General features: G+C 38.4%; 1 protein-coding gene, 1 long non-coding RNA gene and 1 pseudogene across 4 annotated transcripts; 1 reads left to right on the top strand and 2 right to left on the bottom strand.

Annotated features, from left to right (window-relative positions):
- Positions 1–118,740: 118,740 nt before the first annotated feature.
- Positions 118,741–120,441, bottom strand: LOC121132814. Its single transcript, XR_005869460.1, has 2 exons — positions 119,040–120,441; positions 118,741–118,908 (listed from the first exon to the last, which is right to left on the bottom strand). It is a non-coding gene; the product is annotated as an uncharacterized LOC121132814 (long non-coding RNA).
- Positions 120,442–120,700: 259 nt separating this feature from the next.
- On the top strand, positions 120,701–208,523 carry Clvs2 (clavesin 2). Of its 3 annotated transcripts, XM_013110232.3 has the most exons (7): positions 120,702–120,836; positions 121,082–121,211; positions 121,761–122,637; positions 143,888–144,062; positions 185,698–185,808; positions 198,506–198,753; positions 203,364–208,523. In XM_013110232.3, exons 3-7 carry the CDS (start codon positions 122,249–122,251, stop codon positions 203,449–203,451), a joined length of 1,011 nt encoding a protein of 336 aa, XP_012965686.1. In that variant the 5' UTR covers positions 120,702–120,836; positions 121,082–121,211; positions 121,761–122,248; the 3' UTR covers positions 203,452–208,523. The 3 variants fall into 3 exon arrangements, with proteins under 3 accessions (XP_012965687.1, XP_012965686.1, XP_005065824.1); XM_013110233.3 differs by lacking the exon at positions 121,082–121,211 and having other exon boundaries at positions 120,701–120,836; XM_005065767.4 differs by lacking the exon at positions 120,702–120,836 and having other exon boundaries at positions 121,007–121,211; positions 198,506–198,726.
- A 19,063-nt stretch (positions 208,524–227,586) lies between these two features.
- On the bottom strand, positions 227,587–228,050 carry LOC110340108 (annotated as a pseudogene).
- Positions 228,051–259,020: the final 30,970 nt, after the last annotated feature.

The raw sequence follows: 259,020 nt of genomic DNA on the forward strand, positions 1-259,020 counted from the left end.
TACTGTGATTACTCCCATGGAATTCTGGGTCTTTCATTTTTAACTGTTGCAACTTAAAAACCAGGAGTTACTATCTTGGGCTGATCTTTGATGAACCTGCACATCTGGTATCTTAGATCCTTGGGTCATATAAGCTGAGCTGTGAAACTTTTGGTTCTACTAAAAAGTCATGCACCAGGATCAGGTTTCACCCTTTACCCTTGTGTAATCTTAAATGTATTCTGTCTTGTTTTGTTTTGAGATAGGATCTCACTATCTAGCTGTGGTTGGTGTGGAACTTGCTATGTAGACTGTGGTCTTGAACTCACAAATATGTCCGTGTGTGTCTCCCAAGTCCTACGTAATAGGTTTTTTTTTGTAACATGGTAATAGGTTTCTCTGCCAATGCAGTAAGCCAGATTAACCCTCATTGAAAAAGTAAAAGAATAGGTTTACTTGAGCAAAGAAAGTGTCTCCTGGTGAGTTCTCCAGTCCCAGAGATTGGGGCAGGAGTCAAGGCGGAAGTCACCCTCCTGAACTAAAGTGGGGAGCTTATATACTCTGTAGTATATATATATGTCCTCCACAAGTTGGGTTTGTGCCCAAGCATGGTCAAAAGCTGAGCAGTTTAGGTGGGGGCTGGGGCTACTGGCAGCTTCTGGGGAGGGGCTGCCATAGCTGCCAAGAATGCAGAACTGGGCTTTTTGGCGCCTTTTTTTGTTGTTGTTGTTGGAGATTCTCTGGGAGGGTGGGGTTTGGAGAGAGAGAGGAGTGAGCCAGAGGTTACAGGCAAACACTGGAATGAAACACGTGAGTCACCACACCAGGCCTAACTGTAATTGTGTAAAAATCCCATCTCTGTTCATGGTCTTGAACGAGCCATCTATATGACCGTCTTATCCATGAGCCAGGCAAAAAGACTGTAATGGCCAGAGGACAGGGAAGCCTGCTGGGCAACAGTGTCTTCTAGACATGACATGTCTGATGCCCTCATGACCGCACTGACATTGTGATCAGTGGTGTAAGACCCGCATAGCACTGAGCCCATCCACATTTCATAAAGGAAGGAGGAGTTGATTATGAGTCCACACCCTGCCCTGAGGAATTCTCTTAGTTACTGTTCTATTGCTATGACAAAACATGATGAAAAAAAAAAAGCATTTAATTTGGGGCTTGTGGTTCCAGGGGTTGACTCCATTACCATCATGGCAGGGAACACAGCAGCAGGCAGGCAGACATGGTCCTAGAAAAGTAGCCAAGAGTTCACATCTGATCCATAGCAGCAGGCAGAAGAAAAGCTAACTGGGAATGGCCTAGGTTTTTGAAACTTCAGAATGGCCCCCTCCACTCCCAGTGATTCACCTCCTCCAGCAAGGCCACACCTCCTCCAACAAGGCCACACCTCCTCCAACAAGGCCACACCTCCTCCAACAAGGTTACACCTCCTAACCCTTTCCAAATAGTTCTACCAACTGGGGACCACTTATTCAAATATCTGAGCCTGTGGGAGTCATTCTCATCCCAAACACCCGCGGACTATTGGCAGTTAGTGGTGAATGTGTGTCACTGTATCCCATGATGACGGTACTGATAAGCTGCCCATGCCTTAGCAATAACCTGCTCCTCGTGTTCATGCAGGCAGCCTTCTTTAACTCAGGGGTCTTACTCACACAACAAGGACAATAAAGTAAGTCGGGAATATATGAGAAAAAGGATTTCAACAGGAAAAAGATAAGAAATAAGTCAGGACAAGAGGGGATAAAATAAAAATAAATACATTTTAAGTATACATGAAACTATTAATGTACAAAAAATATAATAATTAAAAAATTTTCCTTCATAGAAGGCTTGACTACACTAGGAATAGAAGGAACATACCTCAACATAATGACGAAACTCTAGCCAGCACAGCACTAAATGGGGCAAAACCGAGAGAGCGTTTCTTCTAAAATCAGGAATGGGACAACCCCAAATTCTAAATCTGCATAATTCAAAATAGATCAAAGATCTGAATCTGAAACTAAACTGCTAGAGGGGGAAAAAAAACCAAACACAATAAGGCATAGACGTAAGCAAGACTTTTCTAATAAAGACCTCAGTTGCACCATAAGTAATCACAGGAATTAACATGTGGGAGTGTGTGGAATGAACAACTTCTACACATCAAAAGACAAAAAGCAACGGTGTGAAGAGATAGCCTATAGAACAGGAAGAAATTTTTGGTAACAAATTAACGTCTAGTATATACTGTGACCTGCACAACTTAAATGTGACAAAAACAAATAATTCTTTACATAGTGCATGAATGACCTGAACATCCAGTTCCCTCAAAAGAAACACAGAGGCCAATATATGTTTTAGAAGGGGTCCAACATTATTAGCTACCAGGGAAACATAATTAAATTTTCTTTGAGATTGCATCCCACTCTAGTTAGAATGACTATTGTCAAGAAAAAAATGACAAGTGCCAGTAAGGATTAAAGGTCAAGGAACCTTTATTCAATATTGTTGAGAGTGTATTGTGGCTACTATGGAAGTCAGTGTGGATGTTCTTCAACAACTAAAAACAGAAGTAGCTCTAATACTCCTAGGTATAGATCCAAAGAATTCTAAGTCAATATAGTACAGAGATAACTGCAAATCCATGTTTATGACTACACAGTTCATGGAAGCCAGGAAACTGAGCAAGCCTGCATGTTCATGTAAATAAATAAAGAAAATATAGTTCATGGACACAACAGAATTTTATTTAGACTTAGAAAGTAGATGAAATCATGGTTGTTACAAGGAAATTGATGCAACTGGAGATTGTTATGTTTAAGTGGAATAAACCAACTCAGAAAAACCAAGACCACACATTTTATCTCATAGATGATCTCTAGATTTAAACCTCTGTATGTGTATGTTCATGTGTGTGTGTGTTGAAAGTATAAAGGGAACAATGACATTGATAAATATTATGGGATGAGAAGAGAAAAAACAGGAAATACACATGACATAAAAGCATAAGGGGTACTATTTGGAGGAGGAAGGAGGCCAGTCATAGGGGTTAGTTAGGAGGAAGAAAGAATGTACCTAGGGAGTGGGATGAATAAGTACAAGCACATTAACATCTGTTGCAGTGGTTTGAATAAGAATGTCCCCCATAGGCTCAGGCATTTGAATAGTTGGTTCTAGTTGGTAGCACTATCCAAGCGGCTTAGGAGTTGTGATCTTGATAGAGGACTTATATCTCTAGAGATGGACTGTGACAGTTAAAAGACTCATGCCATTTCCTACTGGTGCTCTCAGTTTCTTGCTTCAGTTCAAAATCTGAGCTCTCAGCTATCCCTGCTACCATGCCTTGGGCCTGTTGCCATGATTCCCTGTTATAACAGGCTTTTCTTTTATCAATAGTGAAATCAACTTTATTTTGTTTTCTTACTGCTTCACTAATGTTGCTAGAGTTTCTTTTTGCCAGGTCCTGCTACCTAAACACACAGACGCTTTGTTAACTATAAAATTGTTGTCCCATGGCTGGGGCTTCTTATTGGCTAGGTCTGTCTTAATTATTAACCCATTTCTATTGATCTAAGTATTGCCATGAGGTTGTGGCTTACCGATAATCTGGCATGTTACTCCGTTGGCAGCAAGGTGTCTCTTCTCTGTCTCCTCAGCATTCTCCTCATCTCCTAGCCCCGCCTATCTTCCTGCCTCTATTGTTTTATTCATCAATCAATAAGAGAAACATATATACAGAAGAACATCCCCCATCACATTAAGTTCTCTGAAGGGAAACTTTTTACTTTGCTTTTTTTTTTTTTTTTACTTTGCTTCTTAGTCACAATTCCAGTGGGACCCATGACATCTAGCTTACCTTTAGCTATTCAGAACATGAGCATGAATAATTACATCAGTAACTAGAGTGATCCGTTAATAAATTCAATAGTTTTAGTTCACTAATTAAGAATGTCCACTGTCTTCCAAATCATCAACTATTTAAATCTAATGTAACATAAAATATTTTTTGACCTGTGTTTTGAGTTGATGAGGATTTATAGTCTAAAGTAGGTACAAAATGACAGTCTGGTCTTTGTCAGTCAAGTTGCAGGCCCTCTGTCACTTAGTGTTACTAATAGGACTTGAGGCACTGGAGAGTGCAGAGGAACAGCCATGATGGAATCTTAGCCTTCTGGAACCATGAGTTCAAACACACTCTTTTTTTTTTTTCTATAAATTGCCTTGATTGTATTGTTATACCACAGCAACAGAACAATAACCAATACATACACATATGAAACTGTCATAATGAAACCTATTATTGCTGACTTACAAATACACAAAGTTCCCGCAGCGACAAAAACATAGAAAAGTTAAAGATTGTTTCATATGTCACTAAATGGCTGAAAAGTGGAGGCTGAAATGAAAGGAATCAAAATCTCACACCTCAGTCTTGCTCTGGGGACCGTTAACCTTAGGTCTCAATAAAGCCACAAGCACCATCTTACGACCCAGTCATGCCACAAATAATCGATGAGTTCTTTTCAAGTCCCAGATCCTGTGTTTGAAACTGATGGTGCAGAAATAAGTGAAGCAGAGATATTTTCCTGTCCTGGAGCAGTTATCCAGAAAGGACCTATGCATGGTGAGCAAGCATATGCGTGTGTGTGTGTGTGTGTGTGTGTGTGTGTGTGTGTGTGTGTGTGTGTGCGCGCGCGCGCGCACGCACGCGCGCGCAACTTAAGGAAACACTGGTATTTTTGCCCAGTTATATATAATGAATGCTGATGTTAATAGTTAATGCATTTTTTCCATTCATTACAGTAGATCTCATTTCCCGTGATCTGGTTAACGGAAGCCATGGCAGCTGTATCACAAAGAAGTCCACTTAAGCATTAAATACTTGGGAAGAACAGTCAAAAGTTACTGAGATGGTTGCTTTTTCCTGAGACCATGTAATTATGTCAACATAGAGATGGCTATCACAGCACAGAAGAAAAACCCATTTCTGATTAGCCTTTCTGGCAGATTTCACTGTCCATTGATCAACGTGGAAGAACCTGTCTGGCGCTTACAAAGTCCCCTTATGGCTGTGCTTCCTAAACATTCTCTCTCACGTCTCCATGGACGCGGGGGAACTGGGCTGGGAACAATGTTCGGAGCAGCATTTGCTACAGAGCTCATTTGTCTTCTTTCCTGTTAAGTTCTCAAATTGCTGCCAAGGGGCGTCAAAGCACCAGGCAACAAGCCGAGGCCGCTTCTATTCACCCTATAATTCGTTAATCACCCACTGACAATCTCTCTAGAACAGTTAGCGGAAGCCTCTGTGGATTCTAATTACGTCGAATGTGGGAAGAGCTGGTAGCAGTTATGTTAGGATATTTGTATCTAAAAATCATTTTGGAAAGAAAATAAATGAGATTAAAAACTCAAAGCCACATTTGCTGATTATTTATATTGCAGTGCATATGCTTAGAAAGAGCCCCGAGCTTTCAGTTGGAGTCTTGATGCATTAAAAGCAGAAGAAAACCCTTGGAGTGAAAGCACATGTAAGATTTCATTTGTCTTTTTCTTTTAGGGTTGGTAGGCTATCAAATAGTAAACTAGAGGCCCCACATTTTAAAAGGAATGATGATGAAGCTATCTTTATGCTCAACAACCCTTTCGTGGAAAAGCATTGTCTGCAATCCTACTATGTGGATTAGATTTCAAAGGTAATTGAAACAAAACAAAAGAGAACATGCATCTATAAGCAGAAAAACAAATTATTACAGAGGGAAATGTTGTGTTGATTGATTTGTTAATTTTGATCAAACTTTTGGAGCCTTTGAGTTCCTGATCTTTAATATGCTTACTTGGGGATTTTGTTTTATTTTATTAAGACTTTTATTGCTTTTTATTTATATGTGTATGTGTATTGTGATTGTGTACACAAGTGTTTGTGCCCAGAGATGCAGAAAGATTTCTGCATAGCCTGGAGCTGAAGGTACAGGTGATTGTGAGCTTCCAGATGTGGTGCTGGGAACTGAATGCTGGTCGATGCTTACTTAACCACTGAACCAAGTGCCTACCCGCTTTACTTGAAGATTTTAACATTCTGGTGATGAATTATTTTAGAAATCTGTGTAGGTGGACTTTTCTTTGTGTCACTAGCTCACAAATAATGACACAGAGACTTCTTATTAATTATGAAAGCTCGACTGTTACCTTAGGCTTGTTTCTAACTAGCTCTTGTAACTTCAGTTTACCCATTTTTATTAGTTTACATCCTTCCAAGTGGTTCATGACTTTTTGCCTCATCTCCCATATGTCCTGCTTCCTCTGAGTCTTGCTGGTGGCTCTATCTTTTTCTGCCCAGTGTTGTCTCTGCCCCAAAATTCTGCCTAGCTATTGACTATTCAGTTTTTTATTAAACCAGTTTGAATGACACATCTTCACAGCATACAAAAAAGATTATTCCACAATAAATAATGGTACCTGAGTGAGTGTGAGTCTTTTTTGTTGTTGTTGTTTGTTTGTTTGTTTTTGTTTTTTGAGACAGGGTTTCTCTGTGGCTTTGGAGGCTGTCCTAGAACTAGCTCTTGTAGCACCAGGCTGGTCTTGAACTCATAGAGATCTGCCTGCTTCTGCCTCCCAAGTGCTGGGATTAAAGGCATGTGCCTCCACCACCCAGCCTGAGTGAGTCTTAATAATGTTTTCTTTCCTTTAGTTATACTAGTTGTATATAATATTTATGGTAGACTTCCTGTACGTCAAGTTCACGAGTACACCTGGGTACCTCCTTCTGGATTTCACAAAGGGTAAGACAAAAGTTCCTTGAGTTATAAGAACTTTGTACAGAACGGTGAGAAGATTTGAGTAAATAGTTACAAAGCATGTAAATTAATGGCTGCCATGTATTAAGTACTACAAAAATGGAGACATTAAAATAATGTATGTTACCCTCATCCCTAGTCATTACCTGCCTGATTGTTTCCCCAACTCTTCTCAGGTCCTACCCTCCTCTCCACCTACCCAATTCCATGCCCACCCTTTCTCTCGTTGAAAACAAAGAAGCAAACAAAAAAAACAGTCCACCCACCCACCAACCAACGAAACCAACACACACACCCACACCCACACCCACACCCACACCCACACACACACTCACACACACCCCCCACACACACACTCACACCCCCCACACTCACACACACACACACACAAACAGAAACCAAAAAACACAAGCAAAAGACCACTAAAACAAAAAAATGGCCGACTAAAATAATTTGAGACAGTATACAAAAACACCATTGAGGTCCTTTTGTGTTGATCATTGACTGCTTGGTATGGGGTTAATATACCTAGTGAGAGTCCTCTGGAGAAAATTAAGTTTTCCTTTGCAATCAGGTGTCAGTTGGCAATACCTTCTTGTTCAGGGGTGGTAGCATGTCCACTTTTTCCTCTGAGTGTTGGGATCTTGCCTGTCTTGGTCTGTCTTGGTCCGCCTATAGATATTTAAGAATACATTTTAGAAACCTAATATAGGAAACAATAAAAAGTAAATGATAACTATTTTGCAGACCTTATATTCTCAAAAAGCACAAGTTCCATGTCCCTAGGGATGCTGCCAGCAACAGCTTGAGTGAAAGTTCTGCCTGACATAAATAGTAAAGATCTAGAAACATGGAATTTTTTTTTTTTTTTTTTTTATTAATATTTTTTTATTTTCCATTTTAAATTTAGATAAGAAACAAGGTTGCTTCACAAGTCAGTACGAGGTCCCTCTCCCTTTCCCTCCCCTCCTCCCGTGCCCTCCCCCCATCCCCCCCCGTTATCCCCTCATTCCCCCAGGGAGGGTGAGGCCCTCCATGGGGGTGTCCATAGTCTGTCATTTCATATAGGGCAGGGCCTAGACCCTTCCCCAAGAGTTCAGGGTGAGAGTGCACCTCACATTGTTCTATGGGAGTCCAGAGACCGTGTGTATACTTGGGATGGGTACTGATCTGCTGTCCAAGGCTCAATAGATTACCTAGGCCTCCTCACTGACACCCAGCTTCAGGGGGTCTTGATCAGTCCCATGCTGGATTCCCAGGCTGATGCCTGGGATTCAAGAGTTAACCTTTGTCTGGTCAGCTGTTTCTGGGGGTTCAACCAGCCCAGTCTTAATCCCTTTGATCATCAGTCCTCCCTCTCTGATACTGGCTTTCTTGAGTTCAGCTCAGTACTTAACCAGCCAGTAAATGAAGTTTCTGTTTCCCAGACTCTCTGGCAATAGGATTGTAGGCTGGCACTCCCCAGATCTATGTCTAAAATCCATATATGAGAGAGTACATGCCATGTTTCTCTTTTTGTGACTGGGTTACCTCACTCAGGATGGTTTCTTCTAGTGTCATCCATTTGCCTGCGAATCTCATGATTCCATTATTTTTTTCTGCTGAATAGTACTCCATTGTGTAGATGTACCACATTTTCTCTATCCATTCTTCGGGTGAGGGACATCTAGGTTGCTTCCAAGTTCTGGCTATTACAAATAAAGCTGCTATGAACATAGTGGAACAGACATCTTTGTTATATGAATGGGCATCTTTTGGATATATGCCTAAGAGTGCAGTTGCTGGGTCTTGTGGTAGGTTTATTCCCATTTTTCTGAGGAATCTCCATACTGCTTTCCAAAGTGGCTGAACCAGTTGGCACTCCCACCAGCAATGGAGGAGTGTCCCCCTTTCACCACATCCTCTCCAGTAGAAACATGGAATTTTATTAAGCTTTTAGCTTTTTAAAAGCTCTCTCTGTCTCTTTCTGCCTCTCTGTGTCTCTCTACCCCCTACCGTGTGTGTGTGTGTGTGTGTGTGTGTGTGTGTGTGTGTGAGAGCATCAGCATAACACAGTATACATTCAGAGGCCAAAGAACAAACTTGGATGCCAATTCTAGGTTTCTACCCTGTTTGAGATGATGTCTTTCTGTTTGCTGCTGTAGATGCCAGGTTAGATGGCCTCAAAGTTTCCAGAGATCCCCTGTCTCAACTCCCGTCTTTACTCAGGGTTACTGGGACTGTAGATGAGTATTATAGTTCCAGATTTCTGTGGGCCCTGAGCATCTAAACTCAGGTTCTCACAATCCTGTGGCAAACACTTTACCTACTGAGCTATTTCTCTAGTCCTTTTTTAGATCCTTTAAATGCTCAGACATTAGGAATGGGGTATTAAAGTTGTAAATGACTCAGTGACTAAAACTAATATTTTATGGCTGCATTTTAAATGAAAGAAGGTAAAACATTGCCATGGGAAATATAAAACTTGTAAATAAAGTCAGATTGTTGCTATTGGTTTTGTGCCTATACATTGTTGTACAACAAGAGATGTCATTTCAGGTATTCAGTAGTTCCTGGCTTGCGGTATGGGTTCTTGAAGATTGACAGGGCTGTGGTTCCTTGGCCTCTGTCTGCATCATGCAGTGTGAGGCCTTATGGTTGGTGATGATTGTTGTTGTGGAGATTGTATTAGGTTTTTATTTTTTCATTTCTACCAAAATACAGGAGACTAATAACTGTGTGTAGAGGTACACCTTTTTCTGAACTTAGACTCTAGTATAAGTGAATGGAATGCTGTGCACAGTCCTCAACAGCTTACCTCAGAAGGACTGGGGTATAGGCCAGTGATAGAGGGCTGCTTTAGGATGTGCAAGCCCATGAAGACATAGAGTTTATATGTAGAGGTGGAAGAGGCAGAGATTTAGCTTAAGGGGTCATTTATCCCTAATACTAAAACTTTTGGCTTTGAGGGTATCTTCTACTTTGCTCATAAATGTTAAGAAGAGTATGTATCTACTATCTCAGAAAAATAAATGTATACATGCATATTTTAACATGTACAAGCATGTTTTATGTTGGTATATAGTGCAAGCTAGATAACAACCTCAGGGGTCTTCTTTGGTCTCTGTTCACCTTGTTTTTTTAATTTTAATTTTTATTTTTTGAGGCAGGATCACTCATTGGCCTAGAGATCATTTAGTAAGAGAGTCTGGCTAGAAAGTCCCAAGACTCCTCCTGTGTCCACCTTCCCAGTACTGGTATTAAAAGCACATACTACCCCTCCTTATTTTGGGTTCTGGGAAAGAAACTCAGGTTTTTTTTATTTGTTCATCAAACACTTTATCAACCAAGCTATCTCCCTAACCCCACAAACATGTTCTTAATTGCATCATTGAGAGCTTTTCATGCTACTTTAGAGCCATTGTTCTACCATTAGAACCCCATGTCTCAAGTCAAGGATGCTAATTAACCAAGAGTGGTGACTTCCTGATCAGAACTCACATTCACTTGTGTTAGCTAACACACACTCTCTCTCCAGTGTGTCTACTTGTGCAATTTCCATTGCAATAAGGCTACTCTCAGACTTGAACTGTCATCTCACTTTCTCTCTTCTGTCTTGTTGTCTGAGATGCTAAAACTTCTACCATGTATGGTCGTATTTGGGTTCATCTTACCTGCAGGTATAACTTTGTTTATAAGGATTTGTTCTAGAGTTTTATAAGTATTTCTCCATCAGAAATGCTACCCAGTTATTTTCTAAGGATTTGTCCCATGGACAGAGGAAGCTAACACTCAGGCTATTCACAGACTTCCCTGCAGCCTCCATGTCAGTAGAGTGACAATCTGTAAGAAGCAAGGGGTCAGTTTGGGTCAAAGTAGTGAGTGTTGGCTCAAATTCTGGAGTCTGACCCCAAGTATTTTTTGGGGGGGATATTTAAGCATGGCAAAACTTGGTGAAAACTTTTCTAGTGATAATTAACTAAATACCATGTGCACAATAAAGCTTACATGAATCGTTTTGAGGAAAAAAGCAAGCTAAATAAAGATTGGGCATAGCTACATTGGAACTCCACAAAGCATATGTGACACCTTCCATAAATAGGAGTTCTATAGATTGACTAAGAAAAACAAGCTTATGACACGGGCCTCAAGGAGGGCCCAGTGTGGGCTCCTGCTCCACAGATGTTGTAAAGGTCACCAGGCTAGAATGTATGTCTGCTCCTAGATTTCTAGGCAGATAACAGATGTTGCATTTCTTCCCTTGAAGGAACAAACCTGTATGCTAACATTCCTGGGTCCCCTACAGCTTCTCCATGAGCATAAAAACCTACATACCTCCTACAACTATGATTTTGGATTGTGAGATGTGTATCCATTGACTTCTTCTGTTCTGTTTTGAAAAAGACTTATTTATTTATGTATCTATCTATTTAGTGTGTATGTGCATGTGAGAATTTGTGTGCTTATGTGAATGTGCACTACATACATGCAGGTGCATGCAGAGCCAAAAGAAGATGCTAGAAGCCATGGAACTGTAAACTAAACCTAGTTCCTGTACATGGGCAGCAAAGATACCATCTCAACTACTGGGTCACCTCTCTAGCCTTATGCGTTGACTTCTGATTGGTATATGCCTTGTGCTTCTTACCAGTGCCTCTCTAGGAAGTAGATCTCTATTCATTGGTTGTTTCTATAATGTACAGGGACATTATAGATTTTCAAATACTAGCTCCTTTTTTAAAAAATTGTCTTGATTCTCATATAGTAATGCATGATTATCTTCAAGTACATTTCTAGAGAGTTTTATTTCTTTAAAATTATTCATGTAGTTTTGAATACATGGACACACACACACACACACACACACACACACACATATATGTACCCCATACATGCCTGTTGCATATAGAGGCCAGAAGAGGGTTTCAGATCCCCTGGTACTGCAGATACTGATGACCATGTAGATTCTTGGAACTGAACTCAGGTCTTCTGTAAGAGCAGTCAGCACTCTTAACCACTAAGCCATGTCTCCAATTCCACAAGCTTACTTTTATACTTTGACAGCCCATTATATATTTAATGGGGCTCATCCAATTATTCATTTGGCATAACTTATTAAACATCTATCTTATGCAAAGTGTGTAATTTGTTGCAATAAACCTAATTACACCAATTTATGGAACATTCAAGTTTCTGTGCTCATACCAGCTTATGAAGGGCTTCGAAACAATTTTATATTAAAAATAATTCATCCTTTCAACAGTAATTCATCAATCTCTCCAGAAGGTAAAAAAATCCTACAGTCACAAGAAAAATATAAATTATTGTATTGAGGGAAAATCCACCTGTATTTAGTTGATATTACAGCTCAAACTTTCAATCTTTCTTCCCTCCCCCTGCACTCTCTCCATTTTATCTCCCATCCCTTCTTCCATCCTATGTATGCATCTCAGGCTAGCTTTGAACTCACTATCCCCCTGCTTCAGTTTACATTCTAGCATGTGTTACCTTGCTTGTCTGCTTTAGAATTACTTTAGGAGGTACAAAACTAGCATGTACTGTTAATGCACACATGGGGACACATATGCACATGCACCCATCCCCCACACACAAACACAAACTCTTGTACACTCATTTGAGTATTCTCATGAGATAAAAGCCTATTCACACAAAGACATACATGTGGGAAAGGTGATTTTCTATATTTCTCAAGAATTCAATGAAATCATGTTTAATCGAATTGTCCAGGTATTTCTCAATATTTCTAAAGGTGTGAAATTGAGAAATGATAAGATCCAAAATTCTTTCAAAACTTCTAGTAACAAAATTGTTTTGCAGGAGGTACTGGAATGATATTTCTCTTAATACAATAATTGCTTGAAATGAGATCAAACTAAAGCTATTGGGAGAAAGTCTATATTTGTTTTGTGTTTTAGAAATAGAACCTAGCAATGAATTCCAAGATGGTGTTAATGTCAATTCCCCTGCCTCTGCATTCTAAGGTCTTGGTTTACAGGTGTATATCTCCTGGCAACAGATTGGGGGATCACCTTAAAAGGGACAGTGTATTTCATTAGCTCAAAATGTCTCTACAGATTAGAAATGACTTGTAAAATGTAAAATTGTAATGTTGTAGCAGAGAAAACTCCTTATGTGAGGGTTCATAGTAAATGCTGTTATCATTGGTGTCAATGCCAGACCTCCTAATGTGATGTGCAAAGGGTACACTCTTCCTATTTAAAACACACCACAAACACAGTTAAGGACACAACTCACACTCATGTTGAGGCTTATGTTATGAAATAATTCACCTGTGATCTTCAAAAAACACCAGTGCCATGTTAGGAAAAGATATAAAAAATTCCAAATTAAATATGACGAAAGAGAACTAACTTATGAGCAAATGCAATGCCAGAATGGAACAATTTCCATAAAGAATATGTTAAGAATGACTGGAAGATTGTTTTACATTATTAATTTAATATTTAATGTGTGTATATATGTATGTGTGTGGAACATTCTCTCATGGAAACTGGAGCTCATCAACTGCATTAGACTGGTTGAACAGCAAGTTTCAGGGTTCCTTTTGTTTACATTTCCCCTGCTCTGGGGTTACAGACCTGGAACTTCTCCAAGCTTTTTACACGGATGCTAGGGATGCAAACTTGAGTCTTTATGCTGATGGTGCAAGCATGTTACCCGTCAAACCTGGTTCCACAATGCCCCAAGAGATATTTGGAATAAACTGTGTATATTATAACGTTACATGAATATGAATACTATTAAATTACAAAAATTTATCACACATACAACTGTGTATATATCTGAAGACATATACAAATAAAATATTTAAAGTAAAATGTAGAAAAGTGAGTTTGTGAGAAACCCTGCAGGATTGACAGATGGGTCACTGGATAAGAACACTTACTGCACAAGTTGGATCCCAAACACCCAAATAAAAACACCTAGCAAGGCAGGGGACACCAGTAACTCTGATAATGGTTGGGGTGAGGGTGGAGACAAGAAGATTGCCAAGGTTTGCTGGCCACCAGACTAGTTCCAGGTTCAGTGAGAGACCCTGCCTCAAGGGTGGAGAGAAAGAGAGTAGTCACCTTAAATCCTTCCGTGTTCTCCTTAGGAAAGTGCACTGACACACACACATATAAACCCAACCATACATTTCACTCACACACATACACAGACAAACACACAAACACACACAGGGACTAAAAAATTAAAGTAAAGCAACAGAGAAGAAAAGTTATTAAATTCTCAATGGTTTCATTCCTTGGTCTGTGGCTTTTTTGCTTACAGTTCTTCACTATGGGCAACATTCTTTTAAATGCTCTTATTATTGCTTCAGTGAAGGGAGCCATTTCATAGGTACTTTACATAGCTGGTGAAATGTTACATAGGAAGCAACTGAATTACGAGTCTGACGGCTCTTTTTCTCTCTTGCTACACTCTCTATTGGTGCAAGTCCTAGGTTTCACACAGCATTGGCCTGGTGCCTTTATGCAGTCTATTCTCACTGTGCATTTTTAGCATGGTTGTAGCGAGGCGGCTTGAACCATGGGAACCTCTTGCAACTCAGTAAACAACGGAAATGAGACAGATGATTCTTTATATGGGCATGTAGTGAGGTCATCCAATTTCTATATCAACCTTCTTGTGGGGGTGATGAGGATTAGATGCTGTTAAGTGCAATGCGGGAAAACATCAGTTCTCCTAGAGGCCAAGTTCAGGATCTGCATGAGTCATTCCTTTCACTTTTCCCACAACCATGTTCATTTTCTTTTAAAGTGAAAAACATTGCATACCATGGTTTCTATTCCCTTTCAAAATCTCTCAAATGTATTTTGGTTCCCGAATTAAAATGATGCAGAAGAAAATGCCCCTTTCCTAACATTCTAATGAAATAATCAGTAATTAGAATTAATATGACTGCTAGCTATACTTTCCTCAGAGTGTACCCTTCCCCCTCTTACTTCTTCTTTCATTTTGTTAAGATGGGGTCTCATGTACCCCAGGATGCTGTCCAATGGAGGATGGACTTGGACTTCTTGATAGTCCTTCTTCTACCACTTGAGTGTAGTGTATATATTGTGCTCAATATATACAAGACTTGGGAACTAACCTAAGGCTTCTTATATGGAGGTAGAGGGGTAGGGGTTCTTATACTCAGAAATAAGCACTAGGGGAGCCCAAAATGTTAAACACACAGGGTTATCCCTTCAAAGGAAGGGATGTATAATCTGTTTTCTGCCCAGAATGTTGGGAGCAAATGTCCATTCTAATCTAGTGACCTTTGGGCTATTTGTGTGGCCAAGACCACATTGTATCATCTCCCAGACCCTATTGTGAGCTTGGCAATCTATAGAATCCACCTTTATGGAAGACATCACATGTATTTTACAAAGAGTTTCAATGTGATCACATCGGAAACTTTATTGGGCATACAGGATTGAGTTGATTACCACCAGGAATTTTTTTTTACTCAATTTTGCTGTGCTTAAATATGCCTAAATAAACTACTTGGGGTCAGACTCTCAAAGTTTTAACCAACACCGGCTACATAGTCATACTGAAACAAACTACCTTCTTGGATCATTACTCTGCTGGTCATGTTAGTTGCAGAGACCCCTGCACTCATGCATGCTTAGTGAGCACTCTACCAGCTAAGCTGCGCCATACTTTTGATGCTTGGAAGAGAGGGAACTATAAAGCTTTCTTTGTTTATGTGGTTATTGTTTTTGCATGCCATCTTATGCAAAATTAATCACATACAGTGTTTTCAACATGCTCAGCAGTTTTCAGACTGATTAAAGCTGGGAGATTATAATAAAAGAATGAACCCAGCACTGCTATAAAAAGTGTTTATGGAACAACAGTGACCTGGGATTCTCATCCTTTCCAGGTGCTTCTGATCTTATTAAGTCATTATTATCAAAGAGACACACTCTTTAGTAACAGGTTGTTTTTTTTTATTTTGTTTTGTTTTGTTTGGCATTGCTTTTCAGTGCAGAATTTTAAAGCAGACATAATCAGGCCTACTGGGCCTCTTTTACTGTCACAGCTACTATATGCATGTCTCCCTTTGGCTGCATTTCTCTTTGAAGCATGCTGAATTTATAATTATGCACTGAGTTGCAAGTATTATATTTAGGGAAGGAAAGGCTCAAATATCTGACTTTAGAGAAAATGAAGGAGTTGTTTGGGATGGGGATAATCTCTTGAAACTCCCTCTCGTGAAACTGGTAGTAAGAATCTGTGAGGCTGGGGCTGCCCCTCAGTAGGACTGCACTTACATATTATGTAGGCAGTCCTGTCTTCTGTCTCCAGACACAAAAACATTGAACAAAGAACCTGTAGCCTTACTCAATAGTTTCGGAAATGTAGTGAACTTTGGCATATGTAGCCTGATGGTAGTTTGCTTGAATGTAGGTGAAAAGGCCTCATAAAAATCCCAAGTATTATCCTATATCTAGAGTTACATGATGATAACAATTAAATATTGAAGATAGGATGGCTTCATCTCTGGAGAAAGATGAAGATGGTTTTCTGGGTGTGTGTTTTCTCCTGATTTTACAAAAACACGACAATGTTCTCAACAATCCAGCATCATTTCAAGTTTTGACCTCGCTGGGTAAAAAAAAGGTCATTATATAAAAACTCAAAAAAGAAGTAGTGTTGAAAAGCTAATTACCTTCAATGACTGGAGAGCAAGTTCTTCTAGTTTTATTTTCTAAAAGCAATGTAACGACTACTCTGTGGGATTTTTACACTCAGTTTGAAAGGAATTCAAGAGATATATTAGCGTTTCTACACTATAATAGTGTTTATTCATGTGTGACTTCCTTCCATAAGTAATGTTTTTCAGAATCTGTACCCAAATTCTGCTTACTCTCACTATAGGACATATTTATAATATGTGTGATTAGTTGAAAGGAACCCTATGGTACTAGCATATCCTTAAGAAATGCTACGTTAAAACACATAATTGGACCTGACTCTGTCCTCTTTCCCTGGAAACTTCATAGTTTTCTCTGCCTAAGAAATAAAGTTTATTGCTAAACTGGACAAAAATCACTCCTTATGCTCTCACAACACTCACAGCACTTGAATTCTGAGATCTTTCATGTGTTTTCTTTCTTCTGCCCCTATCAATTCTTCAACACTAGCTGGATAGGCTATGATCACATAAATGAAGACACAACAGGAACACGACAGTAAGTACAAGAGGTTAGGAACCAGGAAACAGCTGCATTCTTGATATGAATCACAGCTCCACGTCACCTGTTCTAACAGGACAGCTATAGTAATCAGGGGCTCTGTGGTGTGTGTGTGTGTGTGTGTGTGTGTGTGTGTGTGTGTGTGTGTGTGGTGTCCACACGTGTATGTAGATACAATGGATATCAATATGCAGATGAGGGGTCAACATCAGTTTCCAGTTACCTTATGGTTTTGAGAGAGGGTCTCTCACTGAAGGTGAGCTCATGCATTGGCTGGAATGACTGGCTGGTGAGCCCTGGAATCTGCCTATCTCTGGCCTGCTGCCCTGGCTTTTAGACACACCGCCATATATGCTTTGTTTTGGTTTTGGTTTTTGTTCCTTTTGTTTTTTTCTTGTAGGTGTTGGGTTTCTGCACTCAGGTCATCATACTTACACAGGAAGCATTTTATTCATGGAACTATTTACCCAGTGCATCTTTTGACCTTCAGGTTTGCTAGAGGAACACACAGAACTCAAGGAAATAGTTTACTGATTGTAGTGCAGTTCCTAGTAGTCTCCATTTATCCACAGCATTCATATTCCAAGGCTCCCCAGTTGATACTCAAAACTGCAGATAGTAAAAAGTACAATATGTGCTGTGATGAGAGAAGACCTTCTGTGTATATGTTGATACATAAAGCACTGTTGGCCAATAGGGAAGCAAGATAGGTGGGACTAGGAGTCAAGGAGGATTCTGGGAAATGTAGTCAAGGATGGAGAGTCACCCTGTGATCCCAGGAGGAAAGGGCGTAAGTCTGGCATCCTAGGAAAGGTAAGTCCTTATAAAAATATTTATTAGTAATTATGGGTTAATAATTAAGACAGAACTAGTCAATGAGAAGCCCTGGACATTGGCTGACATCATTGTAACTAATAGAGTCTTCGTGTTATTTTCAGGGCTAAAGAGGCCATGGGACCCAGGAGGGAATCCCGCAACAGTACTGTGTTTATTACTATCCATCTATCCATGTAACTACATATGATTTGTAAATTAGACAAAATAACCATTAGCCACAACAATAATATGCTAAAACAATTATAACATAACAATTACAACATTCTCTGTAGGAGAAGTTATATGATGGTTTCACTCCTCTCTCAAAATACGTTATGATCTCGTGCTTACCTTCCTGGGGATGATGCAACATGGTTCTGTGAAAGGAAAAGTGATGGCAAAGCACCATTGAAAGAAGTTTTTGGAACAGAGTCAGGGAAGCATAAACATGGGAGATTTATTTCACATTTAGCTGCTGCCTAAGAACTTTGGTCATCTCTACGCCTGGACCAGAGGCACTGACACTGTGCCCAGAAGCTCAAGATACTCATGCAAAGGTCTCCCGACTCTTGTTTTATGGACCCTGTCCTCTTCGTTACACATTCCCTTCTCTATCTTCTATCAGCTATATTGGTTTTGGTCCTTCTTAGCACTTAATGTCTCACAAAATCTCTCACTGTTGTCTTGCTTTCTTCTGAATACTAATTCAGAGACAGCTGAACCCACACCTCTTTCCCCCAGTTGAAAAGCCTGGGCTCCTAAATAAGTTGCTTTCATTTTGTGCTGTTCTTGACTTTGGATGATTCACTGACTGCAACTCAGGATCAAAGGATGTAAAGTATATACAGAGTGGAGAACCTGGACAGAGGTATCATTTATATCTTTTGTGTGACAGACCAGAGTGACACAGGAGTTCACCATTACTTATATAGGAGTCAAATTTAAAATTTGTGATTTTCTTTAATGGAATTTAAAAAAGATTTTATTTATGTATACAGCACTTCATGTATGCCTGCAGGCCAGAAGAGGGCACCAGATCTCATTACAGATGGTTGTGAGCCACCATGTGGTTGCTGGGAATTGAACTCAGGACCTCTGGAAGAGCAAAAGCTCGTGTTCTTAACCTCTGAGCCATCTCTCCTGCCCAATGGAATTTTTATATTTGGAATTTTACAAAATATTTGGAATTTCCCATTTGTATATTCCGTTGGGGTTGACTGTACCTGAAAACATGTATGAGAAGGAACCAGTAGATTACCAAACAATGCAACTTAGAAACAACCAGATGGTAAAAGAGTATAGGACAAGATGTGGAGAGGAGAAACAGACCACCTTGAAAGGTGCCAGCACATGCTCACCAGTGGGAAGGCGCTCTGAACTTCATCTTCTCCAGTTACTATGGAGACTTCATAACTCCTGGCTATTAAGTTACTGGAAATTCAGTATTAAAAGTCAACTTCTAATCCTTCTCTTTTCTCTGGGGTGAATGAGAGGCCTGAAGTTTCTTATTCTCTAACCAGTTCCCTTCCTTTGAGAGTTTCCAAATGTCAGCACATTGACATAAATTCAGTTGTGCTTGAAAGAAACTTACTATAAATAACAAAAGATGGCCTTTTACCTTTATAGTCTCATACTACTTTGGAAATTCCAAGACTTTAGTGCTATATTAGGAAGTAGGATAAAGGTCAGATACATATTCTTTGTTATAAATTAGAAATCAGTTTCCTATCCCTTGCTTCCAAGTTTACCTTGTGAGTTGACACTGCTATGAGATTTGAGTAAAGGGGGAACTCTTTATCAAGACTTACGTGTTCTCACTTGCTTTCTAATACATCTACCAGCTTGCCGTTGTCGAGCAGAATAGGCAGGATCTTCAAGAGGAGATGGAGATATGCAGCAAACTTATCCCTGACAGTGCCAACATAGGACAAAGCTGACTGTGGCGATATTTTGTTTGTGTTCTAACAAATAAAGCTTGCCTGAAGACACAGTATGGAGCCAGCCACACTAGTTAACCATAGACCCCAGGCAGTGGTGCCACACACTTTTAATCCCAGCACTCGGGAGGCAGAGGCAGGTAGACCTCTGTGAATTCAAGGCCACTCTGTGCTACATGAGATTGATCCAGTCTAAAAGATAAACAGAGCTCACACAAAGGTGATCCCAGCACTTGGGATCACATACCTTTAATCCCAGATCTAGGTAGGTGGAGACAGGAGTGATATGGATGGGCAAAGAGAGGAATACAAGGCAGGAGGAGACAGGAGCTCATTGCATTCTGAGGATTCGTAGGGATAGGATTGCACCTTTGGTCTGAGGATTTCGTCAAGGTAAGAGATCTCTCTTTTGCTGGCTCCTTTACTTCTCTGACCATCAGCATTTACCCAGATATCTGACTCCAGGTTTTCATTATTAAGACCTATTAGTACTCGTGCTGCAGCTGACTTCCATTTGATTCACTGACATGTAAGTTTGAGTGACAAATAATTGCTCTACTCTAGTGAATTTTGATTTATCAGCAGAAGTTAGCAACCCAAATGTTATCTAATAATAAACAATATATTTTTATAATTTTGATTAGTTGCTTACTATTAAAGGTGGTAATAAATAAGAAAAATCCATGCCATGACTTGGATACTTAGAAGATTAATGTCACTGTGGTGGATTAAATGAGAAATGACTCTCCAAGTTCACACACTTGAACACTTAGTCCTCACCTGACAGCACTGTTTGGAGGAGTAACGAGGAGGGGCAGCCCTGTTGGAGGGAATACATCACCATGGGTGGGCTCTGAGAGTTTATATTCTTACCCTTCTAGTTCTCTTTCTGCTTCGTGATTATAGTTGAAGATTTGTTCCTGATGCCAACCATCTCTCCCCGCCCATATGGACTCGCCCTCTTGAAACACAAAGTAAATTATTTCATAAGTTACTTTGGGCCATAGTATCTTATCACAGCAGCAGAATAACCAATATATTTACAGACTAGAAGATTAATTTATGTACCTATTTCTGTTGAGGTTTGGGTGATAATATTTAGTCATGTACTATGCTTGAGTTAAAATGGAGTAACTCATAAGCTTAGGAAATTATGATGAAGTAACATTCATATTTATCAAAAAGAGAGATAAGGCTGGGGAGATGCTTTAGGTGATACAGTGCCTTTCCCACAAGCAAAGTAACTTGAATGTGCATCTCTAGCACAAATGTAAAAGCTAGGTAAAACAATGTGTATTTCTAAATTCATCTATGGAGAGGTAGAGACTGGTAAGTTCCTGGACCTTGCTGGCAGCAAGTCTAGCCAAAGTCATAAGCTCCAGGTCCAGCGAGAGACCCTGTCTCAAAAAATTAAATGAAGAACATCACCTGTCAAGGCTCTTGGGCTTCCATATAAGCATGCAGACACACCAAGGAGATTTATGTGTTATTCAGCTTTTAGTTAGCATAATAAATAAAAGAAACCATCAGCATATAAAAAGAGGAAGTCAATTTTGGCACACAGTTGTAGCAGTTCCTCCCATGATTGATTAGCCCTGTAGCTTTTGGGTCTGAGGAAAGGACGTACATCAGTGTAGAAGTGCACACTAGAACAAGCAGTTCACCTGATGCCTGGTAAGCAGAATAGAGGGTCCCAATAATGTTTTTTGAGGTCATGATCCTAATAGCATACCGGCCTCTCCCCCAAGCTCTACCTCTTAAATTTTACTACCTACCAATAGCACTGAGCGAGAAACCAAGACTTTGGGCCTTCAGGAATCATTCTACCTGTAAACTATTCCAATGCCATTTCAAAAATCAATAATGGAGGACCAGGCAAGTGAAGGCCACCCACATACCCTCCTGGTGCTGTTTGCTCTGGGCAAGTAGAAGGAACTGCATATCTCCTTTGTGTCTACATGTTCACATGTGCACACACATATGTGTATAGGTACATATTTGTATACAGATTATGTGCATGCATGTGTGTATACACAGATGTGCACACACATGTCAAAGCCTGAGATCCAAAGCTGCAGAATCTCTATGACGAGAGGCAATACTAGGATATCCAAGAGGAGTGAGTCCCAGTGAGGGCCCAATATCGATAGTGTAGCAGAAGTCAGAGCCTCTAACCAGACCAATGACTCTTTGCAATGAACACTTGCAAGTAAAGATGTATAGACTAAAGGGCATACTGTGTGACTCACTGTGTCACTACAGACTTCATAATGAGGTACATTTTTCTTTTAAATTATATTTTATTTGGGTTGTAGGTTGTAAGGGCAGAGGGCGGATACAAAGGGATTGTAGATGAATGGGATTTGGATGCATGATATAAAACCCACAAAGAATTAATAAAAAGCTTTTTAAAAAAATCAATAATGGTGTCAACTCCTTATAGTCTTCACAGTTCCATTAAAAATGTAGAAACACTGAGACATCTATTATTCCAGCCACCTCTATGTCTATATTCTCCTATACCTATTTTTATAAATCAAAGGGACTACAGTGCTTTGACTTTTGGAATTCTGTTCAGCCGTCTCTGTGTGAAGTGGATGATTCTGTGTTTGGTGTTGATGTCTGCAAATGAATGTAAAATTAGATGCACTAGAAAATGGTGAATCCCTCAAACATGAGTGTAGGCAAGGGCAGATAAATTCAGGTCAGTTAGTGGTGTCTACAAGCTCAATGGTAAAGAAGTCCTGCAGGAAAAGCTGATCTATGTTATCATAAAGCAAAACGTATGCCTGTCCCAGGGACTGGAGAAGCTGAACAGGCCCTAGAGACAGTAGAGCAGCTGTGGACTGGACTGTGTTTCTGCACCTGTGAGGTGAGCCAGCAGGGCAGCAACACTGCATGAACTAGGAGAGGTTACCTCATCGCTGTCCTCTCGTCTGCACAAGAGCCTCCAGAGTGGCACACCCTCATAGGAGACCCACAGGAAGAAGGATTACCAGGAAAAATAGTTCAGGCTATCCCAGGTGACAAATTACAGATCCACTAAACTGCATATACAAGAGGTTTCCTCCCTCACAGATTTATTTTAAAATGTTGACATGGTTTAGGACATGTTACCCTCTATACTTTCACATGTGAGAAAACAGCAGAAGCCTGGAGGTCATGATTATCTTCACCCTCACACAGCCTCATACTAGAAGTCTCTCTCTACATGCAGAGAAGAGATCTCATCTGAAGGAGGTATTGGTATGTTTTTCCAATGTATTATTGTATTATGTCCCTTGTCCAATCATACTTCTGCAATTCTCTTAAAACCTACTATAGGAATTTCACAGGTTTACTTGTTTCTTTGAGTTTTTATTCATTTAGTGCTCTATGTCATGGGGAACATTTTAAATAAATCTGTATGTTTTTCTTTTGCTAATACGTTTTCTATTGAACCTAGTGGTAGTGAGTAAAGAAATATTTTCTTTGACCACACTTTCAGATACCCAATTTGGAGCCCCATTGACTGTGTTTGTGTGATAGCTAATCTTGGTTATCAACTTGATACTCTTAGGAAGAGAGAGCCTCAATTGGGGAATTGCCTCCATCTGATTGCACTGTTGGGTGTGTCTGTGTGTTGAAGCAGTGCTCTAGGACCTCTGCATCAGTTCCTACTTCTAGTTTCCCTCCCTGTTTGAGTTCTTGTCCTGACTTCCTTTTGTGATGAACAGTAATGTGGACTTGTAAGTCCCTTGGCCTCCAAATTGCTTTTTGGTCACAGTGTTTATTTGCAACAAATGAAACCCTAACTCAGAGAGTCTCCTCCCCCTCCTCCTTCCTCTTCTTCTTTCTTCTATTTTTTTCTTTTGATTGCTAATTAATCTAGAAGCTCCCCCACCCCCCGCATCACCATCCATAGTCTAGTTGCTGAGCAGACCAATAAGTGGTATTGCTTCAAAATATTACCTTGAGTTCCTGTGCTTGGCTTCCCTCAACGATAGGCTATAACCTATGAAATGAAATAAACCTTTTCTTCCCCAAGTTGCTTTTGATCACAGGTTTTTTTTTTTTTTAGAAAAACAGAGGTAAAACTAGAACAATATGTCATGGGCCAAAAATGACTTACTTGCTCTCAAAGCTGAAGTGAAAGAGTCCTGGATGTTTGACAAAAGCAAATAGAAAGTAACAGATTTTTCTGTCAGTTGTCCAGATTCCAGACTATGGGGTCTAGTCATTCAAAAGTAGCATGTTTTTAGATTATTGACAACCAAGAGTAACTGCTTAAGTGAGTGCCCATTTCTTTCATGGTGAAGAATTTTTAGCTTCTTTTACCCTCACTAATCTTTGTCAATTTTATGTTCAATCTCATCCAGGGATCTAAGAGGATCCAGGAAATTCTTTTCTGTTCTATAAGGACAAATGGAGTATCTCCCAGAATTCCTGTTTTGCAGTTAGTTAAATTTAGGAGAGTGACTTTCTGTGTCAACTTACTGTGTGGAAGAGTGTAGGAGCACAAAGGTCCGATAAGAGTCATGGTCCTGTAACCAAAGGCAGGTTCACAGGGGAAGAGCAGAGCACGTTTACTTAACCAAACATTTTCATAGGCCTTCATAAATAAGGCCTCAGAAAAAGCCGCCTGTTTCAATGCAGCAGAGCATGCACAGATGAGAATAAATGTGATTGAACAAAGAGGCAGGCCATCATGATAACAGACTGGGAGGGAAACCAGGACTGTCCAGTTAGAGAATGCTTGTCCTCTGTCTTCTGGGCATGGACAGGACCTCTTAGGATAAAGCATAATAGGAAGGACAAGGACAGGTTTGTGTTTCTAAATTTTATGACTCACTGTGCAGGAGAGGAACTCTAGCTCCTATTGATCACCAGAGGAAGTGGAACTTGTTTTTATGATTCACTGTGGAGAGCAAAGAGGGCCACCCTGTAATTTACATAAGGTTGTGTGTCCCCACAAAGGTTCATATATTTCTACCTGCACCCATCCTCCTTACTGAGGCTTCTGCCCTGGGCAGAGAATTGCTTAATTCCTAGATCCAGAACAGCCAACACTTACAGATTCCTAGGGACATACCCCTCTTCCTTGAGTAATTGTAGATTTAGGATTGAGTAATGGCTTTGAGTTGTTCCTTTCTAAATAGCATGGAGGGAGTATCTTCATGGTCCATTTTCTATTGTTTTAACAAAACATCTGAGATTGGGTAATTCATAAAGGTAGGGTCTTTTGTTTGTTTTGTTTTGTATTTTTGGTTATGATTCTAAAAGCTGGAGTTCAAGAACAGATAGTCAAATCTGACTGACTGATACTCAGGATCTGATGGCTGAAAGCAGAAGAGCTACAGATGCATTGGAAGAACCAGCCAACGAGGGGTGACCTTCATGGCAATGGCTTTCTGGGCAGTAACTGCTAAAATAGTTAGCTCAGTAACACGAGAAAGACATCAAATGCCTTTTAGAAGCCCCACTCATGCTGTTTCAATGGCAATCAATTTCCAGTTGACCTTGAAAGAGACAAGCTATATTCAAATAATAACTGAAGGGGGGCATCTGAGGGATTAGAGATTGAAAAAATATTGTGCATCAAGTTATTTTGAGGAGAGAGATGCAAATCTGAGATGCTGTAGGAATCTGGATAGGAAATGAATGAGGAACAGCTGGAGATGTAGGGATTTGTGAAGGAGCCAGATCACAAAGATGAGCCTAGCTTACGAGACTGGGGAAAGTGTTTCACAGTGTCTTGAGGGAGTCTGATAGTGAATGTCCTTGAAACTTGGGCAATGAGTCAAAGGCACCTAGAGATCTAGGTCATTTCTAATAGTTTCTACTATAGCTAATGTTGTGTGGGATGCTCTTAAATATTAACCATCTAGCACCTTCTTATTATTTTCCTAACATTAATTTTGAGAGGTGAAATTAATAGATTAAAAGTTACAAAAATGATTAAACCTTGATATTAGCAATATAATATTTCATATCTTCATTATAACCCCACATGCAAATCTTGTGATATTGACATGCTTTATCAAATAATGATGGTTATCATATACTTTTGTAGTTTTATTTATTTTTTTTCTTTCATGTTTACGGCTGTTTTGCCTTCATGGATGTCTGTGCATCACATTCATGAAGTTTCCATGAAGGCCAGAAGAAGGAATTAAATCCTCTGGAACTGAAGATAAAGACAGTTGTGAGCTGCCATGTGGTTCTGAGACTTGAACCTGTGCCCTCTGGAAGAGCAGCCAGTGCTCTTAACTATTGAGTGGGGCCATCTCTCTGGTCTAAACTATTACCAGGTTTGAAGATTTTCAACCATATGATTGGGGATAACAATGCCATCATTGTTACTGCCATCATATTTACTGGAATCAATCATTTGACACTAATAGTGATTTCCAAGAACAAAAAAACAAGAGATGAGACTACTGTGACTGAACTAGAATATTCAAAGTATTTTGCAAAATGTCTCTTCATTTCCATTTCAGGCATAAACTAGAAGATTATTTGCACCTGATGATTATATTAGGTCATGTGATAGAAGGTTTATAGATTATGTGTCTTGATTAGCCACCCCACCCTCAATCCTGGGTGCCTTATGCCTAGACCATTTAGCTATAAATTTAGTCTAACTGTGGTATCACACACACTCTTCTGTAACAGAGTTGATCACTGCCTGCAGTTTAGCTTCTTCTTCTCCATAACAATGGCATTATTACTGTAAGTAATTTTGAAATTGTGGTACTTAAAATTATATTCTATGCCACTTGAAGCAATATTCCAGTATGTTCTTAACTTACTCTACTTCTTACCTGTCATCTTTATCAATATGTCAAACATGAATATATAGCCCACCTTCTTTGGTGGTTTGATGGCCTTCAAATGGAAATGTGACCTACCTGAAGATAAACAGGGCTTTGTGTAAAAAGATAGTATGTGAGATAGACTGTTTCAAACTAGTGATCAATTTGAATACATCTCTCTGTGTGTATGTAAGTGTTGTATGCAAAATACATGTTTGTGTGTGACTTTGGGAACATGTATCCAATAGTGAGAAGTCCAAGGATAACCATGCGTCTTGGTTCTTGTCTTCTACCCTGCTTCAAAAGAGAATCTGCCTTGTTCACTGCTGTGTGAGGCAGGTTAGCTGTGAGCTTTCTAGAATTTTCCTGTTTCCATGTCCTCTCACTGGGATTGCAGACATACATTACCGACTCTAGCTTCCTTCAGATTCTAGGCATCCAAACTCAGGTCTTCACATGCTTTCACAGCAAGCAAGCATTTTACTCATTGAACCATCTCCATAACCCCAGAACATAACTTGATTTTTTTCTCATTTTGAGGTAAAGTCTGCCTATAGTGCTATAGTGTAGACTTGTCTGGACCTGAAATTGGTCTTGAATTTGCAATGCTCTTCTCACTCCAGACTCCAAAGCACTGGAATTACAGACATGTGCTAACATGCTCATCTTAATTTTAACATTTCAAGGCCCTCTTTTAGACAAACCCAGATTATCATAGGCTTGACTTTACCTTGATAGAGAAAGGTGACCAGAGTATTGTAGCCTGTTACTGCTACACCTTGGAATCATGTAACTAATTCTTTTGTTCTAATTCTTTTCATATCAAACATTTGTACTTCTGAGGTAGCTACAGACTAGCTACAGTAATTCAATATGTTTATTGTTCACATTACTTTTTATAAGTTTAAAGACTGGAACTTTCAGTTGTAAAGGAAAATCCAAAAACTGTCAAAACTCCTTGAATGGAATTGAAGGATGATTTCATACATACTAAATATACACAGCAGATTAGCCTTAGTGTTAGGAACATAACTTCTTGGCAGGAGAGATGGCTCAGTAGTTAAGAGTGCTGGCTACTCTTTCAGAGGATCCAAGTTTGAGTCCTAGCACCCACATAGCACCCCATAACCATCTGTAATTCCAGTTCCATGAGATCTGGTGCCTTCTTTTGCATTCTGCAGATACTAGGTACAGATGTGGAACACAGATACATGTATAACCAAAATACTCATACACATTAAAAAAATTTCCCTTTGGATTTGAATGACAAGGGTTCAGGGTTTAAGTCTTAGCTTCAGAAACTTCCCCTTGTGTGTATGTATGGTTTGCCTTTCTACCATACCATATTCTACCCAGAGCCCTGTGCATACTGGATAAGTGCTTTATCATGGAACTATATCCCTATCTCCCTTCCACTATATTTTAATCACTGTACCATAATACCTCATCTATAAAATAATATCTGACATAAAACTAAGTACTGCTTAAGTACAAATCAGTATTATGAAATCAATATAGTAAATTCTGCACGGATGAACTATTTTAAGTTTTCTCTCATATTGAATGCAACTCTAGACTCTGCATATCTTTAATTCAAATGTTAATAGGCTCCAACTTGCTCAGAAGGAAATTGACATTTGTATGCTATTAAATTGGGAGTAAGCAAGTCCCTATTTAAGGATCTGATAGAACTCATTTCTGGTCTTTTATAAAATGTCTTATAAAATCTTATAACAAAAAGATATAAATTGGCATCATTGAAGTCTTAGAAGGAAGGCTAACTGGGAGCATAGAGCACTTGCCCACTGCTTTTGAGGGCCTCGGTGCAATACCTAGTCTGTAATCACACACATACACACACACACACACACACACATACACACAAACACAAAGGAAGGAGGAGAAAAAGACCAAATTCCTGAGTTATGAGATTACTAACAATATGTTTTTGTATAACGGATAAGTGTTTATTAACTATTTAGGTCAAGGAAGAACTGGTTTGTAGCAGTGGATATATGCCATAGCTATCATATAATGAACTTTCATCATTGTTACAAAGTTTAAAAAGACATTTCTAAAGTGAAAGTCATTTGCAATGTCAAGAAATGATTGTGATGGCTCAGTGAGTAAAGGTGCTTGGCCCCAATTCCAAGGATTTGAGTTTGATCCCTGGAACCCACACAGTGGAAGGAAATAAACCAACTCCAGCAGTTGTCCGTTGACCTCCACACGTACACAATGACACACTTTCTGGCAAATAAATAAATAAATAAATGTTAAAAAACTATTAAAAGAGAAAAATAAACAACTCTGCCAAGCATGGTGGTATAAGCCTGTTATTCCAGAATTCAGGAAACTGAGGAAGGCAAATTGCAATTTGGGGGGCCAGCCTGGGTCACTCATGGATATCCTATCTCAAAATCTGTAAATAAGCAAAATAGATAGATGGAAGAAAAGAAGGAAGGGAGGCAGAAAGAGAGGGAAGGAAAGGCTCTTTTGATGCTTATCTTGAATAGAAATAGCATGCAAAGCACATGCAATCCACATAACTCCTGCTTGGGGATGTGAGTGAAAACTCTTAAAAAGAGCTGTGTCTGCAGAGACTCATTGCCTGATGAGAATTTCAATATTGTGAGTAGATGAGAATATTGCTGGTCCAGAGTCTAATCACTTTGGCCTAGGCTAGTCTTAGCCCTCTGGAACAGCCACTCCTTGCTGTAATAGTTCAGCAGCAGAGAGCGACCTTGGCACGACAAAGTCACACCATGCTGAAGAACTCACATGGGAGACTTACTAAAGGGAGGTTCAGAGGCGACCTCTGAGCAAGAGCAGGAGGAAAGTGGGTGTGTGAGAAGGGCTTGTTTTTATAAGGGACACAGCGCATGCGCATAGGGAGTGCCTTATTTAGTGGCTGCAGCAGCTAGAGTATCACTAACAGTAAGAACCTTAGGAATCTATTAGCCGAATATTGCCTTCTGCCAGTCCAAATGCAATGTGTGTAATCAGAAAGCATTTTGGGCCTATCAGAAAGCTTCCTCTGTCTTGCTGTACCCACCTCCCTGATGCCCCATCAATGCATCGTAAGCTTGCCTTGACTTACGACTTTCTGTAAAACTGCCTCCAAGTCAGAATATGGAACTTGAGGTCATCCAGATGTGTGTTTCCTGGCCACACTCACTCAGAATGGCTTCAGAATAAACTGTCTCTGATTCCTTTTAAGACGATAGCTGTGGGGTTTGCGTTGGCAGGAAAGATCAGCTGAGCTCACTGGAGCGGCTAACGTCAATCCTGGCGTTACCACATAAATGCCGTTTTATTCCTTGCTTGTTTGCCTTCTCTTGTTCTTACTATGACCCTCTCCTCTCCCTTCCTGTTAGTGAACAGGCAGCAAATGTGAGCTTGAGATGGAATTGCATCAGCTATGCTCCCTCAGTGGTCTGCACAATGCCCATGCTGGCTGGAGAACTAGGAAGCCTCCCGGCTCCAGCCGCCACAGGGGCTCCTTTCTTCCAGCTCTCCGGATGCTTTGTCAGCTCTTGAATGCTGCCTATGGTTCCCTTTGTGGAGACAGCCCAGGGTCTGGTGTGATTTAGTCTCTGGATTGCTGCTCCAAGTGTGAAGACAGCCTGGCCAGTTCTGCAGCAGCCAATCAGTTTGCTCCCCAGCGCTTGCATCAGCGTGGCATGATGGGAGCCTCCCATTCTGAGTGAGCTCGCCTTGTTGCTTTTGTTTTCCCTTTTGAAAGATGAAAAGGAACCCTGGGAAAAGAGCAAGAGCTGCCTGCTTCTAATGACAATCAATAAATACTATTCATAATAATTTTAAGAAATTGAGGTTCTAGTATGGGAGGTACGAAATAAAGAATCATGGGAAAAAGTTAACTTACAGTTTATTGAAACTTTGGTTCAAGAAACCAGTTTAACACTTTTGGTTAAAAGTTAATAGGAAGGCAGGTCTGAAAGTAATATGACCCAACGGCATTTTGCCTTTGTCTGGACTCAGGGCTGTGGTGAGAATGAATGCTCTGCTGAAGAGATTCTAATATGTGCTAATGACCTACTTCCACAGCTGGTTTTATGGCAATTGATATTTAGCTATGGATTTGATCAAGGAAACTTTAAATACGAAGATCTTCAATCTGCAGAGATCTAGAAATTACTCCAGAGCACATGCTCTGAGTTTGAAAGCATCTGCCCCCGTGTCTCCCCTCCCTTCCCCCTTCCCCCCGCGTGTGTGACACAATTGCCAAATTGTCTCTGACCGCAGGTGCCTTGCAATGGTGCCCTCGCTGATGACATTGCTTTCCCTCCTACATTGTGAGAAAGGGGAGTGCGCTAAAAATAACAAAGTGTGCTTTCTTGTGCTTCTGGGAAGAGAGGCCACTGTTTTTGAGACGCTATTCCAATCTGTATGCGGACTGGAAGGGTTCAGGCATTATGCTGGCCTGCCCCTATCACCTGGCAGAATGCACTCAGGCAGTACCCTGGTCAGCTAAGGGTTCCATGACTACTAGTCTGCATGCAGGTGCAAAGGACCCCTTTAAAAGACAGACCCCGCCCACTTACACTTTCTTTCCCTCTCTCTTCCCTACTATTCCCTGAGGGCAGTCAGGGACTTTTCCTGTGTTTCTCTTCTCTTCTGTCCTCTCTCTGTCTCTGTGTGTGTTTACCTCTTTTCTCTTTTCTTCCCCTTTCTAATAAAACTTTTGTCTTGCCCAGTAACTCCTTCTGAACTGTTGAACCTGCCAAAATCATGCGCAGGGCCTAGGAGACTCGTGAGTTCTTCACCATTTTCAAGTCCATGCTTGCTTTTAGTTATCTAGAACTTTGCTGACATTCCATAAGCATCTATATCATAGATTTAATGATTGATGGATTATGGGTTTTGGTGTGAGCACATGCACACTCTCCAATGTGTGAGTTCCTACAAGCTGGAGGCCAACCTCAGGTGTTTTGCTTTATTTCATTTATCTTTTGAGGCAAGGTCTCTCATGAACCCGGAGCCTTTTCTTTTGAAAAGACTGGGTGACCCCCAGAACCCCCAAGATTTTCCTATCTTCACTCTCCCAGCACTGGGATTATAAATGTATACTATCATACTTGGCTTTTACATGTGTGTTAAGGATCCAAACTCAGGTCCTCATACTTGAGCAGCAAGCAGATATTTGATTAATTGTTCTGTATAAGGGTGGATGACATCTCTTCTTACACTAGAAGGTTAGTGTTGATACCATGAAACGTGTTTTAGTCAATGCAGAGTACTGTAAAGTAAATAAGCACATTAGCTCATGGTGGGCTACTGAACTATACCTCATATGAATACTTTAAGTGCTAAAAGTATGTTGGGTAAACTGATCTCTGGTTACTTAGAACAGCCATAAATTCTTAGAGAATACTGGTTTCTGGACTAGCCATAGCATGCCCTATGTCCTTGACTTACACAGGTTATAAGAACTGCTTAACTGCACTCTGCCTCTGTAAATAATGCTTGCTTGCTGCAGATGTTCATAGATGCCTTTCTGTATCTGTCATAAATGCTGCTTATGCCTCTGAAAACTAGAACAAACTGGAAGTTCACACTACTTTGCCCGAGACAGTCCCAAAGTCTTCACATGACTTGTTCAGGCATCTTGGGAGTTTTTCTCCCCATAACCAGCTAATTCAAAAACATGTCTGTGAACTCCACTTTGCTGTGTGCCTACTACTAGAAATCTGAAGATACTTATGAGACTTGTTCCTGTCCTTAGGGCTCATTTTCACTGTTCACTGAGCTGTATGAAGAGCATTGTGCCTGTTGTCACCAGTACAGCTCTAAATGATGTGAGGATGTGGGTGTAAGCAATGGAGCAGAGAAACTACCAAACTAGATTGCTCCAAGGGTAGAATGAAAGGTTTACTGAGGATCAAACTGCCAAGACTATCCCTTAAGGCAGGTGTGTGTGGGGCTGTCAAGAGAAGAGGAAAATGACAGGGTGGGCATCTGAGCTGATACAGGCTCTATTGGATGGGAGTTAGATGTACTGTTGCAAGTTATTTGATCACACTGTGTACCCCAAGACTTCTTTACTTAAATACAAACCCAAGGTCAGGAGATGGAGCCAACAATTAGTTGACGGGAAATAGCCACAGAGAGTTAGAAGGAATCAGAAAGATAGATACAGAAATGCACAGAACTGTAGAAGGGAGGAAAGTGAGTAAGGAGGAAAGGGACCTGAGTGGGGACTTCAGCACCCACGGTATGTCCGTGCATGGGGTCACCTACAGACAAGAGCTGACCTGGGCGGCTCCTGGGGGCTTCTCCCTGGTGTACACAGACATCAGGGTACATTGGGGCTGAGTACATAGTGACCCTGGGCTTCAGGACCCACAGACAGGTGTGGTAGCCAGTTTAGATGTAATCATGTACACTTGAGTACACACACCTCACCCCCATGCACTGAGACCTGTATGGAAATCTCTTCCTTAAACAATAGGAATAGTCTGTTGTCCATATTTAGTTCGCTAAAACATTATGGCTGTTTCTAACAACAAAAGGAACAAGTGAATGTGATTGGTTGGACTGAAAAGCTTACATTCTGTGTTGATTGACAATTGATGGAACACATAGGAGAGTCCCTAATCTTTGGATCCTAATTGGTGGAAAAATGTAACTGTAACATGGCACAGATGTTGTGTGTGTGTGTGTGTGTGTGTGTGTGTGTGTGTGTGTGTGCCTGCGAATGCATGTGTTTAAATACTTGGTGAAATGAGTGGTCAGGGGTGCAGTTAGCTCCTGAGTTTATACTATTTCTGCTGTACTGCCTACTAATAAATCTTGCTTTAAGTGACATCTCATGTATGCTTGGGTAGTTTCAGAGCCTTGTAGCCACAACAGTCTCTTGGTATGCACTTTCTTTAACCTTAGCATAGATGGTGGCAGCTCCTTGGTTGTTTTACATCCTGATGAGGTCAACAGTTAAGATGGTCTCAAGCCACATGGTTGCTATTTCCTTCAAGAGCAGCCTACCAGGAACACACCTTTTTCTTACAAAAACAAAACAAAATATAAACCTAAACACATCTATTTTCTTGAAAAAGAATCTAATCCAAGTTACATATGTGGCATGCTGCAGCAAATTAAAACTATTTATATATAGATTTTTAACTACTAGCCCCCTTTGTTACACGTTTTAAGCTAACTTTTTTCTGCTTGGGACTTTACAGATTATTTTTTAAAGCTCACCCTAATGGGCTTATAAATCATAGCTAGGAAAGTTTATGTTTCAACAAAAGTTTCAAAGATATCCATGACCTTGAAGGAGCAGATGCTCTTAAGTCATACCCAATGGTCCTATAGATCCTGAGATGAAGAAAAGTTTATATTTCAATTAAACCTTCAAAGATATTTAATAAAAATAAGGAAAAAGGGGAAAGCATTCAGAGAGCTAAAAATATGTGATTACCCTTTGCCATTTGTAACCTTTACTGGAAATGGTTTATCTCTTAGTTGTTCTCAAGCACAAAGTGCCTTTTTTTTTCCTGTGCTATTCTGTTTTGTTCTCCTTCCTGACAGAGGTAGGTGGCCATCCTGACCCAGGTCAGAGACTATGGAGGTGCTGGACTCAAGTCCTGCTTTGTCTTGTTATGGTAGGACTATTACTACACACTAGCCTGACCGGGAGGAGGGGCAGAGGAGGATCCTGAACAGCAGTGAGTACAATGGGAAGGAACACCCCGGAGGCTGTGTTGGTGGACAGTTCACTTATTTAGATGTTCCAGGGGACAGTTATACCCTAACAAGGTATAACTGATAGGATCCATGTAGTGGTATGACATTGGTTGGAGCAAGAATATCAAGGGTGCTTCATTTGCATACCTGGCAGCAGCAGGGGCCAGGGGAAGGAAATTTACAAGGTCATATAGAAAAGAAAGGAAGTCCATCCCAGGATGTTTCAGTGGTCAGATTAGCAGCAACTAGTCCCTGTAGTCTTAGCTTACCAGTTGCTGTGTGAACATCTGTGCCTGGGGAAGCCTAATTACTGAAGTCTGCTGGTACCTGAGCAAGGTGGGAGAGCACTACCACTTTCAGGATGAGAAAATCCAGGATTTCAGACATGTGCCGACCCAATCTTAGTTGCAGGCAAGTCCTGCTTGGGTGGAAACTTCTAAACAAGCATGATTGTGTCTAGAGAAGGCCGAATCCCAACTCCAGATCCAGCTTTTTAGTACAGTAGAACAGCATATGACAATATCCCAACATCATCTATACCCCAAAGATGTTTGAATCTCTGTAAGACTGAATTCATTGATCAGAGGACGAGACTGCAGCAAACAGAGGACAACGGATGCTAAGAGACACAAGATTTGTGAGAGTGGAAAGTAGAGAAAACTTAGGGGTAGGAGGAATTCTGGATTATTTACTTGTGGCGGAAGTAGGGCAGGGCAAGATACAGCAGAGGTTCCACCATTTTGCATTCTTGTGGAGGCCATTTTAGCTTTAACTAGAATCTGATCTCCTTCATGGGAAGCCTCATGGAAAATTATCCGGCTCTATTCTATGAACCCAAGGCCAAGATGCCCCAGCTAACTCAGCTTCTGTTAAACCACTTCACCCTTCTGCCCTCTTTTTCCCATTCCGTCTAACTCGGGATACCCTCCTCCCCCTGTTGCTTCTCCTTGTTTGCTGGGAGACAGCCTGAACAGTTTGGGTTAAACTTCTCCCCTTTCACACATGGAATGGCTATTTTGGCTCTTTATTGCACCTACTTCTGATGCATTTATCTAATTATTTTTTTATGAATAAAAACTCAGGAGTCAGATATTGGGGTAAGAATGATCAGAGAAGTGTCGGAGAAGCGGCCAGTGACCTCCTCTCTCTCTTGTTCCTCCATCCAAAAGGGCTGAGACCCTCTCTCAGTCCTGCCCTATTACTGCCTGTGTTCATCTGTCCTCAGTCCTCCAAAACCTTATGGTTAATTTCGGTCAGCTAGTAGCTAGTTCCATCCTCTAATTCAAAACAAGCTTTATTGATAGTCTTGGAAGTATCAGAATGCAATCAAAATATCACATAACTTTTCCCTCTTTTTGTCTAAATAAAAAGAGAAGGTTTTAACTCTGACACAGAAAAACCTAGATTGTGGTAACACCACTAAGCTGCAAACACAAGTCAAAGATCAGCTTTGAACTACAAACTGCTCAGGACAGTTTCAAGGTGGCTAGCTGAGATGGTCCAGTCTCATGCGATAATCTAGCCAGGACTTCAGATAAGCCCTACACTTTCCTATTGCACAGAGATTGGCAACAAATGATACAGCCATCTCTCACAGGACTTGACCATTATCTCAGTTTCCTTAGGGTCCCCTAGAGATGCCATCAGACCCCAGAGAACAGGAAGCAATCTAGAGAACATGATGCCCCACATTCCCAAGAGGTTGGGTGGGTGGTTTGTGGTCATTCAGTGGGTTACGGGTATTTGTCATCATTTGGGGATGGGGTTGGCTACAAGTTGTTATTGGCCACAAGTCAGGAAAAAAGCTGAAGAAAGAAAATTAAATTCAAGGATCTCATTCTGAAAAGAAATAAAGGGGGGGGGATATAGAATTGATAAGATAAAAGGGTAGATTATTGACTCTAATTTTAAACAAAAAAAGTGGCTACTAGTCAAATATTTTACATTGGTATGGATTTTTGTATATTGATACAAATTTAAGGTTATTTTTGTTTATACTCTTTTTTTAAAGTTTGTTATGGATACAGTGTTCTGCCTGCATGTATGCCTGCACACCAGTAAAGGACACCAGATCTTATTACAGATGGTTGTGAGCCACCACATGATTGCTGGGAATTGAATTAAGCATCTCTGGAGAAGCAGCCAGTGCTCTTAACTGCTGAGCCATCTCTTCAACCCATGTTTCTACTTTTGTTTAAGGTATTTTTGTGTACTGATGCAAATATAAGGTTATTTTTGTTAGACCATACTATACATATGTTTCTACTCTTGTTTAAGGTGTGGTACCTATGCAGCTCATTTAACAAAATAATGTAAATTTCTAATCACTGAAAGTTATTATTACAAGTTTATGTAGGATATTAAAGAAATGCAGGTTAGTAGTTAGTGACACACAACATTCAAACTTGTAGCCATGCTAGGTATGTTTTCAAGATTAAACGGAGATATATTTTAGATAGACAGGAATCTTCAAACACTAAAGAATATGGCATTTAAAATGTGTTTGTTATATGGGTGCCAGTTGTGTAGCTTAGTCTGTTTGAGGGACCCCTGGCAGTGGTACCATGATCTATTCCTGGTGCATGATCTGCTTTTTTTGGAGCTCATTCCTTATGGTGGGATGCATTGCTAAGCTTTGATGCAGTGGGGAGAGGCTTGGTCTTGCCTCAACTTAATGTACCAGGCTATGTTGACTACCCATGGGAAGGCTTACCCTTTCTTATATGGGGTAGGTTGGGGGAGGAGGGAGAGGAGAGTGGGAAGAGGGTAGGGAGGGGTAACTGTAGCTGATATTTAAGATGAATAAAAATAATAAAAAAAATAAAATGTTTTGTTAACATAGGACTTTTATGACAACGAATTACATCTGCTCCTGGTGGTACCAATATACTTTAAAAAAAGGGTGATGGGCCCTGAAGGACCTCCATATGGAGTTTATTTTCTTTGTGGCAAAATCTAGCCATTTGGGCAAGAAACTGTCTTTGCCTCGACTGCTGACAGTGTGCTGTCCAAACTGAACAAGCAGGGCACACGGAAAAGCAACTGCTGAACCTTGACAAGACAGAGTAGAACAGTCCTTCAAAAATTTCCTGTTTCTTAGAAAAGTCTGTCAGATATTCTAGGCCTAAAGGCCATGGATGAATGCTCCAACACTGCAGAGGGAACTTGGGTGACTGTTCAGGAAGTAAATGGCTGTTATTTCTGTAGGTTTAGAAGTGGCTTACACTGCACTTCCTAGTTGCCCAGGTAATATTGTATCCTTCTGGAGTCTTTGATAGAGTTGAAGACTTGGTAGTTAGAGTTGCAGTTTTCCTTAGTTATGATAGAAGGTAAATTAGGTACAGAGCTTTGAACTCATCAAGATAGAATAAATAGTGGAGTATTTTTCCCAAATGTACCAAATAAAAATGGACTGGACATTGTAAAAAATGTAATTACCTGATAATTGTTCTTATTGTGCATAGCTTTACTATTTTAGAATTAAAACATTTTCTTTTTATTTAGACAAAAAGGGGAAAATATTGTGGAATAATCTTTTTGTATATTGTGAAGAAGTCTCACTCAGATTGATTTACTAAAAAGAACTAGATTAAGAGAAATGAGCTAGTTAAAGAGCTAGTTAAAAATAAGACTAAGGTATTGGCCAAGATTTTATAATTAATAAATAGTCTCTATGTGGTTATTTGTGAACTTTCAGGTGGGCCAGAAAAATCTACCTATAGATTTTCATTCAAGAACATCTTATTAATTTACTCAGATCTGCTCCAATTCTAAAAACTTTAAAATACAAAGCCTCCTGGTCCTTCAGTATTTCAAAGAATAAAGTAGATGAAGCCTGCACCATGTGTGAGAAGATGTTTGCTCTGCTCCAATGAAATGGCTAACATCTAAGTTTGAATCACTGTGTTTTAGAGATCTATAAAACAAGAAAAATGCCTCTGGCCTGTAAGGCTCACTTGCCCAAGGACAAATAACTTCCTGGAATGCTGGGGGTTATTATTTATATAAGATAGCAATGTGTTTTTCATCTGTAAAAAGCTTGGTTGCCCCAAGGTGTACAGGATATATCCATGATTACAGATAGGCAGGAGGTACATCAGGAGGTGTGATCACCTCTGATTGCAGGAAAGCAGGAAGTAAGTAGCCCTGTGAGCTTTGCTCTTATAAGACCTTGACTAATGTAATTCAGGGACATACTCTGGGAATCCTGAGTCGCAGGTATGGACTTGGCCAGCATCCACAGTCCTAACCAGTATTTAATAAAGCCTCTTTTATTTGTAAAAGTGTGTTCATGGTCATACTGGTAAATTGCTGAATGATCCCATACCTATAACACCAGATAGCTAATGTGGTATTCTGTAAGAATATTAGACAACCTGCTTTATTCATTGTCTCTCTGGAGTGTCATATGAGTCACCTTCCTATTTTTTAGCAGTCCCACATATAGCAGGGACAGGGTGGCCAGAGACACCCACATAGAGCCATGGTGACAGGCCAAAGAAGCCAAGCCTCCAGGTCAATTTTACTTTAAAATCGTAAGCAGCGTCAGGAAGTTCAAATGGTGTGTTTGCTCTGGTCTTCTTTCCTCCAACAAGAAAAAAATTTTGTGAGGCACTGATGTAGATTAGACATCAGTGAAATGTCAGCCTTAAGAATCAATTATTCTAAGAGGGAAAATAAAGCATTTAACCTTTCCTTCAAAGAATGACTTTAATTAGATTTATTTAAATATCTGATCTTAATTAAAATAATCTCAATTGCCTTGCGTGGTTAGCTTCATTTTTAGTTGTAATATACACCTTGAGGACATTTAAATTCTTAGCTGTTATGTTAACAAAACACTCAAGATAATTTCCTAAAATCCTTTGGTGACACATTAGTTCCTTCAGTTCAGTGAAGTGGTGAGTGAATTTTATTAGGGCCAGTAAGACATAAAAATAAACTAGTTTGGAAAAGTTAATGTCTCTTGTAGAGATGCCCCAGAACTTTCCAGTCATAGCTGACTCTCCTTGCCCTCACCTGATATGTGTAGTAAACATTCCTTTTCGAAACCATTGGGGCTTCCATCACTAACAACACTGCCCTGAATAAATGGATACATTTAATGGCCTCTTTTCTCTTAGGCAATATCTTCTTTGTGTCAAGATTATTTCTCCTCCTCCTCTTCTTCTTTCTCCCCTTCTTTCTTTGACAGAGTCTCACTATGTAGTCCAGGTTAGCTTTAAACTTAAAAGCAGTGGTTCTCAACCTTCCTAATGTTACGACCCTTTAATACAGATCCTCATGTTGTGGTGAGTTCCAACAATAAGCCTATTTTCATTGCTACTTCCTAACTATAATTTTGCTACTGTTACAGACTCCCTGGGAGGGGCCTGTGACCCACAGGCAGAGAACCTCTGCTCTAAACAAACCTGTCCCAATCTCCCAAGTTTATAGGATTATAGTCCGGAACCATCATACCTAGCTTTCAAATCTCTGTTTCATAATTCATTTATTTTTACTAAATTTTTAGTTAGTACACTGTCATGTCCTAGGATAAGGCTCACACAGAACCTGTGGTTCCTTCAAGCACTTTTCAACTCTGCCTTCCACACCAAACCTCCCCTTCCCAGGGGTTGGATTCCACTTCCCTTCCTCCAGTTTCTCTTTCCAATTTAAACCTCCTAATTGTGGTATGCATTCTCTTGGTCCTTGGCTCCCCTCTTGTGTGGTTGCTCTCTCTGTCTTTTCCTCCTCCTCCTCTCCCCACTCTCCTCTCATGGCCAGGCTCAGTTTGGGTCCTCTCAGATGTCTCTGACTGCGCTTTCTCTCTTACCTACATTGGGACCTTTCCCAATCATACTTCGGAACAGTCATGTCCTCATTTTCATTCACATGCAAAGTAGTGGGTTTCACAAGGACATTTTCGTATGTGTTCATCATTGTACTTTGCTCATTCATACCCCTCTCCCCTCCTTAGTGTCCACAAACACTTCTCCATTTTACATCTGTCTCAATGTCTTTACATGAGTGTCTCCCTCCTAGTACTAAGCAAGACAGAAACTACAGCATGTGAGCATTTAAGCAATGCTACTACCCAAGAGGCCTGGGGTCTCCGCAGTGGCTATTTCTCTTTCTTGTCAGGAAGTACCCCTCATTCTTATTCAAGCAAACCAAGAGAATAACCCTGTCTTCTTCCTGATGAAGCAGCCTGAATTCACAGAACAGGGTCTTCCTGAACTTGGGAGTATTTAATTGAGTCCCAGGGCCTAGGAGACAACATGGGAAATCGGTCACTCTTCTCACCCAGTCTGAATGTGAAAATGTAAAAGGGTCTTAAAGGGGTGATCCCATTTGTTTTATAATCATGGACCATTCTAGCCAGAAGCTAATCCAAGTTAAAATATCTAAAGTCAACGTTTGAATTAAAATACATCGACTCCCGAGGTCTATACAGGGAAGTGATACTCGAGGTTACATGTGGAAGAGCAGTAACTTCCCTGCAGTTCCTCTTCTTGTGGACTCCACTGCCCAACCTGGGTTTGGAAAACGGCTTTCGCCCATCCTTTAGCACTTAGTGCTGTTTTGCTGCCCTCTGGTGACAAGAGTGATGCCTTACAGCTGCAGGTTTGGGCGCTAGCTGACTCTTCCATGGATTCCCACTATCTACAAATGCTGACATCTAAAGTATGCTAGCCGTTCTCTGGACGTTGCAGTCTCAGCTGTAGAATATGTAGACAACACTCTTGTCGTTTTAGAAGTTATTCACTAGTAAGAAGAGACAAGATAGTGAACACATGGGGTATAATATTTGAGTGATAAGGAGGTAATCAAGAGAGAACAGATCTGTGCGAATGGGTTGTAACTTTAAGTAATTTGGGTCATGAATGGGGGCGGTCACTGAGAATACAACATGTTAAGACGATGACTTCAAGGTGTGAGAGGATAAGTCACAGTGGTGTCCAGGAAAAAAAGCAAACAAACAAAACAAAACAAAACAACAACAACAAAAAAACCGGCCTAGCGAGGATGACAGAAATCACATTGGTGCGCAGCATCTCGTGAGTCAGTGAGCCTGAGCTGCGTGGGTGGAAATACGAGGAACAAAATGTGGAAAGGTGCTGACAGGAATGCCTGCTGGTGCCCGGGGAGGATAGAGGCCTAGCACGAGACTACTGCAGTGGCCGAGATACCATAGCATGACGGAGGTGCGCTGAGGGGCAGTGTGTGTGTGTGTGTGTGTGTGTGTGTGTGTGTGTGTGTGTGTGTGTGTGTGTGTGTGTGTGTGTGTGTGAATCTTGCCAGAAAGGTCCTGAGCATGCTCAGAAGCAGAGAGCGAGAATTTGCAAGTGGAGTGTTGTAGGATGCGTAGGAAAAAGGCAAAGCAATGTTGGTCTCTAGATGTTCAGCCTGGAGTATTTATGCTCAAGTTAGAGTGACCATCAAATGTGTTTAAGCAAAGACGGAACGAGTGGAAGACCGTGCAAAAGAGATAAGGATCTTCGCTTGAGGGAGTCTGATTTTCGAGACAGGGTTTCTCTGTGTTGCTTTGGAGGTTGTCCTCGAACTCGCTCTGTAGACCAGGCTGGCCTGGAACTTATGGGAGTTCGATTTTCATATCTAACTTCAGACGTAACACGCAGATATGATCGCTTTGAGTCCCTTGCACAGTTCAAATGAACATCTGGTATAATTTTCCTTTTAGTATCATTTCCTTTATCATCTTTTCCAGTGTAAATCTACTGTTGACCAATCTGTTAGCTTTCTTTGATAGTTAAAAAAACCTTTAATTTTAACTTTTAGTTTCTGGGGAGCTGCCACACAAAAGAAGTATGAGTAATCCTTGTCATCCTTTAGCCAAACGTGGGCTTGGTTTATTCAGAATAGTGTTGCTGTCTTCCCTTCTAATCTAACAGAGTCTAATCCAAGAAGCAACAGTCCTGAGCAAAGGCCATCCTCTCTATATTTTGAACAGCAAAGCAGATATGGTAATGAAAAGGAATGAGAAACTTTTGTTTAATTTTTACAGGAGTCTCACAGGGGAGAAAATGATTTTCCTGGCCGTAGTGACCCAGAGCAGCACACAACGCTGCAATCAAATGGCCTCACTCCCTCATGTTGCTCTAGCACATTTTGTGTGTTTGTGGCAGGGATGCCACTTTCAATACTTCTTCTAGTATATGGCCATAGACCTGGTTACTGCGTCTCTCTCACACACATTGTTCTTAGTCGGGGGCATGCAATAGTCCAAAGGAGAAATAGGAAATATGGTACAATCAAGACTGAGAACTCAGCTGAGCTTGTCGGAGTTAATTACATTGGCAGCACAAAGTATAGTGAGACTGATTGTAATGTTTCCCTTATAAATTGGTTAACTCTGAACAGGTCGAATAGAGAGGATGTAAGCAGACTGAGCGCATAGTCATGAATGGTGTTAAGGCACATTGTTAACTTGGCCACGGGTTGGGTGAAAGTTTGACTTGTGCACACACACACGGAGGCTGGAAAAAGACATTGGGTTTCCTGGTGGAACTGGCTGTGAGCTGCCTGGTGTGGCTGCTGGGAACTGAACTGGGATCCACTGCAGGAGCAGCACCCATCTTGACTGCTGAGCCAGCCTCTCCAGCCAACCTTTCATTTCTGAGTGATGACTTCACTAGGAGTGAGTTCATGAGTGCAATGACCACGGCATGTCCTGAAAGCAGCATTTCAGAGAAGTCCTTCCCACCAGCTGGTTTTTGCATTCTTTCTGCCCCATCTTCCACAATGGTGTTTGGGCTGTGGGGGAATTGATATAGATGTCTCATTTAGGGTTGACCGATCAGTAGTCACTTATTAATATTCTGACCAGCTGTCTCCACATTACCTGCTGCAAACTATGAAAAGAAACTTCTCTTGCCAAAGTCGAAGAACAGCACAGATCTACGACAGCAGTAATAGGTCCTCTGTTCCCACATGGAAGAACTATGATCTTCCCAGCCACGGCCTTTTGACCAGGTTTATAGTGACAGGCGTGAATTCCCTCCCTCCTCTGGAGAAGTCCTCCAATCTAATCAGAATTGGATTGCGCCCCAAACTGCCATGCTACTATTGCACCTGTGGGCACATTTTGCCTGGGAGATAAACAATACCGAATGCAGGATTCAGTGCGGGCTAAACCATTGACATCTTTTCGATTCCAGCAACCTGCATAGCACCTTCAGGTCCATTCAAGACTAATTTATCTCTGTCCCCACACAAAGGTGTATAGAGTCTTACTGAGAGTAACTGAAAATAGCAGTAGTAACCTCTATTGTTCTAGGGACTTCCAGATAACAACCACTCTGAAGCAAGACAAAATCTTAAAATAATTCTAATCTTCATTTCTCTGATGGCTAAGGATATTGAATAATTTCTAAAGTGCTTAATAGTCAACTGTATTTTTCTCTCTCTCCTCTCTGTCACCCCTCCCCCCGTGAACTTTCTGTTAGTTCCATAGCACATTTAAAAAAATAAGTTGTTCATTTTTTGTTGGTGTTTATCTTTTTTTGAGTACGTTATGAATTCTAGACACTAATCTTCCATCAGATGTATAGCTGACAAAGATTTTCTCCCATTCTTTGGCCTGCCTTTCCACTAGTTGACAGTTTCTTTCGCTGTGTAGGAGCTTTTCGCTTCCATAAGTTCCTGTATGATGGTTGTTGCTATTATTTCCTGTGTTGCCTGAGTTATGTCAAGCAAGTCCTTACGTAGGTCTGTAAGTTAAGACATATTTTGTCACAGTGAGGTTCTTGACCTATTTGGAATTGAGTTTTGTGTAGGGTGGGAAATAGAGATCTAACTTCATTTTTCTGAATGTTAAAATACAGTTTTTCCTGCACCGTTTGTTGGTGAGGAGGTCTTTTCTTCAATACATGTTTTTGGCTTCACTGTAAAAACTCAGGTAGCTGTGGCTGAGTGGCCTAATATCTGGGTTCTCTATTCCATTCCATCTATCTACGTGTGTGTGCTTGTTACAGTGCCATGCTGATTTTATTGATGAGGTTCTTTAGTATAATGTGAAATCAGGCATGGTGATACTTCCCACAGTGTTTTAATGTAGTAATGAGAAGTGCTTCAGTAGAGTACTCTGGCTTTCTTATTATGGCGGTTTGAACGAGAATGGCCCCTATGGGCTCATCTGTTTGAATAGTTTGTCTCCAGTTAGTAGAACTCCTTGGGAAGGATGAGGAATTCGTGTCTTGTTGAAGGAGATGAGTCACTGGGGGCAGGCTTTGTACTCTCTCTGTATCCCCACTGTGGATCAATACATGAGCTCTCAGCTGTGGAAGCCCTCAGTGACACATTCCATCTTGACTTAAGGTCAGAGAGTTCAAGCTCATTCTTTCTCCTCAATGTCAAATAACAGGATGTTTGGCCAAAGGCATGGTTACTAGATGTTTTGAGAATTAATGAGGTGATTACACTTGCTTGTTCCTTGATCTGTGGAAAGAAACTCTTTTGCTTTGTGTATAAAAGGGCTATAAGAAATAAATTCAGGGCTGCAGCAGTATTCACTGAGCCCTCCTGATCCTACCTTTTTTCTTTTGTCTCTTTCTCTCTTAATCCTCATTCCCCTAGTCAGGTACTCTTCAACAGAACGGCTGGTCCTGACACTCAGCTTTTCCTATTGCTATTCCTTTGCTCCTCCATCATGGACTCTAGCCTTTTGAAACTGCAAGCCCAATTAAATGCTTTCTTTTATAGATTGCATTGCTCATGGTGTTGAATCACAGCATCTTAAAAACAACTAAGACACTTATTGTAACATTGTATTATCTGCACATGCTGATAGTTTGTCTTCTTTTATTTGTACACTTGCTGTTCTTTCTCTTGACTTATTGCCTTAGCTAAGACTTCAAGTACCACATTAAAAAAGGTGTAAAGAGTGAACACCCTTTTCTAGTTCCTGATCTAAAGAATAGGAATGCTTTCACTTAGCATGGTGTTGGCTATAGATTTGTTACATTATGTATGTATATATGTACATATATATAATATATCATCTCTCAAATTTGTCTTTATTTTTGTCATGTATTTTCTGCAACTAGATTATGATGCATTTTGGTATAGTGTCTTAATTATTTTTCCTTTGCTGTGACAAAACGCCACGACAAAGGTAACATATAAAAGAAGCCACTAAATTTGGGGCTTGCTTACAGTTCAGAGTGTTGGAGTCTATGACTGGCAGTCAAGCAGGCAAGAGTAGTAGCTGGAAACTTACCTGTTGAGGCGATAACCAAGAAACAGAAAGAAGGGGAGGAGAAAGAGAGACAGAGAGGAGCATGAGAACTAACTGGGAATGTTATAGGCTTTTGAAACCTCATAGCCCATCTCCAGTGACACACCTTCTCCAACAAGGCCACACCTTCTAATCCTTATCAAACAGTTCTACCAAGTGGAGATAGAGGTTTTGGAATGTATGAGTTCATTTTCTTCACAAATTTAGAACAATTTTGGTCATTATTTCTTTTTCTGTTACTTCCTCCTTATGAGTCTTCAATCATGCTCAGTGAGGATGTTTACTATTGTTATATAAATTATGTGGTAATTTTTCCTTTCTGAGATAAGTCCCATGTGTTTTAGTGTCTGGCCTGAAATTCACTGAATGGCCCAGACTAGTCTCAAACCTGTGGTCTTCCTATTGTAGGATTTTGAGTTTGGGGATAGCAGACATGTACCATCACACCACCCTTCCATCAACTTATGTTTGTTTATGTCTTTATTTTTGTTGAAGTGTTTTTCTCTCTTTTTTCAGTTTTGACTATTTGATTGCTTCAAGTTAATTTTCACATCTCTATGTTCAGCAATCTCTTTTTCATGTTTAAGGATTTTTTAAATGCTTTACTTTTCTGACAGTATGCTTTTTTTCTCTATAAAATACATTCACTTTTCTTATATAACAGTGTTTCCAGTTATTTTTCTGCCAACTTTATTATCTCTTTATATTCTGATTTGTTCCAATTGACAAGACTTTTCTTCTATTGGTGGGCCACATGTTATATTCTTTTACTGCCTATTTTTTATTTTAATAGATGTTATACCTTAGATATTGGCAAGGGTTGATGTTGAATTTCTTTTAACAACACTGATGTTTTGTCATACAGCTAAGTTATTTAGCATTTGTTTCACATTTTTGCAATCTGCCTTACATTTTTTTGGGGGGGTGAGCTAGGTTATTGTCTAGCTCAGGTGTAGTTTGCTTACAATACTGAAGTGACATGCCTCTGAAGATTACAGTACTGAGTGAATAATCCTTGAACTACAGCCCTTTCTTTTTTGGCTGCTTGATCAGTTGGGTTTTCCCAACCCTGTGTAAATGTCACAAAATTTCTTTTCTGTCCTGCATTCTTTTCTTTTTTCTTTCATCCTTATTCGTTCTTCTGTCTTCCTTCTCCTCTTCAGTTATCATCCCATTTTCTTTTCTCTTTTTTCCTTCCATTACCATGTCTTCTTTCTCTTTTTTCTCCTGTCCCCCTTTTTCTTTGCCATTGCTGTCCTTCTTACTTTCTTTCTTCTTTGAGGCTCTTACTGTAGTCTAGACTGTCTTTGAATGTGTGTATATACTCAAGGGTAACCTTGAACTTCTTATGCAGCTGTTCCCATCTCTCAAGCATTGATATTACATATATGGGTCACCCTATAAGGAAGCTTTTTTAGTTTTTCTGTCTGCTTTTTCCAAAGGTCATCTTCTAGTCCTAGTTAGTTTCCTATCACCTTTTGGCATATTTGTCCTCAGATGCATACATGTGAGACTTCCTTGTACTTCTTGAACTCTGTGTGTGGCTTCCTTTTTTCCTTTTTTGGTTTTGAATTCTACTTTACAAATTCTTACTGCTTTGGTCTTTCTGACCTCAGATCTCTGTCCCCGTAGCTCATGAGACCCCGGAAGACCCTATTTGGTTCCTTTCTTTTCTTTCTTCCTCTTTCTCTCTCTCTCTCTCTCTCTTTCTTTCTGGCTTTCTTTCTTTCTTTCTTTTTTTTCCTTTCTTTCTGCCTCTGAACCTAGAAACCTTCCATGAGCAATAAACTGGGCCAGTCACAGGCTCTTTTGTTCCTTCTTTTTCTCTCTGGAATCACTAGACTTGCTACCAATGTCAAAAGGTTAGAAACTAACAATATATTATGTCTGATTCTCCTGTCTTTAAGGCAGAGCTGCTGCTTTGTGTGGTTGTTAAAACCATTCCATTTTATTCTATCTGGGTAGGATGCAAAGGTCTTTAAGGAATTTTAATACACACACACACACACACACACACACACACTCAGGTGATTTCAATGAGAAATACCACCTGTAGGCTCATATATTTGAGAACTTGGTTCCCATGTGGTGGTGCTGTTTGGGAAAGTGATGCTATCATGTTATAGAAAGTGGGCTTTGAGAGTAAATAGTCTCGTCCCAGTTACTGTTCCCTGTCTCTGCAGTTGAGGACATGAGCACTCTACTTCCTGCTTCTGCTGCCATGACTGCTGCTTGCCACCATGCTTCATCAACACAATGGACTCTTATCCCCCTGCAACTGTAAGTCAAAATAAACCCCCTTTTCCCTAACTTGCTTTTGGTTCTGGTGTTTTATCACAGCAACAGAAAAGTAACTAACAATTTTTTTTTCAAGACAGGGTTTCTCTGTGGTTTTGGAGGCTGTCCTGGAACTAACTAGCTCTTGTAGACCAGGCTGGCCTCGAACTCACAGAGGCCTGCCTCTGCCTCCTGAGTGCTGGGACTAAAGGCGTGCACCACCAACACCTGGCATAGTAACTAACAATCTTTATATCTATTCCTTCCTTCCTTCCTTCCTTCCTTCCTTCCTTTCTTCCTTCTTTTCTTTTTTCTTTCTTTCTTTTGAGATAGGATCTCATATATCCTAGGCTACCTAGAACTCAGTTTGTAGTTGAGAATGATCTTGCAATTGTGATATTCCTGTTTCTACCTCAAGAGTAATGGGATTATAGGTGTGTAACACTGCATGGGGTTTACATGATGCTGGTGTTTCAATTCAGGGCTTCAGACATCCTAGACAAGCACTCTATCCACAGAAGTACAATTCCATATCTGAAGACACATATCTGTCATATAAATGTAATCATCTATGCCTTGCGACTTTTCTCTCTACTGCTCCTCCAGCCTTTTTTTTTATCAGATCTTAGTTTTATATATTCTATCCTATCGGAAAGAGACAGATTAAAATATGAAAATAAAGTGCCACCGAGTTACTCTTTAAATGTACATATTTATTTGCTAGTACGTCTTATCCTGAATCAATATCTTTGCCTAACAAATGAAAGTCAGTTTTACCTGAAATGTCAATTCTTGCCTATTAATAGCGGCTGCCTGGAGTGCTATGTACAACAGGAATCTGCGGCTGTGCCCAGGCTCAGGAGGGAGGAAGACAGAACTGATTCCAGTCCTGCTGTGGAACCAGAGAGAAGTGAGATGACCAGACCACATCCTTACATATTTTGGCATGATAAAGGAATATATTTGGGACAAGTGAAACAGAAATGACACAATGTGGTTATTTCTGTGGAACCACTTACAAACATTTAATCCCAATGCTAAAATTAGTCAAGGCACAAATGTTTGTTGTATTTTTGCTAGCATAATGTAACTGGAAGATAAAATATTCCTGTCTCCCAGTCTCAGGTGGTTTCACTTGACAAAATAGACGATGTTTCTGGTAAGAAATGGAATCTCTGCCATGTAATTTCCATCTCATGGGGTTTAGCACTATAATCCTATAATCTGGGGTCACCTCTCCTTAAACACAAAGTTTAAAGATAGATTCACCTCAAACATCAGACCTAAGTCATCCTTATACTACACTGAATTGCATTTTCAAAATTGTTTTGAATAGTGTTCAGGATATACTACATTCTCAATGAATAATTAAAAGTATATTAATATGACACTTCTATTTTCTACGTGGAAAATGTACCTATTCTGGTTCCCTAAGATTTTCTGTGTAGCAAAATGGGACACATCAGAGTCATAAAGCATTCCAAGCAAGTTTTGGGAATGAGAACAATACAGTGCATGCTAATGTAAATGACCCTGATGTTCATTTTGATGGGTCTAAGGGGAGACAACAAATGTTTGGCTGTGGGTATTTGCCTCAAATCACTATCTCTTTTTAAGTTAAGTCATGAATTTACTTCCCAACCCAAGGAACAGCACTACCTACACTTGGGGGCATTTCTTCTCACCCCAAATAATTCAACCTAGAAACTGCTCCATAGGTTTGTTCCAATAGGTTTGTTCTCTAGGTAATTCTAGATCCTATCAGTTTGAATACCATAAGCTATTTGGTTTGTAAAATATCAGAATTAAATATGAATATAAGTAAAAATATAGTCTGTGATATAACTCTGGGGTCTGCTTCCTTCCATTCATGTGGAAAACAAAAATGACTGTTGGTTTAAGGTGGAATCAATCTTGACATAATTTAATTTTGAACTTACTTTTAGGTTTATTAAATGAAAGACCATAATTGTACATCTGCCTAATGGCTTAAAATTCATGATATTTCTATTTTCACAGAATATTAAAGTTTGTAGTGTGAAAAAACTTCCAAGAAATATCCATCAGTTTATTCATTCCATTGTTTGTCTTGAAAATAGTAAATGAGAGAAGTAAGTACTTGATTGACTGATGATTCAGCTTTTGAAAATTGTGAAAATTAATGAGCTGTTTGAGTGAAAGGCAAGGACAACGCCCACCCAATCTGTAAGTGGTTCATGCAGAATTGGGCATTAGTGATCATCCATGAATATGAAATGTGCTATGACCAGTTCTCTCCATTTATTATAGGTTGTGTGCCTTAGACAGATTTACTATGTATTTCAATGCTCAAGTTATTTCTTCCTCATTTCATATCAAATGTATTTTGAGTGAACAATACAGCCCATTTATGATGGTTTATTGGTTATAAACCCATCATACTCATGAAGCATCTGTTCATACAGGTATGCAATATTTACTTTGTAATAAATCTTGTATGCTTAGTATTTTAATTCTATAATAAGACACATAGCCTGCTCTTTCTGTATCAGTCTCCCTTTCTGCTACCCAATTGGAACAGCTGTGTTTTCATTTCCTGATTATATCTCCTGTATTCTGCTATTCTCCTCTCAAGTCCCTTACTTCCAACATCCCTTTACACTTTCCTGGTTTCTGTGGGTTCTTAATGCTGTATGCTTACATCTGATGACTTGAAGCTAGGAACTGCAGATGATCAAGGAAATATTTGTCTTTCTCGTTCTGAGTTACTTCACTAGATATAATCTAGGAAGGATTTATTTGGCCTAAACTTGCTCATCACTGTTCACCATCAAAGGAAGTCAGGACAGGAACTGAAGCAGGGCAAGGACTGACAGGAACTGATACAGAGGTCATGGAGGGGTGCTGCTTGCTGGTTTTCTCATCACGGCTTACTCAACCTGCTTTCTTACAGAACCCAGGCCAGGAATGGCACCACCTACAATGGGATGGTCTCTCCTCTATGAATCAGCAATTAACAAAATGCCCTGCAGGCTTGAGTTGTAGTGTCATCTTATGGAAGCATTTTCTTAATTGAAAGTCTTTCCTCTCAGATGACGTTAGCTTGTGTCAAGTTGACATAAAGCTATCCAGAACAAGCACAAGTCCTTGGTGTATGCCAAAGAGCGATGAATCTGGGTTATACTGTAGATTTATCTTTATTTTTTGAGGACTCTTCATAGTGATTTCCGAGTCACTGTTCCAGTTTGAATTCCCCCCAATACCATTTCCCTGCCAAATGCACCAGCTTTGCCAGGTGTTTTGTTGACCTCAGCCATTTTTTCTGTGATGTGATTAAATCTCAGAGTTGTTTTAATTTGCATTTCCCTAGTTGTTAAGGATGATGAACCCTTCTTGAGGAATTTCTTCTATTGAGACTTTTATGTTGAGATCCCTAGTTCATTTTCTAATTAGATCATTTCTTTCCTTGCCGCTTTAGTTTTTTGAGCTTTTTGTTTATTCTACATATTAGTCCTCTATAAGATGTATGGTGGCAACAATCTGTCCCATCCTGTAAGTTTCTTCTTCACTTGACTTTTTTTTTCTTAAGCTGTACAGAAACTTTTAAGTTTTATGAGGCCCCTCAGGTCAAGTGTTTGCCTTAATTCCTGTGCAAATGGAGTCTTATTCTGAAAAGACTTTTCTACACCTATATCTTGTAGCATAATTCTATATTTTATTCTAGGAGATTTAGTGTTTCAGATTTCCAAGTGTGTAAAAAGGGGGATGGAGGTGCTCTAACTGGGCATGGAGGTCAATCTAGAAAAAGAAGGAATATGGTGGTTTGAATGAGGATGGTCTCCACAGGCTCATATATGTGAATGCTTTGTCCCTAGTTAGTGAAACTGCTTGGGAAGGATTAAGAAGTATGGCTTTTTTTTAAAAAGAGAAGTGTGTCATTGGGGGTGGGCTATCCCAATCCCTCTCTCCCCACCCCCATCTTGTGGATCAGAGCTCTCAGCTACTATTCCAGGGACATGCCTGTATGTTTGCTCTCATGCTTCCTGCCATGGTATTCATGGACTCATCCTTTGAAACAGTAAGGAATCCTCAATTAAATGCTTTTTGTAATAAGTTGCCATGGTAGTGGTGTCTCTTCACAACAATAGAACAATAACTAAGATGAAAAAAGAGGATGGACAAACAACAAAGCCTCAAGAAATCTCATTATTTCATATTTGTTTAAAATTATACACAATAAGCACATTTCACCTGACCCCCTATAAGAGCCATTGTGGTGATATATTGTTTATGATCTAATAAAGTCACTGAGAACCAGAATGCCCCAGTGGATGCATCTGTATCACAGTTCGAGCCTGTGTCTATGATTCAGGTAACAACACAGATGAGAGGAGCTAGAAAGACCGTAAGAGCCAGAACACCATAAAGTCTCCCGAACAATAATAATATCAATGGACATGCTATCACAGAAGGGGGAACATCTCGCAGAGCCCCAGCCCTAGACAAAAAACCATAGGCAACTGATGACCATGGAGAGAGGGAGAATTAGCCTTTCTTAAGGAAGAGTTCTATAGTTGGTTAGCCAGTACAAAGGGATCAGTCCTAAACCATATTCACAAACTACAAAAATGAGCTTAGTAGGTTTGATCTATACATTTATGTATGCATATGCATATATATGTCACAATAGTAATGAAAGTGAAAGAGGCTATTAACGTGAGGGGGTAACAATGTAGGAGTTAGAGGGAGGGCACTTGGGAGAGACTGAAGGGAGGAAAAGGAAGAGGAAAGTGATATAATTAAAATGTATAAAAATACGTACAACATTTAAAAACGTATCACCTGGATAGGATAGCATTTATTACTTGTTGGCTTTTCTCAGTGATAGCATGTGCTAGATTCCATCATGTGACCTGGTGGCTTCTGATGATCAGAATCTGACTGTTAGGGCTGAAGACTAGAAAGTCCAGTGCCTTGGGAGGGGTGAGCCACTGACTGTTTTTATGGGGTCATGCTTTCTGTTGTAATTATACTACAAGCATATCTCCCCAATGTTATTGGTGACAATATTTTGACACATCAATCCAGGAGACATTTCCCTGGGAAGGGAGATGGGTAGAGTAGAAGGGATGGGTACCAGAATCGGACTTCCTCATCCTCCTTATCATCCTCACCCTCCTTATCTTCTTTTTTTTATTCTTCTGACAAGATCTTACTGTATAGTTTAGGCTGTCATCAAATCCTCAGTCCTTTGACACCAGTACCCTATATACCAGGATTGCAACACCCTGTGTATCAGGACTGCAAGCCTGCACCACCTCACTTGGATGCTGGAACTGACTCTGTGATGCTTGGTATTGGTTGTTTGTTTGACTCAGAGAGTCACCTAGGAGACACGCCTTCAGACACACCCATAAGGTTAATCTATATTAGGTTAGCCTCTGGACACACCTGTGTGGAGTCAACTTGATCAGGTGCATTGAGGAGGAAAGGCCCATTCTAAAGTGGGTGCCACTGTTCCTGTATTTGGGTTCTGACTGCATAAAAAGGAGGCGAATTAAGAACATTCACCACTCTCTACTTCCTGACTTTGGATGTAGTGTGACTGTCTCATAATCTTGCCATAATCTTCCTCTCCGCAATAGACTGCACTCTTGAACTATAACTGCCCCCAAATAAACCTCTCCAGTTAAGTTGCTTTTGTCAGAGTGTCTTCTCACAACTGGCAAAGTCACTGCTATACCCTTGAAGATCCTGCGCCATCACTATTGCATGAGTGAGTGAGCCACAAAACTGCTTCCCAACACACTTGAAATGGCTCTGCCAGATGCCTTGGCGTGCTACATAAGCAAATCGGAAAAGGGCTCAATTTGTAAAGTTAATAAAAACTCATCTCACAGAAAATTATACGTCCTGCTCTAGATTTGAGTTCTGTGACTGGGTCTATCTGATTGCACTGGTGATGCTTGCACACATATCACTTCACTCACAGCGCTACCCTTGCGATGCTAACATAAGCACTCCCATCACTGTCAGTATAAAAATCTCCTGGCCGCAGTACATATGAAAACATTTCAGAACACTCACTTTCAAAGATACAGAAACAAAAGAAACGGGAAAAATCCAAAGCAACGCAATTCTTCCAAACCATATTAAATCCCACAACAATAGCCTCCAGTGAGGCCATGGGTGCACAGATGGTTTATCAATTGTAAAAATATATATTGAAGAAAGAACAGCATCTTCAACAAACAATGCTAGGAAAAGTGGAAAACTACATGTAGGAGAATGAAATCAGATGACCCTTGTTACACACTGAATGAAGATCATGTTCAAATGGACCAAAGCCTTCACATTGGGTGAAATAAACCAGGAACAGGCAAGTCAACGCCAGAGCTGGAAAGATGGTTCAGTGCTTAAGAGATTCCACTGCTCTTCTACAGGACTTGAGTCAGTTCCCACCAGCTGCGTGGTGTCTCCCAACCTTCTGTAATTTCGGTTCCAGAAAATCTGACACTCATTTCCGGTCTCTGTGGTCACCACACGCATGTGGTACACAAACATACATGTAGGAAAACAGTCATATACATAAAACAAAATCAAATTAATCAAAAACAGACAAAATGAAAAAAAGAGAAAAGGAAAGAAAGAAAGCCTAACACTATATTCCCTCACTCAGGTATGGCAGGGCATTGAATTAGGATCATTGGAGGCTAGAAGGGTAAAGGGAAGAGAAATAGTAAGGACTGGACGATGAAATTCATTTTAGTGTCTTATTATGTGCCAAGCAAACTATAGTTGATATTAATTTATTATATATTTAACAACTAAATGTTAACAAAAGTTTCAATTATCTAACCCCCCCTGGAAATTTTGCTTGAGGTAGGAATACTAATCATGCTTCCTTTGTCATTATGTAATACATTGGTCTATTAAATTTAAATAATTTACCCCATTAGTATGTACAAATATTAAATTCAAATGTAAAACTATTTAAAAACTAAACTAAGCAATGTATTTTATTAATTTATTATAGTCAAAGCACCTCCATTTTAGCCCTTAATTTTAAAACAGACTTTTCATCACATTTGATGTGATGTTTATTTGCAGGTTTTTAAATTCTAAAATTTATGAATTAAAAAAATAAAAATAACCTTTGTTTCTCCAGAGTCCCTTGAATTTTAAAACAAGTGCAATTGTACACAATTGCACCACAGCACGAATGTAAAAAATTTCATCACTCACCTCCTGCTATTCCTCTAAAGCCACAGTTGCATCATTTTTGACCCTTTGTGACTTCTAATCTGCTCTCAATCATTGGGGGTTTGAGAATGTACTACAAACTTCAGAATGTAATATAAATGTAGTTACGCGCATCACACATTGAGTCCGACTTTATTTCTTACAGAAGGATGCTTTTAGATTTGTTTGAATTGCGTATTTGAAATTTTTGTCACATTTATTGTTGAGTGGTGGTTCTTGTTTTGGTGGGGATTTCACTTATGAAGGAGACAGCTGACCCAGTGTCAGGGAAGGACACACTCCCTGGCATAACCAGCTGTCTTATTCAGTACCCTGAAAGAAAAAGAGGAGGGATAAGGAAATGGGGAAAGGGAGAGAGGGGAGGTGTGAAGAAATGGAGAGGGAAAGGGAGGAGATGGAGATGAAGTGAGAGAAAGGGGAGATATATAGAGAGAAACAGAATACTTCTCTCCACTCATAAGGTCACTTAAGATATTTAGAAAGAATGAAGTTGTCACCTAATTACTTTCCAGAGACTCCATCTCAACAGATCATTGTTATTGGGAATTAGCATTGAACGTTTAAACAGTCATAAAAGCTTTGTCTTCAGCACTGGAAACACATCCTCTTTTTAAAGCAGTTGTTTAAATATTTGTAGCCTTGTCACTTTACAAATTAAGAAAAGGAGGATCATAACTTTAGACACCCTGTTTCCTATTAGAACCTATGAGTGGAGTTGGAATTTGTATGCCTTCTTATGAGGAAATTTAAGGGCAGGTAGTGTTCCCCAGAGAATCCAGCAGGGGGCACTCCAAGGATAAGGGATGACAATACGCTGGGAGAAAGTATAGTTGCTGAGTAAAAGGTTGTAGTTCTCAAAGGAGAACTGTTTAGATGAGATCTGGGTGACATTGTGATAGAGAATGGAAACAAGAAGCATTCCAGACAGTGTTGGTAGCACAGCATGAAGGTCCTTGCATCCCCAGATCTCCAGAGAAACCAGGAATGTTAGGCACACAGATTGTCTTTCCAATGGGGAAGATGTAAAATAAATCCTGTTCTTCAATCCAGAAAGCTGAGAATTAGAAGTGATTAACACCCTGATGATGATTTGAATTATCTGTTGGACCAGACCATATTAAGCTCCTACAACCAGAACTGGAGGTGGCTTATAGCCCAAATGACCTCTATGCGATCTAGACCAGTCCAGACCCTTAGGCCCTTAAGATAGCACAGGTAGCCCATCTCTAGCATTCATCTTCTTGGAAGAAATGACATGTAGTCTGACATAAGTTTCAATGTAATTATGCTTCCTTGTGCGCTGGGGATTTTATTATACCAGCAAACTTTTTCCTAACTATATCCCCCTGATATTAGACTCCCTAAGTCTGATCCAGGTTGATGAAGTCAATCTGAACTGAGTTTCATTCTCATCTCTTCACAGTTTGACTAACACCTGCAGAGACTCCCTCAAGACAGGGTCAAGCATTTCTGAGATAATATTAAAATGTACTATTTAAACATTGTGTGTGAGTTAGCATCCTGATTGAAAAATATTGTGCTTTGTCTCTAAAACAAACCACAATAATTCTGCTTTTAGATCCATTTCTGATTATGTGTACTTGAGTGTGCCTGTGCATGCTGGTACTCTCAGAAGTCAGAAGTAGAGGGTTTCCTGGGAGTCACAGGCTGTTGTGCGTCTCCTGATGTGGTGGTCCTCTGTAACTATGCGCTTGACCCCTGAATCACCTTTCTAGATCCCCCTAATGATTTTCTTCTTACAGCATGAAGCTGCTGCCTACAAGGAAGGTGGGTTTTTTGAACTTTTGTCTCTTCTCTTTCCTCATGTATGTGGACGGAGGTGGAGATAGTGAGGGGCATGGCTTTCAAAACAATGACGTCTCTCTTCTTGAGATTAGTTACCAAAAGGGCTATGAGCAATGTTGTCTTTTCCATGTAGAAACTGGCTAACAGTAGCTTAGCAGCTTCGAAAGCCTGTAAGAGACTTGTCTATGTATTAACTGAAACTCTCTTTACTCTCTCTCTGCTTCTGGTTAGTACCAAGGTCACATTTGGAAAGTACATACTGTTCTTGGCTTGGAGAAGGTGCTCTCAGGGAGTCATTAGCTCTGTCTGACTGCCCAAATTTTAAAGATATTCTGGATTGATGAGGCCAGCTTAACCTACTTAGTTAGTAGCTTAATCTCTTCTATACTAGAAAAACCCAAGTTGTCAAGAAGTATCACATAAAAAAATTCAGATCAGGGTTGGAGAGATGGCTCAGCAGTTAGGAGCACATACTGCTCTTGCACAGGACCTGCGTTAAATTCCCAGCACACAACAGCTTGTAACTTCAGCTCCAGGGAACTCTGACACCTCTGGCTGCTTCAGGTACCTGCACATATATCACATACCCACCACACACAGACATGTGCACATACATTTTATTAAAAGCAACAAGAACAAACCTTTAAAAACCCATCTAGAGCAGACATTTAGCACATAGAACTGGGGAACTTGAATTTGAAACATCCCTCACAGGTTTATGTCTCTGAACCCTCGGTCCTCAGCTGAGGGTGGTGTTTGGAGGGCGGTGGAAGCTCTAGAAGACGGAACATTTCTGGAAGAAGTAGTTATTAGGGGAGGACCTTGAGGTTTTATAACCCGGACCTGAGTGCTGCCCGCTCCCTGCTTCTAAGAAGGAGATTCATTATCACCAGAAACCTCACAGTCGTGCTCCCTTGCCTTACCTGCCATATGAGGCACAAGCTTATTAGGTTCCTTCCCATAGGTTCCTCATTAGGTATTTCATCAGAGAAACAAGATCTGTGTTTCCTGATTAGTCACCTGTTTACTATGACTAAGACAGTTTTTCAATTCCACAGATAGAGTTCAGGCAACTTCCCAGTGCAACACAAGGATAGAGCTGAGGACTTTAGCAATACTGCCCTATGTGCTGTGTATTTTGTGGGCTTGGAAGGTGCAGTCCATGCATTGCAGTCCATGAATATAGACTTGAGCAAAAATCCCATGAGACCTTGGTGTTTTGTCTGCGCAGCCATGGCTTACCCACAAATAGAGCAAGGAGCAGTTTGGCCAACATTTATTTTTCTTCCTGAAGGGAAATGTGATTGTTCTCACATACCAAATGAGTACACAGCCCGAGTCTGTGCATTTGAGTTTATTCCATTGATTTATTTGCCTAGTCCCCTGCCAATACCAGTCTGTTTAATTATTCTTTCTTATTTATTTCAAGTTGTTTGGTTTTTATTTAACAAACATTTATATACACCATGTGTCAAATATTATTCTCAGTGGTTTTAGCTCTTGAATCATCTCACCCTCAAATGCTCAGTGCTGCAAAGCTCCTCATCAGGTCTGTTTAGAGCAGGCAGAGTGACATGAATTCTAACCTCCAGCCCTGATTCAGTGGACCTGCCAGCACTCACAAGAATCCAGGAAGGCCAAAGAGCTCATTCGCTCCTATAGCTTGGTAATAGTGTTATGTTTCCTGTGAGCCCCAACTTCCAATTGGGTTTCACTTGACAATGCGGTTTTCTGTTCTTAGCCTTGTTACTTACCAATCTAAGAAAAATAACCATTTTTTCATTGTTGTCCCTGAATCAGTTCTATTCCCAGAAGGTCTTTTATGTCACAGTCAATAGACATCTGTTGTTACATTTCATCATTTAAGTGTATTTTAGTAAACTATCAGGAGCAGGTCTGTGGCAGATATCTTTCTAGTTCCAAGTGTATTTGTCTGTTTCAGTCTGTCACCTGTCATTGCTGTACCTGGATAGATACATATACTTTGTCTTTCTGCTCCATGGACCTGCCACCCCCACACTCTCTTCTCCTTTTTGTTTTATTTTCTACCCACCGCCAAACCATACACAAAATGAGCACATATTCAAATTGTTCTTTAAAGGTAGTTGACAAAGGAATAAAATAGCCATGTCCTCTGGACTGAAATTCCAGCAGCTTGCTTGAGGATGGAAGCAAAAATTATGGCTTTGGTAATAACTGAGCCTCCTATTCACCCTGTTTGTTAACCATCATTGTATCAATGCGTGGGAGTTTCTACTCATATTTAGGAAACACATTTGTAGGTTCTTAGAATGAGCAGATGCTTTTGAAATCGTGTCATTTAGTTGTCCTCATTTATTAGTTATTCTCAAACTTGGATTCACACTGTAATCTCCAGAGAACTTAAAACAAACCAACCAACAAACCAACCGCCACCACCAACAAAACCACACACACACACACACACACACACACACACACACACACGCACACACACACACACACACACACACAAAACCACCTCCACCATCACCAACAAACTAATGCTCATAAAGAGCCTTTGGTGTTCTGATTGGACAGCTTGGGATATTATTAGGTCATAGGTATTGTTTTGTTTTGTTTTTTTAATTTAAGCTCCCAGGAGATTCTAATGCAAAGCAATTTAAGAATCACCACCATGTTGGAAAATAAAATATACACAAAACCATAGACTGAGCAGGCTTGAAGCTCAGTTTGGAATGGAAAGCCCAAGGTCTATGTTCTAATATTAATTTGGGCAAATGTCTCAATTGTTCTCTGAGTTGCTGTGTATAACGCTTGCACTCTGTCTGGGTTTGAAGTTGGTATGGTAGAGATCATGTATATATGAGCATGGGCTTGGGAGTGTGGTTGCTTTTTCTTTAGGGATTGCTCTTGTCATTTAAAAGTAATTACTTACTTTTGTATAGCTAATTCCTCTCAATTGAAACATTTCCTTCTGGAGTCACGAGGGGCCGTTCGTAAGACTGAGGAAGTGAATGAAATTTGCAAGGCTCAGTGTACATGGCAGAGGGCCTTGGCCCTGCCGGGGTGATATAACAGACTTTGAAAATCCCCCCATGGAAGGTCTTACCCTCCCTAGGGAGCAGAGGGAGGATTAAGTGGGGTGTAGGGGAGATTGGGGGGAGGGGAGAAGGGGAGAGAGAGGGAGCTGGGAGTAACATGTGTAAAAAGTTAAATAAAAATTATTATAAAAAAGAAAGTTACAAGATTAACAAGTCCTCAACCCTTAGTGTTAAATAATCAAGAAAGCCAAAACTGCTGGGGAAGAGAAAAGAGGCAGGTGGCATTGCCTGTAGGGACCTCCAAGGATGCAGGCAGCTTTGATGATTTATCACACGTGCTGAGCTGAATCTTTCGGTGATGTAGCTACCTTTAGGTCACCAATGTGCTCTCTAAAGACCACTGATAAACTCACTGGTTCACCAAGCTAGATTTAGGTGCAATTGTTTCATTAGTCTGTCACAGGTGCCTCATCTGGGGTGAAATGATTATTTACCACTCTCCAGGAAAAGCCACACATTTGCTATTGTGACGAAACAAGCTGCTTTTTAGTCAGTGAATTAAAGGAAAGTGTACTGAGCAGGGCACAGCGGAGTACATCTACAGTGTCTGTTCTCAGGAGACTGAGGTAAGAAGATTGCCCTGAGTTCAAGTCTGTCCAGGGCTGCATAGTGGGTACCAGAGCAGCCAAGCCTACACAGGCAGAACTAACCTCAACCTCTATGTAAGGATCCCAGTTATCAATACACAACTTTGTAGTCTAGAAGTCTCCAGCAGTACAGCTATGTTCTCCACTCACGACATCATAAAGCTGAAACCTGAATGCTGGCCATGATCTTGGAAAATAGTCTTTTGTAAGTTTATTCGTGCCACTGGTTTATTCGTTTCCATTTAGGTCTAAGACTGTCAATGCTGTCTTTTTCTTCTTCTTTTTCTTCTTTTTTTTTCATGTTAATAGGAATACTCCCAAGCCACTTACTTTCAGTCCTCCCTGTGCATTAGCCAATCATGTGTTCTTTGACCCTATGCTCTATTCTAAAGGACCTAGGTGGGTCCATCAACCAATCTCCCTGTTATAAGGTTGACTGATTTTTGGACAACCACAAAAACTCCTTAACAGTGTGTGAGACGGAATAACTTGGTAGTGCCAGAAATATTGAGACCCACTTAAAATTCTGAGTCATTTGCTCTTTTTAAAATCCACAAATCTTAAAAGATTTGTAGTTCATATACCACCCATAATAGTACTAGAGTCCTGAAGTATTGCTGAAAGATTTCCATAGCACACTGGCTAAAAATGATGTTTTTTATAATGTGAACTAAACAGCCGATGAACTGGTTCCTTAAAAAATAAATCAGTGCTAAATCATCATCTTCCATAAATGTTAAATTAAATAGCTCTGATGTTTACTCTTCATTTTCAACTTGATTGGATATAGAACTACATAAAAAGATAGAGGCACACCCCTGGATGAGTCCAGGAGGGTTCAGATTAACTGAGAGGGAAAGATCTACCTTGAATGTGGGTGGCATCATCCCTTGGGCTGGGGGCTTCAGTGAGATAAGAGAAAGATGAGCAGAGATGGTCAGTATTGCTCTCCTTTTCTTTCCCTGGCGAGGCACGCACTCTCTCCCATCTTCTCCTCAGCAAGTCACTCCTACCGCTACGCTTCCCCCTCTTCAGGAGATTGTATCACTTGAACCTTAAATTTAGATAAATTATTTAACCAGATTTTCTCTTTTTAAAATTTCTATAAAAGTAATAAATACAGAAATTGTTCTCTCTTCCTCAGAACTTTCCTCATGAAGAAATATCCGAAGAACATTTTAAGGAAGAAGAAATAACCTACAACAAGGCACACAGTGAAACAGCCATACTAATCTGTGGAAGAACTGCCAGATAGTCTGTTGGAGCACAAATAATAAAAACCCAGAGACAAATATTGGGGTTAAAGCTGAAGATCAGAGAAGCAAAGTGGTCAAGCCTTTAGAGAGTTCTTATCTCTACCAAGGCTCAGACCAAAAAGGGGAGACCCTGTCCTCAGTGTGACTTCAGACTGAGTACACTGTACTTCTGACTGTCTCCACTTGCCTATTATTCCTCTCTAGTGCTGGGATTAAAGGCTTGCACCACCATCACCCAGCTTCTATGGCTCACTAGTGTGGCTGCTGGGATTAAAGGTGTGTGCCCCCACTGTCTGGCGGCTATGGCTGACAAGTCAAGTGTGGCTAGCTTTGCAATCTGATCTTCAGGTAAGCCTTATTTGTTAGATCATAAACAAAATATCACCACAGTCTATCAACACAACGCAAAAAGAGTAGTGATGGGAGTGAGGACAGTTGGAAGCTAGATTATCAGTCAGGAAGTGATGGGGAAGTCCTGTGTATATGTCAATAAAGCACTGTTGGCCAATAGGGAAGCAAGATAGGTGGGACTAGGAGTTTAGGAGGATTCAGGGAAATGTAGTGAACTGAGCCATTGCCTTGTGATCCTCAGAGAAGAGAATGCAAGTCTGGCGTTCTCGAAAAGATAAGTCCTTATAATAATATATATTGGTGATTATGCGTCAATAATTAAGTCAGAGCTAGACAATAAGAAACAATAGAAAATGGCCAACAGCTTATAGTTAATATAGAATCCTGTGTGTTATCTGGGGGTTCAGACAGCTTGGCTTGGCCCAGGCAGTTGGCCGGGAAAACTACACGTTACACGTAAGTTTTCAAGTGAGAAGTGATGATAGCTGTGAGAAAAGGAGAGAATGTGAAAGAGAAGGGGGTTTTGCTGAATGAAGAGGAGATTAGAACTTCCAAGTTTTAGATGAGGTTGTATTATGTAAAGTATATTTTGAAGTTCTGAGTGCTATACCAAAGACTGGGGAGTTGGAAAGGGAGCACAGCAAAAGCAATGGATATGAACACTCTTTATGGCTAGTAAAGAACTCTCCAGTATATGATAATATGAAGTGTGTGTGTTTGTGTGTGTGTGTGTGTGTGTGTGTGTGTGTGTGTGTGTGTGTATTGCCCTTGGAGTTAGGTTTGGCCCTAGAGATGAGTGTACACGCAATATCGAGATTCTTTTATACTTTTCTGTTTTCCTCTTACATATGCACCTTAGTCACTTATAATCTTGTGCTGAGGAGTAAACTCAATAAAATGATTACGTACACTCAGAGTGTTATGATAATCAAGTATTTGTCTACAAGCATTGATTATTTGACTACTGTCCCAGCACTGAGAAGTTGGCAGAGAAATGTTTCATCTATTTGCTAGATGAAGAAACAAAATCTCAGATGGGATATTTTGCTTCTATATTTAGCAGACGACAGAGTCGTTATCCCGATCCCTTATCTTCTAATCAATAAAATGTTGCTTTTTCAATTGCGTCTGTTTTCAATGCAAAAATGGATGAGCATGTTTGAAGAATGTTATGTTTTATCTAAGGAAACAAAGAAATATATCTGGTAATAAAGTGTTTTATAGGTACTACCATGAGCATGTTTATGTTTTTCACTTTTTTACAACTTGGAGAGATTGTGCATTTACATCTTTATCTCTAGTACTTATTTATTGACTTATTTTACGGGTTTAATTGATTTTTGAAGTTCAGTTTTATGTGAAATAGTTCAGTAATAGAAAAGTGTTTAATATAATAGTGCAAGATTCAGAAACATTGCATTTTAGACATAATTAGTAACAATTTATGTTAACTCCTCGGATACCTATAACAGTCCAAGGAAATAAAGACTACTACCTCTGTTTTAGAGATCACAAGGCAAGGGTCTTGGAGGTGCTAATTGCCTACTCAAGGTCGTGAAGGAGGTTGTGTAGAAAACCTAGGCAGTCAGTTCTTGATCTTGTATTTTTGACTCTTACACACTTCTGTCTATCAATATTTTTAAGCTCTGGCAAAGCAATATTTGCATGCTTATTAGTGGAGTTTATTTAATGACTCCCATGAAACAATGGAGCTACTTTGCATTGCATGATATTTATCAAGATTCTTTCTTAGATAACCTCCCTCTACATATATTCATGCATGTGATATTTTCCAACATATAACAGATAATTTCTGGAATATTGTGACACAATGATATAGAAAGGGATGGAGAAATGATTCAGCATTTAAGTTGCTCTTGCAGAGGACCTGGGTCCTAGCATCCACATGTCAGCATCAACCATCTGCAACTGTACTTCCAGAGGATCTGATGCCCTTTTCTGACTTCTATGCATTCATGTAATGTATTCATGTAATGCATTCATGTAATGCATTGTCATATATGCAAGAAAAACACCCATACCTATAAAGACGAGTAAAATTAAAAACAAAGGAGCAGTATAAAAGTTATATTTATAGAAAAGAAATCCAAAAAAGCCTCTAAGTTTAGGTTCAGGTTGTTTTACCTTTCAACTTTTCCCTGTTTCTTGGGAGTTTAAAATAATAAAATATGGTTATCGTAGTTTTCCACACGTTGACAGCAAAATATAACAGCACTAGGCTCATTCCTTTTACTCACAATGTTGCCTTATGTGCAGATTTTCCAGAGCCCTAATGCTGCTAGTGTGTCCTTGCCCGACACAGAGTTCACTACAGACTCTGTAGGGTTGGATGATTGTAGGACAGTACTTCAAGCTGCAAAGATCTAGAAAATAGACAGTGCACAGGAAGCTTCTTTCCCTGTGATTGTAGGTTACCATGGTTTCCATGTCCAAGGGTAGCACTGTTGTGTGTGTGTGTGGGGGGGGGGGAGCTTCAGAATTTGATTCCTTATTCCCAAGGCAGACTCTGAATATGAGCAATAATTTAGACAGTTCTCACAATGTGAGCTAAGGACAGCTTTTCCTTCCTCAGGGGATCATCTGTCTGGATGATAACTTTACATAATTTCCATTTTCTGCTTAATATAATTCTTGCCCTTCCTGGAGCATATGGATGAGTAGGAGGCAGACAACACTGTGCTTTTATGTAAAAACCAACACGTGCTACAATTTTTAAGAATTTTTGTTTCTAATAAGATGTACAGGATCAGCACAGGATTTATTGAGTGTTGATTATTATATATTACACAATAAATGCTTTTATTTTAAGCATCCAAACAGTGAGTACATAAGGAGCAAAGGAAACATTTTAGCTAGTCTTAACTTACTAATATGTCACTTCCAAGTTTATATGTAAACTAGTTGTTTGGGGCCTTTCACACCATTTCTCTACAGAAAATAATGATTGTATTTATTTTTTTCACTTGCATTTTTGTGAAAGTGTATTATTCCCCAAATATGCTTCCAGTGCATGACATTTTTTGTGTTGTTGCTTAGAAACAGGAGTCTTTTTGCTACTGCTGCAAGAGTAGAAGAAACTAGAGACATAAAGTGTGAGTCTGTGGGAAATCCTGAATTTCTCAGTCTCACAAATGTAATACTTCCTCATTCCACTTAGCTGGGCTGTGAGTCACTTTGAGTTTCAATCCATGTGGCACCTAGGAAAGCTCTGGACCTGGACCTGGAAATTCTTTTCTGTAATATTCTGTGATTATTTTCATCGATGAAAAGCAAACTTATAATTAGTACTAAGACCTATACTGAGATATATGTATATAAATATATAAGGAATACACAGATTAGCTTTCTTAAAGTGTATTATTGACAATGACATTACAATCATCATCTTTACTTACTATTTTTAAACAATATAAATAGAAACAATAAAATATTTACAAATGAAACAGAAAGTCAGAATATTAAAGTAATATTGCTCTTTTATTATGAATTATCTTTTGCTTGAAACTAAATGTTCTTGAGTTGAATCGTGTAGATATAAACTGACGTAGTTCATATTTTACTTACTAGTTTGTGCTTTAGTTTGCATATTGTATTACCAGTTGTCTGGCCCATATAACTATTTCTATTTTACAGGTTAAAGTTATCTAGTTTTACTATCAATAATTCTGAAGAACCCATCAATTTATTAATGCATCTCAAAATAAATCTGATAATCAGTTCTGTCTTCATAGTCTTAACTGCAACAGTGTATATCTGATCTGCTAATGGACTGATATCAGTTAGTGCCCACTGAAAGAGAATCTGCAAAGTCTAGATACTATTATTGGGGTTCAGGCACCTTGTAGCACCATTATGAGAAAGTTTCTTTTTAGCCTGGGAATTCTGTATCAACATGTTTTAGACTGCGATTCAGTTCTGTTGTTATTTTTTTCCATTTTACCAATTAGAAAAGTCTTCTAATGGTTCTGGTGGAACTCCCTACTTTACTGTTAAGTATTTAGAATGTATTTAGAATGACACTTGTCATTTCTAAAATCACTTGACATGGTGACACTTCAAATTTCACACCCATGATTGGCAACTCCCTTCTTGGGCCACCTTTTAAGTTATCAATCTTATTTTTTTTTTGAGGCTGGTGAAATGGATCAGCTAATAAAGGAATTTGTTGTAAAACATGACAGCCTAAGTTTGATCCCAAGATCTACATTGTGGAAGGAGATTATTGGCTTTTCCAAGTTGTCTTGTGACCTCTATGTGTGTAGTATTGTGCACACACCAAATAAATAAAATAAATATTGGAAAAATAGTCTCAGTTTCCCTTAAGTCACTCTACCTTTTTGCTTTTTCTTCAGAGTTTTACCATGATCGTAAGTCTGTCAAAATTCTGCTTATTTAAACCCACAGACCACGATCTGTTTTGTTCAGTGATGTATCAATGTGGAATGGTGCCTGAAACATGGGAATGGCTGGTGATCATTTGTTAAAAAAAATGAATGTAAATGTTATACTAAGTTGACAAATAGTTGGTTTTAAGGACATTTTATTTTATTTTTTTGCCCTTTAGCTTTTCTTAAACCTAAGACTTTTTTTCCTTCTCAGTCTTATATTTGAGATATATTCAAATTTAGGATTGTGTGTCTAAAGGATACTGGTAGAAGAAGATGGGAAGAGAAAACTGATCATGGTGACATCAGCAGTGCTTCTTCAAAAGTGACAGGAGTCAGGGAGAAGGGGATGCAGCTTTGGGACACAGACACTCTTAGGACTTGAGAACTAGAGTCCTGGAAAAAGAATGCTTTAAAAACTATTAATATTGTTAAGAAATAGTTATCATTCAAATTACATTTATATACTTGAGCTATTAGAAGCAGTTTCTTTGACTTATACGTTATATCCAAAGCCTTTAGAGGATATCCACATTTGTCTTTTTCTAATTCTGAATTGATCATGTATACGCAGTGCATGCATATGTATGCAGTGGTGTTATGTTTACTATACATGATTGAAAACCAGGATGAGCTTACTTAGTTGATATTCAAAAGGTTCTTAGCTGAAAACAAAATTATCACAGAAGTAAAAATAAAATGGAAACAACCTCTTGTGTCTTAACAACATGCAACCAGTAATTGATGATAGTGATATTTTAGTTTTATCAGAGACAACTTCTGGAGGATGTGGGGCTACTGTGTGCATGACTCCTTTGGCAGGTAGAGCTTGCTAGATTCCAGTGAGATCAAACAGGAGGACTAACTACTCACTCCCCATCGATCTAACTTCATTTTGACACATTCTTAAAATAATCTTTTCTGATGGAGTTTTGTTGCTTGGGGCACTATGAATGCCCCAGTCTTGCTAAGACATAATCCCAAGCCTCTTACCAGAGCCATATGGACTACCCATACACCCTCAGCAAGCGCAAAATTCATTCATCAATGCACTTCATTGTTATATAAGATGTTGAAAACTGCCTGGTCTAAACTTTGCTGAGTTAAATCCAAATATACTTACCAGAATCACATTCCAAGTAAAGTAGACAGTGTGCAAAATAGATCTTTTTAATTATTTCCCAGTCTTGAGCAGTGACTTTCATAAAAGTTGATGTCATGGCTTTCTGAGTGATAAACACTAATCCCTGGCCGAAGTCTACCATCACAGAAATGACTAATGACTTGATTGCGTCCCATAGCATCTGTTCCTTTGGCTCCCTCACCTTGCAGTTTCCTAGTTGTATTTGGCTTCTGTGAGACAGTTTCATCTTGTCATATCTCAGTACCTATTTTTTTTAGAGGGGGGACATGCTAATGTCCAAATATCACACACTTTATTCATGTCCTTGGTGGAACATGTACTGTCTCAAAATAATGATCAACAAACCTTTAGCAGCATGCATCACATATGTACCTCAGATTTGTTTCATTGATGCAACTCAAATTTCATAGGTATCTTAATAGAAGTATGCCACACAGAACTGCTATGACACTATGTTCCTTCCTTCTTTCTATTTCAATGTTGAAATTTATTTCATATCTGTTTTTAATACAAAAGGTATAACTATCATTCTAGAAGAGACAATGCAAGTATAAAGCAATTGCCAAATATAGCCTCTATACCCACTTCTGTAATGCAACAACATAGAACCTTAGCTTTTAGAGTAGGATCAAGAGACTTAAATGAAAATCCTGAATTATCACATGACCTGTCCATTTCTTCAGTGATAGAATTTCCTTTACTTAGGACACTATTCCTGATAGATGGCCTTTTAGCCTCTGAATGAATACAAATGATTGCTCATTTATGAGGCCGCTCACTCCACATCCGCAGAGAACTGTTTGAGAAGGTTTTAACATAAACTTAAAGTCATTTCATCAAAGATAGCAATGAATTCTCAATATTTTTTCTCATATAACTTTTCCTTATAATTTGTATTATATAGTCATCTGTATTGTATAGTCATCTGTCCACTATTCGAAAACAACGTACAATTGTGGCTAAACCAAAGGGGGTACAGTTAGATTAACCAAAGAGTTACCTTTCTCAAGGTGGAAGCAAGCAAAGGCATAACTTGACAGAACCAAAAGTAAGGCGAGAAATGAAATGAAAGCCAAGGAAAAGGGTAGGATGGTCCTGATGAGAGGAACCAGAGGATTCATTTCAGGCTAAATTAACAATAACACTTTCCAAAGTGTCAGGGCCCACATAATATTTTAGAAATATGCTCTACCCACCCTCAGTGCTGAGAGCTCAGAACTTTTATTGTCTTTTAAAAAAACGGCTGGTTACAGCCTGATGTCTGACCTCTGTGGGGAGTGGCTCCTGTTTTGTATAACAAAAGACCTGGGCCAGGGTGAGTGTACACCCACCCTGAGGGTTAGTAAGATGTGCTGGTGTGGAATATCTGAGGGCTTGAGTACTTGCTGCTTAGGAGTATCTCTAGGATTAGAGGAAATATTTTCTATCAACCCTTTATACTTGATAATAGAGGCCTTAGTTGTCTTGTATTGATGTTCGTGGTTGTTAAGTCCAGACATCTGAATCATGATGGACCTAGGGGTGTTGTAGGGCAGACCACATCTGTCTATGTGTGGCTCTTTTCTTCTTAAGGTCTCTTTACTCAAGAGCATCTGTTTCTCTCAATTTGGCAGCCAGCATCTTCACACCATGTAAGGCACCTCAGTGAGTAGGCAAAGGACTGGAGGAAACAGACTTTCTCATAACAGGAGAGATACCAGTGATCATGGAGAGCTGGGATTAGTTTCTTTAGGCTGCATTTAGCAATAATCACTCTAAAGGTTTATGGCAGAGTAGAAAATGCCCTCTCTATCATTATTCTTTTCATCTACTTCAGTCACTCAGCATAGCATAGTTCTCTGTGGTAAACAAAAGAAACTTAGTAGAATGTTTACATAGATAACTCCAGGAGTTGGGAATAATGTTTGGTTGTATTGGGGGCATTTGGAAGAAGCATTTTACTTTACCCTGTACCTGTACCTGTGATAACTCTAGTTCCATTGAGTGCTTAAAGCTGTCTACCAATGCTCCAGAGACAGGTGTTGTTACTCATATGGTTGCTAGAAAGTGAGTCCTTCTTTCCCACCTCTTTACATCTGCTCATTCCTCAAACTGATGTTCAAGAAGGAAGTACCTATTCTTGTCCATACTCCCCTATTCTAGTAGAAAAGATTTCAAGAAAGTTTCCAATTTTCTTTAGTAGGCAGATTCATAAAAGTGCTCAGTTTGTTATACAGGTTGAAATGCTCTTTTCTGTCAGATGTGTTACAGAAAGCTACTGTATTGATTCTTTCTTCATTAGTTTTGGCTTATCAGGAATTATAACAGATTATTTCTCTAATTCTACTTCATTTCTGTGTATTATCTTTGTTTCATCTCATTTTACTGAAAAGTTAGACTTCATATTGTATCATTCCACCATTTTATATGCCTATTGATCTCTCTTGACCTGCTATTTTGTTTCATAGATAAACTCCATTGCTGAAAATTATAATTATTTACTTTTTGTAGGAAAAAATGTGGCCAGCCTAAACAAGCCTCAGGTGCCCAGGTCAGCCTGCATGAGCATGCGAGGCAGGTACTTCCTCCCTGAGCCAAGCCTGCCTCTGTACCCAGACACTGCTGACAAAGAGTCATCTGACCAGAGACACCAATGAGGAAAGGTCAACACAACAGTCAGCCATCTGAGCCAACGGGACCTTAGGAGGGTTTATAAAGGCAGGTCTGACTTCCTTAATAAACGAGTCTGCAGAATGCTCTACTACTCACTGACCCCCAGTTGTTGGTGCTGCATCTTCTCATCCCCTCACCCAAGGGGTGAACAATTAGGGTAACCCACAACAACTTTTACTATTCTTCATGTCTATAATATAAGGGCTATGAAGTATTGGTAGAAACAATCAGACTGCCAGGTGGAAAATTATTGCTATAAATGAATGGTCCCTGGGAATCATATTAACCAGATCCTCAAGATAATCCAACAATACTGTTACAATTCTCCTGATAGTTATCTTTCTTAACACATGAATTTTCAAATTCTCTCTTGTTTCAAATCCATCATTCCACCTTTCTCTTAAAGTCCTTCATACCTTGAGCAAATTATTTTGTGTCTTACTCTAAAAAAATTGAGCCACCAAATAGAGCATATCAAAAATAGCTCTGAATTGTATAAACTTGGTTATAGTAACATGTTTCTCCCAACCTGCTATAGCTAATACCTATTGAAAACTTTGTGGGATGCCGAATGTCTATAGAGGAGCTCCAGTGGTATAATTGGTTAGGGTACAGTACTTATATAGAATAGCCAGGTAAATAAATCCCTGGGCATGTCCTTGAGGGAAGACGCTTCATAAATGTAGGCAACCCCATTCCATAGGCTGCAGGTCTAGGCTGAACACAAAAGAGAGGGGAGCTGAGCATAGCATTTGATGCTCTCTGCTTCTTGATTGTGAACATGATGTAACCCGCAACCTTGTGCTTCTGCTGCCATAACACCACTTTTGAGATGAAAAGTATTTTTCAGAACTGTGAGCCAGAATCAAGCCCTTTTCCCTTAAATTATTTTTTCAGATTTGTTGTTGTCGTTGTTGTACCAGTGAGACAAATAACTAAGGTATCATCCAGCATAATGAAGCAATGACTGGTTCTTTCTCATCAGATACATTATTTTGAAACTTCTTTGCATTTCTGCTATGTCCTTCCATCAAGTTTCAGATAGAGTCATATCGCTTCATATTAAGGCGATAAAAATTCTAGCAGGGAATTTTGCTAGGAACCCCACGCATGCTGTGGAAGCTGCTGTATAACCTGTTTCACACTACAAGGAATGTTTTTCTGACTTCAGCCTCAGCTACTCCACCTGTTTTACTTAAGCAACTCTGAGGGCCCCCGTCATCTATTTTTCATTTTTCATTTCTCTTTTTAAAGTTCTTGTGAATTTTTTGTAGGATTTTTTCTGACTTCCTTACTTTGCTTGAAGCCATGGATATAATTGCTTATTAATAAAATAGTAGCTGGGATTATGCTGGTTTTGCTTTTTGAAAATGTCATCTGAAGATACACATTTAAAAATAAAGTACATTTGAACTGAAAGGAGTGTTTAAAATCCTGATAAGATTTTACTCTATGGGTCTTTTCCTTTACAAAGTCAGGAGAATATGGCTGCCTGGAACCAAACCCATTAAAAAGAAATTGAGAGGGAAGAGGGAATACATGAGTAAGGGAGGCCAAGATAATGATGGAGAAATCAACAGAGACAGCTGAACCAAGCTCATGAACTACAGCAGTAGAGACTGCAAGGGACCAAACTAGGCCCTCCTTATGTAGGAGACACTTGTGAAGCTTGGGCAACCTGAGGGGCCTCTGGCAGTAGGACCAGGATATATCCCTGCTACATGAGCTAGCTTGTTAGAGCCCATTCCCTATGAGGGGATGCCATGCTCAGCCTTAATGCAGGAGGTGGGGGGGCGCTTGGTCCTGCCCTAACTTAACTTGCCAGAATTTGTTGACTCTTCATGGGAGCTGGGGCGGGGGTCAGGGGGAGGGACAGGAGGAGGTGCAGGAGAACTTTGGTTGGAATGTAAAATGAAATAAAAAAATTAGCAAGAAAGAAACTGAAAATAGGCAAACAATGCCAGGTTTCAGAGTTGTATTGTCAGACTCTCCAGTTGGAGGGGTATGGGGACCTCAGAATACTCAAGTCCAGCAGATGATCTCCACCCCATCACTCAAGGCCTTAAGGACTCTTGGAAGCTTCTCAGGCAGGTCAACTGGGCTGCATCATGTTTCTGTGTGGATTGATTTCTTTTGCTTTGTGCTGCACATGCACAGTTGAGTGTGGTTTCACACTTCCTTCAATTCCCCACAAAATAAATTTCCCAACTTTCTGGTTACTGATGAAGGAAGATTTCTTCTTGACGGAGTCTGGGGTTTTTCCTTAGTATTAGTTATGGATTATTTTCCAATTGCCTGAGCTTTGAAATAACTGATTAGTCATATTTTACTGTGCACATAGACTTCTTATAGATTTGGTAAATCTTTTTCTTTCTGCTTTTAAATTGTTAAACCAGATTCTAACTGATAAACGCATTTTGATTCTTAATTTTATTTATCTATTATTTAATATGTGACACTGAATAAGCTTTTCAATTTCTTTTCCAGTTTCTATCTTCAAGGCATTTACTTCCTAGAAACAACTTATATTTCACTTTTTACATATTCACTTTTTACATATTTTCCTATCTATCTATCTATTTGTCTGTCTGTCTGTCTATCATCTATCTATCTATCTATCTACCTACCTATCTTGCTATCTATCTCAGACAAGGTCTCACTCTGTAGCACTGGATGGCCTGGAATTCACTATATGGACAAGTCTTGTCTTGAACTCACAGAGATTTGCCTGCCTCTGACTTTTTATTCTTGGCATTAAAGACATTTAACTTCTTTCCCTCCTTTCCCTGAGAAAGGGTTTCTCTGTATAGTGCTGGCCATCCTGAAAATCACTCTGTAGATCAGGCTGGCCACAAACTCAGAGTTTCACAGGCCTCTGACTCCCAAGTGCTATAAATAAAGGCATGATCTACCACTGGTACACCATCTCATTTTAATATTTTAAATAACATATTTATGAATTTTTGAAAATTTTAGACAGTTGATTTTAGTGAATATGCTTCTATTATTTTAAAACAAATCTCAAATTACTGATTATGTAGTCAATAATCCTTGATAGACTCTACTCCCTGATTCATATAACATGTTAGACTCTGGGTAAATACAATTTATCAAACATTCTTCCTGTTATGGTTTGAAAAGAAAGTGTCCCCATAGCCTCATGTATTGGTGCTTGGTTGACAGCTTTTTGGAAGGTTTGGATCCTTTGATGTTTTCTTACTATGTCTACATAGCTGGAAAGTATTGATGCGTAGAAGGCAGGGCATAGTTTTAAGAGGTAGATGGTTAGGGGCAGGCACTTAGGGTTAGACATTTCCTTAGTTCCTTCTTATGATCCCTTTTCTATACTTCCTGCACACTGTGACGTGGACTGCTCTGCTCAACCATGCTCTCCCCTTCACAGAAAACCAACTGCCCAAGCCACACAACTGTCACCCACATTCAGAGGGCCTAGTTTGGCCTTATGCAGGTTCCCCTACTGTCAGTCTAGAGTCAGTGAGCTCCCACTGTTTCAGGTCAGCTGCTTTTGTGAGTATCCCCAGCATGGTCTTGATCCCTTTATTCATATTATCACTCCTCCCTCTCTTGCTTGAAATGGCTTTTTGGAGCTCATTCTCTTTGGAGCGATGCCTTGCTCAGTCTAGAGATAGGACCAAGGGCCTTGGTCTTGTCTCAAAGTGACGAGCCCGACTTTGTTGACTCCTCACCCTCTCTGAGGAGTGGATGGGGTGGGGTGGTGGGAAGGTGGGAAGGTGGGAAGGTGGGAGGAACAGGAGGAGGGGGCGGAGTGAGAACTGGGATTGGTATGTAAAACGAGAAAAGATGTTTTAAAAAATTTAAAAAAAAAGAAAACCAATTTCTCTGAGACTGTGGGCCAAAATAAAGTCTTTCCATGAGTTGTTTATTTCAGGTAGCTTGGTCACAGTGGAATAAAGTTAGCAATTCATTTTTTTTGTGTGTGTGTGTGCTTTAGTTTTTGGATTAAGTATTACCACTATAATTTCAAGCATGAAAAATGTGTACTTAGAGACTGTAAGTTATATTTGGCTAGGGTCTCATGATTGTCAAAGTAGAGAGAGGACTCAAATGCAGCTCCAAACCCAAAACATTTACCTTGGAATCCATATCAAAGTTTTACAGAAATTTTCAGTCATGCTATATTCACATCCTTAATAACTGAGTAATTATAGAAATAGGTTTAATGAATGAGGTTTTTAGAAAACTGTTTGAAAAATTAAAAGAAAAGTATTTGAACAGACTTGTAAATGTGTCAACCAAAATGTGAGCCTGTAAAAAGACATTGGCAAAATTCTTTAGGTGATTGCTAGCCTTCCTAAAATAAGTTTTTATCACAATATTACTGGGCAAAGGTCACACTATGAATGATAACTTTTAACCCTATTTTCAAATTCTTTTGATTTCAAAAATAGTATTATATTATCATTAGTTCTTAAAGGCTTTTAAGGATTTATCCTTTATCTTATTTAATTATCCATCTATCTTAGGCCAATATTAAATTCCTGTCACCTAGGCAATGCAAGAAGAATGAGATGTAAAACTGTTCTCATATAGATAGCTAAGTTTGAACCGCAATAAAATCTGACATAATTTTGAGTTAAATGTCTGCTTGTACTCCTAGTAAAAACTAAAAACTGATAATAGAGAAGGATCTTATAATTTGGATTTCATGTACCTTGATTTGGGTTTTGAATCAATTTTCTTTATTTTGTAGTATTTTTAATTAAGAAAAATGTGCTCTTTCTTTTTGTAGCACATGTAATCCCCTTATTCTTTTTGATAACTGTCATTTTTAAGGAGATATTCTATGTTTCTATCTTCTTGGACTGCCATATCACTTGGACAAATAAAAATCTCTTCATTCTTGTTCACGCACAGACAAACACCATCTGTTTCTTAAGCTATTTCAGGTACAGTGGCCACCTATCGATCCCCATCTGTGAGACATATGCATATCTGTGTCACCCTTGCTGCTAGACAGCACTGTTTTATGACAGTGGCCATAGCTTACTGCATCTCATTTTATGTCAAGTAAAATGCAGAATTCTAATTTACAAATAAAGTGTGAAACTACAAAACAGGGATACAGTTCCCTAAATTGACTTGAAAGAACACTTTAAGTAGGGTTTCTAACAGTGGCAAATGTGTCCATCCTTTCCAAGTGGATGATTGGGATGATTTCTCTATCCCTGGGCAGCTGGCTAAGTCTTCAGTACCAGGCATGATTTCCCTGCTGCTGAGTGGGTATTAAGCTTGATTTGAGAGAGATGTTAGTCACTGCCAAGATATGTGTGCCTCTCTTATATCCTTGGACTATTGTGCTATGCTGGTTGTTGTTGTGGTTCACAGGCCTCATAGCAAGGTAGGTCTTGGTTGCTTCTCTCACCTGGAAGCTTGCATGATATCATTAAAGTTAACCCGCATGAAAGAAACTTTCATGTTAGACCTGGCTTGGGTCCTCTGGGACCCGTGTCTGAATTGCATGGTGTCTTGAGCAGTGGGACTTACTTCCCATCTCTGGAAGGCAACCAAGAACAACAGCAATCGCCTGTAATGTTTAGGGAGTCTCTTGAACAAACCCGACCAACAACCCAAAAGCTGTTTTCTCCTGTCTAGTGCTAGAGACTATATTTGTTGTCAGCCCAGATGGGCAGTTTTCATTTAAAATACATTTGTATAGGTATATGCAGAATTATATCTATTACATGTAATTTTAGGTATATAATAATATGCTGTCTCATGATTTTCAAACATCTTTATTTTATCCCCTCCTTCCTTCTGCATTTATCTTCCTCCCTTTTCACCAATAATAGTCTGCTCCATCTTTTTCCATTTCTTGCTTCAAATAATTTACACCCCATTATTCCCTTCTCTGTTCTGCCCATTCCATAGCTCCTTTTTACTTGCCTGTCTTCTGCAATTAGTTCAGGGCGTATACTCAGATCTGAAGACTTGGGGCTAGGAACTACGCGTGAAAGAGTATAGGAAATTTGTCTTTCTGGATCTGGGTATCTTCACTCAATCCAATCCCTTCTATTTCTATCCATTTCCCTGTCTAAAGCCTCGAGAAGAATGTGTAGGATCTGGCTTTATGGTGGTTTTCAAATGTATTCCTTTTATTGGAATCTTTGTTTTCTCAGTGTTGTCTTACTCAGTTTTTCTTCCATCTTGCTGCACGGTGTTCTCCACACTGAGGCTCTAACTCAGGCTGCTACACAGGCTGGGGAAACACTTATCGTTAAGCTTCATGTTTAGTTCCTTCTAATTTACAAAAAATAGTCAAATCTAATTGTTTTAATTTGATTAAGTGTTTTGGTTATCACACAAAATAATGGACTTGATTATCATGTTTTCACAATGCTTATATTTATCTTCCCAATGGGGACAATTTTTCTCCTCAAATAGTTTTCTTCTTTCATATCACCTTATTGAAAACATAGGATGCTTGTCTTACTGAGTCTGGATTACTCACTTTCATGATATTTTCCAGTTACTTCCATTTTCCTACAAATAACATGATTTCATTCTTCTTTACAACTTAATACAATCCCAATGTGATGCATTACATATGTTCTTTATTTATTTGTCTGTTGATGGGTATTTAGGGTGGTTCCATATCTCAGCTGTTGTGCACAATGAAACAAAATCTATGGATGCACCTGTATCTCTGTGATGTACTGACCCAAATTTTATCATACCTAGAGACATAGCTTGGCCACATATTAGTCCTCTTTTTACTTTTGATGAACCTCTGGATTGATGTCCATAGTGACTGTACCAATTTACATCCCAAACCACAGTGTATAAAAGTTATATCCTTGCCATTACTTGTTATATTTACTTCATTTTGACTAGATTATTATTATTAGCCATAATTATTTTTTGCATTTAATTTTCAATGTTCTTTGTAGATTTTAGATAATTCTATTTTTAAATGTAGGCAGCAAAAGTTTTCTTCAGTTTTGTAATTATTCTCATCACTGTTGATTTTTTTCTCTTTCCAGAAGAATTCTAACTTTATTTTATCCAGTTTGTTAGTTCTTTATGAGCTATTGACGTTCTGTTCAGAAGGTTCTTGCCTATGTCGCTATCATAGGGTGTATTCTCTAGATTATCCTTTAGCACGTTAAGCTTCAGGTCACACATTAACTGACTCATGTCATTTTGTTTTCTTGTGCAGAGTGGAAGTTATGTCTCTAGTTTGATTTCTTAGGTATGTGACTATCAAGTTTTCTTAGCACTATCTGCTGAGTCTGTTTCTTGCCCCATGTATTTTTCTGACATCTTTGTTAAAGTATAGGTGAAAGTAGTAGCATGAAACGGGACTTTCGTTCTATTCTATTGGTCTGTGTGTCTGCTTTGTGCCAGTATCATGCTGTTTTTGTTACTATGGCTCCGTAGTATAATTTGTGATATCATCAGCACTGTTTTCTCTACTGAGAATTCCTTGGCTACTTGGGGCATTTCATAATTTTAAGTTTTTAATATTTCACTAGTCATTCAAAGAATACACTTAGAATTTTGGTAGCAGTTACATTGAATCTTTATGTCTCTTTTGATGAAATAGGCATACACATAAGGTGATATACATGAACATGAAAACTCTTTTCATCTATACAGATTCTTTTTAATTTATATCATCGGTGTCTTCAAGTATTTATTGAAGAAGATTTTTACCTCCTATATTATGTTTATTCCTGTTTTTTAAAACTATTATGGACAGGACTTTTTTTTTTAACTCAGTGGTGGTATTTGGAAGCAACTCTTTTTTTTTCCTTTTTTTTCTTTTTTTTTATCTTGGTACCTTGCTGAATGACCTTGTCAGATCTAAGAGTTCTTTTTTTTTTAGTGGAATCATTTGGGTCTTTAAAAAATAGAATCATGGTGTTTGTAAGCAGGGATATTTGTCTTCTTGTTTGTGCCTCTTTAATTTTTTCCTCTTTATTGTCTGGCTAAAATTTCAAGCACTCTATTAAATTAAAAAAAAAGAATGCTGGATCTCACACAAATGAGAAGGTTTTATATTACAGAGATACTTAATTCTATCTATCCATTTTTTATCTCAAAGTGTCTTTATGATTTACTGTTGGAGTTTCCAAGAGTCAAGTTTTACATTAAGGTCCTTGATCCATTTTAAATTGACTTTTGTACAAAGTAAATAAAATGGGATTCTAGTTTTGTTTTTATACACATGAATGAACAGTATTGTCACTCATTGAATAGGTTTTCTTTTCTCCAATGCATATTCTTTTTAGCAACTGTATTGGAACCGATTTTTAATAGTTGTGTAGATATGTATCTGCTCTATTCTATTGGATTTTGTGCCACAGAGTTTTTGTTACTGTAACTCCATAATGTAATTTGAGATCAACTACCGTGATACACCTAGCATTGTCATTTTTGTTCAGGAAATCTTTAGCTATATTAGATTTTCTGTGCTTCCATAATAATTAAAAAATTCCTATTTCTACAAAAATATGTTATCAAAATGCATAGTGCTTTGAATAAAATGACCATCACAGAAAAAAAGCACTCTATTGAATAGTAGAGAGAGTTGACAATCTCTTCCCATTCCTGAGTTCAGCTTTCCCCATTTATCAGATTTTTAAAATTTCTTTCTGAAATTTCATGCTTTTCACAACCTTCTTTACTTGGCTAGTAATTTTCTTACTTTTTATTTGTTTGAAATTGTCTAGTTAATCCTTTTTCTTCAAATACAGATTTCCTGACTTTACTAATGCATTATTTCATAGATGCAATCCTTTTGTCTTCTGATTTTCAGGATTTTACTCTATCTCAGGTTGGTTTCAAATTCAAGATTTTCCTGCCTTTGCCTCCTAAGTACTAGGATTGTAGGTGTGATGATTTGCCTCATAATTCCTGAGATTTCTGGAATGAGCCACCATGTCAGTGTCTCTGATATTTATGAATTTAGTATTTTGTAGTTAACTAGTTGTTTTTTGGCTTATTTTGAGACATGGTTTCTCTGTGTATCTTTGGATGTCCTGACATTTACTTTGTAGACCAGGCTGGCCTCAAACTCACAGCGGTCCACCTGTCTCTGTCTCCTGAGTGCTGAGATTAAAGGCATTTGTCACCACCACCTGGTTTAATTAACTGGATTTTTGAAATAGGTTTTGATTCTGTCACACAGACTTGCCTGGACCTCACTATATAGCCTCAGCCTCATGACAATACTTGTGCCTCAGTGTTCAAAGGGCTGAGATTATGGGTGTGATGCATGCATACTTTATTTTTAATTGACATGACAACTGTACACATTTAGGGGATACAAGGTGATGTTTTGAGATACACACATATATACACACATGTAATGCACTTGTATAATGATCACATTGGGATAGTTGGTATACACTTCAGATCAAATATTTACCATTTTTTTGTGATAAAAGACTGAAAATCCTCCCTTCTAGCTATTTTGAAGTATAGAATTGTGGTGATATTTTGTTTATGATCTAACAAAGCTTGTTTGAAGATCAGAGTGCAAAGCTAACCACACTAGTTAGCCATAGAGACCAGTCAGTGGTGGTACTCATCTTTAATCCCAGCACTTGGGAGACAGAGGAAGATAGATCTATGTTAGTTTAAGACTACCCTGGTCTGCATGAAGTTGACTCATTCTAAAAGAGAAACAGAGCTCATACAAAGGTGACCTCAGCACTTGGAGTGACATTCCTTTAATCCCAGCACAATCCCAGCACTAAGGATGTGGAGGTCAAAAGAAATATGGCTGGGCAGAGAGAGGAATATAAGGTGGGGAGAGACAGGAGCTGAAATCAGTCTGAGTATCAGGACAGTCTAAGGACCAGTGCAGTCTAAAAATTCTGAGGACACACTCATCCCCTTGGTCTGAGCATTGGTAGACATTAGAACTCTCTAGTGGCTGGTCATTTTGCTTCTCTGGTCTTCAGCTTTAACCCCAACTGACTCTCAGTTTTTATTATTAACACTAATTATAATTCATGCTACACAGAACACAATATTCACTGTGATCATCCTATGCCTAGAACATCACTAGTCTATTACAACAATATACCCGTTGACTGAACTCTTCCTGTTCTCTCACTCTGTCAGGCATCTGGTGACTGTGATTCTTCTATGAGTTTTGAAGAGAGATGCTTTTATACTCAACAGAGGAGTGACATTATATGGTATTTAATTTTATGTACTAGAGTTATTTAGCTCAACATAACATTTCATGCCCATCCATGGTCACAGATAACTCTGTTCTTTGAAAAATATGATGCAGTCTAGTGACATTCCCATCAATACTATGAAGAGAAATGATGGGTATTACTTCTTGTCTTAGTTTTAAGAAAATAGTACACAGTTTTTAATACTTCATTATTGTTAAGAGAAGCTTTTTCTTTGCTAGCCGCTTTGGTTTATCCCCCGCCAGCTGCCTGGGCGCTGCCCCATTGTAGTCCCCAAATAACACACAAGACGCTGTATTAATTATGAAGCTGTTGGCCTTGCTTGTTTCTTACTGGCTAGCTCTGAATTAAGTAATTACCCCATAATTGTTAATCTAAGTATTTCTCTTACCGGAGAATAGTTCCGGGCTTCCTACCCCATGGCGGTTACATGTTGACTCTCCTTGTGTTTCTCCTTCCCAGAATCCTCCTGTACTCCTAGCCCCACCTATCTAGATTCCTATTGGCTCAACAGTACTTTATTGACAAATAACAGGCAAATAACAGGACTTCCCCAACACATTATAGTTATAGTAAAACTTGATAGAGTTTCAGCAACCCCACCCCTGAGTGATGCTGTATAAAATATTACTTTCTAACTGTACATTAGATATCAAGTTTGACCGTAAAGTAGCCTTCATCCTCTTATTTTATGAGATTTGGATTTTGGTTATGATAAAACAAACTACCTTACCATAATTTGTGCACAGATTGGTAAAAGAATTGAATTTTGTTGTCCTTAAAGAAAAATTAAACTATGTGGCATTGGCTTAGGTTTAAAAACATTGTCAGAGGAAGAAGGTGTCAATCTGTACAGTGTGTAACTTCTGTCTTAGGGTTTCTGTTGCTGTGAGGAGATACTATGACCACAGCAATTCTTAACGGGGTTGCTTCAACACTTAATGGGGTGACTTACAGTTCAGAGAAGTTCAGACCATTATCATCATGGTGGGACATGGTGCATACAGGCAGGCATGGTGCTGAAGAAGGAGCTGAGAGCTTTACGATTTAACATGCAGGGAATAGGAAATGGTCTGAGACACTGGGCATGGCTTGAGCATATATGGGACCTCCAAGCCCATCTCCACAGTGACACACTTCCTCCAACAAGACCACATCTACTCCAACAAGGCCACCTTCTAATAGTGCTGCTCCTTTCAGGGGCATTTTCTTTCCACAGCAACATCATAAGACGCATTTTTCCTTAAAAATCAAATGTGCGCGTGCTTATGGAGGTCAAAGTAAGATACCTGATCTCCTTTCCCTTTCTATTCATGTTCACACATACACACAGAGGGGAGGGGTAGGAGGGAGAGAGGGAGATGAAAGCGTACCATCTTTCTCAATGTAAGGTCCTCTAATCTCAGAAAATTTGGTCTAGAAAGACAAGGTAAGTGGCTAAAAGATGGATTGAGTATATAAAATGCTACCATGGAGAAAAGACAGAAAAATCACAAATACAGGATTAACATTACAAAACCTATGGTAAGAATGCCTTCCAAGAGGTCACTATCACTTGAAAATCTCTAAATTGCATGTATCTATTTCTAATATGACCATACAAATACATGGTACCTTGCTCTGCCTGCGCCTGTGACCTGCCACCATCTTTGCAGCAGTGAATCTGCCTCTCCTACATAAGCATGCCATGATACATCACAATCTAGCTCACAGTTTGAGGACAGGGTGCTGCAAGGTCATGCCCATGTTGCTTGCTGACAAGGGAGAGCTGGAAAGAGGAGGTGATGGCAAAGGCCACTCAAACTTTCCTGTTTGTACGGTCATTTCCCCAAGTTTGTGAATGGAGAAGATCCTGTATCAATTGAATGCCATCCTATGTCACCTTGGCATCTCCTTCAGGCTCTATTGTAAAGGTCTGAGGGAGGATGCCCTGGAGGATGTGGTGAATGACTGGGCAGAGGACCTTCATTGCAAATATGCTATCTTCCTCTCCAGCAAACACCAGAAAGGCAAAAACGAATGTGTGATTTTCTGTGATGATCTTTGTTACAGAGTGATAAGCCATTAAAACATACATACAAGTAACATTATACATACGAAAAAGGTTGTATTTAGGAATATATACATATACACATGTACATACATGCATGTAACAGCAATTAATGAAAAAAACCAGGCCAGAAAATTAAAAGAAAGCAAGGAGGGGTGAGTTGGAGGGTTTGGAGGAAGGAAGGGGAAGAAGAGAATGATATATTATAATTTTAAAAATTAAAGGGAGTAATTAAAGAGAAATGACTATGTAAAGATACCTCCTGAGCACCTGGAGCCTTTTTAGGGCCCTTCCCTGACTAACCCAGAATTATGTAGGCAAGTTCTCCATCATGAGTGACCAGATCTCTTTTGCTGACTATAACTTTGCGGATCTGCTGATGATACACCAGATCCTGGTCCACAGCTGCCTGGACACATTTTCTGTTCTCAGCCTGTTTGTCATGCTTCAGTGTGTGGCCCAAGATGGACGCTATCCTGGTCACCCCATAGAGAGGACTGTGTGAACATCTCATCCTCTGAAACAACAACAGTGAGTGAGGGTTGTAGGTCCCCTGGAGAAGGCAGGGCCTCCTTGCCTCCCTGTCTCAGAACTAATAAAGGTTTCAAGATAAAGACAATTGTTGAAGCTATGTTAACTAACTCATCACTCTGCTATTAACCTTATGCTACTAAACTGATTATATGAGAAATCTAGAGAGCAGGTATGGTATAGAGAAAAATTAATGGCAGAAACACAGACAAGTAATATATTGCGGAAACAGGTGGCTATATTCCTCTTAACAATGGAATTAAAAATCAAAATTAAAGTTTATTTATCAAATTTATAACCTTTCTTGAAATACACACACATACATATATATGCATACACACACATATCACACTGACTGAATCTACTTAGTGTTTCTTGAATGTACATGTGTTTAGGGCTGACCACTAGGAAGCGTGTGTGTGGTGGTTGTGGGAATAAGAAGAGTTGGAGGGAGGAGATGGAGGGACATGAATGATGCAAACACAGTACTTAATGACAAATTCTCAAAATTTAAAGTTTCCTTATCAGGACAGTGGTGGTATATGTCTTTAATCCCAGTAGTTAGGAGCCAGAGGCAGGCAGATTACCAAATCTGAGGCCAGCCTGGTCTACAGAGTGAGTTCCAGGACAGACAGGACGACACAGAGAAATCCTGTCTCAGATCACCCCCCCAAAAGTTAATAAATTTTCTTTTATGTTTGTAATTTTTATTGGCTTACAAAGAATTAGGTTTTATTATGACATTTTTCAAGTGTAATTTGTTCCTTAGTGTTTTTCTCATTCTCTGTCTGCATATACACCAGCATGCCAGAAGAGGGCACCAGATCTCATAACAGATGGTTGTGAGCAACCATGTGGTTGCTGGGGATTGAACTCAGGACCTCTGGAAGAACAGGCAGTGTTCTTAACCCCTGAGCCATCTCTCCAGCCCCTTTTCTCATTCTCTTATTCCCTCTCCACTCCCTTTCAGGGTCCTCATGACTCCAGTAGTCTGCCTTCCACTCTCATGTCATGTGACTTTTGTTCCCACCCCACCCTCTCAGCACTCTGACTTCTATCTTGTGTTCTCCTGGCTGATTTTGTCATCTGTATCCACTCATACAACCCATCCCAGCACTAAAAACTAGGATCAGCAAATGAGAGAGAACTACAATTTGTGTCTTTCTGAGATTCGTCATCTCACTTAATAGAATTCTTTCCAGTCCCATTTACTTCTCTGAAAATTTCATTTTAATATCTGAGTAAAATATTTTGTGTTTATGTGCTATAGTTGCATTTTGTATCTTTCTGTTGATGCATCTCTAAGGTACAAGTGCCTTTGGGGTAGGATGCATTCCTTTGAGAGTTATGGTTAAGCAACTTCACAGACTTAATAAACTTTTTAAAGTGCCTTATTAGCCTTATTAGAAACCAATAGTTACACACAGGGAATAACTTGGTAAGCATAGATTTTCCTACAGATCTGCACGCTTCTTTTCCAAAGGGACTTTGTTCAGTCTCTGGACATGAATGGATTGAGAATTAATATGGCTCATATAGTCTGAAACTGCTTTTAAATAAGTGTAACACTTACTGAGGAAGAAAAAAATGTAGGTAGGAAATAGGAAGTTGAATTCATAAGTGAAGGGTAGAGATGTGTGATAAGCTTAGGAAAATGGCTTTAATACTCGACTGTGAAGACAAAAATCTACAGAAGAGTTATATTATGGCTACCTGTCTCTTCACTTATAATTTGTCACTAGCTATGCAAAAGATTTAAAGTATCATCAATACTACATGACAACAAAAATTTAAAATCTTCTGTATGTTACCTTGTGGGTATTATTTTTTATCTACTGTTTTTTTATATACAGTGGCTTCACAAGTTGTATAAATGATGAAGTCTGTAAGTACATAAATCTTTCCCAAGAGAATATGAGTCACTCGATTATTATTATGTCAACTTAAGTTCATATTAGCTTGCTACTTGGATTAGTGTCTGTTTGATTGATAATCCAAAGTATCTATGAAAGAAGATGGGAGCTTAAACCTCTATGTGTAGGGTTGGATTTACTAAATCAACCAGTAACTTGGAACACAAATGATTATCTACAGGACATCAAGACTTCTAGTACTGTTTTGTACATATTTAAACATTTTTAGTGACTTGAGCCTTTTGGTCTAGACCAGTGCCTACTGATAGGTACACATTTCCCCCTTTGTTGCTGTGTAAAGACATATTGAAGGGGCCATACTATTTTTGGTCTTACATTTGGAACATGAATTGATTATTTGGGATTATGTATCTACAGACTAATTTTTGAAACAATGTTCAAAGTTCTTTTTGTGGGGCCAGGATTTCTCTATGAAACAGTCATAGCTGATCCATTTTGTAGACCAGACTGACCTCAAAGTCACAGAGATCCACCTGCCTCTGGAATTAAAGGCATACACCACCTCTGCCTAGCGTGCAGTATTTCTTTAGGCACAAAAACTAAAAAAAAAAAAAAAAAAAAAAAGAACTGAAGCAGGAGGTGGGAATGAAAAGGGGATTTGAATAACTTTTGTTATTGGAAACAAAAGATAAACATCATGTTTTTTTCTGATAAAAGAATTGTACATTTTACTTCTTGGAAATATAAGAGATTTATTTTAACCTTAGCAAATGAGGACCACAAACTACTTCCCTGGATAAGTCTAAAGGGTATGAGAGAGGAACAGTAAGCCTCAATGCATAAGGAAGAAGGCTGAGTGAGAACTGAGCGTGTGTGACACTGTGATGGAGGTTCAATAAGCACTGTCACATTTGATCATGATGGAAACTCTGCAGATCAGAGCAGGAAGCTTCAGGCCTGTTAACAGCATTTTCAGTTTATTCATTGTCTGCAAGTGTCAGCAAGAGTGAAGGAGGGAAGCCAGGAGCCATGCAGCCTTCAGGAGTGGCTTGGAGAGTGGGAAATGCTGTCAAGAATGCTTTCTTTGGTCCCTCTGTAAGTAACTCATGTATCTTGAGGTCTGTATCTCTTTTGAGACTTGAGAAAGTTTCCATAACTCATGATATGGTAAAAATATGATTGAAAAGATTTCTACATATGGAATAAAGAGAGCCCATTGTCTAAGAGGATTATTATCCAAAATTGTAGGGCATTGACACAACTTAATCTCAAAACAAATTACAAGAAACCAAAATTTTATTTTATTATTATTCTTTAGATGCCTATTTGTTTTCTAATGAGAGACAGAACGGGTGTGGATAATGATGGGAGAGGAGATGTGGATGATCTTGGAGGAGTTTGGGGATAGTCAGCCACAATTAGAATATATTGTAAGAGAAATATATTTCAATAAAATAAAATAGAAAAAACCCAGAAAAGTGGGCCACAGATTTTTCTCCAAGGATGACTTACAGAGAGATATAGGAGAAAGGACTTAATGCTAATCATCTGTAAATCAAGAATTGAAATCACAAGAAGATAAGGACTTACACCTGCTAGTAGTGAGGACTTTGTTCAGAAACCAACAACAATGACCTCAATTACACAGCAGCAAAACAAAAGGGGAAACTATCTGGAGACACACCAGAAACTGGGCTTCTGTGTTTGGCAGGAATGTGAAAATGCAGCTACATCTTGGGAGCACAGTGTGGAGTTTCCTCAAATCAAAACTAAAGCTACACATGACAGAAAGCTCACTTTTTGATTCCCATGTCAAATAACTGAATGTGGGACTTTGAAGAGATCATTTCTGCTGCCATGTTAAAAGCATTATTCATTAAAGTAAGAAACACTATGTTCATAGCAGCATTATTTGTAATAGCCAAAACCTGGAAGCAACCTAGATGCTCATCAACAGAAGAATGGATGAAGAAAATATGGTACAATTACACAATGGAGTACTGCTCAGTGGAAAAAAGAAACAATGGACTCTTGAAATTTCCAGGTAAATGGATGGAACTAGAAAAAACCATCCTGAGTGAGGTAACCCAGTCACCAAATGACACACGTGGTATGTACTTATATATGGATATAAGACACAGAACAAAGGATTACCAGCCTACAATCCACACCTCCATAGAAGCTAGGAAACAAAGAGGACCCTAAGAGATATATGATCCCCTGGAGAGGGGGAAAGAGACAATATTTCCTGAGCAAATTGGGAGCATGGTGGGGGGGGGGAAGAAGGAGTTATCAAAAGAGGAGGGGAGAAGAGGATCGGGGAGGAAGAAATGAGGAACCAGGAACATTGAGTTGGGGGAAGATTAGAGGAGAGCAAGAAAAGAGATAACTTAATAGAGGGAGCCATTATAGTTTTAAAGAGAAATCTGACACTAGGGAAATATCCTGACATATACTAGGATGACTCCAACTAAGAATCTAAGCAATAGGGGAGAGGATAACTTAAATGCCCTTCCCCTATAATGAGATTGATGGATGCCTACATTATATGCCATCATAGAGCCTTTATCAAGTAGCTGGTGGAAACAGAAGCAGAGACCCACAGCTAAGCACTAAGCCACATTCCTGGAATCCAGATGTAGAGAGGGAGGAGTGCTGAGCAAAGGGGTCAAGATCATGCTGGGGAAACCAACAGAAACAGCTGACCTGAACAAAGTGGCTATCATGGACCCAGACTGACAGCTTGAAAACTAGCATAGGACAGAACCAGGCACTCTACAAGTTGCTTGGACAGTCTATGGGGCCCCTGGTAATGGAACAGCATTTATACCTAGTGTGTGAATGGACGTTGGGAGACCATTCTCCATGAGGTATACTCTCTTAGCCTAGACACATAGGTGAGGTCCTAGGGCCCACCCCAAATAATGTGACAGACTTTGATGATTCCCCATAGAAGGTCTCACCCTCTCAATGGAGCAGAAGAGGGATGGGATGGGGGTCAGTGGGAGGCATGGGAGAATGGGAGCGAGAGGGAACTGGGATTGATATATAAAATAAGATTGTTTCTAATTTAAATAAAAATAAATTAATTAAAAAATACAAAAAAGGAAACAGACAATCTGAATGTTAATCAGTAGAAAAATAGAATATCCTATTCACAAAAGAAAAAAGAACACAAAGTTTGATGTAGACATAAAATGATAAATTTTGACTTCAAAAACAGTTTCTATTATGTACTACAACATGGATGATTCACGAGGATGGTTGGCTGAGTGAAATAAAATCATAGAAGAATGGATACATGATTCCACATAGGTGAGACTGTAAAGCCATCATATCTATAGGCCTACAAGGCAGACTTGTCACTAACTATTTTGTGGAAGTATCTATACTCCCATCTTCACTGAAGCAATGTTCAAAATAGCCAAGATATGGAAACAACCTAATTGCTCATGGATGGGCGAGTACATAGAAATTGTGGTTGGTACGCATGTACTCAATGTGTTGTTATTCAGTCTTCCAAAAGAAAGAAATGTAGTTATGTGGGATGACATGGATGGCCCTAACTAATACTATGCTAAGTTAAACAAGGTAGATACAGAAAGACAAAAATTGCAAAGTCTCACTCAGATTCAAAACACAATAATGTCAAAGTTACAGAAACAGCAAGCAGAAGTCTGGTGCTCAGAGGTCATAAAATGGAAACATGTGGGTCAATGGGTGCAAATGGGCACCAATATTAGTAAGCTGTTGATACTAATATACAATACAGTGGTTGTTGCTAATGATGTATCATAGACTTGAAATTTGCTAGAGTAGGACATTGTAAGTATTCTAACCACTCACAAAAGGTTAATGCATGAGATAATATCTTAATTATATTTTTGTATATGCATGATTTTATTGAGAATAGTTTTTCATACAATATACTGATTATGAATTCCCCACCCCCAAACTTCCTAGATTCTCCCCACCTCACCACCCACAGAAATTAATATCATTTTTGCTCTCTTATTGAAAACAAACAGGCATCTAAAAAATATGTAGATAAAATAAAAGATGATACAAAAAAAACCTGAAGAAGACAAAGCAGATAAGTGGACAGAAAAACAAACGGCCAAAGAAAAAGCACAAGAAACACATAGATGCAGAGATACATACATTAGCACACACAGAAATCTAAAATACCCAAATCAGAAACCATATTATATAAGCCAAAGGCCTGTAGGGCAACAAGGGGAGAGGGAGCCCAGAAAAAGCCATCTACTACTGCGCACTGAGCCAGCCTTCAAAATGGTTTTTATACCCAGTGGGATTCTGTTAGAGAAAACTGATTTTTCATGTGAGAGCTTCTGGGTTAGGGATGTGGGCTGGGACCACTCTCAGAGCCCAGTCTACCAGGTGCAGATGTGAGCAGGCCCTGTGCATGCTGCCAAGTCTATAAGCCCATGGGTACTTCAGACCTGCTATGTTTAGAACACCTTTTTTCCTTGGTGCTCTATATTCCTTCCAGCTCTTATAACTTCTGTGCCCCATCTTCCACAGGATTCCCAGAGCCATGAAGGGTGGCAGCTGAAGCAGACATTCTATTTAGGACCGAGTCTCACAAGGTCTCTCACTCTCTGCACTGTCCAGTTTTGCATCTTTGTATTTATTCCCATCTACTGCAAGAGCAAGTTTCTCTGACTGTGGCTGAGTGAAGTTCTGGTCTATGAGTACAGCAGATTGTCACTAGAGGTCATTTTGTTGCAAGATTCCTCTGGAAAACACTAGTATTTTGGTTTATCCTAGGTAACCAGTCTATCTAGTCTCAGGTTCTTAAATACCCAAGCAGTGTTGGGCATAGGTTTGATCTCATGCAGTGGGTCTTAAACTCAATTAGTTATTGGTTTGTTAATCCCGCAAGCTCTGTGCCATAATTTCATAGTGCATCTTGCATGTGGGTGACCTTTGTCGATCAAAGGGTTTGTAGTTGGGTTGTTGTTTACCTTTTATCTTTGGTAGTGTGCAGAGTACCTTCCAGTACCATGAATGCTAGAAGTACATTTCTAGGTAGGCACTTCCTGGAATTCTCTGTGTTCAGTGAATTGTGTAGTTACTGTCTTCATAAATAGTGCATTGCCATAAGTTTGTGGAGAGCAACAGCCTTGTCAATTGCTGGGTTGTTTGAGGGTTCCCATGGGGCAGCTTTGGCCAACAGTTTGATTAGATGTGATCTGTCCCTGGAACTAGAAGCTTCAATTAGTGATGAGAGATGACCAGTTAGGACTCTGTCTTCCTCTTTATTTGGTAATTCCATTTATGTAACCATATATATATATTACACAAATAATACAGGATACTTTATTAATATATAATATATTATATAAATTGATTTATAAATATACTAGGAACTCATATATATGTATATATATATATATGAAAGTTTCTACTGTATTAAGTTTCCATACAACACCTCAAATGGTCCTTAGTTTTAGCTGTTACTCTGAATATGCCCTTTCTCATATCCATTGCCTCTTCTTTCCTGTTTGATATTCCCATTCCAGTCACCCCTCCTTTCTATATTCTATATACAATTTCTTATTTCAATGTTGCCCTGGCTGTTCTGGAACTTGCTCTGTAGACCGGGCTGGCCTCGCGCACAGAGATCTGCCTGCCTCTGCCTCCCGAGTACTGGTGTTAAAGGTGTGCGCCACCGCCACCTGACTTTCTATTTCTGATTTCTAAGGTGATCCAATCCTCCCTCTAGGCTCTTACTCTATACCTCTCCTTTATAGTTATATGGATTTTACACAATTTATTGAAGACTCTACAGGTAATCTCATAATAAGCAAATATATACCCTATTTGTCTTTTGGGATTTGAGTTACCTAACCGAAAATTATTTTTTTCCTAGCTTTATTCATTTACCTGTGAATTTCATTTTTTATCTGAGTAATATTCTATGGTGTATATACATCGCAGTTTCTTTATCATTCGTCTGTTGACAGGTTCTAGGCTGTTTCCAACTTTTGGCTATTGTGAGTAGAACAGAAAATAACATGGCTGAGTAAGTGTCCTTTAGATAAGGTGAAACATCCTTTGGGTATATGCCTAAGAGTGGCAAAGCTGGATCTTGGAGTAGACTGATTGCCCTCCTTCTGAGGATCCACAACACTGATTTCACTGTGGTTGTACAAGTTTGCACTCCCACAAGCAATCGAGGATTGTTCCCCTTATACCACATTCATGCCAACACGAACTGTCACTTGTGTTTTTGATCTTACATTCTGACAGGCATAAGATGAATTCTCAAAGTCATTTTGATTTGCTGATGGCTAAGGATTTTGAACATTTTAGTGCCTCTCAGCCATCTGAATTTACTCTTTTGAGGATACTGTTTAGAATGGTATCCTGTATTTTAATTGGCCTGTTTGTTTTCTTGATGTCTAGTTTTTTTTCCTGAGTTCTCTGTGTGTTAGATACTAGCCCTCTTTCAGATGTACAGTTGGTAAAAATCTTTTCTCATTCTGTAGGCTGCCATTTTGTCCTATTGACAGTGTCCTTTGCCTTATAGAAGCTTTTCAGTTTTATGAGGTTCATTTATTAATTGTTGATCTTTGTGCTTGTGCTCTGTCCATTAATTCTTTTCCTGTGCCAATGAGTCCAAGGATAGTTCCCATTTTCTCTTCTATCAGGTTCAGTGTATTTGTTTTTATGCTGATGTTGCTGATCTATTTTGAGATGAGTTTTGTGCCGGGTGGTGAATAGGGATCCATTTGTATTGCTCTCCTCACTGCCATCCAGTTTGGACAGTACCATTTATTGATGACACTGCCTTTATTTTTCAGTGTGTATTTATGGCTTCTTTGTGAAAAATCTGGTGTCTGTAGGTGTTTGGACTTGGGGATGAAGTCTACTTGATCAAGTAGAATATCCTCTTGATGTGGTTTTCTTTTCTTTTTTCTTTTTGAAAAGATTTGTTTATTTAAATTAGAAACAAGCTTGCTTCACATATCAATCCCAGCTCCCTTTCCCTCCCCTCCTTCTCTGCCTCCCCCAGCTTCCCCAGCCCCCCACCCAATTAACACTCCCTTCCCCATCGAGGGTGAGGCCCTCCATGGGGGACTTCCAGGGTCTGCCATTTTGTTCAGGGCATGACTAGGCCCTCCCCAAAGAGTCCAGTCTGAGAGAGCATCCTTCATTGCGGGATGGGCACACAAAGTCCATTTGTATGCCAGGGATAAATACTGATTTACCACCAAAGCCTCATAGATTGCCTAGGCCTCCTCACTGACACCCAGGTTCAGGGGTCTGGACTTGATGTGCTTCTCAACTCACTTTACAAGTACAATACTGAGAAGTTTGCATCTATGTTATAGGGGAAATTGGGCTGTAGTTCTTTTTCTTTATTAGGACTTTATGAGCATCTGTGGACTCCTCAGGGAGTGGAGGAAAGTTAGGTCCCTTGCAGGTGGTCTGCTGCAGACCTGGGAGCTACAAGACCCCCTGATGTTTTCAGGGAATGACTGTCTCTGGTGTTGACAGCTGAACAAAGGGATGGGGGTGAAAAAGGAAGTCTGTAGAAGATCTATTTAGTTTCTTTAGAATGGGAGGCAGAGAGGAAGGAGAGGGTGCAGGAGGTGTTCTGCTATAAACCTGGGGATAACACTGGAGTATTGGAATTGGTGGATGGGAGGGAGAGTGAAAATGTCCTACAAAATTCCTTGGCCAGGTGTAGTCAATGAGTTTCCAGGGAGAGAATCCTTGGGTATTGGTAAGAATGGAGCAAGAAAAGCAGTTTGTAGGGGAGAATCTGCTTAGTTCCCTGGGGGTGGGTGCGGAGAGCATGCTAATTATATTGACTGTGGAAAATGTGTTCCAATTTATGTACATATCAAATGTACTGTAGACTTTAAATACATATATCTTGCTTTGTTAATTTTATACCTCAACTCAGCTATAAATACAGTGAGCCTGAAAAATAAGTATATAGTAGTTGCCTGGAGCTGAGAGCAAAGGGAAACCTGCATAAAAGGTAGAGAGTTTATTTATGCAATATGAAAAGATCTAGATAAGTATTGTACAACAATGTTCAAGCCGTTAACAATTTTGTGAACATAATCTTTATGTGAGTAGATTTCATGCTATTCCTTTAACTATGATTTGAAAAGTCAAAACATTTTTACCCTTAAGAAAAAAGGAAGGAAGAGTGGCCCCTTAGTAGGTAAACAGCAATGGTGGCTATATATTACTAACATATATTTAATTGTGAAATCAAGGCTTTATTTCAGCATCAAGGCTAGGAGGATGTGTGAATCTATGACTGACCAATTTTTTTTGTAAAGTTAAAATGAAAATTATAAGGGTGCATATACTATATTACACTTGTTACTTTACTATATTATCTGTTTGATTTGGTAATATTTAAGTGTTACCTCTTAACTTTTACAAAATACTACTGAATGTACAAAATTATATACAACTTACAAATACAAAAACCTAGATTCGCTGGTTAAAAACTGAAGAATTTAAACCCAACAGAACAACTGCAGAATTTGCCTACTTATAGCAACTAAGAAAGTGACTTAAGCATGTTTTAAGAAAACCTACCTTAGAGACAGCTTGCTTTAAATGATTTGAAAAAAAATGGTAGCTTAAAAGTGCAAAAACTTAAACACATATTTATAGACTTTTGCTTAATAACATGGAAATAAAAGGTGAATAGAAATCACTATTCAAATGTGGTCCCAATGTGTATTCCCTTCCCTTCATTGTTCAAGTATGGTGTGATTCTGACTTACAGAGAAAATACCTGAATGCCTTCTACATGGTGGCTCACAACCATCTGTCACTTCAGTCCTAGGGAATCCCACATCTTCTTTAGGTCTCCGTGGACACTACACTCATGATTTACACAGACTATAAGCAGGCAGAATTACACATAATAAGAAAAATAAAATTTAAAATCATTCAAGGTAGCTGTCTTCTATACAGAAAGTTTTGGTTTCCCTTTCTTTAGAATTTGGATGAATTGTCTTGAATTAGTACTTCTAGCTCAGTCTCCAAGGCACATTTAAACCCTTGTGTTCAAGTGTTGTTTTTGTGTTTTTATGAGTGGAAACAAGTCTAGTATTCCCCATTTCTATTTCCCTTGGATAGTAAAAAACAATCCTTTCTTCTGACAGGTGATACACTAAGCAGTTGTAACTACTTTACATTACATTCATGAAGAAACTATTGGTTACCTTTCTACATCAGCTTTCCGCTGTAATGGCATGTAAGCATCCTAGAGTAAAGCAATCACTCAACATTATGACTATATTCTTCATTTTTTATTCCATTTGGGTTTTTAAAATACTTGATATTATTCTTGCATTATTTTAAAGCATTGCAAAAGTTCCACTAAAAACCTTAACATGAAGGCTTTAGTGTTAGCTATCTCTTTGCTATCCTGCCTTCCCATCCCCCCATGCCATTTAACTTTTCCTGTTCCATTACTCCCAGTTTCTCCTTTATATCTGTGTGCTTAAATCCCTTCTTATCTCTCATTGCACTTTCCTTATTTCTTGACCTCATGGGCATTCCAAATGAAGCACAAACATCTAACAATTCCAAGCTATTATCACAGGTGAGAGAAAACATGTGACATTTGTCTTTATGGGCCCGGGATATCTCACTTAGAATAAATGTTTCCAACTCTATTACTTTCCCCATGGCTTTTATAATTCGATTTTTCTTTATAGCTAAACAACATTCCATTATGTAAATTTACTACATTTCCACATTTTTTCATTGTCCATCTGTATGTTGGCCATCTAGGATATTTTTTTCCTAGCTATTGTGATACAGAAGAAATGAGCAAGTGTCTCTGTAATAGGATATAAAGGCCTGTGGATATACACCCAATTGGGGCATATCTGGATTATGTGGTAGATTTATTATCAGCATTTTGAGGAACTTCCACACTGATTTCCACAGTGACTGCACCGATTTGCACTACCACCAGCACTGAGCAAATAATACCCTTTCGCACATTCATGCCAACCTTTGGTGTCCTTTGTTTTCAGTTCTTAGCCATTCTTATTTGGGTAAGATGAAATTTTGAATTAGTTTAAATTTACATTTCTCTGATGGCTAAAGATGTTGAATATTTTAAAAACTGTTTTAAACTGTAGGTTACCTTTTCCAAATTTCTCTGTTTAGTTTCTGCCCTATTCTTTTAAACTAGGTTGTCTGTTTATTTTTTCTTTATATATACATATATATATTATTTTAGAAGTTCTCTTTTTTACATATCAATTCCTCCATTCCCTCACCCTCCCCTCCCATCCTCCCATGCTTCGCACCGATCCTCCGAACCACCCCCACCCACTACCTAGGGATAGTGAGGCCCTGCACGGAGACCATCAAAGTCCATCACATCATTTGAGGGATGGCACAGGCCCTCATTCACATATATGTACTGCAATAGTATACCTCCATAGGGAATGGGCTCTCAAAGTTGATTTATGCTCTAGGGATAAACACTGGCTCCACTGTTAGAGGTCCAATAGATTGCCCTGACCTCCTAGCTGGCATCCACATTCAGAGGGCTTGGTTCAGTCCAATGCTGATTCCCCAGCTTTACCACTAGGGTTTCTGTACTCTTACTAGGTAAGGCCAACTGTTTCTGTGGGTTTCTCCAGCACAGTCTTGACTCCTTTGCTTATCCCTCCTCCCACTCTGCAACTGGATTCTAGCAGTAGGGCTCAGTGTTTAGCTGTGGGTGCCTGTTTCTGCTTGGATCAGCTACTGGATAATGGCTCTAGGAATGGTATCCAAGGTCTTCAATCTGATTTAGGGGAAGGGCATCAAAGGCAGCCTCTCCAGCACTGCCTAGATTCTTAGTTGGGGTCATCCCTGTGGATCACCTAACATTTCCCCTGTGCCAGACCTCTCTCCAAACCTGTACTGTCGCCCTCTATCAAGGCATCTCCTTTCTTGACCTCACCTATTCCTCCCCTGTCTCAGTCCACCTGTTATCCTCCCATCTCCCGTTCTCCCCCTCTCCCCTTCCCACCTCTTTTCTTTCTCCCCCCCATGCTCCCAATTTGCTCAGAGGTTCTTATCCCCCTCCCCTTCTTCGGGGGATCATGCGTTCTTCTCTTGGGGTCTGCCTTGCTTCCTAGTTTCTCTGGTGGTGTGGATTGTAGGCTGGTAGTCCTTTGCTCTATGTCTAATATCCATATATGAGTGAGTACATACCCTGTTTGTCTTTTTGTGACTGGGGTACCTCACTCAGAATGTTTTCTTCCAGTTCCATCCATTTGCCTGTGAATTTCAAGATTTCATTGTTTTTTTTTTTTTTCTGCTGGGTAGTACTCCATTGTGTAAATGTACTACATTTTCTCCATACATTCTTTGGTTGAGTGGAATCTAGGGTTGCGTCCACATTCTGGATATTAAAAATAATGCTGCTATAAACACAGCTGAACATATGCCCTTGTTGTATGTGTGTGCATTCTTTGGGTATATGCCCAAGAGAAGAATTGCTGGAACCTGAGATAGACTGATTCCCATTTTCCTGAGAAATCACCATACTGATTTCCAAAGTAGTTGTACAAGTTTTCACTCCCACCAGCAATGGAGGAGTGTTCCTCTTTCTCCACATCATCTCCAGCATAGACTGTCACTGGTGCTTTTGATTTTAGCCATTCTGGTTGGTGTAAGATTGTATCTCAGAGTTGTTTTGAGTTGCATTTCCCTGATGGCTAAGGATGGTGAGGACTTTCTCAAGTGTCTCTCAGCCATAGAATCCTGTATTGAGAATTCTCTATTTAGTTCTGCACCCTACTTTTTAATTGGATTGTTTGGTGTTTTGGTGGCTAGCGTCTAGAATTCATTGTATATTTTGGAAATCAGCACTCTGTCAGATGTGGGGTTGGTGAAGATTTTTTCCCAATCTGTGGGTTGCCTTTTTGTCTTGCTGACTGTGTCCTTTGCTTTACAGAAGCTTCTTAGTTTCAGGAGGTCCCTTTTATTAATTGCCGATCTCAATGTCTGTGCTACTGGTGTTGTGTTCAGTAAGTGGTCTCCTGGACCTATTTGGTCAAGGGTACCTTCCACATTCTCTTCTAGAGGTTCAATGTGGCTGGTTTATGTTGAGGTCTTTTATCTATTTGAACCTAAGTTTTGTGCATGATGATAGATATTGATCTGTCTGCAATCTTCTACAAGTCTGCATCCAGTTATGCCAGCACCATTTGTTGAAGATGCTTTCTTTTTTCCGTTCAATAAATTTAACTTGTTTGTCAAAAATCAGGTGTTCGTAGTGTGTGGGTTAATATCAGGGCTTTCAATTTGATTCCATTGTTCTACGTGTCTACTTTTGTGCCAGTACCAAGCATTTTCATGACTATAGCTTTATAATAGAGCTTGAAGTCAGGGATGGTGATGTCTCCATAAGTTGCTTTATTGTACAGGGTTGTTTTGACTATCCTGGGTATTTTGCTTTTCCATGTCAAGTTGAGCACTGTTCTGTCAAGGTCTGTGAAGAATTGAGTTGGGATTTTGATGGTGATTGCATTGAATCTGTAGATTACTTTTAGAAGATTGCCATTATTATTATTTTGACACTATCTATTCAAGAGCATGGGTGATCTTCCCATTTTGTGGCATCTTCTTTAATTTCTTTCTTTAAAGACTCAAAGTTCTTACTATATAGGCCTTTTACTTGTTTAGTTAGCATTACCTAAAGATATTTTATGTTGTTTATGGCAATTGTAAGGGGCAATATTTCTCTGATTTCTTTCTCAGCCTGTTTATTGTCTGTATATAGTAGGGCTATTGATTTTTTGAATTAATTTTGTGTCCTGCCACTTTCTGAAGGTGTTTATCAGCTGTAGGAGTTCCCTGGTAGAGTTTTTTGGGCCACTTATGTAAACTGTCATATCATCTGCAAATAGTGAAAGTTTTACACCTTCTTTTCCAATTTGTATCCCCTTGATCTCCTTTTGTTGTCTTATTGCTCTAGCTAGAACTTCAAGTACAATATTGAAGAGGTATGGAGAGAGTAGACTGATGATGAAATAATTGTTACCTGTTAAAGAGGTTTAAGATACTTACTGAATATAGAAAGTCACTTACAGGGAGATAGGCGCTCTGGGAATATGGCTAGCTTTTAAGAGAGAGAGAGAGCTTTTGTCTTTTCTTCTTTTATATCTCACCTGTCCCACGTACCCCTGTCCACCCCTCTTTGAGTGGACAGTCTTACCTTGTTCCTGGTTTTAGAGGAATCACATTGAGTTTCTCTCCACTTAGTTTGATGTTGGCTGTTGGTTTGCTGTATAAAGCTTTTATTATGTTTAGGTATGTTCCTGTTATCCCGGATCTCTCCAAGACCTTTATCATGAATGGGTACTGGATTTTGTTGAAGGCTTTTAAGCATCTAGTGAGATGATCATATGGTTTTTCTTTTCTAGTTTGTTTATATGGCTGATTACATTGATGGATTTTCATATGTTGAATGATCCCAGAATTCCTGTGATGATCATGCTGGATGATTTTTCTGATGAGTTCTTGGATCTGATTTGCCAGTATTTTATTGAGTATTTTTGTATCCATATTCATGAGGGATATTGGTCTGTAGCTCTCTTTCTTAGTTGTGTCTTTGTGTGGCTTGGCTACCAAGTCAATTGTAGCCTCCTAAAGAGTTTGGCAATGTCCCTTCTGCTTCTACTGTGTCGAACAATTTGAGGAGTGCTGGTATTCACTGTTCTGTGATCTAAGACTTCAGTGTCTGTAACTCTGGATGGTTTGGCCTCTCCTGGTATTCTCCTCACTCAATCAGAGGATGGAGGATGGAGTGGGAACCAAGAGTGAGATGTGACTGAACTCAGAGTGGCTCTTCCTGCTGGGGGCAGTTCCACTCTATGCAAGGAGCAGGCCCAGGGAGATGCAAGGAGGGGGTGACAGCAGGAGTTGGGGCCCAAGAAGATCCTACACTCATCTCAAGCAGAGGGGGGAGGGTGGATGGGGAACCAAGAGTGGGGTGTCGCCAGACTCAGAGTGTCAGTTGTCTGTTTCTTGATGTTTAAGTTTTAAAATATATTCTAGATACCAGTACCCTGTCTGCTATATAGTTGGTAAAGATTATTTCCCTGTCCTTTGATCAGTTCTATATAGCAAAGAATACTCAGAATAATAGTGTGCTTTGCTATATAGAAGTTTTTTTTAAATTTAATGAGATCCCATTTGTCAGTTGTTGGGTTGGATGCCTACACTGGTAGCACTCTGTTCAGAAAGTCGTTTTCCGGAGGTTATAGGTTCAAGCATGCCCCTTACTTAAGGAGTATGCTTTCTCTATCAGATTCAGGTGATCAGGATTTTTGTTGAGGTCCTTGATGTATTTGGTGTTGAGTTTTTTTCATTTTCTTTTTAATAGAGGAGAGATATTGATCTACTTCTCTTCTAAATGTATGTAAATGGCTTGACCAGGACAAACCATTTGTTGAAGATTCTGTTTACTTCTTAAGAAAAAAAAAAACCAGTTAACTATAGTAATGTGGGCTTTTAAAAATTTACTACTGCAGAGGTTTCCTAAAGTATAAACATAAGAATATTCAAAAGTACAAATGAAGACATGTTGCAAAATACCCCTCCTAGATATCACAGCTGACAAATAAAATCCCAATGCCAAGAATGGGTTGTGTTTATTGGACTTAATGGTTAGTAAGTTCTCATGGACCCCTAAACAGTACATGTTACTGTACTTTCTCTTGCTTTCCCCCAGAACTTGATGACAACATCCTCTTGACAAAGATATACATATTTGAGTCATAGGATATGAAGAAATAGAACTAGTACTGACTTGAAAGCTTCGTCTCTACTGGAAGGTATTGTGCATGCTTCTGGAGGAGAAAAGAAGTCCCCAGTCACACCCAGCTGAACACTGAGAGCTGCAAAAATGACATGACTGTCAAGATATATCTATTGATGCAATGATATAATGGGAATAATGAACAAATTCTGATTGAATTTGAAGCTAAATCCACAAGATGGAACTATATTAAGTATCATTTTTGGGCAGACATATTTGGGTAAGATATATCAAGTATCATTAGAGGAGAATCTATTACATCACTCTGCTAATGGGACACAGTACTAACCCCACTATTAACAGCTTACTGACAGTTTCTCAGTTAGATGTGGGGTTTGTGACTTCTTCCCCCTGTGATTCAGGGATTTTATCTTGAGCTAATTTAGGACTTGTGTGTGCTGTCACAACCACTTGAGTTCATGTGGGCAATTGCTGTGTTGTGTCTGGAAAGCACTGTATAACTGTAGTCACCCACTACCCATGGCTCTTACAATCACTCCACCCCCTCTTCTTCAATGTCCTTGAGCCTCAGGAAATAGGGTATGATACAGATGTTCCATTTATCTGCATACTGACCAATTGTGAATTTATGCATTCATTGTCATGTGATTAAAAAAAAGCTTATCTAATTGCTACACCTCCCAAACCTCATTTAAGTGAGGAGCTTTGGTAACTGATAGCTGCCTTAGAGAAAGAGTTATAAGATTGTGTATCCTGGTAGGTCTTACATACTCCAGTGGATAGCCAGACACTCAAGAGTGTTTATAGCAATAACGGGTCTCTACAGGTTTAAAAATAATAATGAGGACACAAATTTGAGTATTGAATGGGTAAGGAAATGGAAGGAGTTGGAGGGAGATGAGTAAAATATAATACATGATCATTGTATGGAATTCTTACAAACAATAAAATGCTTTTAAAAATCATAGCTTTTTAGTGTGCCAATGCACATCAGGTAGGACTCAAGAATGATACATTCATTATTTAAAAAGATGTATCCTTCTTCCAATAGATCTCAGTCCCAATTCTGAGATGGAATTTTGGTTTTTGTTCTTATGTATAATTTTTCCTTATTAAAATGTTGCATAATTTGTTTAGCTCATGGAAGGATTTGTTTCATCAGCACTTTTTGTTTTGTTTATGGGGAGGGCATGAGTTAAAGTGGAACCATGTGGGGTGATATATTATTTATGGTTTATTAAAGCTTACCTGATGATTCAGAAAGCAAAGTCAGCTATAAACCATAGAAGACAGTCACACACCTTTAATCCCAGGACTCAGGATTAAGAGGTATACTGATCTCTTGTTAGTTCAAGGCCACACTGATAACACAAAATTGATCCAGTGCTAAGAGAAACAGTTCACACCAAGATGATCTTAGTACTTGGTATCACATGTCTTTAATCCCAGCACTAGAGAGGTTTAAAAGATAGGAGCAGACTCTTCAGTAGCTCAGTCTCAGGATTTTCCAGGTACACTGAGGAGAGGCAGCAGCCTGAGGTGTGGTGGAGCTAGGGTTGCCTTTCAGCCTTAGGAAGAGGTAAGAGCTAGTGGCCTGCTGCTTTGCTTCTCTGATCTTCAGCTTGAAGCTTGAACCCCAATATCAGTCTCTGGGTCTTTAATTTTTTTGTGTTACAACCATGAGGTCTGAGGCTGAAGGAGTTGAAGTCTTGCATTTCCTTCAGGGTTTCTCTGTTCTCAGCCTTGGAGGAAACCATTGATTTGAATAATTTACTATCTATGCTTCCAAGGATTTAATAATTGTCTTATTTACTTTAGTGTTCTATTGTGGGGCTTGTTAAATGGGTATAAAAACACAACAAAGTCTCCTCCATAACCCATCTCCAGCAACATTAACATTTTACCAGTTGTTTCCAAACATTGTACCACCCTCTTTTTATTATTTTATTTTACTTAATAAAAATAAAATTTTATTTTATTTAATCAATAAAGAAACACAACCTCTTTATTGATTCTTTGGGAATTTCACATCATGCACCCCAGTTCTGCTCATCTTCCAGTCCCCCATTTCCATCCCTTACCCTTGCAGCCTCCCCCACTTAAGAAAAAAAAAACTAAACTAAACTATAACAAAAACAAACACACAAACCAAAACACGTCTTTACTCTTTGGTCTTTCCTGTTTCTCCAACACCTCTTCATTTGTCTTAGTGGCATTAGGAGCTGTGGTGTGTCACATGCTGTTGCCCAATCAGCCTTACTTGGAAATGTTCATCGAAGTGAACATTGGTCTGATCCAAGGCCTTTGTTTCTGGTACACCATGGCCACTGGGCCCTCACTGAAACTCCTCTAGGATATGCCCCTTCAGGCCTTCATGAGCTCCCGCAGGACATAGATGGGGTAGAAGTGTACTTGGGTGTGAACTTGGGTGGCCATTGAGCTGGTCAGTCTGGGCGACTGGGACTGCCCCCCTCAGTCAAGGGGTGGAGTCAGGTCTTCTAGCTTTCTTATTTTAATCTGACTGTATTTGAAAGTAAATCCCAGCTATGGTGTTATTAGATTTGTCTTTTTTTTTTTTGACATGGCGTTCTGCAAGTATTAAAATGAATCCAGTGGTCACAGTACTTCACTAAGATGAACTCATGACACTGAAGGCATGGAGCCACTATCAGTCTCTAGTTCCTGGGACTTAGCATCCTGACAGAGTGCTGGGATACCAGTATGAATGTACACATGTTCTTTAACCCTCAAGCCCTCTGTTTTTATCTCTGTACTTGGGTTTAAAAAATATCCTTTGTTTCAGATGCAATTATTGACTTATTAAAAATTGAAATATATCAAGAATACACATTCACTTTGTAAATCTCCAGTCGAAGTTCTAGTGTACTTAGTAGAACTTTGGGTGTCATAAGTGCCAGATATATATAAAATGGAAATGTGAAATGCAATATGTGAAAATGAACTAAGGGTATTAGCTTTCTAATATCTTATGAAAAACATAATATTGAATCACTTGAATACATAGTTTTCTCAGTTATACTGCATGGACAGCTACTTAGGAAGATCAGCTGCATATACAACACACTAAACATACTTTTTGACTGTGATATTTTACTCTTTGGTCAACCATAGTTGCTAGGTATTTTTACGCAGATGCTTGTTTTACAGTAAGATTAAGAAGGCATTTTGCACGTTACTGTTTACATTGAAGATTAAGACTGTGTGTTTAGGACACACTGATCTCTAGCATAGTTCAGCTCTACAGTCTTCCTTGGGTTCCTAATGGCTGTTAGTTATCCTCAATGACCAGGGTGACTGTTCTTGAGAAAAAAATATTTTTAAGTAATGCAAAAACAAGTCTGTTTTGAATTAACTCCGTGATATGAAAGTACTGAATTTCTTTCTTTGTAGTATTCTAAAATTTCTGCAACTGTGAGGGATGCTAGTTTCTCCAAGGAACACTTGCCAGTCCTGTTACAAAGAAAGACAAGCAGAAAAGATCTACCCAACAGAGTAACATAAGTGCTTTAACCATGACAAAAATGAGTGAAGACAGACGGAGAAGCAATAAAATCCTATACAGAATCATCAGTGTCTTTAGCACTTCCCGTGGGTGAAGGAAATAGAGAGGAACTATGGCAAGCAGTTTATCATGATCTGTGTACCTGGTGTATTAAGCTGTGTGGCCTGGAGAACTTGTCCAGGCATCTTGTGACAACATTTGCTTCATTGCAGTGCACTGCTTAGTTGTCTGTAGAAAACATAAAGGGTCCACAATATCTCATAAATGGAGGCTGATGAGGTTGGAAGCCTCCACTCTCACTGTTCTGTCAATCAAGAATAAAGTATGTAGAATCTAAGAATTTGGTTTTCCCTGTTTGAAATCCTGTTGGGGAATCCTTGAGTGTATCATAGTGACAGCTCATGAAATTCCCTTTACTAGAAGGGACTATGAAGGATGCCTTGACTCCACTTCATTTATTTTTTTAAACTTACTTTTTATTTATTCTTTGGGCCTTTTACATCATGCCTCCCAATCCCAAGCATCTCCATGACCCCCAATAAAACAAAGTAATACTTAAAATAAAAAAGGGAAACATAAGAAGAAAGGGAAAATCTTATCATGGAAGCTGCAGCGTGATTCAGTGAGTCATGTCCCAAACCCTTTCATTCATACATTTTTACATGCAGGAATTCATCACAGAGAATCATTGGTCTCGTTTGAGGACCCTGATCTCTGTTACATCATCAATGCTAGGCCTTCAAATGGACTATTTCTGGACAGCCCATTACTGCCCTACTTGACACCACTTTAAATGCTCACACTGCCCTAAGGCACACACAAGGCTTGCTATAGTGGCACAAGCATCTCTTCTATTTGTCATTCAGTTGTTCCCCTTAATATAGGAATAATCTTGTTCCGTGAAAACATCTGATCTCAGATCACTAAGAATAATTCCTCTGTAAGCATCAGGGCAAGCACATAGACCAATGTCAGGCATTTTCTTGGCCAAACATTCTTTGAGTCCCATTCTCAGCTTTTGTGATCTCCAATACATCATTGTGTCACATAAAGAGCACATCTCATTAATAAGACTAATAACAGAAAACAGCCCTTCTTCCCTTCTTCCACCAAGTCCTGGGAGTGAAATTATACCCTGGAGATGTGGAAAACGGTAAGAGGGCACGATGGAGAGCTGCTGGAAGCTTTATGCTCCTGGAGATTCTTCCAGCTTACTCTAGGCTCCCTACACTCTTAAGGACAAGGAAACACACACACACACACACACACACACACACACACACACAAACACACACACACACAGAGCACACATCTCTTCTTCTAGTCATCTTCGTAGCTCCATTTCCAAGACAATAAAGGCACTGTTTATTATCCAGATAGAGTTGGTGGTTTTTTGTTCAGTGTGAGCCATGTTGGCTTAAATTGGTACATAATCAGCTTCCATTCTAATGAGGTAATCAATTTGCTCATCTGATGAATTTCTTTTAATTTTGTTTGGGCAGTTAGTGAATAGATTCTCAAAGGTGATATTACTTTGCTTATCTGAAATTGGAAATTCTGGGTGCAGAGTCATGTGGTTATTTTCTGGCACTATGAATATATATTAATCACATTTGAATGCCTGCCTCTGTATTGCTCCGATCAAGGAAAGTAATGCATAAAAATATTGATAAAGCACACAGAGTTTTGCAAAAATGGTATTTCAACTTCTGAGACTTAATTGTAGTGATTAGAATTGAATTACTAGAACTACATTTTAAAGTGGGTTTCAAATCACAGTTTATAGTTGAGACAAGTTGTTTTTCTGGTTTCATTTCATTGAAGAAAGAAAATTTCCATTCAGTAACATAACCACAAAAACAAACCAATTTATCAGGAAAATGCAGAAGATATTTTGTCAAACACTGGTAGTTTGAAAAGATATATATTTTCTCTAACTTATCTTAGACAACGGAATAAATGTAATGTATTCTTAGCTGAACAGTCTGGGAAACATTTGTACCTTTCATATATTATACCTACATTCAATGTTATTATCAGGCTAGAGGATTTTAAATTGGAAAAGAGCAATAAAATCATCTAACTGAACACCCCAACTTCACAAATGAAAAAGGCATGGCTGGGAGATACAGAGTGACTTCACTTAATAGCATAGCAGGTGAGAAAAGCATAACTAATATCTGATCGCTTGACTACTATTAATGCAATCTCTACCACATATTTAAAAAATATATCTGTTTTGTAAGGATGCAATTACAATATTTTATTTACTACATTTATCTGCAACTTGCATTGCCTAAGAAACCTGGCATATTCTCTAAGTAAAGACAAATGGTACTGTTTATTAATTCCACATAGACCTATCGCATCCCCGTGGGACCAAGCATAAACTTTACAGAACTTATTTACACTAGGAAACAATTTTTTCTAAATAAAAAAGAAGAAAGTAGGCAATTACCCTGAAGCATGGTACGTGATAAAATGTAAGGACAGTGTTTTGATTATGGACTGAGGGAATGATTTCAGGTTGCACAAGATGGATGAGTCATGTAATGGCTTTGTCTTCGTGTTGAGTCTTAAGTGGTTTGCAGTTGTTAGCACAATGAAGGAGGACAGAAATGTGTTCTGGGATTAGAGCACTGAGTGTGCAAAGGCCTGGAAGCAAAACAGGACAGTTACGCTAGTTTTTTCTCTTTGCTGTGACAAAACCCTTGAAAAATAACTTAAGAAAGGAGACGTTACTTTTGTCTCACAGTTGGAGGATCCAGTTCATCATTTCAGGGAAGGCAAGGTGGCTGGAGGATGAAGTGACTGATCACATCATATATGCAGTTGGGGACCATAGGAAGATGATGGTTGCTAGCTATTCAGTTCATTTTCTCTCCAGGAACCCAGTCCTGGCCTCTACCCACATTTAGAGTGAGTCTTCCCACCTCAGGTACCTAACCTTGGAATTCCCTCTCAGTTGTGTCTAGAGGTTTGTTTCCATGTGATTTTAAATCCTACCAAGTTGACATCTAACATCACTCCCATGTACACCATGCCCACCTGTGGTTCCTGTAGCCCTTGTTTTGTAGCTGTCTGTCTGGTCACGTGTCTAAGCAGATGCAGTCCTATCTATCACTGTGAGATTCATGCTGCTAATAACCTACTTATCATGTTCCCTCTTTGCTTTTATTTCTGCTGTTGATAAAATAAGTCTCATTGTTCACTGTTAAAGGTTAGTATTATTTAGTATTATTTCTTCCATTCTGCAGCAAAAAGACCTTTCAGCTAGGTTTGCCAGATAAAATATGGAACATCAAGTTATGATTTGAATTTTAAATTCTTTTTTCTTCCCAGAGACAGGATTTCTTTGTGTAGCCCTGGCTGTCCTGGAATGCACTCTGTAGACCAGACTGGCCTGAAACCTGCCTCTGCCTCCAGAGTGCTGGGATTAAAGGTGTGCACCACCACTGCCTGGCTAAGATTAGAATTTTGAAGTGAGTACATCTCATGGTCAATGCATGGACTGCACTTGGAATGTGTAATCTTGATTATCAACCTGATGAGATACCGTCATTTACCCTGGGAGATGGGTCTCTGGGAATGCCTGTGGGGGGATTATCTTGATTAAGTTAATCAAAGAGGAAAGACTAACTTTCTTTGCTAGATACTATTCCTGGATTTTGGGTCCCCGACTGTATAAAAATGAGAAAGCTAGCCAAGGACAGTTATTCTCTGTTCTTTGCTCCTTGACTGTGGAAGGAGTGTGACCATCTCCCTCATGATTGTGTTTCTGTGACTTCTCTGTCATGATGACCTGCAACACTGAACTGAGAGCCAAAATACAACCCTTTTCCCTTCCCTTTCTTTTATCAATAGTGGGAAAACAAGCAAGCAAAAGAATAAACAAAAGCTGAAGACAATATCCTTGCTAAACTTCTACACATTAATTTGTGTTTGAAATAGAATCTTAGTTTCATGATGGCATTGAATTAAGTATCTTCCTAATTTTGTCTCTCATGTGCTGAGATTACATACATGTCACATGTCCAGTTTATGTTAATTCCTTATTATTTCTCTGAAAATCAAATGTATCTGGGCATCTTTATGTCCCTCAAACCACAAAATCTTGCTTTTGATTTACTTTAGATACCAAACAAATCTATGTGACCAATGAGGTTTTTGACTCCTAAATATTAGTCAGATCCTTTGTCAAGTTTACAGTGCCCTCTGCTGGGAAGACAGATAGCATGGGCTAGTATAGCAGGACTCTGAGACTGAGAGCAAAGTAAGGGCTAACACTTGGCGAACATATGTGGTGATTAAAGGGGGGGGGCAAGAACACCTCATTTCATGAGGCTGGGGATACTGGCAAGATCTGAATTGGAAAGACTTTTACTCCATAATTCTATACTTGAAAAATCTTCATAGCCTTATGAGGGCATTATCCTTTGATTGATTTTTACTTCTTCTCTTCTACAATGAATACAAATCGGTTTCTTTTCCCACTTCGCTGTGACTTGCATTCTGGCATTTTCCACCTGCCTAGAGGATTAGGGGATTAGAAGATCAAGTAGGATATGATTTTCAGTGATTAATGTTCTACCAATAAATAACTCTAGAGGTCTAGTTGGAGAAAATTGCTATGAAGAGTTTAATTTTACTTCTTTATTGGATTTTCCCTTGCTTTGAGCATAATTTGGACTTTTTTCTTAAGAGGCATATGCCATAATGCAGTGAAGTCATGCAGATGTATTTGGGGTGAATATGTCTTTTAACCTTTCCCACAAGGTGGGAGGAGGATGGTAGCTGGCAGTTTGATAAAAGTGACTTCTGCTTTTACAGGGCAAAGTATATGACAAATATAATTTACATATGAATGGTTTTCCATCTGATCATGAATAGTAGACTCTGCACAGGTTCTGGAATCATCAAGAAGAGGTTGCTTCATACAGAGGATGAAAACTGGATGTTGACTGTGGCCTGACTGTACATTCCCTCAAATTGTAGTGTGTGTTGACTTGTGAACAGTGATGGATAAAAGAAGAAGTTATGAGATGCTTCTAGAATCTGCTTGCTTATGGGGGGGCTTTTTGTTGCAATATCAGAAGAGAGATCACAAGTTTAACAGCAGTAGGCTCTAGGTTGTGGCTACTTGTCCAACTATGGAAGATTCAGCCTCTATTCCCTGGACTGGTGAGAAAGCAGATGTCAGAGAGTTGATACTTAGCCTCCAAAGAATTTTTCTAAAGATAAATTGTGCCTGGTTTCATAGAAAAGTCAATGCCCCATTTGAGTGAGCTGATGAGTGACTCTAAGCGTAGGTGGCATGTCGTCACAACTCAGCCTGTAGGTGTAGCCACACCTGTGACTGACAAAGAGGTCTTAGGTGCTGTGACTTAGGAAGTATCTGGGAGCTGGGGATAAGGGCAGTTTTTGTCTCAGAGAATTTGTCTTCAGGCAAAGGAAGTGACTACAGGATGGGAGTTCAGATCATTAGCATAATTTGGGCATCCAGAAGTTTTACTGATCCATGGTGTTTCAGGTTTGAAAGGAGAAAGAGGATTAGCTTGGGCAGGAAATATTAGATCAGACCAAGGGATTGGGAAATCCAGCACATATTTTTGTGCCCTATGCAGTGTGTAAAGAAATTGGTACAAACAGGCTGAGATGTCCGTCAATCTTTTGGCTTCATCCAGGCTGTTTCATATTTTACAAGAACTTTCTGGATCCTGAGTGATAATTGAATTTGAAGTCCTTGGTTTATGCTTCACTTTTGAAAAATTTTTTTTTCTTTATTTAATTTTATTTTACTTTTGAAATTACAATTTAATTACATTTCTTTTCCTTCAACAAAACCCTCCTTTATATCCCCACTCTCTTTCAAATTCAAGGTCTTTTAAAAGCTGTTATTGCATGTATATACTTATATGTACATACATGTACATACATGTATTTCTCAATATAACCAGTTCAGTCCATACAATGTTACCTGTATGTGTGTTTTTAAGACTACTACCTGGCACTGAACAACCAGTTTGTGTGCTTTTCCATGGCAAAGATCACATCAGCTTTCCTTAGTTGCCTATAGTTTTTTTGTAGGGTTGAGGCCTCATGGGCTTTTCCCCATCCAGTTTGGCATGTTCCTTAGTGTATGTAATCCTTGCTTGGCTCACATTTGGGTAGTCATGTTGGTGACTTTATGGTGTGGCTTCTGGAATTAATCGGAAACAATCTCACAGCAGACTCCTCTATCCTTCGGCTTTTACAGTCTTTCCACCTCGTTTTGTGTAATGTTCCCTGAACCTTAAGTGCAAGAGTAGTTTTCAATGCATCCGCAGTTCTCTAATTGGACTTAAGACCTACGTGACAAGAAGGATAACATTCCTGGTAGTGGAAACCTAGTTAAGACTCAGTGCTGGTGAAGTCATGGATATTGGGAAAAGAAGCTCTAGCCACTGATTTATTAAACTAGCATAATTCCTTAAAATAACCTATAAACACATCTGTCCTTATACACACAGATAAGTTTAGTTTTCATCCTTCATCAAGAAAACTTCTTTTTGCAACAGAGACAATTACAGAAAACCACAGGCAATCAAAATGTAGAATTGTGGAGCTCAGTGAAAATGGTTATATCTATATTTTACTTTTTCTTGATCTGAGAAGGAGAGTAGGGCTTCCAGTGTATCCAACACTGGGTCAAAGACAGGGAGAGTAAGAAGGATGTTCTATTTCACTTTCCAAGGGAGATCCATAGCCCCCCCCCTCCGTCCCTTCCTCTTTACCAAACCTTTGTGGTTATGTGGCTTATAGCTTGCTTATGATTGACTTAAGAGCTTATCTCCATATATAAGTAAATAAATACCATATTTGTCTTTCTGTGTCTGTGTTACTTCACTCAGAGTGATTTTTTCTGATTCCCATATTTACCTGTGATTTTTATGATTTCACAATTTTTAAAGTTGATCAATATTCCCTTGTATAAATGTACCATATTTTATTTATTCTTTCATTTGTTGATGGACATTTAGATTGTTTGAAGTTTTGACTATCATGAACAGATCAGTAATAAACGTGGTTGAGCAAGTGTCCTTATAGAGTAGGATAAAATATCCTTTGGGTATATGCCCAAGAGTGGCATATTGAAGTAGATCAATTTCCATCTTTCTGATGAACTGCCCTACAGATTTCCACAGTCCACACTCCTACCAGAAATGGATGGGTGGTACCCTTACTCTTTTACCCCCAGTATAAGATGCCTCCTGTTTTATTGATCTTAGCCATTCTAATTGATATAAGATGAAATCTCACTGTAGGTGTGATTTGGATTTCCCTGATGGCTAAGGATGCTGAATACATTTCTGGTAGGTGTTTCTTAACCATTTGAGTTTCCTATTTTGAGGAATCTCTGTTTAGACCTGTACCTCCTTTTAAATTGGGTTAAGATTTCTTGATGTCCAGTTTTTTGAGCTCATTGTATATTTTGGAGATTAGCCCTCTATTGGATGTATAGTTGGTAAAAATCTTTTTCCCATTCTTAAAAGCTGCCACTTTGTTTGAATGATGATGTCCTTTGTCACTTCTTCTGTTTCATGAAGTTCCAATTATTGTTGACCTTAGTGCTTGTCCTGTTCAGAAACTCTTTTCCTATTCCAAGGGATTCAAGACTTTCTTTTCAGTAAGATTCAGTGCATCTGGCCTTCATTTGGAGTTGAGTTCTATGCGGGGTGATAAACACAGCTCTATTTGCATTTTTTCTATAGGAAGCCAACCATTTTGACCAGCACCATTTGTTGGAGATGCTGTCTCTTTATTGTGTGTATTTCTGGCTTCTCTGTCAAAAATTAGGTGTCCATATATGTATGAACTTACATCTCGATCTTCAATTCTATGTCATTGATCAAACAGTCTGTTTTAGTGCCACTACCATGCTGTTTTTATTACTATATTTCTGTAGTATAATTTAAGGTAAGGAATTCCTCTAGCTGTTATTTTATTATTCATGAATGTTTTCGTGATCCTGTGTGTGTGTGTGTGTGTGCGCTCGCGTGCGCGTGCATGTGTGTGTGTGTGTGTGTGTGTTTCCATATGAAACTGAAAATTGTTCTTTTAAGTGCTGTGGAGAATTGTGATGGAAATTTGATGGAGATTACAGTAAATCTGTAGATTGCTTTTGGTAGGATGGCCACTTTTATGTTAATCCTATGTTTAATGTAAGAGATCTTTCATCTTTTGATATCCTCTTCAATTTCTTTCTTCAAAGGCTTGAGGATTTTTTTTTCTTACAAATCTTTCTCTTGTTTGGTTAGAGTTACCTAAGACATTTTAAATTATTTGAGGCTATTGTGAAAAGTGTTGTTTCCCTGATTCCTTTCTCAGTCAGTTGCATATAGGAGAGATAGTGGTTTTTGTAAGTCAATTTTGTATGCAGCTACTTTGCTGAAAGTGTTTACCAGCTGCATCAGCTTCCTACTGGAATTCATAGTGTCATATATACTATCATATAATCTGCAAATAGCAATACTTTGACTTCTACTTTTTCAATCTGTATCCCCTTGATCTCCTTCAGTTGCCTTATAATTCTAGGCAAGACTTCTAGTACTGTATTGAAGAGATATGGCGAGCATGAACAAACTGTCTTGTTCCTGACTTCAGTGGAAATATTTTGAGTTTCTTTCTATTTAAGTTGATGCTGTCTGTGGCTTTGTAAATTGCCTTTATTATATTGAGAGATGTCCCTTGTGTATTCCTAATTTCTCCAAGACTTTTATCATGAAATGTTTTTAGATTTGTCAAAGTCTTTTCTACATCTAATGAGATGATAATATCTTTTTCCATTGTGTTTATGTGGTGGATTACATTTATTGATTTTCATATATTGAACCACCACTGCATCTTTGGGACACTGCCTATTTGGTAATGGTGGATGATTTTTTTAATAATTCTTGGATTTGGGTTGTAAGTTTTTATTGAGAATTTCTGTATCCATGTTGATAAGGGAAATGAATCTGAAATACTCTTTGTTGGGTCTTTATGCAGTCTAGGTATCAGAATAACTGTGGCCTTGTAAAAAGAACTGAGAAATATTCCTTCTGTTTCTATTTTTTAGAACAATTTGTTGATTGTCAACATTAATTCTTCTTTGAAAGTCTGTTGGAATTCTGGGCTAAAACCATCTGGTTCCAGGATCTTCCTTTGATGGGATGCTTTTATTAATTACTTCTATTTTACTATGGTTTATGGGTCTGTTTAAATCCCTTATCTAATCTTGATTTAACTTTGGTAAGAGGTATATATCTAGAAAATTATCCATATTTGAGTTTTTCTAATTTGTTGGAGTGTAAGTTTTTAAAATATCTGGATTTCCTTAGTGCTTGTTGTTATGGCCCGCTTTTAATTTCTGAATTTGTTAATTTGGATATTCTCCTGTGACTTTTAGCCAATTTGGATAAGGTTTTGTCAATATTATTGATATTCTCAAAGAACAAACTCTTTGTTTCCTTGATTCTTTGTACTGTTTTATTTGTTTCTATTTTATTGATTTCAGCCCTGAGTACATTATTTCTTCCTGTCTACTCCTTTTGGGTTTGATTTCTTCTTCTTTTTCTAGAGCTTTCAGGTGTGCTGTTAAGTCAGTCATATAAGCTCTCTGTCTCTCTCTGTCTCTCTCTGTCTCTCTCTGTCTCTCTCTGTCTCTCTCTGTCTCTCTCTGTCTCTCTCTCTCTCTCTCTCTCTCTCTAACATAGGTAGTTAGTGGTATAGAGTTGCCTTTTAGAACAACCTTGTCTGTGTCCCATATGTTTGGATATGTTGTGTTTTCATTTTCTTTCAATTCTAAAATGTTTTATTTCTCTCTTAATTTCTGTTTTCACCCATTCTTCATCAAGTAATGAATTGTTCAATTTCCCTGAGTTTGTAAGCTTTCTGTTGTTTCTATTTTTGTTGAAATACATTTTTAATCTATAATGGTCAGATAGGATATGTGGTGGTATTTTAATTTTATTGTATTTCTTGGTATTTGCTTTGTGCCCATATATGTGGTCAATTTTTCAGAAAGTTTCATGTGATCCTAAGAAGGTACTTTTTTGTGTTTGAAATGTTCTGAAAATATCTGTTTGGTTTATGATGCCATTTATCTATATCATTTTTCTGTTTAGTTTTGTCTGGATGACCTGTTCACTGCCAAGAGTGGGGTGTTGAAGCATCCATCATCACTGATTGACGGTCAGTATGTGGTCTTAGCTATAGCAACGTTTCTTTTATTAACTTGGCTGCCCTTGTGTTTGGCTTATAGAAGTTTAGAATTTCACCGTCTTCTTGCTGGATTTTTCAATTGATGATTATGTAAGGACCTTCCCTATTTTTTCTGTTTATTTTTAGTTTGAAGTTTATGTTGTCAGATATTTAAATGGCTACATTGGCTAGCTTCTTAGATCAATTTCCTTGGAATTTTTTTCCACATGCTTTTATCCTGAGGTGATGTTTATCCTTTATGTTAAGGTACATTTCTTGGATGCAACAGAAAGATGGATCATGTTTTGTATCCAGTCTGTTAGACTGAGTCTATTATGGAATTGAGACAAAAAGATGTTGAGAATTATTAACAAGCAATGTTTGTTGATTCCTGCTATTTTGTTATTTGTGTGTGTGTGTGTGTGTGTGTGTGTGTGTGAGTGAGTGTATTTCTCCCTTATGTTGGTATGCTGGTCTGATATTAGTTATTCTTGTGTTTTCTTGGATGCAGTTAGCCTCACCTGGTTGAAGTTTTCCTTCTATTAGCTTCTCTGGGTTTGGATTTTCAGATAGCTAAGCTTAAATTTGGTTTTATTATGGGTGGAGAGGGAGGCTGTAGAAGGTCTCTTTGATCTGCTATAAAGGGTCATGGAAAGGAAGGGGAGACTGAACATGTTGACCACAGAGCTGACGATGAGACTGGTGAACTGGATTTGGAGAAGAGCTAGAAGTTCTGAAAAATGCCTATCTATTTTCCTGGCAGGCTTTCTTGATTGATGTGTTTTTTGTTTGTTTGCTTGTTTGTTTTTTTTCTTGAATTTTACTTTTCATTACTCCCTTTCCTTCTCTTGTGACATTTTTGAGTAACATAAATTAATAGTTAGGGCTATAAGACAGGGCAAAAGTACTGGTTATACATGAACTTGAGACAGAAAATTAAATCAACCACTTGTAAAGTGTAGCAAATAATGTCCCATTGAACAATTCAGATCCTGTTAGGAGATTACTAACATATATGATGCAATAACAAAGTTTCTGGGTTTTTTGAGAACAGAATTTCTTCTGGGAAAATGAAAGAAATTTGAATTTGAACAGTTGGTATGAAAATATGTTACAACTGAGATTATATGCTTCAAAACATGAGCAATGAGGCAGAATTGAATTTGCTCTCTTCTACTGACAAGATATCTCTAACAGGGTGACAGTCACCGGCATGTGTACTGCCCTCACTTAAGAAATGTCAAATCTGGGAAGTTCAGCAAAATAGCAGGTTTCTCTATGTTTAACCACTAAGATCCCATACCCAAGTCATACTCATTGTAACAGGATTAATGCTGATTTCTCCAAGTTGCTGATGGAGGGGGACCATTGCTGCTGGTGTGTTTACAATACTTGAGGCTTGTGTGTGCATCCCTTTAATTCTGCTCTTTACGCACAAATGTGCACACGGTTGTGAAGACATACTCTCTTTCAAATGTTTAACTAATTTCACCTGTATAACTATGTATGTTGGAAATATTGACCCATGAATGTAAAGATCCTAGCAACAACAACAACAAAGCAAACAAACAAACAAAAAAAACCCAGAACAAAAAAATCTATCTTCTTAGGAGAAACTTTATAAAAGTGATATTTGATATGATAAAATAAATAATGATGAAAGGTAAGAGATCTATGAAATAAAATATTATTAAAGTAGTTATATATGGCATATGTTGTAGTGTGCTAATTTAAAACTTCTGAAATCAACAAGATTTAATATTATAATGTTCATAGCAACATTAACTTCTCAGAAGGAAAGGAAAGTTCTGTAGTCACCACTGCATCCTCTGGTCTTGGTGGGAAGAATCTGTATCAAGACAGGAAACTGGATCGATTCCCCATGACCAGCTGCTGTGAAGGTGTGATTGGGATTGGTCACAGCACTGAGATGAAACAAAGACTTGTCAGCTGCATCTTCAACCCCAGGGGAGATCGTGAACTGACAGGAAAGATTTCCAAGTTGTAATTTCAGTGAAGTCAGTGCGCTCTTGTATTAGGGTAGGTTTCTGAGATGTGACCCCTGGGAAAAGGTGGGTGGGGCACACCTGGAATGTTTTACATTACTTCCTAAAACTTTTATGTGAATTTACAATTATCTTAAAAAGTTTAAAAAAATCCTCAATTTAAAAATTTTACATAAATGTTAAACTTGAAAACTTTTCTATGCAACTTTGGGATTAGTTACCATTGTTCATGTGTGAAATTTACATAGGGAGTATTGGAAAAGTAAATACAGCAGGAAAAATGTAGTAATAGGTGCAGGTTTGTGTTTGTTGTGGCTGCTGCTGCCTTTTTTGACTGCTTGTGAGCCCCTGGTTCCTTATGGTGCAACTGTTTCTATATTTCCATCAGTTACACATGTATAGAGATACAGGGTATAACCTCGTGCTCTCTGACATGGAAATCTCTATCAGTAATATGAATCAGAAATTAATTTATTCTATAATCTCTTTTTAAAAACTTACTTTTGGTTATTTGGTTATTTCCTGCTGAAAATGTTTAGAAGTGACACAAATTAAAGTAAAACCCACATGAACATATTGGTCAGAAACAAATAGACACAGAGGAAGGTCTTAGGAGGCGAACCAGGGTTTGTCATTACTTTTGCATGAGAGTACAATCACAGTTGTAGAAAACACAGGTACGTAGTTGAGAGGATAACCAGTAAATTTTTTCAATATTTCAGAAGGTCAAGGAGACAGTTTAGAGTCAAGGGTACACCAAGAGGAGTGTATTAGAAATAAAATACTTGAGAAGAGTTTTAAATCCTATGGGCCACTATAACAAACACATTAATCTGTGGAGCTTATTAACAGTAGAAACACATTTTTCACAGTTCTAGATGTTCTCAAGTTCAAGGCAGACAAAACTGACATATGTCTGCTTTGTGGTCTGATGGGGGAAGTCCTGTGCATTTGTCAATAAAGTGCTGTTGAGCCTATAGGGAACCAAGATAGGAGGGACTAGGAGTCCAGGAGAACTCTGGGAAGGAGAAACACAGGGGAGTCGACATGTAACACCATGGGGGTAGGAAGCCCGGAACCATTCTCCGGTAAGAGACATACTTAGATGAACAATTATGGGGTAATTACTTAAGTCAGAGGTAGCCAGTAAGAAACAAGCAAGGCCAACAGCTTCATAATTAATATAGCCTCCTGTGTGTTTATTTGGGACTGATGCGGATCTATAACCAGGCGGGCGGAATGGTTTTTCTCAAGAAAAAGCTTCTTTTAACAATGGTCCATTGATGGGCATCTTTAGATAAAAGTTCAAATGGTTTTCTAAATTGAAAAGTCTATAAAATAACCTTTCAGTGGACCAAAAAATACTGAAGGAATATCTGCTTTTGATAAATGAAACGTCATCTATGTGCAATGCTCGAGGAGTCTGAACTAATGGTCTGGACCTGCATTTTTACCCTGCTCACTCAATTAGCAGAGGATCGTTCAGGATCTCACTTGATAGTATCACGTAATTTTACATGTATAATAATTTAATTTAATAACAATTTTAAATTTCTACATATTTTACAGGCCTTTTTATGTTTACACACACATATGAGCACTGTTATGTTACACTTGTTGTGTTACTGCTTTGAGATTCCATCTTACACCTGTCAGAATGGCTAACATCGACTAGACAAGGGAAAGCTCATTCTGAGGAGGATGTGTAGTAAGAGGAACATTCATCCATTGCTGGTGGGAGTGTAAACTCACTCAGGCACCATGGAAATCAGTGTGGTGGCTCCTTAGGAAGATGGGAATTGACGTATGTCAGGACCCAGCTATACCATTCCTGGGCCTTTACCCCAAGGAGGCTTCAACTGTCAGCAAGGCACTTGTTCAACCATGTTAACTGTTGCTCTATTTGTATTAGCCAGAGTCTGGACCCAAAATCTCAATCATCTTCAGCAGAAGAATGGATAAAGAAAAAGTGGTACATTTACACAATGAATTATTACTCAGCCAGTAGAAAAACAACATTATAAGATTTTCAGGCAGATGGATGGAACTAGAAAAAATCCTGAGTGAGATAACCTAGACTCAGAAACATGAATATGGTATGTATTTGCTTATATGTGGATATTAGCTGGGAAGTCAGTGGTAACCAAGCTATAATCAATAGAACCAGAGAGGTTTGATACAGAGTAAGGGACTAAAGGGAATAGACATATAGTGTTAGAAAAGTGGATTTGAATAGATAGTTATGGATGGATGGATGGATGGATGGATGGATGGATGGATGGATGGGGTTGGAATTACATCTAACTAAGTTGATGGCTGAAGGGGTCCCATGGGAACCCCCAAACAACATAGCTGTTGCAAGGACTGTATAGGTTGCTCTGCACAATCTGACAGCAAGGCCCCATTGCTGCATGCACAGGGCCTGCATGGGTCTGCACCATGTTCTTTGCATATATGTTATGGTTTGCAGTCGAGTGTTTTTATGGGATTCCTGTGTTTAGGTCTCTGGTTCTTGTGCCTTCTCTTTAGTTCTTTTCTTTCTGTTGGATTTGTCTTTCCAACTTTATGTGATATATTTTGTTTTATCCTAATATATTTTATTTTGTCTTATTAGAAAAACATGGCTGAATGAATGAAAAGCTAGCTGCTAGTGTAAAGGTTGACAGCTGAGTTGTCATTTATCCCTGCTTGGAGAGGGAAAATCACTTTTCTCAAACAGAGTGACACTGAATAGATCAATCACTTCAGTACAGGCCTCATGTTCAGAAGTAGTTGACAGACACAGAATGCACTCCACACTTTTTTGTGTGTGCCTTAATTTGGTTACCATTTGGTACTTTTGATTTTCCTTTTTGAGTGTGGTTCTATTCTATTTCATTGGTTTTGGGGGTTGTTGTTGTTGTTGTATTAGGTTTTTGTTTTTGAGAAGAAACTTAAAGATAGATGAGGGGAAGAATATGGAAAGACTTGAGGGGGGGGAAGAATATGATCAAAGTACACTTACATTTAAAATTTGTTTCAAATAATAAAAATACCACAAAAAGGGTCTTGGGATATGTTTTAGTGGTAGGCAGAGTGCTTGGTAGCATGCTTAAAGGGTTTGGTTCCAACTATCTATCTATCTATCTATCTATCTATCTACCTATCTATCTATCTATCCATCTATCATCTCTCATTTATCTATCATCATCTATCAATTACCTATCTATTTTTCTAATCAGTGACATAGTTCCATTATAGAGGATGATATTAGGCAGTTGCTTTTAAAATACACCAAAAAATCTGTTTTAATTATTTTAAGTTAACAAGTGAATGGACTTCTGTAGTTAGAGCGATACTGGCAACAGATATGATGAAAACTCCTGGATTACCAAGCCAGCAGGCGGCAAGAGCATCCACATGTCAGGCCTTGGGTCCTGAGCTGCACTCCTAGAGTTAAGAAGAGAGAGTCAAGGCACTTTTGGAGTAGTGTATCTCTAATTTCAGAGTATTTACACAAGTTTATTTGACTTTTGTTCAATACAGAGATGTTATAGTCCCATGGCAATATACAGACTTACCTTTATTGCATGTGGAGGTACTATTGTCTCCATCTTTCAAGGCTCCCTGAAGGTGGCTGTTAATAGAAACATTTTTGAAAAGTTGGTCTGGAAAACAGATATTTAGTATCTTTTTTTTTTGTAAGACCTGACCAGAGTTGTAGAAAAATTCACTTTCAAGGTCAGTGATGGCTAAAACCTGTTCATAAGTTGATATGAGAGAGGGATTTCTTCCAATTTTTAGATATTGGCTAAAGAAAATTTATATAGATATATTAAAAATATTAATATCCATGGGTTCTGTATCTGTGGATTCAACAAAGAAGACTTAAAATACTTGCTTTTCTTCTTTACTAAACATAGACATTCATTTTCATCATTATTCCCTAAAGAATTCAGCATGACAACTGTTTACACAGAATTTACATTGCGTTCATTATCATAAGTAATATAGAGATGATTTCAAGTACATGAAAGATGCATGTAGAATTCATACAAGTACTGTAGCATTCTATATATGGAAGCCTCTGCAGGATGTGGGAATCAGTTTCCAATGGATCCCAAGAGATGTACGTTGTACATGTAAAATATGTACCACACACACCAAATACATGTATAAGTACACACATATCTACTTATATGACTAATTTCTCATCTCTTGCATTTAAAATGCAAATCAATGACTATGTGTGGGTTCATTACCTTTCTCTGGTCCCTAAATTATTGCACATGAATTTAATAACTAATGGTGTAGTGTGCCATACCATAGCCCTTTCTTTTTATTAATACCATACTCCAGAAAACAAAAACAATGTAACATAATTTGAGAGTCTAACAATCTTAAAGTGAGGCAGCTTCCTGGCCACCCCCTATCCACAGACTCTAAAACATTGCCCCAAACTGGACTGCAATAAAGAGTTGCTCATTAGGGATTTTGAACTCGGCACTCTTTCTTACACTTTGAGTCAGGCACACTGTGCTTTGAAAATTCTTCTTTTAAAAATGCGTTTCAGGGCACAATAAACTCAAGGGTTCTCTTTATTCATGATATTCTGATATAAAGATGCATCCCAAGGGAAAAAGCATGTCTCCAGAAGTGACTACCTCCAACCCTTCCTTTGACAATTTTATTGTTCTTGTGGATATTGTTGATTTTCCCCTGGTTGTCATTTTCACCCTCAACAGGAATTTAGTAGGGAGAGTTTACTGCTGAAAACAAATCCGTGTAAGTTCTCCCAGGAGAGTAAAAGCCAGCAATGTGCTGAAATCTCTGTGGTCTTCCTTAAAATTAAATAGCTCTGTGCACAGCAAAAGCAGAAATTACAAAATGTTTCAGTACTCCGTGGGCATCAAAATCTCTCCGCACAGGAACCAGAAAAGGTTTGTCAGCCTTAATTACTGAGCAAGAGCAGGGGCTACTCTACAGGGCACTCCGGGTTCATGCACACAAAGGGTGAGCGAGAGGCATGGGGATCTTGTGAGGCAGTAACTGTCCCTCCTGGCCAGTTGAAGCCCGCCCCTCCTGGGACCTGGGGACCTGAGCAGGCTAAACTTGAGGCTCCGGATAGACATCTGAATGCCTCCCAAATTGAGGTTCTACCCCTCAGAGGCAGGGAGAGGAGTGGAGTGCGTGCGCGAGTGCTTACGTAGCCTCAAGCTCTGTGCTGGGATAATCAGGAGTTGGGCTGAGCCGAGTCCTCTTTTAGCAGCAGCGGGCACAGGAGTACCAGCAGCAGCCCCAGGGACGCGCGGGACCCAGCGACTCAGAGCGCACGGGGATAGCTGGTGCTGGCCGTACCACCTCTTGGGCGCACAAAGGTAAAGGCAGCCTCAGCCCTTGTGGCCTGCTTCGTCCCGGCGTTCCCGTCCTCTCCCTCCTTCCTCTCCCGAAGGCGAAAATGGCTGGGCTGGCCGAGGACCTGGGACAGCAGTGGTCTTAGCTCTGCCAGTCCCCACCCTTCCTGCTGACAGAGGCGGCGGCGGGCTGTCCTTGGATGAGGTGGCAGAGGCTGCTCTCTGGCGAATCCTCATCCCGGGTAGCAGCTACCGGGTCTCTTTGCTAGCTCCATCCCTCTGAGAGGAGTTGATGCTGGCATCACCCCCGCCGCCACCGCCACCACCTCCGCGGAAGCCAGTGCTGATGGATGCTGGGGAGTGCCGCATTGCTTAGCGTCCCCGCCTCCGGGTTTGCTGGTAGGAGCTGGCTGCTCTTTCTTCTTTCTGGCTTTGGGGGAGGCTGGAAGGGGGGTTATAGCAAAGATAGAGACATTTTTATTTCATTCTCTACAACTCCCTGCACCCACCCTGGTTTTGACATGTATGCTCCCAAAGGGGTCTCCTCCGGTCCTTATCCTCACCCTCCACTCCCTTGGCAAGTTCCCTGAAATAAAGGGATAGACTAGGCAGAAGTTGGGGGCGGGGGTGGGGGAGCCTACGCCCGAGTCAACGGTACCCAAAACCCAGCTGGAGCCTTATGAGATCACGGTGTGTGGAAGAGGGGTGGAGGGAAGGGTGCATACTCTCTGCAGTCTCCCCTAATTGGATCACAATAACCTAAAGTAAAAATCGCACAAAGATAGCCTGTAAAAATAGCATCTTCGGATAAGCAGAGGGAGAATTGAGCTCCCTTCCCTTCCTTTCTCTCCTTTTCTTTCTGCCAAAGACTCTCCCTCCCCGCCCTGGAGCTCAGCACTGAAGAGCCACCTTATTATTAATCAGAATTTCCGTCTTTATCCGTGGCAGGCACATCCTTCAGCAGGGACCGCCGCAGCATCACAGCGCTGGGGCTGAGATGTGCATGGGGGTTGTTTTCCTTACATCTTGCAAGACAAGAGAAGAAGACCGAACCAAGACCCGAAGCGTCCATGCTAAGTGGAATTAGGCTTTCTTTCTTTTTCTTTCTTTCTTTCTTGTTTTTTAATTCGGAGAGGTAAAGGACAAGAGGTAGGTCTGCAGGGCCTTCCCAGAGGCTCGCTTCTCATGGGAGGCTTTGTTTTTTAGGAGGCTGCGGTTAGAAGTTTAGATACTCTCCAGAAAAGCTGTGGAGGAAAGCAGGAGCAACAGGGTACTTGACTGAACACTAAGAGGAACCATTTCCTGTACCGGAAACGAGGCAGACAGCAACTAGGAGAACTGGGGGCTGGAGTGTGGTGTGGCGGTGCCAAGGGCCAGGTGTGTTGTTGGACACACAAGGAGAGCTGCAGAGAGGACACCCTGGGCACAAGGGAACAATGACTCATTTGCAAGCTGGTCTCTCTCCTGAGACCCTAGAGAAAGCTCGCCTGGAACTCAATGAGAACCCAGATACTCTTCACCAGGACATCCAGGAGGTGAGGGACATGGTCATCACTAGGCCAGACATTGGCTTTCTGCGCACGGATGACGCTTTCATTTTACGCTTCTTGCGGGCCAGGAAGTTTCATCACTTCGAGGCTTTTCGCCTCTTGGCCCAGTACTTTGAGTATCGGCAGCAGAACCTGGATATGTTCAAAAGCTTCAAGGCTACTGACCCTGGCATCAAGCAGGCACTGAAGGATGGCTTTCCTGGGGGCCTGGCCAATCTGGACCACTATGGGAGGAAGATTCTAGTCCTTTTTGCTGCCAACTGGGACCAGAGCAGGTAAATCTTAAATCCAAAATTTTACTTCTCGCTTTCTGACCCTTCCATTTTTTTAGAGTTTACTCCGAGGAGTTTTGGAGTGCTGCAACTTTCATGGTTTTGGTTATTTGGCTGGAGGCAAAGGGAAAACAACGGGACTGAGAGATGAGCCTTGAGTTGGCTTCCTGGGAAGGTCTTGTAGTTTTACTTTTAAAACTTCCTTCTCTGGCACAGTTTCTACCGTGGCTTTGTGTGTTCCTCAAACCATATTAGTATGCTGAGAACTAAATCACAAAACTATTAAATAAAATTTAAAAACTTTGGGCTTCTAAATCCATATGCATAATTTATATAGAGAAAGGGGGAAGAAAACAGAGGCAATGTTTTCCTCCTTCTTCCTCAAGAAAGTCTTAAAGCCAGCTCATCATCATCACTTCATAATCATCTTTCTTTCTCCATAGTACCATCATTTTATCTCCCCCAAATAGCCCCATGCTTAACCAAGAAGAGTCAGTTTTGTTGCTTGGAGACTTTTCTGCTTGGTGATGTGTAGATGAAGGTGGAATATGATACGTGTCACTTCAATGAGAAGGAAGAGTTATACCCTCTGTCACTGAGCATGCTTAGCGACACTGAAAATAAAGGCTGACTGGTGTTCGTGTTCTACACCTGTCACTAATCTGAAGAACACGCTTCCTGTCTGATGTGATTGCTCATCTTTAGAGGTGGGAAACTTAAAATACATCAGCTGGTAGACTCTATGAGCTCAGGTGCTGTTCAGTAAGAGAGAAATAATACTTCCTCTACTGTAGAAAAATGCTCACAGTGACATTTGTATGTCCTTCATCAGAATTATTTTCTTAGACTGAAAGACTTAAAACTTATAAGAGGCTCTTGGGTAAGGTAGTTTCCAGGAAACACAAAGTTAAACATATTTCATAGCATTTATGAGACCAATTGTTATGGCATTTGGTATCTTCTGTGGATGGTATCTTTGGATACATCTGGTTAGTTTCTGGAGCAATGTAAATGATTTCTGCAGTTAAAGAGAGATCCAATAGCTCTAACAGATTCCCCTACAGACTTTGGAGAGCACTATTAGTACGTTAAAATGTAAATGGATATTTTAATAGTTTTTCCCCTTTTAATTGGTCACGCTTTCCTGTAATTCTAGGTTGAAAGGTTCTACTGATATTTTTTCCCTAGTAAATGTGAAGATTAACTGTCATTTGGAGATAACAGAGTTTAGGAACTTACTGCCAGGACTACAGAATGGGATGGAGTCTCCTGGCTTTGGTTAGGTCCTGTGGATCTTACATTGACTTTTTTTTGTGTGTGGTGCAGGGCCAGGAAGGAAACTTCAAAGGATTATGAAATTGCACCCATTGGCTACATGCTTTCTTTGAGTGTTTTTATTTTAATGTAAGAAGTTCACTATAGAGTTATACAAACCACTTGTGCCTATCAAAATGTAAAAATGAAATTGGCACAGAACCTCATATTCCTTCTATCAGCTAGATTGGAAATGTATTAATTGAGCTATGGTATTATGCTATATGGAACCATAGTGATCTGCACACATTTTATACTTAAATATGTCTTGAACCTGTTTGAAATCTTTAGAGAGGCAGGTTTCACACACACACACACACACACACACACGCACAAATTGTTTTTTTCTGTATGCGAACAAATAGTATTCACACTTGATAGACCATACCTAAGTGAATGTTACTTACAGTTCTCATGTGTGTAGGAAGGGTTATTTGTACTATAGGAAATAGAGTGTGTTTTAGTTGCTTATTCCATGCAACTAAAATGTAAAAGACAGGCTATTAATCATCAAAACTCTCCCTGGAAATCTATAGTGGGAGGGAATTTATTGATTGGCATGTAGAATTCTTTTCAACGAGTCAATACAAGATGATAAGTAATAATAAATGCTTGTGCAGTTAAAATTAAAAATGAGAAGCCACATTTTGTGGACACTACTGTCAGGGTGTACGTTCTAGTAATGGGGTATAATTTCTGTGGTGGGGGGCACTTCTCATCTAGAAGGCACAGTACATCAACAGGAAAAGGATGAATGTGGTTTAGGGCTTGTCTAAATTTCAGCTATTTTTCTCCTTTACTCATAAAGTAAAATACTCTTAAAACATATCCTTCTCTTTTCTTACACATTTCAAATCAACATATACTGATAGACAGAGACACAGAGAAAAAGTTCTGAATGTTGGCATTCTCTGGAAGCCTTCATCTTCAGGATATGTGCTTAAATAATGCCATGATCTCTACTTTGAAAGGAAGGAAAGCTGTCTCTCGCAGTGACAGAGCCTCCTCAGTTCATCTCAATGTGGGCTTCCTCTTTCTGTTCTTTATCTTGTGGTTTATCTTGCTTGCTTCCCATAGAAGTCTCTGTGACCCTCTCTATGATGCCTTGATAATAGTGCTCTGTTAGATCTACATGTCACTTGCCACTTTTACCTACTCCCCATCCCTCTCCTCTTCTGTGACTCAGATACTCACTCTTACCTTTCTGTCATCTTGACAGTTGCAAATCACCTGAGTTTAAGAAGACTGTATGTCTGAACTTAACTCTGGCCACATCCCTTGAGTTGAATAGCTATTTTAAAAAATAATGCTGTTTTAAGGAAAGAACATTATACAGGGAAATTTCAGAAATTGAGAAAAATCTCTAACTCACATAATTTAAGGGAAAAGGGTTTATATATAATTCCCCAAGTACAAAGATAAGGGGAAAATGCATACATTTCCATGGAAAGTTAATCTGGTAACAGAAGAACCTGAACTAGAGTAGAAAGACCCAGAAAGAACCTGAGTTGAAAAAAAGATACACAGTTTTTGCCAAAAATTCTAAGTGAGAATTTATTTGTGACGAGTTTTCTCCTGTATGAATAAGGAAGAAAAATTCCGAGGTTCCCTAGAACACGGGACCTTTAAGTGTGTTTGAAAGGCAAGCATAAATAAACTCGTGACTTTTCTATTGACATATATCACAAGTTAGTGTGGACTTATTACAAAGAACTAAAACATTTCTGAAAAAACGTTCTGAGCTATGAAGTCATCAAGAAGATTATGTGAAACACAATATTTGCAGTGTAGCCACTTTATAAAATATCTAATTCAACTCAAAATTCTAAAATGTCAAAGTGATTTTGCTTTGGTCTGCAGTTCTTTTAAAAAGGACTGGAACAGGCTCAGCTGACGCACATTTCATCGATCAGGCTACACCTTGGAAGATTCACACAAATTTGTATCCTTCCTTTGAGATCATCTAACATAGTTTTTGAAAATAGAAGTAAACATGAGAAAATTATAAACATTTTGATGGTCACGCTGCACCAAGAGACTGCCATAGTTGTTCCTTGATCCCAGATATCACATGCTTCGTTGGCTTCCTCAATGATAGTGCCTTGCTTAGGACTAGTCGATACGTTCAATTTTTTCCACCCCATTTTGCCAAAAGCCTGGGGATAATGATCCATGAAGTCAGAAGAGAAAGCTTCTTGTAGAAAGGAAGCTTAGAATGAAAAGGGAAAGCATCCTAGACCTCAGATCATAATAGCAAATATCTGAAAAGTTGGAATCCACAGATTAAAGGTATGAAGATGACTCAGTGTGTGAAAGCACTAGCCACAAAAGCATGGTAACTTAAGTTCAAATTCCAGAATCCATGTAAAAGCTAGACACATAGCCTGTGCCTCTGAACCCCAGGTCCCTTATTTGTAATAATATGTTACAGGGGAATCCTTAGAAGCTCATGGGTCAGCTTTTTGTACACGGTAGTGAAACTACCCTGTTTCAAACAAGATGGAAGATGCGGACTGACACCAAAGGTTGTCAACCCTGACCTCTACTTGTGTCTGTACAGTGTACATCTCACAAACATACACAGAGGGGGGATACTCATGGTTGGACAAGTAATTATTACTGGAGGTATATTCATGAATGAAATTTTGTCATATGCAATATATGATGACATATTTGGAGTTGGCTTGTGTATTGTCAATTAGCCCACTCTTTATACTTTTGCAGATCGCACCAGGCTTACAGAGTTGTTCTTTACATTAAACAGTCATTTATCTGGAGCCTTGCTGATAGCCATAAGAAAATAATTATATATAACTATCGGTAAAGCAGTTCTTACAATAGTGGTAATTCAGAGTGTAACAACCATCTTGCTCTTGTCTAGTCACAATGACTACACATAGAGTATTAAAGTTCTGGAAGTGGTACAAAGCAGTCTATTCAGATACGGCTGTGATCTTACAATTATCCAGAAATTTGCCTATCACTCTTGCATATTTTTGGCATTGTCTTTTTCTTAGAAAGAAAACCATGTGAATACAGTTATTTGTGACTTCTTTTCAAATTATGCTTCTATCTCTCCAAACAGTGTGGTCAACCTTCAAAAGAAATGCAGGTTTTTCAAACAGTTACCCAACACTTAAAAAAAAAAACAGCCACAGAACACAACAGCTTGAGTTAATGCCAGGTGCAATGATTTAGTCTTCCTTAAAGTGCTCTAAAAGATGCGAGTTGAAGTAAAAGAAAAATGACTAAGTATAGATTGAAATAGTCATGGCAATTAGCCAGAGAAGTAGGAAGATGCTTATAGAAGTTCTTTAAAAAGTTTCAATTGTTTGGTCTGATTTTAAAAAGGTTTCCTTTCTCAGCTTATTGAAAATTTTTTTCAGCTGAGAAATTACCGTCATGGGCAGTGCAGACCTTCATAAGCTCAAAGGCAGTGCTGTGTGCTGTTATGGGTGGGTTTTGATTATGTTGAAGCTAGTAATGGCTAATGGGCATTGCATGGGATTTCTGTCCCAGAAAAACTCCCATAACTGTAAGGAAGTTCTCTCAACAACATTCTAGAAACAGTGACTGATGACAAATAAAGGTACAGGCCATGGAAAACTGAAGGTGATATAAAAAGTTGTCTTGGGAAATGGTAGAGGGACAAGGTGGCAGATTCCTGAAAAAAAAATAGGACAGTCTCTTAAAACTGGGCCAATTATTCAGCAACCAGTGAAATAATACTAAAATAGCAGCAAAAATGAGAGGAGCAACCCTTGCTAGCATGCTGACTAGGTTTGGTCCACGCTGTTCCCATGTTACAAATGGGCAGCTTTACAAAAGACTGAAGAATAGCAAAGGGATTAAATTACTCTGCGATGACTCGAATGAAATATTTAAAGGTGTATCAACACAGTAGTCCACACTTAGTACACAGGCAAGTGTTGTGTAGTAAATGAATGAATTCCTTCCATTTGGGAAAACAAAGATTGAACTCCTTTAATATTGCCTGGGATGGGTACATAATTTCACTATTATAATGAGCAGTGTTAACAGCATGAGGAAAATCTATTCTGGTGTTCTATGTTCTTATGATAGTAAGCAACAAACTGAGTTATTAATGTTTCATTCAATTTGATTTAAAAATAAGATGTCAGCTATTTGCTTTTTTTTTTTGAGACAGGGTTTCTGTGTGTAGCTTTGGAGGCTGGCCTGGAACTCGCTCAGGAGAGCAGGCTGGCCTGGAACTCGCAGAGATCCGCCTGCTTCTGCCTTCCAAGTGCTGGGTTTAAAGGCGTGCGCCACCAACGCCCAGCGGCTATTTGCTTTTTATGTAAAAGCATGTACGCATTAAGGGCTAGTATGATCACATAGCAATTGTTTTGTAATGTTAAGGGACATAGAGCTCTTCTGGAGAAAAAAGTGAAAATCTAAAAAACTATTGACCAGTTGGACCCCAAATATTTGATGAAGATACTATAGACTATTGTTAGAATTTGGGGCTATTGAAGCAGCTGTGAACTACTCAGTTTGTGTAGGGAAAACATCACCCATTTACTTAACTAAATTTAGCCTTACTGTTCCCATTCATTCATTCATTCATTCATTCATTCAAAAACACTTCTGCAATTTGCATCCACTTCTCCTGGTTTCCTTTGACTAGTATGTGAATTAGTACCTTTTGTGTATAGGTAGTTGTCAACCTAAATTAATCTTAACACTTCAAAAAAATCAATTTGTAATTATGGAAGGCCTCACCCTCCCTGGGGAGCACAAAGGGGAATGGGATGGTGGGGTCAGTGGGGGGCATGGGAGGATGGGAAGGAGAGGGAACAGGGATTGATATGTAAAATAAGATTGTTTCTATTTTAAAAAAAAACCCTTGCTTAAACTTCAGACTATAGAGAAAAGGGGGGACAAAATGCTAAGGTGAACAAAAGGGTTCTGAAAGGAAAAACTGTAGTAAGGGACATTTGCTTAGGGTAGCTGGCCCTGAAACATGGGCTTCCTGATGTACTTCTGTTTTGTACAGAATGAATCTGTTTTCTTTTCTGTTGCTACATAGAATGGAATTTTATCTGTGGATGTCCCACCTAGCGGCTCTGTTGTTTTGTATCCCCACAGCAGCAAAGTGAAGTAAGGCTGAGGTAGCTAATCTGTGCTCGGAGGCAGAAGTGAGGCAGATGAAAGCCAGAATTTTTATTTGTTCCAAGGCTCATAGGCTGAGCCCCTTCATTCCACCTGGTTTGAATTTGCCTCCTTCTCCTCTACCAAATCTCTTACTCTGACTAGGTTGGAGAGTACCTGGCTCAATTGGAAGGTACCATGCTCTATTGACTTCCGGATCTCCTATTTTCTGATACCTATGTGCCATTAAGACACAGAAATGCAGATCAAATTCATTAAACTGTGTTTACGTACGAGACACCAAAGAAAATAGAAAGAATCTTTTTCTAAGTGGTGACAAAAAGAACATTAGCTTCTAATCTAGGTTCCCCTTTTCCTTCCCATGAAGATTCGGGGGAAACTTTGAATTCTCTGAGACCCATATTCTCCTTTGCAAAATAATAGGCTCAAACCTGTGCTGAGACTTCATTATTCAAGATTAAAATAATATAATTGAAATTGCTTTGAAAATCTTAATATTACCCAGACAGAAGTATTATTATTATTGTGAATCATTATCATCACCATATGGTGATGTAAAACCCTAGATGGGTTCATCAGCTTTAGTCCTAATGATACCCTGCAGCACCAATAGAGCCAACTCTTTGCCTTTGTTTCCACCTTAAGCACCTTTCCAACAGGAAATTCTTTCAACATTAGAAAAATGGGATTTAATGAAAACTGAGGTGTTGGGCTAGCCTTAATGAAGGGTTTAATAATGGTTGATTGACTTAGTGACAAAGGGAAATTGCTAGCTGTTGTGCTGTTAAGTGTAATACTGGGATGCTAGCTTGTCTTTCCCCTGTGATACCAAAAAGGTGGACTGTAGAAGACAGAACACATTTGCCATTTTAGCTGGTCTTTGCACTGAAGGCAGGGATGCTGTGGACTCAGAGGGATACATGGTCCAGGAAACTACCAAAAATTGCTTCGCTAGAGGCAGAAGGAGAAGCTTGCCTGGTCACCTTTAGTGTTTTTGAGAAGCACTTTTTGGAATTCACTTCCTGTAATTAACTTCTTTAATTAAAAAAAGTCAAGGTTTCATTTTTATTCCCTACTAAGTACTATTACATAACTCTTTGTTTCTTATTTAGGTAGCTTTTCATTTTGTTCTTTGGAGCTAGAGGAACCCTGAAGTGAATGATATAACCCAAATATTTACACCAAATGATAGCAGCTTGTTTTCTTCTGTGTGGGAAAATGAACAGTGTACTTTGTATCCTCTGAAAATAACTGAATTTTTGCCTATTATGTTAGAGATCTGAGTGTTCATGGCATGTTACTGTTATGTTGATGACAGAAAGTAGTATATTGAAAAAAAAAAGAAAGTAGTATATTGAAAATCACAGCCTTAAGAGTAAAGCAGATGCCTGGGGTCAGAAGACAAACAGATTTCCTGTGAGATATACCTTTATAATGGAAAAGGGTGCCAAAATCTCAAATAGGTGGAGATAATCTCACATATCAGAGCAAGCTGGAACTGAGAACGGTAGCACATAAGGGAAACAAAATGCAGTGGCACCTTCAATAGATTGAAGAGGTAAAAGAGGAGAGAAATATACCAGTGTTTTGGGGGATTGCCGTGTATCAAAATCTCAGTGTCTGGAACGAGCTTGTTGTATGTAAGTCTGTAAGATAAGAAGTATGAGTTTTAAGGAAACGGTGGGATTTTGGAAGAGTCATGCATGATTTGTGTTTTATGCATGTAGAGAAGACCAATTTCACACAAGAGAGTAGGTAAGATGTCTGGAAGAGAAAGAGAGGAGATAAAGAGAAAGAGGCAGTGCCATTATATTAGGTAATGGAGATAGGACTCTAGTGGAAAGGAGTCATTGGATACTAAGGATACATGAGTATGAAGAAAAAGTAATAGTTATATTTTGGTGAATAAATGTAGAGTCAAAAGGAAATTTAATGCACTATTATTCGTTAGGTGCTTAATGTCAGGTAACCCAGAGGGAAAGTTGGTTTGTGTGACACTGGAATGAGTTCCATTACTATGAAATAGTTCAGCTAACAGGGATACAGTAGTGCTGTTATTTACATATTTCATGGGAAGATGAGCAGTGCCTCAGGAGTGACATTGGCTTTGAGTCCACCAATAGGGCATTACCTAGCATCATAGCAAGGATACGAATTCATGACTCTGGAAGTCTGTGAGATACGGCATGAGAAAAGCAGGAGACCAAACGTTATCTCTGCATTTGGAGGACTGGAGGAAGGAGTGGAAGGAAAACTAAAACACTGTGTAGACAAATGGGGAAAGAAATAGTTTAGTGCAATATTGGAGAACAAGGCAGTCTTGGCAGCAAAGATTATTGCAAACATTCCTCTTGTTTTCATTACAGGCCAAGCACTGCTAAATGCCTACACTTCATTTATTTCATTTTTATCTTTGTAAAACATTTGTGAAACTAAGACTATATTCTTAAAAGGTCCAAACATCAAGTGTAGAATAAGTGAATGCAAAAAGTAAAAATTATCTGCAGGAATCATAGAAGTGAACACCTGAGTGTGGAGTCTGGTAGGCATAATGCTACACATTTTATATTCTGCCCTAGGAGGTAAATGGTATTGTCTCCACCTTTTAAAAAGGAAGTGAAAACTTGATACATTCAACAACTTCTTCAGTGCACAAAGGGAAGCTGGCATTAGAGAAATAAGTAACAGTCCTACTTTTATTTTGTATTTTGTATGGCCATAAGTTTTACATTAAGACTTTAGGTGAAATAAAAATTACTCCAACTTATGAATTCAGGGATGTACGGAAGACTGATTTTATAAGTGATGGACTTCAGGAGGTGTTCAATACTTTTTGACTACACAGTGAGTATGAAGTAGTTATTACTGTCAATGATTTTTTAAAAAACATATTATAGAAGGTTCAATTTCTTCGAGAGCAGTGGTAAGAATCATGATTTCCTCTTATTGTGTGTTCTGCATCTTCCTTGTAACTGATTCAAGCCTTGGCTCATGCTATTTCGGGAAGCACAGTTGGGAGTCAGGAGCTGCAACAATGTGCTAGTTTTTATTCACGACTCTTTCCTAGTACACAAGGGATGAACAGCAATGGCCAGACTCACACGGTTTAAGTCTAAACCCCAAACACCAACATGAGAAATGCTTCATTGTAGTGAACTTCAATCAAAAAATATAATCTGAAAGTAAATGATGGGACGATACCTAAAGAGGTGACTTTTTTTTAAGTAGATGTTATGTTTCTGTGGATGGTATTTTACAGGCATTGGCAGGAGCCTGTGTTACAATGTTTTGTTAAGCAAGTGCCTGCTGAGTTGCTAATGGTGAGAATATGACATGTTTGGCAACACAGGGCCAGAGGAAGTCAAGAGTGCTGTTGGCCTGCCCTCTGAATGAGGTTAACTTGAAACCTTTTAATGTTTCGTTTCTCAAACTTAAAAACTAAAATGATTTATTTATATCAGATCATTTAGTTCCCTTTTGGAATAAGACATTAAATATCTTTTAAAAGGTTATATTTCCTCTGGAAAATTCTGCAAGCCAGAGTCTCTCTCTCTCTCTCTCTCTCTCTCTCTCTCTCTCTCTCTCTCTCTCTCTCTCTCTCTCTCTCTCTCTCTCTCTCTCTGTCTCTGTCTCTCTCTGTCTCTGTCTCTCTGTCTCTGTCTCTCTTATTTATGCTGTGATTTGCCTTATTTTATTCTCTTTGGAATAATGATCTGTATATGTCTCTTGATTTTGAAATTGTTTCAAAGGACAATGCTCCAAATATGTTTCTTGAAAGAAATTGCCTCTTGTTTAATTTTTATTGGAGCCATGATTGATTTTTTACTACATTATAAATTCATCACCCTCTTGAAACATATTTCAGATTCAAATTGCATGTTATAATGTTTTCATATCAATAGCATTTGAGATCCTTCTGGGTAATGCAAGGATAAATTATCACCATGAGGGAATACCCAAATTAGGCTTTTGTGAATTTAAATTTTTTATAACATGGTTTTATTGTGAATTTCAGAAGTTAAAAATGAGTTCTTGAAAAGGTGCCCAATTTTAACCTAAATATAGCCTTTCTGCGCTAACTTGCCCATCTCTGCAGGCCTACAAGCTGCAGTTCAGAGCACTGTCAGAACATTGTGTTTATGGTGAATGTGGGACAGCCACAGAGTAGTATCAAACCCAGGCATGTACATTCCACAGATTCAAAGCCCATAAGCTATAGAAGTCTTCAACTCTCCAAAAAAGCATTATGATATTAGGGACTGGCAGGATGGATCAGTGGCCAAGGGTACCTACCACTCAGCCTGACATTTGAATTTGACCCCTGGATCCCTGTTGCTGGAAGGAAAAAACTGACATCCAAAGGTTGTTCTCTGACCTGCACAAAAACTGGCACATGTACACCCGTACTCACTCTGCCCCATACAAATAAATAAGTGTAATAAAAAATTTGAGTAGTTTCATTGTCTTACATATTCAAGGAATATATTTAGCCTTTTTACCCTGAGAGCTGTAGCAACCTAGATGCAGTACAGGTAATTGAAAATAATGTTTTGATGCTTACTTCTTATAAAGTAGGTAATATAACTTAAGATCATTCTTTACAATTATTTTTGCTAATTATCAGCATGTGTATAGTGCATTTTACTTACTCTTACCTCCAACGTTCTCTTATTGACCCCATCTCTATCAGTTCCCTCTCATCCCTTTCAGTCTCATTCTCAGATTTATATATTTGTTCTTTGTTTGTGACCCACCGAGTTTAACCTGAGGTTTGGAACTATGCATTGGACGCTGGTGGGCTCACCAGTGGGTATTCAACTGAAGATGACCCCATCCCTCCCAGATCCATCAGAAGCCAGTTCAACAGTGAGAGGCCCGGATTCCTTAGCCCTTCTCCAATCGACCCTTGATTGTGGACAGCCATTCTAGGGCAGATCCATGCAAACAAGTGCAGCTGCTGTGACTTTCTGAGTGCAGTGGCTGTGTTCTCAGAAGATAGCATTTCCATATCTTCTGCTTTTAGTCCCTTTCTTTTTCTTCTTCCACTACATTCCCTGGGTCATGGTAAAGGTGGTTATATTGTAGATAGTAGACATGTCTTGTTCAAGGCTGAGCATTTGACCTTATTGTCAGAACCCTGAGAAGATATGAGTATCTGTATTCACAACTATTGGATGAAATGAGAGGTTTCTCTGACTAGGGGTTTGAGTGGTTTTTGGAAGGTAGTTTGATGCTGTCAAATTAAGCAAAAATAATTAAGTAGATTCCTAGGACTTATGTTTCCCATCTCTACCCTACCCCGGCAGTTATTGATTTTTGACTAGGTTTATGGTGTCAGGAATGGATTCCTCCAAGTGGACAAAGCCTTAAAACAAACCAGAGAGTGAGTGGTTTACTATCTCCATAGCAGTCATGCATGCCACTCATACACAAGAGTGTTTACCTTGCCTTGCAGGTTGGTACTGTGTGTAAGACAGTTGACTTTTCTCTTCTGGTGTCCATTCTGGAGCTATGAAAGCTAGCCACCAGGGAGGAAACTTCTAGATCAGTGCCAATGTGACCTTTGTGTATCTTGAAGTCAAGGTATATGGTATCTTCAGCAACTGGCTCTTATTGAGTGCTGGTGGGGCAAGCAAGAGGAATAGTAGGAACTGTCAATTATTTTGTTGTTCTACTGGGGCCTCGCTGGCCAAGAACTCATAAAGAGCATTTCATACATCACATTGGGAATGGAAATTTAATAATAACCTATAGCTTCACTAGTTTTCCACATGCTCATTTAATACATCTTTTGATGTAGTCAGTTCTCTCAACTCACACCCTGGTTTCCCTATGTAGTATTCCCCTTTTTTCTTTCTTTTTTTTTAAAGCTTTTTAAAAATTTTTCAGTTTAAATTTAGATTAGAAACAAGGTTGCTTCACAAGTCAGTTCCAGGTCCCTCTCCCTTTCACTCCCCTCCTCCCGTGCCCTCCCTCTAACCCCCTCATTATCCCCTCATTTCCCCAGGGAGGGTGAGGCTCTCCATGGGGGTGTCCATAGTCTGTCATTTCATACAGGGCCCCTTTTTTCTTAAACCTTTCCAGCCCTGGTATTCTCCCTTTCTGTTTTCATAATACCATTGTTCTACCATCTCCCCCAACACTCCATTCCTGCTTCTTTCTAACTTCCTGGTTTCTAGGGGTACTTCAAGTTGAATACACAACATTAGAAACTTGAGGCTAGGATTTACATGTGAGAGTGAAACATGGTGCTTGTGTCTCAGGGTCTGACAATAATCATTCTGTAATGGAAGAGATAGAAACACAAAATAATTTTAATTTGAACTCCCTTGATGGCTAAGGGTTGAACATTTTCAAAATGGTTATTAGCTACTTAAATCTCGTTTCTTTGAGATCTCTTTCTTTAGATCCACAGCCTGATTTGGACTTGTTCATCTGTTTTCTTGATGTTTTGTGTTTTGTTTTTGTGGTAATTTTTCAATAATAGTAATTCTCTGTCCAAGAGTATATGGGAAAATTTTTCTGTTATTCTTTGTATTTTTCATTCATTGGACTGCCTTCTTTGCTGTATAGAGCCTATTTGGAGTTAGCTTTTGTTAAAGGTGCGAGATAAAGGTCTTGTTTAATTCTTACACATGTAGACATCATCCAGTTTTCCCAACATTATTTGTTGAAGATGCTGTATTTTCTCTACTGTGTATTTTGACTTTGTTGTAAAAACAATAATCTGAGGATGTAACTGGGTAAACTTAGATATGAGTTTTCTATTCTATTTCAGTAGTATATGTGTCTAGTTTTCTGCAACCATTATACTGCTTTTATTATTATTTTATATGTGATTCTCAAGATTAGGAATGATAATGTTTCCAGCATTATTTTTTTCTCATGGTTACATTGGATGTACAGGTCTTTTGTGATTACATATACATTTCAAGATTTTTTCTCGTTTTGTGAAGAATGGCATGAATATTTTGATTGCACTGAGTATGTAAATTGTCTTTGTAAGATGGTCATCTTTATAAAGCCAGTTCTACTATGCTAACAGCACAGGAGGTTTTTACATCTTTAGTGTCTATCTTAATTTCTCTCTTTCAAATATTTAAAATTTTTCTTGCTTAGTTTTACTCTGAGGCTTTGTCCCTTTTATTGAAAATAGATTTTTTTTCATACAATAAAGTCTGATTATGGTTTCCTCTCTCCCCACTTCTCCCAGTTCCTCCCCTCCACTCATCCCATCCAGCACCAGAAGGGTGGAGGACACCAAGGAAACAAGGCCTTCTAAACACAGCTAGAATGATGCATATTTTGACTCATAGAGAGTGAGGCAGCATGCACAGAGCCTGCAGGAATCTGCACCAGATGGGGTCTAAGAACAGAGAGAAGAAGTGAAGACACGCTTCTATCTCTTTCTATCTCTAACACAAAAAACCCTATATCCAATCGATAGCAATTTGCAAATAAAAAATAGTTTTCTCCAAGGGAATCTTACTGGGAAAATAAACTACTCTTAAGGGCAGGCCTCATGCCAGACAGTAGATAGCAAACACCAAATGAACTCATATGAGCATCGTTAGAAAACTTTGCCTCATAATGTTGAATTGGGGCATTATACCTCACAGGTCCTTTGTGTATGTGTTGTGGGTTTCAGATTTTGTGTTTTTCTGGGAATCCTGTGAATTCAAATGTGGTGTGTGTGTGTGTGTGTGTGTGTGTGTGTGTGTGTGTGTGCGTGCGTGCGTGCGTGCGTGCGTGTGTATTTGCATCTATATATGTTTGTAGCATGAATATTAAAACCCCAGATATTGGGGTTCAAGCTGAGGATCAGAAAAGCAAAGCAGCCAGTCACTAGAGTCTTACTCTACCAAGGCTGGGGCAATTCTGTCCTCAGAGTGACTGCAGATTGAATATTGGCTGATACTCTGAGCTCCTGTCTTCTATTTCTCTCTAGTGCTGGGATTAATGGCATGCACCACCCCCTCCCAGCTTCTATGGTTAACTAGTGTGGCTGCTGGGATTAATGGTGTGTGCCACCACCACGACCTGGCCTCTATGACTGTGGCTGCCTTTGCATTCTGGTCTTCAGGCACGCTTTATTAGATCATAAACAAACTATCACCACATATGTTTTTTGTTATTTTTCTTGGGTCTTTTCTTTGTTTTGTCCCATTCTGATTTATTTGTTTTTGCTATATGCTATTTTATTATTATTCCTTAGATGCCATTTTGTTTCTAATGAAAGACAGAAGTAGTGTGTATGGTTTTTTGTTTTTGTTTTTGTTTTTTTTGGTTTTTGTATTACAAATGAGAGCAATTCCCCATTGTCTCATTCAATATATTTGGCCTTGGAAAGTAGAAAGGCTACCAATTTTTTGCTTTAATTTTGTATCCTGCTATGTTGCTGAAAGTTTAATGACTTCTAGAAGTTTTTTGGTGGACTCATTACATATTTTAAGTATAGAATCAAAATTATTGGCAGACAGGGAGAGTTTGACTTAGTTTCCTATTTTATCCATTTTATATCCTTTTTATTTTATTACTTGAACTAAGACTTTTCACACTCCATTGAATAGGAGGGCAGCAATGTGAATAAAGCCCCATCTTGTTCCTTATTTAAATGGGACTGTTTCAGTGTCTTCTCCATTTAGCATATTGTCAGTATGGGTTTGTCATATACCACCCTTATTTTGTTGTGGTATGCTGTCTGTAAACCTATCCTCTCCAGGACTTTTATTGTGAAAAGATTATTTTTCAAGGCCTTTTCTACATTTGTTAAGATGAGCGTGTGATTTCTGTTTTTAAATCCATTTCTATGATTAATTATACTTATTTGTTTGCCTATCTCTGGGATAAAACCAGAATCATCATTTTGTTCTTTGCAGATCCCACCCCCAGTGAGATGTATAGTTACTACTCTTTTTCTCAGATACAGGCAGTGCACCTCAGTGTTATAAACCCGTGATACTTCAAGGGCCACACAGATCAGCCTATGATGGGTGGGACAGAGGTTCTAACTTGAAGTTTTCCGAGATCATGGCACTGCCTGATCCATGTTAGCATGATGAAGCTGAGTCTGGTCCACAGTGTTGGCTTTACAGGGAGGAAATGGGATCTCAAGAGGGGAAGAAAGTACCAAATTTTCATCCAGAGTTACTTTTCCTTCTGAACTACTATGCTTTCTCTATTTGCCCCCAAATATTTTTTTACAGTTTAAGAGAAAATAACTTCCCTTTAAGTGTACACGGTCTCCTGGCAATCCCATGTCTTCCACTGAATGACGACAATTTCTACTCCTAATTTACCCACTCTCCATTCCCTTCTTTGTCCTAAGCTCCAGGTTTCTTTACCTTTTCTGGAAATCACCAGTTGAATTTCTTCAGATAAAAGGATCAAAATAAAATACTATTGCTTATAAATTATATTGTCAATGTTTTTCATAAGCTTTCTGACTCCTCTTAAAGTGTGGTATTCCTAGCAATTATTTTCTCAGAATAATTTTCAGTGGTGCCTTATGTCTTAACTCCTTTGGTTGTAGGGTTTATTTGCCTCTAATTTCAGTATTTTCAACTTGGAGCTCTTTCCTGAGTTTAGGATATACTTTTTCAAGTGTTTCTCCAATATACATTTCTGGGTACACTACATTTCTCAAGTACATCAGGCTTTCTTCAAACATTACTTTTCAAACCACTTCCATGCTTTATTTACCTACACTATTGATTTTTGCTACTTTCTCAGTGACTGAAGCTATACTCTTCATGTCATCCTTTATTTTTTTTCAGTCCTATTCCCCATATCCCGGAAAGTACCAAATTTTCATAACCATGCCTCTAAAAATACTTCTCAAATTTGTGACTTGAGGCCTCCTTTTGCTTTCCCCACTAAGGTGGTGTCTTAAAGTATAGTCAGTGTCCTTGCACTTGTCTCTGATGCTGTTTTACAGGAATGGGTGTGTCTATTGGGTTTCTAGATTGTGTCAAGGCACTGTGCTAAGTATAGGGCAGTAAAACTAAAGATTCTGATCCTTAAATTTGTTTATAATAGAGGTATGGGTTTGCCTAGCCTTTCTTCTTTTGTTTTTATTTATTGTTTTCCAATTCCATTTCCCATATATTCTATTTTTGTATTTATGAGAGAAACACAGTAGAAGCAATTAAGGACTTGTGATATTTATGCGTAGCTCTCACATTCAGTGTTCTTGTTTGTTGAATGAAATTCTAAATCTCATTCTCAATTTTTTTTTATTTAGGTTAGAAACAATCTTGTTTTTTTCACATGTCAATCCCAGCTCCCTCTCCCACCCCTCCTCTGCCACCCTCCCTACCAGGTCTGCCAGTCTCCAACCTAATCTCCACTCCAATCACCAAGGATGGTGAGGCCCTCCATGGTGGATCTCCAGTGACTGACATTTCATCCAGGGCAGGGCCTAGGCCCTCCCCCAAGAATCCCGGCTGAGAGAGATTCCCATTTTGTGGCATGGGCACTCAAAGTCTATTTGTATGCCAGGGTTAAATACTACCCAAGGCCCCATAGATTACCTAGGCCTCCTCACTGACACCCACATTCAGGGGGTCTGGGTCAGTCCCATGCTTTCCACACAGCCATCAATCTTGAGTTGGATTTTGTCAAAGGCTTTTTCAGTATCCAATGAGATGACCATGCGTTTTTGTTTCTCAGCTTGTTTATATGGTGGATTACATTGACGGAGTTTCGTATGTTGAACCAATCCTGCATGCCTGGGATGCAACCTACTTGATCACGGTGGATGAGTTTTCTGATGTGTTCTTGGATATGATTTGCCAATATTTTATTGAGTATTTTTGCATCAATGTTCATGAGGGATATTGGTCTGAAGTTCTCTTTCAAAGTTGTGTCTTTGTGTGGCTTGTGTATCAAGGTTATTGAAGTTTCGTAGAAAGAGTTTGGCAAAGACCCTTCTGCTTCTATTGCATTACTTTGAGAAGAATTTGTATAAGCTGTTCTTTGAATTTCTGGTAGAATTCTGCACTGAGGCCATCTGGCCCTGGGATTTTTTTAGTTGGGAGACTTTTGATGATTGCTTCTTTTTCCTTAGAGGTTATAGGTCTATTTAAATTGCTTATCTGTTCTTGATTTAATTTTTGCAAATGATATCTATCCAGAAAATTGTCCATTTCCTTTAGATTTTCAAATTGTGTGGAGTACAGGTTTTCAAAGTATGACCTGATGGTTCTCTGGATTTCCTCAGTGTCCATTGTTATGTTCCCCTTTTCGTTTCTGATTTTGTTAATTTGCATGTTTACACTTTGTCTTTTGGTAAATTTGGATGAAGGTTTGTCTATCTTGTTGATTTCTCAAAGAACCAACTCTTCGTTACATTGATTTTTTTGTATTGTTTTCCTAGTCTCTGCTTTATTGATTTCAGCCTTTAATTTGATTATTTCCTGGTATCTACTCCTCCTGGGTGAATTTGCTTCTTTGTGTTCTAGAGCTTTCAGTTGTGTTGTTAATTCTCTAGTGTAACTATCCTTCAGTTTCTTCATGTGGGCACTCAGTGCTATGAACTTCCCTTGTAGCACTGCTTTTAAAGTGTTCCATAAGTTTGGGTATGTTGTGTCGTCATTCTCATTGAGTTCTAGGAAGTCTTTAATCTTCTTTTTATTTCTTCATTGACCCAGGAATGATGCAATTGTGCATTATTCAACTTCCATGGTTTTGTAGGGTTTCTGCAATTTTTGTTGTTGTTGAATTCTAATTTTAACGCATGATGGTCTGATAAGGTGCATTGAGTTATTCCAAGTTTTTTGTACCTGTTGAGATTTGATATGTTTCCAAGTATGTGGTCGATTTTTGAGAAGGTTCTATGTGGCGCTGAGAAGAAGGTATATTCTTTTTTATTTGCGTGTAATGTTCTATAGATGTCTGTTAATCCCAATTAAGTCACAACTTCTATTAGTTCCTTTGCTTCTTTGTTAAGTTTCTGTCTGGCAGTCCTGTCTAGAAGTGAGAGTGGGGTGTTGAAGTCTCCCACTATAAGTGTATGGGGCTTTATATGTGATTTGAATTTTAGTAATGTTTCTTTTATGAATGTGGATGCCTTTGTATTTGGGGCATAGATGATCAAAATTGAAACTTCATCTTGGTGGATTTCTCCTGTGATGAGTAAGAAGTGCCCTCCTTCATCTCTTTTGATTGATTTTATTTTTAAATCTAATTTGTTAGATATTAGGATTGCTACCCCTGATTGTTTCTTGGGTCCATTTGATTGGAAAATCTTTTCCCAACCCTTAACTCTGAGGTAATGTCTGTCTTTGAGGCTGAGGTGTGTTTCTTGTATGCAACAGAAGGATGGGTTCTGTTTTTGAATCCAGTCTGTTATCCTGTGTCTCTTTATGGGCAAGTTAAGACCATTAATATTGAGGGATATTAATGACCATTGTTTGCTCATTCTTGTTTGTTTTGAAATAGTTTATGGTGGTGGAATTATACATGACTGTTGGTAAGGTGGGATTATCTATTGCCTATGTTTTTTCTGGTTGTAGTTAACTCCCTTGGGTTAAGGTTTTCCTTCCAGAACTTTCTATAGGACTGGGTTAGTGGATATGTATTGTTTAAATCTGGTTTTGTCATGGAATATCTTGTTTTCTCCATATATAGTGATTGAAAGCTTTTCTGTGTATAGCATTCTGGGCTGGCTTCCATGGTCTCTTAATGTTGGTAGACTATCTATCTATCCAGGACCTTCTGGCTTTCAACGTTTCCATGGAGAAGTCAGGTGTGATTCTGATAGGTCTGTCTTTGTATATTACTTGGCCTTTTTGCTTTCCTGCTCTTAATATTCTTTCTTTATTCTATATGACCGGTGTTTTTACTATTATGTGGCAAGGGAATTTCCTTTTGTGATCTACTCTATTTGGTGTTCTGTAGGCTTCTTGTATTTTCATTGTCATGTCTTTCTTTAAGTTGGGAAATTTTTTTTCCTATGATTTTGTTAAATATGTTTTCTGCCCCTTTGAGGTGGATTTCTTCACCTTTTTCTATAGCTATTATTCTTAGGTTTGGTCTTTTCATGGTGTCCCATATTTCCTGGACATGTTGTGTTAGAGATTTATTGAACTTAAGATTTTCTTTGGTTGATGAATCTATTTCACATAGTATAACTTCAACACCTGAGATTCTATCTTCCATCTCTTGTATTCTGTTGGTTATGCTTGTATCTGTAGTACCTGACAATTTGCCCAGCTTCTCTATTTACAGCATTCCTTCAGACTGTGTTTTTTTTAATTGTCTCTATTTCAGTTTTCAACCCTTGTACTTTTTGAATTATTTCTTGTAATTTTTGTTTGTCTTTTCCTCTCTTTCTTGCATTTGTTGAAGTTTTTGCTTTGTCTTTCTTCCATTTCTTGCATTTTTTTGCATTTTTGGATTGTTTTCCTCCATTTCTTGCAGTTCTTATATTTTTTGGTTTGTTTTTTTCTTCCATGTCTTTAAGGGATTTTCTCATATCTTCTTTGAGGGCCTCTATCATTTTCATGAGGTTGCTTTTTAAGGTCTTTCTCATTTGTTCAGGTCTTGTGTGTGTAGATTTTTTTGTTTCTGGTGGTGTCATATTGGTTTTTCTGTTGGTGGGTGTGTTTTTGTATTGTCTCCTTCCCATCATTTCTTCCTGAGGGTGCAGAAGGAGTTCTTCCTCCCCTGGTGGGTATGTGACCCCTTTCCAGTGTGTGGGAGCAGTTCCAATACCCTTGTGGCTTTCCTCTTGTGTGGATGGAGGTCATCCTAGTATCAGGACATTAGCAAACTCTGGGTAGGCTGGACCCTCTCCTCGCCTATCCCGTGGGTGGAGACTGTAACTTGGAAGTTGGCAGTCTCTGGGTGGGCTGAGTCCTGTCGGGCTGGGATCTGGGTCCACTGTGCGCACTTCTCTGGTCTCTGGTGGTTCTGCTCAGGCCATCGGAAGTTAGGCTTCTCACTGTCAAATTTTTAAGTATAGTTGTCTCTCCGTGTCTTTGGGCATTGCCTTTAGCATTCTACATAGACATCAAAAATTGAAGATGCGTACGTCTCTTTCTAAAATGGCAGTGTACTTGATATAATTTCTAAGCCTCTTATCTTTAGCTTAGTGTCTTTATTTAAGTATCTCTTGATAACTTACAATGTCTAATGAAGTGCAAATGGTTGCATTTATTGGATAATAAAAGGTTTCCATACATGTACATGGATCATACATTTACAAAATGTATTTGATCCTCAGTTGGTTGACTGCCCAGATGCATGAATGACCTAGGGGAAAATAAAAATACTTCAAAAAATTGAACAACTTGTAGTATTTTCAAAAGTATTGCTATTTTCTTGAGTAGAAAATATTCTTCTTTTCTTAAAGTTTATTTTATTATTTTAAATTATGTATTTTTAATGGGGGCAGTACGTGCACATCAGTGCAGGTAGCCACAGAGGCAGGACGCATTGGCTCTCTCTTGAAATGAAGACTGGACATGAGTGTTGGAAACTGAACTTGGCTGTTGTGCAAGCAAAGTCAATGCTCATGACCCTCTTAGCTGCTGAACCACTGCTTCGGTCCTTGGCTGCCAATTTGCACTTTGTCTCATGACTCATTTGAAGCTGCTTTCTTCTTAAAACCATACACAAAAATCATAACGAAGTAAATTTAGAGGTCTTTTAAAGAGAATCTTTAGTTTGCTAAAAAGTCAGTTAATCAAAAAAAGAGCATATTCCCCAAACTCCACCCAAATATAAAATCTGAATAATTTTACTCAAGTGGCTTTGAAAAGTGACTGTTCATCTTAACTCAGTACTTCTCTGTTGTTGATAGGTACACACTGGTGGATATTTTACGAGCCATCTTACTTTCTTTAGAAGCCATGATTGAAGATCCTGAGTTGCAAGTAAATGGATTTGTTTTGATAATAGACTGGAGTAACTTTACCTTCAAGCAAGCCTCTAAGCTTACGCCAAGCATGCTGCGACTTGCCATTGAAGGTCTTCAGGTAAGGACATGCTGATATCGCCTCCTTGTCTCCTATATTTTACTTCTCTAATATATTAAGTTATTGGATGTCTAATGAAAACAGAAAACAAAAGGATATAGCGTGTGTTTTAGCACAAATCTTAAAGATAACAATGGGGCAAAAGATTGAACAAGGAAAGCCCAAGGATGTGAAACTTCTAAGAAGTGAGGCCTGTGATTTGTGACAGGAGACTGCTCTAAGTCTACACTTAAGTGCAAGGATTGGATGGAGGTTTTTGTCTTGGGATCTGGAACATGCAAACTTTGTATTTTTGGTTTTGATATATTAGTATTTAGGCTTTTTTTTGTTTCATTTCATTTTCTATGATGTTAACAAATGAACAGAATTTTGCATAAGAATTCTATTAAATTAGTGAATTTGAGATTGAATCATGTTTTCATGTGTATAATTAATGATCATTGACTTTACAACTCCTTAAGGTGTAGAAATTTTTGTTTTGAAATTTTTTTAGGTGTATCTGGAATTACTGCTTTTTTTTCTCTTTGTCAGTAGAAGGGGCAGTAATATGGAACAATAGTGTGTCTTTCTAGGGAATAATATTTAACTTGTTGGGAATTATAAAGTGAGAATTGAGTTCTTATGCATGCCATTTATAATCCTGTTATTGGTAAGTTATTGTTAACTTTTAGGATGCCCCCTCTCTCTCCTGTACTCTACATTCATACTTTGTGGAACTGGCTTGAGCTCCTAGTACATTTGTAAGTTAAGTAAAATGATATTATTCAGTATTTATTACCTGTATTTCCAACACATATTCTAGAAGTATGCAGGTTAACGTTTTCACACTTAGAATATCTCATATGTTAAAGTGACAAATGATATACTTAATGTTCCCTTAGGACGGATGCTATATTTTCTTTAAATAGTAAATAAACAAAAAGTGTATATATCTCATTCCATCTTTGCTGGTCCCTGTAGACAATGAAATTGATGACCACTGACCTCTTAACTATGGATACCCCCTTCAGGCTGCAGGGCATCTGAACCGAAATTAGTTCTCACTTTGTGGTCCACCTTTGTACTGAATAAGACACACCGATCTCCACAGAGGTCTTTCTTGAAGCAAGCATCTGACTTGTGCTTGGTGAGTCAGCCTTGGTGCTGACTTATCCTTTTATTACTCCACAGAGACAGTTAATGAGAACTGAGAGAGGGCAAGGATAATGCACATGAACAAGGTGCATAGCATGCATTCTGCCCTTTTCTGGAAATCCACGAAGTGTTCTTCCATTGGTGAAGAAAACGATTATCACCACTTACCACTTGACACAGAATGGTCACCTCACCCAATTATTATCTCTATTTAGCATGGGCCTCATTTTTAATTTATATGGATGTTGGGGCAGGCCTTCTGCTGTGGGAAAGATGGAGATCTCATCTACATACAACACATGTTTGATGGGAGCCCCTTTAATAACTTCATAAGCCATTTCTGGAAAACAAGCAACTTAGAGACTTAAAGGAAATTCTTTTATGACATTTTTTTTGGTTTTTTGAGGCAGGGTTTCTCTGTATTGTTTTGGAGGCTATCGGTCCAGCCCAGCCTCAAACTCACAGAGATCCACCTGCCTCCCGAGTGCTGGGATTAAAGGCGTGCGCCACCACTGCCCAGCCTTTTATGACTTTTCTCAGAGCTTTAAATGCTTCTGTGAACCTGGCAGGAGTAAGTCAGATTCAAGCTTCATTTGTGTCTAGAACAGGAAATGATCTCTATTTCCTGCACAAGTTTTACTGTGCACATGATGGGCCTTCCTTCGCTTTATTTGCCATAAACTACTTAAGAAACTGTTTCCTTCAAAATATAGACTAAGTAAACAGTCCTAAAACATCCAGAACAACAACCAGGAAATGCTTAAAAGAAAGTAGGTCTTCATGAGAATACACTTGGCACATGTGTTAGTTACTGTTCCGCTGCTGACACAAAACACCTTGACCAAGCACATATGGAAGAAAGAGTTTATATGAGTTCTCAGGGGCTTAAAGCCCATGGTGGCAAAATGCAGGCATGGTGACTTGAACAGGAAGTTGAGAGTTCACTGCTTGAACCAGAAACACAAGCAGAGAGACAAGCAGAAATTGCAGTAAAATATTAATGAAAGAGACACCTGAATAGAGAGAGCCACTATGGGGTTAGGGAGAAACCTGGTGCTAGGTTAATTCCCAAGAACTCACAAGCATGACCCCAGCTAAGACTCTAGCAGTATTGGAGAGGATGCCAGAACTGGCCTATCCCTATAATCAGATTGGTGACTACCTGAAATGTCACCATAAAGCATTCATCCAGTAACTGATGTAACCAGACTTAGAGATCCACAACCAAGAACCAGGACTAGCTCCAGGAATCCAGTAAAAGAGCGGGAGGATGGAATATATGAGCAAGGGAGGTCAAGACCATGATGGAGAGGCAGCTGAAACAAGCTTGTAGAAACTCATGGACTCTAGACCGACAGCTGTGGAGACTCCAGGGGACCGAACTAGGCCTTTCCTATGTGGGAAACTTTTGTGAAGTTTGGAATATCTGAGGGGTTCCTGGAAGTAAGACCACGATACAAACCTGGTACATGAGTTAGCTTGTTGGAGCCCATTCCCTATGGTGGGATGTCATTCTCAGCCTTAATGCATGGGAGAGGGACTCAGCCCTGTCCCCAAACTATTGTGCCAGACTATGTTGACTCCTCATGGCAGCCCTTACCTGTGAGGAGGAGTGGACTGGGAGTGGGCTAGGGGGGGAGGTGGGAGGGAGTGGGAGGAGGGGTGGGAGGGAGAACTGTGGTTGGAATGTAAAATGGTATTTAAAATAATACATTAATTATAAAAAAGAAATTATGAGTCTTTAAATTCTCAATAATAGATTCTCAATAAATTACATACCTCCTTCTATAAGACACCACCTACTAAATTAACCAAAAAAAAAACCCCTACCAACTAAACTCAAATATTCAGACATCTGAGCCTGTGGGGAGGGATTTGAACCACCATACAGGGTATTGAATTTTAACTCCAAATTATCTTCTGTTCAAGTTGATTATTTCTTTTTTTTTTTGTATCTTTGTCTGGACAACTACCTGTAAAATGCTGATGATTCCACATCTAAGATTGCTTAAAGTTTTCCGTTATGATGTAGCTAAGCTTACAGTTAGTCTTATAGTAAAGCAATACAATCTGACTTTTAGAATTAAATCGCTAGTTTAGCTTGCATTTACTATGTGAAAAAACTATTAATGAGCATTTTTCCATATTCTAATCAGGATATAATATTGGTAGTTTATCAAGATGAACATGAGTTGGAAATGTGTTTGAAGTAATGACACAATTTTAGGTGGTATGTCAGCAACCACGAGAACCAAAATGACCATCACTGCCACAGCTGTAATCCTCCTCCCCCAACTACATCAATCAGGGCAATTAAGAAATCTGAACATTTTTAGTAACTCTGAAGTAGTAAACTGAAATTCTGCTGTAATATGACTTTTACTTAGATAAATATAAATAATATTCTAAGGTATTGAACCAAAAATAAGAAAGGCTACCCGTGAGCCTAATGGAAGATTGGAAATTTATTTTAATGAAGACTTTTATGAGTGGATGCTATTTTGAATAGCCCATATCTCCCTTCTTAAATCATCTATGTATTTTTTCTTTATTTAGCCAGCCCATCTTTTTTTTTCTGACGCAAACTATTTTAAGTGACCTGGATAGAGTTAGAATCTCATTCCCACTTTGTAAAGATACATGGAAATATAAGTCTACCTGTGATCACAGTACAAGGTCAACTGAGATGCAGGATATGGATGCAGGGTATGCTCAGGTGCCAAACAGAGCTAGCCCCAGATGGCAGCCCTGCCATGCATTAAGTGCTTGTGAAATTACATGCTTTGCTTGAATCTCATTCTCTTTACACTAATTTAAAGTGTTATTATGAATGGTACATCTTGCACCTAGCAGGTGATACCTTAAGCTAAAGTTGGTGTGGATCAGATGACTTTTCAGGTGGCATCATGTTTTTTAGTTATCAGGATGGATGGTTTCCTTTTTAAGAAGTATGAGAAATTTGAGAGTTGAGAAATGCCGCAATTTCTCAATATGAGATGTAGTTGATTGACTTTGGGTATCTGGATAGTCTTTTCTTTTTCTTAGTGCTCATGTTGTATATGAATAATTACATTTTTGCATGTTTCTTCCATGTGGTTATACAGCATCTCTGTATTTCACAATGGATACAAAATACACTATTCTTTCAATTGGGACGCCAGAAAGAGAGAGAGAGATTATTTTCCTTGGAGCAATTTAGTATTTAGTCCTTTGATGAAGTACTGCAGCCATAGCCGAAGAGATGCTGTTTGTGAAGATAGTGTTGGCCTTGAAGGTGGTGCAAAAGTTTGCTGAGGGGACAAGGACAAGAAGGGGTTTTATGCAAGGGGACACTCAGAGAATATTTTGAACTACTCAGAACTAGGGAGAGCCGGGAATACATAATGAATCCATCCTGATGTGACTAAAGAAGAAATGAATTGAGCAAGATGAACTCGGGAGGTCATGATCTAAGATCACTGGGATAGAAGATGTCAAGCTATGCCATTTGGCCAGTGCTCTCCAGACAGGAAAATTGGGGCAGGAGAATATCTTGGCCACTTTCCTGCTTTGCAAAGATTTTCTGAGTAGAAGAAGAAATATGGGACAAAAGAAGAAGAAACTGGATCTTAAGAAAAAAACAACAAACTAACTAAATTACCCCTTAGTTGATCAAGTTCATTTACAGAGTTGCAAGTGAAACTTCAGTGAGTTTTAGGTACTTCGCCAAATTTTCTCAGTGAATACTTAGTGTTAGTCTAGGTTACCTGAGTCGGGATGTCAATGCCTTTCCCAAGGATGTCTGTTGTTGTTATGTATTTCTGGATTGAAAAAAAGAAATATTAGGTAGCATCTGCATAAAGTCACTCCAGATGCTCACATCTGAATATAAGTGAAATTCTACAATATTAATGTTTACTTCAGCTTTTTAAACTTTGTTGACACTCAACAATAGATCCATTGTCTGTTCTCTGGTGAATAACTTCCTTGATTGCCTACTGATTCAGTTCTCTGGGATTTTTGCAGGAAGGCGAAGGTAAAGACAGGTGTTGTTAGTATCAGGAGTTCTTTTATAAATACCAGTATACATTGACAAACCGTTTAGTTTTGGTACAGAGGCAGTTTTGTGTGTTTTGTCTGTAAAGAATACCAAACATTTTTAAAATATCAAAGACATCAAATGTTTTGATCAACATAGTGTATTTTCTTGATAGGTATGGTCAATATTAGCTCTGCTTGAAAGAAGAATGTATTTAAGTTTCTTTGGAGAAAAAGAAAAAATTGTCTTGTCACATACAAGAAGTTAATTGATTAGTGTAGTCACAGAAACAGGAAGTTTCATTTAAAAATCAATAAAAGAATAAATGAATGTGACTTGGAAATGGAAGGTACCTTCTGGGGAATCTAGTTAAAGCACGAAATGTTTGGAAATACCTGGAAACAGACCAGTCTTTGAATTCAGAGTGAAATGATGATGTACCTTTTGAATATATTTTATTTCTCTTGATCTATTGTTTTCTTGGAAGCTTCTTTAGCAGTAAAAAGCGAATTTATAAAATTTTTGAAGTATGTTCTTCTGCTACCAGTGTTGTTTGCGGCCTTTCAGATATGCTTATCTGTTATTCTCCTTGGTACTATCCTGCTGTGTCTCTGTGCTTTTGCTTTTGCTGTTACCCTGGAATTCCCTAATTCCATCTACATAATGCATCCAAGGCATGCGTTCTAGCAAAGGGTTTGGCTGTGACCAGGGGCTGAATAGGCCTTTGATTGCTACATAAAACGCAGATGTAGGACCATTGTAAAGTACCTAACATGGTGCCAGATACTCCAAGTTCCTTATTAAGTAGGACTTGAGAAAGAATAAAGAATATGTTGTCAGTTCACTGGCCCTTTCATTTGACTCAAGGACCCTACTAACACAGAGAGCTCTGATCATTCATGCAGAAGGCAAGAAGTACTGCTACTACGTATTCTCGTTCTGACTCTTTGGAAGCCCAGTTACACATAGGGAATCTTGCCAAAATTGTAGCACATGCTGCTAACAACTTGGAACATAACTGTTGAAGGTCAGTGAGTGACAGCTCCATTAATTTCAGTGTAGCCTTAGCTTATTCATCTTCCAAATCTTACTTGTTAATATGGGTAAGCTATGAAGTCACACGTGTACATGAGCATGCATGTACTGGTAACATTGATGGACTTAGGGCTCCCTAGGAAACCCAGAGTCTGAATTACCACTACTCTTTGTGGTGGTGGCTAACCTACTAGTAGTTTTCAGGCATACCATGTTTGGACAATAGGAGAAACCTATTGCTTGCAAGCTACATTTGAATTATGAGGCAGCATTCACTAGACAGTGTTGAAATGATACCTATCTTGAAAATAAACACACAGCCTCATGATCTGTATTCATTCAGACAGCCTGGAGGGAGGAACATTTACTTCCACATTTTTATGCACAGAAAAAACCATATTGAGAAACAGCTACAAGGGCAGTGTGTAAAAAAAAAAGCCACATTTTTCTCATCACATGCATAGCTGTCTGAGCTAAGTATGCTTCCTTTCAGGAAGTTGTTACTTAGCCTAAAACAAAGTGAGTGAAAATACTGAGGTTTTGGTGTGAGAATGTTTTGGCTGAGAGGTTTAATTCGTAGAAGTAGGACACCCTTACCCTTAAAACCTGGCATTAAGTATATAAAAGTTATATATAAATTTGATTCAATGATCTGGTCAAGACATTGATAATGGTGTACACATGTGTCTCATACATATGTATGTATATATATATTCACACACACGTGCATACACACACACATATGTATATATATATATATATATTGGATCGACATTTTTACTGGATCAAACTGTTATTCCTTTGTTAAATAGCAAAATGTGCTCCTACTTAGTTGTGAATAACTAGGTGTTAAACTTGAGCAAATGTAAAGATGTGTGTTGTAGAATTACTCAACATAGTTTACTGACTTAAGAACAGTAGTAATTATCAATAAAGTTAATACTTGTTCTCTTTCAACTGCTGACAAAAAGTCTTACATCATTTATCTTCAAGTAGTTGAACTACTGAAGCCACAAAAAGAAAGAGGTTACATAGCGTGAGCACCGCAATCCTATCGCCCTGCACATGTAGGAGGTAAACCAGAGAGTCCCCAGAAGTCTGCCACTCAGTCAGCTAGGTGAAAACAACAAAGAGGCACTGTCCCAAATGAAGTGGAAGGTGAGGAGATTGTCCTCCATCTCCACAATCTGTGGGTCCTGTATGCCTGCGTTCTCATACATGAATATGCAGAGATAAACACATACATACAATGCAAAATGTGAACATCTAGTTAAACTATTTGTATACAGGTATTGGTGAGACTTACCCACTGAGCTTTCAAATTTATACTCAGCTTTCCTTTAGATGTTTGACCTCCTGACTCCTTAATTAAAATCTTCTGAAATACCAACTGAAATGCTATTTCAATTATCTTCTATTTAAAATTCTGCTGTCATATTATCTCATTGATGAATACAGTCTGATTTTTTTCACTTAACATTGCTCTGGAAATTAAAGCACTCTTTATCTCTCATTGTCACTATTCTGAGAGTCACTTTCCACCCCAACTGTGCCTATTTTTATTTTCTGCAACTGAAGAAGCCATAAATTCAAGAGGAATGTCTTCTTGGAGCTTTTCCAGAGAAATCTTTGATGCACACCTAATAGTGCGGTGTTTTGTAGCCTGAAGTGGACTGAGTTTGAAACCCCACAATCGAATGGCACGGTGAAATGTGAGTAAGTGACTTAACTGAATTCTGGATGCAGTAACTGACAAGCCAAAGTACATACCTTCGCTCAACCATCTCTTACATGGATTCTGTAGGCATCTGCCATCTACAGCCAGTGCTGCTCCTGACTCAGTGGCCTGGATTTCTTTCTCCTCATTGCCAGCCATCTTCTGCATGTGCTTCCCAGTGACTTTTCTCAGTTTCATTAACTGACCTTTTCAGTTGGCAAACCTGAAGAATCACTGTCACAGATCCCACAAGCTATATTTGCAAGTAGTGCACACATTGCCTTTGGCATTCCCTTTGCTATAACTGAATTAATGGATGCTCACTGTAGCAAAGGAAGAAGCAAAGCATCTCTGTGATAGCAAGGAGAAGAGAGATCCATGGACAAGGAATGGTCTTTCATAGTGCTGACCAATGAAGTAACTTTGGTACCTCTTCAATCAACATTTTAAGGGGTGTTTTGCTTATATTCCATGAAATGAAAATACAGTCATTAGACCATCTTTCAAGGAACTTCAATTTCTATATTCAAGTACAAAAGAATAAATGCACCATTCCTACATTCCATCCTATATCCTGACTACCATTTCTTGCCTAACTAGCTCTGCACAATTTGCATACAATCTCTACCTTCTATGTTAGTACAGTGTGCCTCTCTAACAGCTACGATGTAATGAATTCTATGCTCCACAAGTGACTTTGATTCTACAATTGATAAGAACTTCCTAACATTTTCAATTTAAGAGGAGAAAAGGAAATCCTCTAAATTCTTTCAGTTCTCTCTGGTGCACATATGTATAATGTGGATGTATGTACAATGGAGGTCAAAGGTTGATGCTGGTATCTTTCTCCACTGCTCTCCACTTTATTCTTCGAGAAAGGCTGTCTCAATCAATCTGGAGCCTATCAATCTGGCAGGCTGATTAGTTGATGAGTTGCAAGGATGAGCCTGTTTCTACACTCTCAGAGCTGACATTTTATCTACCGTCTGTATGTTTGTCTGTCTGTCTATATAGCAGTTTTTGTTCTAGTCTGAAAGTTAGAAAACATCATAGAGTCGCAAGAGTCTGAGGTACAAGACGCGATCTGAACCCAAGACTGAAGGAAGGGAGATATTAAACCACAATTCCAGGCACAGTGAGAAAAGGAGAGTGGACCTGTCAGAGGGGTTTCCATTTTTCCTTTATTCTGTCTGTTACTCAGACTTCCAATGAACTAAATGAAGCCCACGCAATCTGTTTTTATCATTCTATAAATTCACGTTATTTTTTTCCAATGTCGTCACCACAGATACTCTAGAGTACGTGTTTAAATAAATTCTGGTCATCTCTTAGTCCCTTCAAGTTCACACAATTATATATATATGTATATATATAATCTATATTTATATCTATATAATTTGGTGAGATAGGGTCTTTATATGTCTCCCTGGTTGTCCTGGAACTCAATATGTAGACCAGGCTACCTTCAGATTCAAAGAGGTCCTCCTGCCCTCCTCAGTGCTGGGATTAAAGGTGTGTACCACTAGGACTGACTTCTCTCAGCTTTTTTGCTGATGTGGGTGAGACCACATTTCCTTTCTGTAGTTTTTATATAGACTAGAGGAGTTATTGCTGAAAGGTTTTATGTGTTGCTGGTATCTTTCCTTTCTGTTACCTTGAAAGAGGAGAGCAAGTTCAGTTTCCAAATGTGGAAAAGTTCTGAGTTACACGTTGCGGAATCATACCCAAGGAACTGCCCTGATGCTAGGCTGGCTCATAAGTTCCTACCCACTGTGTTTCGCCTATAATGTGCAAGTGTTTCAGTTACTCTTTTCTTCATTTTGGAGATGATGTCTCACCATGTCTATTCTTGGTCTTGAACTTGCTATATAGCCCAGGTTAGCCTTATACTTTCCTTTCTTCAGCCTTTACACCAGGAGTGCAGGGATTGTAGGTACAGACTGCCATCCACAGCTTTTGTTTATTCCTAATGGGAGGAATAGAGACAGGTATGGTTATATTTATTTAGAACAGGAATAAGAGCCACACATGTCTTTCCTTTCATGGAATTTGATCAAAATATCTGATGCATTAATGTAATTCTACCTGATTTTGTTATTTGTAAATTCTTTTTGAGTTTGTATCTTTGACATTCCTTCTTGTCATTTAAATTCCTGGAGAGAGACGAAAATTGTCCTTATTCTGTCTGAATATTGATTAAGAAGTCAACCCTTTTACCTAATTTATGATCACAAGGTGACAGAAATGAAGACCAAGAGACACTGTTTTTTTTTTAACCTATTCTGGAAACATGCATATCCTTCTGAATGACAATAGTAAGATGATGGTGATTGTGGTAATAAAGATGCTGATGCTGTCTCATGTGCATGAAATTTTAGCATATATTTCCTAATGGAGTAAAATATGAAACATAATTATTCCCCAAATTCAAAACTCCAAGAGACACACTAAAATTCATGATAAATCTGGGCATATCAAACTCACACTCTAAAGTTGAGAATGTCACTTTCATTTGCAACTAGGTAGTGATTTGGGTAGAGGAGATACTTTATCAACTAGCTTCAAAATAAGACCTCAGAAAGATAAGTCCGGTGAACTCACAACCTCTGCTAAGAGGGCCTAGGGGAAGCTCATTCTTCACCACACAGGATCTGAGTGTGGGTTCTCAGAGCTCATGGAAAATGCAGGCTTAATGCCCAGGAAGGAAGAACTTAAGAAATTGAGAAAGTAGCATGCTGGGGCTCTCCAATCATCAGTTTGGCCAGTCAGTGAGCTCCAAATTCGGTGAGAGGCCTTGTCTCAAAAAATAGGTGGTATGGGCTGTATGACTCATGAAAGAACTCACTGTTTATGAATGAGGATGTGAGTTAATATCTCTAGCACCAATGCGAAAAGGGAGACATGTTTATGCATACTGGCATCCTTGGTGCTGTGGGGCAGGAGATTAGGAGAGAGTGGAGACGAGAGACTGTTTTGTGCTTGTGGGCCAGCAGTTTAGCTGAGAAAAACAACAAGCTCCAGGTTTAGTGAGAGATCCCTGAAAGAATAAGGAAGAGAGTTATAGAGAAATGGGCTGATGACCTTCTCTGACACGTGCAGATGTGTGCACACACATGTATAGCTACACACAAATGTTCATGCATGCACATACACTAGCCACACAATAAAATGGAAACGAATTGAGAAAGGCATGCCATTGAATTCTGCCCTCCACCACACACAAGCACACATGTATGCCTCTATCCCATGCACACACTGAAACACTCATGTATACAAACACCCACAGATATACATATGAGGAAATATAGATGAGAAGACAATAAATGTTCCATTTTAAATATTCAACAAAATGAAATTAACAGGGTAAGTCCAATAAAAGTTCAAATACCATGCCTAGTTCCTAACCTGGACCAGTTTTCAGACTTACAAGTCTATGAAGTAAAGTATGTAAAGTCCCACACAGAAGAAGTTGTATCTCAAGATAATTGTTTCATTACTTTTTAAAAATTATTTTTGAGAGAATCTCATGTAACCTGTGTGGGCCTCAAGCTTATTCTATAACCAAGGTTGATTCTGGTCCTCCTGTCTTCATGTCCTCTGCGTTGGAATTGAAGGGTGTACATCATCATATCCAGTTTATATGGTTTTGCAGATAAAACTTTTGGCTTTATATAGGCCAGACAGATACTCTACAAACTAATTTATGCCTCTATTTTAAGTTAGGTCCACAGCCATTTATTTGGATAAAGGTACACTGGAACAAGGGAGTTAGTTACACAGCCATTTCAAGGGCAATTAAACATAGGAGTCAATGTGCCATTCATATCTGGGGACATGAAATACCTTAGATAAACTACTCTCTCTACAGGGATAAGAAAATTGAAAACCAGTGGGAATGGGGAGTAGCTGAATATTTACTCATAGTATGTCCACTTGAACTTCAGCCCTATATCAGGATCATTTTTTTCTTTTCTGAAAAAATACATTGCAAGAAGGAAAGCTGTTGAAACCAGTAGCTTCAGTGAAAGCTGAGTTGTGTCTAATTTTCTTCTTTTCAAAATTCCACTGCAAAACAAACTCAAGAGGACACTGGGGTTGCTATTACAGAGGGATGAACTTGTTATATGAAGTAAGTTGAGGTGAGTGACATAGAGGGGTTGATATATGCATAAAGTAGGGTGTTTCTCAGACTTCTCTCTAGAATCTGTGAAGTTATACTTCCAAGGACCAGATGTATTAGATATTGATAGGTTAACCTGGAGTTTTAGTTATTATTTAATCGCTGGGAAGAGACACCATGACCACAGCAAGTCTTATAAAGCAAAACAGTGGGGCTGGCTCACAGTTCGGAGGTTTAGCCCATTGCCATCATGGTGAGGATCATGAAAGCAAGCAGGCAGCTTTGGGGCTGGAGAGTTAGCTGAGAGTTCTATATCTGGATTGGCAGGCAGCAGAAAGAACTGTGATCCATTGGGCCTGGCTTGATTTTCTGAAATCTCAAAGCCCACTCCCAGCGACATGCTTCCACCAAAGGGCTACACCTCTTAACAGAGCCACTCCCTATAGGCCTATGGGGGTAGGGCAAACTGCCAGCCAGCCTACCCAAGCCTCAGGTGCCCAGGCCAGCCTGCATGAGCATGCGCAGCAGGCACTTCCTCCCTGAGCCAAGCCTGCCTCTACACCCAGAGACTGAGGAGGAGGAGACACCTGACCAGAGACAGCGATAAAGCAGAGTCAGTCTCCTGAGTCGTTGGGACTTAGGAGGAAGTACAAAGGCAGGTCTCACTTCCTAAATAAATGAATCTGCAGCACGCTCTGCTGCTCCCTGACTCCCAGTGCCTGAGTCACCCCTTTCCCCAAGGGGCGTCTGAGCAGGGTCCCCCACAACATATGGGGGCCATTTTTATGCAAACCACCACACCTGGCTTCTTTTACAAGTAATGTATAGAGGGAGCTACTTTCCCAGAGGTTATGTCCATAGGGAGTCTACAAGCACAAATAGACTGTTGTGTAAGTACTAATACATTTTCTTCTTTCCTCCGTTCTGAGCAGCCCGGCAGGATCCCATATCAGAGCATTTTGTGGGATCAGCTAAGGCCTTTGTTATAGCTCTGCCTCCCTTGATTCTGATGAGATTTTTTTTCTTGAGCTATGGTAGATGTTCCTTTCATGTCAGGGGTAATTCTTGATCACAGAATTTATAAATAATATGGAAAATGTTACTTACAGTGTTAAGTGGAATATGACATATGCGACATAAATTAATGTAAAACATTGCCATATTTATGTTGCTAATCTATTCCAAAGAGAGAGAGGAAAAAATACATTTGAGTGGAAAAAGTGATGCGTTTGGGTGACAAAACTAGGATGAATCTTATTCTGTTTTGCTCTCTGTGTTTCCCGGCTTCACCATTTTGAATACAGTGTTTCTAATCCTAGCTACTGTCTTTCAATCAGTTGTGACATGAAGTCCAAAATAAAAAAATAATTTGACAAATAACTATACAATGTGCCATGTTTGAAAGTTAGTTTCTGTTTAAAAATAGTGTTAGCATAATTTGATGAGTTAATTAATAAAATGAAGACAGCTGCAGCTGCTCATCTTAAGAGTTTTGCAGTGCTTGGGCAAGCCATTGTTATCACCGGCTTGACTCATGTCCAGGCTCATAGCCTAAAGGAAAGTTACCACAAGACCCAGGGAAGCAGGATCAGCAGAAATCCAAATATATATTGGTGAAAAAATATCACACAACATCTTTTAGAAATTTTGCTTTTGAAGCCACCAGACATATATAAAATGCCAAATATCATGCTAATATTATACTCAGCATATGCTAAGCGATTTTTGGTTGGAGGAAGGAAGTTGAATTTAGTCCAGTAACCATCAGTGTTATGATTTAAAATATGATTTTTTAAAAGACAGAATAATGTAGCCATGAAAGTCATGTTAATGGTGACAAAGATGAACTTATCAAGACACATGCGCTTTTACTATATATGTTGTTATTGCTTATGGATTACATTCTTGGGTTATTGAAACAATTTCAAAACATGGCAAATGCGTTTTGTAGATAGGAATTACTTAAGAGTATGGCTTAAATGTTTCTTGCAATGATGATAATGGACTAAACCTCTGAAACCATAGCTAGCCAAATTAATGTACACATAAAGAAGAAGAATGTGAATATAAAAGAAGAAGAAATAATGATTATTGTCCTGCTAGTGCCTCTGCTCTCTATAGATCCTGGCTTGTCCAAATTCTCCATTTTCAAACTGCTGAAAATGTTACAAAGTGTTTACGAAGCCTTTTAAAATTGAGCAAAATCTTTAAATATAACACAGTGTTTACATGAAGACACAAAGGATGAATATTATTTGTTTATGTGTATATTTAATAACAGTGGTTACAGAAGAAGATGCTCTATGAATTTGGGATGGAATGAGGGAAGTTAAGTATGAGGGATAGGAAGAAAGGAGGGAATTATATATTTATATTTTAATTAAATAAAAATTCATTGTATTGTACTGTGGGCATAGTGAGTCTAAGAAATCTCATGGAAAGGTTGTTCTAAGAAGGTCAAGAAAGAAGCTGAACAAATCTGATTGATGGAGCAAAATAAGATATTCTTTGACTTTAAACTATATGTTGTAAGTGGTTGTCTGGTGCCAAATGGTCAACCCTAAAAACATACATATAAGTACCATTATATGGACTAAGTAGATTATATTTAAGATTATATATGTATATGCACACACATATACATTCAATGAAAATTAATGAAAAAAGTGATCATGAATTTGAAAGAGGATAGGAAGAGGTATTGGGTGGCTTTGAAGAGAGAAAAGGGAAGGGAGAAATGTAAGTATAATATAAAAAAAAACATTAAAAAACGCAATGTGCCATTTAGCTTATCATGGTTTCATTCTATTTGTACTCATCAAGTGGTAAACTTTAATAATTAAAAATTTTTATTTATGAATGTGTGCTGAATGCATGTGCTCACTGATGCCAGAACATGACGTAACATTCCATGGAGGTAGAATTACAGGGAGTTGTGTGTCTCCTAACATGAATGCTGGAAGCCAAAACCAGTTCCCCTACAAGGACAGTACAAGCTCTCAACTACTGAGCCTTTCTCCAGCACAAGTGTAGAGACATGACAAGTAGTCTATCATAGAGATGATAGAAGGTCAAAAGGTGATGTGATAATGTACAGAAATGAGAGCACACATGGTTCCTTATTGTTTCCTATTTATTTTCTCGTTCTTTGCTTTATTCTTTGTCACACCTTACAATGACATTCTTGCTTTGCATCTTTTTGAAAGAAAGAAGTAGATTTGTCTAATGTTTGTCACTGCCCCACACCTTTCTGTATAATGATCACATTTGTTCTCTAATGATAAAACGTGTGCTTGAGAGAACTTATCATTAGACACTTTCCCATTCTTTTGAATAGAGGAGAAACAAGGGCTTAGCAGAGTGTTTGTACTCAGAGCTCATCTGGCTTAAGAGATGGTAGAATAAACTAGAGCTTTAGACAAAATAATGGTTTGAGAACTAATTCAGAGTAATGAGTTGTTCAGGTTAAAATCTCTTGTGAAGAGAGTTGCACAAAAAGTTATGTACTTGCCCTTGCTTAGACTCAAATGACAAATATTGGTTAAATCAAAATAACTTGTGTGCTTTAACAGTTTTCCCTATGAACTTTCTATATTAATATTTAAGCTTGCATAAATAGAAATCTTACTATTGTAATTTCAGAACCTAATGCAATCTTTCTCAACTAATAGGAATGACATTCCTTTTACCTTTTGTGGTGTGTGTGTGTGTGTGTGTGTGTGTGTGTGCATGCGCGCACGTGCTATGTGTACATGTATGTCTGTTGACATGTATACATTCATGTGAGAGGACAGACAGACATGACACAGTGCAACTGTGAAGGTCAGAGAAAACCTTTCGTGTTGGTCCTTACCTTTCTTTTACTCTGAGGCAGGTTTTCTGCCGTGTATACCACTTAGTTCGGTCCTAAGATTATGGGGTTTCTTCTACTCACTTTTGCATATATGCATTAAGATTACAAATGTGAGCTATTGCATTGAGCTTTACATAGTTCTAGAGATCTGGATTCAGTCCTCATGCTTTCATGGCAAGAGCTTTATCTACTAAGCTGCCTCCACAGTCCATGAATGCTATTTATTGAAGTTTTATGATTATATATGGAATGTCTTCTAGGACTAAAAGATCTAAATCAGTCTTGCTAGATCCACACTGTAGTTGTACATGCCATGTTAGCCTATATAAGGAAAAACAATGTAGCAAAAAAGTTGGGAAACTTAGGCTCTTAAAAATCACATGGACCATTCTGTAAAAGATTATCTCTGCAGCCTTAAGATACAACTTCTGTTTGTACATAGAGCAGGCTAGTCAGTCACTTCACAAAACAGTCTATTCATAGCTAAGATGAAAAACATCCTTGCTAGCAAGAATATTTTGAAATTCACCAAAATTATACTCAAGAACCTTGGTTGCACAGCAGCTGTAGAGCATAGAATTGATGTTCTCTTAATACACTGTCCCATATATATACAATTTTTAAGTGCATGGAAGGTCTGTTCCTAAAAAACTTTGAAGCTATTCATTGCTGCTTAAAGAAATGTATTTCTGTGTCCAGTTGACAGTGGGCTGTGATAGTTAATTTTAATTGCAGTACTGATTGAATTGGGAAATATTTAGGAGGTGACTAAAACACATCTGAGGGTGTATCATGAGGGCAGTTACAGAAGGAACCAATTTCTGCAGAGAATTCCCTGAATGTTAGTTTCAGGATTCCATAGGCCAAGTACATGGATAGAATCCAAACGAGGAAAGAAGACAGATAGATAGTGTGTGCATGGTGCATTTCTCTGCTTCCTTGTCTCCATAATCTGAGCTACTCTGTTCTGCCTCATCAACCTTGCCATGGTGGAGTGAAACCTCCAAAACCATGAGCCCAAATAATTCTTCTCATAAGTTGATTCTCTCATGTATTTGTCATAATGATAAGAAGTATGATCAATGCCCTCCCTGATGCATTTCATTTATATAATTTGCCTTGTCTCTCCATCCCTTATTCTGTTTTTTCTTAGGTCCATTATCTGTATATCTTTTTCTTCTTTTTTTAAATTAATTTTTATTTAAATTAAAAACAATATTATTTTATATACCAACCAGTTCCCTCTCCCTCCATCCTCCCATTCCCCCCACTATCTCCCCATCCCACCCCCATCCACTTCTCAGGGAGGGTAAGGCCTCCCATGGGGGATCATCAAAGTCTGTCACAGTTAGGACATGACCAAGGCCCTCCCCCATGTATCTAGAGTGTATCACTCCATAGGAAATGGGCTCCAAAAGCCCATTCATGCACTAGGACATCCTTGTTCTTATGAATTGATTATTAAATAGTTCCGCATTCTCATACTGTCTACAAAATTCATATTTTGTTAGTTTATCTCCAAGGAAATGGGTTGAATGTTTATATCATTTTGAAGTTAACATGAATCCCTTACTATGGGCTTATACTCCTAAAATAGATACTTAGAAGAACGTGCCTCCCCAGTTTGTCACTTTGTGATATATGAAGAAATATTGAAGCCAGCCCTCACCAGATGCCAACCACTTTGGTCTTGGACATATAATGACCATGAGAATTAAATGGTGTTTATGACAACTGATGTGTACTATTTTGGTTATAGTACCCAAAGTAAGATAAGAAAGAAGAAGAAAAAATGACTGCATATATATTTATATATAAAAATACACATTTATATACAATTATATTTTCAAATGAACAATTATATTTTCAATGATCATATTAAATTAACTTGTAAAATACATAGTAAAAATGCTAAGAATTTACCAATGTGTCTGAAAGGGAAATGCAATTATAACTTCTTTAGGAAAATGTCCCACAAAAATATGACTACAGAATTTTTAAAAAGATTGCAAAAGAAAGCATTATGTGTTGAGGGACTGGGAAAGAAGTAATTATATTTGTGATATATTTGCATATTTGAAACTAGCCCAATTCAGTTGTATCTTAGAATTTGTTGGTTGTTCAATGCTAAATGGTAAGTTCTGAAAAAATACAAATAGTCTTATATGGTCTCAATAGGTTTTATTTGGAAAAAGGTATATACACATATATAAATACATACATGGATACAATAACTGATGAAAAAAGAGACCATGAGTTTGAATGAGAGTGGGGGAGGGTACATAGGAGAACTCAGATGAAGGAAAGGGTAGGGAGAAATGTCAGGATGAAAATTCAATTTTCAAAAATAAACTACTAAAAAAGAAAGATAGGGAATAAAATTTTTATTTCAGTTATGATGCAACAGTAGAAGGTCATTATCTTCCTTTTCCTTTTGCTGTGATAAAATACTCTGGCAAAAGCTACTCACCAGAGTGTTCATTCTGACTCACAGCTGAAAGTACTGTCTATGATGACAAGAGAGTCAGTGTGCTAGGGGCTTGAAGCAATTGGTCATACCATACCTACCACCAAGAAACAGAGGATAATGAAATTGTGTATCATTTCAGCTTCCTTTCTCTTTGTATCCCATCAGGAAAGGTGCCACAAACAGTGAGGGAGGAGGTCTTCCCACCTCAATCAATGTACTCAAGATATGTCTAACAAACATCCCCAGAAGCCTGTCTCTCAGATGATTTTAGATTTTGTCATTTTTGACAATTAACAATAACCATCACAGTCGTAAATATTGTATTTAAATTTTGACTTGACAGAACAAATGTATTTTAATAGCTAAAGCTAGCGATCCTGTGATAAAAGATGATATAATGAAAAATATAGTTAACAGTTGTAGTATGCTGACAATTCATTTTAGGCAGATCATAAACCATGTATTTAACAAATGCAGACTGATGATGGAATCCATAGGTACCAAAGAGTTTGTGTATCAAAACACAGATTGGTGAGGTAGATTTTCTCTAAAGCACATTGTACCCAGATCTCTTATATCACTTACACCAGTGGTTCCCAACCTGTGGACTGTGACCCCTTTTGTGCGTTGAATGACCCTTTTACAGGGGTTGTATGTCAGCCATCTTGCATGTCAGATATTTATAGCATTCATAGCAGCAACAAATTACAGGTATGAAGTAGCTACAAAAATAATTTTATGGTGGGGATCACCATAGCATGAGGAACCGTACTGAAGGGTTGCAGCATTAGGAAGGTTGAGAAACCCTGATCTACTCAGAGAATGGCTGTTAGACCTGAAGAAACATTGCTTTCTCTTAGGGAAAGACTTGAAACATCTGCATGTTTTTAGCAAGCCACAGAGACCACAATAAGAGCTGTACAAATGCCCTCAGAAAAGGGTGTAGAGTTTATCCCTAACACAGCTTTGTCTTGTCATATCCCAATATCTCTGCTTAATATCACTTACCTACTTCTTTGAAACAGACTTTTAAGTGGGTTGTTTAAAAGGTGTGTAAATTTAGCTCTTTTCTCATTCAGCTCTGTGCCTAGCCTTTGATTTCATCTCTGGCCCTTTGCAGCTATTATAAGAGACAGCAAAGAGACCAGGTTCTTGAATTCACCAAGGAACATTTAATCTTCAGTGAAGTCCCAGTTCCCAAGAACCTTTTCCAGTGTTCAGCTTTAATGTTCTCCATACCTTGGCATTGTGAGGCAGGAATGAATCATTTCAGAGTCAAGCTTTCTGCCAGATAACAAGCTTTCTGCCAGATAACACCATGTTGTCTGGACTCCTATGTGATTGCTTGCTTGGAGAATTGCTCTCTCCCTGCTGGTGAAGCATAAAGGTCAGCTTGACCTTTGGTAGCGTTGTCTCCAGATCTGCTTCTTTGCCACTCTCCACAGCTGTAAACCAATCTTGAAGTTCACCTGATTAACAAGTGACACTAGCTCCGAGCCAATCCCCATGAAAGCAAATGTTTCTTCCGTGGTAACATCTGAGGCCAAAACTAACTTAGCCAAACTAAATAAAGTAAGTCCCAGAGTCTCAAAAACTGTATCAGCTATCTGTAGAGTAGAATCCAAACAGTTTTTCAGGTGCAATCATAATTCACTCTGAATGTTTGTTACTAGGATCTTTATAGAATGCCAGAAAGAGGATCACTATTGTGTGAGGGGTATCTATGAGGATAACTGTTCCCACCCAGAAAATGCCAATGCGGACTCCAGCTCACATGTCTGATAAAAGAGGCAGAAATGTGGGGTGGTTGGTTAAAAGACAAAAATCTCACTTATGGAAGTTGAGTCTGCTCTAGGGATATATCACACAAAATGATGAACAGTGTGAATGATGCCATATATTTGCTTGAAATTTCCTAGGAGAGCAGACTTAAGTGCTCTAATCTCTCTCTCTCTCTCTCTCTCTCTCTCTCTCTCTCTCTCTCTCACACACACACACACACACACACACAGAGGGAGACAACTATGGGAGGTGATAGATATATTAATAGATTTATTATCATTTCACATTATAAATATATCATAATACCAAATTGTACCATATATGATATTCATATATATATATATATGCAAAGAGAGGAGGATCTTAATACGTAGCTCTGGATGACCTGAAACTTACTATGTAAACCAGGTTGACCTCTTAGATTCACCTGCCTCTGCTTGTCTTTCTATATACATCCTTAACTACCAGTTTGTATCTTAAATAGAGCTAAAGAAAAAAATCAGATGATCTTTTACAAGGTTTTTTCCCTCAGAGGATTGTAAGGGAGTAAAACTCCAAATTTTGCTACTGCAGTAGCTGATAATGCATAGAGTATCTTCCCATTGGGGCATATTTGAAGAAGCACACTGGCCTGCCTCATGAGGGGGCTCTGGGCCTTGTTACTTCTTCCACACTAGATTTAGTATTATAGTATTAAGTAAGAATGTATCTCTAAAACAATGAAATGCAAGTACTTCTAAGTAGAGATCCTTCTGCAGTGCTATAGACTGAATACTCACTGCTTTCCCTATAAACTCATGACTTGAAATTTCAGTCATAGATAGCAGTCTTCTCAACAATCCAAGTGTTGCTGAACACAATTGTGGTATCAGATACTTCAGAGGCAGAGCTGAAGATGCCACCATCTTGAAAGTTTGAAGCCAGCAGAGCTCAACCTAGTCTCAAAATGAAATAGAAACAGATACAGATAATACAATTTTCACAGTTTAAATGACACGCATTGCCCACTGTGAGATTCCAAAGTTATGGAAAACAGATTATTGAACCAACTTTTCTCTGTTTCTGATTTGTGTGTGTGTGCTCAATTAGGTATCAGGGGACTGGAAAACTGTCTTCTCAAGAATTCAAAGGAAGTAAGGGAGTTTAATTTGTACATCTCTGAAAAACACACACACAGCCCCACTATAAACTTTTTCCTCTAGAAAATGTGTACATTACTGAGATAATGCAATAATCTGTTTGCCTGAATATATATATATATATATATATATGAAGGAAAAGTTACAAAGGTTTGTGCACAGGAATCTATAAATCATTGGATGTCTTGCTTATGAGCACGGGTAGATCAAATGCCTAATTCAACCTGCCAATCCTCATCATGGTAATTAAGAGCCATTGGAGACCCTGAATGCTTGTAATGCTGTGGTGGACATACAAGCTGGTGACTGACATATTGATTGACAGTAGTACAGTGCTTCATTGCACAACAGTTTGCAGAGTTTTCTGTTTGGTAAAGCTTTATTTGTAGGAAAAGTTTAGTTATTTGAGGGAAAACAAAGGAGCACTTTGCAGGTGGCTATTACATGTCAGTATGACCACAGGGGGCTAAATAAAAGAAAAGTCCTGCTTGGGACAAAACAATTTCCTGGTGGCTTAATTAAAATTTTGACCAAAGTTGTTAAGTATCCACAAGATTTGAAAGTAAGTGCAAGAAAAGCATAGTAAAACCTTTGGAGTATTGGACTAAATTATTTTAAAATCATATTTAGAGATACAGTGTTACTGATTTTTGAGGGGGTAATGTTCCTCCAGATGACTTCTACTGTTTCTTGGTTGCTGTAAAACTAACAGGTAACTAAGATTCTCACAGTATACAAAAAGACCTACCCTTTTCATCACCCCAGCATTGCAGAAAATGTTTGAAGACTGAATGGGAACTACTAGGGAGCTTAAACCATGTAGAGCAGCCGCCTTCAGCCTCAGCTTCATCCTGTTGCTCATGTGAGCTTCTTAGAAAACATGTGCCTTAGATTCTCTCAAGTTATCTTTATAGTCCCTGGCTTCACAATCCATATGGGCACAGCACAGATCTGGAAAGTGGTGTAGAGCTAAAAGTGTCCTTGAAAATGATTGGAAATCATGATTCTGGCTTCTGTAATCTATACTCTGCAATTCTGTACTCTGAACGGTTTCATGACAATGACCAATAACTTAAATCAGGGAAAACACATAATAATGCCAATAGTGGTATTATTTGTTAACTATTGTCAATTATTTAAAAATATTTTGCTAATGTTGCTATTGTTAAGGCATATGCATTTTGTAGTATTTAAATATTTTTATGGGCACCCGTGTATCATTTTCTGCTTTTCCAAGTATCTAACAGATTTATCACATCTTGGTAACACCTTCATATAAATGATCTATCGATACTTAGAATTCAATATTTAACACTGTCTCTTAAATACTCTCTATTATAGTAGATCCACATGGCCAGAATGCTCTCCCATGCTTCTTCTGCATCATCCAGTCATTTGTGAAGTTGTATAGCCTCTGTCTTCTCCTATCTCTTATTTACATGTCTTGTTTTTCCTTTCAGAGTTTACACAATGTTGTAATTTAAGACTCCAGCTTTAACAACCAGTATGATACTTCTAATATTGGCCTCAAATCTTTTTTTTTCTTACATCACTACATTCTCTTTCTTTTTGGAATTAAATCAAGTAAAAATTTCTATGCATCTCTCTCCAACAGACCACTCAGGTTAAAAAAAATAAAAATCACTACATTCTCTTTCTTTTTGGAATTAAATCAAGTAAAAATTTCTATGCATCTCTCTCCAACAGACCACTCAGGTTAAAAAAAATAAAAATCACTTCTTCCTTGCTTTTTTTTTTTCAAAACAAATTTTCTTCAGAGACAACTCCTTCTCATTTTCATTGATTCCCAGGTCTCACTTCAGTTTAATTTACCCCTAATCCCCACTATATTATCCTTGTTGCCCATTTTGGACAGTAATGGAGGGAGTTAAGGGGGCCTTGGTATTTAGCTACTTGTGTCACATGTTACATGGACACTGAACAAGTTAGGAAACTAAAACTCTACATGTTCCTTTTCATTTTTTTCCTTGAAATCAGCTGCTTCCATATTTATTGAACTAAAATATGAATATTAAAACACTAGGTTTCTATTCTAGGCTACACACTCCTGCTAAGATAGTGGTCCTACAGTACAATTCCTGCATGACACTCTCTTGTCATAATATCCAGTGCTATGATACATACAAGGCCAGACAATTCTCACTGGCAAAGACGTTCACCAGTGCCTCCTTTGCCACACTGCCAGGCCTTTGTGAAAATGCTTTAAAGCTGCCAACAAACATCCCTGGCAACTGTGTTCTAAGGAGGTCTGGATGGCACCGTTTTTCTTTCACTATTCTTTTCTCCAGGGATACTCCTCTACAAATTGTAAATGACACTGCCTCTTTTGTGGGCTCTTTCCCCATATTTCTAAATGGTGTCTTCAATAATCCATCCTTTTGTAGGTGTGTGTGTGTGTTTAACACTTTACTTTTTGAGGATCTGCCACACAGCTCCCAAATAACTATACAGAGACTTAAGCCTTACTTATGAATTACTGGCCTTAACTTGAGTTGTTTCTATCCAGTCTTACTTTTGTTATTTAAATTAGAAACAAGCTTATTTTACATGTCAATTCCAGGTACCTTTTCCTCCCCTCCTCCCCTGGGCTCCACCAACCCCCATCCCATAACCCCTTTCTGCTCCTCATGGAGGGTGAGGCCTTCCATGTCATATCATTTAAAGCAGGGCCTAGACCCTCCCTCTTGTGTCTAGGCTAAGAGAGTATCCATCTATGTGGAGTGGGCTTGCAAAGTCCATTCCTGTTCTAGGGATAAATACTGATCCATAGATGGTCCAGAACTCCAAACCAGCATCCACGTAAATGGGGTCTGAAACAGTCCTATGCTGGTTTCACAGCTGTCAGTCTGGTGTTCATGAGCTCTCCCTTGTTCAGGTCAGCTGTTTCTGTGGGTCTCTCCAGCCTGGTCTTGATTCCTTTGCTCATCACTCCTCCCTCTATGCAACTAGATTCCAGAAGTTCAGTTCCATTATTAACTGTGAGTATCTGCTTCTGCTTCCATCAGCCACTAGATGAAGAAGGCTCTAGGATGGCATATAAGGTAGTCATCAATCTCATTATTGGAGAAGGGTATTTAAGGTAGCCTCTCCATTATTGCTTAGATTGATAGTTGGGGGTCATTCTTGTAGATCTCTGGACATTTCCCTAATGCCAGATTTCTCTTTAAACCTTTAATGGTTCCCTGTATTATGGTATCTCTTTTCTTGCTCTCCTCTAGTCTTCGTCTGACTCAATCTTCCTGCTCCCTCCTATCCTCCTCTCCTCGCTGCTTCTCCCCTTCTCTTTCTCCTAACTCCCTCTCCCCATGCTCCCAATTAGCTCAGGAGATCTTGTCCCTTTCCCCTTCTCCAGGTGACCATGTATGTCTCTTTTAGGATCTTCCTTATTTCCTAGCTTCTCTGGTAGTGTGGATTATAAGATGATAATCCTTTGTTCTATGTCTGAAATCAATATATGAGTCATTACATACCATGTTCATCTTTTTGTGACTAGGGTTACTTCACTCAGGATGGTTTCTTCTAGTCCCATACATTCCATTGTTGTTGTTGTTGTTTTTCTATTGAGCAGTACTCCATTGTGTAAATGTACCATATTTTCTCTATCCATTCTTTAGTTGAAGGACATCTAAGTTGCTTCCAGGTTCTGGCTATTACACATAATGCTACTGTGAACATAAAAGAACAGATTTCCTTGTTGTATAAAAGTACATCCTAGGTCATGGGGGAACAGCAAGTTGAGTGGGTGGGGGTAGAATAGGGGGAAGAGGGAATCATAGGTTAGAAGACAGATCAGGCACCAGAGTGACCTCGAGTGATCTAAAGGGATAACACCAATTGGCAAGCTAAGCAATAGTGGAGAGACCACCTCGAATGCCCATTCCTGATAATGAACTTGATGTCTATAACCATCCGGGATTCATCCAGTGATTAATGGAAGCAGAGGCAAACACACAATTAAGCACTGAACTGAACCCAAGGAACCCAGTGACAGAGAGAGGAGTGATGAGCAAATTGGCAAAGAATGGGCTGGCAAAACCAGCAGAGACAGCTGATCTGAACAGGGGGAGAGCTCTTGGACCCCAGAGCGACAGTGGGGAGGCCAGCATGGGACTGATCTGGACCCCCAAATGTGAGTGTCAGCGAGAAGGCCTGGGCAACCTATGGGGCCCTGAGTTGTGGATCAGTGTCTATCCCTGGAATACAAACAGTCATCGTGTGCCTATAGCACAAAGAGGAATGCTCTCTCAGCCTGGACTCTTAGGGGAGTGCCTGGACCCTACCCAGAGTGAAATGACAGACTCTAGATATCCCCTATGTGGAAGGATTTGTCAATAGGGTGGGAGGCTGGGGGGGAAGGGGAGTGGGGGAGGAGGGAAGGGAGAGGGAACTGCCTTTAAATAGCTTGTTGACATGTAAAACAAGCTATTTAAAATTAAAATAAAAAATGATAAAGGAAAAAAAAAGTACATCCTTTGGGTATGTGTCTAAGAGTGGAATTGCTGGATCTTGTGGTAGACTGATTCCCATTTTTCTGAGGAAATGCCAAACTGATTTCCAAAGTGGCTGTACGAGTTGGCACTCCCATCAGCAGTGGAGGAGTGTTCCCCTCTCTCCACATCCTCTTCAGCATAAACTATCATTGATGTTTTGGAATTTATCCATTTTGACAGGAGTAAGACGGCATCTCAGAGTTGTTTTGAATTGCATTACCCTGATTGCTAAGGATGTTGAGCAATTTCTTATGTGTCTTTCAGCCATTTTAGACTCCAATATCGAGAATTCTCTATTTAGTTCTGCAGCCCACTTTTTAATTGAATTATCTGGTGTTTTGGTGACTAGCTTCTTGAGTTCATTGTATATTTTGGAAATCAGTCCTTTGTCAGATGTGGGGTTGGTGAAGATCTTTTCCCATTCTGTGGGCTGCCATTTTGTCTTGTTAACTATGTCCTTTGCCTTACAGAAGCTTCTCAGTTTCAGGAGCTCCCATTATTGATCTCAGTGTCTGTGCTACTGGTGTTATGTTCAGGAAGTGGTCTCCTGTACCACTTCATTCAAGGGTACTTCCCACTTTCTCTTCTAAGAGGTTCAGTGTGACTGTATTTACATTGAGGTCTTTGATCCATTTGGACTTAAGTTTTTTGCATGGCAATAGATAAGGATCTATCTGCAGTCTTCTACATGTCCCCATCCAGATATACCATCACCAATTGTTGAAGATGCTTTCTTTTTTCCATTGTATAATTTTAGCTTCTTTGTCAAAAATTAAGTGTTGGTAAGTGTGTGGCTTAATATGAGGGTTTTCAATTTGATTCCATTCATCTATCTGTCTACTTTTGTGCCAATAGCAAGCTTTTTTTCAGGACTATAGCTCTATAATAGATCTTGAGGTCAGGGATGGTGATGTTTCCATAAGTTGCTTTATTGTACAGCGTTGTTCTGGCTATTCTGGGTTTTTTGTTTTTCCATATCAAGTTGAGCACTGTTCTTTCAAGGTCTGTGAATAATTGTGCTAAGATTTTGATGGGGATTGCATTGAATCTGTAGATTGCGTTTGGCAAGACTATCATTTTTACTGTGTTGATCCTACCTATCCAAGAGCATGGGTGATCTTTCCATTTTCTAGTATCCTCTTTAATTTCTTTCTTTAAAGATTCAAAGTTCTTTGCTTTCAATTTTAGAAACACTTGTATTTACATATTCATCCTCCCATTCCCTTGCCCTCCCATCCTCCCATACTTCACACTGATTCCCCAACCCACCCCTACCCACTCCCCAGGGATAGTGAGACACTCACAGGGGGTCATCAAAGTCCCATATCATTTGTGGGAAGGCCCAGCCCTCCTTTCCGTATCTGGGCTACAATACTATCCCTCCATAGGGAATAGGTTCCAAAAGACCATTTGTGACCTAGGAATAAATACTAACTCCACTGTTAGATGTTCTAAAGACTGCCTTGGCCTCCTAGCTGGCACCCACATTCAGGGGGCTTGTTTCAGTCCAATGTTGGTTCCCTGCTTTATGATTAGGGACTACATGCTCTCATTTGGTAAGATCAACTGTTTCTGCAGGTATCTCCAGTTCCGTCTTGGTTCATTTGCTCATCTCTCTCCTTCTCCCCAACTGGATTCCAGGAATATGGCTCAGTGTTTAGCTGTGGGTGCCTGTTTCTACTTCAATCAGCTACTGGGCCAAAGCTCTAGAAATGGTAACCAAGGTATTCATCAATCTGATTATAGGGGATCTCCAAAGTCTGTCATATCATCTGAGTTAGGGCCTAAGCCCTCTCAGTTGAGAAACTTTTGATGACTGCTTCTATTTAATTAGGGGTATAGGTCTATTTAAAATGCTTTCCTGCTCTTGATTTAATTTTGTTAAGTGATACCTATGGAGAAAATTGTCCATTTTGTTCAGGTTTTTGAATTTTGTGGTGTACGGGTTTTCAAAGCATGATCTGATGATTTTGTGGATTTCCTCAGTGTCCATTGTTATGTTCCCTTTTCGTTTTTTATTTTGTTAATTACTATGCTCTCTCTCTGTCTTTTGGTTAGTTTGGATAAAGGTTTTTCTATCTTGTTGATTTTCTTGAAGAACCAACTCTTGGTTTCATTGATTCTTTGTACTGTTTTCTTAGTTTCTACTTTATTGATTTCAGCTCTCAATTTGATTATTTCCTGGTGAGTTTGTTTCTTTTTGTTCCCGAGCGTTCATTCATGCTGTTAATTGCCTAGTGTGACTATTCTTCCGTTTCTTCATGTGGGCATTTAGTGCTGTGAACTTTCCTCTTAGCACTGTTTTCAAAGTGTCCTGTAAGTATGGATATGCTGTGTCTTCATTCTCATTGAATTCTAGGAAGTCTTTAATTTCTTTTTTTATTTCTTCTATGACCCAGGAATGTTGCAATAGCACATTATTCAATTTCCATGAGTTTGTAGGTTTTCTGAAATTTGTGCTGCTGTTGAATTCTAACTTTGAAGCATGGTGGTCTGATATGACACATGGAGTTATTCCATTTTTTTGTACCTGTTGAGGTTTTCTATGTTGCCAAGTATGTCATCAATTTTTGAGAAGGTTCCATGTGGAGATGAGAAGAAGGTGCATTCTTTTGTTTTTGGAGGGGATGTTCTATACATGTTTGTTAATCCCAATTGGGTCATAACTTCTGTTAGTTCCTTGGTTTATTTGGTAAGTTTCTGTCTGGTTTTCTTGTCTAGTGGGGTGTTGAAGTCTCCCACTATAAGTGTGTGAAGTTTTATGTGTGATTTGTGTTTTAGTAATGTTTCTTTTATGAATGTGGATGCCTTTGTGTTTGGGGCATAAATGTTCAGAATTGAGACTTCATCTTGATGGATTTCTCTTGTGATTAATATGAAATGACCTCTTTCATCTCTTTTGATTGTTTATAGTTTAAAGTCTAATTTGTTAGATATTAGTATTGTTATACCCACTTGTTTCTTGGGTCCATTTGATTGGAAAATCTTTTCCCACCCCTTAACTCTGAGGTACTGTCTGTCTTTGTAGTTGACAGTGTTTCGTGTGTTTCTTGTATGTAGCAGAAGGAAGGATTCTGTCTTCATATCTATTCTGTTAGCCTATGTCCTTTTATAGGCAAGTTAATATTATTAATATTAAGGGATGTTAATAACCATCGATTGTTAATTCTTGTTTGATTTGGATTTGGTGGTGGTATTGTATGTGATTTCTACCCCTTTTTTGTTTTGGCTTTTGGTAAAGTGGGGCTATCTATTGCCTATGTTTATGTGGATGTAGTTAACTTCCTTGGGTTGGAGCTTTTCTTCCAGAACTTTCTGTAGGGCTGGATTAGTGGATATGTATTGTTAAATCTGTTTTTGTCTTGGAATAGCTTGGTTTTTTTTCCATCTATAGTTATTGAAAGCTTTGCTGGGTATAGTAGTCTGGGCTGGCATCTATGGTACAATATCTATTCAGGACCATCTTGCTTTTAGAGTTTCCATGGAGAATTCAGGTATAATTCTGATAGGTTTGCTTTTATATGTTACTTGGCCTTTTTTCTTTGCTGTTATTAATATTCTTTCTTTAATTGTATGTGTTTGGGGTTTTGATTATTACGTGGCAAGGGGATTTTTTGTGGTCTACTTTATTTGGTGTTCTGTAAGCTTCTTGTACTTTCATTGTCATGTCTTTCTTTAGGCTGGGAAAGTTTCCTTCTATGATTTTGTTGAATATGTTTTCTGCACCTTTGAAATGGGTTTCTTCCCCTTCTTCTATACTTATTATTTTTAGGTTTTGCCTTTTCATGGTGTCTCATATTTCATGAGTATTTTGTGCTAGGGATTTGTTGAACTTAATATTTTATTTGGTCAATGAAGCTATTTTTCCTCGTGTATCTTCAATGCCTGAAATTCTCTCTTCTATCTCTTATATTCTGTTGGTTATTCTTGTATCTGTAGTTCCTGATATTTTACTCTGCTTTTTTATTTCCAGAATTCACTCAGTTTATATTTTGTTTATTGTCTTTTTTTTTTTTACAGTTTTCAGGTCTTGAGCTGTTTCCGTCATCTGTTTGATTATTTTTTTCTTGGCTTTCTTTAAGAGATTTGTTGATTTCTTATAACCCTAACCTTAACCCTAGCCCTAACACCAGTGTGCAGTCCCCAGGCCTCAGGAGGCCCTGAGAAAGGTTTAAGAAGGTGGGTCAGAAAGAAGCCCATGCCTACCTCCTCCCATGGGTGGAGGGGGACCATGAGGCTGACAGACTCTGGGTGGGATGGGCCACTGGAATGGGTTCCCAGTGTGCAGTCCCCTGTCCTCAGGAGGCTCTGAGCAGGGTACCGGAAGCTCTAGCCAGCCTTTCTTAACTTAAAGTGTCCCATCTACCATTTGTCTCTGGGGTTTTACCTTTCTCTATATACTTCCCTTTTCTTCTTACTCTGTGTCTGACTATGTGGATAGGTGACTAGCCCCTGGAGTCCTCCTCTCCTTTTTCTCGATCCTCCCTCATATTCTTCTTTTTTTCTTTCTATTTATTCTCTCTTCCTGGCAGCCTCACCTATTCCTCTCCTGACTAACTATTGGCTATTCAGCTCTTTATTACACCAATTAGATGTTTTAGGCAGGTAAAGTAACACAGCTTCTCAGAGTTAAGCAAATACAACATAAAAGAATACAACACGTCTTTACATCATCAAATAAGTATTCCACTGCATAAACAAATGTAATATAACTCAAACTAATACTCGCAGCAAGCCTTTCTCTTCCTTAAATTTCATGATGCCTTTCAGCAATGATCTTTCCTTCTTCAATATTATTATTTTTCCTACCATAGAATAGCTTATGTTTTCCTCAGTATTAAGACTTAGTTCATATTTATAAAGTAACTTCTTTGATGCTTGAAAACTAAATATTATTATTATTGTCTTTGTACTGGCATTTTAGAATTACATAACATTTTACTGATATACTTATTTATGAAGGTACATAGAGATGCATGTAAAATGTATGTAGTATATGGTCATTTCAGAACACTTGTAGCACATGAAATGTACAGAGGGAAAGGAAAAAGTCATTTGTTGTTCTATGTCATGAAGTTAACCAGGTAATTCTTCAGATGTATTTTTCAAGTACCTCCTATTCTTTTGAAAAATAAATTATTTTGTGAGCTTTTGACTATGTTTTGCAATTAGTAATTGTTTAAAAATGCTATTAACCTGTTCTATAATATCTTGCCTTCCAAATACATCATTTATTTATTCCTACTTCTGTTGAAGCACATTAAAATTGATTGCCATAGCTTACTAGTGACCAAATGTAAAAGTCAAGTATACATTCTTGTGCATAAATGTTTGCCTCATTTAATAAGTTTCTTGGAATTGATGACAAAAACAATGTGCAAGAACATGACTAATGAATCTTCTAAGTTTCAGGAGTTATTTTATGTTTATGTACCTTCAACAAATACGAAAAATCCTGTTTTCCAAAGCTGTTTAGCATTGTATAACCACTCAGAACAAGCTGGCTCTAATTTCACATATGGCAGATGAGCCAACAGCGTCCTGAAATATCCATTTATGGATATTTGCCTGATTTTATTGTAAATCAGTAGTTTTAATTCTTCTAGGATATTCTGCTATGTGACTCCCCTTTTGAGAAGTTTGGATGTGGTATCAGCAGTTCTGGGTGCAGAGCATTTAAAATAGCTAAAATGTCAAGTGGGAAATCTGATCCATTATTGATATGAAGTCAGTGTAAGAGTCATGCATTCCTGCTGCCAGCTTGTATGTGGATGGGAGTGATAAGCTTTGGTAAGAGTGGCTTTGCAACCTGTTGGTGTGATATTTGTTAGAAGGTTGGTAATTTTACTGTGAGTTCTCTTCTGCTTATTAGATTTACTGAACTTGATACCTGGTGGATTCTGAGAACATGTGAGCATAGTTTCTGTCATGGCTTTTGGGATCCCTCAAAATGGGATTGCATCAGGCACATACCAGCAGACAAGGACAGAAGAGAGTCTGTGCTTCCTGTGGGGGGCTAGTGGTTGTGATTCCCTTTAATGTATAATCAGCCTTCCCTGACAGAGAACAGCTGAGAGAATACCACACCTGTTTTGACCTGAAAAAGAGCCTTTCGGCCCATTCAGTTACACAATGACTCAGTATGTTTCAAGTAAACTGTTTACATTGTCTCTATTTTGGGAAATAGTAAATTTATTATTAGAACTTATAGGCCAAGAACATTGAATCTCCTCTCTCTCTCTCTATCTCTCCATATATATATATATATATATGTGTATATATATATATATATGTGTGTGTGTGTGTGTGTGTGTTCAAAATACATCATGAGGAAGGAAAAAATACCAGTGGTAATGTACTTATTTTTCCATAAACATTAAATATATCATTCCTATTTACAAGCGATAATTCAGTGGTGAAAAGTGAGATTGGGTTTTACATTGTCCACGCAAAAAAAAAAAAAACAACTCTACTAACACTAATTTTCAGACTTAAAAAAATTGGAAATAATAGCCTGACTTATGATACTGTAATGACAGTATGTAAAAGAAACATCTCATTTTAATATGGTCAAGTGGAAATCATGTGCCAAATTGGACAACAGGAATGTCATGCCATGTTTTTCTTTGGGCCTGTAAGTTTTATGAACCAAAGCAATCATGGGCTGAGCTATCTGAGAATATTCCTTCTGGTTCCCTTGAATGACAACTAAAAAGCTCATCTTGTTTAAACAACAAATCCTGATAGAGTTATCAAAATAATGTGGTCAAGTTGTGGTTGCATGATACTTGGTCTGCCTGTAGTACACTTCCATGATGATTTGAAGGACTTCATTGTTTCAGAGGATTCACTATTATAACAGGGTTGCTAGTAGTGTGCAGTGAGAAAACATGTCCCTCCATTGTGTCGCTCTAAGATCTGTTTATGCAAGCAGTCTTTCAGGCAACATTGCCAGTTTAGAGCATCATGCCTCAGACAGAGCTTGAGAGGAGAAAATCTACACTATTTCTGATGCAACGCAGGATCTGAATTTCAAAAAAGAACAGTGACAGTAGGAAAGAAATTTTTCTATGTGTCATGGTATCATGAAATCTTTCTTATATAAGTATTAATGAACACAGAATAAGAGAATGAGAGGTTACCATTATTACTATTTTTTTTTGAGACAGGCTCATCATGTAGCCCTGGATGGAATCTAGTAGCTACTGATAATCATCTTCCTCCATCATCTGTGAACTGGAATTGCCGGCATACACGAACATGCTCAATAGAAATGACAAAATTTTAAACAGAACTACCAGACATAATGAGTACTTATATAAGTACAGTATTCTACAACCACTCTGATGAGAAATTCATACTGACGTGTATTTATGATAGACAAAACAATATCTGACACTTTGTTCTAAAACAAATACATGGTTAACTATAAAGGGGCAAACCTTAAAAATCAGTCTTCTGATTCAAACTTGACTCTCAAATGCTATTTATGTATTTGGGTGCATTTGTATGAAGATTTAAACAGCTGATAATGCAAAATCATTTCAAAACTACCTTGATATTTCAAAAGTTAAAAACTCAAAAAAGAATTATACCTAGAAAGTCACATAACAATAAATATTAAATCACTCTTTTTGTTTGTTTGGTTTTGTTTTTTGAGACAGGGTTTCTTTGTTTAGCCCTGGCCATCCTGGAACTTTCTTTGTAGACCAGGCTGGCCTCAAACTCTCAGAGATCTGCCTGTTTCTGCCTCTGGAGTGCTGAGATTAAAGGTATGTGCCTCCATGTCTGGCTTAAGTCACTCTTTTCTTAACAATTTTTATTGGTCTATTGGGGGCAAACCTATAATTCTTTCTTATAACTCTTAAATTAAGACATGTTAGTTTAGATGAGTGATGAGAATATAAATATGTGGTTTGCATATATTTTGTTTCAGAGATTAGTATCAGAGACAGACTCATTATATGTTTAATTTAAATTATAGGGCTACTTGTCTTTAAAGGTTAGCTTGAGTCATGTAAGAGAAATCAACTTTTTATTATTAATTAGTTTTAAATTTAAATTTAAATTAGAAACAAGGTTGCTTCACATGTCAATTCCAGGTCCCTCTCCGTTTCCGTCCCATCCTCCCATGCCCTCCCACCAGCCCCCCCAAATATCCCTTCATTTCCCCAGGGAAGGTGAGGCCCTCCATTGGGGTGTCCATAGTCTGTCAGAGAAATCAACTTTTCATTTTGTTTTAACTAGGTATTATTTCCTCTTCTCTGTATAAATAAACTACCAATTGTTAAATAGCCTGGTTAGAGAATATATGATTCATGTATTCACTTTTTGTTGAAATGTTGCTTCTATACAATATTGCTTTGAATCTAGTCAAGTTCTTTGTTTATCTGATTGGGTAGCATGACACATTAAGGAGCAGTTAACAGTTACAAGAGAGGAGATGAAGAGTCATGTAGTAAAAGTACAAATTTAAGCTAAATCCTCATATATGAGTCCTATGAGAATCAAATCATTTGTTTTCCAATCTGCTATTTGTATTCATTTAAGTACAGTCATTACTACTTATAAGACAGGCATAGAAAAAGACATTCTTATTAGCTGGAAATTAAATAGTTTCTTGGTGTTCTCCCCTCAATTTGACAGAACACATAGAAATTGGAATGTTTTTACTAGAACTCTGTTTTTATCATAGAAGTGAGTGAATAACTTGTTTAACTCTTCTTCGAGAAACAAGAAAATGGAGAATATAAGGAACACTGTAATCTACTTTTCCATTCCAGATGTTAGCAGTGGGGGGGGGGGTTACTTAGGATTTTGAACAAGTGCCAACTTGACTTTTAGGAATCTGACCTTTACAAGGATGAGATGGAAATACTTAGTAAAACTATAAAAATGTTTATAATATTTTTAAATATTATCATAATATCTAGAAATGATATGTCTAAAAGATGAATAAAGGGAAACAGTGCGGTTAGCATGTCAAAGCACAACAACAGTAGTACATATAAACACAGAGGAGGAAGACAAATAGTGATGCTGGGACAGAACCAGCTGTTCCAGCTGCTACAGCAATCACTTTCACTTCCCACACTATAGAACAAAAAGTAACATTGCATGTGGCATGTATCTATGAGATATTATGAATAACTAATACCTTAGTTACAAGATTCTTTATAGAGTTCCATAGCATCTGTACAAAGCCTAAGGACTTCTAGACCAAGATGCTTGTAAGAGTCCTCTTGTATTTGGTTGGCAACAACATAAGTGGTATTTTAAATAACAATTTTCAATAGTTACATTTGCTTAAAAACATGTTTCATATTTATAACAAAAGTACCATAATGCAATGATGCAATGCTTTGTATCCTAATGATATTTTAAGAGTAGGTTTGTGGGCCAGGCCTGTTGGTGCATGCCTGTAATCCCAGTTATGTGGGAGACTAATGCAAGATTGTGAGTTCAAGGCCTGCATGGATTACAGAGTGAGTTCAAGGTCAGATGAGGCAGTGTAGTCAGACTTTATCTTAAAATTCAAGAGAAACACAATGAATCAGAGGGACAGCAAAGTGGGGAGGTGTGTGGAAGGTGTCATAAGGAGGAAAGGGAGGGAGAGAAATGTAATTCTATTTTAACTAAAGAAAAACTGTTAGAAAAAAACAAGGCCCTAAGAAATAAAGTCGGTGGGAGAATGCCTGCTTAGCTAGTATGATTCTGTAGGTTCAATACTCGTGTCTATAAAATAAAGTCAATTTATAGTAGAGAAGGTGTAATCCCCAAGTGCTGATTGCAGTTATTGAAGTAGTTTGAGTTGCTTCAAAAGCATACAAAGAAGGCAGAAGAGGAATAACAAATGAAAGAATGTTGTATACTTAATCACTGGTGAGTAAATTACGAATATGATTTCTGCCTTATGAAGACATCTTTTAATATTATGGTTTATTGGCTTTGGAACCCTAGACAGTCACACTTATGAAGTGGTTCCAGACAACATTAGAAATTATGTTATTGCTTCCCATTTGGCTACCACTACCAGTTAACAATATTATCACGTATTATCACGGTTTTTATATTTTAGAAAATTAATTTACAAATTTGAATGACATGCTAATAGTTTAAAAAATCTCCATCTGAGGCAGACATTTCTGTGAGAAAAATATGAACAAAACCTTGGAGCAATGCTCTGATATTCACATGTATTAGATATATGCTCTCATTCACAAGGTCTGGAGAGCTGGAAGAAAGACAGAGGCTTGGTCTTGGACTCCTCCCCATCTTGCAATTGTTTGCAGTAGTGTGCACTCTGGAGGGAAGTCACACTGTACGATGGAGTTACTTCTAAATGCAGTGTTTCCTGAAGAAACACTTGCTTGAGTGCCATGTCAGCACCGGCTTAGAGAAACATTGATGTCAGTGGGATGTTGGCAGGTCCATTTTCTATTCTCTGCAGCACTGAGCCAATACAATCTGTGCATCAAGCACTCAGTGCTCTGTTCAAGGGGAAAAAAAGAATCAATGGGAACAAGGGAGCCAGCAGAAGCTCTTGGAAGGTAGAATGCACGTGCATTTTCTTCATCCTGTCATGACCACACTTTCTCTCATTGCAGGGCATTTCTTATGTCCTTGGTTGTAAGGCAGAGCTGTGACATAGGCAGAGTCAATGATAGCATCTTATGTGTTATTATCTTGTACTCTGTAGTGCTATTTTGCACTAAAGGACTGCCTTTGTATCACATTATAAAATACCTACAGGGATTTTTTGTGCTTTTATACAGTGAACTTGATAATGAGTGTGGTAGCCCTGTATCTACAAGATATGCTCAGTAAATAATAATAATTTGAAATTAGCATTCCTGTTAAATGTTGTTCCTTCCAGAAAAGGGCACATGGTGTAGAGAAGACAAATTTGAACAGTTTAATTAAGCTGTAAATATCAAAGTGTTTTTCGGTTGATATAATTTGCCTGTCTCTGTTCTGGAATATATTTGCAATATATGTGCATGATATATAAGCATAAGTATGGCATGGTTGGGCTCAGTTTCATGCCCAAAGCAGATGTCTTTCTTGAGTAGTTCAAGAAAATTAGATTTATTTACAGGGTGTAAGTGCTTAAAGTTCAATGGAAAAGCTGAAGCAATGGAGCTCCTGGAGGATTACTACAAAGCTCTGGATTTGAATTCACACCTGTGCAGTTGTGTTTTAGAGGCCAATGACCTTATATATTGTGATTGTATTTATTGCTGTTGCCCTGAAGGCCTCTCATCCTCTAAATGTCACCTACAAAGTGGAAGGGCGATCTAGGTCCTAACTGCTACAGTGCCCTCTCTGGGAGCTAGCTTAGTACTTGTCACTGGAGCAGGAAAGTAACCTCTATTGTCTTTGGTCTTTCAAACTTACTCAGGTACATCCCATTGGAAGAAATCATTCATAATTTCACTATGAGGTCCACATGTGCATTTCTATGCCCTAGGGTAGAGTGTGATCCTTGTAGAGTGCTTAGAATTATCAGTGGCTGCACTCATAGGGCTCACAGTTCATTATCAGAGATAAGCAACAGAAAGATTATCAGGATCTGGGCAGACTGCTGTCAGTGAAGGGCTTGTTACATGATTATAAGGACCTGAGTTTCAGACTCACTGTCCATGTAAAAAGTTGGATATAATGGCACACATTTATATTCTCAGTTCTGGAGAGACAGAGACAGAATCCCTGGGACTTACTAATACAACTGGACTAATGGCAAGACCTGGGTCCTAGTGAGAGATTGCAAAAGACTAAGTATCAAAATGTACAGAAGAAGAACATCCAAGGTTGATTAGGGCACCCAGGTATAGACATATACATATCCATGAACAGTTACACACATTGTAAAAAAATCATGAACATGTTCACATATAAGGATAGGTAAAGTGTATGAAACAAATGCAGTGACGGATCTTGGTGCTGCGGGTAGCAGAGAGGATTTGATCGATCACTCTGATGAGAAATGGGAGAAGGAACTAAAATGAACATTGTGGAAATGATGTTGCCTGAGTTAAGACCTAAGGCCTTAGTAATCATAGAAGATATATAAGGGGGTTATGGAGATTGTGCCAGACATGTAGGAGACAATCGTTCACAACTACAACACAGGTAGTGACCATAGGCAGAAGACATGAAGGAAAGCAACATACTGAGTTTGGGGTTAGGAGACATCAGTTTAGCCTAATATTGCATGGGCACATAAAGGCCAAAAATATTAATACTACAGGACTTGAAGGATGCTTAGAGGAAGATCAGAGTGAGGGAGAAGAAGGAACCTGTAATGAGCATTCTTCTCGCCAGCCTGGTTCTAGAGCCGCGTCAGTCCCAAATGAACACGCAGGACGCTATATTAATTATGAAGCTGTTGGCCATTTGATATGGTTTCTTATTGGCTAGTTCTGGCTTAATTATTAACCCATAACTGCTAATCTAAGTATTTCCACATGGTCTTCTCTTATCGAGAAAGGGTCCAGACCTCTTACTCCTCTTGCATCTTACATAGTGACTAACTGTGTCTCCATTTCCCAGAATTCTCCACCTCTCCTATTCCCACCTATCTTGCTTCCCTATTTGTCACCAGTGCTTTATTCACCAACCAATAAGACAAACATATACAGAAGGACTTACCCCATCAGGGATCTGTGACTAAGCCTTGGTGTTCTTTACCTGGCTTAAATCAGAATTCTGAGCTGGCTAACTTAATTGAAAAGTGAAGTCTCTTCCTGTTCTTTGTCTTTGGATTAACTGTAAGTTGATATAATCCAGTTGTATATTTAAAAGATCTGTCTATGAAAGCCTTGGGATCATGTGCAAGTTGCATATTTTTTAGGAGAGAAGTTAATTGTCAAAATTTAAGAATCCTGATTTGAGATTTGTGGTATAATATCCTTTTGACTAATGTTCATTAAATTTTGTTATAGATGTCAGCTGCTTATTCAGGAGTATATTTCAAACACACAGTGAGTAGTTCTATTTAAGACAGTGCAGTCTCTTTCTGGTCTCTAAAGCATTTTTCTGTCACAAAGGAGAAGGGTGTTGAATTTATTACAACATAAATAATTCTGGATGCATTGTTGAGCTCCTGGGAACAGAAGACAAACACATACAAAACTATACAGTGAACACCATGAGAGTAGCAATTCTGGAGTAAATGCCAAAGCAAGAAACCAGAGTTGTAGAGGATCATGGGTACTCAGGTATGGGTGTGCTTGCACATGCTGAAGACAAGTGGGTGACTGGATGTAGAACCAGGTACTCTTCTGAATTCTGTGCGCTGAAATACTGCTTCAACTGGCCAGGAAATACTCAAGGAAATTGCTGTGCCATCCTTCTATCTTGTTGGAAAGTAACCAAACATGCCAATGGTAGGAATGATGATGTTAGTAGCCTTCTCAGTTGCCCAGGGCCACAATTATTTCAAGAGTGTCTGAAATTTGAATATATGTTGGCGTCAGAGAAACCTCAGCATGGGAAATTAACTTGAAGGCATATGAGGTGGCTAGCTTATCAAACCAGGTAAAAACTAAAGCAGAATTTGTCCAGAGAAAGGCATATCCAAACCAGCTTCTTCTAGATGCTTGAAAATTGTTAACCACACATTAGTTCACCATAAACAGGATACCATAGAAAACTCAGTAGAGAGAGTAAATTATTCACACTCTCAAGAACTCAAAAATATAATGTTGTGCTCACAGATTTTATCAATAATGATGAAAAAGCCAGTATATGCAAAGACTAAGAATCTAGCAAGTAAAGTTTGTGTTAGAATCCATTTTGTTTCTACTAGATTCATAAAATCAGAAGGTGGTAATATACCAGCTTTGCAAAATTACTGTAATTGGCATGCAATGCTGAGGGAAGGGGGAGTGTAAATTGATTCAGTCACTTGCTGGTTTTGTAAACTTGAGGAGCATTTGCTCTGGTAAGCAGCATCCATGCTGAAAAAAAATGTGTTACTATACCCTTAAATGTGCTTGTGAAGGAAGTCTTGAGGGCTGAAATGTAAGCCATGACAAACATACAAAGGTCCTGAAAAACAACATTCATGAATGAGAGAAGATAAGTCAATTACAATATACCATAACATAGTCATAGTATTAATTGGTGACACTGGACTACAGTAACACTAAACATGTGTAGCCACCCTCAAAGAAGTGAACCTCAGGGATGATGCTATGTGACATATATTTGTGTGTGTGTGTGTGTGTGTGTACATGAGTTGACATACTTAAGAAGTGTTCCCAATTAAAATAAGCTTATTTTTTAATACTGGCACATGTTTTGGATCAGAAAGTCTTATTGAAGAGAATATTTAAATAAAAAAATTAGCTTTTACTTTCACCATGACTCTTACCTTTTATTTTTTCCCTATTCATGCTCTGCAGAACACAAGGAAATGCCAATTATTTAGGGTGCTACTTGAAAGACAAAATTAGTTAGAGTTTGTTTGGTTGTTTATGGGAGCCCTTGGAGCTTATACTTGTGGAAGTTTGACATAGCAGAAGAGAGTAATCGGACCCTTTGGAGGACAGTCCTCAGCATATTCAGCCAAGTGGAAAGGTTGTGAGTCATCTGGCTTAGGTATTGCTTTATGTTACTAACTGGGCCATTGTTGCACCTTTTAGTCACAGGTAGGCAGAGTAGACTCTCTCCATCACTCTGGTCTCAAACTTACCCAGGTGAGTTTTGGTAAAGAGGAAGTAGGCTTTAACCAAGTCCCACCTTGCCCCACTGGAGTGAACTCAGAGCATTTTGATGTCCATTTAACATACTGATTGTATCGTGAATTTTCCTGGGCCACATTTCTGTTTTGATGAAGTGTGATTACCTTTTAATAGTTGAAATAAGGAAAGATGGGTGTTTATAATAAAGCCTAGAAATGATGGGAAGAGAATAAGGTATGTCTTAATGTACCTTAGTTTACATATTAACTTAATTTTTAAAGTTTGGCATGAAGAAGAACACAAGCTATGCGTGGAGGGAAGAGAACACATTATAGGAATTGTTTCTTTCTTTCTATGATGTGAATTCCCAGGCTTGAACTCAGGCTATCCAGTGCCCTTACCCACACTCACTGAGTCATCTTTTTGACTTATTTAATTATTGTGTGGTTGGGGTAAGGTGGGCTCATCAGAATGTACATTTGGAGGTCAAAGGACAACTTTCAGGTTTTCTCCTTCTACCATATGGGTCCCAGAGATTGAACTCAGATCTTGAGGCTTGGCAGCAAGCATTGTTACTTGCAAAGGCATCACACTGGCCACAAAACGTTTTTTTTTTTTTTTTTTTTTTTTTTTGGTTTTTCGAGACAGGGTTTCTCTGTGGCTTTGGAGGCTGTCCTGGAACTAGCTCTTGTAGACCAGGCTGGCCTTGAACTCACAGAGATCTACCTGCCTCTGCCTCCCAAGTGCTGGGATTAAAGGTTTGGGCCACCAACACCCGGCCCAAAATGTGTTTTCATATAAGGTATTATTCCCATTATTAGTAATTTATAAGTAAATTAGATAAACCAATTATTCTACTGGAATCTAGCATTTGACACTTCATTTTTAGTCTGCCTGTTCATTGTGTTTCTGTCATGGTGATAACTGTTAGAAGTCAGCAGGCTTAAAAGACACAGTCTGAAAGAGGCTGGGCTTCCTTTCAGCATCCTGTTCTTGGGAAGGGTTCACTTCACTACATATTGTTTTAGTTATTCAGAGATCATCACTGTGGCAAGGCTTCCTCTTTTCTCTTTAGTATATGGATTAACACAAATAACATGCAATATTTTCTAACCCATTCTTGTGTAGAAAAGCTTTCTCTGACTTCTCTACCTCTCTTGTTGCTTCAGGACAGCTTCCCTGCAAGATTTGGAGGAATTCATTTTGTCAATCAACCTTGGTATATCCATGCCTTGTACACTGTGATCCGGCCTTTCCTGAAGGAGAAGACTCGGAAAAGGGTACTTCTGCTTTTTGTTTTAAAACCTGATGTCTCTCCCTATCCATATTCAACAAGTTATGCTTCACATTTTGATTGTTTATTGTCAGCCATAATAGAATTTCTTTAATCTTGTCATGTTAATATTCTGCATAGAAGACATTTACAGATTTTTAGAGAGCTCATAATCTCTCTAAATTCTCAACAACATTTTATGAACAGGACATTTGAAAGCAAGCTTTCTTACTGTTTCACCAAATAATGAAACATGCTAGTGTCTTCACTCATATTACAGTCTCACTGTAAACATCAGAAAACCCTGCTGTGTTATTTCATTATTGTTGGCACTCTTAATTTCAAGTAAGATCTAGACATAAGTTATTATTTTATTTATTGACAAATGAATGCTTGCTATTTCACAATATTTACTGACATAAGTACATTTTTCAGAATTTGATATATTTGTGTAGTGACAGTCATGATCCATCAGATATTTTGATAATAATGATGGTGTGTTCAAGTTTTAATATTTCTCTAAATAACATGTTTTATGAATTTACTCAGATTGAGTTTCATCATACAAGGGTGGTAATAAATGTACATGAAAGAAAATTCTTACTGGCCTTACAAGTGATACCCTATTATGACTTTTATGAAAATGTAATAATTACTTAAAACAGTTAACCCTAGCACCATAGTACATGTTAAATTTAATAGGCATGCTTATTGAACATAGAACTTTAAAATACATTTAGTTGTACATTTTTTCATTTAACATCTTTGGAAAGTATATTTAAATATTGCTCACCTATTTATTATTTAAATATATATACATTATTAACAGTTAAAATAAGGGTAAACATATTCATCTCCTTTAAAAATTAATGTTTCTTTGTTGTGAAGACATTCTAAATCTTTTCTGTTGCTTTAAAAAAATCAGTGACTACCATTATCTAGAGTGATTATACCTATTTTTCTTATCCAACTGTAACTTGGATAACTTGTACCCACAGACCAACCTATTCCTAGTTCTTTTTTGCAAGCCTCTGATTACTGATTTTATGCTGAACTCTGAAAAGTAAATTTAGTAAACATGGTCTCCAATTTCCAAGCTGAGGAAGGAAGTCTGTGGATGGATAAGCAACTTGCTTCCTCACACACAGATGCAGCTGGGAAGTGACAGAACAAGTATATGCCCTCAAAGCACCCAGTTCTATTTACCTCTGTGTGCTAACCACCACCAAATGATTAGTGACACTGTAAAATATACTTACGTCTAAACCTATGTGGATGACAATAGTGTTGTGAAACTCAGTGATTAAGCACTTCGTGTCTTCTAGTGTTGCAAAGTCCTCATTCTGAGCATGAAAACACAGTAATTACATGTTCGCATCAAGCATTAGTGAGCAGAGGGTTGACTGTGTATGAATTTGTTAAAAATATTCTAGTCATTCAGGAGGAAGAACTCTACAAACAACTGTAATTTATACTAAGAGTTGTTTCTGCCACTAAGCATGAAATTATGCATATTTTAGAGTTCAAAAATATAACGAAGTGCTTCACAAATGCACCTTCAATCTTTGTTCCATGAAATAGTAATCAGGTTATTCAAAACATCTGCTGGGGATTTTAGCACAAATTGCACTTATGTGTGCTCTCTCTTGCTTCATGCTGTTCTCAATACATTATGTGTGTTTCATTTAATAATTACAACAAAACTTTAGAGTAAGTCATCTTTTTTTCATTTTATAGATTAAGAATGAAACTTAGAAGGTTAACCAACCTGCCGTGTGTTGCTGTTGGTAGATAGAAGAGCTAGAGGTTCAGACTTATTTGGAAAATTCCGTGGAGAGGGGATAGCAAATAAGTCTTTAGAAGGCATGTGTCTAAGCTATTGGCTGATCGAAGAAGAGGCAGACTCCCTTGGTTAAGTACTGAGCTGAACTCAAGAAAGCCAGTAACAGAGAGGGAGGACTGATGATCAAAGGGATTAAGACTGGGCTGGTTTAACCCCCAGAAACAGCTGACCAGACAAAGGTTAACTCTTGAATCCCAGGCATCAGCCTGGGAAGCCAGCATGGGACTGATCAAGACCCCCTGAATCTGGGTGTCAGTGAGGAGGCCTAGGGAATCTATTGAGCCTTGGGCAGCAGATCAGTACCCATCCCAAGTATACACACGGACTTTGGACTCCCATAGAACAATGTGAGGTGCACTCTCACCCGAACTCTTGGGGAAGGGTCTAGGCCCTGCCCTATATGAAATGACAGACTATGCACACCCCCATGGAAGGCCTCACCCTCCCTGGGGAAATGAGGGGATAACGGGGGGGGAGGGTCCGGGAGGAAGGGAGGGAATGGGAGAGGGACCTGGAACTGACTTGTGAAGCAACCTTGTTTCTTATCCAAATTTAAACTGGAAAATAAAATTAAAAAAAACTATAAAAAAAGCAAAGAGAGCAGAAAATCTGGAGAGTGAACTATGGGGTGAGATAGTAAGGGAGAAGATCGAAGGAAATATGGTTCATTAGATCTTAGGTGACCTTGCCTATCATTGCAAGCGCCTTGATGTTCAAGCAGTCTCATTGTGACTGATGTACCATGATCCTGCTTCCTTGAAAGCATTGCTAGCCAGATAGAAGGAAGGCAGCTGAACTTCACAATTTTAATAAAAGTTACATGACTTTGTAATCTTCATGTAAAATAATTCAAGGTCAAATTCCCTTAATTTTGGCTTATATAGTGAACACATGTGACAAAGGTATTTTATTCTTACTGGCATTACAAGTGATACCCTGTCTTTACTGAAGCACCTCCTAGTGCTGATGTTATAAATACATCTTCTGAAAATCTGCTGAAAGAAAAACCTAAGCAGCACTGGGAATCCTCCTCTACAGACCCAGGTATACAAGAAATGGCCATGACTTCATTTCCCAAAACTAAGTGAAATGCCAACACGACAGAATGGTAAAGATTTCTGTGTTCATTTTTATGAATTCCCGTCTCATAAATTCATTAATGCCTGGAATTTTTATACCAAGTTTCCCATCCGTAATAGCCAATGCCTAATGTTCTCAAGGTTCATGGAGTGTTAGTTAAGGTTTTTTTTTTTCCTATTTCGCTTCTACATCACCAGGCAAATAAAGGCCTTGCTGCTGACTCTGGAAAACAGGGGCTCAGCTTCACCTCCTCATCCCAATGAGGCCTTGAGCAAGCCTCTGCTTATGGTTTTGCCAACCTGAAAAGACAGACATGGAGCTGGGTTCTCCATTCAGTAGCACAGATTTTTTTTATTTTAATTTTAAATAGCTTGTTTTACATGTCAATCCCAGTTCCCTCTCCCTCCCCTCTTCCCGCACTCCCCTTCCCCCCCTTCCTCCCACCCTATTGCCAAATCCTTCCACATAGGGGGTATCTAGAGTCTGTCATTTTACTCTTGGTAGGGTCAAGGCACTCCCCTAAGAGTCCAGGCTGAGAGAGCATCTCTCTTTGTGCTATAGGCACATGAAGACAGTTTGTATACCAGGGATAGACACTGATCCACAGCTCAGGGCCCCATAGGTTGCCCAGGCCTTCTCACTGACACTCACATTTGGGGGGTCCAGATCAGTCCCATGCTGGCCTCCCCACTGTCGCTCTGGGGTCCAAGAGCACTCCCCTGTTCAGATCAGCTGTCTCTGCTGGTTTTGCCAGCCCATTCTTTGCCAATTTGCTCATCACTCCTCTCTCTCTGTCACTGGGTTCCTTGGGTTCAGTTCAGTGATTAGTTGTGTGTTTGCCTCTGCTTCCATCAGTCACAGGATGAAGGCTCCCGGATGGTTATAGACATCAAGTTCATTATCAGGAATGGGCATTCGAGGTGGTCCCTCCACTATTGCTTAGCTTGCCAATTGATATTATACCTTTAGATCACTCGAGGTCACTCTGGTGCCTGATCTGTCTTCTAACCTATGATTCCCTCTTCCCCCTATTCTACCCCCACCCCCTCAACTTCCTGTTCCCCCATGACCAACTCCCTTCCTCTTTACCCCCTCTATTCTTCCCAGGTCCCACTCCCCCCACCCCTCGCCGTGTTCCCCATCCATTCAGAGGATCTTGTCTCCATCCTCTTCTCTTGGGTACTATGCATATATGCATATCTTTTAGGTTCTTTCCTGTTTCCCAGACTCTCTATCTGTGGAAGTGCAGACTGGCACTATCCTGATCCATATCTAAAATCCATATATGAGTGAGTACATACCATGTTTGTCTTTTTGCGACTGGGTTACTTCCAGTGCTATCCATTTCCCTGCGAATTTCAAGATTCCATTGTTTTTTTCTGCTGAGTAATACTCCATTGTGTAAATGTACCACATTTTCTCTATCCACTCTTCAGTTGAGGGGCATCTAGGTTGCTTCCAGGTTCTGGCTATTACAAACAATGCTGCTATGAACATAGTGGAGCAGATGCCCTTGTTGTATGAACCTGCCTCATTTGGATAAATGCCTAAGAGTGGAATTGCTGGGTCTAGTGGTAGATTAATTCCCATTTTCCTGAGGAATCTCCATGATTTCCAAAGAGGCTGTATGAGTCGGCATTCCCACCAGCAGTGGAGGAGTGTTCCTCTCTCTCCACATCCTCTCCAGCATAAATTGTCTTCGGTGTTTTTGATTCTAGCCATTCTGACAGGAGTAAGATGGTATCTCAGAGTTGTTTTGATTTGCATTTCCCTGATGGCTAAGGATGTTGAACACTTTCTTAAGTGTCTCTTGGCCATTTTAGCCTCCTCTATTGAGAATTCTCTATTTAGCTCTGTACCCCACCTTTCAAGTGGATCCTTTGGTGTTTTGGAGACTTGTTTCTTGAGTTCTTTGTAAATTTTGGAGATTAGCCCTCTGTCAGATGTAGGGTTAGTGAATATCTTTTCCCATTCTGTGGCCTGCCTTTTTGTCTTTTTGACTGTGTCCTTTGCCTTACAGAAGCTTTTTAGTTTCAGAAGGTCCCATTTGTTAATTGTCGATCTCAGTGCCTGTGCCACTGGTGTTATGTTTAGGAAGTGGTCTCCTGTACCAACTCGTTGAAGAGTATCTCCTTTCAGTGTGGCTGGATGTATGTTGAGATCTTTGATCCATTTGGACTTAAGTTTTGTACAAGGCGATAAACATGGATCTATGTGCAGTCTTCTGCATACCAGTACCCAGTTATGCCAGCACCATTTGTTGAAGATGCTTTCTTTTTTCCACTGTACAGTTTTAGCTTCTTTGTTAAAAATCAGGTGTTCATAGGTGTGTGGGTTAAAATTAGGGCTTTCAATTCGGTTCCATTGGTCTACCTGCCTATTTTTGTGCCAATACCAAGCTGTTTTCAGGACTATAGCTCTATAATAGAGCTTGACGTCAGGTATGGTGATGCCTCCTGAAGTTCCTTTATTGTATAGGGATGTTTTGGCTATCCTGGGCCTTTTGTTTTTCCATATAAAGTTGATTAATGTTCTTTCCAGGTCCTTGAAGAATTGTGATGGAATTTTGATAGGGATTGCATTGAATCTATAGACTGCTTTTGGCAAGATTGCCATTTTTATTATGTTGATCCTACCAATCCAAGAGCATGGGAGATCTTTCCATTTTCTGGTATCTTCTTTGATTTCTTTCTTCAAAGACACAAAGTTCTTGATATACAGGTCTTTCACTTCCTTGGTTAACATTATCCCCAGATATTTGATGCTGTTTTTGGCTATCGTAAAAGGTGCTGTTTTTCTGATTTCTTTCTCAGTCAGTTCATCATCTGTATAAAATAGGGCCACTGATTTTTTTGAGTTTACCTTGTATCCTGCCACATTGCTGAAGGTGTTTATCAGCTCTAGGAGTAACCTTGCGGAGTTTTTTGGGTCACTTATGTAAACTATCATATCATCTGCAAATAGTGAAAGTTTGACTTCTTCTTTTCCTATTTGTATCTCCTTTATCTCCTTTTGTTGTCTTATTGCTGTAGCTAGAACTTCAAGTACAATATTGAAGAGATATGGAGAGAGTGGACAGCCTTGTCTTGTTCCTGATTTTAGAGGAATTGCTTTGAGTTTCTCTCCATTTAGTTTGATGTTAGCTGTTGGTTTACTGTATATTGCTTTTATTATATTCAGGTACGTTCCTGTTATCCCTGATCTCTCTAGGACCTTTATCATGAAGGGGTGCTGGATTTTGTCAAAGGCTTTTTCAGCATCTAGTGAGATGATCATGTGGTTTTTCTTTCGCAGATTGTTAATATGGTGGATTACATTGATAGATTTTCTAATGTTGAACCATCCCTGCATTCCTGGAATGAAGCCTACTTGATCATGGTGGATGATTTTTCTGATGTGTTCTTGAATCCGTTTTGCAAGTATTTTATTGAGTATTTTTGCATCAATGTTCATGAGGGAAATTGGTCTATAGTTCTCTTTCTTAGTTGTGTCTTTGTGTGGCTTGGGTATCAAGATAATTGTAGCCTTGTAGAAAGAGTTTGGCAGTGAGCCTCCTGCTTCTATTGTGTGGAATACTTTGACGAGTATTGGAATGAGCTCTTCTTTGAATTTCTGGTAGAATTCTGCACTGAAGCCATCTGGGCCTGGGCTTTTTTTGTTTGGGAGACTTTTGATGACTGCTTCTATTTCATTAGGGGTTATAGGTCTGTTTAGATTATTTATCTGTTCTTGATTTAGTTTTGGCAAGTGATATCTATCCAGGAAATTGTCCATTTCCTTTAAATTTTCAAATTTTGTGGAGTACAGATTTTCAAAGTATGCCCTGATGATTCTCTTGATTTCCTCAGATTTTTATCTCTTTCTGAACATGGTGGCTTCTGTCTTCTAAACTTTACTGATTCTCAGATTAATTCCACCTTCTTCCTTCTCTTTTCAGTAACCTGATGTAGTTTATTTAGTGAACAAATGGCACAGGGGAATGAAATAAAGAATAAACAATTTTAGGGTAATTGTTAGTGTTGTGAAGTAAAGGAACATGAATCAGATATCATTCATGTGATAACAAAAGAGCAGAAACAAAATGAAAGGAAAAGAAAAAAACAAATCAATAGTGAAACTTGAATAGATGCTTTTGATGCAGAATTATTTAAGATAAAGAAGCCTAAAGGCAAACATTTCCCAGTTGAGCAGTCATGGTGCATTTCTGATGCCCAAATCAGAGGCTCAGTTCACATTTGAAGTTCTGAAGGAGCATCTTTTTAGGCTATTAATTAATTGTGGGTTTTGAGAAATAGTAGTCTGATGATTTATAAATCTTCAGATCTGTGTATATATATGCTTACATATACATATATAAATACTAAATAAATTAAAGGATATGTTAGAAGTTAAATGATGTTTCTAAAAACACATGATATATGAGAGTTGAAAATCTCACCAGCGAAGGACTTCATCATACAAAGGGTATTTTCAAGCAAAGATTACAAATAATAGGTCATGAATATGTTGAGGGAGAAATATTCAGGAAGAAGAAAAGTTCACTATAAATACTCTAAGAAAGCAGTGGGGGATGGATTTAAAAGAATAATCTTGTAGAAAGTATAGGGTCATATAGGGTTTGATTACTGCAGTGAATAGAGCAGCCAATGGTGAATTGTGATCAGAATGAAGTTATCTGGTATATGTGTTGTCATGGCCATTGTGCCTGCCATGTTGAGAGTATTTTGAAGGAAGAAGAGTGGCAGTAGGATGAAAACCCAGGAGACCTGAGCTGTGGCATAATATAGAGGAAGGCGGCTTTAGTTAGGACTGTAGCTGCCTTGAGTGGTAGCACAAAAAACAGAATTTTTGGACAACTTGGATGATGCAAGAAGTAATATTTGATTCATTCATGTTGGTTTGAGAAACAGAAAGGATAACTAAACCTTTACTGATGCTTAGAATAATTAGACATAGTTTGAGGGTAAGATTTTTGAGGTCAGTTTTGAACCTTAGGAATTCAAGGTACCCACTGAACACTGAAGTGAAAGTATCATTTAGAGAATGGGGAGTTCAAGTAGAGTTCAAGAATAAGGTCTGTATTCAAGACACAGGTTTTTGGATTATAGTTAGTATATATCAGCAGAATGAATAAAATCAACCAAAGGGTAGCTCTTAATAATAATAATAATAATAATAATAATAATAATAATAATAATAACAACAACAACAGCAACAATAAATCTGGCTAAAAAGTAGAGTTTTCTTGGGCATGGTAGCATGACATGTAATCCCACCACTTGAGAGGCTAAGGAAGGTGGATCTCTGAGAATTCAAGCCCAGGCTGGTCTACATAATGAGGAGCTATGCAGCAAGAGTCTGTCTTAGAAAAAGTTGGGGTTATCAGAAACAGAGATTAAAGAAGACTGTAGTTCTGTTGTGGGGTGGGGGAATGAGATGAGAAATGGACATTATTTCGTCAAGGAGAGCAAAATTGCCAGAAGGTGATATGTAGTCTTAAGAGATCAGGTAGCTGTGGACTGCCTTACAAAATGCTAGAAAAGAGTATCTGGACAAAGAATAGAAACAACTTCTCTTGTGAGTTCTGCTGTTAAAGGATAACTGAAGCTAAGATAAGAGCCCAAGAGCCAAGAGAGGTTTTATGCATCTGTTTGCAAGGTCTTGAAGACAGCAAGTTTTTTTTTCTCAGATGGGAACGAGAGGTTAATGTTTTAATATGAGAAAAACAAGGGAAGATTTACGGGAAATAAAGCTGAGTTGAAGAAATAGATGGATCTTGTTTTGTTGGTGTGCTGGTTAGTCTTTGTGGGCTTTATACTATCTCTGTTCTAGTGTTGAGGCAGAACACAGGGGCACAGATGCTGGTGGGTGGATCTCAGCTGGCTGCCCCATTTCCTCAGTGAGAGTGGAATCAAGGCCAATGCTGGAAGTGATGCTGAGGGAGCAGGTAACAGAGAGTTCCAGATTTATTGCTCTAAGGGTTGCTTTTAGCCACAACACCTTCATGAATTGATGGAGGATTCTGTTACGATGAAACACATCTGATTTCTTCAGAATTAGACAGCTGGTACAATAAAGGTTTTGAAACTTTGACAATTTTTAGAGGAAATATTTTTGACTGAAGTATATTGGTATGTGTATGTGTTCTATACACACATGTACATACACACAGAGAGAGAGGGGGGGGGAGGATTTGTGGTCTTAAACTGCAGTGGGAATGTGCTCTACTTTCAATTAGCCAGGTTTGCTGTGAGGCAGATGGCATCTTCCAACACTATAATTACCTCTTAAAGAATCTGATTGTTCTGTGTACTGGCCAATATTTGGCTGACATCTGTTTTTCATCTACCACAGTTTGTTAAAAATAATAGCTGATTGGTAACTTGAATCTCTCAGATTTTACCTGATGATAAACATATATTTTCCTATATATTTACATATGTGGATGTAAACAAATATGAATGTGTTAGTTAACCTGTTCATCTTGAACCCAAAATGTGAAATTAAGTTACTTATAAACTACACTTTAAAAATAAATATTACAGAAACTTGAATAGGATGTTGATGATGCTTTTTGATCAATCTATAATTTTGTGATGATAGAAATGAAAATGATGAAGCAAATTACAATTTGAAAATTTCTTATTTTCAGTTTGGGAATAGAAGGTCAATAACTGATGATGAAAAAAACTTGCTTATGAAGGAAGACTAAGAGTAACATAATTTTCTTTCTTAATTTTTAAAAGTTTGATTTTTGACCATTTCACACATGTGTATCCATAGAGGCATAAAGCCATACATATGTACATGTATATTATATTATATAATATTATATTCTGGTTACTGTCACTTCACCTTCTTTTAATCTTTTCACCCCATTACCTGCAACCTTACCTCACTATTCATTGAGGTGAACTAGAGCCTTCTTTGTGACCATGGGTTTCGGATTATTCATTGTAGCCTTGTGGTCTCCTAAGTGGGCATACAAAATGCAGAAGACGTTGATCCTTGCCTCAAAGCCCATCACTGTCCAATAGCTCAGCAGGGAAGGTTAGGGTCCTTTGAGAATCTCCCCAGCCCATGATTGACTCAGTCTTTCTTCTACAGACCTATTGCAACGCAAGTGCAGCATGACTGCACTGACTGTGCCATGTCCACAGGAAATCATTTTGCTGGTTATTACATTCTTTCTTAGGTGGAATAGTATAAAATGTCTTGATTAGGGGTGAGCACTCAGCCATCTCTTCACAGCACCTGGAGCAGCAATGTGTCTCCATATTCACTACCATTCACTGCAAAGAGAAATTTATCAGATTAAGACTGGTAGTAGGATTTATCTATAGATAAAACATAAAACATTTGTGCATGGATATAAACAAAACATTAGAAGGCAGTTTGACTCTGTATCATGTAAATAAATGCTAAGAATAATAATAGTAAGGCTGAAGACATTCTTATCCTTATTTGTTTTGCTTTGTTTCCTTTTTGGAGATTTTTATGCAATATAAAATGTATTTTGATCAAACCCACCTTATTTTCTCTTCCCACCAAATCTCCTCTATCCTCCTAGCCACCTATCCTTCCCATCCTTATGTATTCTTTAGGTTTTATAAAGCTTTATGACTCTACATATAGCTGCCTGGATGAACATGGGTTTAGGGCTGCCTACAGGAGCATGACTATCCTCTTAGGGACCACATTCTTAAAGAAAATACACTCTCCCTCTACTAGAAGTCACCAATAATCAATAGTATCTCAGTGAGGGATGCAACTTCATGAGTTGTCCTTCTTCCCCACTGTCTATCCAAGCTGGAAATTTAACTGTTCTTGTGCATGCAATCACAGTCACTGAATTCATGTGATTCAGAAATGATGATTTGCTGCAGACATGTACTACCACTGGTTTTAACAATCATTCTGCTCCCTTTCTGTAATGATGTCTGAGTCTTGGGAGGGAGGATATGTGATATATATATCCTACTTAGAGGTAAGCACCCCATAGTCTCTTATTCTTTGCATGATGGTAAATCGTGTGTGTTAATTACCATCAACTGAAAAAATAAGTTCGTATGAGGATTTAAAGATGCACTATGCTGTGAATATAAAGATAACCTGGAAACTTCATCTCTACTGGCTAGGTTCCATCATTTTAGAAGATTGCATGTGTGCTATCAGGAAGAATAGTAATCAAAATCTCAGTTAACTGTGAACTATGTTAATGACAAAAATTAACTAATTCTGGCATGATATGGCCCACAGGTACTATAGTGTTACAGATATAGGAATACCAAACAACTTTCTGATTGAAATTTAAGCCTGCTTTATAAACAGAATCCATACCTGCTACTATTTACTAGGCCAAATCTGTGGATGGCCAGATCACAGGCCCTAAAGGAGAACCTAATACTTCAATTTTATTAAATGAAATAGTAATAAACTTCCCCCTAATTTCTCAACTTTTATACCCATAGATTGATAAATCTCTCTGCCAGTGGATTTTAACTTGGTTTACAAAGGAAACATGAATTCCTTCTGTGGACCATGTCTCAAAACTGACCTAAGAGCAAATGATTACCCCCATAACTGTTGTGTCACTATTGGATCAGTAAGCACATCTTGATTGGCAGGCTAGTAGTGCATTTCACAAGTTAGCAACTAGGTAAGACTGCTGATATCTTTTCTCCCCCAGCAGTATGCACAGCACCTTCAGAAACTATGAAAGCTAGCCAACAGGTTGGAAGCTTCCAGCTCAGTACCTGCTTTCTTTGTCTATATCTTGAAACTATGGTGTGTGATATATCTGCTAAAAGCCTTATTAGTAGTGATGCATATTGGCTATTAGCTACTGAAAATGGGTTTTCATTCACTGCTATAATCTTATTTGACATGAAGTTTTGTTATATCAACATGTTAATGAGTAACTTTTTAATATTTGTAATGTTGGAAACACTTTTAAAAAGAATTTGATTAATTCTTATAAATGAAAAATGTAGAAAGTGGTAGCAAACCATGGAGGTAGAAAATAATTGATATTGTACTTGAATTTATCTTCAGATTATAAAGTAAAACTCTATGTAAACAATAATACCAATAATTTAAGTATACATAGAATGTTACCCTTGCAATTTACTGTTCTGTTTTCATTTGGTCAATGAGTATGGAAATCTCTAGGACAGAGAATGTTGGCAGTAATGCAGATCACGTGTCTCTGGGACATGGGCCTCACTCAGCCTTTGCTTATGAGGATGCTAATCTACTTTTCTTTACAGAATCCACTTCAGATTATAAAGCTACAGTAGAGTAGTTACCATGTTCTTATTTTTACTGACAATAAAGAGAAATGGATATGGAGGCGCCTTTGGCCTTTGCAACTTGAACAGCTCTGGAATTGATGAGTCCCTCATGAGAAAAATTTGATTCAACAGCATTCATTATGTAAATCACCAGGTTTGCACAGCTAAAGCCAAGGAGATTTGGAGCCTAGAATATTCTGCTCATGGTCTTGACAAAGAAGCAGAAAATGAAACTTATAATTCTAGATCTTTGGCCAAGTCACTATCTGACCTTCCAGAAATTAAATATTCTTGCCCCTCAGGACTTCTATATGAAATATTAGATAATGGTTCAGTCTTACCTGCTTCATAGAGTAGAGGAGATACTTAAATATTGTGAGAAACATATAAACCTGTTATGTTTGCTTTTCTAGCCTCACCCATTCCCAATAGTCTCTGGATAATACTTAGTTTTCTCTATGTGTTTCCTTCCCACCTTGCATTTATAGATATTTCTGCATGGTAACAACCTGAACAGTCTACACCAACTAATTCATCCTGAGATCTTGCCTTCTGAGTTTGGAGGAATGTTGCCGCCATATGACATGGGGACATGGGCAAGAACCCTGCTAGACCATGAGTATGATGATGACAGTGAGTACAACGTGGACTCCTATAGTATGCCTGTGAAGGAAATAGAAAAGGAACTCTCCCCCAAATCCATGAAGAGGTATGCTACAGATCAACTGGGAAGTGGGTAAGGGTCCTGAGGCAAGTCATACTGAGTTTGACTTCCTTTCTCCACCATATACATTTTCATTTTTGTGCCTTATTTTCTTTCTGATAGCATTTTAAAGTCTTGCTGTGACAATGACTTTTTTTCTAAGTACACTAAAGCCCAATTAATTACTTAGGAAAAAAGTCACATGGGTCATCTAGATACATACAAGCCACACACACAGACACACACAGACACAGCACACACACACACACACACACACACACACACACACACACTCACACACTCTCAAACACTACATTCATGCTTGTGCTATCTGTTCAATGTCTATGCTCATTCTTTGTCTATAGGTAGCCATTTCTGTGCCAACCACTGTATCCTTATAGGCTTAATCATCACAAGGTTAATTATTGTGCTAGAGTCCATCTTCCTGTTTTGACTTATAATGTTTTCTTCTGATGTTGTTTTCAATTAGTGGGTGGGGGAATTTCAGGTGCATGTTTGCATGATTGACTCTGCCTCTCAATCCTGTTGCAAATGAGCAAATGATATGACTTTGATTCTTAGGCTTCCACAGGCCCCAGCAGAGTGCAACTTAATGATGCTAAAAGTTAAGGCAAGCATAATCACCATCCACAGGAGTAAGTGGTTCCTACGCCCTGCTATCTCTCTGGGAAGATGCAGACATTTCACTTATCATGCTAATCCCTATCTTGCTTTAATCAATGCTTTGGTTAAAGCAGTGATTCAGTTAGTGGTCCTAAAGAGTGAGTCTCCCCTTTCCTTCCTCTTTCTCTCTTGTCCTTCCCTCTTTCCTGTCTCTGTTTTTCATTGCCTCCGTTTATCTCTCTGTCTCTCTCTGTCACTGTCTCTGTTTCTCTCTCTTGTGTGTGTATGAGCATGCAATATATTTTTGTATGATAATGATGATGATGTTTACTAACTACAGGCAAATGCACACCTCCTGGAAGCAAAGGGAAAGAACTGGAAACTTTCCCTGCTACCTATCATTTTCTCACTTGCTAACAAATATGTCTTTAAACTGACCTTAGGTTTCTTGGCTCCCTTCACTTGGCAACTGTATACAGTAATTATCAGTAAACCCGAGGGATCATTGACCTCCTGAAGTGATTGGTGATAGAGTGCTGAGTTGCCTTCAAAGTCTGTGTATGTGTACCTAAGTGGGAATGTGTGTGTATTTACATGACATTTCTCCAACTTTAAAAGGGTTCCTAAAACAAAATCCTGAAAAGTAATTGCCTCTGAATAATTGGCACCCAACAAAAATAATTCTACTAGCAATATTACTATACTCTAGCATTTACTACATATTTATTATAAAATAGCTCTTGATGAGTTGCCTTTTAGTTCTCACAGAAAACTTACTAAAATATCTAAAATATTGTATTCTCAGTGCTTTATATATTCCCTGTGTGTGCGTGTGCATGCATGTGTGAATGCATGCGTGTGTGAATGCATGTGTGTGTGTGTGTGTGCATATGTGCGTGGGTGGGTGCGTGCATGTATGCCCACGTGCTCGTGTGTGTGTGTGTGTGTGTGTGTGTGTGTGATGAACAGGGCTCATCTGGAGACTTTAAGATTGTTGACAAAAATCCCATCTACCCTTTTATGACACTGTGACATGAGTGTCCTCTCTGGAAATGAGCTATATATGGTGTAAGAGATAGGTGTCTCTAATGGCCCTTATTCTGCTCTCTTAACAGTTAAGAAAGGCTTTCCCTCTGTCATTCCTCCTATGACAGTTTCATTCACAGTCCCACCGGGTGCACACATCTCTCTCTTCAGTCTAACTGAGCCTCTTCACTCACACTGTCTGCCTTTTCCTTTCCCAAGAACTTTACAAGGCCCTCTTAAATTCCATTGTTACCCCCCCCCTGAATGTGGGTGTCAGTGAGGAGGCCAAGTAATCTATTGAGCCTTGGGCAGCAGATCAGTACCCATCCCAAGTATACACATGGACTTTGGACTCCCATAGAACAATGTGAGGTGCACTCTCACCCTGAACTCTTGGGGAAGGGTCTAGGCCCTGTCCTATATGAAATGACAGACTATGGACACCCCCATGGAGGGCCTCACCCTCCCTGGGGGAATGAGGGGATACCGGGGGAGGGGGGCTTGGGGGGAGGGCACGGGAGGAGAGGAGGGAAAGGGAGAGGGACCTGGAACTGACTTGTGAAGCAACCTTGTTTCTTATCTAAATTTAAACTGGAAAATAAAATATAAAAAAAAATTCCATTGTTACCTCATTCCCCTTCCCTCATTTATAATTCACATGGAAATCCAAACATCCTTTAAAAAATGTAATTTAAGTCATTATACAACTCCTATTTAAATTTCAAATGACAGAGGATCGTATCCTGAATAACAACACATTATGACTTAACAAGCCTCTGTATCATCTGGCCTTGGCTGCATTTCTCTACTGGGTTATCACAACATCTCCTTCCTCTCCTACCCTCAGATGCAGTAGCTTTCTCTCTGCAGTTTCTCCAGCTAGTCTCTCTTTAAAGCTCTTACTTGTCATATCTGACTCAAGCTCTTTTTCCATGCATTTTCAAATGGCTGGAACCCCATCAAAGGTCCTCCTCAAAAGTGTCCTTGTCCCCTTTTCAACCACCAAGTCAACCATTTCTATGTGCTATTTATTCTAGCCATTTTGTGTCAATCACTGTCCTTTTAAAATTTTTCCTGTGAAAATTTACACTGTGAAATGAATCCGGCTAGTTTGATACTTACTCTATAGTATGAACTTTGTGGACCATGGTGGCTGTATTTGTTCTGTTCTCTGAATCCCTTGTTCCCACTGTATGCCAACTGAGTGAAAGAGTGAGTTGTTTTCTGTCATTCAATGGCTGCCTAAAGTCAGTATACATGATTAATAGAGGACATCTCAACTACTTTTTTGTGTGAACTTTGTTAGTCTTTATTCAGGTTATCAGTAGTTGCTGTGCAAGAGGTCTCAGCACATTGCTGACTCACGTTGAAATTGTGCGGATGGAACCTGTATTTACCCACCAACATTTCTGAAAACTGTAATGCCTGAGAAAACAAAGCAGCAATTTAATTCCAATTCGGACATTGTATTTTATATTCTTAAAAATTTCATATTTTATTCAAACTGAAAGTAATATATGCGTGTATCTGGGTGTTTGTTTAACAGACTATTATGACAAACACAAATTATTTAATGGTGGGCTTTTTGCAGCTTAAACAACTTTGGCATTTACTTTTTGGAGATGATTAAGACAGTTCAAAGTCTGAACAGCAGATGTAGTTTTACGATTTTCTGTAAAGAATTAGTTTCCTATTTTTCTTGTTGCTCTTCACTTTAAATGATTAATACCACTACTTTTGTATGAAAATTCATTTGTTAGAAATTGAGACATTAAAATCTTACTACGTGTCTTACCCTGTGATTCTCTTTTCTCCCTCCCATTTTCTCTCTGTCTTCTTTTCCTCCTGTTCTCTTTATTCAGAAAAGTTTAATCGGCATGCTTTTAAATATCCAGTGACTCTTTAACATTCACTTAAAAAATCTCCCGTTTTCATTTTCTTTTTGAAACAGGGTTGTTTATTTAAATAAATAAGTCATTTTGTTGGTGAATCTTGCACTTCTTAAAAATGTAATTAGTTCCATTACATTCTTTTTTATTAGCATGTGCAATTGTAATTTAGCTGAGAGTCTTCCTTTTCTGGAGTTAATGAAGTCTGCTAAGAGGCACATTGCTACAGCAAAAGGCAATAGGCTAGAATGCAGCAGCGTGGAAGAATTCATTACCAGGGAGGGCTCTAAAAGGGCAGATGCTTCTTAATGCCATAGCCATTAAAATGACATCTTCCTGCCCCAATATTAGCATATGTCATTTTTTTCTATTCTTCCCATTCTCATGCGATTTGCTAATGATGAACCTTATGTAATTCCACCTTGATATCAAAAGCATATATACACATAAGTTTTCAAATTGTGTTCTTTCTTAATTATAGTCTTCCTGTCCAAATAAGGATTTTTATTTCAAATGTCTTTAAACATTTCTTGAAGTGTTCAAACACATGGTTTATTTTATTTGGCTATTCTAGTGGGAAACTTAACAAAATTACATTCAAATTCTGATTTGTTGTTGGTGGTGATGATGTAATATAATTGGCAGATGATAAAGAAATGAGTTATAATTACTTCGGGTTTGTTTTATAGATTATATTAAAGCAGAGATTAAGCCTCTTACTGATGTTGAAATCATCATCAAAAGTATCTACCCATTAGTTTCCTTTTCTATCCGGAAATACTTTATCAGAAAATATTTGTCCTCTCCTAGAAAAAGCTCAGTATCTCAAAGAGAGCACTCTTACTCAGCTGTCAGGAAAACATTAATGCCATTATTTTCTACTTAGAATCTCTTGCTGCTCAAAACCCGGGAAGCACCAGAGGGGATTGTTTGCTTACTCTGATGCCAAACTAAATGTGTGATATCCACAGCTCATAAATCCCTGGATGTGGGGGAAGAGACTTCATGGTCATGGGAGAAGCAATGGTGAAGAAAAGACGGAAGAAAATGCCATGCAGGTAATTCAGGGTGCTAACTCGTTGTCCCTGGCTTTATTCTTTCCAGATCACAATCAGTAGTGGACCCCACAGCACTAAAGCGCATGGATAAAAGTGAAGAAGAAAACATGCAGCCTTTACTTTCTCTGGACTAAGAATTTCTCTTTCTCCACCTCTGCCCCACGGATTAGAAACGGGAGGTACTGGCTTCATCAACAGGGACAGCACTGTGGCATTTACCTGCTGGAAAACCTTACTCATGTTAATGTAGCATAATGCATAAGGCATCTGGCTTTCACATTTGCCTAAACCATGGGTGCCCCGGGCTAGATTTTAAAAAGTCAATAATTTATTCTGTAAGTGCCAAGTTCTTTGTAAATACAATATAGTCTTCACATCAAGTTTGTAAATTTTGGTAGTAATTTAACTTGGGAAAGATTGACTCACAAGTTTGAGCCAGTGATGGACCATAATAAGAAGCATAAAGACACATACACTATGAAATTTAATTATGTGTATTCATGTTTCCTATGAAGCCATATTTCTGCTATCATAGTGAATTGTTTCATTGTCTCTCTCTGAAACACTGTCAATATTCAAGCATACTTTGGGCACGGTAGCAATTATTCCAGGAAATTGTTATGATTAATGTTTTCCTGTTTAGTGGTTTTCATTTCAGAGGAAGCATTCTAGAATTATCCCTGACAGCATTCTGAAGAAAAACAGTGGATGATGAGCTGGTGAACAAAACATCTTGAGCTCTTCTCTGTTGTGTGATTCAGAGTCTTGCAAGAAAATGTGTTTCCCCATTCAAGATGTGGAATTCTGATAAAGAATGGATATTTGTCTATATTGCTGTCTTTTCAACGTTCCCTTTACTTCAGTGTCTCATTGTAATCCTTGTTTGATGTACTATAGAACATTTTCATACAAACTTTATTGACCCAGAAGATCAGAATTAGTTCCTGAGTAATTTTGACAGCCAATTTTGAACACAAAGTTTATCACTTATAGATAGGAGTCTAATTTCAAATAATTGTGCACTTGTTGAAACATATAAATATTCGCACACCACATATATATTTTTATTGAGTTCTAATAAATTCTTAATATAACAGGCTTTGAGATGTCATGGAAAAATGACTTTTAGTGAAGTAAATAAAAATGAGAACGTGAGGTAGACTTCAGGGAACTTATCCAAGGGATTCTAATATATCATAAAATTATCAAGTACCTTATTGAATGTGATTTTTTCCTTTTAGGACACAACAAATCTCAATATAGAATAGATACCAGGCAATGAAAAGAAAGAGTTTTTTTAAATTTAATTATCATGCTGTTCTTTTATGCTCACATTTTCTTTTGAGAAAAGATTAAAAGTACATGACATCAGACAGATATAATGAGAGTGTTGGAGAGCATCTAAGACAGCATGTAACAGTTTAAGTCAAGACTCAGATTTGTGTATGATTTAAAGTTTTATTTCATAATTTGCATAATTATAGCCTATGTTAAACATCTTGATTTAAATTTCTAATTCCTGTGTAGAAAGGCAAGATTTTTATCACTCTCCTGGTATGATGAATCTTGAAATTGAGAATTTACCATTAGTCTTTCAAAAAGAAAATAACTCCTACAACTTTTGGAAATCAGTGTAAGTGAAGGCATGTAACAGCTTTGACATACACATTAGCCAAAAACTTAAAAAATCCAGTTATAATTATGCAGCCCCCCCAAATCTCAAAGTTCAATCACACACCAGTCTGCAGCAACATGGACTGCCTAATGCTTATAAAATTACAAAGATTATGAATTTTTGAAACATGCTTTATACCTCTAAAGATACTTTAAGAATGACAACTTTTATTTGAGTGTAGAATAATAGTGATGGTCTGGGTACTCTGTCCATCCTTGTGGCAGAGATGGAAACAAAATGGGGAATAAGAACTAGGGCAATTCTATTAGATAATAACTGATGTATCAATGTTTTTGTCTACTTGACATAGATTCTATAGCCCTGGACTTTCCTCATGTTATAAACATACATCAGGCAGAAGGCATTGAAATAAAATAAGAATAATGTAAGCATAGACTACCAATGTCATTCTCTTGACATCCATAGTTTGTTGACAGTTTTCAGAGTTCTACCAGCTTCAGATGTCATCCAGCATGGCCAGCATCCTTCTCCTACCATAAAGTCTCTGTCACATAAAAATAGCTAGTATCATCCACATTCTCTCCTAATGCCATATTTGGAAAATTCTCATTGACACTGCCAAGCGTCTGCTCCTCTTTAAATGAGCAACTGAAAGTTGGCTAGATGGTGTATAATATTTAAAAAAATGATAGAACAAATTAAAACAATGATGCCTTTTAATTTTCTAGCAATGATTCTGAAGCTGCTTAATCAAGGGGTATTTATTCAAATTTATAAATTTTCCCTTCAAAACTAGCTAAAGCAATGTTTAGGCAAATTTTTCCTATTGTAATGTTTTACATTGTGTAGCAGTGTTTATGGTACATGCTCCAGTAAATAAGCATTTCCACTGTTCTTTCACACTAGATGGTTCCGATGGATTCTCCTCTTCACTTTGAATCCTGTATTTTGCGATTTAAATGGTCTCATGGATTGACATTTATGAGCGTTTACAAGATACCACATCAGTTTGGAATTTTCCAGTTGACTACTGTTCTCTACTTTTTAAAAAATGGTGCTGGGTGTGTCACCCAGGCCTGAGTGTGCAGGCAGGTGCTCTACCTCTGAGCCCTACGCCAAATTCCTGCTTAATGTTTTCACTTTGTCTGTCCCTTCTTTTTGTTCTTTCAGTTATTTTAAGAACAGCAGCTTCCAGAACTGGTTTAACAATAAAGAACTCTTGTCATGTTCTCAGCAACACATTTTGTTGGCTACTATATAAGATAATATCACAACATAGACGCTAAGGGATATGAAGAAGTGCCTGTTTAGAATAAAACATTGGTAATGACACACCCAATTTATTTACACTCGCTTCCAAAAAAACAAACCCCATATTCTTCGGTATTATAAGGATAACCTTTGAAGAGGGATATTTAGGGGTGTGGCTTGACAATTTTCACACAGGATTGTTTGTTGTGAAAGATCAATGCAGTAAACATCAATCCTAGCTATTCAAAACAGAGCACTATGTCAAAACAGCATAGAGGTAGAGTTAGTTCTTCAGGCAAATTGTTGCAATGGATATGCATGATTTTATTTCAGCAATAGTTTGCATTTGTGTGGTCAGAAGCATTCCATAAGCCATTTCATAGAAAATGCTTGTTTACACTATTAAAATTTTCATATCCCTAAAGAAAAAACAATGTAAGATGTTATGTTTAATATGGGTATGTAGGTCACATAGTTAAACCAAGCATTTAAGGTTTCTGTAACCTTCCTAAGGGAACAGAATGGATTGCATAGCACCACAAAGGGGGGAATCATTTTAGGTTTCACGTTACAAGGAAACCTTTAGAGCCATGGCAGGCTGTTTGTATTTCTACACACAACTTCAAGTTTATTGCCAGACCCGTGGTCCTTTAAGGATATTTTATTAAGTAAATATGAGAGACTTAATACTTGTGCTGCTTTATTAAAACTGGTTGGTTGGGTTGGTTCACAGTATACCTTCTGTTGAGTACATATTTATTAATGATCCCTTAGGAAGTTGCCCTGGGTCATTTGAAAAAGATTCTCAACATAAACAGTAAAATGACCCAAACCCAGCATGTGCTATTTCAACTTTTAGGTGATATGGTATTGATATTTAACATCAATAGGCCACAGGCAGACATTCCAGTTTAGACCTGCTATGTGCTCTTCAAACCATTTAGATTGCAATAGGAAGAGGCACACATGGGAAAAACCAGATTTTTCTTATATTCAGGTGAGGCAAATAGCTTCTCATATTCTATTGTAATGATTGGTCATCGCTCAGCACTTTAGATTGGGTGAGTGGGTAGAAATACAAACAGACGTTTGCTTTGTGGTATTTTAGTTCACTGCCTTTATGGTCTGGAGATGAGCTTTCAGGCATCCACAATTTCAGTTTATAAAAAACTGGAGGTTAGTTAGTTCCACACATAATGCTATGAAGTTTGTTATTTGTGAAATATGGGAAGGAATCCACCTAGACTGTAGAAAGTCATAAACTTGCATTTCTTTGTAGAGAAATGCTGAAATTGGACCCTTTGTTCAAAGGAGTACCAATGCTACTGTAGAAATAAAAGTCATTTAGAAACCAAATAGTCACAGCTATGATAACTGCATTTTACAGCAAGGGTTAGGAAATGTTGACAGTGTAGGCATTTGTCAGGGTTTGACATAGTTTTAGGTCTTGATGCAAATATTTCTGTCCTTTTTGCTTTCAGAATTCTTGATTAGGTAAACATTATTTTTGAGTAAAATAGACCTAGAGAAAACCTAACAAAAATTTAACAACATGTTTAGAATGAACCAGTCCCCAACTATTTCGAAAAATCCCAATGATCTAAAAACATAACTGATTTACATATCACAGATTCAAGCCATTGTCTTTTTTCTGATTTTGTTTTAGATTTTTGTGTCACTGCATGATGTTTTTAAGTTGCAAGTTTTATAATGAACTTAAAATAAAGCTTAAAAACTAAAAATAAATAAAGCTAAAAATATACAATATTTGTCTCCAAAGTTCCCATAATATCTAAAGCAAAATTATACAAGTGTTTCAAAAGTACCAAACACTATGTTATTTGGCTTAAATGTAATAATTACTGCTTTATATATTGCTTGTGTTCCATTACACATTATTTGCTGTTTGATCTCTTGAGAGAGTTCTTTGTGGCAATGCATCATGATTAAATGTATTTCTTACATTCTAAGAGACTGGAATTTTTGCTGGACTTCATAAAGTTAATAGAATACTTGAGGTCACTGAAGATTTATGACTGCTATCCTACTGTGTATTCAGCCTGTTGGTTTAATTTTCTCTTAAGAGAACAATGTAACAATCAACCTTACTTGCCTTGGATTTCCCATGGAATAACCTTTTCTAACCTAAGATAATGCATAGCTGTTATCTTAATTTATGTACTCTTCCATTACCCTCCCTAGAACAGCACATGTGTATCATTTGCTGAAAGCAACAAATACAGAGGTTGAAAACAATCTTCTAAAATGAATATTCACCATAAATGTTGAACATAAATTTGGATATTGGTTGCAAACCAATGATTTTCGTAGTACTCTTTGTTGTCTGGTCATTGTTGTCTGGTCATTTGAGGTACTCTGGAGCCGGTGCCTTCATCCCTTGTAAAATTCTGTTGAAGATTTCAGTAAAATATCCCTCATTCATTCTCCATTAGATGGTGTCTCTGGTGTTCAGAAAAGCTATGGGGATGCCTTTTGTTAGGGGCAGAGACAGTCACACGAACAGACACGTAATATAGAGTCACAAGACAGTCTTCAATCAGAGACAAATTCAGAATCATACAAGAGATAGACAGAAGGCAGAAGATACAGGGAGGAGAAAGTAGAGAATTCAATCTGGACTCACTCTGGGTTAAATCACTCCAAGGAGAGAAATGCTTTTATTTCTTTCTTTAATGTGACATGGATGCACTATTAGTACCCTCATATTAATCATTAATACATCTAATCCACTCAGTTACTTATCCCAACAGATTTAAAATGAATCCACAACCTTTTTGTTTCTGCTTAGAATATAAGCAGGCGTCTAAAGAAGATAAGATAAGACAAAGCAAAAACAAACTGTAATTGGAGAAAACAAAATCAGAATTAAAATTGCAAAGCAATATTTTGTTGGTTTGGTTTACTTTGTTTTCTTTTTTGGTATGGATATGTTTCTGTTAATGGCATTCACTTTCTATATGTGACATTTTGAGTTTGTAGGTAGTGAATGGACTGCATCTAAAAATATGGTGATTCCTAACTGGGCATAGGAAAATAAATTATAATTTTATTTGGAGAGATTATTGATGCCTCTCTGGGAGGTTTGTCTCAATTTTTCTAATATTTGAATGTTTGAAACAGAGGGAAATATATAATTGCATAATTCACTTCACTAAAATGAATCTTAACATTTGATCACTCCACAGCTCTTCAACAGATTGTGAAAAAGCAAACTTTTAAATTGTGTACTCTGGAAAATAATCTTAAACATGATGTGGTTTTCACATCTTCACAGAAAGCAATTGGATTAGGCAAGAGTTTGAGTTCAGACATTAGAATTATAGAACACTGATTTAAGTAAATCTCATTGAAAATAATTTCAGGAGAAACCATGAAGTAAAAGGAAAATATTCAGCTTGACGGAAGAGTTAATTCAACTTTTAATTTCCCTGAACACCCCCCCATATTTTTTGTATGTAGTAAGTCATCGCTTTAATGTTTCCTTTCCTTCTCTCATACAGTTTAAGACACACAATCACTAAATTAGTTAGTCAGTGCCCCATTTCTGATTTAGTGGATAATTTCTTCAAAATGGAAACTACATTAAATAAGAAGATGAGGCATTAAATACTGAACGGAGGACAAAGCATTGGTTAAAAGAGTATTAACTGCACAAGTTCACATTTGTATGCATTTTTTTTTGGTTTTTATGAGACAGGGTTTCTCTGTATTGTTGGAGCCTCTGTTGGAGGCTGTCGGTCCAGCCTGGCCTTGAACTCACAGAGATCTGCCTGTCTCTGCCTCCCGAATGTTGGGATTAAAGGCGTATGCCACCACCGCCCAGCGTGTGTGAATTTTTTTACTTCTATTTTTAAATTGAAAATATTGTTCATATAATATATTATGATTATGATTTCCTTTCCTCCCCACCTACCTCCCAACTGAATCCACACCCTTTTAGTTTCTGCTTAGAATATCAGCAGGCAACTAAATAACAATAATAAAATAAGATAAAGCAAAAACAACCTGGAATTGGAGAAAACAAAACCAGAAGAAAAAGCACAGGAAACACATATAGACATAGAAGCACATATGACTGCACACATGGGGAGGCTCATTCTGGGATGAGAGATTTTGGGGTCCTAACTTACTTCCTGTTTGGCAATTCCATTTAGATCACCGTCCCATATGTACGTATTTTAATAAGCATGTACTGTATTAGATTTTCATATGGCCCCCACAAATGGTCTTTAGTTATCACTCCTCATATTCCCTCCTTCACCCCCTTCTTTTCTCCCAAACTTTTGTTTCCTCCTTCCACTCCTGTGCTCTCCTCAGTCAGTCATAATTATCTGTTCCATTTCCCCTTGCTAGGGAGATCCATTTGTCCCTCCTATTCCTGTACTCTGTGCCTAACTTCGGTGGTTATACATGCTGTAGCTTTCTTATTGAAGACTTAACAGCTAACATTACATATAAACAAATACATACAGTTGTTGTCTTTCTGGGTCTGGGTTACCTATGTGAGTATGTTATATTTTTTAACAGTTTCATCCATTCTATTGTTTTAACAGCTGAGTAACATTCAATTATGTAAATGTACCATGTTTTTTTCACCCATTCAACCACTGATGAGCATTTAGACTATTTCCAATGTCTGGCTATTATGAAAAGATTAGACATGAATGTGGTTGGACAAGGGTCTCTGTAGTAGGATAAAGCATCCTTTGGGTATATGCCCAAAAGTGGTATAGCTGAATTTTGAGGTAGACCTATTTCAGCTTCCTGAGTAATCTCCACACTGATTTCCATAGCATCTGTACAAGTTTGTACTTCTACCAGAAATGGATGAACGTTCCCTATACTCTTATCCTCACTGGCATGAGCTGTCACTTGTGTTATTGATCTTAGTCTTTCTGACTGATGAAAGATGAAATCTCAATGTAGTTTAGATTTGCATTTCCATGATGAGTAAGGTTGCAGAACATTTCCTTCAGTGCTGGCATCTGTGTTCTCTTAGAGTTTGCAGAACATCTGTCCAGGCCCTTCTGGCCTTTAAAGTCTAATTGAAAAGTCAGATGTTATTGTAATTGTTCAGCTTTTAATACTATTTGGTATTTTCCCCTTAAAGCTTTTAGTATTCTCTCTTTGTTCTGTATGTTTCATGTTTTGATTATTATTTATATTGGGGATTTCTTTTCTTCCAGTCTATTTGGTGTTCTGTCTGCCTTTGACATGGGTTTAGTCTCCTCTCTCTACTCCTATTTATTCACAGATTTCATCTTTTCCTAATGTCCTAGGTTCTCTGGGTCTTAAAGTTTTTGAATTTAACATTTTCTTTGAGTGAGTTATACAGTCCTTCTGTCTTGTCTACAATGCCTCAGATTCTATCTTCTGTCCCTTGTATTATGTTGGTTGGCTTGCCACTGAAATTACTCTTCCAGTTCCTAAATTTTCCTTTCCAGTTTTCCCTACGTTTGGTTTTATTTAGTGATGCCATTCCTACTTTCAAATCTTGAAGGGATTTTCTCATTTCATTCCAGAATTTATATTTTTTATTGCACTTATTACTGTCCTTTGTAAGGTCCATGAGCATATTCATAACAGTTTCTTGAAGTCTCTTTTTTTGTACTTCAGCTTTATTGTGTTTCCCAGGGCCTACTGTAGTTTTGCTATTGTCTTGGCTGTTATTGTTTGTATTTTTACATGGGTATTACATCTGAAGGTTTTTTTTACTTCTGATAAATTATTAAATTAATTTTTATTTAAATTAAAAATAATCTTATTTTACATACCAATCCCAGTTCTCTCTCCTGCCCATCCTCCCTTTACTCCCACCAACACCCTATCCCACCCACCCCCCATTCACTCCTTATGGAAGGTGAGACCTCTCAGGTATCTGAGTTTTAAATGATTATAATTCTTGGTGTTGGTGTTGATATCTGGTGGGGTTTTTAGTTGTTGTTGTTGGGGTTTTTTGTGCGTGTGTGTACTGAGTTCCTTGGTTTCTGTTACCATTTGTGGTTCTTAGGAAGATGTGGTGGCTAGGAGTTGCCCGGTAGGGAATGCTTCTACAATTCTGGAGATCCTGGGTAGAATGTGTTTGTAGGTGTTGGGAAGAGCCAGTAATGAATGGAGATGGGCTATAGGTGAGTGGGCTAGAGATAGTCCAGAGGAGTTACGAATGTTTGGTGCATCACCAGGATCTGCTCAGACCTCTTGGAATGGGGGCAGAGAGGAAGAAGAGGCCACAGACAGTGGTCTGCTGCAAACTGGGAGTAAGGCTGATGGGTAAGCACTGAAAGAGAGCAGGGCTAGGGAAGATCACCTACTCACCCATTCCGTGGCTGGCCCGGTGGCAGGATTCTAGGGAGTGCCTGATGGAGCTGGTGGCTCAGTGTGGTGGAGGAAGGCTTTGGAAGATCTGTGTTATCTGTTGGAAATAAGGGCAGAGATAAAGGAGGAGGCTATAGCAGGTGGTCTGTTTCAGAGCTGAGAAAGAGCCTGCGGGTTTAGAATTGCAGGGGTAGAGGGAGAGTGAGTTCCTAAGGAGTGCTTACATTAATTGGCAACTGAGATAAATATGTATATTCTTGAGTGCAAAGTCAGGCAATGAAATAAAATTAACCAAGTTACACTTAACCAAGTCTCTCTGTAAGATACCCAATGACTTTATTTGGATCAAACTTAAGAATTTTTCTTGGGTATGACTTTTGAGGTTATTGAGAGTCATCACTGCCACTTCCTTCCAAGTCACCTCAGGAAGGATCAAGTTCCCAGCAAACACTGCAGCAGTCTGCTCCATGGGACAAGTTGGAAATATAGGAGCATTCTGTACTTTATGTCATACACAACATCCTTATCCTTCAAGAAGATTAAAGAGAACACATTTGTTTTTAATATAATACAGAAAATTTCTTCAGAGTGCCAATGGTTCTTAGCATCAAGATTTAATTTCAGCTATATTGTGTTTCTCGGGGCCTATCATAGTAGGGGTGCTAGGATCTAGTGGTGATATAGTGTCTTGGATGTTATTGGTTGTGTTTTTACATGATTATCCAAGCATCCGAGTTTTGAAGGATTGTAATTCTTGGTGCTGTATATGGTATGGATTTTTGTTGTTGCTGTTGGCCAGTGAGAAAAGGCTCCTAAAAATCTTCTCCTAAAGAAATTTAGTTATGTACACATTGCAAAGGATTTGGAAAGTTTTTCAAATAGATCTCTGTTTTATATTCTTAAAGCCACAGGAGTGATGTAGCGTATTCTTAAAAAAAAGTAACTATGGCATTGTATTTATTGTTGAGGATGAATGGAGCTCTATTAAACAAAGTGCCACAAAATGAAATCCCAGATTCAGGAATGTATGTTTTCAGCCTCTTAGTTACCTTTAACATAAAATAAGTTTCTGTAAATTCAAAACCAAGTAAAACATATAAGTAAAATTGTTACTAAATATGGAAACATTTGCAATTAGTATTGAGATTTGGGGGGAGAAATACCTTTACAAGTAACTATATGCAAATGTGATTTAATGTCACAATGTAGTTTTAAATATATTATTCATTTGATAAATTTTATATAAGCTTCAAGTCTTAGGAAACATATTATAGAAAAATCCTGATTTCTAGGATGATAAAATGCAGAGAAATACAGTGCCATGTAGATCTCCCTTCAGAGTAGTGGTGGGAAGATGCATTCTGATAATTTTCTTTTTATATGAGTAAAGGCACAGAGCACTTAACTGTGTCCAAAAGTCTCTAGGCACTGAAGACAAAAGAGTAATAACAAATTCTGGAGGTCTTGTTCTAATGAACACGATATCTAAAAGGAGATAATATCTTGGGCCTGTCCTGAAGACATACTAATTCAATTTTGTAAACTCTAGCACACTAAGCTCTCATCTCAAAAATGGGGCAATAACAGTATCCACACTGAGAAACTGATTTTGTTATTTGTTCATTTGACACCCTGGCTAATTCTTTCGCATGAAAAGATCCAATGTAATCCGCCTTTATGTGTGCTGTTTGGAGGGGCCTCCTGTTTTTTCATGTTTCCTATGTGCATTTTTACAGCTTTTGAAGATTCTCAGGGACAAATCAATCTGACATGCAGTCCCTTGATGTCATTCTCTTAAGAGATATTGCTTTTCTACTTTATTTCATAACCCAGAAATAAATTTCTACGAGAAAATGGAAACATTTAAAACTCTGACTCAGTATTTCCATTTAATCTGTTTCTGCCCTCAATCACAGCACTTTGTGCTTTTGAGATTCAATGAGAAGTTTTGCTTTCCTTTAAGTGATTATACCATGAAATACCCCCAAGACTCTCTTTATAGGAAAGGCTGAAAGTGTGGGCACAATAGAATCCCAGGAATGCAGACTATAACACCCCAGAGGAACTGTGAGGAAATAAGAGAAAAGAAAACTAATAAACAATCATAGCCTGGAGGAAAAGTTTGTCTCTGTCTAGCTTCCAAGAGAAGATCACTGAGAAAGTATGTTGCACTAGAAGGTGGATACCATGTTAATTAATGAACAAATGACATGGTCACTTCTCTTTTTTTATATTTTTTGGTCATTTTTTCAAATTTAGGTTAGAAACAATCTTGTTTCACATGTCAATCCCAATTCTCTCTCCCTTCCCTCTTCACCCTCCCTCCCCACCAGGTCCCCCAGTCCCCCATCCAATCTCCAGTCCAATCCCCAAGGAGGGTAAGGCACTCCATGGTGGATCTCTAGTAACTGTTATTTCATCCAGGGCAGGGCCTAGGTCCTCCCCCAAGAGTGCCGGTTGAGAGAGCCTCCCATATTATGGCATGGACACTCAAATTCTATTTGTACGCCAGGGATAAATACTACCCAAGGCCCCATAGATTACCTAGGCCTCCTCACTGACACCTACATTCAGGGGGTCTGAGTCAGTCCCATGCTTTCCACACAGCCATCAATCTGGAGTCCAAGAGCTCCCCCTTTTTCAGGTAAGCTGTTTCTGTGGGTTAAACCAGCCCACTCTTAACTCCTTTTCCCATCATTTCTCTCTTTCTGACACTGGATTCCAGGAGTTCAGTTCAGTGTTTGTCTGTGGGTATCTGCCTCTTCTATCATCAGTCGCTGGATGAAGGTTCTGTTTCCTAGACTCTCTGGCAGTGGGATTGTATGCTGGCACACCCCTGATTCATGTCTAAAATCCATAAATGAGTGAGTATATACCATGTTTGTCTTTTTGTGATTGGGTTACCTCACTCAGTATGTTTTCTTCTAGTGCCTTCTATTTGCCTGCAAATTTCAAGATTCCATTGTTTTTTTCCCACTGAATAGTACTGCATTGTGTAAATGTACCACATTTTCTCTATCCACTCTTCGGTTGAGAGGCATCTAGGTTGCTTCCAGGTTCTGGCTATTACAAATAATGCTGCTATGAACGTAGTGGAACAGACATCCTTGTTGTATGAAGGTGCATCTTTTGGGTATATGTTGCACCTGCTGTGCGGCCTGCATCCGAGAATGTAGCCAGGTGGTCGGGATAGATGACACAGAGACCAGTTGGTTGCTTTAAGAAAAACTTTATGCTTCCCAAGTCAGCTTTAGGAGGAGATTCCAAGTCTGCTTAGGAGAGAGAAGTCTCTCAGGAGAAGTCTCTCCAAGAAAAAAAAAGCTTCCCTTTTTAAGGACTTCTGTCATCCATCTACATACAATTCTTTCCAGACTTCTCACCCTCCTGGCTGGTGGTTTAATCTCCGCCCCAGAATCCAGGAGACACAGCAGGGGAACAGGAAGAGGCATCTAGCCGTAGGGGGTGTGAAAGTCATGGTATCTCAGTGAGTGAGCCCTTATCTGAGCCCTATCAAGAGGTTTATAGCACTGAATTGTTTTCAGTAAACATTACACAGCTGCCTGCTCCCAGGCCGAAGGGGAAGTGGATTTCTGCTCAAGGTCTGGTGTCCCCACAATTTCTTCTAGTGCCTTCTATTTGCCTGCAAATTTCAAGATTCCATTGTTTTTTTTCCCACTGAATAGTACTGCACTGTGTAAATGTACCACATTTTCTCTATCCACTCTTCGGTTGAGGGGCATCTAGGTTGCTTCCAGGTTCTGGCTATTACACATAATGCTGCTATGAACGTAGTGGAACAGACATCCTTGTTGTATGAATGTGCATCTTTTGGGTACATGCCTAAGAGTAGAATTGCTGGGTCTTGTGGTAGACTGATTCCCATTTTCCTGAGGAATCTCCATACTGATTTCCAAAGTGGCTGTACAAGTTGGCACTCCCACCAGCAGTGTAGGAGTGTTCTCCTTTCTCCACATCCTCTCCAGTATAAACTGTCCTTGGAGGTTTTGATTTTAGCCATTCTAACAGGAGTGAGATGGTATATCAGAGTTGTTTTGATTTTCCTTTCCTGGATGGCTAGGGAAGTTGAGGGCTTTCTCAAGTGTCTCTCAGCCATTTTAGTCTCCTCTATTGAGAATTCTCTATTTAGTTCTGTACCCCATTTTTATTGGATCCTTTGGTGTTTTGGAGACTTGCTTCTTGAGTTCTTTGTAAATTTTGGAGATCAGCCCTCTGTCAGATGTGGGGTTAGTGAAAATCATTTCCCAATCTGTGGGGTACCTATTTGTCTTTCTGACTGTTTCCTTTGCCTTATAGAGGCTTATCAATTTCAGGAGGTTCCATTTATTAATTATCAATTTTAGTGTCTGTACTACTGGAGTTATGTTCTAAAAGCAGTCTCCTGTACCAATCCATTCAAGGGTGCCTCCCATTTTCTCTTCTAACATGTTCAGTGTGGCTGGATTTATTTATGTTGAAGTCTTTGATCCTTTTGGACTTAAGTTTTGTGCATGGCAAAAGACATGGATCTAACTGCATTCTTCAACTTGCCAGCACCCAGTTATGCTAGCATCATTTGTTGAAGATGCTTTCTTTTTTTCATTTTAGCTTCTTTGTTGAAAATCAGATGTTCATACACATATGGGTTAATATCAGGGTGTTCAATTCAATTCCATTGGTCTACCTGTCTATTTTTGTGCCAATACCAAACTGTTTTCAGGACTACAGCTCTATAATAGAGCTTGAAGTCAGGGATGGCGATGCCTCCAGATGTTGCTTTGTTGAATAAGGTTGTTTTGGCTATCCTTGGTCTTTTGTTTTTCCATACAAAGTTGATTATTGTTCTTTCATTGTCTGTGAAGAATTGTGCTGGGATTCTAATGGGGATTGCAGTAAATCTGTATGTTACTTTTGGTAAGATTTCTAGTTTTACTATGTTGCTCCTACCTATCCAAGAACATGGGAGATCTTTCCACCTTCTGGTGTTTTCTTTGATTTCTTTCTTTAAAGACTTAAAGTTCTTGTACAGGTCTTTCACTTTTTTGGTTTGCGTTACCCCAACGTGTTTTATGTTGTTTGTGACTATTGTAAAGGGTGATGTTTCTCTGATTTCTTTCTCAGTCCTGTTATCGTCTGTATATAGTAGCATTATTGATTTTCTTTAGTTGATCTTGTATCCTGCCACTTTTCTTAAAGTACTTATGAGCTGCAGGAGTTCCCTGGTAGAGCTTTTTGGGTCACTTATGTAAACTATCATATCATCTCCAAATAGTGAAAGTTAGACCTCTTCCTTTCCAATTTGTATCCCCTTGATCTCCTTTTGTTGTCGTGTTGCTCTAGTTAGAACTTCAAGTACAATATTGAAGAGGTATGGAGAGAGTGGACATCTTTGTCCTGTTTCTGATCTTGGAGGAATTGCATTGAGTTTCTGTCCATTTTAGTTTGGTGTTGGCTCTAGGTTTTCTGTATATAGCTTTTATTATGTTTGGGTAAGTTCCTGTTATCCCAGATCTCTACAAGACCTTTATCATGAAAGGGTGTTGGATTTTTTCAAAGGCTTTTTCAGCATCTAGTGAGATGATCATGTGATTTTTGGTTTTCAGCTTGTTTATATGGTGGATTACATTGATGGATTTTTATATGTTGAACCAATCCTGGAAGCCTGGGTGAAGCCTACTTGATCATGATGGATAATTTTTCTGATGGATTCTTGGATTCGATTTTCCAGTATTTTATTGAGTATTTTTCATCAATGTTCATGAGGGATATTGTTCTGAAGTTCTCTTTCATAGTTGTGTCTTTGTGTGGCTTGGGCATCAAGGTTATTGAAGCCTTGTAGAAAGAGTTTGGCAAAGACCCTTCTGCTTCTATTGTGTGGAATACTTTAAGAGGAATTGGTATAAGCTCTTCTTTGAATTTTTTGTAGAATTCTGCACTGAGGCCATCTGGCCCTGGGATTTTTTTAGTTGGGAGACTTTTGATGACTGCTCCTGTTTCCTTAGAGGTTATAGGTCTATTTAAATTGCTTATCTGTTCTTGATTTAATTTTGCCGAGTGATTATCTGTCCAGAAAATTGTCCATTTCCTTTAGATTTTCAAATTGTGTGGAGTACAGGTTTTCAAAGTATAACCTGATAATTCCCTGGATTTCCTCAGTGTCCGTTGTTATGTCCCCCTTTTTGTTTGCTATTTTGTTAATTTGCATGTTCACACTCTGTTGTTTGATAATTTTGGATAAAGGTTTGTCTATCTTGTTGATTTTCTCAAAAAGCCAACTCTTCGTTACATTGATTTTTTATTGTCTTCCCAGTCTCTGCTTTATTGATTTCAGACTTCAATTTGATAATTTCCTGGCATCTATTCCTCCTGGGTGAATTTGCTTTTTTGTGTTCTAGAGCTTTCAGTTGTGCTGTTAATTGTCTATTGTAACTATCCTCCAGTTTCTTCATGTGGGCACTTAGTGCTATGAACTTTCCTTGTAGCACTGCTTTCAAAGTGTCCCATAAGTTTGGGTATGTTGTGTCATCATTCTCATTGAATTCTAGGAAGTCTTTAATTTCTTTTTTTATTTCTTCTTTGACCCAGGAATGGTGCAGTTGAGCATTATCCAACTTCCATGATTTGTAGGGTTTCTGAAATTTGTGTTGTTGAATTTTAATGCATGGTAATCGGATATGATGCATGCAGTTATTCCAATTTTTTTGTACCTGTTGAGGTTTGATATGTTGGCAAGTATGAGGTCAATTTTTGAGAAGGTTCCATGTGGTGCTGAGAATAAGGTATATTCTGTTTTATTTGGGTGGAATGTTCTATAGATGTCTGTTAGTCCCATAACTTCTATTAGTACCTTTGCTTCTTTGTTGAGTTTCTGTCTGATAGTCCTGCCTAGAGGTGAGAGTTGGGTGTTGCGGTCTCCCACTACAAGTGTGTGGGGCTTTATATGTGATTTGACTTTAGTAATGTTTCTTTTATGAACATGGGTGCCTTTGTATTTGGGGCATAGATGTTCGAAATTGGAAGTTCATCCTGGTGGTTTTCTCCTGTGATTAGTATAAAGTGCCCTCCTTCATTTCTTTTGATTGATTTTATTTTTAAATATAATTTTTAGACATTAGGATTGCTACCCCTGCTTGTTTCTAGGGTCCATTTGATTGGAAAACCTTTTCCCAACCCTTAACTATGAGGTGCTGTCTGTCTTTGAGGCTGAGGTGTGTTTCTTGTATACAGGAGAAGGATGGATTATGTCTTCGAATCCATTCTGCTAGCCTGTGTCTCTTTATGGGCAAGTTAAGGCCAATAATATTGAGAGATATTAATGACCATTTATTGCTCATTCTTGTTTGTTTTGGAATAGTTGATGGTGGTGGAATTATATGTGGATTTCCACCTCTTTTCTCTTGGCTGTTGGTAAAGTGGGATTATTTATTGCCTATGTTTTTCTGGTTGTAGTTAACTTCATTGAGTTGGGGTTTTCCTTCTAGAACTTTCTGTAGGGCTGGGTTAGTGGATATATATTGTTTAAATCTGGTTTTGTCCTGGAATATCTTGTTTTCACCATCTATAGTGATTGAAAGTTTTGCTGGATATAGCAGTGTGGACTGGCTTCCGTGGTCTCTTAATGTTGGTAGAATATTTATCCAGGACCTTCTGGTTTTCTTAGTTTCCATGGAGAAGTCAGGTCAGATTCTGATAGGCTTGCCTATGTATGTTACTTGGTCTTTGTCCTTTGCTGCTCTTAATATTCTTTCTTTATTCTGTATGATCGGGGTTTTTACTATTGTATGGCAAGGGAATTTCCTTTTGTGGTCCACTCTATTTGGTGTTCTGTAGGCTTCTTGTACTTTCATTGGCATATCTTTCTTTAAGTTTGGAAAGTTTTCTTCTATGATTTTATTGAATATGTTTTCTGCTCCTTTGAGGTGGATTTCTTCACCTTCTATACCTATTATTGTTAGGTTTATTCTTTTCATGGTGTTCCATATTTCCTGGATATTTTGTTTTAGGGATTTGTTGGACTTAAGATTTTCTTTGGTCGATGAATCTATTTTCCCTAGTGTATCTTCAACACCAGAAATTCTGTCTTCCATCTTTTGTATTCTGTTGTTTATGCTTGTATCTATAGTACCTGACTGTTTGCCCAGCTTTTCTATTTCCAGCATTCCTTCAGACTGTGTTTTTTATTTTCTCTATTTCAGCTTTCAACCCTTGAAAATTTTTAATTGTTTCTTCGTCTTTTTCTTGCATTTGTTGAAGTTTTTGGTTTGTCTTTTCTTCCATTTCTTGCACTTTTTGCATTTTTGTATTGTTTTTTCCTCCATTTCTTGTATTTTTTGGTTTGTTTTCTCTTCCATGTCTTTAAGGGATTTTCTCATATCTTTTGAGGGCCTCTATCATTTTCATGAAGTTGCTTTTAAGGTCTTTCTCATCTGCTTCTTCTTCAATGTACTGTTCAGGTCTTGCGGGTGTAGATTCTCTTGTTTCTGCTGGTGTTATATTGTTTTTTTCTGTTGGTGGGTGTGTTTTTGTATTGTCTCCTTCCCATCGTTTCTTCCTGTGGGTGCATAAGGAGTCTCGTCCTCCCCTGGAGGTTATGTGACTTCTTTTCACTAGGTGGGAAGAGTTCCAATACCCTGGTGGCTTTCCTCTTGTGTGGATGGAGGCTGTCCTAGTGTCAAGACCTTAGCAAACTCTGGGTAGGCTGGACCCTCTCCTCACTTTTCCCATCGGTGGAGACTGGGACTTGGAAGCTTGCAGTCTCCGGGCTGCCTGAATCACGCTGGTGTGGGATCCGGCTCTGGTGTTCATGGTCCTCAGGTCTCCGGAGGTTTCTGCTCAGGTCACCAGAAGTTAGGCTTGCCTCACCTCCCCTGTCCCGTGGGTGGAGGCTGGGACTTGGAAGCTGCTAGTCTCTGGGAATTACTATATTTTTTAAATCTGAGTGGGGTGTGTGTGTGTGTGTGTGTGTGAATTGTTGACCTCACGTGTATTCCTCAATTGCTCTCCACTTTATTTTAGCGAAGCAGGGTCTATCGCTAAACACTGAGGTAGCAGAACACTACGTTCGTCTAGTTATCCAGCCTCCTAAAGATGCTGCCTCCATCTCCAGGCTTCTGCAGTATTAGGTGGCTTTTACACCTGCCTGGCTTTTATGTGGGCACTGGGGTCTGACTGGCAATCCTCGCATTTGTATGGCAAGCACTTTATTTCCTAAGCCATCTGCCAAGTCCCAAGATTCCTCTTGATTAAAAACCACAACAAAAAATTTAGAGCATGCAAATTAGGAATCACGCCAACTATAACATCATGTTAAAAATCAATCAATTGTTAAAAATCAATCAAAAGTTGTTCTTTTTCAAATAATGGTTTTCATAAAGAAAAGGTACAGGAAAACAACAATTTTTTCATAATAATTACTAACAGGACAGATACCTGCTGTAGTCATAATGAAACATTCCATATCAGGAAGCAGGAAGATATTTTGGCTTTTTAATGAACTGCTATCTTAATATTTATACATATATCACCCTTGTTGAGGAATATTGAAAATTTAAACTAGTTTCTAAAATGCATATTGTGACTTCACATGAGTTATTTATTAATAAGTACACAAATATTTTTCTGTGTCAAAGTATTTCAAAGCCTATTATCATGGTTAGTCTTAGTCATTTAATAATTTAAACATGTTTAAACAGAATTTCTTTATAGCAGTAAAACACTAGAGATAATAATTGAATGTGTTTAAGAAAGTATAAATATTAACCATGCACTTTTTAAATTTTAGATTTGGTAGTCATCCAATATCCTTGACTAATTGAGGTTGCAAGGAGGTAACTATCAACATATCTGACAATACTGAGAAGAATGCATCGTATTCATCTTCACAGCAATCAACAAATGTCTCTCTTTTCATTTGCCTTGCAGTAATAGATGCTTCTGCTGAGAATCTGTTAAATGTGAAGTAATCCAATAATTGGTGTTACTCACTTATTTGGAGACCATTTAAGCCTGCCTCACTGGGAAAGTTAAGCAATAGAACAACCCAGGCCTCAACAGTCCAATGATATGGTGTTGTTCCTACTTATTTCTCTCAGACCCACCTAACTTAGAAATTAAATTCTGTTCTACCTGCATAGTACTTCATTTAATTCAGTGGACTGGCCTCATTGTAAAACCATGGACTCTCAAAATCCTATAAAGACTGGGAATACAGTGTATGTATGTATTTTCTAGTGTGGACGTTAAGACAGTTTCACGTGTGGATATTCACATAGTGTCTAGTGTGGAACATTCACATAGTTTATAGTGTGGCAGCCTAACCCAGGTTCATACCTATGCCTCCTCTTTGCAGTACCAGATGCTTGCAAATTTCATCAGGCTTATATTTAAACAACAACAACAACAAAAACATCTTGGTGAAGCCAATTATTGTGTTTAGAACCATGCACTTTTTGATCTCAGAAATAAAACTTTGATCTATGTTCCTTTTCCCCCCTTTATCAAATAACTTCCTTTGGTCAATGGAAAAGACAGCAGAGATGGAATACCCCATATCCTGATGGCCATTCAGCCTAAACAACTCTGTAGTTCTATGAATGACTATCTCAAAAAATAAGGTGGAGGGAGATTTTAGAATACATTGACCTCTGACCTCCATATGAATTGTGCAAGCAAATATACACCTTCACACACACACATGTACACACAGACGCACACACATATGTACACACACACAATAATATTGGAACTTTATGGTCTAGAATTTTAACAAAGTATGTTTTTTACAATAAATTTTAGAATATTTTTCATGAACTTCATATTTTTTGAGAAAGCAATGCCAATATAGTAAAAGTTGACATGAACCAGCCACCAAATTGGTGTTTATTTCTCCTCATGCTGTTTATTTTATAGTCCTCTTGGGGATCCATTTTAAGGTTAAAAAATCTGTATTTCATGCACTAGTTTTGTTATCTTTTAAAGAAATTGTCCATTCATTTTCTTCATCTTGATTCGACAGTTCTAAATTTTGTGCATGTAGCTGCAATAACAATTACTTGATATTTCTGGTAGACATGCTTCCTTCTTGTTTGTGGCTGCCTAGAGTATTTTCATAATTAGACTCTACATTATATCTGAGCTTAGAAAAACACAAGTCAGGAATCCCAGGAATAAGGGAAGGTAATTTAAGACACAGAAAATATCCACACAGAAAACATCCACACATAGCACATGAAACTCTTTGTATCTGTCTGGAAAAAGAAACATAAAACATAGGAACAACTTAAGTAGAGTGTTCATAATGTCACCAGAGTATCAGTTTCCCTTTCCCCCTGTCTCTATCCCATCTTCTGATGTACTGAAAAAAAACTGTCATGTGTTAGTTATATTTCCAAATAGCTTTCCTGCATTGTGAAATATGAGAATATTTTATCATGTCTAGGTTGAGAAGACTGTGAAAGAAGAAATTATATTAAAAGGGATATTTTGTTTTAAAAGCTTGGGTTAACTGAGAATAATAAATTGTAAGTATTATTGCTCCAAGAGAAAAGAAATAATGACTAACAGCAGCTTAAACATAAATATCGTGGCATATTACATATCACATAAATATCATAGTGTATTACAATATACTAAACATGTATTAAAATGTCAAATAAAATTGAAATGAAGTATCAGTATTATGAAAGAACATCTTTATCACCCTGGAGCAGGAGCATCTACTCGAATTTGAATTATTAAATATTCTGCATAAAGCCATTAAAGAACTTAAAAGAAATCTAGAAAGGTAGAAAAATCAGTAATTTATATCTCAGAGTTAAAATACTTAGTGTATTAAGGGCTTTGCCTTTAATTTGAAAATTCAGCCTTCAAAATTTGCACACATGAACATAACACACACACACACACAATAGTTTTAACAATGAATGAAATATCTTAGAGTATTAAACTGTTTGAAAATCATGATAGGCGCCCAGAAAGAATAGTATACCATTCCATAACAGTTTTGAGTTACATAGCAATTCAAGAGTACATTATACAAAAATAAAAAATAATGGAATCAAATGTATTAAAATAGGAAAAAGACCTCCAAGGGAAATTATTTAAAAGTTAGAGTAAGAGTTTTATATTGAATATGTTGTATCATTTTAAAAATTAGAGAAAATGATAAAAGCTCATATTTTTATTGAAAACTCTAAAGGAAAACTCTAAAGGACATTCAGAATATATGAAGCTATTCAGAGTGTCAGTCATTCGTTACAGGAAATAGAAGTTATGAGAACTTGGGCTAGGATTAATACTTTCCCCATTTCTTCTTTGCTAATGTAGTTAATGATTGAAGAAAATTAAGCTTAACAATTTCTCTTGTCTTACATTATTGTGACATTGATAATAGCTAGAGCTCATGTCTCTCTAAAAGAAGAAATACTGAGTCAAAACTTCAATTTGAGGATGCAGACCATTATCAATAGTTTTACTTTATGTCCTTACCCAATATAATTTGATTTCTGTGTCGTAGAAAATAAAACTATCCCCAGCTTACCACGTATATGTGCACTCTTACTTGTGCATATGTAAACATGACATAAATGTCACCATACTATATGCATTTTCTGTGACTTACTATAGTCAATTATTGTCATTTAATAGTATGTTTTTGAGTAAGTATCCTTCATGTAGTGTAGACAGTCATTTTTTTTGGCACCTCCATTTTGATGATCAGAAATCATGCTACATTACAATTATGTCTTTGTTTGACAAAACTCAGAATTCTCTGGGACTAGAATTTTCCTTCTGTAAATAAGTAAACTGTTAATTCTATACCTCAATGATTTTAGAATGATCCTGGATTTCAGTTGCTAGATGAATCAACTGTGATCAGTATTTTTTTCCCTAGGGACTTGGTGATTTTTCACTGAGTTTTTAAATATTTATCTGTATAAAAATGTATAATATTCTCTATTTCAATGGTATGGTGCTATCTTTGCCATTATTCCTTTTTTCTGCACCAACCTCTTAACTGGTATGCTATTTTAATAATATTATCATAGCCTTATTATATAGTCTAGTTGAAACACTATTGTTTCTTTGTCTCTCATTTCACCAATTCTATATATTTATTGCTTGCTTAATTTTTTTCTTTTCCTTCATTTTTCTTAGAACTTCCTAATTTGGGTTCTAAAACATTAATTGGTCTATAATATTGTGCACTATCAATATTTTAAGCAATGGGCTTTCTTTTAGGAAAGAATATCTTTTTCACCCAAATATTTACACCTTTGTTTCTTACACTTGGTACTTGACACATGTATAATTGGTGTGTTTATGGAGCATGTAACAGAAAGCTAATACTGCCCTCTCCTTTAGTAATCCCATGGAGTTTAAGCCTTCATTTACTGCTCCATGGTTCAAATGTCTCAGTTTTTGGGGATGTAGGTTTTATCCTGTGTCTTTTTTTTTTCCAAGTTTGACAAAATTTATTGTAATTTTAGTAAAGACATTCAGCTCAGTTGTGTCTCTCTCTTCTCTGCTTGACCTCAGGTTAACATGTCATTTGAGTTAAGTAAAGAATATGTAGGAGAGATGTTATTTCAACAAACAGTAAAATGTACAAATGCACAGTTTGCTTGCATAAAAGTTAAATTTATGTATCTTGATATACTTAGATCATTTGAGAACTAACAGTGCTATGTACATTTTCATTGTTTTACTTAGGCCTTGTTAGTAAACCTAAATGCAGTGAACATAGTGTTAGGAATGCTTGAAGGCTGTTTCTGGGAAGTTATTATGTTAAAAATGCCTAGTGAACAATTACCACCAATGAAACTCACCAAAGCTGCCTCCAAATTTTACATTGAAATTTTCAAGGAACTCTTATTTCTTTTGTCTGTGACTGTTAAAGATGCATTTAACTGTCACATTAAAAAAGCCCATACTCAGTACAAAAATACAAAACAAACACCCTGCAATACACGAGTCTAAGAGTATATGTGGTGAGACTTCATACTGAAAATGTGTTCGAAGAAGCATTTTCTGTTATATCTCAGTCATTAAAGTCTGATTTTGAAATCACTGGTCAGGATGTATATAATTAAAAGAAGCATGGAGTTGTACAAATAAATATGTGAGCCCAATTCAAATTGGATCTAATACGTTAGTAACTTAAATGCTTAAAAGTCACAGAGTGCACTGCCTTATCTGTCTTATAAAATGTTATATTTTATTTTGGTATTTAAACATTTTAAAAATTAAATCAGCCAAATACTTAAAGCAGTATGTTTTTGTTATCATTTGCCTCAAGTTCTGGTGGAAATACTTAACAAGAGAAGCACATTCAAAATACTGATTTACTTTGGTAGCAAATAGTGTTCTTTGAAGACTCCTCAATGGTGACAACCTCCATTAAAGTGAAGTGGGCTATTTTTGATAATAGTTCACACAAGAACTTTTGACAAACTTGTTTTAAAAGAGCAAAGTGTCTGTACCCACTGATAGCGATACAATATGAGTATATTATAACTTAAACAAAATGAAATGCCCATAGGAAAAAGTTTGTTTTAATTTTATCTAAGTTTACTTTCAGTCGATAGTCCAGTAACATTGTCTTCTCAATCCAACACTCCCTCTCCACAAGGCTGCCGGTGTGAACCAGGCAGTTCAGTAACAAGGGAGTGGAGTCAGGAGAGGATCTGCTCAGTTTTAAGTAGAAAACTTTTGGCTTCCCTCTTAATGTGCTAGTAGCTGTGTCTAAAAATGTATGCAATTCATAGAAAGGCACCACTTCTGATTTCTTTATTATCTGTAATCTTTGGAAACTAATCACATGAAACTACAAAATTAGCAAATATCTTGAAATTACCTCCAATTTTAAACTCTCATTTATTAGTGTACCACTCAATCTTAAAAAAAGGAAAAGAAAAAGAAAGAAAAACAGAAATAGGAAAACAAAAGACAAAACGGCTCCAAAGCTAGTTTTGCTTGCACCATTCTTTACAAAAGGAGACTGTTCCTTTTAACTGCACACCCACCCACACCCAATCTCAAAACACTTCATTTAATTGCCTTGGTCATGTACATTTCCAAGATGACATTTATATTTCTCTTCCCCAGCTTCTGATTATCGCAAAAGCCATGCTTTCCTTTACTAAAGGAGTTTTATCCATTTGATGTTGGTGTACCCCTTCCAATATTCTTCAACCCAGCTTCTGGAGGTATCTATTCTGGTTCACTGTCTTCATCTTCATTGAAAGCTGCTGCTACTGAAAGGGTTTTTGGAGCCAGGGTTGGAACCGTTTCCTTAGGCTTACTTGATCCAAGTTTGATGGATACGGCTGATGCTTTCTTTGGCAAATCCAATCTTGGAGATCTTCTTAGGCTTTGTGGGAAGGTCCACAACTTCTTTGTTGTCAGCTGATCAATTTTCAACGCTGCGACTGGAACTCCCCCCTCCGTTACTCCGGCTGCTCCGGATTGCTGCAGCTTCTCTGGCTTCTCTTCTCCCGCCTTCCCATCTGCCATCTTCCCCACGCCCCCCATCCTGTGTCTATACATACCGTTTTAACCCAAGTTGCCTTTGAAGCACATCTAGTAAAAAATCTAGGTCTTTCATTGCTTAGGTCTGCATACTTGTTTCTGTGCTTAGCACCGGAGGACTCTATTTTATTCCAAGTTTAGCATCAGTAAGTTCAATTTTATTATAATTTTTTGAAATTGTTCTATAGTGTGATATAGTTAATTGGGTTATCAAGTTAACTGTATTTAATATCATGAAGAGACATGCCTTTGGTAAATAACCATGAGGATCTTTTCAGGGAGGACCTGAATATGGGCATCCAAAGGAATGGATGTCCACACAGAATAAGACAGTTAGCGCCAGAATCTATCTCTCTTTTCTTCCTGAGTGTGAATGCTATATAACTAGCCACCACAAGCTTCCCATCATGATAGACTGTATTCTTAAGCTGCCAGCCAAAAATTAGTATTTCCTTATTTTATTGTCTTCTTGTCAGGTATTTTCTTACACCAGTAAGGAAAGTATCTGGACCATAGATGGGCAACATTTTAAAACGTCTACCTGGCAATAGCACAGATGACTTCCAAATTGACTTCCATCGTAACATTTTGTGTTGCAATAGAACAAAGGCTTTGGAATAAGCTTACTTTATTTCTTTAAGAAATGTACATGATAGTCACAGTGTTACTAGGGATTTTATTACTAATGCTTGTGACATAGGCCTTGTTGCATTTTGTTCCAATATTGTACATTAAAAAGCAAAGAAGAGGAAATATTGTTAAGTATGGGAAACTAAATGGTTATTGTTTTAAGAAAAAATATGTGGGAGAGGTTACTATGAGATGTCTTGACTCTTAAGAGCAATTATTGTTCTTTCAGAAGACTATAGTTAGTGCTAAGCAGTTACTTCAGATGGCTCATAACCACCTGTAACTCTAGCTCCCAGGAATCTGATGTCTTCTTCTGACCTCCTGGGAACATGTTGCCATGTATATGTACATCAAGCTCTTTCTCTGTCTCTCTGTCTCTCTGTCTCTCTGTCTCTCTGTCTCTCTGTCTCTCTGTCTCTCTCTCTCTCTCTCTCTCACACACACACACGCAAAAGGAATTCTAAAAAAGTAATAAGTGTCTTAGCTATTGTGTATGCTCAATAAATTACTCCTATTGGCTGGGGTTTCCTATAAGTTTCCAATAGACTCACAAGGTTTAGTCATCTATTTTTCTCCTGCAATAATCATGTAATTTTCTAGACAAAACACACTGTCATATATCACTTGCTGCCTATGCTGCCAGAATAGTAGGCAAGATTTTCAGGGGAGCCGAGTATACTGACAGAATTAAAGAAAAGCTTCCCATTTCCTCTTGATTCTGTTTCTTTCCCAATCACAGGGCAGAGAAAGACTGTGTCAGGAATTATATACATAGTTATGATAACCAAAATACTCAAGTAGGAGTCTTTGGCTTCTATATTTTAGTGTTGAGATTATCTACATTGTCTTCAAAACAGTTCTGTAAAAAATCATAACTTCCACATGGGTTTTCCAATGTTACAAAATTCTTTTGGATTCTTCCCTTCACTGGATTCCCAGTGATCTCTTAAAATATTTATCAGTTGTGAATCAAGAAAGCCATAATTAGTGACTCGGAGTCAGTTCTGGAGTAGGGAGAGGGAAGAGATGTGTGTGGGGAGGGAGAGGGGAGTACTGAGAGGAATGAAGGGAGGATAAATTGCTGTGGTTGGGATGTAATGTTTGAGAGAATAGAAAAAGGAAAATGTCTGACATCAAAGTGGCAGTTAGTTTGCTTTTTTCTCAAGGCTGTTTCTTTGCTTCAGATAGCTGTTTGAACTGGTACAGTTGTCAGTGCATGCCTGGGATTTTCCATGTGTTAAAATTTTCTTTACACACTAGTACACCTTCCAGAATGAATTTTGGACCACCTTAAAGGCCCACTTCTTGGTTAATTACACATTTATCAAATCTTGTTATTAAATGTGGTAACTAATGCCATTAAAGGTCCAGGGTTTAGTATATGAATCTTGGGGGAGGGGAGCATAATTCAGGTCGAAGCAGTCTCTTTTGTCTCCTACCACCCAGAGAGATCAGTTTTGTTTTGTTGCTACTTTGTGTGTGTGTACATTTGTGTTTTACCTTCTTTGCACTTCCTATGTGGTTATAATTATAAATATTAAAGGCTCAATCACATATAAGCATTTGGGACAATGTTTAATAAATAGTTAATGTTAGTACTAGGCTGGAAGTAAAGTGCTTGCTGCTGTAAAGAGTCCCAAGGTTCAAAAGGACAACACAACTGAGCCTGGTAGCATGTGCTTGTCATCACACTACTTGGGACACAGAGACATCTGAATCCCTAAGGCTCACCGGTTGTCAGTCTTACCAGCCCATAAAAGACTGGTAAGGCTTGTAACTAAAAAACACACCTAGGTTGACCTCACATTCATCCACATGCAATATATGGATATATAAGGGATAAATATTAATATTAATAAGTATATGTTAGAACGCTTATATTTATATTTATTATAGTACAATATTAGTATGAAGAAAAATAACTGTAACTGAGGTCATAAACTTACTGTTTCTTTGGCTATAGATGTCTTTTTTCGTATATATTTACAAACAGGTTCTGAGATTATGTGTTAAGACAGAAGAAATAATAACATTGTTATATTTTGTACCATTTATCTTGCCTTATCCATGCCTGTCTGCTTTGGCCACCAACAACTAGAGAATACAGTTTTCAAAGGACAAATGAGACAGGAAAGTGCCAAAAGCCGTAGGAAATATGAAACTAGATATCTGCTAATAATCAAAATTGAAACTTATGGCAAGGAAACATCTCAGAATGATGAATTCTGAAATACTAGATAATATATTACTGTTATTGGCAGCATAGAAAATAAAAGAAATGTTTACTGTCAGTAAAAACACTAAAATATATTTCTTTACTTGCTTTTTAATATCAAACCTATTCTACTTTTGAGATGTTTATTAAAAACATGGAATAAGGGAGAACAGACATAATGTCCTGGTTAAAGGAGGAAACTTGTTTTTAGCTCATATTTCTTTTCATGAGTAAATTAATGCCTTTATGAGTGTGAGTTCAGGATAAATGGCAGGAGAAAGACTTCAAAGCTGAGTTGTTTAACATCTGTCTATTTATCATAATTTCTGGCATTAGATTTTTCTTTTCTATAGGCTGGCCAGCCTTGGAAGTGCTGGGATTATAGGGACCACCACTACATGGAGGTAACCTTGTCTACTACACCTTTATAGTCTTATTTATGGATTCTATTGCTATGAAGAGACATCATGAACACAGAAACTCTTATAAAGGGAAACACTTCTTTGGGACTGGCTTATGGTTTCAGAAGTTTAGGTCATTAATATCATAGTAGGAAGAATGAAGGCATGCAGGCAGACATGGTGCTGGAAAAGGAGTCAAGAGTTCTACATTTGCCTTACAGCACCTTCTCAGTTTCAGGAGGTCCCATTTATTTATTGTCAATTTCAATGTCTGTGCTACTAGTGATATGTTCAGGAAGTGGTATCCTGTACCAATTTGTTCAAGGGTACCTCCCACTTTCTCTTCTAAGAGGTTCAGTGTGGCTGGATTTATGTTGAGGTCTTTGGACTTAAGTTTTGTGCATAGCTCTGGGTATTGATCTATCTGCAGTCTTCTACATGTCCAAATCCAGTTATGCTAGTATCATTTGTTGTACATGCTTTCTTTGTTCCATTGTATAAATTTAGCTTCTTTGTCAAAAATCATGTGTTCATAGATATGTGGGTTAATATCAGGGTTTTCAATATAATTCCATTGGTCTACCTGTCTATTTTTGTGCCAATACCAAGCTGTTTTCAGCACTATGGCTGAAAGGTTCGGGCATTTTCGCGGGCCTGCCCTGTTACCTGATTGAATGCACTCAGGCAGCACTCTGGCCAGCCCCAGAGTTCCATGAGACCTAGTCTTCACACAGGTGCAAAGGACCCCTTTAAAGGACAGATCCCTGCCCACTTACACTCTCTTACTCTCATCATTCTTGTTTCCTCTCATCTCTCTTACTTTCTCTCTCTCTCGTATATTATCTCTCTCTCCCTCTCTCTCAGCTATGCATGGGTTGGTTCTCTCTCCCCCACTTCCTTTCCTGTCTACCAATAAACTCCATGTGGGACCATTGACTCATGGTGTCTTGTTACTGGGTAAACTTAGACACTTTAACTACAATGGCTCTGTAATACAGGTTGAAGTCAGGGATGGTGATGCCTTCCTTTATTGTACAGGGCTGTTTTGGTTATCCAGGGTTTTTTGTTTTTCCATATAAAGTTGAATATTGTTCTTTCAAGATCTGTAAAGAATTGTTCTGGGATTTTGGTGGGGATTGCATTGAACCTGTAGATTACTTTTGGCAAGATTGTCATTTTTACTATGTTGATCCTACCTATCAAAGAACATGGGAGATTTTTTTTATTTTCTGGTTATCTTATTGATAGAGGGAGCCAGTATATGTTTGGAGAGAGGTTGGAACAGGGGAAATATTAGGGGATCCACAGGGATGAGCCCAACTAAGAATCTAGGCAGTGGTGGAGAGTCTGCCTTTTATGCCCTTCCCCTATAATGAGATTGATGACTACCTTTGTTGCCATTCCTAGAGCCTTCATCCAGTAGCTTATCAAAACAGAAACTGGCTCACATAGCCATACTCCTGGAATCCAGTTGCTGAGAGGGAGGAGGAATGAGCAAAGGAGCCAAGATGTTGCTGGAGAAACTCGCAGAAACAGTTGACCTGACCTAATGAGAGCATGGAGACCCTAGTCATAAAGCTGGGGAACCAGCATTGGACCAAGCTAAGCCCTCTGAATATGGATGCCAGCTAGGAGGCCTGGTCAGTCTATGGGACCTCTAACAGTGGAGCCAGTGATTATCCCTAGAGCACAAATGAACTTTGGTAGCCTATTCCCTATGGAGGGATATTATTGCAGCCCAGATACTGGAAGGAGGACCCTGGTCCTTCCCCTAATGGTGATATGGACTTTCATGGTCCCCTGTGGAGGGGCCTCATTATCCCTGGGGAGTGTGTGGGAGTGGGTTGGGGGGGCAATGGGGAGCATGGGAGGGTGAAGGAATGGGGAATGGGGGGTTGATATGTAAATAAGAGTCCTTCTAAAATAGAAAAAATTAAAATAAAAAAAAGAATTCTGCATTTGCATAGGCAGGCATCAGGAAGAGAGAGACACTGAGCCTGAATTCAGCATCTGAAACTTCAAAACCAGCCCTAATGACCTGCTTCCTCCCACAAATCTACACCTACTCCTAGAAAGCCATACTACTATGAGCCTGTGAGGGCCATTTTCATTATCTTGAAATAATCTGAGAATCAGTTTAATCTGAATATCCTTCATTTTAGCAAAATCCAATTAGTAGAGAATTCAAGGTCACTACATAATAATGTGTAACATATAGACCATGCCATATAAGACAGGTTTTGTATAATGTAAGCCTTTTGTTTGCTGAAAACCATTATATTAATTTTGTCACCTAATAATAGTAATAAATTCTTTCTGGTATTTGGGGTTCTGTGGTTTTCAATCCTGACACATTCACAAAATTTAAAATGAATACAATCTAAAACACACAGAATAGTATTCATAAAACAGCACTATCTAAATATGTTCACAGATTTTAGTGCAAAGTAATAATGTAATATAATTCTAGAGTTCAAATATCATTGAATCAATATGAGACCCGTGTAAGTGAAAAATATATGTTGAAAATAAGGATGAGCAGATTCAAAGAGCAGATTTATTTCTGAAGTATTCAATGGCTTCAAGACCCTAGATCATCACCATCAGAGAATGGCTTTGAGTGTTTTGTGATAACAGGGAACAAACACGCCATGTGTTCACATATAGATGTATGTAAGGAATTTATGTCAAGGATAATAAATTTATAAAAGCGATAATTTGCATATAAACATGCTAGTCTTTGCAGATACAAGTGGTCTTCGGTGCATGAAGACCAGGGATCCTTGAGGCTTCTCTTGCTGTTCTTTCTTAGGACTGGCTTACTAAAGTGAAATATAAAAAAGTCATGCCATGAGAGGCATTCAAAGACTTATTCTTATCCTTATCTCCTTCAGTTTTAGAAAGTCTGTAGTGTTGGCTGTCTTTGTCATATCATGCCACATTCCTCATTCTACTAGATGACATAATAAAGGAGACATGGGAGACTTCCAAGAATACTAACAGATCAGACCTTGACTTAGTGATTACATTAACCAAAGGTCTCCTGGGGGGATAACATGAAGAAATGACAAGCAACATTTTAAAATGATTAAAAAACGGAGCCAGTGAGATGACTAGGTAGATAATAGCACTTGTTGTCAACAGTGACAACATAAACTTGATTCCCTGAACCCATATGGCATAAAGCGAGAACTGACTCCTGAAAATCATCCTTGGACTTTCACAAATATGCCATAACACATTATGCTCATACTTCTATGAACACACACACTAACTACATGTAATGTAAGTGAAATAAATGATTAAAAAGTGGGGGAATATTCAAAATAAACTTTGCTTTGGTTGATTTATTTTCCTGAGTAAAACACTCCAAAATGGGAATTGAGAAATTATATAAATTGAATCACAAGTAGGTAGAATATTAAGAATAGAACATCTATGAACCTTCTTAGAGAAATATTCTTTATAAATTTAACATTATTGATATAAATTGGAGAAATTTAAATTGGCACTGTTCTTGAGTGAGAGAAATAGAAAATATTTCTAAATAGTATATAATTTTACCTGGGTGTTTTTGCAGTTTTCCTGACAGCAGAAATTTGACAGCCAGTCACAATCAATGAAAAATTGAAAACAATTCTAATGTTTTTCTATTTATGGAAAATTAATCTACAATTTTCCATTATAACCTCACATGAAATTCCTGACTAAATGATTCATGGAAATGTTGGAAGCTACAACAAAGATGCTTTAAAAAACTGATATTATACCACAGAACCTAATAGCCAAATTAAATTGTGTCAGTAAGATAATCTAATTGCTATGTACTATTTAATAATAACAAAACAATGCATCCATCAACATCAGTGCAAACAAATCATACACCTAGAGTGGGTCCAAGGTGTCTTAACCCCTTAAAATAGCTAAGCAAAGAAGACTACAAGGCTAAAACACCAAAGTCCTTTTGGAAGAGTCCTATGAAACCCTACTACTTCAGAAGCTTCCTGGAATATACATACATGAAGAGTTAAGTGGAGTTACCCTGTAATGATCAACGATGTCTCCACTAGATACTACAGGCTAGCAAATAAAAATCCCAGTCCCGGCATAAGTTATCTCTTTTGAAAATGTTGGTCATTGAGTTTCCACAGATCTGAAAACATCATAAGATATCGCTAATATTCTTGGTTATCATTCATAACATGATGACAAAGCTCTATTGCTGAAGTACCACAAATTTGAATCAAATAGAACATGGAGATATGTGATACTGATCTGAAAGCATCGTTCTGACTAGTGGTCTTATATAGTGCTGGGAGGTGATTTACATAGCAACTGGAGGAGAAAAGAAGTTCCCAATATTATCCATTTATGAACCCTGAGAACTATAAGAATGACCACCCTAGTAAGATATGTACACTAGTACAATAATGGTACCGATGTAATAAAAATAACTGGCCACTTTCTGACCAGATGGAAGGCCTGCTCCACAGGATGAACTCTGTATCTAACACTGTTATCGGGGTTAAGAACCTATGGCTAGACATAGGAGAGAACCTATGAGTTCTCCTATGGAAGAATCTGCTACTATTACTCTGCTAAATAGATATAGTATTAAACTAACTCCCAATGACTTATTGTTAAATACATAGATCAGTATCTCTCTCAAGTCTTATCATAGAAGGTTCTGCTTGCTGTGGATGATGATTAACATGGAGTAACTCATTGGTCAATATGCAGACAGTAAGAGATTGGGGAATGCTCAGCCCTAAATAAAATATCTATATTGTACCTCCTACTCACAAGGCTCAGGGATCATTGTCCGGGAGAGGAAGCAGAAAGATTGTAAGAACGAGAAGTGATATGTAGTCACAGCATTTTCTGGACACAGCAGGGCATTTGCACATATGAATTCAAATAATTTGGGACTATATGTAAAAGAGCTATGCAAGCTCAAGGCTGACAAGATCCTAGTATGGATGAGGAGTCAGGTGTTAATTGTTACCCATAGCTGAGATGCTATTGGTTATTGATAGTTGCTGGAGAGGGAGTTATTCATTTCCCAGGGTAGATATATAGTCAGGTTGACCATACTCCATGTGAAAAATGTCACAGACCCAAAAGTATACAGGGAACATGAACTGGACACAAAGTTGCCTAATTTGGAAGGAGGAAGTGTGTTTGCGGGGCTAATGGATATGATTAAAATACAATGTATGAAATTCTCAAAGAAATAATAAAATATTTAAAATATAAAGTACAGCATTTGAGTAATAATGGGTATGCATTTTTAAGTATGTTGGAGTGGGAGTCAATGGATTAAAAAAGTTGTTAATCTATTTTGTTTGAATTTCTAAAGTTTCCTGAGGGTTTACATTTCAATGTTGGAAGCAATCAGGACTTAGAACTTCATTAAAGAGGACAGCATCAAGGCTAATACTTCGAAGAAGAGTGAACTAAATCAAACTTACTCATACCCAAATAGAGTCTGATAAGCCTTTGTGTCTGATGAAAGAAGCCACAAGAATTTCATCTAGGAATTCAGATCTTCTGCCTGACATGACTGGGAATTCAAATTTACCAGTGTAAAAAACTGTCACCAGAAACAACAGTTATGCCACTCTCAGGGAAACAGATGCAACTGAATATAATTAGAAAGTAAATTAAGCCAGTCTCAGAAACACAAATGCCATGTTTTCTCTCATGTGTGGTTCCCAGGTTATATAAAGATACATAACATTATGTGTGTTTATATTATAGAAACAAAAGTGAAAGTATGTAGGTGAACAAAGGGGACTAGTTGGGAGGGGTCAGGCTAAGAAAGGATAGAGGGAGTGTAAGGGAGTAAGTTTACTCTACATAACGAACTTGCATGAAAATGCCTTTGTGTAATACATTATCAGATATCTTAGCATATTCTTTCCCTTCCCCCCCGACTCCTAAATTTCTGTTCCGCCTCCCTTTTCCTTTCGATCCAACTTTATATTCTTTCTCTTAAACGCACACACCACAACACACACACACACACACACACACACACACACACGCACGCACACACACATGCAAACATGCACACACACAGAGAGCGAGAGACATATATATATATATCTCTCTCTCTCTCTCTCTCTCTCTCTATATATATATATATATATATATATATGGAAACACTGTTTCCATAAATCACCACCTCTGTCTTTTATAATTTTCCTGCCTCCTCATCTGCATAAAGCCCTAATCCCTGATGGAAGGGATGTGATAAAGATATCTTATTGAGGAGTACATGTTTCAAAGTCTCTTACCCTCTGCACTTTGTCAAGTTTTGGATCTCTTTGTTAGTTACCGTCTACTATATAAAGAAGTATTTTCTGGTGAGGGTTGATGGGTAAGGTTTATGAGTATAGCAATCTTCCATTAGGAGTCATTTTATTGCTAACTTAATTTAGTAGACTAATAGCAGTAGGTCTTCCTAGCATCCATGACCTACTTAGTATTAGGGAATTGGCCTCATTAACAGTGTCAGGTATGTGGTTATTCATGTGAGCTATTTCTATACAGTTTATAAGTAAGGCACAAATATAAAGGCATATTTAGTTTAAAACATGATAACCCATTGTAAAAGAGAGAGGGTGTATGATTAAGCAGTGATTTAAGGCAAATATTTATGTATAGATATATGTATATGCATAGTATGGCTTATTGAATAATGGTATATATATAAATACTCATTTTCCCCAAATTTTCCTATGTTTGAAATATTTCTTTATAAAAAAGAAAAGCAAGTTTTTAAAGATTTCCCACTAATTGTATAAATATTATGGTAAAGACAGGAATAATTTTGATGAGAAAATGACCTTTGGTTAGATAATCATATCTCTCCCCATTCATACTTTCCAGGCCCTACATATTTTTATTACATTCAGCCTTGCCTTGTGAGAGCATAATATTTCTTGGAAATGGTGTATTATAATGTCATACTCTATTAGTCCTACACTAAGCAGGGTCATGGAGGTTGATGCATTAACTAATGAATCAGCAAATGTGCGATGGACTGCATTGTGTTCCCTGAAACTGAATACATTGAACCGCTAACCCCAATGCTACTGTACTTGGGATAGGGCCTTTAAAGAAGTTTCAAAGGTTAAATGAGGTCATAAAGGTGACCCCTAATACAATGGAGCAGATGTCCTCATAAAAAGAGGAATGGGCCTTAAGGAGTGCACACACATAGAAAATGTCATAGTGGCTATGAGGCCTCAGGAGACATCAAGATGGGGGCTTTATGGCTCTCAGATTTGTGAAAGACTTTTCCTTTTGTTTCTTACTGTTTAAGTCGACCTGGTTGTGTTATTTTGCAATGGAAACCCCAACAAGTGAATACTATTTTTCTCTGAATATTATAAGATAAGCAAAGGACTCCTAATAACAGATGAAAGGCTAGAAATAGAAAAGCTATGTGTAAAAATAAGTGTGAAAAGAAGAGACAGTAGATACACATTGTTGCAAAGCAAGCTCTTAGCATCAGATCACTGAAGACAGTGTTGTTTTATAGGGGCCAAAGATGGCTACATTCCTACTCTAACAGTACATGATTGCCAGTCTTCCTGAAAGCCCATGAACAAATGCTGTCTCTGTCCTCTAGTAGAAATTAGGATTTTTTTCATTTCCTAGGCATGACTTGCTTAACATTTTATGACATATCTGTATTATTTTTATCATGATCACCTGAAATTTTTGTCTTACCAATAAATAATATAATGTTTAATCTCCATTTACCTAACAGAAATGCATTCTTTGTAAGAAATGATAAACAATAATAAAAGGCAAGCAAGATATCATTACTAGTATCATGTAGGCCTAATTGCTAACTACTTTCAGATAGCATTTTTGAATTTTAGAGTGTCTCTCTGGCAGAGGTAACACTTTTTCTTGATTCCTTCTAGATTTTTTTTGAGCATCCCTCATTGTGGGATGGGCAGGCAAAATCCATTTATTTGTACGCCAGGGATAAATACTACCCAAGGCCCCATAGATTGCCTAGGCCTCCCCACTCACACCCACATTCAGGGGGTCTGGATCAGTCCCATGCTTTCCATATAGCCATCAGTCTGGGGACCAAGAGCTCCCCCTTGTTCAGGTCAACTTTTTCTGGGGGTTAAACCAGCCTTGTCTTAAGCCCTTTGCTCATCAGTCTTCCCCCCTCTGTCACTGGATTCCAGGAGTTAAGTTCAGTGTTTAGCTGTGGGAGTCTGCCTCTGCTTCCATCAGTCACTGGATGAAGAATCTGTTTCCCAGACTCTTTGGAAGTGGGATTGTATGCTGACACTCCCTTCATATATGTCTAAAATCCATGTATGAGTGAGTACATCACTCAGGATGATTTCTTCTACTGCCATCCATTTGCCTGCAAATTTCAAGATTCGATTGTTTTTTCCCCACTGAATTGTGAATCTTTTTTATTATTTTAACTTTAAATAGCGTGTTTTACATGTCAATCCCAGTTCCCTCTCCTTTCCCTCCTCCCACACACCCCCAACCTTCGCCCCCCCCCAGTCTCCCACCCTATTGCCATTTCCTTTCACATAGGGGATATCTAGAGTCTGTAATTTCACTCAGGGTAGGGTCCAGGCACTCTCCTAAGAGTCCAGGCTGAGAGAGCATCCCTCTTTGTGTTATGGACACACGAAGTCTGTTTGTATTCCAGGGATAAACACTGATCCACTGCTCAGGGCCCCATAGGTTGCCCAGGCCTCCTCACTGACTCTCACATTCGGAGGGCCTCCCAGCTCTCAGTCTGGGGTCCAAGAGCTCTCCCCTGTTCAGATCAGCTGTCTCTGCTGGCTTTGCCAGCCCATTCTTTGCCAATTTGCTCATCGCTCCTCTCTCTCTGTCATTGGGTTCCTTGGGTTCAGTTCAGTGTTTTACTGTGGGTGTTTGCCTCTGCTTCCATCAGTCACTGGATGAAGGCTCCAGGATGGTTATAGATATCAAGGTCATTATCAGGAATGGGCATTCGAGGTGGTCTCTCCACTATTACCTTGCCAATTGGTGTCATCCATGTAGATCACTAGAGATCACACTGGTGCCTGATTCTGTCTTCTGTCTTCTAACCTATGATTCCCTCTTACCCCTATTCTAACCCCCCCCTCAACCTTCCTGTTTCCCCATGACCTACTCTCTCTTCCTCTTCTCCCCCTTTCTTCTTCCCAGCTCCCACTCTCCCCACCCCTCGCCGTGTTCCCCATCTGTTCAGAGGATCTTGCCTCATTCCTCTTGTCTTGGGTACCATGCATATCTCTTAGCTTCTTTCCTGTTTCCCAGACTCTCTGTCAGTGGAAGTGCAGACTGGCACTATCCTGATCCATGTCTAAAATCCATATATGAGTGAGTACATACCATGTTTGTCTTTTTGTGACTGGGTTACCTCACTCAGGATGGTTTCTTCCAGTGCTATCCATTTACCTGCGAATTTCAAGATTCCATTGTTTCTTTTTCTTCTGAGTAATACTCCATTATGTAAATGTACCACATTTTCTCTATCCACTCTTCAATCGTTTTGAGTAGAAAAAGAAAATGCAAAGAAGTTTACTGAGGAGATTTAAGCCAAGGAATAACTAAAGATGAATGTGTAGTGGTATTGACCGCTAAAGACTATTCTATTATTATGAAAGTGAGTCACATAATGTCATACAGTGTATAGGGTCTTAATTGTTCATGTCACTTCCAATGTATGAAGTCTTTTTTTTTCTTTTTTTTATTTTTTTACTTTTTTCTTTTTTTTATTTTATTTTCCAGTTTAAATTTAGATAAGAAACGAGGTTGCTTCACAAGTCAGCTCCAGGTCCCTCTCCCATTCCCTCCCCTCCTCCCGTGCCCTCCCCCCAACCCCCCCCCGTTATCCCCTCATTCCCCCAGGGAGGGTGAGGCCTTCCATGGGGGTGTCCATAGTCTGTCATTTCATATAGGGCAGGGCCTAGACCCTTCCCCAAGAATTCAGGGTGAGAGTGCACCTCACATTGTTTTATGGGAGTCCAAAGTCCATGTGTATACTTGGGGTGGGTACTGATCTGCTGTCCAAGGCTCAATAGATTCCCTAGGCCTCCTCACTGACACCCAGATTCAGGGGGTCTTGATCAGTCCCATGCTGGATTCCCAGGCTTATGCCTGGGATTCAAGAGTTAACCTTTGTCTGGTCAGCTGTTTCTGGGGGTTAAACCAGCCCAGTCTTAATCACTTTGATCATCAGTCCTCCCTCTCTGTTACTGGCTTTCTTGATTTCAGCTCAGTACTTAACCAAGGGAGTCTGCCTCTTCTTCGATCAGCCACTAAATGAAGTTTCTGTTTCCCAGACTCTCTGGCCATAGGATTGTAGGCTGGCACTCCCCAGATCTATGTCTAAAATCCATATATGAGGGAGTACATGCCATGTTTCTAGGCTTTGCTATTGGTATTCTTTTACAAAATGTATTTTTTATTTTATGTATGTGAATGTGTATCTTATGAATGCCTAAAATTTATGGTTGAATGAAAGCCACAATGTGGGTGCTGGAAATCAGCATTTGTTCCTCTGCAGGAGCTATAACTGCTCCTACCTCTGAGCTATCTCTCTATTGCTGTCCTTGTCATTCTCAGATGAGGAATGCATTTCAATTCATGTAAGTATGTGTTTACTTAATTATTTAGAGATAGGACTCATGTAGCTACATTGGTTTTGAACTCAAGCAGCCCAGAACGATGTTGAAATTCTGATTTTTCTATCTCTACCCCTGAGTGCTGGGATTACATGCTTCACCATACCCCATTTACTTTGTCAGCCATGTTTAATGTGGTACTAGGAATCAAAGCCACAATTTTATGCATGCTAGTCAGACACTACCAAACCCAGGTCAACTTGATTACTTTTGATTGAAAATCTTAAGTCTTTGTGATAGTTCATGTGGAATGAATGTTAAGACAAAATTCAATAGGCTGAGTCCTATGGACAACAAATATTGATATCCCATAGTCTGAGGGTTATGGAGTATGAATTAAAAAAAAGCATACTCATCCTAGAATAGTCTTCTCACTCTAATTTACATACAGATATAGAGCAGTCTTTCAAGGGCCTTGCCTGTAAGGACACCCGTTCTATCTGGGAGTACATTGCTGATGAGACCTAGTCACTTCCAGAGGCTCTGCCTCCTGCTTTCACAACCTTGGGAATAAAAGTTCGACATATGAATTTTGGGAGACATAAGTATGCAGGCAATTTCAGTCTTTAACCAATAAAATATACTGCTCCATATAAGACAGATGTTCCTTTTAATGGATTATAAAAATCAACATGAGCCTTTGTAAGCAAAATCTTCCATGAGTTATCAGCAGTCAAAAGAGAACAAAGCTGATGCCTGCTTTTGCTTTCCATCATTTCAGGACACCTTGTATCCAACTCATGTTTGCTAATGACTTGGAATGACAGACATCGCTACAGAACACCACTTAGAGGGGGAAATAAGGCTAACATTGGCCTTTGTGGTACTGAAAGCCAATCAGATCTGCTCTCAGATGACTCCATAATCAGATTTTGGAAGCCCTGGAAGGAGGCCAGTCTTTCTATTTAAGGAATGGGCTGAGATTCCAATGTAAATGCAAGAGAAAGGCCACTGCCACAGAGCCTGGATTGTTGATTTAGCATAACTGCTGTGGTGATTCATCTCTGAATTGACAAACATATTTTCTAAAGGAAAAGTCAAGCAGACTGGATGTAGCCCCAACGAGAAGGGTTTTATATTGAATGTCTCACTCAGCAAGGAGCCACTTGGCCCATGCCTGAGTCATACTAGGCATGGATTGGTGCCCAAAGCACAGGTTTTCCTTTCAACAAAAGACAGAAGATAGGGGAATTCCAGAAGTCTGTGACAGAGCATTGGGCATTTGGCTTAATTTTTCTTTAGAGTTCATACAGTAACATACCTCAAGGGTTAAAATCAGAGATCACACCAGTAGTAAGTGTAAAAGATGCTCACTGATTCATTGTTGTGGTCACCATGGTACCCCTTATTATGGCTGATCCTTTAGGAAGTAGGGACCATCTGAAGGAAGGGCCATGTCATGGCTTTGGTGGTTATACATGGTTCCTGGTTTATGCTCTTGTTTCTATCTGCTGGTCTGCTATAATTTATACAGCCTCTGCTATAAATTACTGCTTCCATGAACTTAGCCTGTCCACCAGACCTCTCCTAACATGACAGACTGATTTCATATCAAAATGTGAGCCAAAATAAATCTCCCCTCTCTCATTTCTTTTCTTGTTAGGTATTTTAGTCATGAGTGCACAGAAGTAACTAACACAACCCTCAATATGCAAGGTTGAGGAGAGAGAGTATCTCAGACTCACAATCTGAAAATGTTGGACACTTTTTACCTATGATGTACATACAGGCAGAAACCAATCATATAATCACCCATTAGAAGCACCAGGAACTAACTAATCTGCTATTAACATAATGAAATTTACTTCAGAGTTTCCCTTTCATTCAGTAAGATAGCTCAAGTTTATCCCTGTCATCATCCTCCCTTGCTTTTCTAGAATTGGTTCATAATTAGAAAGGGGGAAAGAATTTAAATGCACTAGTAACCGAATTTGAAGTTTTATTTGAAAGGGAAGCTGTGTAATAATATATGTTTAAAAAGAGTTCACTGACATTCAAAAGAGTGAATAGTGAAGTCATTTTGAAGAAAAGAAAGTATAATATACCCTGAATAACTCTACAGGGAGTTGATCTGATAGTGGTGCAGGGAAATAAATATTGCTAATAATTTTACCTGTTGGAAATTGTAATATGAAATTTTACTATTATACCCAAGCCTCCTTCCTTTATATTACCTAGGAGTATTGGGTGGCTCAGTGAGCCATTTATAAGTCAACTCAGTAAATATTCAACTTAATGATGAAATATATCCAAATGATATGAAAGATAGCCATTATTATTATGGGGCAGAGAGTTAGAAAAGATGGCAAGATAGAATATATTTGATTTGTATTCACCATGAAAAAGAAATCAGGGTAGACACAAAGGATTAAGGACAAGTCCAGATATGTAAATGATCTAAATGTGAGCCCTACAAATTCCAGTACCAAAAATTTGTTGGAAGAGAACAACTTGAAGAGGCTGATGGAGGAAAACACTACAAGTAGTCACAGTTGGTGTATAAGAAAGTAGGCTGAGCAAGCCATAGCACAAAATCTAATAAGCAATGTTCATTCTTCCATGACTTCAACTTCAGTTCTTGCCTCTAAATTCCTGCCTTGAGTTTCTGTTCTTAGTTTATACTAAGTTGACTTTGCTTAGTGTAAACTATAAGATGAAATAAAAATTTTCCTTCCCAAGTTGCTTTTACTTGTGGCATTTACCACACCAATAGAAAGCAAACTAGACTAAGCAGTAACAACCTCCCCAAATACCCATTATATATTAGAATAACATCAGTATGTGGGATACAGTTTTGCAGTTTGAATTCCAGGATGATATAAACCTTGAAGCCATAGCATGTATACTGAGAATTTTCTAATTGAGTCACATGTCTAAAAAGTGTTTCATATGACAGATATAGAAGTGTAGAAAGTGGTTGGCAGGACATGATACTAGTCAGAATGAGGTATAGATGTTTGAAATTGGATTGCTTCTTGAGATGTCAGGATCTCAGGTCATGGTTATACAAACAGGTGCTTAAGTGAAGTAGAAGAGCATATTGGGAGGTCCAAGTAGCAGAGAGTCATGATGGTTGGATTATTATAGTCACATAGAATGATAAAGGTGATACCTGAATAGGAGCTAGTCTTCATGGAGACTTAGGGCAGAGAGCAAGTAGTGAATCTAGATAATGCAAGTCTTAGGGCTCAATGGAAGATGGGAGCAGCATCATGATTTCTCCTTGGAATAATGAATGAGAGCCTCTTCACCCAAGACAGGACACCATAGACAAGCTACAGAAACAATCTGATGCAAGATAATATAGTGAACCAGTGAGTCTATTTGGGTTACTGATATGAACATGTGTCTTTCAAAGGCAGCAGCACCACTGAGAATCCACCTTAGCATGCACCAGATACTTAATGCATTAGAGATTCTTCAAATGGGCATCATAGCACAGTCTACCTGGACGTGATAATAATAAATACACAATTACAAAAAATGTATCAGTGTTGCATTAGGGAAAGAAATCAAAGTATTTAAGTATTTCCCCTTGCTGTCATTTGACTAAGAACAAGCCCATACTTGAGTTTTCTACTTTACTTTCCTGTATCTTCTGTAGCCCGCATTTGTCTGTTTTATGAATCTGAATCTCTGCCTCTATTGTGTCTTGTGAAATGTCTACTCCTGACTATGTGTCTGTGTGTCTGAGTGTCTGTCCCTGACAATGGACTTTGTTCTCTCTTTCATCTTGGTTACCCAGAAAACACCACTGGAGTGGAGGGAAAGGGAACTTCCTAGACTCTAACAGAGTTTTACAAGGGAAAAGTCACTGACACCAAATAATTCCAACTAACCCAGATAACAAATGCCATCAGGCACTATCCAAATGCTGCATAATTTGTTTTATAAAATAAGGCCTCTTTTAGCCTATTTTCTACTTCTAGCAAAAGGTTGTCATAAAACACACATTATAATAACTCATGTTTCACTCTGGGGTTGGGGTTGTAGAATATTACATAATAAAATTGCAGTTAGGCATTACTTTAGGTTATAAAAGCTGTTACATGGGAAATCCAAGGCAAGTAAAAGTGGTTGTTAAATTCAAATTGTTCTCTCTCTCCTGTCTTTATTCTTTTTTTCATATTTTTTGCTTATTTATTTTTCTGTTTTTATTTCACGATCAAAATTTCCACTCTCTCCCCTCTTCCCAGTTCCCCTTTTGACTCCTTCTCCGTTGTTTCTCTTCAGATATAGGCAGGTCTCCCATGGACATCAGCCAGCCGTGGTATATCAAGTTGCTGTGAGACTAGGTACCTCTTCTTCTAATAAGGATGCGTGAGACAACCCAGTAGGAGAAATGGTTCCACAAAACTGGCAACACAGAGAGCCCCTGCTGTGACTGTTAGAAGTCTCACAGGAAGACCAAGTTACACAATTGTATTATGCAGGATCCTTTGTAGCTAGTCAATCTCTGTGAAGCCCTATTAGCCCAGGCTAATTGGTTCTGTGGGTTTTCTTATGCTGCTTTTGACACCACTTTGTCCTACAATCTTTCCTTCCCCTCTTTTTCAGGATTGCCCGAGTTTGGCCTAATGTTTGGTTGTGGGTCTTTCCATTTGTTTCCATCAAATGCTGGGTAAAACAGTTGAGCTGGGGGCATCAATCTATGGTCTCTAGGACCAGCCCGGCCTGTGGTAAAGTAGCTGGAGGTATGGGCTGGGATATAGAACCAAGGGGAGGTGCAGTCTTCCTTTTATTATTCTTATCACAATTCTTTTTTATTAAAAATAGATTTTCAGTGATAGTACTGCCTCCACTTAGGGGAGAGGGTAATTTCTTTCTTTAAAGATTCAAAGTTCTTTTTGTACAGGTCTTTCACTTGTTTGGTTAGCATTTCCCCAAAATATTTTATATTGTTTGTGGCAATTGTAATGGGTGATGTTTCTCTGATTTCTTTCTCAGCCCATTTATTGTCTGTATATAGTAGGGCTACTGAATTTTTTGAGTTAACCATGTATCCTGCCACTTTGCTGAAGATGTTTATCAGCTGCAGGAGTTCCCTGATAGGGTTTTTCAGGTCACTTATGTAAACTGTCATATCATCTGCAGATAGTGAAAATTTTACTTCTCCTTTTCCAATTTGTCTCCCCTTGAATCCTTTTGTTTTCTTATTGCTCTAGCTAGAACTGCAGGTACAATGTTGGAGAGGTATGGAGAAAGTGGACAGCATTGTCTTGTCCCTGATTTTAGAGGAATCTCATTGAGGTTTCTCCATTTAGTTTGATGTTGACTGTTGGTTTATTGTATATTGGTTTTATTATGTTTAGGTATGTTCCTGTTATCCCTGATCTCTCCAAGACCTTTATTATGAAGGGGTGTTGGATTTTGTCAAAGGCTTTTTCAGCATCTAGTGAGATGATCATGTGGTTTTTCATTTGCAGTTTGTTTATATGGTGGATTACATTGGTAGATTTTACTATGTTGAACCAATCCTGCATGCCTTGGATGAAGCCTACTTGATCATGGTGGATGATTTTTCTGATGTGTTCTTGGATTCAATTTGCCACTATTTTATTGAGTATTTTTGCATCAATATTCATGAGGAATACTGGTCTGTAGGTCTCTTTCTTAGTTGTGTGTTTGTATGGCTTGGGTACCAAGGTTATTGAAGCCTGTAAAAATAGTTTGGCATTGACCCTTCTGCTTCTATTGTGTGCAGTACTTTGAGGAGAATTGGTATTAGCTGTTCTTTGGATTTGAGGTAGAATTCTGCACTGAAACCATCTGGCCCTGTGCTTTTTTTGCTTGGAAGTCTTTTAATGACTACTTCTATGTCATTGGTGGTTATTGGTCTATTTATATTGCTTTTCTGTTCTTGATTCAATTTTGGTAAGTGATATCTATCCAGAAAATTGTCCATTTCCTTTAGGCTTTAGAATTCTATGGAGTACAGGTTTTCAAAGTATGGCCTGATGATTCTCTGGATTTCCTAGGTATCTGTTTTTATGTCCCCCTTTTCATTTCTTATTCTGTTAATTTGCATGTTCACTCTGTGCCTTTTGGTAATTTTGGATAAAGGTTTGTCTATCTTGTTGATTTTCTCAAAGAACCAAGTCTTTGTTACACTGAATCTTTGTATTGTTTTATTGTATTGTATTATTTCAGCCCTCATTTTGATTATTTCCTGTCCTCCACTCCTCCTAGGTGAGTTTCCTTTCATTCCCTGTCATAGGATACATTTCTCAGCCTTGATACAGCAGGGAGGAGGGGCTTTGTCCTGCCTCAACTTATTGTGCCAGGCTTTGTTGATTCCCTTTCTGAGGAGTAGATGGGTGGTGTGCTGAGAGGTTGGGATGGATCAGGAGGGAGGGGAACTGTGGTTGATATGTAAAATGAATAGAACATTTAAAATAAAAAAATTCTTTGATAATTTCCACAGGGAAAATGTATATACCCACATAGATAATGATTCAGAAAAGCTGAGTACCTGAAGTTCCCTGCAAGTTTTTCAGAAAGTTCTGCTAAAAATCTTCGCATAGCAAGGGTTACTGCTTACATAACCTTGGAGAGGCGCTTTGTGAATCTTGGAAGCTGAGACTTATTTTGTTAACTTCCTGAGCTGTAATGGAATACTTCAATTTGCAGGGTGTTGGGAACTGTAATTTTACTTCTCAGCACAACAGTAAATAACTTGAAGTGCAGGAAAGAAAGAGAAAGAGAAAAAAGGCAAACAAAAATATTTTCATGAAACAAGGAAATAATATTTTCTGGGGACATCTATGTTTCTTTAAAAGTAGTTTTAAAATAACAGATAATAATCACATGGTTAGGATCTGGGAGAAGTGGTTCACCAGTTAAGATTTCAGTTCCTAGCACCTGTGTCAGCTTGTGTACATGCACCTATAACACTGGCTCCAGGGGATCTCAGGGCTCTGTGAGAGCCTTATGCATGAGAACAAACACAGACATCTGTGCATATAATAAAATGATACACCTCTAAAAATTCAGAGAAATAATAGTTGTAGCTGTGAATGGTGGAAACAAGAATAGAGAGAAAAACTGGGATCATGAGAAGAAGATGTTTAGATCCTTGTGGTAAGAATTTAAGAAATGATCCAATGACTGGGGGATTTTGGGTTCTTGACAGTGACTACTGGGAACTTGGAAGAGCAATGCTACATATTGATCCTGCTGTATACTGGAAGCAGGTAGTCTTATGATGCTGGACATCAGCTTTCTTTGAAAACACAGCTGAATAATTGCGTGTGAACTGCTTTTCCTTTGATTCAAGTTTCCATATAGAGTCAATGTGATTTACTTTCTTAAGATCTTTTCCCAAATATTTCATTTTAAAATACAGTTGTGCATGGTTGATTGTTACAAGTGGGGAAATTGGTTCCTACAGCAGTGATCTTTCAGCTTGAACAGCATAGTTCTTCAATTAGCACAGACTTGGAGTAGTAGATTGGGTTTAGGTTTAAGTGGCATGAATAAGTACTAACATTGAGTGTGGCTTAGTGTACAGCTGCATTTCCAAGACACCAATCAGTAAGAGACTGAGGGAACAAAATTCTAAAATCAAGACCAGACAGGTATATAACAAAACCCTGTCTTACAAATTTCCTTTTGCTATATTGGTTGTTTACTTATTTATTAAATGTGCATTTATTTACATACATATTGGAATAAGGAACATGGAGAACAGAAAGCTAGTCTTCTCTAAACACCTATTACAGCCAAGAAACTTATCTAGAAAACTGATTACAAAGTTCAGATGACACTTAAATAGTGAAATGCTTCTTCAGACCATTGTAAGACTCAGCAGTACCTGCACTGTAAGACTTTGTAATACATGTGACAATTTCAGGTAAGGTTAGCTGTTATTTAAAGAGTCAGTTTAGAATATTCTACATGGGAGAAGATGCTAGTGGTCATAGTGGAGAAATTTAAAAAGTGAAGTACAAGCTTTATTAAGCAGGGCATTTCAGAGAAACAAAACCAGTGAAGCAGGGGGGAGAGGATTACCACTCCTTTCCAAAATCAGTGGATTTCTAGGAAGATGCTGGTACAGGCCAGATGATGGTTGCTCCTCAATGCAGTTGTTACCTACATGAGTATCAGCTGTGTGGCAGTTTCAAGTAACTTTTCTAAATGTCTCACCTACTCAAAAGGCAATCAGTTCCACAAGCATGCTCAATGCTGATGTCTGAATTCAACAGCCAGCTTCCTTGAGGTTTATGCTTTCTTCTACCTCTACTGTAAAGGAGGCTTAGGCCATAGATTATCTCTGCCTCCATACCTTTCAAACCCAGCCTAGACGGCAATCCAGAAGCCTACTCTGTTAAAGGCAACAGAGATCTTCAGCAAATCTCACAATTCCACGCCTTATTTTATTTAGACAGAAAACAAGCATTCCAAATTTGATTAGTCTGAGGAATATGGGGTATATTTGAGTGGATGGTGAATATCAATAGTAAGTCTTCTTAAATTTAATAGAGAAAGTGAGGTATGATTTCCATGGGTGTGTTTTAAGAAATTTTGTACTTAAAAACTCAATCACAAAAGTTAAATAGGATAAAATAGATTAACTAAATATAGAATTAAATACAAATAAAATAAATTTTACTTTTGCTAGAGATAAACGACAATGTGAAGCAGAAATTCGGTTTTCATTGGGTTCTTTCATTTATAACATAACAAAATAGTTATGCAATGCAAAAGCTTCAATTATCCTATTAAAACTTGTAGTGGTTTGAATGAAAATAACTTCCATAAGCTCATGCTTAGCCCTGGTTAATGAACTGTTTGAGAAGGATTAGGAGGAGTGGTCTTGTTGAGTAGGATATCTTTGTTAGAGGATGTTTGTCACTGGGGGTGGGTTTATGCTTTCAAAAAGTTTAAACTAGGCCTGCTGCATCAAGAAAATAAAAACTCTTTAGCACCATACTGGACTGATACCATGCTCCCAGCTATGATGATCATCAACTAGCCCTCTAAAACTCTAAGCAAGTCCTCCAATTAAATGCTTTCTTTTATAAGAATTGTCTTGGTCATAGTGTCTCTTCAAGACAGTAACTAAGATATATGTATTGGAACAAACTTGCAGATTTTACTGTAAGTTCCTAATGAATCATTTTAGCAATATTAGTGTGGATAGGCCCATATTGCCAAGTTGTCACTTCTTTCTTTGAAACTGGACTACTTCTTACTCTGGGACTCTGAAATATACAAATTTCATTTTTACTTCAAAATTAAATAATTCATGTAGCAATTCTAGTGATTTATATAATACTTGTAGTAATTTAGGTAGCAATTGTAGTAAGTTCATTGCATCACTGAACCGGAATGCATAACATCTGTAAGCAACATGAATAAGTCTTCCCCATTATTATAATGTCAACTGATAAATCAACTATTTTCATTCCACCAGATGCCTTTAACTAAAGCAATTCCAAAGAACAGTAAAATTGACATCAACTAATTTTAGAGTGATGATATTTGTTTCTGAATTTCTGAGAGTTTTCACAATTAAAAATATGCCCCTTTCTGTTGACAGAATTAAAGCTCTTTAATACATAAAGATACTGTAACTGTTACATGAAGTATTTTATAAATGGCCAATAGCTAACTTGAATTAAATTCACATAAATAAGCATACTACTTACTTATATAATTTCTGTTCCTATTTTAAAAATCTGATAAAAATAGATACATTTGGAACACTTTGGTTATCAGTCACTATTTTTATGTTGCACCAAGTTTTTAGGTTGCTTCCACTCATAGTACCATCTTATGTTTTGAAATTAATTTATAATTATTTCACACTTCAAATGAAAACAAATGGATAAAAGTGGTAAGAAAAAGCTCTCACAATTGTGAAAACTAAAAGGCTTAAAATCTGAGGTAGACCAGCAATTTAGAATTAGGAAGGAAGTATAGTTTAAGCTTGTAGGTAATCTGCTGGTAGAGGTCCCTCTTTCCTTTAGGGAGTCTCCCCCCATCTCTTTTGTAAAGACTCCAGCTGAACTGAGGAGGAAGATATGCTTCTGATATGCATCTTATAAATATGTTCATGGAAACACATTTAGGGTAACATTTAAGCCCAATATTTGGATAGTATGTACTAAGCAAGTAGATGGAAATATACATTTACTGGCTGAGAGATTATTTGTGACAATGTCAATGGCCTCTTCTGGCCTGTGAGGACCACATATACTTGCAGCTACATGTAGCTGCATACACACACACACACACACACACACACACACACACACACTAAAAAAAAACAAGTATTCTTCGCAAAGTGGAGGCAACATTTTCTAAGGGAGGCAGGGAAGGGCTGTATCATATAATAGCATCCTGACCTGTGATTCACAATAATTAGTGAAAGCTTCATAGAATATATTATATCTGTACTAAACGAATTAGTGAGGATTATAAAGCCTAAAAAGGAATCTGAAGTAAGATGCTTATGATTTTAAGTATTTATAATATTGTGAAAAGTGAAGGATGAAAAGAGCAGTAAGTAGAGGTTGTGAAAGTTCCCATAGAAAGACTAAAACTGATTGTCCACACCAGGGGAGGGCCAGAGAATGAGGGTTGCATGCTAAACACGGTCTAAATTATGCAGAGCATTGTCCACTGTGAAAAAACCTGGACAGGACCATCATTAAAGCTAGTAAAAGTGCAAGTCTCAATCTTCTCTTCGGGTTGCCTGCTCCATGGCAAAGAATGGAGCTGTGACCTTTTAGCTCAGTTTAATTTCTAAAGATGTCAATCACTCCCTTGATTGTCCATTCTCCCAAGTTCTCACTTGGTGGAACTAAGGAACTAAGACTCTTCTGATTAAAATGTATCTATCTGAAAAACAAACTTTACATAAGAGGAAAATACAAAAGTAAATTACTTCTGAAAGGGAGAATAAAATGATGACAGAACTTTCTGTTTCCAGGTTAAAAGCCTCTATCTCTTTGCCCACCTCTTTGACAATACAAAAGTTATCACTGATGCCTCCTCTCTGACATGGCCACCTGCCTTACTTATCCCACAAACTGATCATATCATTTTCTTCCTGTCTTGTTTCTGGTCTTTCCCGACAAGGTCCCATTCTGTGACACTTTATTGATGGTCATAATTTGTAAAACATATCACAAACAGGCTGTCTCTTTGTTCTCACTCACTCACATGTTCTTTCATAAGGTGTCTCTGTCTTCATTAGTCTAACTGGAAAATGTTTTTTTTCTGAACTTCTAGCATAAACATAAGTGTTAGCTCCTTGTGACCAATTTCTGCTTCCTGTAATTCTGTATTTGTTCCCAGCTATATGCCAAAAATCGTCCTTTTATCAGTTCTCATTGTACCTTCTGCTATACTATGTTTTATTCTCTGTGGAAAGGATGGGGTATAGATGTTCTGTTTAAGGCCGAACACTCAACAACCCATGCTCTCAGCATGTTGGCCCATTCATGGGTCTTTGTATTTACCGTTACTCAATGCAAACAGAAACTTCTCTGACCAAGGGTAAGATTAGCACTGAACTATGAATATAAGCATAAATATTTAGAGGATAGGTTGACACCATGAACATTTATCAAAACAACATTAGGCTCTGCACTGGTGTCTATGACTTCTCCAACATCTGCTTTGTCCAGGTTTCAGTACGATATATGAATTCCCTGTAGAATGGGCCTAAAGTCCCAAAGGAAGTAGTTTGTTATCTCCGTAATAGTCATGCAACTGTTACCTGAGTGGGCCATCTCATTTTACAAGTTGGTACAACAATTTGCAGGGTTAGGAGCTGGGTAAGTTTGTCGAAAGCTTTTCTCCTTCAGAAGCCTGCAGTATGAAAGTTGGCTAGGAAGAAAGAAGTGTCAAAATCAGTAATAACTTGCTTTTTCTCTGTCTTGTACCAAAAGCGTATGGAATCTTTGACAATAGGGTTTTATCTAGTTCTGATGGGTAACTCAGAAGAATGTTAAAAACCCTGAATTGTTTGGGGGGCTTTCAGAACCTGTATTATCAACAACTCACAAAGAGATCTCCTGAACAAGACTGTACCTGCCAACATCTTTCCATGGGAAACAGGACCTCCGTCTTCCGGAGGAGTTACAAGCAGATATATGGTAACATAAAGAGACGTGCTCGAGAGGCCCACCCTTCTTGGAACATCTATCAACAGTTAAAGGTCACTAGGAGATGTGCAAAACACTCTTTCTACAGAGAAATCACCACTATAGGGAAGGTTAGACAGGGAGGGGGAAGGACATAGAGGAAAGGGGAAAGGAGAGAATACCTAAAGAGACAACTAAAACTCAGTGCCACTTGAGGGATTGTATGAAAATCTAACACAGTAGAACCATTCTAAATTGTATACATGTGTGTAGGTAATCTAAATGAAATTGCCAAATACTGGGAAAGTTGGAGTCCCAACTGGATATCTTTTTTCCACCAAATAAAGCATTTTCTGTGACTAGATGCCATCTAATTGAGTTTTTGGCCAAATGAGCTCTATGAAAACCCCCAAGCAATCTAGTCTTTTGCCAAGGCTATTGGTTGCTCTCCCCAAACTGATGGTAAGACTTTATTGCTGAGGACATCTACTCAAACCATTGAGCCTGAAGAATAACATCTGGTGGCTGCATGGAGCCCTCACCCCTATAGACCAGTATTCATGGAATGTTTTAGTTAGGGTTTCTATTGCTGTGATGAGACCATGACCATGCAACTCTGATAAAGGAAAACATTTAATTGGGTCTAGCTTACAGTTCAGAGGTTTACTTCATTATTGTAATAGGGGTAACCTGACAACATGTGGGAATACATGGTGTTGGAGGAGGTCAGAATGCCACATCCTTATCTAGAAGTAGCAGAAGCAACCGTGTGTCACACTGAGCATAGCTTGAGCAAAGGAGACCTCAAAGCCCACCCCTACCCCCATAGTGATACACTTCCTTTAATAAGGCCACAGCTACTCCAACAAACCCACACCTCCTAATAGTGACATTCCATATTGGGGCCATTTTCTTTCAAACCATCACATGTAACATACTCTGAAGGTTATCAAAGCATAAAGGTAAACACCAATCACCATCCTGCAAGATATGCTATCGCAATAGTGGCATGAAGCTTTGGGAAAAAACTAACGAATATCTGATTGGGTTTAGGCCCACTTGATGAAATGGAACCCATTACCAAGACTGCTTGAATGGCGAAGAGCCTGAGATTAGGTAGGCCCTGGGGGAAAAAGCAACAGCAAATACGATTGCTCTCTTAAAGAAGGTAGCAGCAAAGTGCCTCCTAACAATAGTCTGGTATACTCACAGGCCAGTGCCTTAGCTTTATCAGAGAGGCTTCATCCTGCACTAGATAGGAACAAATAAAGACCTGGTGCTAGAGAGAGCACAGAGACTTAGACCATGAGGTCCCAAATGGAGTTCTCCGTTAATTCCCTCCATTCACCACTCAGGAAACCTGCAGAACAGGATGCAAAAAGATTGTAAAAGCCAGCAGGAATAGAGAAACTAAGGCCTTAAAACACCTCAGGACCAAGGCAGGTGTGAACTCACAGAGACTGTGGCAGTGTGCACAGGACCTGAATGGGTCCGCACCAGATGGGGACCCAGACATAAAGGGAGAAGGGGACAAAACCCTTACCTTTAACACACTTTTGTCTGATTAATAACTACTCACAAGTACTGAAAAATTAGTTCTCTCCAATGGAGTCTCATAGGGGATTAAAAAACACTCTTAAGGGCAATCCCATGTCCAGGAGCATCTTTGGAGGCTCTTTGTCTTACAGTATTGTATTGGGGTTCTTCTTTTCTTTTTTCCTTTACAGGTCCTTTGTGTATTTTTTATGGCTTCTAGTTTTGTGTTTTCAGGGGATTCCTGGTTATTCCAATGGGTGTGTCTCTGCATATGTATATGTTTCATTTGCCTTTTCCTTGGCTCTTTTTATTCTGTTTTTTTAAAATCTGTTCAAGTTTCTTTATTTTTGTTTTATTTTATTGTTATTCTTTAGGGGTATTGTAAACCATAATTGCAACATACTGTATGAAAAAAATCTCTTTTTTGTGCTTATTTTTTTTGTTATTACATCCCAACCAAAGTTTCCCCTCTCTCCCATACTTCTAATTTCTTCCCCAGCCTCTACCCTCCCCTCCCCACATCTATTCTTGTTTCTCTTCAGATACAGGCAGATCTCTCATGAATTTCAGTCAGCCAAGTTATATCAAGTTGCAATGAGACTAGGCTCTTCTTATTAAGGCTGGATGAGGCAACCCAGTAAGAGGAAAGGGTTGCAAAAGCAGGCAACACAGCAGAGACAGCCCCTGCTCTCATTGTTAGGAGTCCCACAGTGAGACCATTGCACACAACTGTAACACATTTGCAGAGGGCCTAGGTTAGTCTCATGCAAGCTCCTTGGTTGTCAGCCGAGTCTCTATAAACCCCTATGAGCCCAGATTAATTTATTCTGTGAGTTTTCTTGTGATGTCCTTGATCCCTCTGGCCCCTCCAATCCTCTCCCTCCTCCTCTTCCATAAGAGTCTCCGAGTTCCTCCTAAGGTTTGGCTGTGGGTCTCTTCATCTGTTCCTATCAGTTTCTTGTTGAAGCCTCTCTGGTGACATTTGGGCTAGGCATCAATCCATGAAAATAGTAAACATCATTAGGAGTCATTTCATTGACTTCTTCCTTCTTTTCTTCCTTCCTTCCTTCCTTCCTTCCTTTCTTCCTTCTTTTCATTCATTCATTATTTTTATATTTACAAGTCATGTTTGGCTCTATCTTAGGTCTGTGGGGTATTCCTTTCTTGGGTACTGATCCTCAGAGGTGAGCTCCCTCTCAGGGTATGGGTCTCCAGCTCAGTCAGTCATTGGTCAATCCCACAATTTCTGCCCCATCTTTATCCAAGCACTTGTTACAGGCAGGACAAATTGAAGGTTTTGTGGTTGAGTTGTTGCTCCAATCCCTGCACTGAAAGTCTTACCTGGTTATAGGAGATAGCTGGAGCAGGCCCTAGGAGGGAATAGATTCTAAAGAGATAATTGCAAAAATCATAGAAGAAAATTAGCTCTTTTGTGAATTTGAAAAATGGAATTAGTTTACTCTTCATGAAAAGTAGTCTTCAAATCTTTCATGTTTTATTTTTTAAATGTATTTTTAGGAAAAATAAAAACCTTCATGAAATATAACAGGTTACAAACATAAAACCAATAAACAAAGAACAAAATTTGAAAGTAGTCTCAGTAGTGGACTAGCTGAGAAGAGGTGGTAGATAAGAGGCGAACTGTTATATTAGGAATAAATATGTTAAAATACATTACACACATGTCATGCATGTTCAAATATTTCATAATTAAATCAGCTGTTCATTATATATGTAACAATTATATGCCACTACAATTAAAAGGGGGAATCCATTTTAGAGTCATACTACAGAATCATTTAAAAATGATAATTTGAGCTTGAATTCCATGATTGAATGGCTTTTATGAGGAAGGTAGCTATGTCTTCAGAATATTGGTAGCTACATAATTAAATAGTGGTACCACATTGAATGTTCTGGATTTCTTCTCAAAATAAGTAAGAATGTCTGATACTGTGAGAGTAAGGGAAGTACTCACAGGAAATGCTGTTATAATAAATTTATGTATAGATTAGAGCTTAAGATATATTTTCCATCAAAATTCCTACTCTTCTTTTCCATAAGACACCATAGAAAGCCTCCTGAGTATTCTTTTCCTGTGACTGCTAAAGTTATTCCAATAAACGCAGTAGCTCATGTTGTATATTTCAGAGGTGAAGGAGAAGGCTACGGAGTTTATAGGGCAGCTAGCAACTGGTTTGATGAGGTCTCTCTCACCCAGAGTTGAACCCATTATCCTGTTTCAGTTTACAGAAATGTGCACATGTATTGCATGGAAGTGTGTGTTGTCTGTTCTAATGGGAAAGGAAAAAGTGACAAGTGGCTAGTAGGTTCATGTAGACCTTGTCAATGCACGATGTAAATGTTGAATAATTTTAGTGATGTTAAGAAATGTTCTGTGTCCAAAAATACAAGCACGATCACTGATGATAATACTATTATGTCATGGGAATGCTTGTCTTTTTAAATGGAAGACTCTTCAAGTCAGCAGCAATGTTTGTGGTACTCCTGGGAGATGATGCTGTTCAATGCAGACATTTTAAAGGGAATCATTTTGCTTTCTTAATTAGTGACAGCTAAGAGAGTATGTCCTATTGGAACACAAAGTAATATGCCTCAGGTGGGGATTAAGTCTATTTCACAAGTTTGCTTAGATCTAGGTGTGAAAAATGTTACATTCTCAAAACATCTTGATTCTTGACCCTTAAACTACAATTTTAATGCAAAAACCATTATATACTTCAGAAACCACTCTTTTGACATTTAGAAGTAACCCTGGTCAGGTTCTGCTTTCCTTCTTTATAGAATTAATATGCATTATTCTTAACTCTGGATCACAGATATAGGTATTCATAAGTGGGATTTCCCTATAGTAAAGAACCTCATTGCCATGGAACCTTGCTTTATGCTTTCTAGTTTAAAGTGTCTGAGAAAGTTGACATTCTCCTTGGATCCACTAAATATTACCTGTACTATAATTTATTTAATATTTAATATTTTTACTATGATTTAATGTTAAGTGAAAATATATAAGCAGTCTTTCTGAGAGTTATGATACATGTTATATAATTGCAGTACATGTAATTTAGACATACATGTTATGTAGAACTTATAAAGCAGCTTGTTTGATGAAGCCTCTCTCATTTATAATTGAGCCCATTATTCTGTTTTATTTTAGAGAAAGTGAATGTGTATGTGCACATGAGTTTATAGTGGGGTAAATAGGTATAAATTAAAATATAAAAATAAAGTTATATAAAATACATAAATGGTGTTCTATGAAATATTGAATATAACAAGTCACACTTTGCAGGCAATTGGACTATATTCAATTGAAATCATTTTCACAGTTTTTTACTTTAAATTATATTTTTATTTTATTTGGTTTAT

Source organism: Mesocricetus auratus, unplaced genomic scaffold (genome assembly GCF_017639785.1).
Source record: "Mesocricetus auratus isolate SY011 unplaced genomic scaffold, BCM_Maur_2.0 Super-Scaffold_100018, whole genome shotgun sequence".
Classification (NCBI taxonomy): domain Eukaryota; kingdom Metazoa; phylum Chordata; class Mammalia; order Rodentia; family Cricetidae; genus Mesocricetus; species Mesocricetus auratus.

Coding starts and splice junctions, on each gene's coding strand:
- Clvs2 (XM_013110233.3), top strand. CDS start 122,249: ATGACTCATTTGCAAGCTGGTCTCTCTCCTGAGACCCTAGAGAAAGCT. Junction 144,063..185,697: donor TTGCCATTGAAGGTCTTCAG/GTAAGGACATGC, acceptor TTGTTGCTTCAG/GACAGCTTCCCTGCAAGATT. Junction 185,809..198,505: donor AGGAGAAGACTCGGAAAAGG/GTACTTCTGCTT, acceptor TTGCATTTATAG/ATATTTCTGCATGGTAACAA.